The sequence below is a fragment of the Lepidochelys kempii genome, chromosome 13 (genome assembly GCF_965140265.1).
Source record: "Lepidochelys kempii isolate rLepKem1 chromosome 13, rLepKem1.hap2, whole genome shotgun sequence".
Lineage (NCBI taxonomy): Eukaryota > Metazoa > Chordata > Testudines > Cheloniidae > Lepidochelys > Lepidochelys kempii.
Window position 1 is genome coordinate 5,746,631 of NC_133268.1, and position 273,463 is coordinate 6,020,093.

Consider the following 273,463-nt stretch of genomic DNA (forward strand, 5'->3'; position numbering starts at 1 on the left):
TAACTGGAGTCAAATGCCATCTCTACAATAATTTATACAATTTTTTTGTATGAGCTATACAAATTGAAGATGTATATCCTCTTTCCCATGTAGAAACCCACTCATCCAGACCTTTCTCCAAATCTCTGTACTATATTTTCATCAGGGTTGTTTTCTTAAAATCTTTTTCAGTCAAAATTGTATATATATCTTAGAAATTCAACCTTCTGTTCCACCTGGCTCCTGGATCAACTCCTGAAATGCGGTTAAAGATCTAGAGGTCTAAAGTTTCAGATGGGGGCCTAAAAACATGCAAAAAGCTGTCCCAAGAGCACTCCTGTAATAAGAAGGATTGAATATTTATGCTGTCTCCAGAAGGGCTGCTCCATGACATGAATGAAACCACGTTGGGTTGTAAACCTGCGTGAGGCCTGCACCAAGCACTGAATATTGTCTCTGCTGGAGGAATCACACACTGTGTTTTATTCAGGTGTATCCTCTTTTACAGAGATGTCATTATCCTCACTCTTGTCATGCGCTCTTTGCTTTGTCAATGACTGGCCTGCACGCCTTTCAGAAACAATGAATGGGGGGTCGGGTACTAGCTAATGGGGTACAGTAGTACCCAATCTATGTACTTGGCATCACAGCAGTATCCCTGCGCTGAACAGAGATGGCATGTGCTGAAGTGCACAGGAGTTATAACTGGCAGTATAACTGTCGGCGAAGAAGAGTTGGCATTGGATATAGAGTCCAGCTGGCTGGGCTGCTGGCGTTTTTTAAGATCTTGTTTTCACGTCAGAAGTTTATTTTTAAATTCCTGGCTCAAGTTTGCTGGTATCAACAGCATGCAATGATTTCAGCCATTCAAAATATTCCATAATTCTCCCCTCCTTTTCTCCCTTTCTCTGTTTGCCCCTCATTTCACCCCCCACTCCCTCCATACTGAAATGCCTGTACAAACTGAAATGGTTTGGAAGAGTTGTTGGACTGGCCTCTTAAAGGGCTTTATGAACCCTCCACCTGTTTGGTATGAATTGGACACTCCCACCCGTTTACCATACAACACTATTTCCATTTGCTGGATTATTGATGATCCATCATTATTCATTTAGCTCTAATACATTTATTATTTACTACTTGTTCAGTGCAGTACAAGACACAAAATAAAGGCAGTCCTTGCCCCAAAGAGCTTATAATCTAAAAGACAGACCATTAGAAGGACATGCACTGGGAAATCAATAGAAGGGAGAACAGAGATCATCCTCATCATTATTATGATAATTATTTATGTAACCCTTCTGCCAGGCCAAGTTGATAGCAGCAAGGGCCGGATTCAGTACACAGGGGTTCCCTCTCATCAAGGCAAATGCAAAACTGGCTCGAGCCCCCACCCAGTGACCTGGGAAAATCTTACACACCCTGTGGGTGCCTCAAAGAGGCAATACTTCCCCTCTCGCAAGCACAGAGTCTCGGTGTAGCAGAGAATCTTTAATAACATGAGGTAAACGACATCAGCATTAAATTGGGGAAACACCACAACTAGTGTTCATTAACCAAACCATGAGCAAAAACCCACCCCAGCAAATTGGGCCACATCCTTTCCCTCAGGTTCTTGAGTCCCAGAACCCAAATGTCTCTTGAGTCCAGCAATCCACAAATCACCCAAAGTCCAAAAAGTCCAGCCCCAGAGTTCAAAAGTTCATCTGCAGAGTGTTACTGCCCAGTCTGGCTAAAATGTGCCTGTGTGTGGGGGAAAGAGGTAAGGGGCACCTTACGTGTCCTGAAGCTGACTGCCCCACAGGGCTCGGCTCTGCTCCGCTCCGCCCTGCCCCGCCCCACCATCTCACGAACAGCTCCGCTCTGCACAGCTCGCCGTCTCATGAACGCTCTGCCAGCCTATCCATGAACAGCATCACTGCACTCTAGATCTTCCGGCTCCCCACTACTTGACACAGTGCTCAGTGATTTCAACTCTCAGTGGTTTCAGCTCATAGTAGTGGGAGCCTTAGTGCTGGTGCACCATAAGGCCAAAGTCAGTTCAGCACAGTACCTGTAGCAAGACTCTTAATAGACCCAAAATTAACTCTGACATTCCACAGTGGAGAGAGACAGAGGTGCAATTGGCGTTTCAGGCCCACACCACCAGGTACTAATACCTGTCTTAAGCCTCTCTCCATTCACAGAGTTTTGGAACCCATGACCCTTGCCTAGCGAGTGCTTCTTAGTTGATGGTGAGTCCCTCCATCATAACAAAAGGCCAAGTACAGTTCCAAGCACAGTTCCCATAATCAGGGTAATAACAATTTATTCTTCCTGCCCCAATAACAGAGACACTGGGGTCCCACAGCAGCCAAAGTGACCACTTGGGCAGCTATGGCCTCATTCTAGGTGGGGTGGGTGTGCCTATGCAAATGAGATCGGCCCCTGAAGTTCTTTTCCACAACTTGCCACACCTCACCACCAGATGTCAGGGTGGAGCTCATCCTGACTCTGCTTACATTTAATTATAAATTCACTTTGGGTATGTCTACACTACGGAATAAGGTCGAATTTATAGAAGTCGGTTTTTTAGAAATCGGTTTTATATATTCGAGTGTGTGTGTCCCCACAGAAAATGCTCTAAGTGCATTAAGTGCATTAACTCGGCGGAGCGCTTCCACAGTACCGAGGCTAGAGTCGACTTCCGGAGCGTTGCACTGTGGGTAGCTATCCCACAGTTCCCGCAGTCTCCGCTGCCCATTGGAATTCTGGGTTGAGATCCCAATGCCTGATGGGGCTAAAACATTGTCGCGGGTGGTTCTGGGTACATATCGTCAGGCCCCCGTTCCCTCCCTCCCTCTGTGAAAGCAAGGGCAGACAATCATTTCGCGCCTTTTTTCCTGAGTTACCTGTGCAGACGCCATACCACGGCAAGCATGGAGCCCGCTCAGGTAACCGTCACCCTATGTCTCCTGGGTGCTGGCAGACGCGGTACGGCATTGCTACACAGTAGCAGCAACCCCTTGCCTTGTGGCAGCAGACGGTACAGTACGACTGGTAGCCGTCATCGTCATGTCTGAGGTGCTCCTGGTCGCCTCTGTGAGGTCGATCAGGAGCGCCTGGGCAGACATGGGCGCAGGGACTAAATTTGGAGTGACTTGACCAGGTCATTCTCTTTAGTCCTGCAGTCAGTCCTATTGAACCGTCTTATGGTGAGCGGGCAGGCGATACGGACTGCTAGCAGTCGTACTGTACCATCTTCTGCCGAGCAGCCATGAGATGTGGATGGCATGCAGTCCTTCTGCACCGTCTGCTGCCAGCCAAAGATGTAAAAGATAGATGGAGTGGATCAAAACAAGAAATAGACCAGATTTGTTTTGTACTCATTTGCTTCCCCCCCTCCTCTGTCTAGGGGACTCATTCTTCTAGATCACACTGCAGTCACTTACAGAGAAGGTGCAGCGAGGTAAATCTAGCCATGTATCAATCAGAGGCCAGGCCAACCTTCTTGTTCCAATAAGGACAATAACTTAGGTGCACCATTTCTTATTGGAACCCTCCGTGAAGTCCTGCCTGAAATACTCCTTGATGTAAAGCCACCCCCTTTGTTGATTTTAGCTCCCTGAAGCCAACCCTGTAAGCGCCCCTCCCAGCGTCAGAGCAATGGCAAACAATCGGACATCTGAGAGTGCTGTCCAGAGCAGTCACAATGGAGCACTCTGATGGGGCTAAAACATTGTCGCGGGTGGTTCTGGGTACGTATCGTCAGGCCCCCGTTCCCTCCCTCCCTCCGTGAAAGCAAGGGCAGACAATCATTTCGCGCCTTTTTTCCTGAGTTACCTGTGCAGACGCCATACCACGGCAAGCATGGAGCCCGCTCAGGTAACCGTCACCCTATGTCTCCTGGGTGCTGGCAGACGCGGTACGGCTTTGCTGCACCGTAGCAGCAACCCATTGCCTTCTGGCAGCAGACGGTGCAATACGATTGGTAGTCGTCCTCGTCGTGTCCGAGGTGCTCCTGGCCACGTCGGCTGGGAGCGCCTGGGCAGACATGGGCGCAGGGACTAAATTTGGAGTGACTTGACCAGGTCATTCTCTTTAGTCCTGCAGTCAGTCCTATTGAACCGTCTTATGGTGAGCGGGCAGGCGATACGGACTGCTAGCAGTCGTACTGTACCATCTTCTACCAGGCAGGCAAGAGATGAGGATTGCTAGTAGTCGTATTGTACCATCTTCTGCCAGGCAGGCAAGAGATGAGGATGGCTAGCAGTCGTACTGTACCATCTTCTGCCGAGCAGCCATGAGATGTGGATGGCATGCAGTCCTTCTGCACCGTCTGCTGCCAGCCAAAGATGTAAAAGATAGATGGAGTGGGTCAAAACAAGAAATAGACCAGATTTGTTTTGTACTCATTTGCCTCCTCCCCTGTCTAGGGGACTCATTCCTCTAGGTCACACTGCAGTCACTCACAGAGAAGGTGCAGCGAGGTAAATCTAGCCATGTATCAATCAGAGGCCAGGCTAACCTCCTTGTTCCAATAAGAATGATAACTTAGGTGCACCATTTCTTATTGGAACCCTCCGTGAAGTCCTGCCTGAAATACTCCTTGATGTAAAGACACCCACTTTGTTGATTTTAGCTCCCTGAAGCCAACCCTGAAAGCCGTGTCGTCAGTCGCCCCTCCCTCCGTCAGAGCAACGGCAGACAATCGTTCCGCGCCTTTTTTCTGTGCGGACGCCATACCAAGGCAAGCATGGAGGCCGCTCAGCTCACTTTGGCAATTAGGAGCGCATTAAACACCACACGCATTATCCAGCAGTATATGCAGCACCAGAACCTGGCAAAGCGATACCGGGCGAGGAGGCGACGTCAGTGCGGTCACGTGAGTGATCAGGACATGGACACAGATTTCTCTCAAAGCATGGGCCCTGCCAATGCATGCATCATGGTGCTAATGGGGCAGGTTCATGCTGTGGAACGCCGATTCTGGGCTCGGGAAACAAGCACAGACTGGTGGGACCGCATAGTGTTGCAGGTCTGGGACGATTCCCAGTGGCTGCGAAACTTTCACATGCGTAAGGGCACTTTCATGGAACTTTGTGACTTGCTTTCCCCTGCCCTGAGGCGCATGAATACCAAGATGAGAGCAGCCCTCACAGTTGAGAAGCGAGTGGCGATAGCCCTGTGGAAGCTTGCAACGCCAGACAGCTACCGGTCAGTTGGGAATCAATTTGGAGTGGGCAAATCTACTGTGGGGGCTGCTGTGATGCAAGTAGCCCACGCACTCAAAGATCTGCTGATATCAAGGGTAGTGACCCTGGGAAATGTGCAGGTCATAGTGGATGGCTTCGCTGCAATGGGATTCCCTAACTGTGGTGGGGCTATAGACGGAACCCATATCCCTATCTTGGCACCGGAGCACCAAGCCGCCGAGTACATAAACCACAAGGGGTACTTTTCGATAGTGCTGCAAGCTCTGGTGGATCACAAGGGACATTTCACCAACATCAACGTGGAATGGCCGGGAAAGGTGCATGATGCTCGCATCTTCAGGAACTCTGGTCTGTTTCAAAAGCTGCAGGAAGGGACTTTATTCCCAGACCAGAAAATAACTGTTGGGGATGTTGAAATGCCTATATGTATCTTTGGGGACCCAGCCTACCCCTTAATGCCATGGCTCATGAAGCCGTACACAGGCAGCCTGGACAGTAGTCAGGAGCTGTTCAACTACAGGCTGAGCAAGTGCAGAATGGTGGTAGAATGTGCATTTGGACGTTTAAAGGCGCGCTGGCGCAGTTTACTGACTCGCTTAGACCTCAGCGAAACCAATATTCCCACTGTTATTACTGCTTGCTGTGTGCTCCACAATATCTGTGAGAGTAAGGGGGAGATGTTTATGGTGGGGTGGGAGGTTGAGGCAAATCGCCTGGCTGCTGGTTACGCGCAGCCAGACACCAGGGCGGTTAGAAGAGCACAGGAGGGCGCGGTACGCATCAGAGAAGCTTTGAAAACCAGTTTCTGGTTTAACTTGGATTTAAACTTGGAGAGTGGTCAGTTTGGATGAGCTATTACCAGCAGGAAGTGAGTTTGTGTGTGTATGGGGGTGAGGGGTATGTGAGAAAACCTGGATTTGTGCTAGAAATGGCCCACCTTAATTATGCACATTGTAGGGAGAATGGTCACTTTGGATGAGCTATTACCAGCAGGATAGTGAGTTTGTGTGTGTGGTTTTTGGGAGGGGGGTGAGGGGGTGAGAGAACCTGGATTTGTGCAGGAAATGGCCCAACTTTATTATCATGCACATTGTGTAAAGAGTTGTCACTTTGGATGGGCTATCACCAGCAGGAGAGTGAATTTGTGTGGGGGGGTGGAGGGTGAGAAAACCTGGATTTGTGCTGGAAATGGCCCACCTGATGATCACTTTAGATAAGCTATTACCAGCTGGACAGTGGGGTGGGAGGAGGTATTTTTTCATATTCTCTGTGTATATATAAAGTCTGCTACAGTTTCCACGACATGCATCCGATGAAGTGAGCTGTAGCTCACGAAAGCTCATGCTCAAATAAATTGGTTAGTCTCTAAGGTGCCACAAGTACTCCTTTTCTTTTTGCGAATACAGACTAACACGGCTGTTACTCTGAAAAGTTTCATGACTGGCCAGGCTACGGTGTGAAAGTTCTGTTTGTTTCTCCTTGATGAAACCCCCCGCCCCTTGGTTCACTCTACTTCCCCGTAAGCTAACCACCCGCCCCTCCTCCCTTCAATCACCGCTTGCAGAGGCAATAAAGTCATTGTTGCTTCACATTCATGCATTCTTTATTCATTCATCACACAAATAGGGGGATGACTACCAAGGTAGCCCAGGAGGGGTGGTGGAGGAGGGAAGGAAAATGCCACACAGCACTTTAAGCACAGCACTTTAAAAGTTTACAACTTTAAAATTTATTGGATGACAGCCTTCTTTTTTTTTGGGCAATCCTCTGTGGTGGAGTGGCTGGTTGGCCGGAGGCCCCCCCACCGCGTTCTTGTGCGTCTGGGTGTGGAGGCTATGGAACTTGGGGAGGAGGGCGGTTGGTTACAGAGGGGCAGCAGTGGCAGTCTGTGCTCCAGCTGCCTTTGCTGCAGCTCAACCATACACTGGAGCATACTGGTTTGGTCCTGCAGCAGCCTCAGCATTGAATCCTGCCTCCTCTCATCACGCTGCCGCCACATTTGAGCTTCAGCCCTGTCTTCAGCCCGCCACTTACTCTCTTCAGCCCGCCACCTCTCCTCCCGGTCATTTTGTGCTTTCCTGCACTCTGACATTATTTGCCTCCACGCATTCGTCTGTGCTCTGTCAGTGTGGGAGGACAGCATGAGCTCGGAGAACATTTCATCGCGAGTGCGTTTTTTTTTCTTTCTAAGCTTCACTAGCCTCTGGGAAGGAGAAGATCCTGTGATCATTGAAACACATGCAGCAGGTGGAGAAAAAAAAAGGGACAGCGGTATTTAAAAAGACACATTTTATAAAACAGTGGCTACACTCTTTCAGGGTAAACCTTGCTGTTAACATTACATACATAGCACATGTGCTTTCGTTACAAGGTCGCATTTTGCCTCCTCCCACCGCGTGACTACCCCCTCAACCTTCCCCCCTCCCTGTGGCTAACAGCGGGGAACATTTCTGTTTAGCCACAGGCAAACAGCCCAGCAGGAATGGGCTCCTCTGAGTGTCCCCTGAAGAAAAGCACTCTATTTCAACCAGGTGACCATGAATTATATCTCATTCTCCTGAGGATAACACAGAGAGATAAAGAACGGATGTTGTTTGAATGCCAGCAAACATACACTGCAATGCTTTGTTCTACAATGATTCCCGAGTACGTGTTACTGGCCTGGAGTGGTAAAGTGTCCTACCATGAAGGACGCAATAAGGCTGCCCTCCCCAGAAACCTTTTGCAAAGGCTTTAGGACTACATCTAGGAGAACCGCAAATGCCAGGGCAAAGTAATCCTTTCACATGCTTGCTTTTAAACCATGTATAGTATTTTAAAAGGTACACTCACCAGAGGTCCCTTCTCCGCCTGCTGGGTCCAGGAGGCAGCCTTGGGTGGGTTCGGGGGATACTGGCTCCAGGTCTAGGGTGAGAAACAGTTCCTGGCTGTCAGGAAAACCGGTTTCTCCGCTTGCTTGCTGTGAGCTATCTACAACCTCCTCCTCATCATCATCTTCTTCGTCCCCAAAACCTGCTTCCGTATTGCCTCCATCTCCATTGAAGGAGTCAAACAACACGGCTGGGGTAGTGGTGGCTGAACCCCCTAAAATGGCATGAAGCTCATCATAGAAGCGGCATGTTTGGGGCTCTGACCCAGAGTGGCTGTTCGCCTCTCTGGTTTTCTGGTAGGCTTGCCTCAGCTCCTTCAGTTTCACGCGGCACTGCTTCGGGTCCCTGTTATGGCCTCTGTCCTTCATGCCCTGGGAGATTTTGACAAAGGTTTTGGCATTTCGAAAACTGGAACGGAGTTCTGATAGCACGGATTCCTCTCCCCAAACAGTGATCAGATCCCGTACCTCCCATTCGGTCCATGCTGGAGCTCTTTTGCGATTCTGGGACTCCATCATGGTCACCTGTGCTGATGAGCTCTGCATGGTCACCTGCAGCTTGCCACGCTGGCCAAACAGGAAATGAGATTCAAAAGCTCGCGGTTCTTTTCCTGTCTACCTGGCCAGTGCATCTGAGTTGAGAGTGCTGTCCAGAGCGGTCATAATGGAGCACTCTGGGATAGCTCCCGGAGGCCAATACCACCGAATTGTGTCCACAGTACCCCAAATTCGAGCCGGCAACGTCGATTTAAGCGCTAATCCACTTGTCAGGGGTGGAGTAAGGAAATCGATTTTAAGAGCCCTTTAAGTCGAAATAAAGAGCTTCATTGTGTGGACGGGTGCAGGTTTACATCGATTTAACGCTGCTAAATTCGACCTAACGTCCTAGTGTAGACCAGGGCTTTGTGTGGGCATCATTGAAGGCACGCAGACACTACAGTGAGGAGGATGGTATAGAGGCCTGGGTAGAATAGAGCAGAATGAAGAACTGAGCTTCTAGGAGAGAATTTTCATGAGGAGGATATAGTGGGTTGGAGCACTGGTCTAGGGATTTGTTATATTCTGTTTGTTCAGATGGGAATTACCTCAAACACACAGTGCATTTATCTACAGCAAACAGTAAATGCTGGTGTTTTTAATGGTGTCCATTAAAGAATTCCTTCTGGAGCCTGTCTGTGTCCGGTTGGGTTTTCCACAACTGAGGCTCAAGATTTCTTCCCTCCCAGTTTTTTTGCTACAGGTGATCAAAGATCCATGGAGATCTGCAGGAGGTACTAGGATTGGACCCTTCAGTGCCAGAGTGTCAATGGCTGTGGCTAATGAGCTTAGTAGATCTTCTACTCCAGTGGTTTTCAACTGTTTCTATCCTAGCACCTGTTTTTGCATTCCAGGATCACTTCATGTAATAAGGATCCCTGTCCCACTAAGATGGGAATCCTCGGGCTGAGAGTCCTTGTTCTATTCAATGGCCTCTCAATGTTCTAGTGAAGAGGAGTTACCTGCAAGGATGTTTTGGAAGTTGTCTGGCTCCATGAGCTTCCAAGGGTAGTTCATTGTGGTTGCTGTTTCTTGCCTGGAGACCAGGCGGGTACTGAGCTGAGCCTGGAGGGGTTGCTCAGTCCAGGATAGGATCTGGGTTGATGTTGTGTGTGTGTGTATTCCTCATAACCACATCCTTTCCAGTGATTCGGCTCAGGGCTAGACCTGCTCTGTATGTGACCAACTTTGTGTGTCACTAGCCAAGCTGAATATTGGGTTTAGGTGTATAATGCAATTTCAGTGTATTTTCTACCCCTTGCCAGCAATATTTTATGGTTAATACTCTCAAAACCAGTCCCTAATTATAATTTATCTAGAGGGGCTATAGTAACAAGAAGGCAAAGGCCTTTTAGCATCATGAATGACTATGCTACTCTTGAGCTGTCATAATGAGCGAGACATAGCATGCATAGAGTGAAACAGAATTTGTCCTTTCTGTAAGGTGGTGTACCTGGGAGGTAAGCATTCAGCATTTCATGATGAGGTATCAATATAACTCAGATGTGAGGGGAAGATGCTCTAGAGAGCAGCTACTACACAGCTTCTCATTCACCCTGCTCCCTGAGTTCTAGGGAGCCCCTTTCTGCACAGATCGGCATCAGTGGAGGCATTGTAGCATCTGGGACCAGTGGGGAGGATAGAGGAATAGCTACTGTCCCTACACATAGGCTTGGGGGGACTTGCAAGTGCCTATTGCTACCCTCCACGTTGAGTTGCAGAAGGTAGCATGAGGCCCTGCCTCTGGGCAGATCCTGGCACTGCAGGCATATGTTCTTTCGCTGCATCTCAATCCTCATGTATAGCACTCCAGATAGAATACGTCAGTCCCGGACTTTCCTTGACTGGAGACTGTAAGTTGTCTTGAATGATCCTGAACTGTGTGGTGATGGTTTTGTGATACAGATAAGTGCCCACTAGAGAGTACATGGAAACTAACAAAGTATTTTCCACTGAATGCATCCGATGAAGTGAGCTGTAGCTCACGAAAGCTTATGCTCAAATAAATTTGTTAGTCTCTAAGGTGCCACAAGTCCTCTTTTTCTTTTTGCAGATACAGACTAACACGGCTGCTACTCTGAAACCTAACAAAGTAGTGTCACCTGAGATCCAAATATGTTCTGAACGCAGGTATCTAGACGGGAAAAGCTAGAGCATTCACCCTGCTACTGGAAGTCATGGGATTTGTATTCCTGAACATTTAAATGTGTTTTTACAAAATCACTTTTCATAGAATCATAGAAATGTAGGGCTGGAAGGGACCTTGGGAGGTCATCTAGTCCAGCCCCCTGAACTGAGGCAGAAACAAGTAAACCTACACCATCCTTGACAAGTGTTTGTCTAACCTGTTTTTAGAAACCTCCAATGACGGGGATTCCACAACCTCCCTTGGAAGCCTATTCCAGAGTTTAAGTGTCCTTATAGTTAGAAAGTTTCAAACCTAAATCTCTCTTGCTGCAAATTAAGCTGATTGCTTCTTGTTCTACCTTCAGTGGGCATGGAAAACAATAGATCATCATCCTCTTTATAACAGCCGTTATCATATTTGAAGACTGTTATCAGGTCCCCAATCAGTATTCTTTTCTCAAGACTAAACATAGTTCTTTTAACATTTTCTCATAGGCTGGTTTCTAAAACTTTTATCATTTTTGTTGGTCTCCTCTGGACTCTCCAGTTTGTCCACATCTTTCTTAAAGTACAGTGCCCAAAACTGGACACAGTACTCTCACTGAGACCTCACCAGTACAGAGTAGAGCAGGACAATTACCTTCCCTCTCTGACATTCAACATTTCTGTTAATACACCCCAGAATGATATTAGTCTTTTTTTCAGCTGCATCACATTGGTGGCTTGTATTCAATTTGTGATCCACTATAACCCACATATCCTATTTGCTTACTGCCTAGCCAGTTATTCCCCATATTGTAGTTATGCATTTGATTTTTCCTTCCTCAGTGTAGTATTTTGCAATTGTCTCCATTGTACGGCTCTTGATCCAAAAGCTTTTACTCAAAAGCTGGGGGAAACCAGTCCCATTCTGGTGTGAAAATAGCCACAGCAAAGGAGTCAGACTGGGTTTCATTGTTAAAATAAGATGATTGCTATGCACCAGACTGCCCTGTCTTATGCCGTGTGGCTCCAGGTCAATGGGGCAGCATGGGTGTAACTGAGAGCAGAATTTGGTGATACAAACAACATATTAAAATTCAGACAACACTTTGCAGTGCAATGTGAGCAAATCCCCTAGTGACTCTCCTGCTTGAACTTGGCTATGTGGGAACTGAATGATTATGTGCCACATTATTTTAAGTACAGTTTCTGATATACACGGTCCTTTACCCTTCTTCCCTGACAGTTGTAGGCCTTAAGCTGAGTAGGGGCAAACACTGAATTTAGCCTAACCTTGCTAGAGAAAGTAGAGGATAAAATGAGGGCTGTTATCTGCTCTCCTTTCCTGTCTGTCTTCTGGAGTGGTCCTGCATAGAGCATGGACATTGGACCCATTCACCCATGTGAGCTCCAGGATGGAACTTTCAGCCAGTGAAGATGAATCTATTAACAAACTTCAGATCATGTTCCATTTAGGGTTATTCCCTGGTTAGCTGGCATAAAGGAGTAAAAGAGGGCATAGAGTATGTCCCTGCAATACACAGGCAGCAAGGCACAGATGGTGGGAACAAAGGGGCTTCAGGTACACGCAAAACATACTTCTACTCAGACGAGAAAGTACGCCTGACATTTAGTTTATTCTTCCAGCTACTGCACATAATGGCAGAAATTCTGGTTCCATTTAAGTCAGTAGTTTTGCCATTGACTTAAGTGGGGTCAGGATTTCACTCAATGGGCCAAATTCATCACTGGCACTAAAGTCTACGGTGTTGTGTCCTCTTTACTCAGTTGTGTCTTTATTATAATCCCCATGAACAAACTATATAATTTACACTCACTGGGCCAAATTCAGACCAGATGTAACTCCATCAGGAGAACACTGGTCTGAATTGGGCCTTTTAAATCTTGCCTTAAAGGCATCTTTTCTGGTTTACATTTGAGTCTCACTGTGTTATATTTTATACAGGGAATGATACGTAAAAATAAATGGCCCCATCTCATATATAATTTTATGTTATATAGTACTAAAATATTATGTTTCTATTATATTTTAACTTGTATTCCATTAATATAACTCCTATTCAATAAATAATTGTAGGTTAGGACCACTGTAAGTTACCTGGTACCGATATTATTTAACCCTTTAATGAAACAGGTAAATGTGTCGGGTTCAGCTGGTAAAATGTGATATATTTGCTGTTATGTACTTAATTAATTGATTTATTATTATTTATTGTGCTAGCACCTAGGAGCTCCAGTCATGGACCAGGACCCCACGGTGCTAGGTGCTGTACAAAAACAGAACAAAAAGATGGGTCCATATCCTAAAAATCCTGCTTGGCTCATCCTTTGTTTAGGTCAAAACTAATGATCTTTTAACCTGTCATCTAGCTTTAGAAGATAGAAATCTCCTACATTAGTCTTACAATTGCGTGACTAAAATAAAACAAAGTCCGTAAATATTCTGGCAACCACATGGTATTTCTCAGGCATGTACAATATCAATTTACTGCACAAGAAGAGAGTACTTACGAGATATTTGTGCCATCAGAGCCTCAACCACTTCTCATAGATTTATCATATCAAACAAAATGACGTTAATAAGCCTCTGATTCTTGGTAAATCAGTATGCACATCAGCTGAATCAGCATAGGGCATACATGCATATTTTGCTTTATTTGTTCATTTGTATATTTGCTGATAAACCATGGTGTTTCCTGCTGTAATAATGTATGTTGATGTCATTTTTAAATGACAGGTGTTGAATCTAATAATTAGACTTTTCACTGAAGGTCTGGGAGAGCTATAGAAGGATTTAATTATTCCCAAATCAGTTTTGTGAGCAAGATAATCATTAGCCCCATTTTAAGGATAGGCAAACTGAGGCACAGGGAAGTTAAGTGACTTGCCCAAAGTCACACAGCTAATCAATAGCAGAGACTGGGATAGACTCCAAGAGTCCTAACTCACAATCCCCTGCTTTAAATACTAGACACACTGACATTTGACAAATCCAAAATCTTATCCGTGCTGCCTGGGCAAGTTACCTAGGTCTCTCTGTGCCTCAGTTCCCCGTCTGTACAATGGGGACAATAGCACTTCCCTACCTCCCAGGGCTGTTGTGAGGATAAATACACTAAAGATTGTGAATTGCTTTGAGACCTACTGGTGAAAAGCGCTATATAAAAGAGCTAGGTATGATTATGATTATGATTATGGTCTCAAGTTGCAGTGGGGGAGGTTTAGATTGGATATTAGGAAAAACTTTTTCACTAAGAGGGTGGTGAAACACTGGAATGCGTTACCTAGGGAGGTGGTAGAATCTCCTTCCTTAGAGGTTTTTAAGGTCAGGCTTGACAAAGCCCTGGCTGGGATGATTTAACTGGGAATTGGCCCTGCTTTGAGCAGGGGGTTGGACTAGATGACCTTCTGGGGTCCCTTCCAACCCTGATATTCTATGATTCTATGATTATTATTACTTATAAGCCATGGTGAAACCCTGTTGTGCAAATCTAGAAAGAAGCCTTTTCTTTCCACTTCCAAACAGGCCAGGCAGACCTGAACATGCCTTTCCCTCTGTGAACATGCATCAGAGCTCCCAACGCCTCTCTATGCTAGTAGTTACAATTCTAGTTTTCCCTCCCTCTGAAGTATTCCATTGTAAAAGTCTCCCTATCCTACAGCATTTCTTTGCTGGTATCTACTGTCCCTGTCCTGCACACAGTTCCCTTCACCACTAACAAAATGTGGAGTGGTAGCTTTTAAGCCTACATCCTAGCCATTGAGGTGAATTTGCAATCTAATCAGGTCAGGCCAGCCTTGGTGTCTTCTCCAAAGTAATGGATGGACTAAAATGAGTTGGGAGAGGGACTGAATTGATAGCCTTGTGATTACTGCCAGAATTCAATTTGTAATGGCAATAGCCTCTCCTAGGTGGTGAATATCAATCACTGCTAATGCTTAACTAGGCCTTCAGCTCTAGGCAGCTCGCTATGTCCCACAGGCTTTGGGGGCAAATGCAGCCTGCTCTAAAAGGGCCCAGGGACATCCGTGTTTCAGCAATCCAGCCTGCAGCTACACCGGGGAATGATAAATGATGCCACACAAGAGCAACCCTCTCTTTCTTTTGTGAATTTAAGGTTTGCAAAGGGAGTCACGTTCAGAGCCAGAGAACAGGTCCAGCACAGAGGCCGGAAGTGAAAGCTTCCTTACATGGCCCCAGCCATGTGCCTCAATCCTGATTGGGGGGCTGGTGAGAAGTTCTCTCTCCAGGGCCCACTCAGCCCTCGGCCTCGCTGCTGCTGTTGTTATGGCTGGTTTCAGCAACGTGGATGCTTGTCCCCTACACTGTTCTGAGCCCATCAGCTCATATCACACGGGACACCCCGCATCCGGGAGCCCACCAGCTCGTATCACACGGGACACCCCGCAGCCTTCGGATGGTAGCAGCGGTCAGTCGCGGCTGACCTCAGCCAGCTGCCTAGTGCTGACAGTGCCACACGGTGCAAATATCCCCTCTAGGCCTGACTCTGCCCAGCCTGCGGCTGGACAGGACCTTGAGCCTCACATCTCCTGCCCACATCCCTCTGCTGCCCTATTGCAAGACACTTCCCTTGGATCCCTTCCTCTGACCCCTGTTCTCCTGCCATCCCGTTTTATCTTCCCCTCCTCCGCCCACTCCCCCAGCTCCTCATTCCCACTTCCCCTATCTCCTCCTCCATTCCCGCTTTCCCCTCTCTCCCCCTCGCCACATCTCCTAATTCCTCTCCATCTCCCCACTCCTCATTCCCTTCCCCCATCTCCCCCTCCTCCCATCTCCTAATTCCCCCTCCTGCCCCCTCTCTCTCCCCTTCTCATTCCCTTCCCTCTATCTCCCTGTCCTCCCCTCGCATTCCCCCTATCTCCCCCTCCCCCATCTCCTCATACCTCCTCCATCTCCCCCTCTTCCTCCCATTCCTGCTATCTCCCCTCCCCCATCCCCATCTTCTCCCCACTCCCGCTTCCCCCATCTCTCCCTCCCCACATTTCCTCATTCCCCCTCCTCTCCCCACTCCCCATCCCCCGCAGCTCCTCATTCCCTTCCCTCTCTCTCTCCCCCTTCTCCCCCCCATTTCCCCTCCATCTGCCCCTCCTCGTTCCCTTCCCTCTATCTCCCTGTCCTCCCCCTATCTCCCCACTCCCCCATCTCCTCATTCCCTTCCCCTATCTCCCCCTCCCCACCCCCTCCATCCCCTATCTCCCCCCCCTCTAGTTCCTCCTCCCCACCCTGCCCTCGCCTCTCCTCTATTTTTCTCTTCCCCTCCCCTCCCCGCTGTTCCCAGGCGCCCTCCCCCTCCGCCGGCCCCGCCCCGCTCGGTACCGCATTGCTGTAGCGCAGGGGGTCACTGCATTGCGCCGGCACCGGCAATAGGGGGACCCCCTCCCAGGGAGATAAAGCCGCCGGAGCCGAAGCTGGCAGCCTCTGCTGTCTGAGCCCGGCGCCGCCACCGGTAAGAGCGCCCAGCCGCCGCCGCTTGCTGCGGGAACCGGGCGCCCCGGGGCCGGCTCGAACCGGGGGCTACAGCGTCGGGGCGCGAGTTCGCGGCCGGGGCCGCCTGCAAAGTGGGGGGCTGCAGCCGCGGGTGGGAGGAGGAGGAGGAGGCGGCGGCGGCGCTGCAGCGAGTGATGCCCGTGCAGCGATGAAGGGCGAGCCGTGGTCGCCGGCGATGGAGAATAAAAGGGGCTCAAAAAAGCGGGGCGACAGCCGGCCCGGAGCCGAGAGCAGGAGCCTGTCCTGTCTGGTCGAGGCATACGCCGCTCTTAAGCTGCTCGGTCGGGACAGTGTCATTGCGGCGGCTGGCGAGTGCGTCTCCTCTTCGCTCGCCACGCCAGGGTCTTTGCAGCGCGTGGGAACGGCTCCCAGGCTGGGGGTGGTCTGGGGGGGGGGGGGAGTGGGGAGAGAGAAGGAAATCAGGCCGGGGCAGCAGCGGCTGGGTTTGACCTTGTGGTGACACCCCCAAGGAAACGTAGGGAAGACATGCATACATTTGGGGCTTCGCAGATCGGTCGGAAAAGGTGGCCGGGTTGGAAAATTTTGGGTAGAAATCAGCATTTGGGGTGCTAGGAAAGGGAATATTAGTCCCTAACTGCTTTGAACTAGCCCAGTCTGGGGCCAGCAGGGTTTAAAAATAACCCAGAGGGAGGGGCAGAGAAAGGGAGGCTGTGTCACCAGACTCCAGCAGGTGCTGTATGTAGAGGGGTTTGACCGTTCGCAGAGCTTGCCCAGAACTAGATGTTCCAGCCCAAGATGCCTGACCCTCCTCCCCACTTGAAAATAAAGGCACTTAGCATCTTTAACCCTGGAAAAAAAAGATGGTGGAGAGGTTTCTGAAACGATTGGAGGTTGCTTATCTTGAATGGGTTGCAGCTAGAGGATGTGGGATGCACAGACTTGAAAACGCTGCATTCATTTGTGTTGGCTTATAATGTGCATTAGCATAACTGATTTAATGATCTGAGCCAGGTCCATGAAGGGTGAAAAAAGTGGAGGGGTTTGCTCCCATCCTGGAAGGCTGCTCTCAGGGGCTATAACCGAGTGCATGATGGAATCTGTATTACACCAGCAAACTTTCCCTGAGCTCTTTTAACTTTAAGGGTGGATACAAGAAATTAGATTTTATTAGGCAACAACCTAGGCTCCTGTTCTGCACAGTTACTGTAGCAGGTGCAGCGTGCTACAGGGTCCTTTGAGATGCTGAGGCAGATAGCTGGATGTATTGCTTTTATACCTTCTTTTTATACCTCTTCTTCAATTTTCTCTTGATGCGTGGAAGAAAACACACTACTGCGTGCTCTGACGCCATTGCTGAGGTTCCTGCAAGCGCCCAGGTTGCTTCCAGTTCAGCTTTAGGGGGAGAGGGCTGAGCATGAGTTATTTTTGTCTGTTCCCTTTTGTGGGCACCATATTGTCATTCTAACCATGAGCTCTTGGGAGATTTCAGTCCATGGTGCAAACAGAAAGGAATTGAGTATCTTATAGGACCTCTATGGAGACAAGTCTAGGCAAGAATGGATGCCCGAGAGCTCCTCTGAGAGCAGAGCAGTGCATGAAATGGAGGCAGTGCCTAAAAATCACTGGAATCTTTGACAAAGAAGCACCAAGAATAAATCAGTAACAACCCCCTGTAAGTGAGACGGAGGGGAGAGCTGTTGGTTTGGCAGGGTTTCAAGGGTCTAACTAGGATGATATGTTTGGGGCCCTTATGACGTGTCACTTTGAACGAGCGGTCTCCTCCCCTATCTTTGGCTTCCTTGCAAAGGCTGAAAAGATGGCGACTTGCACGGGGCTTGGAAGGGTTTATACAGAATACAGAAATAGAAGATGAACGGGGTTAGCATCAGCCACAGCAACTCCAGAGGCAGGCGGGCCCCATCACTGCTACAAAAAAGGGAGGCGGACAGACAAACCTGGCTATGTCTGGCCTACATCTCGCTTGCTGGGATCCGGGGAGAGAGAGTGCCTTAATTCAGGAGGCAAAAGGTAATATGTCTAAATAGCTAAACAGTATTGTCGTGGTCGTCAGACTCAGCCTGGGTGAAACTACTGGGAAGGTCTGTTTGCCGTGGGTCGTGTTGCTGTCAGACTCTTTTGATGTTCTTGTTTGTCTCTCCCAGCCTCCACAAAAAAAAACGCAGCTTTGCTTCTGCTCCTTTGCTAGCGTCGGCCCTTTCCAATATAACCCGAGAGGATGGGGAAGGAGAAGACACATATCAACATTGTCGTCATTGGACATGTGGACTCTGGGAAATCCACCACCACTGGGCACCTCATCTACAAATGCGGGGGCATTGACAAAAGGACCATTGAGAAATTTGAGAAGGAAGCTGCTGAGGTGAGACCTCGGACCCTTCCCGTGCCTTCCCCTTTGTCCCCTCCTCAGCAAGTGAGTGAGGGGCAAGCTCTGTAGATCATCAAATCCATCCTCTGCCAGTGCAGGATTGTTCCCTACATTTCCTCCATTCTTCCTGTGCCCCTCCTCAACCTTCCCTCTATTCCTCTGCCCTCCTTTGTTCCTATTCTCTCAATATCCCTTCACCTCAGGGCCATTCCAACTCTTCTGGTCTTGGTAAAAGAGGACATTTTGGCATTTGCACCCTGTACTCTGGGTCTTCTAGTTGGCTGTGGAATTCATTGCCACATTATATCAATGCGGGTAAGAGTCGAGCATGATTTGAAAGCCATATGGGAGATTTACAAGGATAACAAATTATAACGGTAAAGAATAAAGATTCTGGAAGCAAGATAAATGCTTGTGCTTTAGGACATAAGCCAACATCTAAATACTGGGAGCTAGAAGGAATTCTTCCTTAGGAAGAGATTATTCCATTGTTGCCTGCTCTAGGATTTCTTGCATTGTACTCTGAATCAGCTGGTATTGGCCATTGTTGGATACTAGATACTGGGCAGATGGTCTGATCCAGTCTGGTAAAACTGATTTACGTTCTTGGGTTTGGGCTCTTGTGTGTAGTTTTGACAGTAGCTGTCAAAGTAGAAAACCTGGTCTGAAATATGTGCACTTCATTTAATTGTATGATTTCTCTTTTATAAAGACAAAAATAATAGCAGAATAATAACAAATGCATTTATCTGGCTTTCAGTATAGTACATACAAACCAAAGCATATAACAAGGGCAAATACGTAGGAGGAAAAGGGAAGAAATACCATTGCAGAATGACATTTTTAAATTAAAAGAGCTCAGAACGTGGCAATGGTAAATTCTAGTGAAATGAACCATTAGGAGCCCTGATGCATTGTTTCAAAAGGGCTGTGGCCATCATAAATCTGTGTCTTTAATGCATATTTACTTCGATTTTTCTTTCTAAAATTCAATATGTGTAGTATACAAAAATGGCAGCATTCTTAGAGCTGCCAGTCTTGAATAGACATTTTGCTGATTGCCTCTTACCCCTTTGCATTTACGGAATAACACCCAGGATAAACCACCTTTTCCCTGTACCTTGTCGTCCGTTCCCTTTGCAGCTCTATCAGCAAGAGCTGCGTCCTGTGTCTAAACTCTGTTTCAAAATGGACTGTGCTGTTTTCGTAGATATTTTTGTCCTGTACCGATGAGTGAGACTCAGTATAATTAGGTTGTTCTAGATGTGACTGCAGCCACTTTAATTGAACGGACACTTTCACTGACTTGCCAGAATATGCAGGGGCTAGAAGCTGCTATTAATAGCCTATTGACTGAGCTTCCAGACTCCATTTTCTGATGCAGGGCTGTGGAGGGGTTTTTCTTTCACTAAGTTGCATTAGGAGGAAATGGAGGCCTGCATGAACAAAAAAAACAAAACGACAACCACCACTGCTCCACCCACCCCCTCCCTTTCCCGGTCCTGTTGTATTTTTTAAAGGAGAAAAGATAAAAGGAGAGAATTATTTCACTAGAGCACAGAGGTTGTAGTAGCTTGGAAGGTTTCTTTATTCATTATTTTTGATCTCAGAACATAACTGTCCTTGATGCTTAGCTTAATCGAGAAATATCAGGCGGTTTCTGGTATTTAACAGTGGAGTTATTGTGCAAAGCTAGATAATACAGGTTTTTTCCCACACCAGTTCTGGGTAATTGAATATACCCAGTGAAAGGGACCTGGGGGAGGGGGGGAATCTGTTTGTTAAATAAAGGCTCACATTTGTCCTCAAGCTATGCATGACATTGCAAATTTTAGTGTAATTCAGCACTTATGTGGAAGGACCAGGGCCCCCCCACCCCTTCTGGGGGGTGGGGGGAGGGATAAGCAAATAACGCTCTCTTTGATAATTCTCAAAGATCTGTTTTTCTGAGTGAGGAGGAACGTTGTGAGGTATCAAGAAGGCACAGTTGTATGTTGAAGGTATGGCCTACAGAGATGAGGGTAAGAACCATCCCAAATATGTTCAGACTAGATTCAAATCCCAGTCTGCTTTTCTGGGAAGATACAGTTTGTCAGGCAGCATGGTTAAGCAAGCAGAGCAGTGGGCTGTGAGCCTAGAGACCTGGAGTCCCGTCTCTTAGCTCCACCTGTGACCTTCCTCACATTCTGCCTCTGTTTGTTCATCTATAAAATGGGGCTGTTGATACCATCTCTTGCAAAGCACTTTGTATGAAAAGTGCTATATCAGAACTATGTATTGTTAATCAATTCCACTAGCTAAAGCAGTTCCTCTGATATAGCCACACTATTTCAAAACGTAATTATTTGCAGTAAGACTAAGCCCTGTCCTTTTCCATTTGTAATAATGTGCTAGACAAATAAGTATGTAAGCTTGAAAAGCGTTAATCTGTTAGCACTTGCTCAGATCCTGATTATAATCTGTATTTCTTTTAGATTAGCTGTAAGGACACAGGGACTGCTTGGGATCTTTCTTTCTTTGTATAGCTTTTGCCAGTGCCACCAACCTATACCTAAGGACATGTGAGGATGCACCTTTAGAAATGCATGGAAACTCATTCCTATCTAATCAGAAGATGTAGGCTATGTTTGCTCGGCGTGGCTGTTTATTTCCATGTAGCAAGGAGAAGGTTTTTCAACCATTTTAGGACTATGCCCATCACCCTCAGTAGCCAGATGCAAAGTCATTCCCGATATAAATCTGTGTAAGAAGTCTGCACTCCATTAATAATTTGTACTCCACAAACCATGCACAGGGGAAATCACATCACCACCTCTGGGATGGAACATGGCAGCTGTCTAATAGGAGTCTTTCCATTGACTCTGATGGCAATGGACCGAACAGAACACAGTAGCAGAATATCCACAGTTAAATTAGAGAGGAGAAACTTTTATGCAGCAATATTAACGCTCATATCTCAGGACACAAGCAGCTACTAACAGCCTGTGGTTAGGAAGAAACGTCCACTGGGGATAGATCATCCATAATTGCCCCTTATGAAGTTTGTTGCACCTTTCTTTGAAGCATCTTGTACTGATTATTACTGTAAACAGGGTATTGGACTAGATGAATCTGCTATGGCATTTGCTATGTTCTTGAGAACCGCATAGGAAGTGGAGAAGCATGCCATGGCAAATGACCTAATTCTCTAGATAAGGTCTATTTTTTTCCCAATTTAGAATATTTCAGGTGTTTTTAAAGACTGGAATGTGTATGAGCATTAACACCTTTATTTCTGCAAGCATTGCCAGGCAACAGCCAAGTAAGTACAGCACATCTCAGAGAGCCTATTGCAAGATAGTTTCCCCCATCCCACCCCTCTCTGAGGCTTCATTTTCATTGGTAGAAGGCTCACACTTGGGGAGGGATACACACAACTCCAATCCAGGAGGGGAAAGAGCAGCTCCCCCTACTGGTGTGAGTTCTGATCAAGATTTGTCATCAGAAAAGGCCAGAGCGAGGAAGATGGACCCAATACATGGCAAAACCTAACTTAGTGGCTTCCCCAGCTATATGAATGTGTAGATTGAGACATAAGGGGGAAGACACAGGTAGTGAACTAATATGTGGGGATAATCCTAAATTGACACGCAATACAAGAAAACACGATTTTACTCATTAGCTTAAAAAAAAAAAAGATTTTACCTATGAGCAAGGCCTGTCACACCATGATGGTATTTACTTTGATTAGCCCCATGCAGCATTTTATGCATTGGATACTGCTGGCCATGACTTCATATTAGTCAGCAATATCCTAGCATAGTTTTTGCCCGGGAATTCATCCACCGCTTAACAACATCACATTGCTCTTTTAGGCAGCAGCCAACAATATCCCAGCATTTTATTGATTTAATCTATCCAGCATTATACTGTGGTGGTGGTCGTCATTTCAACTATTGGCTGGCTACACCGATGCCTGGGCTTCTGGACTGAGAAACAGCATTTTCAGTTAGCCAGCAATAGGGCCCAGTTTCACCTAATAGCCAGCAACATGGGGTCAGGGATTTTTCTAGTATTTACTATCATGTCCTGTTTGCCCAAAAGAAGAGCATATTTCCTTCAGTACAGATTAAGGACCTGGGCCTGCTGCCATTGAATTCAGTAGGGTTTTGTCGTTAATGTTTGCAACCAGCAACTCCCTAGTTGGGTATCTGAGCTTGTGAAGGCAGGTTACTGGGATACCACATCATCAGCTGACCCTGTTTCTGGGCTCAGGTTTCTTCTCATCAGGTGCTCTCATCTTTTTTTTTTTAAAAAAATCACCTGCTAGATGGGGAAAGGCTCCTTTAAATATGCCTGGGTGCTGGACAAGCTGAAGGCTGAGCGCGAGCGTGGTATCACTATTGACATCTCCCTGTGGAAGTTTGAGACCACCAAGTACTACATCACCATCATTGATGCCCCGGGCCACAGAGACTTCATCAAGAACATGATCACAGGGACCTCACAGGTGAGAGCAAGGAGAGGAGGAGCAGAAGGACTTGAAAGTAAAAGTGTGCCCTGCTAGTGGGTGGCACCCGGGAAGGGGACAGGGCAGCTGGGTGACACCCTGGGGTGCAGGGGGGGATGGGTGGTGCCCATGCATATTTTTGAAACCCTAACTTGGGGGGGGGGCGAGGGTTTTTTCTACCAGACTTCGTTTCAGAATCCAGCAGATGCAGATTGAAACAAACTTGAAGCTCTTTCATCTGTACATCACGCTGCACCGGTTTTTACAATCCGGAAACACCACACCCACAACCCTCCTCCCGTATTTGGAACGTTGCAGGGGCAGTAATGGCAGTGCAGCCTCAGCTGTAACTTAATGTTTCCTAGAGTTTAAGGCCAGAAGGACCAATAGATTGGACCTGTATATCACAGGCCATTAAATTTCATGCCGTTACCCCCATATTGAGCCCAGTAACTTCCTTCCCATGGTGGCAGTACAGTGTGCTGTAGAAACACCCACTGATAACCAATGTGCATGGGGCTGCTCTGTCTGGCAAGGCCCACCCACTAATCTCAAAGCCCCTCCGCCCCCCCTTTGATTTCCTCCCAGTTTAAGCTAACTGTCCCTCCATGGCTGACAGCTGTTACAGAACCCTCTGCAGCCAGAGGGTGGGAAGGGGCAAGAGGAGAGGGAATCCCATGGTCCTAATTCAGGTCAGTAAAGTGCTTTAAAATCCTCGGATGAAGGTGCTAACGAAATGCAAAGTTTTATTAATTAACCCTCACTATGCTGCCAAGCGACGCATAATATCATTAGCCTTGTTTCAGAGGCAGATATGCTGGTAACAGTGACCAAGTAGCTTGCGTAGTATCCCAGAACAGGGTCAGCAACAGAGCGAAGGGCAGAACCCAGGAGTCCTGGCTCCCAATCCCCTGCTTGAGTCACCCCTCTATAATCAAATGGCCAATGGCATTTGAGAACATAGCATGGGCCCTGTACACTCTCCCCTTTGAGGTGAGAATGGGCTGGGGTCTAGCAAAGTAGCGGGAGCAGCCTGGAAGCAGGAGTGGCATCATGATGTGTCCTCAGTTCCCGTGGCTGTTCAAAGTGCAAGGAGGAAAATTCTTAATCCCAGCTTCCCTCAGTTAGAAGCAGATGGGTTTGTGTATAGTTTTTGTTGTGGGGGGGAAAGGCGTCATGAAATTTGGGGCTCCCAGTGAGGGAGGGCTTTTCCTTGACCTGCACCTCATGTTGCCACAGCCACCAGGCGGGACCTGACCATATAGCTGACAAGGCTAGAGGCCTCCTTTGAGACTTCTAGCAGCTACTCTTAAGATAGCCATTGGGGGGGTGGAGGTCTCTAGGTCAGTGCAGAATGGCCCTCCTCACTTGCCTTCCAGGAGGCTGGTGGTAGCTTTCCCCTTATCACCATCGGCTGCTGCCAGAACAGAGGCATGAAAACAAGGTGGTAACTTTGAACCTGGGTCTCCCCATTCATTGGTGCATTGCACTAGCCCCAGAACTGTCGGTCTGAGCAAGCAACACCCCTGCAAAAACACCAGAACGCAGAAACCCTGGACTCCTGTTGGCCTGTCATGATGAATGCTCATTGGTGATGTAGACAGGAGGCATTGGACAGAGATACAGGGGCCCCTATTGAACACGAGCCAGCGGCAGTTCATTTTCGGGATGCTGCTGATACACTGTCTGAGATGTAGAAGTGCAGACAGCTCAGGCTGTTTAGGAATAGCCACGGAGAGCGAGGGTTCAGGTGGTATTGGGGATGGGACCATTCACCAGTCTTTAGACTGGCCTGAGAAGGATGAATTCTACCATGCAAAGCGAGCAGCACCCCCTGAGCTAAACTGGACTGTGGTGCCATGGGAATCCCAGCCATGGCACACCCCACCTTGCAGTCCCCCCCACAGGCCTGCTTCAGAGCAGCTGCAAACTCCTGCTGTGGTTGGCAGCTCTCCAGTTCAGGCCCTGGAGCTACTTTACTAGATCGCTGTGACAAAATATAGCCGTCGTTGCGGTCCACCTGCGAGTGGGAAATGTTGGCTGGCAACACTTTGTCACATGACATGAAATGCATGGCCTCTGTTGGACTAAATGGGACTTATCGGCGGCTTCTCGGTCTCCCATAGTGACCCAGTGCAGTTAAGACTAATTCTGCCTTGATCCCTAACACTTTAAATGTGCTCTAGCTTCTCCCATTCTGCTGCTTGGCCTACAGAACACATCTGGGTCCCATTTTAGATGACCGGGATAGTTCCCTAGATTTCAGTGGGAGTTGGATGAGCCGTAAATGACAGTGGGGAGTTAGATAACCTATGTCCTGTGAAATTCATATCCTGATGCGCAGCTGGGGTCATGTACTGCCTTCTCTTGCAGGCAGCTTCAGTTGTAGTCCCTATATGTAGCTGAGGAGGGAATGTGGTCATGAGAGAACTCCTGCCTGGGAGAGGGGATAGATAATAGTATGCTGGGCTTGTGCACATGGGGTTTGATCCAAAGTCCATTGAGGTCCATTGGCTTCAGATCCAACTCAGGTTGGATGGTCGTGAGCTGGGAACCAGGACAAATCACAAGACCAAGCTCAACTGGCAGTCTGGCATAGACAATTGGCACCCAAGAGTTGTGTGGGGTGAAGTTTCAATAGCACCTGCTCAGACATTGCCTGTCTCGAGAGACTTGGGAGTACTCCTTTTGGGCCTGTTAAAATCAGGGCCAATACTCACACTGATGTAATTAGGAGCAGTATTTAATCCTCAACAAGCACTGCGGAGAGAAGTGTTGGATAGGAGCAGGCTCACTCTATTCCAGTGTGCATTGGGCAGCCACCCACAAGCAACGAGAGATTGAAAGGGTCAATAGGGTCTGAGAAGTGGTTTAGGTTCCTAGGTGGCCCCCAGTCACTAGCAGGTGAGCACTGCACATGCATTAATGAATTTGCCCTCACAACACCCTTGTGAGGTAGGAAAGTATTATTAGCCCCATTTTACACATAGGGAACTGAGGCACAAAAGAATAAATGACTTGCTGAAGATCACCTGTGGCAAAAGCAGGACCATACCTTAAGTCTCAAGTACCAGGCTACGGCCTTCACCACAAGACCATCCTAGTACAATAGCGAATTTCCTAACAGGGCAGAGCTGGGTCAGCAGGATGGGAAAGAGGAGGCTTGCTTTCAAGATGAGGAAGCTGTTACTTATCACATAAGAATAGAGGGAGCACTCATGCAGGTTCCCTCCCTGACCTGGAGAGGTTCTGAACCTTCTCGCTCAAGAGGAACCAAGGACAAAGCAGCAGAGGACAGATCTCCTTTGGGCTGGCATCAACACCTAATCTGCTTTGTCTTTCTTGCTCCCAGGCTGACTGTGCCGTGCTGATTGTTGCCGCTGGCGTAGGTGAATTTGAAGCTGGCATCTCCAAGAATGGGCAGACCCGTGAGCATGCCCTCCTGGCCTACACACTGGGCGTCAAGCAGCTCATTGTGGGCATCAACAAGATGGATTCCACAGAGCCGCCATATAGCGAGAAACGTTACGATGAGATCGTCAAGGAGGTCAGCGCCTACATCAAGAAGATCGGCTACAACCCTGCCACGGTCCCCTTTGTGCCCATCTCTGGGTGGCATGGGGACAACATGCTGGAGCCATCTCCCAATGTAAGTGTGCGTGGGTGCGGTGCTAGATTTGCCACCTCAAAGCTGCTCAAATCCAGGCTGAGGTTGACCTTTGTGCTGTGCAAAATGCATGCAGATTGCACGCACCCCCATGCTGCAGAACTACCTGTGTTGCAAAAATAGATCTTTGTCCCACAGCTTTAATCAAGCTGACCAAATGTAAATGGGCCTAGTGTTCAGGGCCCTGATTATCATCCTGTGTTGGACTGATACCATGGCAGATAAGGGTAAACAGCTGCAGGAATTGGTTTGAGTAACTTCTCCTTAGGGATTTAATTTGAAGGCCTTTGGTTCCTAGTAACCAGATCCATCCAAAGTGGTTGTCAAACCCGGGGGGAGCATAACCTGTTTTCGTGCACTGTTTGTTCAGTGAAATAACACAAACTAGGTCATGCCCTTGGAATGGCTCCCTTTATTCAATCTAGTTTCTGCCTATCCGGCATTGGGAAATTCTCCCAGAAGTGTCTGTCAATACAGCAGCCACACATTGATTTTGTGTGGGTGTGTGAGACATTGATTCAGTGTGTGTGTGTGTATGTGTCTCTGGGTAAGTCTCTTTATTCAGGCAACCCAAGACTCTCCAAGAAGTTAGCCATGGAAGTGATGGTCCATCAGATCATCCAGGATTGTTCCCCACAGGACATTACCAAGGGTTATGCCCACTCTGCTTTTAAATGACCCAAAAAGTAGCGCTTCACCACTCCCCGTCTGAAACCATTCAGAGACCAACTGAGGAAGAATTTCCTGACATTAATTCTAAAAGTCCCTTTGTGTCTAAATTTTGTTCCCATTCCTCCTAGTGATATGCCATGTACTAGAGAATCCCTCTCCTTCCTCAGCAGGTACACCCTGGACATATTGCTACATTGTTCTCCTATTCCCACCTTAGCCCTCACTTCCCCAAGCTGTGCAGATTTAGCTCGTTCACTCTTCCTTCCTAAATCAGTCCTCCATCCCACTGATCTCCTCCGACCTGCTTTATCCATACCTTTCTGATGATGTGGTACCTAGAATGGAATGAGCTATTTCAGGGACGGTTTATCGTACCCGAAGCAGCTCCTTCCCCTATAAGGCATATGACCTAGCAGTGAGACAGTTCTGTCTGCTGCCACATGGCAGGGCCGCTTCTTGGTTTCCTCAGACATGCCCCAGGGCATGTCTTGAGGGCCACAGTTGTGTGGTTTTTTTTGGCTTGGCGAAATCAAAATATGAAAATTAACTTCACCTCCCCCTCTGCTCAGCTGAGATGGGAGGAGAAGAGACCTTGCCATTTCCCATGATAAAGAGAAAGAGCTAAGCTCTTAATCTTGCAACAGCTGTTCTCCAACAGGTGTGACAATAGGGCTTTGCCGGGACCTCCTGCAGTTGTCAGTACTCCTTTGCCAGACAGCCTGGCTCCTACTATAGTGACATTCATATAGTGAAGTATTTTTTGGTTGGAAAAAACTAACCAGAACCCAAGGGGAAGAAGGGTCCAGTGGTTAGGCTGGTGGCCTGGCCCCTGTAAGATCCAGGTTCAATTCCCTGGTCTGGCACAGACTCCCCAGGTTACCTTGGCCATGCCATTTAGCTTCTCTGTGGGTCTGTTCCCCACCTATAACAGGGTGGATAATAGCACTCTTTCCAAACAGGGTTGCTATGAAAATAAAGACCGAGGTACTCAGATACATTATCCCTTGGTTAAAGGAGGGCTGTGCTGTAATTATACCTAACAACGATGAAACTTTATTCAAACATCATTGAACCCCCATAGGACAAACTGGTCAAAAGACCAGGCTTAACTTAGAAGAAAATATTTTGTCCCCTAGACTTTAGAGGTTCTCTTCCTATGCTCCGTGAAGCTAGGGTAAGGTCTGTCTTGGTCACTATGAGGAAAGTACCAGGGTTCTTGACTACACTCAAGTTAGGCTTCCAAATGTCACCAGTTGCTGGGTTGGGAAGATGATATTGAGCAACCCTCCTATTAATAGGTTGGGCAGTGGAGGTGCAGAGTGAGGCTGTGGCGTGCAGGGAAATTTTTTTTTTTAAACTTGTGAGTGAGCTGGCCCCATTCATCCTAATAGCATTTTCTAGACGCTACTCCTTGGTTGTGCAAAGCTTATGTGCAGAAATAGCTTTCCCATGCCAGACAGAGGCAGCTGTCTCTGGGGTGGGCGGCCGGCAGCTGTTTGAACAGCACATTAGAATGCCCCAGACAATCGAAATTGCAGCGGAAGCTTGGGTGGGTAGAATTTTAACACTCCTACGCTCATGAACACACCACAAGACCCTTAGCACTGGCTCAATCAGGCTGAGTAACGAGCTGTTGCAAGGTGCTGAGCGCTCTGGTCCAAAAAGCACTTAAGCCCATGCTGAATTTTAAGTGTATGAATAATGCCATTGACTTCAGTCTTGCTTGCTGGCTTTGTCGGATTGCAGCCCGTGACCACAGCAATTTGCAGGATCAGGCAAATGACCAGGACATCAGTCTTACATCTTACCCAAAAGATGAGACTAGCACCCCCTACCGCCACTTCTCCTAGGAGGGTTCTAGTGAGAAGCAGCATCTGCGTTTTTCCCCCCCCTTACAGTAAAGTCTTTATTTTCACCCCCATTTTCTGGCTGGGTTCCATTAAAGCACAAGGTAGTCACATGCTCAGCAGCCCCTGTGGGATTAGAATTCCCAGAAGCCGCTAGAACCCGTGGCAGCTTCGTTCTCCTCCATGCCATGTATTGGCCTCACCCAAATAAGAAAGGATACAGCCTGGCTACATTTGCTGCAGGAGATCTTTGTGAAACAGTCATTTTGGACTAGTCCCCAGTTGCTGCTTTGGAAGCAGTGCGTATATCGAAAGTAACAGACACTGGCCGGCAGAAGATTCTGTGCTACGCTCTCCATTGTCTTGGCACCCCGCTTCCATTAAGACCTTGTTTAACAGCTCATGCTGTCAGACCGACGCTTCTGGAACAGGCCAGTGGATTGCCTGCAGTTTAAGGGTTAAATATAATGCATTCCACTGAACCATCAATTCCTAGGCCTATGTTGATTATACACCATGGGGACCGATCTACAGCTCCCTGAAGTTATTAGAGAAATGTCCATGGATTTCAGTGGGCAGGCAAACTTGGCTTTTCCCTTCCCCTTGCAGCTTTCTGTTGCTTGGAAGCCTATTTCAGGGAAGGTGTCTCCACAGAGCAGAGGCCCTGTGGCTGGCAATCCAGTATCAGGCTCACCACTTGTGGGCCGAGCTGACAAGCAACAGGTCTCTTTAAAGATTGGTTCCCTGATACAAATTAAACACTGCCTTCAGGGCTGTAATGAAAGAGGCGCCAGGTCAGGCAGTGTCTCCCCACTCCCCTGTCCACCCCAGGGTCCTCTCCTTTAGAAATACCTTCGGAGCAGTTCTGCCGAATGAGCTGCTAAAGGATCTAGGGCTTCTTCCCTGAATTTCTGGGTGGGAGTGAGTGACTCCTGGGAAGGGCCCGTGATCACGCAGAGTCCTCAACTCAAGGCTGCCGGGCTATTGCTCTCTCCGTCCCAGTCAGTAGTTCCGACAAAGGCATGAAACTCAATCTGGAAACTGATGCCCGTTCTCTCTTGCACCGGCTGGAGGAGGAGGAGGCAGGTGCAGGGCTGGCTGCCAACCACTGCAGTTTTAACCTTTTCAGCCACACAGAAGGAGACGCTCTTCCATGCACAGTCACTTGCCAGAGCAGAGGGGGCTTGGGAGCAATGCCGTTTGCTGGAGAGGCTGAGCCATTTTAATCAACAGTAGCAGTCCTCTGCCTCTTCCTTAGTGTGGTTATTGTACCCTCTGTCTACCAGAGCCACAAAGGCCAAGCCTCTGCAGCCAGGAGGTCAGGTCTACCAGCCCCTTCTGGCCCTATAGACCCAGGCCACAAAGGGTGCAGCACAGAGAAATGCAGCTTGGCTGGTCTTGATTTCAGCTGCTCAGTCATCTCTTTTCAGCAAATTAAACTCCAGCCTGGGCACAGTCTCCAGTTAGCAGCTTTGTACCTGTATAGGCTCTAGCTTCTACGCTCTAGTTTTTAACACATCCCTGCCTGGACATTGCCCACCAGGAGTGGATTCCATTCTCACCTGCCAACCTTGGCCCTCAAATAAGGCCAAGTAAAAATGGGTGGGTGTGTGTGTGTGTGTGTAGATAGTGACAAAGTGCCAAACCTGTATTAGTGGGTCCTGCGCTTCCAGGCAGATTCAGTGGCCTCAGAAGCTCACCAAGACCCTCAATACGGCCTCCCTTTCCCAGTATAGCAGCAAGGGTCACCACTTATTGAGCTACTTTCATCACAGGCCAGTACAGAAGGTGGAATACCCAGTGTCTCTGTTGCTCCTTAGAGCTTGGTAGGCTCAGCTTGGCCTCCTGCCTGCCTGAGCCAAAGTCTGCTTCCCCTCTCAAAGGGATCTCTGTAGAGCATGGGGGAAGCAGAGAACCTGGGCCCACCCTCTAATCCAGGTTCCAGCCCAGGGACCCTAATGGTAGCAGCGGTTTTTCCCTTCACCAATGATGCTGCTTCAATTCCCTGGGCCGCTTCCCCATGGTCCCCTTTTCCCAAGCTTCACCCTTACCTCAGACTTCAGCAACGCTTCTCTCTAGAGAAGAGCTGGAAAGGAGAGCTTTTAAGCAGTATGAGTAGGACCTTAATTGGTTCCAGCTGTGTCCATTAGCCTAAGGGCCTTAACTAACCCTTTGCCAGTTAATTGAGGTCAGGTGCCCGCATTAGCCTAACGACCTTAATTGGTTAAATTGGCATCAGGTGCCTTGATTGGCCTGGAGTAGCCTTTGTTTGGCTATCCAGGGAACAGGGACCTGCTCATTCTGAGGCTGATATACCTGCCTTCCACTACCCTTATATCCTTCTGGTCTGAGTCCGTCACAATATATATGGCTTGAATGCACGGGGGATGTGAGATGGAGCTATGCTTTGTCCTCATGGAGAGCAGTCAATGCTCCTTGCTGGTACCTCAGTGGGGGTTAGGTACCTGGAAGCAAGCAGAGGGGCCTGGTGGAACAGCAAGAGGCCCTCCAAGCGGAGATGGTGGGAGTCCTCATGCTGCATCCTTGAGAAGGCAGTGGAGGACTTGATAGAGTGTGAGCATTCCAGGATGAGTCACCCAAATTCTTTCCAGGGTCTCTCCCATGGTATAGCTCCTCCCATCCCATGCCTCTGCCTTGCCTGAATACATCTCTCCCAAGAGAGAGCCCCACAGCTGAGACTATTCATAAGGAGATCCAGGTTAGCTGACTTCAGAGCCAGGCCTGCATTGTGAGTGTTTCCCTGCCTGAAGGCACCGGGTGGGAAACATCACCTGGAGAGCCAGTTTCTCTGCTGCCTCACACTTGTGTTGCCATTGAGACCTGTGGGAAGAGGGTGTGAAATGGTTCTGGATCAGAGGGGCAGCATTGGATACCCCCAGCTGTATGTGACTGTGTCTGGCAGCAGAGAATCAAGCCCACGTCTATAGTGCATAGAGACAAGTGTGTCTGTGATGGGACGTGGACGGGGTGAAGATTGGGGAAAATAGGAGAGTTTCCTAAATCCGTCTCTGTTTGGATAAAGGGACATTTTGCTTGCTGATGGCTCCCAGTCCTAGCCCCTAGAGTACGAGTAGCTAATGGATTCTGATACTGAACTGCCTCCTAAATACCAGAAATGTTCTGGGCAGGAAACTCCAGAGGGGCTAGCAATGAGGGACCCAGGCAGAAATGTCCCTGTAGACAGTTCTGTGCTTTCTGGTGCCCCATGATCTACGGGGTGTTGTCACTGTCAGGGAGGAATGCAAATGTAGCATCTCCAGAGAGCATGTCAGTGATGGCAATGAAGGAGACTGTCCACCAGATGGTGATGTTGCCTCACACAGTCTCCGCCAAAGGTTTCTGTGGCCTGGGTGGCGCAAAGTCCCATGCTTTGATGCGGAGGAAGGTTCACTCATTTATTGGCCCTGAGGTGCTGAAAGGGCAGAGGCGCTGAGGAAAACCCACCTGCCTCCAGCAACCCTAGCAGGACCCCAAGGCAGCACCGCCAACCCGCAGGGTACAAAACTCACCTGGCAGCCCCCCACCCCAATTGTGCGATTGGCTTGGAAATAATCCCTTTTTTATATGCTTCTTGGTTTTGAGCCTTGAGGAGTCACTTTTTCAGGCTTTTCTGTGGAACAATCAGGGCTGGAAAGAATCAGGGGGGCGGGGGGGAGAGCCATCTTAGTCTGTATCTACAAAAACAACGAGGAGTCCGGTGGCACCTTAAAGACTAACCGATTTATTTGGGCATAAGCTTTTGTGGGTCAAAAACCCCACTTCAGATGCCTGGAGTGAAAATTACAGATGCAGGCATAAATATACTGACACAGGAAGAGAAGGGAGTTACCTCACAAGTGGAGAACCAGTGCTGGCAGGGCCAATTCAATCCGGGTGGATGTGGTCCACTCCCAATAACTGATGAGAAGGTGTCAATACCAAGAGAGGGAAAATTGCTTTTGTTGTGAGCCAGCCAGTCCCTATTCAAGCCCAAATTAATGGTGGTAAATTTGCAAATGAATTTTAGCTCTGCAGTTTCTTCTTGAAGTTTGTTTTTGTAGTTGTTGTTGTTGAAGGATGGCTACTTTTAAATCTGTTATTGAGTGTCCAGGGAGATTGAAGTGTTCTCCTACTGGCTTTTGTATGTTACCATTCCTGGTGTCTAACTTGCGTCCATGTATTGTTTTACGTAGGGACTGTCCAGTTTGGCCAATGTACAGGGCAGAGGGGCATTGCTGGCACACAATGCCATCTATCGCATTGGTAGATGTGCAGGTGGAATGAGCCCCTGATGGTGTGGTTCATGTGGCTGGGTCCTCTGGTGGTGTTGCTAGAGTAGATGTGGGCACAGAGTAGGCAACGGGGTTTGTTACAGGGATTGGTTCCTGGGTTAGTGTTTCTGTGGGGTGGTGTGTAGTTGCTGGAAACTTACTTAACAAAAACAAACCCTGCTGAGATTCTCATGGAATCACCTGACTCCAAGCACTGGGGCTTTGCGAAAAACGCCAGCTATCAGAGCTGGCAACACCACAGGGAGCCTGGTTCTTCTCTCACTTACCCCAGTGTAAATTAAAAGTAACATGAGGGGAAACTGGCATAGCAGGCGAAGATAGTGTGAAATATAGACTTAGTGCTTAGCTACAGTGCTTTAATATTTGTATTCCAGTAGCCCTAGGGACTCCAGTCAGGGATCAGAGCCCCATTTTACTTGGCACTATGAAAACCGAGAACAACAAGACAGTCCCTGCCCTGAAAAGCTACATCCTCAAAGCACTTTACAGACCTAAGACTGTTGGGAGGAGGGGACGCCCTCTTATGGATAGGGAACCTCTGACACAGAAGGTGCATCACACTAGAACATGGAGTGCCTGTAATATATCAAGAGTACAACTGGACCAGTGTACAGCGATAAGCATATGAAATGGAGCACTGTCTACACTAGGGCCTATGCTGTTGCTACCCTTGGTGGGGCTGCATCTCTGAGGGCCATTGCTATAACCTATTGGTACTAATTTTCGTAGTGTAGAGAAGTCCAGAGACGTTCACCAAGTTTTCAGTAGTCCTGAGCACAGGTGAAGTCAGTGGGGACTAGGAGTGCTCAGGACATCTGGGAATCAGGCCCCGTGTGGCATGCCCAAGTCAGCGGCAGAGGGGAATTGAATTTGGGAGCTCCGGGTGCCACTCTTGGCTCCCATCCACTAGAGCATCCTACCGCTAGTTTTATTTTACTAAGAGCTCCTGGGATGTGGCTGGGCTGACTTGGAGCAGCGTGGGTGGGGGTGTGGAGGGAAGGAAGGTGCCTGTTTGCTACCTTTGCACCTCCCAGATTCCAGAGCCTCCAGGAGACAGACCAGTCCCCAGTGTGAGCTAAAGCAGGCCAGGAATGGCTCCAGTTCACATCCTTCCTCCCCCGGCATGTCGTGCACTGAGCTCTGCAATGGGGAGCAGCGGAGGGCTGTTCGACTCGCCCAAAGCCATCAGGGAAGTGAGAGTGGAAGCTCCCAGAGACCTCCCAAGTGACAGGGGAAGCAAACTGCCAGCTGGCATGGCTTTGACATTCATATGGGTCAACACCCACCTAGAGTGGCCATTGGCTCTGAATCAGGAGCCTGTCACTAGACACCTCTCCAGAGTGGGTTGGATGAGGTCCTGGCAATGCAGCTCTGTGACTCCTTGTCCCCACTTCTCCTGTCTCTCTCCTTTGTGACTCCCAGCTGAGGGCATGGGCTCTTTTCTGAGGGCACTGGGCTCAGAGTCAGCAGGCCTGGGTCTATTCCTGGCTCTGCCGCTGAGCGGCTGGGTGACCTTGGGCAAATCACATCCCCTCTCCATGCCTCTTTCTCCTCTTACCTGTTGTCCCTTCAGATGGTAAGCTGTTTGGGGCACGGGCTGCCTCTCCCCATGTTTGTACAACGCCTGGCACAGTGGGGCTGATTTTGTTTGCTCCTATAATGCAAATAATAAAATAACAGCCCTCTGCTTGCTACGCTAAAAAGTCCACTCTGCAGACGCTTTTCCTTAGGTGGCCAGTGGGAGATGCAGGGCTGTGCTGTCACCTCTGGAGGGTAGGAAGTCCAGCACTCAGAATGCACCGGGAGACCTGGGCTCCCCTCGCTGGGTTTTCCCGGTTACTCCTAGGGTCAGGGTTAAAGGAACCTGATGGTCACCTGTGTCACCGCTGTCTATTGGATGGACTGTGTCAGGCTTGCGCAAAGGTTCAGCTCCCTCTGCTGGCTGAGCTGAGGGTTGCTGCTGCAGCTCACCTGGAAGAGTTTTGTTTTCTAGAGCTGATGGTTGGGAATTCTGTCCCGCATTGTTGGGATTTCTGTCCTGCACAGTCGGCAGGTGGCCACGCTGTCTCTGTGTCAGTGGCCGCGGAGCCAAACGCGAAGGGAGGTCAGGGAATGTGCCGCTTGCTGCCAGAAGCCAGCCACAGTCTTGATTTGCATTGCAAACATGAGCTGGAGTTTCCTGGCATGGTGCCCACCACGGGTTGCTAGGATTTGGGACGATAATGGCATTCAAGTCTGGGGGGAGCTTAGCTGCAGTGCCCGGAGCAAGCTGCCAATTAAATCAGGCAGTTAAACAGTCAGACACCTGCTGCTTTGAGTGGACTCGTACTTTAGAGACTGGCAAGACTTGAAGGAATCTTAAACATTCAGCTCAGCGTCAGCCCACCCTGTCCTGAGGTCGCCTGTCTTGCTTTTCCTCCTCTCTTTAGCACTCCCTTCCATCTGTCTTTCTTTCTCCCTCTAACTTGAGAAACTTTCCTCTCAATGGCCCATCTCACCATTTTCTCCCTCTCTCCTCCCATGCATGCCCCTCTCTGGCCTTCTCTACACACTGGAGTTGCACAAGTTTAACTTTGTTTTAAACCAGTTCAGTGAGACCGAGCAGACCCCTGTGTGAATTCATTTTATTCAGTTTAAGAGTGACTTATCTTAACCCTGTTCCTGATCAGCAGACATCAGGTTGATATCAATTTTCAGAGGATCCGTGCAGACATTTGCTTTGGTTTAATGATGTCGATTTTAAGATGCACCCCTAGTTTAAGCCACTGTAACTCTGCCCGTAGATGAACTCGTTGCGTTTGTCACAAAATAGGGGACATCCCCTCCCTAGAGCGTCCAGCAGGCTGCAGGCTTGGATCTGCCCATAGCTGAGGTTTAGTGAGTCATCAGAGCAAAGGTGAATGGGGACAGATTTGTGGGTGGAGGGAACAGTGTATCCATGCATATCCCAGCATGCAAAGGGAATTAAAAGACCAGCATATGCACTGTCCCTCCCTCCCAGTAGGCTGTGTCACTGGATTACTTGTGCTAACATATGGTGTATGCTGCTCCTAATGAGAGGAGAGAATGGGGGCTGGGAGGCCTTGCTGGAGCAGATGGTGAATTAAGACAGGCAGATCTAGATTAACGCACGGGATGATATAGCAGAAGGATTGCTCCTTGCTAAATGAGTCAAACCAGATTAAGACTGGGTGAACAGGTCAGCAGGTGACTGCAACCCCAGCTCATATAAAGAGCTTTCTGCTCTCCTGGAGAGAAATGAGCCTCTCTGTGTGAAAACAGGGTTCAGATTCAGTGGCTGAATGGCTGCCCCATTATCAATGTGGATACGGGGCTTCTAGCATGCTCCTCTCCTGCTGGAACATTTCTAGGGGACTTTGGGTTTGAAAGGTTCTACTGCAGAGGACTGGCATGCTTCTGCCCCTTTTTGTTCTCTAGATGCCGTGGTTCAAAGGCTGGAAGGTAGAACGTAAGGAAGGAAATGCTAGTGGAGTGTCGCTGCTGGAAGCTCTGGATACCATCCTGCCTCCCACCCGCCCTACAGACAAACCTCTGCGTTTGCCCCTTCAGGACGTCTACAAGATCGGCGGTGAGCAAAGCTATTGCTGTCTTCCCTCCCTCAGCACAGCGCTCTCTGGTGGTTGGAGCAGAGACTTTTTTCCCCATAGTTGTCTGCATTTTCCAGATCTAATTGGGCTGTTAGTTGGACTTTGCAAACTCCACCCAAGATCAGACCTATAAGGGTTGGAGCAGAGGAAGCAAAAGGTAACACTGAGTTAGGACCGTTGCAAAGAGACCCATCACAGGCTAGTTTTACACAGCTGGAGATTTAGGGAGGCATTTGCAGAATGTTGCTTTTGGGGGCACAACCTGCACCCAGAATTAATTTTCTGAGCATGAATATTGTGGGTGAAAGATTGTGCCTGGAAACAGAGGTCTGCTGAAATTTGGTCTAAGGCCCAAAAGGAAATGCATGTTTATGATTCCTGGCAAAACTGTGCTAGAGGCCAGGATCAGGACAGCAAGGAGGCTCTGAGGTAGGTGCTGAGGCTTAGCTCTCGGTGGGGAAGGAAGTTTGCTCAGTGGCTGCTCGTGCTATGCCCTGGTGTCACCAGCACTGTCTGCCACACAAGCACTAAAATTCACTGAAGAAAGTCAGATCAGCAAGCCAATAGCCTGTGCCCTTGAGAGATCCTTCTCTGCCCTGTTGGCACCTGGTCCCCCCCCGCAGAGTCGGGAGCCTTCCAGTTGCCTGTGTCAATCAGTAACACCTCGTTAGCTAGCCTGTCCAGCAAACTGTGTGTGGGATGTTTAAGCCAGACTGTCTCCTTTGCCCTGGTGAACTGATGTCTCAGTGGATATAAATATTTTGCAGGAGTCCCTCCTGCTTAGGGCACAAGGCAATGTCTGCTGAATCTCACACAATCAATTTACAGCCCCTCCCCTCACCCTTGCTAGGACTTGCTCAGTGTGGATGTCAGGCATGGATTGAATTTTGCTCCCCTGAAGCGCATTGCTGCGGCCTGGTCTTTTAATCATTAGCCTGCCACAGCAGATCACATGGTCATTAGTTAGTGGGTCCCAGTCAAGGGCACATGAGCAACAGATACAGAGGGTTTTCCCATGGAGTAAGACTAGTATTTGGCAGAAAATGATACCACAGGGAGTACAAGAGCAGACTCCAGGGAGAGGATGGATCCAGACAGGCTTCCTGGCCTCTTTGCAAGGTCATTTCTCTTGGTGTTTCTTACGTAACTCATGGAGTTTTCCAAACTCTTGAGAGGGAGCAAGTTGGTAAAAGACCTCCCTTGGGTTAATACCCTCTCTCATTCTGTCATTCCCTGGAGCTAGGCGCTAATTCTGAGCAAGTATCAGGTGCGTTTTCAGGGCCAGTGTGAAAACGCTTAGCAATATTCAGGCCAGGAGATTGCTTTCCTGTCCCTATGAATTTAAATCAAGAGGCTTTACACGGGTGGAATGGAACAGCTTTCAGATGACATGGGGCTACACAGCTAGTCCTGGCTCTGAGGCCATTTCTTTGAGCTATAGAGGGTTTCTCAAAGCATTGAATGGGTATCATTTATCAGGCACAGAGCAAGGCATTGCTAGGGGCCCTGGTAGCTGATCTTGCCCGCCTTGGTTCTAGATTAGGCCGTAAATAAGCAAATAGTCCCACATCTTCCTCTGGTGTAAACTGACATAGCTTCACTGACCTCCGTGCTTTCCACAGCTGATGGTCTGGCCCACAGTCTCTGGGAATATGATAAGCTGACTGCTTTGTGCTCTGCTGTCTTCATGTCGCCGCCTCTCTCCTCCCCGGCAGGTATCGGCACCGTCCCAGTGGGCCGCGTGGAGACGGGGATCCTCCGGCCTGGCATGGTGGTGACTTTTGCCCCAGTGAACATCACCACTGAGGTGAAGTCGGTGGAGATGCACCACGAGGCTCTGAGCGAGGCCCTGCCAGGAGACAACGTTGGCTTCAACGTAAAGAACGTCTCCGTCAAAGACATCCGCCGTGGGAACGTCTGCGGGGACAGCAAGTCGGACCCGCCCCAGGAGGCAGCTCAGTTCACGTCTCAGGTCAGCAGCACGGAACGGTGACCAGGTAACGGGGGTCTGTAAGAGTCACGTCCATCAGCGCATGCATGGACAAGCTGGGGACTTTCTGGTCACAGGTACGGAACAAACCTGTGGCTTGCCTATTGGCACATCAGCTTGCTGGGATGGATAAGATCATCTCAAGAAGGGCTGCCCCAGGCTAGCAGAGAATATCACAGCCAGCTCGAGGTGAAGGCTTTATAATTATGTAGTGCCTTTCTCCCAGAAATATCCCAGAGCTCTTAACTACCTGGTGTTCAAGCTGTGTACCTGCACATATAAGAATCGCTTTCCCCGCTTCTGAAATGTAGCCACCTCTGGGGTAGAACACAGCAGCTGTTGAACAGTGCACAGCAACACTGCTAAGCTAAGGGTGAACTCTGAGAGCTGGTAATGAAAGTCAGTGTCTTCTTTTCACTGAGTGCCAGCCACTAGATGGCAGTATCTTTTTCACTCCCCTCCCCCACAACATATCGGGTACTTGAGCTGCGTGGGGTTTCCTTCACGGTTTTTGCCTCCACGTACCCTGGCGAGCTCCTTGTTCTGTGTTCCAGGTGATCATTCTGAACCATCCCGGCCAGATCAGCGCTGGCTACTCCCCTGTCATCGACTGCCACACTGCGCATATCGCTTGCAAGTTCGCCGAGCTGAAGGAGAAGATCGACCGACGCTCCGGCAAGAAGTTGGAGGACAACCCCAAATCCTTGAAATCCGGAGATGCTGCCATTGTGGAGATGATCCCTGGGAAGCCGATGTGTGTGGAGAGCTTCTCCCAGTACCCACCCCTTGGTGAGACAACAGGTTCATTGTTTACCTCCCGTTCCTACTACACATGCCCACAAAAGGGGGGCTTAAGGCTGGTTATTTCCCAGGCCGTGGTCAGTTGTTACTTCCCGGAAACCACGTGTCACATCAGGGTGAGGAGGTCCCTAACTGGAAAGGTCCTTGAGCTACTAAGAGTCTCTCGGAGTCCGATGACATAGCATTTATGATGCGGACTGTGAATTTTTTGGGTTCTCTAGTCTAAATCAAATCCTGGCAGCTAACCAAGCATGTCATCTGCGAATAGGCTACTGCACAAAGTGGGATGGATCTTTTTGGGGCAAGGAGCCCCAGCTCCTGCAAAGGGGGAATGTGTTAAAGCAGATCCCTTTGGATGCTGTCGTGCACCAAGGTGTATTTATGTGGCAATGCTTGAACTTGTACAGCACAACTCTCTAGTAACCTTTTAATAACGGGGTGATTACAAAATCTTCAGTTCACTGAGCAGCAGTGCGAAGGCTAGCTTGATAAATACCACTTTATTGAACACTTACCCTATTATTGGTACTTCTAAGCAAGGAATGAAGGTTATTCGGGAATTGTTGCTGGGCTAAATAATGTAAACTCATTGTTATTATGTCCCTTTCCCAATTGAGTGCCTGATTGGCAGCTCTGTAGCAACTTGCAGGCCTTGCTTCTTTGCCTAGAACAGAGTTTAGTGCACCTGCTCATACAGCTAATAGCAAGGTGCAATCTGTGCACACCTCACACAGCCGCACTAGAGTGTAGAGGGAGAATTGCATGTTGGGATCTGTAGTCTCAGCCAAATCTGAGAGGAGAGCAGCCGTGGGATCGCATTGCAGGACTCACGTGGCCCACATGCGTGGTGCTTAGTATCTGGAATTGATTGCAGAATGGACAGGAATATCAACTGTTTTTCTCAATTCATTGACGTTTGTTTGGCCAGTTCTCAATCAGCCACACCAAACCCTAAGGAAATAGGGTTACATGGAGCAAAGGAGGAACTGCATGAGGTCTGCGATAGGCACCTGCACCGAGGTCATGCTGTCCTTGACTTGCCCTTCCTTTCACTATATTTGCTCAGGAGATGCCTTAAGTTTTGAAGGGGTCTGAATTGGCCAAGCCTGGGGGATAGTGAAGGAGCTACTAGGTGAGGTTGTCTCTCAGAGTGAGAGGGAGGAGCTGGCAAACAAATCTCAGAGCACAGGGGGCATCTCTATGCAGCCCAGGGCTCCTTTGGAGGTGCAGGGCTCTGAATGAGGCATTAGCCTGGAACTGCCATCCTTACATATGAGGATCTCTTCATAGCCTCCCTGGGGGGCAGAGTGCAACACACCCAGTTCCTGCTGGTTGGAGGAACAAGATGCCTTGTCCCTCTAGGGCAGCCCACTGTCCCTCCTTACTGCAGGTCTATTTGTCTTAGGTACTTATCAGGCCCCCATTATGTGGTGTCTGAGCACCTCAGACATGTTAACAGACATACTCCCTGTGAGGTAAGCAGGACTATTGTCCCCATTTTACAGAGAGAAACAGAGGCCTGGAGATGTTTAGTGACTTGATCGTACACAAAATCTGTGTTAGAGCAGGGAATTGAATGCAGGTCTCCCCTGTCCTGGGCTAGTGCCTTAACCACTGAGCTATCCTTCCTCCTCTGTTCTAGTCTGACCACCGTCTGCCTGGTAAAGTCCGTTGCCTGCTCTGGGCATGGACTGGTCAGAAGGGGTCTCTAGGTCTAGTCTGAAATGGGACCCTACAAGTGTTTAGAGACAGCAACATGCTCCTGTTGTTCTCACACCATCTCCTTCCTCTCCATTTCCCTCCCCCCTGCAGGACGCTTTGCCGTGCGCGACATGCGGCAGACCGTGGCTGTCGGCGTCATCAAGAACGTGGAGAAGAAGAGCGGTGGTGCTGGCAAGGTCACCAAGTCGGCGCAGAAGGCCCAGAAGGCTGGCAAATGAATTGTAGGCTCCCCGTGCATTGCGCAGAAACCATCCCCGTCACCAGGATGCTGTCATCTTCTCCCTGAGGCGCATGTGTGCACATCAGCTTGTAAGAGTTTATATGTCAACGACTGGATGCTAACCATTAAGGTCCAGTGGAAATTCTTTAAAAGGAAAAGCATGTTCCAGCGTTTGTGAGGCTTCATGTTAATTTTACCAATAAACTGGTGCAACATCCACAGTGACAGTGTGTGTCCACGAGTGTGTGTCTGTTATTCCAATTGTACGGCTGGGCAACGAAGATCCCATTCCCAGAGCCTCAGAGATATTTAGGCACCTAATGCCCATTGATTTCAAATAATTGATTGTGACTTGCCCAGGGTCTCACGGGAAATCTGTAGCAGAGCAGGGATTTGAGCCCAGGACTCCCCAGGCCTAAGCAAGTCTTCTAACTGCTCGACAAACTTTGCTGGCCATCTTGAAAGGCAACAGCATCTGTGACACTGGCAATTCAGGCCCCCAGTGTCAGGCCCTGACCTAGCTCCCAGTCTGCTTTACGAGCAGAAGCACTTTATTATTTAAACCAGGGCTTGATTTTTGAAGGAGCCACTGGACTGGTGTTTGCATGCACACAACCCTGCACTTGTGTCTGCAGAGAGGAGATTGCTCACGGAAAGTGGCTAGCTGCATCCAAGTAACTGCAAAATCATTGAAATGTAGGGCTGGAAGGGAACTTGGGACATCCCCAAGTCCAGCCTGCTGTACTGAGGCAGGACCAAGTAAACTTAGAACAGTGGCTCTCAGCCTTTCCAGCCAATGTACCCCTTTCAGGAATCTGATTTGTCTTGCGTACCCCCAGTTTCAGCTCACTTAAAACTGACTTGCTTACAAAATCAGACATCAAAAGACAAAAGTGTCATAGCATACTAGTACTGAACGATTGCTGACTTTCTCATTTTTAACCATATAATTATAAAATCAATGGGAATATAAATATTGTACTTCCATTTTGGTGTATAGTGTGTATAAAGCAGTATACAGAAGTCATTGTATGAAATTTAAGTTTGTATTGACTTCGCTAGTGCTTTTTATGTAGCCTGTTGTAAAACTAGGCAGATAGCTAGCTGAGTTGATGTACCTCCAGGAAGACCTCCGTGTACCTTAGGGGTACATGTACCCCTGGTTGAGAACCATGGACTTAGAACATCCCAGCCAGTTGTGTGTCCAACCTGTCCTTAAAAACCTACAACGATGGAGATTCCGTAACCTCATGTGGAAGCCTATTCCAGAGTTTAACTATCCTATAGTTTGAAAGCGTTTCCTAATATCTAACCTAAATCTCCCTTGCTGGAGATTAAGCCCATTACTTCTTGTCCTACCTTCAGTGGACATGGAGAACACTTGATCACCATTCCCTTATAACAGCCCTTAACAGATTTATAATCAGGTCCCGCCAAAGTTGTCTTTTCTCAAGACTCCGCATACCCAGTTTTTTTTAAATTTCCTCAGAGGTCAGATTTTTCTAAACCTGTCATAATTTTTGTTGCTCTCCTTTGGACTCTCTCCAGTTTATCCGCATCTTTGCTAAAGTGCAGTGCCCAAAACTGGACACTACTCCAGCCTGAGGCCCCATCAGCGCAGAGCAGGACAATGACCTCCCGTGTCTTACATACCACACTCCAGTTAATACAGCCCAGAATTAAATTAGCCTTTTTCGCAACAGCATCATATTGTTGACTCCTAGTCAATATGTGATCCACGATAACTCCCAGATCTTTTTTAGCAGTACTACCATCTAGCCAGTTATTTCCCATTTTGTAGTTTTGCATTTGATTTTTTCCTTCCTAGGTGAAGTACTTACACTTGTCTTTATTGAATTTCATCTGATTGATTTCAAACTGATTTCTCCAATTTGTCAAGGTCATCTTGAATTCAAATCCTCTCTTCCAAAGTGCTTGCAACCCCTTCCAGCTTTGTGTCAGCCATGAATTTTATAAGCATAATCTCCACTCCATTATCTAAGTCATTAATAAAAATATTGAAGAGTCAGAGACCAAGGAGTGACCCCTGTGGAACCCTACTAGATACGCCCATTGATAATTCCTCTCAGAGGATGGCCTTTCAACCAGTCTTGCACCCACCTTATAGTAATTTTCCCTAGACCACATTGCTCTAGTTTGCTTATGAGAATGTCATACGGGATTGTGTCAAAAGCCTTTCTAAAATCAAGAGATATCACGTCATGTCTAGCGCTTTCTCCCAACCACTAGGCCAGTAGCCTGTCAAAGACAGAAATTAAGTTGGTTTGGTGTGATTTGTTGGCTATTCCCTGTTATCCGCAAGGTGCTTACTAACTGATTGCTTCATCATTTGTTCCAGTATCTTTCCAGACATTGAAGTTAGACTGACTGGTCTATAATTCCCAGATCTTCTTTTGAAAGATGGTCCTAGGTTTGCCCTTCTCTGGTCTTCTGGGACATCACACGCCCTCCATGCATTCTTGAAGAGAAGTGCTTACGTAAATCCTGCCCTGCTGACTCAGCTGGGGTTAGTTAGGAGGCGCCTTTGTAAATCTCTCCCACTTTGAGACAGGCCAAATTTTCATGGACTGAATTGGGCTAAAATCATTCCTACGAGTAGCTCCATTGATTTACAGACCTAGTCTGGCTACAGTGAGACTTGACTGATTTCAGTGGCACTGCTCAGGGAAGGAGAGCAGGGTTTGGCCCAGTGAGAGTTTTTACCTGAGTAAGAGCCCCTCACCCCTTGGTCCATTATTATTGTAGCACGTTGGAGCCCTAGTTATGGTCCAGGGTGCTTGGCGCTGTACAAACCGACCAAAAAGACAGTCCCAACGGTTATGACTAATGTAGAAGCTGTTTATGTTCTGCACCATTTTATTGCCCTACCTAGCACGTAGACAGTCAGTCCCTGCACCGTGACACTTCACATGAACACTAAAGCTTGACTTAACATTTTTTTAAATGTTTCATTTGCCAAGAGAAAATAAGAGCTTGTCACATGCTTCCAGAAGGATGCTTAATAATAACCTTGCAATATTCTGGAGAAGCGGCCACAGCGTGTCTTGTCTGTGGGCACGAGGCACTTATTTGCAGAATGTCTGGCATGGGGGAAAATATCATGACACTCAAAACACCAACCCTGTCCAATGGCATCACAGGAACGAAGGGCTCAAGCTACGGAATTCCGATCTGGACACTGGGTCTGTTTGCCCCCAAATTCAGCGTGTTTTACGGTGGGATGTTGGTTTGGCCCATTTGTAAAATTCAGACCTGGAATCGGATTTTTTTTTTTTTTTGAACGCTCCAAAGGACAAGGGATGCTCGAATCCAGGGAGCTGGTTAAACCCAGCCGCTAGATTGATCATGGCTCACAGGCATGTGCAATGCAGGGGGACCCAGTGTAGCAAGAACATTAGGCGCATGTGGGTGGCACATTTACAGATGTGACACAGTGTCACTGAAGGTGTAAAATAAAAGGGAGCCGTTCTGATGCCAGGCAATAGGACTGGCTGGTGCTCGTCTGGACAAAGTATGAATCAGAACGGGTCTGCAGCCTTGTCAGGTTTAGGAAACCTCTGCAGAGAAGCGGTTGGCACTGACAGGGAAATATGCTTGTGGTTATTTTGGAGCTAGCATCTGACTGACACCAACAAATGGGCCCCTTTGGCCTGCCAGGGCTGATGCATGTGTGGGGAACAAAGTAGGAGGCATGCCAGAGAAACTGAATTCCAGCAAGGATTCTGGGAATCAGGTGCCCAGGACTGCACAGCCTGGGAACTAATTTAATAATGGGCCCTAAAATGGCACAGCTGCGTGGGGAAGCTTGCAGATCACCCACTAATATATTACTTGACCTCAGCCAGTGCTTGCAAAAGGGAGTGACTGAGAGCACTGGCTGAAGTCAAGTAATATATTAGTGGGTGATTTGCAAGCTTCCCAACGCAGCTGTGCCAGTGGACCTCCAACTTGATCTGCAACCCCCTGGGCAGTACCAGCTTGTACGTAAAGGTAATGTGGGCTCTCCAAATCCCTGTCTCTTAACAGGGGGGGCAAATCTATTCTCCGATTGGCTGGAACATGCAGTGAGCCAGATTTCTAAAAGGCATCCGCAATGACACCCTCAATATTAGCGGGCAAACCCAAGGATACGCACAAAAACCTGTATTTGAGCAAGCCAGCTGGGCACTTTGCCGTGCAATAATCCACTTGGTGCATCAAATATGGAGGGATGCACTTGTAAGCAGATGCTGAGGATGCATTTTCAGAGGCTTTGAAAAAATAGGCCAAATAATGCAGACTATCGCTATGCCATAACACTGTGCCTCTCTCTGCGACAGCATTGGTTGTCCCTCTAAGTACACGCGCCATCTGATCTATTAGAAATCAAGCCACCAGAGCAGAACATCACAGGATCAGAGTAGCAGCCGTGTTAGCCTGTATTCGCAAAAAGAAAAGGAGGACTTGTGGCAATTTAGAGACTAACAGTGTCTCCTGGCTTTAAAAAGAAACATCAGTTTTCAATCTATTCCACTGGTATTAACTCTTACATTACAGTGAGAAAAGGTACCGATCTAGCAAAGAGAGACTGCCTGTGTATCCAGTTTGTTACCTCAGGCAAAATTCTCCCCAACATTAACAAAGGCTTTGCCTTGAGGGAGGACTTCCAGTAGCGTCACCCATTGAATTAGCTCCTCAGCACCGACAAGATGACTATGCTCCACCTGGTGGCTGTGTAGCCTTGATTTAAATTGAACTGATAGTTCTGTGTTAAAGCCCAGTGTGCCTAGTGAGGGAGACCAGCCTATGTTGCCACAGTTTTAAGATCCGCAGGCTGAGAGTCCTCCAGGGTGACTAGGCGTTCACAAAGAATGAATACAGCGACCGCACACGCAGTCACAAGAAAGAAACTGGGGCACCTACCATTGGCCACTGTCTGAGGACAGGATACTGGGCTTGATGTACCTTTGGTTCGACCCAGTATGGCCGTTCTTATGTTCTAAATTTTGTCTGTATTATAAGTTTCACCAAGCAGATAATCAGTGTTAAAATCACAAATACATACCTGAACCCTGAGAGAGCCCATGTGACAGCCACTGCTGTATTCATACTCTCATATATCATAGTGTCGGATGGAGCTCTCGACAGGCTGTCATCGATAGAAGGGGGTGTTTCCTGATGGGGTTTTCCTGACTTGCTTGTTCCCTCTATAATGTTACCGGAGAACCCCTTTTAGCCGGTGTCATGACTGTGTCTATCACCTTACGCCTATGCACGAGGGTTCCAACCCCCTGTTCCTTATCTGTATTTCCATACCCCATAAAGGTTGGGGTGCCCTTCTTTTCATAGGTTGTTCTCTTAGTTTCCTTTATTCTTATTAGCATATCATTACCATCTAGGGAAACATGTTCCCATGGTAACCTGCAGTAAGAGCAAAACTTTCCACGATGTTACAGTCAGGTGTTGCAAGGTCTAGACAGGCACATTGTGGCGTGTTTTCCCAAACCTCACCTATTGGCACATTCTTTCCCGTAATCTTGTAACTTCACTGGTACAGGGTGATTCCTCGGTCACCTACTTATGTCAAGCCTCCTTATGCCTGAGGTCTATATGGCTAAGCTGAAATATTACAGGCCTTAGTACCTTGCTTCTACACACTCATCACTCATAAATACTTGTCACTTATACTCCTATGATCCTAGCCTAATTATAGCTATTCCTATACCTACACCATAAATCTATTCATTACATGTTGATTACATATGAAATAACATGAGTTAATCACAACAATAACACAATTAAATGATTAAAATGAACTAATTGGCTACAGCTGGAAGGGGCGAATGCTGTTTGCTTTCTGATAACAAGGCTTCAGATGCCAGAGAACTTTCCATGCATAGTTTTCTAATCTAGGCAATAAGCAGGCAGTGTCGATAGTGAGGTTTCTGTTTCCTTGAATATGTTCATTCAGAGGCCTGGATCTTAATGCTAAACACCATAATCTCCCCAAGTGCCTGCAGAGAAAGCATGCCCAGCCTGTCCATGGGTGAGAGGGCCTCCCCTGGCAGAGTCAGGTGCAGCACCCATGAAGTCCCATCCCACCTTCCCAGGTTAAGGAATGTCGCTGTGACAGGAGTCCTGGGAAAGGCAAAAAGGATGTTCACCCCACGTTCCCAGCACACAGACCTTAGCCAGGCCTGGGGAAAAGGAGTTTGGGCACACTTCAAATGTGGGCCTGAAAGCTTATTTTTTCTGTTCATTTCCTGGGAGATGGAGATGTGGCTAGCATCTTCTCCCACCAGCCACGCAGCTCTGGGGCTAGAGGAGCATTTCCTGGTTAAAGACACATTGCACAGCCAATCGGAATAGCGTTCACAAGTGTTATTTTTGTTCTGAGAACCCAGGCCTTACTCGAAAGGATATGATCCCAAAAGCTGACATGCATAGGCGCTCGTGCCCTGCCTTCATCTGAACAGCTGATCAGGACTGTTTGAGTCCTCCAAGAGAGACAGAGACAGCTAATATTGTATTATAGGCGCTCCTACCTAAGTTCTGAGCCCCAGTGTCCTAAGTGCTGTCCATACACAGACAGTCCCTGCCCCTAAGAGCTTACAATAAGCTTAATTATAGTAAGAGACGTTCTTACCATTCACGTGTCCCCTGCCTTTTTTCTCCTTTGCACCAGATATAATTGCTTTCTTACAAGAAAAGTCATTCCCCACCGCCGAGGGGCTTACCATCTAAATAAACAACACAAGCCAAAAGCCCCACAGGAATAGAACCGGCGCCCAGTCTTGTTCCCAGACCATTAGACCTCACTGCTTCCCATGCAGTGAATAAACAACAGGGATGATACAACAGGTAACCATATAAAGCAGCCCGTGAAGTAAGAAGACAGCATGGTGCTCCATCTCCAGTTAGGAAATAGCTCCACATCTCAGCTTTTTGGTTTTCCTTTGCTTTCTAGTTTTTAATATGTGAGTGTGCTGTGGATAACAAAGCTGCAATTCCATCCGGGGTCTTAAGTGATTTTATAAACCACAAGAGTGAAGCTTAAGATGCCGGAGCCTCCACATGGAATTAATGCCTCAGTTTATGTTCATGTTCCGCTTTAGGCAGAGCTTGAAATGCTATTTCCCCATATGTATGTTTCTCTTGTCCCCTCATTCTTGTATTTCTATACCCCCTCCTGCCATCTTTCTGCTTCTCTTCTCTCCCCGCGGCCTCGCATTTCATCTCCAAAGTCCTGTATATCTCCAAACCGTGCCGAAGAACATTGTCACTGTGTACCTGCCAGGCGTCCCTGTCTCAGCATTGACATCAGTCACTGAACAATAATGGGAACTGGGAAAATAATCACTTTTTCATAACCCTGTCACAAGCTTCGTGCTCCTTGCTTATGAAGGCACCAAAATTCCCTCTGTGCAATTAGAGCTGCAACATGGCCAAGCAGGAGAGTGTTATTCCGGCTGATTCAAATACATTGTAAGGTAGGGAAGATACATCATAAAGTTAATCAGCCCCAGAGGCATGGACGCCCCTCAGGAGAAGAGAATTGCACAGAATGACAAACAAGGAATGTTAAAATGAACAAACACTGGTATCTGAGGGTCCTCCCAGTGCTTTCCAATGATGGGGAAGCACTAGTATCCCCATTTTACATCTGGGAAAACTGAGGCACAGAGCATTTAAGGGCCTGATTTTCAGTGCTTCTGAGTGTTCATGACTCCCAAGATCAGACAGCAAGTCAGTGGCTCAGCTGGAAATAGAACAGGCCTGGGTAGAGCCTGTCTTACAATGCAAAGCAAAATGGAGCACCATTCCTGGGAGTCTGGAGTCCTGGCATTTAACTACTAGACAACACTGTCTCCCACGGAACTCCCACATGTAATGACAATTCCTAGTAACAACTAATCATGACAAGCAAACTATGCCCCCTAGTAAGTGGTGGGTGCCCAGTTTGTCTTTGTATGTGGTCACATGGGGGAAAAAAATCTGCAGCCGTGAGTCGCAGAGCCTAGGTCAACTGACGGAGGCTCACGCTCTGGGGCTAAAAATAGCCATGGAGACGTTCTGGCTTAGGCGGAAGCCTGGGCTCTGAAACCCAGCAAGGGGGGGAAGGCGTCAGAGTCCAAGCTTCAGCCCCAGCTCAAACATCTACACTGCTATTTTTAGCCCCATAGTGTGAGCCCCATGAGCCCAAGTCAGTTGACCCAGGCTCTGAGACTCGCTACTGCATTTAAAATATATATATATATATATAATATATATTTTTGCTGTGTGAACATCTATAAGGCCGACTTTCCAGATTGCTATTCACTTGTGACCCACTCATTGGGGTCCATCTGAGGGCCAAATTCTGCTCTGAGATGTCCGTGCAAGCAGAACACAAAGCAGGACAATTGCTGCAAACCAGGTCCCCACTCTTGCAAACTCTGTACGTGAAATGCTGGCTAGAGGAGCCCAGGCCATGGGCAGCTCACCAGGCAGAACTGAGCCCAGGGAAGGCTGCCAAAGACCAGGTGCCTGGCTGGCTGGATAGAGCAGCAGCAGGACCATGAAAAGGTCAGTGCAGGCAGCTGAGGCCAAGGGACTGAGCCAGGACTTGGCCAGACCAGGCAAGGGGTCCTGCTGGTCTGGTTGCAGACTGAGCCCAGGGATGGCTGCTGAAAAGGACACCAGCTGAGGGTACCAAGATGGGCTCCGGCTGGGTGGTTGAAGAAGGCAGTGCTTCGGGGAAGAAGCTTTAGGGCTACGGCCCTATACCAGGGCCATGATAAGAACTTGAGACTGTATACCCCAGAAGGGGGGACAGCGGGTGTGGCTCGGCCGGAGGGCTGAGCTGCCGAAGACCAGCCGAGAAGACCAGTGGCCGGGGGATACTCACGAGAGGCAGGGGCCACCCTGACGTAAGACCAAAAAAGAAAAGCAGGCTCACACCTGAGAGAAAGGGGGCCATCCACGAGAGGTGGGTGCCCCCTGTTTAAAGAACTGTGTTTGCAGGCACTATCAGCCAGAGAAAAGGGGGCACGCATGAGAGGCGGGTGCTGACCCCGTTACAGGCCTCGATTCAGTCTCTGATTTTGCTGCAACAATTAAGTAACTGGTGCATTTACCACAATCACTGGTGCCTATAAAACTACCTGGAAAACTGGAAGCTGTTTAAAGTCAGGCCCATGATATTCCAGACATACCTGCACCATTTCCAAATGAGATAAAAAGCCCCACTGGCCGACAGCTGAGATTTAAAGTGGTTGAATGTGCAAAGCTGGCAGACGTTAGTTTGTGCGTCTCTTCTTCATTCATCCACATTTGGATTTAGTAGCCTGTTGCATTGCGGGTCTTATCACCGTATTGGCACGTCTCAGCGCTGTGCATCCAAGGGCAGAATTTTGCCCTTGCTTTTGAATTTTTAGTTTGCATTTTCTACCCACTATTTTTCCTTATAAGTGACCCGAGAAAAGGGGGAAAATACATTTGTGGCCCTATTTTGTTTCTTTATGATAATTAAAGAATGTTTAAAAGGGCTGACTATTTTTTCAATCAAACTTTTTATACAGCTGAGATGCAGTGCTTGTTTGCCCTCTTTTTCTTGAAAGACTCTCTGGGTGATTGGACACCTAGTTTGAGATCACTAGTACCAAGGAAGTGAAACTGGAGCAGTTGAAAGAGGACAAGGATTTCTGGTAGACAATTGTTTTCTTTTGTTTTTTGTTTAATACTCATTTAACTCAAATGATGAACAAACAGTTGAGAGAAAAATAACGATTTAATTAAGAGCTGAGAAGGCTCCAACTCCACTTTACTGGTACTCCAGTGAGAACTCCAGCAAAATCAAGGAAGAACCAGAAGGTTTTCTTACAACAAAATCTCTCAGACCTTCTTTATAGATTAGAAAGAAACTAAGCAAGGCACCAACTCAGCACCCCCTTTGAAGGTCACTGTTATCAGTTCTTAAGCAAAGGCAAGTTTGACAATCCCAATTACGGTTCCACAGAAAGCTGCTAGAGAAACCGCAGATGATGCATTGGGAGCATTCTACCCGTGGTGGAGTAATTAACAATGTGGTTTCAGAGAAAGAGAAATTAAAAACTCTAAGGATTTGATCCAAAAGCGCTGATGACTCCTAGCTGGTTCTATGTAGTCAGCATGATTCTAATGCAATTTGTGCCTTAGAATTTGAGATGGGTCCTACATTGTGAATTTTTGATCTGGAATCAGAACTTCCTCAAAGTTCAGGTTTGGCCCAGCATAGGGACATGATGAGTGGAGAAATTCAGATCTGGATCCACTTGGGATTCACATCCCATTAGTGTTGGTTTGTCATGTTGAGTGAATTTCATGCAGAGCTCTTTGTTTTGTTTGCATCTCAAACTCAATTTCGTAGGGCTTCACATCAAAATTGCATGAAAGCATGGACTGTTCCCAGACCAGAACCTTGGATCGGAACATCCCAAAATATAGTTCTTACCCAAATAGCAAGGTGTCTGTAAATCCAGATTTGGATCCATAGTTTATGGCTTGGACCCTTTCCAGCTTCCTGCAAAACCATAAATAGATCCAAGATCATTCCAGACTGGGTCAGGGTTTGTTGTTAACCTCTCAGTGAGCTGGGGCCAAGCTGAAAACTGGGAGACGGATTGTGAAAACGGGGAGAGTGCTCTGTGGCAAACATTGCACTTGGCACTGCTGGTTGCAGCTGAGGACACCTTTTAAAATTCCCAGGTTTCTGCAGAATCCTCGCCTTGAAATGGAAGGGTACTCTGGAGTCTCAGCTTTCTTTTTTTTAAAGTATGTTTTTACCCTTCATGCTGCACGGTTTAGGTGCAGCTTCCCACATAACATACAGGGCCTCGATTATATAGCAGGCTTGCTTTGATTCTGAAGGCTGGAGCTTACTATTAGAGTTAGAAGGCTGGGATGAGTTGAGCCAGTGAGAGAAGGGAATATTCTCTCATTGCACGGTTGAACATCCATAGTGGCATGGGACATTCCTAGGACAGTTATGTGTTTCTGGGACAGCACAGCCAAGCTCTCCCTGATCTTTTTCGGGGCTATTCAGGATGGATGCGGCTGTGTGAATCCTGCTGTCTTCTTTGCCCACATTGCATAGTGCATATATGTACGTTTCCTGTCTCAGTTGCAAACTTGGTCACTACTGCAATTCTCAGCATTAATCTCAGTGCTGCCACCTAGAACTCGCTTGCTGATCACAGCCAGGTGAAGGGTATTCTCCATGTATGTACAGCAAAGTAAAACAGCTCTCTCCAGTTTGCACGGCATCACGGATAGGCAGCTGCTCTGCATCTGTGACTGTAGAGAAATGATTCCAAGAAAAGTTACAGTGCTGCTTCTTACTGTGCCAGCCATGACTCATCCTCAACTCCACCATCTCTGGAGTTCTTCTTTCATGAGCCTGGACAAACGAACCGCAGATTATTTGGAACGACAGAGCTATCTACATTCTAGGATCCAAAACAAAACACTGGCTGCGTGCCACCCGATCTGTAACTGCTGGTGTATGGCTCTGGGCATCAGCAAGGAGAAAATGAATTAAATTAAAATATACCCAACCGTATGGTAGAAGCAGTGGTAGGAATAATAAGGAGGAGGATTCAGAGGAACAGCCGTGTTAGTCTGTATTTGCAAAAAGAAAAGGAGTACTTGTGGCACCTTAGAGACTAACCAATTTATTTGAGCATGAGCTTTCGTGAGCTACAGCTCACTTCATCAGATGTTTACCGTGGAAACTGCAGCAGACTTTATATACACACAGTAGCTCCAAAAGCATGCAAAGTGCTTATTATATTTCCTTGAGCGAATGATAGTTTAAATTATGGGGAACACAGTTTGCAAACTTGAATATGTTGCATGAAATTCAATGCTTTGAAAAATTTTTAGAGCTCTGGTCATCATTACTAACTGTCAGGGTGGTTAAGCATTGGAATACATCGCCTAGGGAAGTTGTGGAATCTCCTTCATTAGAGATTTTTAAGAGCAGGCTAGACAAACACCTGTCAGGGATGGTCCAGATCAGTGGTTCTCAAACTAGGGCCGCTACTTGTTCAGGGAAAGCCCCGGTGGGCCGGGCAGGTTTGTTTACCTGCCACGTCCGCAGGTTCGGCCGATTGCAGCTCCCACTGGCTGCGGTTCACTGCTCCAGGACAATGTGGGCTTCAGGAAAGGCGGCCAGCCCCCATGGGCCTGGAGCGGTGAACCGCGGCCAGTGGGAGCCGCAATCGGCTGAACCTGTGGACGCGGCTGGTAAACAAACTGGCCCGGCCCATCAGGGGCTTTCTCTGAACACGCGGCAGCCCTAGTTTGAGAACCACTGGTCTAGATAATACTTAGTCCTGCCATGAGTGCAGGGGACTGGACTGGATGACCTCTTGAGGTCCCTTCCAGTCCTATGATTCTACTTCTAAACCAGGGGCTGAGAGTTCAGAATCTGTCAGCTGAATCTGAGATATGAGAGTGAGAGAGAAGCTACAGCTGACAGCTTCTGAAGTCTGAGCTTCTGATCCAACTAGCTGTCTAGTGTGTATACCTATTTGCTTAAGGTGCTATTTTGGATCAGGGGAAGGGTGGTGTAGAGCCAAGACATATTGAACGTTTAAAATGCAGGCTGCTATTAAATATAATGACCAGATTTTCTTGTTATCACTTTGCCAGTTATTGCCAGAGATATTGATTTACTGACACAGTGTGGTCAAACTGAAACTTCAGCTCAGCTGTGACAAGGTCTACATGGAGACCGAGGGAGGATTTTATTTTTCAGTGACAGCGTATCCCCTCCTCCATATGCCCCAGCTTTTCAAAAGGCTGATTGCGGATGCCAGTAAGTGCAACTGCTGCCAGAATATTGTGGGCAGCTTCCCAAAACCTCCCAGGCTCGTGTGTGTGCGTTTGTGTGTGTTCTAGGGGGTATCTTATCATCATTGCACACGAAAGATCTAGAAGAAACACACTCAGCTGCTCTCTCAGCCCTTCTATTGACTCAGATTGATTCTTTGAGTTTAAAATTCACTATGAACTCGCAGTAAGAAATCGGGGATTGGCCCAAACCAACCACCCAACTCCAAGCACTTAGAAGTAGTAATAGCAGCGGTATTACTGGAGCAACCGGGACCCTGTTGCGCTAGGCGCTGTACAAACCCAGAACAAAAGACAGTTCCTGCCCCCGAAGAGCTGACAATCGAAGTATAAGACAAGAGACAACAGATGGACGGATGCAGCCAGATGGGAAGGTATAAGGAAACAGACTACACTGGTCAGCCTGACAGACTGTGGTCTCAGCCCACCAGCTGCCTAACCATTGCCAAGCTCTCCTACCCTTCAGAGAATTTAGGGTCTGGATCTTGATTTGAACCTCAGATCCACGTCTATCCCGAGGGGTCATGAATTCTCAAGGGGTCTCTCCTGCAGTCATTAGTCAGGGAAAACTCCTAACTGGCTTCAATAGCAGGTGAGCTGGAGTATTTACTGCGGGATTTGGCCAAAAGGAGGGAGGGAGGTGGCAGGGCAGTGCATCCACTGGCTAAACCCCCTTCGGACTGCTCATTCTGCAACCCTTTGGATGGAGAGAAGAGGAGTCACGCAGCTGTGGGAGTCAGGGAAAGATCCCTCTGCTGCTCCATGACCTTGGCTGGGGGATCAAGATGTTGGCTTTAGAATGTGCCAATTAAAATAAATGAACGAAATATTTACACACGGTGTGTATCTCTTTCTTCCGAAGAGGCTAACAGGCCCTGAGCACTCAGGTAATAACACAGCAATTAACCTTGGGATTTATTGGATCATCTTCCAGTCATTACCTAACTCTTTGGGACTGGTATTTACATAGTACGTGCCCTGGTTCGGGTGTTCTCTTCTTTAACAGAAGCTATTTAGAGCCAATGTGACCGCACACTGTGGGTGCGAACAAGGACATCACACCGTCAGCATACATGAAAGTGCCCCCTCCCCCCCCGGTCTGCTGATCCCCACACTCCACCTCTCTGCACCATCATTGCTCATTGCACCAAGTTAAGAATCTACTCTGATACCAGCTGGGCTGAGACCACAAATAGCCCAGATATCAGGGACAAGGGCAGCTGTTTACTAAGGCACCAGGCCCATGTCAAGATGACCAGCTTCTGAACGAACAGTACCAAGAGGACAGCGGCTCTGACGAAGAAGAGCAAAGCCTGACTGTCAGGTGCCACGAGATTGCCTGCAGCTGCTCCAGTCCTGCATGTTCCTTTCAGGCAAGGCTGGGGGTATGCAGCAGGAGGCAGGTGATGATGGCTAAAGGACACAAGGACGTGAGTGAATCAAACAACACAAACTTCTCTCAGTGTCCATCTCTCTAGATAGCGATGGAGAGGGAGTGCATAGACAGACAGACACGTGGATGGACAGTATGGGTGCGTGGAGATCAATAGATTGATCTATAGTGCTTTTGAGTTGTAGATCTCAAAGGGCTTTACATTATCAGTTTACATTTACAGTTCTTTGTCCCCTTTTTACAGATAGACAAATCTCGGATCCAGCTCTTGTTCTGCAAAGTGCACATGCTCACCCCCTGGATAATATGGGACTGGTGGAGTCCTTTGAGCTTCTACCCAGCAAAACAACTGAGCGGGTGCCAAGCAGAGGGTTGGCCATTCCCCTAATGCATTAGGTAATCTCTTCCTGGAAGGCTCTCTGACCTGGGGCCTGACCTATGGCAATGTCTTCTACATTGGGCGCTTGGCACTTAATTCTTTCAGTTCTCTCTGGGAAATTAGCAACTCCCACTCTCCACTCGCTTCCTCCCCCCCAACTCCCTACCTCAGCCTAATGCCCGGCCGTGCTTTAATAATTTAAACTAAGTTTCATTAATCTACTGTAGCTGATTGGCAGACTCAGCAGGCACTTTGGGCTTCTCTAAAAAATTCATAAGGAGTTTGACCGGCTGTGAAGGTATCTGTGCTGCAAATGCTGAGCTGGGTGAATCTGATCCACCTGCTGCCCTTCCATGGGTGGAGGCAGGTTCATGCAGAAGCAAGAGCAGCGAAATCCCCACCGGACCCAAGTCCGCCTCAGCAGAAAGCAGCCTTGTAACTCCCTGCAACTCTTCCCTCTGAAGGAGGTGGGTTACATTACCGGGGTGGCTGTTTCTCTGTGTAAAGATCGAGCAGTGGCTCTGAAGAGCTGGCAAGAGGAACTGCCTCCTTTGAAGACAAGGGCTGCGGGAGGGGCTCTGTGCCACAGTCCCAGAAAAGATCTCGGTCCAGCGGGGGGAAGTCAGATGTGCTGGGGATGGAGATGAAGGTGCTCCGGGATGGGTGACGATGAGGGAGCTGGGTGACTTCAGCTGTATGTGTCTCGTACCATTCCCCCACCGCAGGCTGAGCTCAGAGCCCAACATGCAGCCGACAGATTCCAGTCGCAGGGAGGTTCCCCAGACCTGCCCGTGTACTTTACAGCTCCTCCAGGTGTTCCTTGCTGAGCATTACTAGCCCATGTTCTGTCAAATGAGAGCCTCCTCGTGCTTCTTAACCAAAACCATCCCTTCCAACCGACTGAATATCTCAGCCACATTCAGCGTCCTTCAAGCCTGCAGCCTCAAAGCAAGCCTCTGTGAGGGCTGGATGGATGGAGAGCCCACCCCGCTTGGGGCCCAATCTTGTTCCCATGGAAGTCAGTGGAAATGTTGCTACTGATTTCTACGGGCGCTCCCTCTACCTGCCATGTGGGAAAACTGCAGAGAGGAACTAGCCAGAGGCTGCAGCTGGTAGGAGCAGAAGCAGCTGGAGAAGGAACCTCTGGATGTTTGGATAACTTCCTGCAGCGTGCGTGGACTTTCTCTGCCCTGTGCTGATCAGCTATTTGCTCCAGCCCTCGTGCTCGCACAGCTTGACTTTATACCTGCCTCTCTTACCCTCTTCTCCCCTGCCACCCCTTTCACCCCCCTTCCCTTCCCGTTTTGCTGCTCCCCTCTGAATTTAAACCTCCCCCAAAGACTCCTAGAACTAACATGCCAGTTGTCACACCATTGTTCACTCTGTTAGCGTGTTCTACCCCTTCCCCCTTCCTGTGTCTGGCTTCTCTCTTAGACTGTAAGTTCCTCAGGGCAGGGACTGTCGGTGACGCTATACAGAGCCCAGCACAGTGGGTAGGCCCTTAGGCTCTCCCAGAGTAAACATGACTAAGAATAACAATAGTGCCTCCCTGGGACATAGCTCTTATGACACGCTAGCAGGTCCTGCCTCCACTGACTAATGGAGCCTTCCACTGAACCACTCCTTGCGGCTATATGGCAGCGATAGGAGTGACAGTAACACAGCACGAGGCTGGTGTCTCAGAGACCTTTGAGGGGGTGGGCAGGCTTCACGGTCCAATCTCTTGGTCGTTTGGGCCGTGTTTCTCGATCGCCTTCTCTGGGTACGTCGGCACAGAGCTTCCCAGCCCAGGTCTGCAGACTCGGGCTTATGGGGCTCATGCTCGTGCTGTGAAAACAGGCAGTACAGTGGCGTGGCGGCTCGGGAGGGAGCTCAGTCTCTAAAGCCCACTCCCCTCTCGTGCAGTGCAGATGTACCCTCTGACGATGTTAGAGCACGCGGCAAGTGCCACCTAGCAAAGCATTTTCACTGGCTGGTAGTTTTCCAGATGGCCCCCAATTATGGGCAGTTATAGTCTTTGGCCGCAATGCCGCAGCCTGCTGAGAGGATGCAATTCCAGCGATCCGTCAAAACATGTCAAGAGAATTTAAAAGAACGACAAAGGGGCTGGAAGTTAATACACTGGTTTGGTCCCAGCGGGAGGGAGGCGGGTACCTCAGGTATTTCACCGAAGCGGGGGGCGGGGGGGGGAGGACCCTTTCTGAGGATTCCATAGGGCTACGTTGTGAGCTGGCCTACTTACGGCCCTGCACAGGCTGCCTGCCTCGTGGGTCCCAGCGTGAGGATGAGCCGCTACGGTGATGCTACCATCCCTGCGCACGTGCAAGCGGGCAGGGATGAGGGCGGGCAAGGGTGAGGAGTGGGCGGAGCTCATGCTGCCCCGCCCCACCAAAGCGCTGGGCTACACAAGTGAGCTGGTGCGTGGCGGGGCGTATGGTGCCTGAGGGAAGGGCTGGTGGGGCGTCCCTCCGTGAAGAATGACATCAAGGGAGAAGGGAGGCAGGAGGATGCTATGCTGCAGCAGGGCAGATTGCAAAGTCCCCGTCTAGCCCTTAGCCTGGAAGCGGTTGGGGGGGCCCTGTCTGGCCACCTCCATTGCTTGTGCAGGGCCTAGCACAAGAGGGTCCCGCTCCTGATAAGAATATTCAGTGTGCAGTGCTGTTGTTAGCCATGCTGGTCCCAGGATGTGAGAGAGGCAAGGTCGGGGAGGTAGCCATTGTCTTGGACCAACTTCTGGTGGTGGACAGGACACAGAGCTCTCCCTCAGAATGCCCCTTTATTTTAAGTGGTCTCCGACCTCTAGCACGTGTGAACCCCTTATGCTTAACAATCTTGTATTTAGCCCAGACACCCTGGTTACCTTTCCCAGACCTGAAGAGGAGCTCTATGTTGCTTGAAAGCTGGTCCCTTCCACCAACAGACATTGGTCCAACAAAACTTATGACCTCACCTACCATGTCTCAATACTATTTAGAGCTTTTCCAAAATTCTGTGGACAGCCTCGGGCTGCGGCAGCTGAACCCAGCCGTTTGTTCCCTTCAGCCTTAGGGACTATCCACTCGTTTTTTAAGGAATGCTGAGGCCCCACATTTCAATGGTAACTTCTCTGAGTTGGGGAGGCCAGAGGCTACTGGCTTCGCGAGATCCTAAGGATGGCTCTGCCTCATTGAATGGATTACAGGATAGAGAGGAAGGAAAGAAGAAGAGCGATAGAGACAGACAGAGAAAAATCCAGTCAGAGCCTGTTGAGTCTGCCGAGTTGGACTCTCCAAAGCTCCTCCCTTTGCCTTTGTTACAGGCCCTTTAACAAAGTGCATCTCCCACACTTGCTCGGAGAATGCCATCTCGAGTCAGCATCAGCACAGCAGCGGGGTGATCCCAGCCACGATTAGAAGCCATCTGCTGGGGATCATTCGTCTGAAATGTTTGAAATTGGGGAAGGCAAACTTTATACACCGCAGTGTTTCATAACCGGCTTAGGAGAGTCCAACTCTGCAGACTAGCGAACTGTAGGCACTGTGTACATTGCTGTGGGAGGATGAAACCGATGAGCTTGGCAGATGCTTTTTAGCTAATTTCTTTCTTTTTATTTCTGCATTGTGCGAGGGAATCTGATGCATGTCAGTGCTTAGGAAAGTAAAGAGCTAGTAGCACTGACCGGAGCTAGGTGCACTGATGAATTTCCTTCTCCGTCCGTTGTTTTGCTCTTGTGCTGTATTAGTAGGACGTTTGGGGATACTGTTTGTATGAAGGAAAGAATGGAGTTGTATGGTATGGGGCCGTGGCTAGGAGGTATGTTAGCTTCCAAGTACTCTCCTATTAATAACCCGTAGTCCTCACCTTGAATGCCAGAGGTTCTCCGCTACTCTGGTATGCTTCTCTGGCCAGGGAGCCACAGGCCAGCGGGTGGGCACATTCCATGCTATGCTGAGTTGTTCAGAAAAGGGTCAGAGAGTGGAGCAGGGCACTTGGAAGATGAAGGATTAAATGTCAAGCCAGAATACAGGTTCAGAGGAGCGGCCGTGTTAGTCTGTATCCGCAAAAAGAAAAGGAGGACTTGTGGCACCTTAGGGACTAACAAAATTTAACAAAGCCAGAATACCTGAGCCTGTAGGTGGCTTCTGGTACATAGAGGGTGAGAGGGAAGATAGCACATGGACAGTCCATAAGATACAGGGACAGGGAATGCTGGGAATGGCAGTGGAGTACTATCCAGGCTTGAACTGAGGTCCTGGTGCCTTTCCTACCATCACAGGGCAAGTGGGCATGGGGAAGTCACAGCTCAACCCACCCACCTCCCCATACTCTCCAGCTGAGCTCAAGGTCTACTCACCAACTGACAGGTCCATAGAATAATGTGACTGCCGTTATCTCATGCGTGCTGCACTTTTCTGATAGCCCTGCTTTGTAGAATGTAATCTCTTTGGGGCAGGGGACTGTGTTTATGTTGCTGTGCCCAGATCACCGCCAGCACTCATCTGATAGAGCAACAATAGTAATGACATGGAAGGGAGAGAGAAATGATCAATGGTGTTGATGCTCGCCAGTTTCAAGGACTCATTGTGGAATTTTCTCATGGGACAGATCGCTGTGAAGAACGGGCATATCCAGTGCAGCGGAGTAGGAGGCAGTTGTGATTAGACAGCATAGCGGTACCCCATTATAGCTGCTGCTACAGAAAGCAGTGCCGTTGTTATGCATTACGTACATAGCGTTTTCATGCACTAGGATATATCCTGTTGATGTCAGTCTGTGTGTGGACCATAGAAGAGAAATGTGGGGCTGGGGGCATGATTCAAAGGAGGGGGCAGAATCAGCATGCACACTGGAATAGGTAGCAGCCTCTGCAAACCGTACATTTGACAATGCAGATTGGGTAACTGAGCCAGTATTTGTTTGAGCAATCACTTGTTTTGTACGCCTAAAGAATATAAATTGCTGCTGTAGTGGTTTGCGCTGCAAAATTGCAAGAACAAAAAGGGAGATTGGGCTAAAGGGGGCCCTGAGAATTGGGACCATCCTGCAAAGAAAATTATATTCCATGAACGCAGAGTCAGCCCTTTTCACTGAGAACCAGACCTGTGGGCCAAATTCTGCAGGATGTTTGACAACAGCATGGGAGGTGCATGCACTCAGCACCTCTCAGAAATGCTCCGCACCTTGCAGGGGAATTACTGGCCCCATGAATATGGAATGACACCAGCACTGGAGCTGGGCATTATAGAGCTTGGCTGGCAGCATTCTCTCCTGCATGAGGCCAGAGTAAATTAATAAAGAAAACCATCACAATTCTCTGCATCTTCCTGCTCCCTGAATGAGAGGGTCCTGAGGGTCCAGTGAGGGGAAGGTCTGAAATAAACCCATAGGGAAAGCCCACTATAGGAATAAAACACAAATTGGCATCAAGTTGCAGGTAATTCCTTCAAAAGCCTGACTTCCCCGTGTGACATGTGGATAAGTAACTTGAACAGACATTCAAGGAATATGGCAACAATTGGAGACCACTCGCAGTACCTCTATTATTCCATATTTGTGGGGCCAGATGCAAAGGGGTGTAAACTGGCATCCTTTGTAATAAATGGAACCCATATACATGAGCTCTGGATCTGTCCTTTTGTCATGTCCCTACCTTCCTACTGGTATATTTGTATGGCTTTGTTCCCCCACAGGAATCCTGCATCCCTTTCTACCTGCCTTCCCACTATTCCAGCACTGTGCCAGTCAGTGACAGCTTTCAGCCAGATTCCTGCCCTGTCTCTCCAAACCCAGCATCAGACCCTGTCTGTGCCTCAGTTTCCCTACACCCATGTAAAACAGTTAGCTGACTCACTAGTCTGCTACATTAGTAATGCTTCCAACAGTGTCAGTATTTCCATCCCTTCCCTCAGGGATGCATTTATTGTTCAAATGCGAACACCGTTCATCACCAATCAAACCAGGTCCTGCACCTGGCCCCTCCTAAGACCTCAGCCTCTGTCTACATACCAGGGATCCCCAGCCAGGTCTTTCACTTAAGTGGTGTGGCAAGTCCCCTTCCAGGACCATTCCCTGACCCAGGGCTACAGTGAGGCTACTATCCTCCTGCAGGAACTTCCCTTGTCCCTGCAGTTCTGCACCCCATAAGTGAGCTACTTGTTGGCCTTTTAGCTCACAGACAAAAGCTAGTCCCAGCTCCCTTCAAGGGCCATCCCACCCTATGACACTGTTGCTGGGGCAATGCTGGGAACATGCTACTTTCCATGTGGAGTGACAGAATAAACACAAGAAATCCAATGTTTTAGGGGTGGGGGTGCCTGATATGATGGTCTCTAACCCTGATCATCCAGATCTCAGTGAACTGCCAAGTTTGGCTCCCATTGAAGTCAGTGTGGTTGTTTTGCCACTGACTTCTTTGGGAGCAGAATCAGGTCATAAGATGGACCCAAACTTTGAGAGGCTTGCAGGGGTTAGCTCAGAGGCCCGACAAAACAAGATTTGATCCGCGACTATAACACCAAAAGGAAAAGGAGGACTTGTGGCACCTTAGAGATTAACCAATTTATTTGAGCGTAAGTTTTTGTGAGCTACAGCTCACTTCATCGGATGCATAAAGCGGAAAATACAATGAGGAGATTTATATACACACAGACCATGAAAAAAATGGGTATTTATCATACACATTGTAAGGAGAGTGATCACTTAAGATGAGCTATTACCAGCAGGAGAGTGGGGCGGGGGGAGAGAAAACCTTTTGAAGTGATAATCAAGGTGGGCCATTTCCAGCACATTTCCAGGAGTTAACAAGAACATCTGAGGAACAGTGTGTGTGTGTGTGTGGGGAGGGGAAATAAACAAGGGGAAATAGTTTCTATAACTATAATGCCATCCATCTACAGAGAAAGTAACCAATGAAAAGAAACTGGAGGGGGACAGCTAACTGGAACTGTTCAAATCCAATGAAGGCTAAAAGGCCGCTAACTAAATAAGGAGATGGCTGGGTTGAGGGGAAGCAGCATTCTTTTCAAGGGTGTCACATAAAAGTGCAGAGATAATACGCTGATCTGAACCCAGCCTATGTGCTGTTTGTGTCCCCGTGGGTGCAGAAACACAAGAAGGTCAATGGAAACGATGCGAGTGTTGCCCATGAGGACACAAAGTGTGACTAACGGAGCTAAATTTATAGAGTCTGGGAAAAGGAAGACTTAGGGTCACATGGGCTAAAAATACCTTCAAGGTAACAATATAAATGAAGGAAGGCAATTGTTCATGGCCTCAGAGGAAAGTAGGACAAGGAGCAATAGCTGGATGGTAAAGAAGGAAAAGTTTAAGCTAGAGATTAGGACAAAAAGTCCTTAACTGAGGGTAACTGGGCAGTGGAACAGGCTGTCAAGAGAGCCGGGCGAGCTACTAACACTGCAGCTGCTCAAGAACTGGTTAGATGAGGGGTGAATGAGGCAAGGGCTGATCCGGCACAAGAGACATCAGATTAGCTGCCACTGGGAGGGATGGGGTATGCGGGGGGCGGGTCCCTTCTGGTTCTCTGGTGACATCGTCTGTAGGCTAGTCACATACAGTATTCAGGGAGAACTCCATCAAACGCACTGCACCCAACTGTAAGCCCAGCACCACAAACACCCCCCCGTTCTTGTTATTAAACACCCACTGCAAGGACATGTGGGATTTTTTAGCAGCAATATTTTGGGCTTCATTTTCATGGATGCCACAGCAGAGCGTGGCACTCCTGGGATGGTGGTCAGGGACGTAAGTGGCTCTCTATTGCCTTTCCCTCATCGTGAGTGCTGCTCGGATGGAAACCACGCCCTGGTATGAGCAACAGCATCTTCAGGGTTGCCCCAGCAACTTCCAAGGGATTGCTCTGCTGGCCAGGATCATATGCATCTTGCTCTGACTCTCCCCACCAGACAGATTCCTCAGATTGCCCCTGTCACACGGAAATCCTTGGCTGCTACAGGTGCAAAGAGCATTTAGGCAAGGATTGGGATTTGGCCCTTAGTGCCAAATTTACCCTGATGCAAGAGGGTTCAATCCTACTGACCTCAGTGGCATGCACGTGAATTTAGCCCTTAATATTTATGTTGGCAAATTAGCTAAGATAGTCATCGCTAACAATTGGATGCTACAGGAAGTTATCTGAGCTTATGGGCAGATAGCCAGACAATGTTTAGACCACAAAGACACGCACTTAATCTCTTTAACAAAAATCCAGCGTCATTTTGTTCTCTATTGTTCCCTATTTCACATGTTCAGTCAGGCAGCTATTACTTCAAACGACTTTATTGCTTAGCACAGACGACAACCTGATTCTTAAGTCTGAGTGATTTTAACTTTATATTAAGAGGACAACCACAGTAAGGTTTCCATATGAGAAACGTGTCTCCACGTGTCTCTCTCCTCTGCAGCATGTTCTACTGAAATGCAAAACAGCAGCTACTTTTGCAGCATGGAAGGAGACTTCTCCCAATTGAAAGAGACACATCCATTTGAAATCGAGTCAATCTTATTATTTATTATAGACTCCTTGACTTTAAGGCCAGAAGGGATCATCATGAATGTCTTTGTAGTCTGGTAGTACATAGGAGCCCCAGGCATGGTCCAGGAGTCCATTGTGCCAGGCACTGTGCAAACACGGAATAAAAAGATGGTCCCTGCCCCAAACAGCTTACAATGTAGTTTTAGGTTCTACATCTGTCCCTCAGCCCCCTGCTAATATATGGGTTTTACAATCACATTTTTCCTATTTTTAAAAACATTTTTCTCTGCCATGTTTTCATGTGACAGATCCAGACAAACAACAAGGGAATCTGAATTGCCAGCTGGTGATTAATAGATGAAATGTGAAACTGACTCGACACAAAGTGCTGACAAATGGCCAACGGGGACGGGGGGAACAGAGGAAAAGTCTTTCATTTATAGTCATCTTAGGTATTACTCCTAACAGTAGCAGACAGAACATGTTTAGACGGAAGTGCTGCTGATGATTTATTTATCAGTACCATTATCCCAGGCACCGAACTTCCCTAGGTTCCTTTAAAAATCCTTGACTGTTTTTATTACAGTAATGCCCAGAGGTCCCAATCAGGGATCAGGACCTCCCGTGCCAGGAGCTGTACATATCTATAGAAAGCCATGGTCCCTGACCCAAACAGCTTACCATCTATTTTTTAAATTGCCAGTGTCCCATTAAAGCTGCAGTAAAAGGCATAATAAGCTGCATATACCACTCTACCCTCCTGTCCTTTTTATTTTTAATATGGAGGGAGATCTGTGCTCATGTTGTGGTTGAAGATGCCTGTCAAGAACAGGCTTTTGGCATGTGTCTTCCTCCAGTCCCTTTTTGAGGGTCACCGACTACTAGGGGACTTCTGGTGATTCTGCAGTTCGTCCCCCCCCCCGGACTTTGCACTTTTCCATCTTTTTGAGGTATCACACTCATTTGGTGGAGCCCACTCAGCTCTACAGGGGAAACGATCCCCTGGTTTTGCAGTCCTTCTGCCCTTCTACGGATTCCTATAAAGCCTAAGGTGCCAGGACAAGCCTTTAGGAAGTTTGTGAATGGTGTTTCAGACTATGGCATGGGACTATGGCAATGCACCTTTCATTAGCCTCATGTCTGCATCCAATACAAATTTCCAATTTGTTTTTTAATCCTCTCCCCAATTCGACAAATAGTGCCCAGATCTCCAATCCAATTTAAAGTTGTTCGGCCAATTTCTGCTGATCAGTGAAAGCCCATTCCCTTCTGACACAATTTACAGTGACGTTGACATTTTGATTCGTACCTCTCCTTTATACCATGACTTTTGTGCAATTGCATCCATGCCTATCCTTTCTATCTGACGAAGTACTGGCATTCACATTCCCTCAGGAATCCCAGATCCTGCTGCCCCTGGGTCCATCATTATTCTCACTTTCCCATCATTTACACTTACATTAACTCAACGTATGACCATCTTTTTCTGTGTTTGTACAGCGCCTAGCACAATTTGATCATGGTCCATGACTAGGGTCCTAGGCTGTTATACAAATAAATAATAACAAATATGTAGTCTTGGCACTAATTTTGATCTGCACCGTTACAGAGGTAACCTAAGCTCACAAACTGTTTCATCAAGAAGAGGCAAAAATCCCTGATACGGGCTCTTCCATACTCCAATAGACAATTGGGTGGTTCATATTTGTAGATGTTAGTGACTTCTTCTTTGCACTGTCGTGGCACAAGACATGCTTCTCTGTCTCCTCTCATCACAGCTACTACACTGAAGCTTATGGACGATACAACGCTCTGGTTAATACAATATACCCAAGCAATGGAAACATGCATACACCCGGCTTGCTGTTGTCATCTGTAATACAATGAACAGTACTGACATCTTTACCGGTGGACAGACCTTCCTTCGTAGGTTTGGGGTGTTGGCCAATGGCAAAGGTATCTTCCTAAATTGTAGAGGATTTTCCTTTGTGGACTCAAACCCTAAAGCTATAGCTCTTTCGAGGATGAGTTCCTTCGTATGAACAGTGCTCTCTTTTAATGCAGGGTTTCTGGTCTCAAAACCAAAAATGATCTGATATTTGTTACACCTAATCATCAGCACTACTGATAGACAGGTTGAGAGAAAGACTCTGATAAAAATGACTGTGTTTCACCTATATAGTTATGGAGGCCTCAGGAGTGACCTCATAGTTCAGGTTTCAGAGTAGCAGCCATGTTAGTCTGTATTTGCAAAAAGAAAAGGAGGACTTGTGGCACCTTAGAGACTAACCAATTTATTTGAGCATAAGCTTTCGTGAGCTACAGCTCACTTCATCGGATGCACTCATAGTTCAGGTTGCACTGAGATCTGCATGTAAAACATGACTAAAACCCCCCTGTGTCATGCTTTAATGGTAGGACTTAGTCTCAAGATTTGGCACAATTAAATATTTTCTAACCTTTGTAGAGGAAATATTTTTAAATGCTGCTTTTTGGAAATCCTGCACTGTTTACCATAGATCTTTGGGTTCCTCTAGCTAAACTCTGCAAATGCCAAACTTCATGCACACAGGCACATTCTGAACATCTTAGATATAGGCCACATTTGAAATTAGATTAAAAAAAAGTAGTCATGTAATGTACAGCAGCCACGACAGCCTCTGTTAATCATCACAACACATCAGCATATAAGCAATCAACATGATTGGCCTTCAAGGGGTCCTGCTGCTTGTTCAGGATAAGTGTGTACATATATGTGGGTTGTGGGTGGTGAAAGGGAAGTAACTGAGCCTGGGAAGAGGGATGATGAGTGGAATGTTGATATGAACTATTTTCAAAACCAAAAGCTGGCCTCTTTGGCCCATCTCTAACCATATTTTCACACAAAATACTTTGTCAACTTTGCACCAAGTTGGCTAAACTGCATGTCCCAAGTTGAATTTTGGTTTTGCATGACCAAACCCAAGGAAAGCTCAGATCTGGGTACCAATTCATGCCAACCACTGCAGACTTGGACAAAAGGTTTGGTTTGGGCTAACTGCTAAATATAACAGTGCCGTCATACTACATATTTCACCATATTTCACCTGTAATAAAAAGAAGGATTACCAAGAGGCAAATAATTAATTAAGACTAATTAATAAATAGTTGGTATATTAGTTAGTCTATATATTCCAACTATCTAGCAAGTCTGAAAGATCCATTTCACAGAATGGGCAACACCACACCATTCTTTTTAAAGCAATCAGTAATACTGAAAATAAGGGGCTGATTTAATATTTCTAGTTATTTGTTTGTGGATCTTAACATCCTTGGAGCAGATCAAAGTCCATTCCCAGTGTGTCTTACACACGCCTAGTTAAACCACAGAGTTTTAACAAAACCTTTTGCTTTCTGTGCCCCTAGCAAAAATATCTTAGCACAAGTGGAAGTACTCTGTGAAATGATCTTGCTCTACACAGATCTAGCACTTCTCTGATTTATTCCGGTCTGTATAGCAGTCACACCTAAGGGCTGCAGGGGGAGATCAGGACCCTGTTGCGCTGGGCAAACACAGACTGAGAGACTCCATAAGCCAAAGAGCTCCCAGTCTAAACAGACAGGACAGACAAAGAGCGAGAAGGGAAACAGAAGGGAAGTGACTTGCTCAAGGTCACACAGCAGTTGGTGGCAGAGCCAAGAATAGAACTCAGCTCTCTTGACATCCTAACCCACTAAATCATGCTACCTCTCAAGATGCAGAACCGTGACGGTTGACACAGTGCCACAAAATACAATCTGTAGGAAATCCTGGAAGGAGGAGGTGGGGATGCACTTAGAGTCCCAGGCAGAGTTAGTTGGGTTGGGGAGGGGCAGCTCCGTTATATTAGGGCTTCATCCAAAATGTCATCTCCCTCACCAACTCTTGTTCTCAGTTCCAGTCAGCTCCTGTTTTCCACTCACTCCGGAACTTCCTCCCATGTAAGGCAACAAGAATGGCCAGCTGCCAGCATGCAGGTGTGGGCCTCCTTGTCTCTCACTTGTGGCTCTGCCCCGGCCTCCTCTGACCATGGGCTCTATCCCTGTCGTTCAGGCATAGGTGGCATTCTGAGGACCACTGGAGTACGACACAAAATAATGAGCAGGGGAGCTGGGCAAGTAGGATGCAATGAATGTAAGTGCTACTTCTGGGCTCACAAAACATTCGCAAACTCTTGTGTATGTAGTTTGTAAACGCTTGCCCAATAGTTTGGACAAATAATTTTTCAAACTGCTCACTTCAGCTAGGTCATTCGCTTTTCATGGCATGGGATTGCTCGCATACTATGGTTTCTGCACTCTGCTGGCGTGCACTCTGGGCACAAATCTTTAAAGAACACGAGTAATTTTGTAACTATTCACAAAAATTCACAAACAGGGAACAGCATGACCGTACACTGAGTTTGAGTAATTTCTTCATGGATATACTTGCACATCAGTCTTTCCATCATTCAACTAGCTCTTGCTCTTGCTTTCTGAACGACTTGCACAGGATGATTTCTCTTTCTGACCTGTGTTGGAGGGACATTAGAGGTGTTCCCCTTTGTGCACATTACTGTATGGCTGTCCCAAACTAACTCATTTCTGAACCACACATGGCAGAATCTGAAGAGCAGACAATGAGGGTTCCAGTTCCAGAGCTCCTCTAGTCCGCTAGGGACTTCAATTTGCTAAGTCAACTTCTCCTGGGAGGTGTCAAAATATTACAGTGATGTGAGATTGTACAAAACCCAATGGTAGGTAGATAGAGGACCCTAAATCAGAGCCAGCCCTGGGGATACATGCTCTGCAAGGTTTTGTGTGGTGTCTCCCTGAAACTTGGCTTAAACATCAAGGTGACACGTGACTTATTAGGCAGACCTGGCTCTGCCCTGATGCCCTTAGCAGGATTGCTGCATTGAAGTCCTGAAGTTCTGCCAGGACTCTGGCAGAGGAGCGCCCTGCACTGGGTGCCACTCCTCCCACATCACCTATCTAGAGGGGAAAGGAGCAAGGCACAAGAATGACAGAGACAGCCAGCAGCCCAGCCCTCCCACCCAGGATAACCTTCTCCCTTTTCCTGCAGAGAAGAGCAAAGTGAGAGACAGTGGTTCCTGGCCTCATCCCCTGTGGAAGAGTGGGGGTGGCCCCTGCTCTCTGCCTTCAACAGAGGGATGGGGGGGGGGGGGGAGAAGTGCCTCCAGTGGCAGGGGCTTTCGTTTGGCTGTTTCCCAAAGAATCAGGGTCTGGCAGGAAAGAACTGTGGGTAGAGGATCCATTTGGGCCTGGGGAGGGGAGCCATTTGTGTGTCTGCATGAGGGAGGGGAGTCACTCTGGACCTGGCGTGTGTATGTGTGTGTGTGTGTGTGGGGAATAGGGGGCTGGCTTCCTGGCTTGGGAGGGGATACAGTTGTGCATGTTGGGGAGGGGGGGCTGATGGCTAATGAGTGGGGGAGGGCATGCACTCCCCACAGGTGAGTCGACTACACCTTTGGACGGTATACAGCCACTGCTTAATTTGTAATGAACGAGGGGATGGGCTCGTGCCATTTTTTCACTTTCATAACTGACGGGGCAAGCCCAAAGGTGGCAGGGCTATGAACTGCCAAGCCTAGAGGTGCCTGGAGGCTAGGAACTGCCAAGCCCAGAGATGCTGCGGGGAGGGGGGCTAGGAACTGCCAAGCCCAGAGATGCTGCGGGGAGGGGGGCTAGGAACTGCCAAGCCCAGAGATGCTGGGGGGGGGGCCCAGGAACTGCCAAGCCCAGAGATGCTGGGGGGGGGGGGGCTAGGAACTGCCAAGCCCAGAGATGCTGGGGGGGGGGGGGGGGCTAGGAACTGCCAAGCCCAGAGGTGCTGGGGGGGTGGGGGGGCTAGGAATTGCCAGGCCCAGAGGTGCCGGGGCTCAGCCCTGTGTCTAGCCGCCTGGATTTTCTTTCTTTAGTTGCAAAGCGCAACGGGGAAAGGAGGAGGACGATAACACTGAACACCAATAAATCTATCCCCACGCCCTTTTCATCCGCGGGCTCCCCCAAAGGAGCATGCATGGAAGGCCGGGGGGGGGGGATCTTTTGCAAAGCCGGGGGCATGTGGAGGGGCTCCCCCCTCCAGCCCCACCCTGGAGAGGCAGGGAACGCGCGCAGGGCGGGCGGAGCTGCAGCAGGCAGGCGGCGAAGGGGGCTGGCCAGGCTGCAGAGCGCCCTTGCGGCTTTTCCTGCTCGAATCTCCGCGCTCCTTGCCCGGCTGCCTCCCTCCGGCCCTGCCATGCCGCTCTCCGGCCCCGGGCTGCTGCCCTGCCCGCCGCCCCTCACCCTACGCCCCCTCTGAAAGCCAGCCAGGATCGGTCCCCTCCCCCACCCCAGCCCGGGCAAACGACCGAGCCCCGGGGAGAGGATGGTGCAGAAATCCCGCAACGGAGGCGTGTACCCGGGTGCGACCGGAGAGAAGAAGCTGAAAGTGGGGTTCGTGGGGCTGGATCCCGGCGCCCCGGATTCCAACCGGGATGGGGCGCTGCTGATCGCCGGCTCGGAGAGCACCAAGCGGGGCAGCATCCTGAGCAAGCCCCGCTCCGGGATCTCCGGGACGGGGAAGCCCCCCAAGAGGAATGCCTTTTACCGCAAGCTGCAGAATTTCCTCTACAACGTGCTGGAGAGACCCCGCGGCTGGGCCTTCATTTACCACGCCTACGTGTGAGTAGCCAGTGCGGGCGCCTTTGCGCAGCCTGCCCCGGGGCCGGCGGCTGGAGCTGGGTGGACAGGGGCCAAGCACGGGGCAGCCCGGGCGGGAGCCGATGCCTGGCAGCTCATCCCCCGGGTGGCTAAAGCCGAGCTGCAGGGGGAGAGGCGATGTGAGCAGAGGAGGAGGGGCGAGCTGCAGGGTGGCAGGGTTTAAGCTGCCTTTATTTTTCCTCCACGCTGGCCTGTCTGCATCTTGCAGCTCGGAAACACCCGCGGAGCCAGCCGGTTTTGTGCCTTCCCTTCCTGAGCCCTGGCTGCCCCAATGCACGGTGCAATTATTAAGAAGGAAGGGGCGGGGGGACCACCTAAAAAAAAAAATCAAACAAGCAGCCCTGCAAAATTGGAGGGTCGCTGACCCCAGGAAGTGTGATTGCGATGATGCACATTTCCCAGCCCTGAACCAGATGCAATACAAACCCGTCTGGTTCTTAGGTGAATACACTCGCCTGGCTCCTTCGCTCGTGTATCTGGGGGCTTGCCTCCTCTCTCTGATCACAATGTGCTGTGGGACAGGCTGTGCTCATTAATCACTAGGCTCTGGTTTAGATGGAGCAGTGCTGGTTTTTTTGGTCCAGCTGGGAATCAGCCGAGCAATGCTATTAGCAGCAAGGAACAAAAAATCTGACCCAGGCGCTGCTGTCTGTGCTGGGTCTCCCTTCTCTACCCCACAGTTCTCCCCTTCCTCTATCCCCGGCTTTGATTGATCTGTGTCTGGCACCGTTTTGGCCTGTGGACTGGAAGATATTCACGGGCAGCTGCTAAAGTAGAGCTGCACCAGGGAAGAAAGGCTGATCAGTGTCTGATTCCTGACAGCAGAGAGAGGGAGTGGTAGACAAAGGAGCAGTCCCAAGGCAGGCGTTTGCACTCAGATGCCCTTTATTAGCAAGGAATGTTTGTATCCCACCGATCAGTTGGACGTAAGCGCAGTTGAGCTCCTGTTGTTTGTGGGAATATAAAGGGGATGCCAAGCTGCATGACGTCCTGCTCTGTTACTGCCGCTCCCTTCCCTCTGGGAGTTTCCGTGGTCCTCACCAGGCTCTTCTCCACATCTGCTGTAAGGCGGAGGCATATGTCTGGCTTGTCCTTTTGTTGTGGTAGGTTTTGGGTTTGTTTTGAATTGAGGGTTTGCCTCCTCCTGACCCTGGTTTTCAAAGTTTTTCCCTTTACGTGATGGCGATGGTACCAAAAGGCGTTGGGAGGTGCATTCAGGTGCTCAGCCATTTTGTAGGTGGAAGCATCTCAGAGAGATCTTATTGCTGAGTAAACTTAGACGATGAAATTCTGGCTCCCCTGACATACATGGGAGCATGGGTGTTCATTTCGGTGGGGCCCAGGTTTCTCCCAGAGAGATCATAACTGAGTGAGAAGCAAATCATGCCAATATATCTCGATTTCTCCATTTGGTCTACAATTAGAATACATGTTACCCAATGTTCAGAGCTGCCAAGCACCTTTGGCTCTCATGAGCTTCCAAGTGCTCAGCACTTCCAAAAATCAAGCTTGTATTTTGTGAACAAGCCCTGTGTATGTGTGCACAGGGTACTTGATTGTTAACTACACATAAAGGCAAAATCAATCCTTAGGGGCTGACTCTGTAGCTGCAATGGCCAGTGTGATTGCAGGGGTCAAGATAAAGATGACAAAAGTGGAATGGGATGAAAGCAAAATGGCACATGGCAGGTTAACCCCATGCAAAGAAGCTTTTTTAGTACAAAGAGGATAGTGTAGCTAACCTGTCTGAATCCTGACCTGTGTGATTAATCCAGACAGACACACAGTCCTGAATTTATCTCTTCAGGGCCCTTTTCAGAAACAAAGCTTTGTAATGTCACTTGCTATTCATGAGGGAGTAATGGAAACATCTCAGATTCATGCAGCTACAAACTTTACATCATCTCTCACGGACCTTCCCCAGAGGTGAAATCCAGCCCCATTCAGGGGACCATCACAAGACTTGTACTACTGAAATCCTCAAAACAGGGCTTAAGCGGTGGTTAGACCTTGTGGTAAGTGTCTGAATTTCACCCTGTATGCTCCAGAAGTGGGCCCCATATCCAGGGAATAAATGTCTTTATTTCCACAACCATGTGACGTACCATTGACCACCTCTCCTGAACTTTTCCCACCTATTCCTCTCTCTCAGGAACACTTCAGAGCATTGCAAACCTCCAGACATTTTGTTTTTTAAAGCTCTGCCCCAAAACTGTTTCCCCTCAAGCATCAATCAGGAAAATGCGGTCTAAGCGTATACAGCATTCAGCTGCTGGACCAGTGATCATTTCATGGGCCTACATGTTATGATGCTTCAGATGCGTGTTACACAGTACTGGGAAGCTGACTATCATTCTAGTCTTTTGGGCCATACGTGTACCAGAGTGAGCCCGGGTACGTTGCTCATTTACAGATGTAAAGAACATAATTCACATATAGATGAATGAAAGCCTATGCACCAGTTATGCCCCATTTGTTTTTATAATTATTTATTTGTATTACATTTGTGCCTAGAGAGCCCAAAGAACACTAGTCCCATAAGGCTAGGTGCCGTACCTACATGTAGTGAGAGACAGTCCTTGCTACAAAGAGGCTACTGTCTAAGTAGGCAAAGCAGACAAAGGGTGAGAGGGTAGAGGCACAGGCAGGTGAAATGACTTGCTCAAGATCACACAGCAGGTCAGTGGCAGAGCTGGGCTCAGAATCCAGGTCTCCTGACTCCCAGTGCGGTGCCCTAGCCACTAGACCTTGCTACCTCCCCCATCAGATGAACCCTGTTTTGGGAGCACAAGTGGTGCATAGGCCTTTTGCACAGGGGTGATTTTCATCTGCGATGCACATGTGCAGTATTTGACTCAGTTTCCACTGGGGCGGAGCTCTGGGGAGTTTTCATGCGCCATAGTGCAGGTAGTGAGCGCTTCACCCGCTGAAATGAAGGCAGGTGTGTTTGGGTCAGCGATTAGACTCTCAATATTGTCTCCTTACAGCGAAACGTCATAACACGTTTGTTTCCTACATTGAAAAAGTGCACATGGATTCTGTTTTAAATGCAGATAGATGCATTTGCATAGGCAACTCTGTAACAAGTACATCTGGGGCACCACACTTTAGAGTCTGACATCACACAGTGAAGTCAACTATTGTACATCTATGTGCATGGTATGTCCATTTACATAGGCAGGTCTCAGCCAGGATTTTTCTTGTTTTTCCTCGGTTTTGACCCTCACATCTCACACTATGATGATTGTTTAAAAAAAAAAACAAAGGAAATTCAGTTCAAAAATGTAGTTAAAACAGTATTGTGGTTAACTATATGAAAGCCTAATAGTTATGGCATAGCAGCCATATAACAATTGGGTCTAATCTGCTTTGTCCTTTGTGCCATTATTTTCCGTTCCACTCCCCGAGCTGTAATGGCATCCTGGGGCATAGTGGTGCTTTGTCAGCCAATGCTAGCTCTGCATGCTCTTGTTGGACCTGGTCTTCTTTCAGGGATGAATTATGGGATGTGGCAACCCACAGCAGCGTGCTGGCGTTCTCTTGACTTTGTGTGGGTGGCTGGTACTTTGGCTTCAAAAGGTCAGATCCCCTGAATTTCTGCTTGGAGAGGTGAGCAGATAGGCTTCCCAGTGCTGGTGATCAGTTTTCACAGCTGATGATTAGCTCACCACAGGAATCCAGGTGAGATGCCAACGGGTCTACTTCCCTCTGGACATGTGCTGTTGCCCCTTTGTGCCAGTTTGGGGGCAAAAACACACACAATTTTGTGTCTCTATATTGTGATTGATTTTTTGACACCTTCCCCAGGCTAACACAAGGGGTGGCCTGTTCATGGGATATATAATGGGCCTAATTTTCTGACCTTGGCCTTCACTTGTAAACACACAATTTTGCACAAGCTCTTTCATGCACTAACAGCTGAGCATGCAGTGGACAGAATTTTCATGTGCAAAACGGTGTCTGCTGGAGTAAAGGTTGGGTTCTGCCCCGACTGAAAATCAGTCCCATTGTATCTCTGATTTTCATTGGATTATTTCTCTCCTGCCACCTCTGCTTCTCCTGTCAGAGTCTGATCTAAGAAGAATGTGGCCTGATAATGCTTATGTGAAGCCCCACTTAAGTACCAACATAGGTTTTTCCTGGGAGATAGCTGGTGCATAGGCCTTGAATTGGCTCTCTGCACAGAGGTGTGTGGGTGGCTGGCACTCTGGCTTGAGGTTGTCTTTCACTTTTGCCTATTTCACATATTTCTTCAAATTCCTCTATCTTGCTCACTGTAATCTGTTCACAGGATGCAATATCTAGTATCCTGTCTTCTGACAGTGGCTGGTGCCAAATGCTTCAGAGGGAATGAACAGAACAGGGCAGTTATCGAGTGATCCATCCCCTGTCGTTCATTCCCAGCTTCTGGCAGTCAGAAATTTAGGGACACTCAGAGCATGGGGTTGTGCCTCTGAACGTCTTGGGTAATAGCCATGGATGGACCTGTCCTCCATGAACTTATCTAATTCTCTTCTCAATCCAGTTATACTTTTGGCCTTCACAACATCCCCTGGCAACGAGTTCCACATGTTGACTGTGCATTGTGTGAAGAAGTGCTTCCTTTTGTTTGTTTTAAACCTGTGCTTATTAATTTCATTGGGAGCCCTGGTTCCTGGGTTATGTGAAGGGGTAAATAACACTTCCTTATTCACTTTTTCACACTATTCATGATTTTATAGATCTCTATCATACCCCACCTTAATCATCTCTTTTCCAAGCTGAATAAGTGGGCGTGCCATGAATTTATATAGTGGCATTATGATATTTTGTGTCTCATTATCTATCCCTTTCCTAATGGTTCGTAACATTCTCTTTGTTTCTTTGACTGCCATTGTACATTGAACAGATGTTTTCAGAGCAAGATCTCATTCTTGAGTGGTAACAGCTAATTTAGACCTTATCATTTTATAGGTATAGTTGGGATTCTGTTTTCCAATGTGCATTACTTTGCATTTATCAAGATTGAATTTCATCTGCCATATTGTTGACCAGTCATCCAGTTTTGTGAGATCCCTTTGTAACTCTTCGCAGTTAGCTTTGGACTTAACTACCTTGAGTAATTTTGTATCGTCTTCAAGCTTTGCCACCTCATTGTTTACCCCCTTTTCCAGATCATTTGTGAATATGTTGAACAACACTGGTCCCAGTACAGATCCCCGCTATTTACCTCTCTCCACTGTAAAAATCGACCATTTATTCCTACCCCTTGTTTCCTGTCTTTTAACCAGTTACCGATCCATGAGAGGACCTTCCCTCTTAATCCATGGACTACTTACTTTGCTTAAGAGCCTATGGTGAGGGGCTTTGTCATAGGCTTTCTGAAAGTCCAAATACACTCTTGTACACATGCTTGTTGACACCCTCAAAAAATTCTAATAGAATACTGAGGCATGATTTTCCTTTACAAAAGCCTCATTGACTCTTCCCCAACATATTGTTTTCTTTCTGGTCTGATGATTCTGTTCTTCACTATAGTTTCAAACAGTTTGCCAGATGCTGAAGTTAGGCTTATCGGTCTGTAATTGCCAGGATCACCTCTGGAGTCTTTTTTAAAAATTGGCATTACATTAGCTATTCTCCAGTCGTCTGGTATAGAGGTTCATTTAAATGATAGGTTACGTACTACAGTTAGTAGTTCTGCAATTTCATATTTGAGTTCCTTCAGAACTCTTGGGTGAATCCCATCTGGTCCTGGCGACTTATTACTAGTAAATTTATCACATCACTATGTGCCTCAGGTGGATTTTTTTTTTTTTTTTTTTTTTAATTTCAGCCAAAATCGTTCATCCATTTCTCAGAACAAGGTTGGGGAAAATACATTGTTTTACCCATGTTAAAAAAAATTACACACATGTTTAATACGTCCATGTTTTGCTCCACTACAGTGTTTGTGAGAGAACAGGGTTAGGTTGGTGCAGTGAAGTCATATCAAATAATGTGACTTTGGTTTTGGAGTGTCTTTCCTACAAAAACGTGGACCCATTTCTGTTGGTGTTGAATTCTCTTAATTCCCATCAAATTAATGTGAGCTGATTCCACTCAGTGCCTGGCAGGATCAGGCCCTTCATCACATAGTATTTTGCACAGTTACAAGTTATTGACCTCACTTGTGGCTTCTGGTACTCAAGGGTAAAAAATGGCCTAAGTCTCAAATGAAAATAAGCAAATTATTCTGGTGACCTTAACGTGATCTCCCTAACATAGTTACAATAAACATTGTTACCTAGTTATAACAGACCTACATTACTAGGGGGATGATTGGCAACCTCACTGCTGCTATATAAAGGTATCACAGATTGGCACAGAGGCGTATTGTATATTGGGGGTCTTGCCAGCCCTGTATCTGGCTCAACCCAGTGCTGTTAAATCTTCCATTTCCACAACTTCAGTTATTTAAAGGGACACTAACTAGATTCAAAGTAAAAATAATTGAGCTGCACTGACAGTTACCCCATGGAGAAGAATGGACCCTTGAGATTGCAGAGAAGTACTTTTTCTTTAAATGCGGACCCTCAATTGTCTTTCCTTTCCATCCAGAGTGCAGGGCAGGAGTCATTCTTCCACAATGGAAATGAATGATGCCATGTCCTCGCCTCACTGAACATGCCAAGTGACTTCAGCCCCTCACACAATTTCATCAGCTCTATCGTGGCCAACCGGAGTACGACATCCTATAATATATAACTTGAAGAAGCTGGGGGATCATATCCATTTATTATATAGCACCAAAATAGAAAATTGTGGATGGCTTGGTGGGAAATATCTCAAGCAGAAGTCATGAGCTGGTGTAGAGAGGAGATTGCTTTATCATAGCTTTTGGGCTTTTTAAACTGTATAACAGCCAATAGGGAGCTAAACTAAGCAGTTCTTCCACCTAAGTGTGCCCTTCTTGCCAAGAAGGCTAACGGCACTTTGGGCTGTATAAGTAGGGGCATTGCCAGCAGATCAGGGGACATGATCGTTCCCCTCTATTCGACATTGGTGAGGCCTCATCTGGAGTACTGTGTCCAGTTTTGGGCCCCGCACTACAAGAAGGATGTGGAAAAATTGGAAAGCGCCCAGCGGAGGGCAACAAAAATGAGTAGGGGACTGGAACACATGACTTATGAGGAGAGGCTGAAGGAACTGAGATTGTTTAGTCTGCGGAAGAGAAGAATGAGGGGGGATTTGATAGCTGCTTTCAACTATCTGAAAGGGGGTTCCAAAGAGGGTGGAACTTGACTGTTCTCAGTGGTAGCAGATGACAGAACAAGGAGTAACGGTTTCAAGTTGCAGTGGGGGAGGTTTAGGTTGGATATTAGGAAAAACTTTTTCACTAGGAGAGTGGTGAAGCACTGGAATGTGTTACCTAGGGACGTGGTGGAATATCCTTCCTTAGAGGTTTTTAAGGTCAGGCTTGACAAAGCCCTGGCTGGGATGATTTAGCTGGGGATTGGTCCTGCTTTTGAGCAGGGGGTTGGAGTAGATGACCTCCTGAGGTCCCTTCCAACCCTGATATTCTATGATTCTGTGATTCTGTCCACCAGCTCTGTCTGGCTTCAGTGTTTCTAAGGTGCTGTTGGCATCTTAGAACCTTTCTCCCCTAAAGCCAACTCTTTGTTATAACTAGGGTCGCTTGCTGACCAACTTTTTAAAGTTATTTTTCTGACTTCCCCCCCTCCAAAACCCCTAAACCACAAAAAAAAAAAAGAGACTCTTCTAACAAATGTTATAATCAGCAATTCACTAACTAATCGAAGTCCCAGAAATTTGCTGACATTCTTGATGGCTGTGGCACATGTGCAAAGAAATAATGCAAAAAGCAGCAAACCCCGTAGATCCATGTCGTTTTGTGCTGTAACAGACACCTGGTGGGGAAACAGGGTTTGCAGGGGGAAGAGGTTGAGGGCAGGGATGGGGAATGTTAAGGATATAGTATCCCTTTAAGATTTAAAGGAAGAGAAAGGGCAGTCAGGATGAAATCCATTATTTCAGGGTTGGCTGTGTAACCCCCGTGTTTTTAAGCATTTACAATGGGACTACTCCTAGGGGTAAGTGCTCTCTGGTGTGTGGAAGAGAAATGGACCCTTAGGATGTCACATGGGGGTAAGAAGCAATCAAATGAATTTAAGAAAGGGCTGAATACCATGAAATTAACTAGGATGACCAGATGTCCCGGTTTTATAGGACAGTCCCGATGTTTGGGGCTCTCTCTTATATAGGCACCTGTTACCCCCCATCCCCTGTCCCAGTTTTTCGCACTTGCTATCTGGTCACCCTAAAATTAACTGACTACAGAATCACTCCCCATGTGAATGGGTGGGATCCCTATTACTTGAGACATTTAAAATTTCCTTGGATTCCACGGGAGGTTATGTCTTGTAGGGACCAATCTAACTCATGCCCTCTATAGAAAGATAATGTCTTGTAAGGGATAGTCTTACTCCGGGGGTGGGGAATGGATTAGATGGTCTCATAGTTCTTTTTTTCTCTCTCGTTGCTGTGCTTCTCTGAGAGTGTTTGGAAGATACACCACGAATGATGTGTATGAAGCTTAGTTGACATACAGCCTTGGATATAGTCTGAACCTTAAAGAGCCCTGTCTTGAGCGTTCTGTTAGACCCATGACAGATGATTCTACAGGCTCTCGTGGAGTGGAACTGGTTAGCAACCTTGATGTGCTGCAGCTATGCACTTGCATGGCATGTGCTCAGTCAAAACCTGCTGAGACTGATGCCCTTTGCTTTGCTGTTAGAGTTCGAGCTGGATTACAGAAGACAAGTCACTCAGAGAAGCTGCTGTTTTGATGAGCTAAAAACAGATTAATAGTGTCAGTGAGATACTCAGTTGTTTCAACTCAGACAGTGTGTCAACAGGTGCCCCAAAGCAAAGTACCAATATGTCCTGTGTGGATCGTGCATCTTAAAAAGGATGCAGTCAGAGGGCCCGTGGTGCTCAGATACTCCAGGGGTGAGGACGGTAGAAGAACTGAAATGGAACAGGAATCGAAAACAGAATCTGATTTTGATATGCAAACTAAAAACCAGACTGACAAGACTTTGCCAAACCTAGCCCCAGCCCAGGTTTGGTCCATCTCTGTAGAAACTAGACGTGGGTTCGATACAGAGCCATTGTTCCAAACTCCCTGACATTCAGGCAACATGAGATCTAGAGCTGGGCCTCCCCAGGGTTTGATTTTCAAAGCCTAAACCCAGCTGATGAGGTTTTGAGAAACCAAACCAACCACTGGTGCTGCTCAGCTCAGTGCATGAGGTGTTCTGGACAAAGGGAACTTTACAACAGACCCCAATAAAAATGTGGGAGAGAATGCAGGAGTACAGAAATGTGGGAACGTGTGATAAGGAATCAATTTCTATGGAACTACTATGTATTATGAGTGTCATAAATATAAAGGGAAGGGTAAACCCCTTTGAAATCCCTCCTGGCCAGGGGAAAGCTCCTCACACTTGCACCCCCCCTTTCCTGGGAAATGTTGGATAAAAAGCCTCACCAATTTGCATAGGTGACCACAGACCCAAACCCTCGGATCTGAGAACAATGAAAAAGCATTCAGTTTTTTACAAGAAGACTTTTAATAAAAAATAGAAGTAAATAGAAATAAAGAAATCCCCCCTGTAAAATCAGGATGGTAGATATCTTACAGGGTAATTAGATTCAAAAACATAGAGAACCCCTCTAGGCAAAACCTTAAGTTACAAAAAGGATACACAGACAGAAATAGTTATTCTATTCAGCACAATTCTTTTCTCAGCCATTTAAAGAAATCATAATCTAACACATACCTAGCTAGATTACTTACTAAAAGTTCTAAGACTCCATTCCTGGTCTATCCCCGGTAAAGACCAGCATATAGACAGACACAGACCCTTTGTTTCTCTCCCTCCTCCCAGCTTTTGAAAGTATCTTGTCTCCTCATTGGTCATTTTGGTCAGGTGCCAGCGAGGTTACCTTTAGCTTCTTAACCCTTTACAGGTGAGAGGAGCTTTCCCCTGGCCAGGAGGGATTTCAAAGGGGTTTACCCTTCCCTTTATATTTATGACAATGAGTTACTATTATTTTGTTATTAATTTATTAATCACTATAGCGCTTAATAACCCTCAATCAAGGCCCCATTGTTCTGGGTGCGGTACAAATATGTAGCAAAGAGACAGTCTCAAAGACCTTACTCTCTAAACACGTGATGAGAGACAACAGTTGGAGATGGATAGAGAAATGAGGGGAAGGACAAGGTTACAGTGATAAAGTAAGGAGCAGTCACAGCCTGCCTGCTTACTAACCATTGTACTAAGAGGAATTGGTTGCAGGATCAAGTGAATCATGAGACATTTGGCACTTCGTCTCTTGGAGAACTGAGGTTTATTTTCCCTTCTGAGTGTGTGTGGACTGGCCAGTAGTTTGAAAGGAGGAGACCCTCTTAGTGATGAACTTTCAGGCCAGTGGATTTCCGGATGCCTCATTTGTAAACGGACTCCTGCTTTCCTGAAATCTTTGTTTTATGTTGCTCTCTTCTTATAACTTTGCCACCTAGGGAGGTGACAAAATCATGGTGAAATACAGCTGAGATAGCTGAAGTAATTGCTGTGTACTGCAATAGCTTACAGCAGTAGGGCAGTAGATAAGAACACAGTTTCTGCTGATGGGCTGTCAATCCCTATGAAGTTATTACCACACACAGGGGAAAAACATTACCATAAAATACTGACATATAAGGTGACTCACATGTACAGAAACTACCCCATCTCATATTTCAAGAACAAGTAAACATGGGAGCTTGTTTCCTAGTAGACACCCAGCCCATCTCTTTATTGTGATATCCGTTCAGTGCAGCTGAAGGGTAATTTCAATACCCAATGCAACAGGACAACATAAAAGTCAAAGAAAAGATTAATTAACTTAATCTGTAGTAAAAAGTAATGATAATCCATATTTATTATGCTAACAGTGTCCCCAACTGAAACAAGAGCTCCGTTGTGGTGCTGCTCATACACATCGTAGCGACCGTCCAGCACCCAAAGAGCTTACAGTATCAAAAAGACAAGACAGATGAAAGACAGGAGAAAGGGCTGCAGCAGACAGCTATCAGGATGGTTTCTGCCCAAACATCTTCTTAGTTCCACTCTACCTTTTGATGTTATTTCTCTTTTGTTTTTTTTCTGTTTTGGTTTGTGGGGTTTGCAAAAGAATTTCTGAGTTCTTGCAGCTGAGGTCGGGTGAGGAGAAGGCAGGAGGAGGGGAGCTAATTGGAATGTGGAATGGTAAAGAAGAAGGTAATAGGAATGTGGAATGGTAAAGACAACCCAATAGGAAATTGGTGATGATTGCTGATGATGATCCTGAACATCCTGCTCAGGAATAACATAGTCATAAAGAATGGGGAGTCCTTGTGGCACCTTAGAGACTAACAAATTTATTTGGGCATAAGTTTTGTGGGCTAAAACCCACTTCATCAGATGCATGGAGTGGAAAATACAGTAGGGAGGTATAAATACACAGCATACGAAAAGATGGGAGGTGCCTTACCAAGTGTGTGTGTGTGTGGGGGGTCAGTGCTAACGAGGCAATTCAATTAAGGGGGAAGTGGGCTATTCTCAACAGTTGACAAGAAGGGGTGGAAATCACTTTTGTAGTGCTAATGAGGCCAATGTAAATAAGGTGGCCCATTTCAAACAATTGACAAGAAGGTGTGAGTATCAGCAGGGGGAAATTAGTTTTTGTAGTGATGTGTCCCAGCAGAAACTCCTATTTATGTTGGGCTGGTGCAATGTAGAATAACAATACTCCAGTAACAAAACATCGACTGATCTTATCTGGCTTTAGCAGTGGACCTGTGCGTGTGGTGAGATTGGTCCGGTCTCTGCAATTCGAATAAATGCAATGTGTGCACATACGCTTTTTGTGGGTTTGTACAGAGCCTATGACAATGGGCTCCTAGGAGCTACTTCCATACAAATAATAAATAGTCATAATAATAATTAATGCAAATACCTGAAGGTAGGCTCAGAAGAAGAAAGGGTTTTTTTAATCACGGATTCATTTTATTTATTGCTCTTGCCCGTTTAGAAATGCGAGCATGATATTGATGGCTCAGCGTTTAATAAAGGGAAGGGTAAGAGAAGTGAAACAAAACCACCAGTTCTGTTTTGTGCTGCTGTTTTACGATGGATTCTGCAGCTAGGTGTGCTTTCGAATTTGCCCAACCAAAGTACACAGTGAAATTAGTAGTGCAATTGACGTCTAACACCCTGATCCAGCCAAACCGTACACGTGTTGCAGTTACAGAACCTGTGCTAAGTAACGAGGACCAAAGTGTCACAGTAGAAAAGCTAGGGCCGTTGGAGCAGGTGGGAGTATCAGGCTGATGTAGCTGTTGAGCTGGTAGGTCATTGTTTTGCTTTCCTTTCATAAATCCTTCTTGTTTCGATGTGTCTGACCCCGTGGAACTGCCATTCAGAGTTTGGAAGAGCAAGAAATGGTCTCGTCCATGTAGAGTGACCAGACAGGAAGTGTGAAAAATCGGGACAGGGGGTGGGGAGGTAATAGGCACCTATATAAGACACAGCCCCAAAAATCGGGACTGCCCCTATAAAATCGGGACATCTGGTCACCCTACATCCATGTACTGGATTCCCAAATACCTGCAGCGTATCCAGCTTCCATCAGGAAGTGAGGCCCTTTTTTAGCTAATGGCAGTGAGTGTTCATCCTAAAGCTGCATTCATACCCAATTAGGCATTTCCTTCTGAGCCAGCTGGGAGAGTCCTCGTATTATTATGTCTTAAAACTAAATTGCTAGTCTTCATGTGGGCTGCACAGCGGAAGCCTGGGGGACTGAGGAATTTAATAATCTGTGCAAAACAAACTTTGTTAATGTGACCTTATGGTTGAGGAGTCAGACACACATTGTGCTTCCCCCAGCGGCTGGGATCTCACTCTCTTTTGCACATGTCCATTATCTTATATTAGGGACCATTGTGTAGAACGTGTGTCTCTGTATATGCAATGCAGTCAGGCTATGGTTACTATGACAATCGGACAGATACCAATATCATTGTTGTTCTATCTCTGAAGAGATGCTCAGTTACTTTGGGGAGGAGCACAATATAAAAAGCTAGATAAAGACATACTATTTTCTGACCTCTTTGCATTTAAATTCTCCATCAGAAATTGCATTCCCAGAGGTCTTTGCATTGGATTTCCTTGGTTTTCCCTTTTCTAATAAATAAAAAGAATTGTAAGCAATGGCAGACTGACATCTCACATCAGTTATCAGAGTCAATAGGTGGTGTGAGATTCAGATGATCACATATCCAGATAAATACACTTTTAAGTGAACAGTTTTACTAGCCTCGGGTCATTGCAAAGTCTGACAGTTAACTGATCTGACTGGAACACAAATAGAGAGCTAGGGTTGGGAGCTGGAACACACCCTCTTGCAGTAAAATCCATGGGAGGAGGTTAAGGGTAAAAACCCCATGAAGAGCCTTTTGTGGATCCTTGGTTATTCCATTGCGGGGGGACTGAGTTTGTCCCCAGGGAAGGAGCTACAAGGTCCATCCCTTGGAGGATCCCCAGGGAGCTTCTGTAGAAAGTCAGGGCTACCTGACCTCCCACGTTGACTTTATGCCCCAGCTGGCCTTCCCCCGTGATTCAATTAAGCTGTACTATCAAAGACACCTTAGGCTGTCTTACCTTTTCTGGCTGGGGGACAATGTTTCCCTGACCCCAATCCCACTCAGTGTGGGGCTGCATCTCCCCCCACCAAGAGGGCTTCACTGGTCCTAAAAAGGGGGGAAGGATAGTACTTTGGAGACACCTGGGCACCTCTCCCTTTTGCACTATTTGGGGGAATCAGTACCCAAAGAGTTTCCCGGTGTATGGGCATGATCTAGCCCTAGATTCTGATCTCAGGCTTACTGGTATAAATCCAGAGCCACCCCAAGGACTGGAGCGGAGTGGTCTGGATAGAGACCAGTTTCTGAACTCACAGTCTTGCCCATCACCCTTTAAAAACAGAGTTTCACTCCATGATGTGCAGCACCTTCTGGATATGATACTGGGACCTCTTCCCCTGGGTTCTTTTCTTGGGAGATTGGGTTCACATTGCTGTGGAGGGGCTGACAGCGAGGTAGCAAATTAGCACCATCCAGAAAATCATTGACACCAAGGTTTTTTTTAGCTGTGAGGTGCTAAGTCATGAAAATGCAACTCGATGAGGAAAAATAGCTCTCTTTATCTTTCTGCTGAGTATTGTAGCTTGTAACTGCTTTGAAGGGAAGCCATCTCAGCCTCCCTCCAGCAGCGTCATGGAAACAGGAACAGAGATGCTTTTGAAGGGACCAGTCCATGTGATACAAGACAGAGACACCACAGGGAGCCGTTCCTGAGGCGCACAGGGGAAGGGGTGTCTGCTGCCTTTCCCAGGTGTTGAAAGCTGTCTTCCTTAGTCAGGGTCTTGGGAGAGGCTGGGGCAGAGACTGGGAGGGTTGGAGTACAGGCACCATGTTGTGGTATATACATGGATGTGGTGGGTGTGGGAAACTTCTCAGTGTGCAACATGGGGAGTTTGATGCACCAGGAGGCAGAGGTGCAGATGGGACCCTGTGCTTGCTGCATGGAAAAATTAACCCTTTGTTTGTTTATTCATTCTGAGGAGTTCACAAGAGACCACAAAAATCAAAGGGCCCAGTCCTGAAATCATGTGCTCATGTTTCCATTAAGTGTGGCTAGGATCCGGCCCAGTGCTAACAGCTGGGTGTTTTAATGGTACTCCACCATTTGTTAGCTTGACTCTTAGCATATTGCAGTTTGCTAATGGAGGGAAGGGAAGGAGAGTTCTAGAAAACAGCATTCTTTGTACAATGGAAAAGAGAGATGATTTGACGTCTCCTCTTGCCTGCCCCTCTAGGACACCCGGTCTATGTTCCCCTAATGAGCTAAGAGTCACATTTGCAGAAGGCTGATGTTTCACAAGTTACGATGAGTGATCCAGAATGAACTAATGAACCTTAGCCTGTGAATTCCTGTGTCCCAAGCCTGAGCCAGAGAGAGTTTAACACGTAGATGCCTGAAATATGATTTTCCACCCCGTTTTCCAGCCTGGGGAGCTGTGGTGGTGCTCACTCACTCTTGGATCAGTGTGGGACGTTGCCACTATCTCCAACTTCAGAGCCCCGTGCTGGCTGCCTGCCTCTGAATTCACTGGCCAATTTCCAAGTGCACCTTGGCGAGATAATGTCTTGAATATGAACAGCTGGTCCTGCCCTGCTCACCAAGCCTTCCCCGCCCCTCCCGCCCCCCAGGTTCCCAGAGATCTCTCAGTGGCCTGCATGTGACCTGTGTGAAGTGACACTTTTAAGAGACATGACAGTAGCTCTTTACCAGGCTGCCCCAGTGTGTTATAGCTGGTGCAGGGGAGACAATTCCAAAGGAGTAATTTATTCAGTGAATTTTGCCACTTTGCAAACTCTCTGCAGAGAGAATGCAGTCTTCTCAGATTTACCCATAGTTCCATTCAATCTGGCCAATACCCAGGTGCCTCCTGATCTGCTTTCCATAGCTGGAGCTTTGATTCGGGCCCACCTCTTGCAGGGAGAACAGGCAGTTCTTTAAACTACCGTGGAGAAATTCATTACGCGAATGGAATGTCATTTCCCCTCCAAATCCGAAGTGGCCTATTGGCAGGACCCAAATCCCAGTGTGGCGTAAGCATACACCAGCAGCTGGAGAGGAGCCTGCCCCTGCAATGCGTTAACCAGCATCTCATGAGCTGCGGGCCGCTCTGCAAGCCTCCATGTGGAGCTGGATCTTGGGAAGGCGAAAGACAGTGAGTCAGCAGAAAGCTGGCCCAGGGAGAAGCCAAGCCAGCTTGAACCTGGCTGGGTGGTTCAGTGATTTCTCATTTGCTGAAGGCCTTGCAGAAATTAAATGAAGTTTAATGGAAGCTAAATTTTCCCCACTCTGCTATTTCTAGCTGGTGTGGAGCGGGGAGGGAAAGGAATTAACTTAATGGGATACAGAGGAAAAGAAACTGCACAGCCCCTCTCATTAGTGCAATGGAAACAGAATTTGCTCCTCATGGGAGTGCAAGGTAGCGACCCCTTATTTATGGGAAATATACCATGGGCAACACTTGATAAGCAGCTATTGAGAGTAACCTTACAATCTGGGGAGAGGCAGGCTGATGATTCCATCCATCAGAACAATGCACAGCTGTTCTTTGTTCATTGCTTTTTAGCACTATTGTCATCCTTAATTTATAGCACATACAGATTCCCAGTGAGGTCAAAATAGCTCCCTGCTAGGAGAAGGAAAAGGAATGAGAGAGAGAGAGAGAGAGAGAGATCGCGATTATAAAATAACTGTGTGATATTTGTCATGCTAGGGGACAGAATTCCCAGACAGGCTGAGCATATCTAGGAGTCTGCTGTTGAGCCGCCAAGGAGACCTCTCCAAGATGCTACAAAGTGAAGGTGACTCACCGGCTTAGTTGGGAGCAAAGAATCAGGATGCCTCAGCAGAGGGCTGTGCTACAAAAACTGAAACATTTTATTTTCGAATGGGTTTCTTACATTTTGGGTAAATGAGATGTGCAAAGTCTGAGCCATTGCCAGCAAATCAATAGCAAAGAGAAGGCCACGTGTCTGATGCGGGTGCAGCGTGATCCAGGTGGCAGTGTCGGATGTGGGCGTGTGCTCCTGTCACACAACAGCGTTGTGCTCTATGGTCAGACCCTGGCAGCGGTCTGCATCAGTGGCAAGTGTTGGTGCACTTCAGTGTCTACACATGCTATGCTTTAGGTAGCTATTTCAGTGTGACCTGTCTGGGTCTGTTACTCTGCAGCTGGGAGCGAATCTCCCAGGCCAGGTAGACAGACTCATGCTGGCAGGGCGGTAGTGAGCTCGCTATAACTGGCAATGTGGACGTTCCCGCCCAGGCGGAAGCTCGGACTCTCCAGCCCACCTGACCCCAGAGGCTGCAGAGCTGCAACATCCACGTTGACATTTTCCAAGCACTAGCTCAGGCTCCACTAGCACAAGGTTCAGGAGCTGGTGGGAGCCTCTCGACCCGGGCAGGGGGGCTCGCTCCCCGCGGCAGGGTAAACATACCCAGAGGGCCCTCCTCACTGTGGGAGGTCAGCGCTTCCCAGGTATTTATGGATTTAGCCTCAACCCGCAACTCCCTGTGGGAGGGAAACATTATTATCCCCATTATCTGAGGCACAGAGCGACTAAGTGCCTTGCCCAAGGTCACTCAGGAAATCTGTGGCAGAGCCAGGAACTGACCCTGTCCTGAGTCCTATGCTCTAACCACAAGATCATCCATCCTCTGACGACAATACTAATCTCCACTGAGATTAGAACACTGGCCAAAACGTATCTCTTGTCCAAGGCCTTCCCAGACCTCTAATTAGTAAATAAGTACTTTGAGCTCCATTATTAAAGCTGTTATGAAACAGCTAGTTCTCAGCATGGAAGATCTCCCCTTTTCCTAACTAAACAACCCGTGACCACAGCAAACATACAGCTTCATCTGCCTCTGGGATGTACAATGAATGGAATTAAAAAAAATTAATCTGATCTGTAATGATGGATATTTAAAATAAAGAGATAATGTGAGGGGACTGTGCAAAGAGAGTGGTTAGGCTTTCAGTGTATGCGGAATCTGTGGGAAAAAGTTTCTTGCCTGTTTCCTTTAACTTAAAAAAATAACAGATAAAATTATTGGGTTTATCTGTCAACAGTGTCTGCTTGATTTATGGAGAAAACCATCTCTATTGTATCTAAGCATTCCCTCCTGATAGCATCCTAAAATTCACTCACGACTCCTTTTTACTTCACTGCCCCTGAGTGATAATGCCTTGAATATCTCATGGAAAATAAATGATGGACCCAGGATAGACTCAGAGCAAGCAGCATATCACGGGGGGTGAACAGCATGGCGTTTAACAGTGTCTGTGCAGGCTGTCTCCGCTGTTTTTGTGTCTGAAGGTGCCTGGACCTGTAGCTCAAGAAGCAGATCTCCTTGGCAACAATTGCTATGGTGAAACATTCTGAATTGGAATTTGTGATGGTAATTAGGCTGCAGAGTGTTTGATGTTCTAAGTTCTAAGATGTCAGATTTACAGAGATAAATTCCCACCATTGTGCTCTGGGAATTCTAGGTGCCCAACATTTCCTGTTAGTAACTGGGGGGTGTTGTCTGTGTTCTCCAGACAGCACCAGTGACAAATCCAGACTAGAATATTGTCCAAGGGGGGACGAGGGTGGTTTGATTTGTGTTTCTGTACTTTTGTTTTCTCCTACACAATAAGTGTAAGGGGGGGAATAGTCCCGCTATTGTGGGGAACTTTTCTGGCTTCTGCACTACCTCGGTAAAGTGGGCTAGCGAAAGGATCTGAGTCCTCGCTTCCACTTCCTTTACCCAACAAGGCTGGGCCCAGGATTCCTGGGGGCTCGACCCCCAACCCTGCTGTGGTCACCTAGGACAGGGGCTAGGGTGTCCCCACTCCGGGGTACTCTCTCTGCACTGGGCACTTCTCTGACCCACTGACCATTACATACAATTTAAAGCAAATGCAAATCATTTAATCAACAATTAATTTTAAAAAGAATAAGGGAAAATGGGAAAGGTTAAAGGAAACACATCACCCTGCTCTGTGGCAGGGAACATCACAAACTGTGTCTCTGGAATGTCAGGGCAGTTCACAGTCTGTTCCTTCTAAGTCCCAGGCCCCTTCGCAGGCCCTGGCTGTGCTGTAGGGATGCTGTGGGTTGGACACTTGCTCTGGTGGTGGCCAATCGCTCTCAGGCTCTAAGTGGTGGGACCCTTCTTCCCAGTGTTGCCCCCGCCCTGTTGGGGTTACGATCCAAGCCTGGCCTGCAGATCCTCTTGGCTGAGATGTCTCCCTGTGCTGGGCCCGCTGCCCAGGGTCCCCCTCAGCCTCCCAAGCTGCTCACCGCACCCAGCTCCGGACTGCTCCAGCCCCAGCTCCACCACTCTGCCCGCTGCTGCTCTGCCTCCAGCTCCCTGGGCTGCTTCTTTGGCCCCTCTGCCTCTGGTTGCTGCAGCTCTGCTCCCAGGACAGGTCTGCTCTGCAGGCTGCTTCTGTGACTCTGCTCCCAGCACTGACCTGCTTCGTGGGCTGCTTTTCTGGCCCCTCTGCCTCTGGTTGCTGCAGCTCTGCTCCCAGGACAGGTCTGCTCTGCAGGCTGCTTCTGTGACTCTGCTCCCAGCACTGACCTGCTTCGTGGGCTGCTTTTCTGGCCCCTCTGGCTCTCGTTGCTGCAGCTGTGCTCCCAGGGCAAGTCTGCTCTCTCTGGCTTTGGGGCTGCAGCTCTGCTCCCAGGACAGGGTCTGCTCTCTCTGGATCTGGCCCAATTCTGCTCCCCGGCTCAGCTTGAGCCCCTGCTTTCTCCTTAGCTCGGCCCCACTCTGTCTGACCCAGGCAATGCCAGCTCACACGGAGAACGGGACCTCCCTGGCCTCCTGACTCCCTGATTAGCCTGCCCGCCCTGTCATTCAGGCTGACCTGGAGCATTGGCCTCTCCCCATTGTTCCTGTGGACTATCAGTCTCAGGGTCCTGATTCCTCATCGACCCTTCGCCCTTTAGTACTGGGAGCTAGCAACTAAAACACCCTCACTGAATGTTAGTAAGGGGGCAACAGTCCCCTTACATAAGCAAAATATGGACTTCCAGTTTAAAATGGTTGTTATTTTAGAGTTAGAAAGTACAAATGAAAGGGCTCTTGTATGCAGGTGAAGACTAGAGGTGATTTAGTAAAAGATTTGATGTATAGACATTTTCACAAATAAAAATGCCAAGTTCAGCTTGCTATAATTCATGGGGTCATATTTTTATTATTTGTGAGAAATCAGAGTGCAGCTGTGTAGTTGCAGAAGTGCACGGATTTTAGCAGGAATAATCCAGACAAGAGTTGCATTATTCACTGTTCTCCTGTTTAATAAATTTAACTCAGCCAATCTGGAAGCAGAGACAACAACACATGTCCTAGGCAAATTAATGCAATTAACGAATAGCCAACACTCAAGCTATGAACAGCTTGTAAACAACCCATAATCTGAAAGTTATCAATGCAAATATTCTGGCAATTTCTCACAGATTTCTCACATTCAAAGGAATTGGGCACGAGAACTGTTCACTAACCAGAAAGGGATTACACATTTGTAACAAACTTTGGTAGCCAACAGTTTGACCAGCTATAGGTAAAATCCACTCAACACCTGAGTTAAGTGGGAAACGTCAGCTTTAAGCAATGATAATGTTACCCTTTAAAAAAATCCCTTTTCATTAAGGCAAAACTATAATAAAACTCTAACATTCTACATAATGTATTACTTATTCAGGATCAGGTTAATATTCAAAGAACCTGGCTAAAGATTCTGGCTAGCTGGCTGGGGAGCTCTTCCCCTCTGGGTATGCTAGAAAGGGTGACCAAATTTCATAGAATCATAGAACTGGAAGGGACGTCAAGAGGTCATCTAGTCCAGTTCCCTGCACTTATGGCAGGACTAAGTATTATCTAGACCATCTCTGACAGGTATTTGTCTAACCTCCTCTTAAAAATCTCCAATGATGGAGATTCCACAACCTCCCTAGGCAATTTATTCCAGTGTTTAAATACTCTGACAGCTAGGATTTTTCCCCCTCATATCCAATTTAAACCGACCTTGCTGCAATTTAAGCCCATTGCTTCTTGTCTATCCTCAGAGCTTAAGGAGAACAATTTTTATCCTTCCTCCTTGTAACAACCTTTTAGGTACTTGAAAATTATCATGTCCCTGTTCAGTTTTCTCTTCTCACGACTAAACAAACCCAATTTTTTCAATCTTCCCTCATAGGTCATGTTTTCTAGACATTTAATAATACACCTGTCCTCTTTTTGGTGCTTCTTTTGTGTATGTACTTGGTATGACAGCTTGTCCATTTCTAGCACAGTCCATATTTGACTGTACCACAATTCCGTAGAAGGAGGGGGCACACTTTTCCAATAATGTGCAAGACAGCGTCTAGCTGCTAACAACATAAAATAAATTTGTTTGTCATTTTGTTTAAAATGTCGATCTTTTACTGGAGCATTAAGTCAGCAGTTCAGCAGACCTCGAAGAAGCTGGCATTTTGTCATAAGATGAATCTCTTTAATAACTTCCTTCAGATTGTCTAATTTCCTAATTCATGGACACAACGTGTGTAAATATGTTCTCCTTTTTCCACAACCCCTCCTTAGTTGCAAAAATACGATGGAGCTAAAGTTACCCTTTTTGCCAAGCCTTGTCCTGCCATTTTAAATGGAAAGAATGTTTCCTAAGTAACAAAAAGGATAGCTTTCCAGAGGCTCATGCAGCTCCTCTGTATCTTCATTTGTATGACTTTAACAAGTGGAAATTAGATCATTTCTCTTTAGTTTTATTGCTCTCTTCTTGGGCCTGGGGATCATAACAAGTCCTTGGATCTGATCCTGCCAAGACTGACTCCTGAGAGTAGTCTTCCTTCTCATAAGCAGGCCCATTGACTTATTTTGAAGAGCCTCGTCATGTGGGACTGTTTGTATAAGGATGACACGTGCCAGGATTTGCTGGATCAGACCCATTATCAGGACAGATATGTGCTCATTAGCACTAAATCAGGGTACTTTTAGGGTGAAATTCCACCCTTGGATGTGTTCGCAGGGTTCCCATTGAGGTCAACAGCAGCTACCTGTGAACACAGTGTGCAGGTATTTGCCATTAGGTTGGATAGTGGAGAGGTTTTTCCTCACAGAGGCTCTCTCATAAAGATGGAATAGGTCAGGCAGTGCATAGGAAGGACGAACACCTAGCTCAGGAATGAGCACTGTGTTTTAATGCTCTGGATGATGTGGTGAGTTATACAGGGTTAAATAGAGCCGAGAAGCAGCAGATACATCTGCCACATGGGCTAGGAAACGTCTCCAGGTCCCCATCCCATTTCGTCAGCTGAAACCATTATAAGAGGAGGATGATAAATAATCAGGCTTGTTTGTTTTCTCATCTCCTTATTTTAATACTTTTCTGAGCTTGTGCCTTCTTTTCAACACCCTCTTCTTTCTGCTGCAACTTTACATTTAATATGGCGTTAACTGTCACACTGTAATAAAAACAGAATGCTAAAAATAGCGGAAGAGCCTAGTTCACACCATTAACCAAGTCTCAGCTTTCCTGAACAACTGTGCATGTAATTTGCTCGCACAAGATTTCCAGCCCTCGAGCTCCGGGCTGGGTGCACATGTGACATTGAGCTGTTAGAGAGCTAGCACAAGACCTAGGCATCCGTTAAAATCTACTAAATATGGGTCTAAGTGGCATGTAGGCCTCATTCTAGCTCTCCACACTTTAATGAATTTTACCCTGGGGAATACAGGGACTGTTCCCTCCCTAATCTACTGATGTCAGAGAGGAGATAGGCCAATGGTAGTAAGCTGTGTCCTGTATCTGCCAGGGAGCTTCTGAAGGCATCCCGCAAGAATGCCCCCCATGCATGTCCTAGAATTGAGCAGCTCTGCAGTGCCATTCACGATGGGCTGTCACTAAATGGCATGGTACAACTGAGCCTTGGAGTAATTTTAAAAAAACGACTGACTATAACTCAGAAGGCTTTAAAAATGGGCATGTCCTAGTTACTAAATACAGGAGATCCCTGCATTCTGAGCATTAGGCAAGAGTTAAGATTGTCTGTGCCTGCCTAATTCTTGGGGAAAAGAATCTCTTTGCTTCACATGAAGATCCCAGGTTTGCAAGAACAGAGGAACCCTTCAGCCTGCTCTCTAACTCCTAATTCAGTGTAAGTCATAAATCAAGCTACTGACTGCCTTAAACCTCTCAGCCAGGCATAGTCTCCTCTCTCCCTCACTCTCCAGATGGTCAGGTGATGCATGATGCAGGCTGATTCTCCAATTAGCACCCAGCCCAACCCCTCCTCTCACCTGCTTGCTGTGTTTGAGTTATGCCAGGGAAGAAGTCTGAGATAATAGAAGTGATTAATCCCCGGCTGACACTGGGGATTAATTCAAGCTGCTTTGCAAAGAAAGGGCACTGCCTCGCGATGGTAGGTCTGCCTTTGTTCTCTCTGCACCGGTGCAGATTTATTGGAGCTTCGGTCAGAAGGTCTGTGGTGAGCAAGGCGGCTCGGTGCTGCAAGCAAGATGTGGGAGGGGTTTGTGCTTTGTGAAAATGTTCAGGACTGGGAGCCAGGAACTGCTCGCTTCCACTCCCAGCTCTGATTCTGACTCCTCTGGTCTCACGCACCTCACTTTAGGGCCAGATTTTCAAAGTGGCTTCTAATTTTAGATGCCCTAATCTTACATTTAAAACATCTAGTGCCTGATTGGCAGAGGTGCTGAGCACCCACAACTCGAAGGGAAAGCCTTGGGAGCTGTAACTACACAGCCCCTCAAAGAAGAGCCCTATGAACATGGAGACATCCAAACTCAGAGGCCATTTTTGAGTGTGTGAGCGGAATCTTTCTTCCTCACATGTGCTGTGTGTACGCAGGGCATAATAATAATTAACACCGCTCACTTGTCTCTCTCAGAGGACTGCCGCGAGGTGTAATTTGCGTCTGTAAAGTGCCTGGAAGAGTAGCAGTCCTGTATAACTGCAATATTAGTCCAGTCAAAAAAACAAAAACAAAAACAAAAAACCCCGTGGAGACTTCGCTACCTCCTTCAAGGGAGGACGAAGAAGCAGTTTTATCGCCTGCCCAAATATCATCCATCCAAAATTCAAGGGAGGAGAGCTGTAAAGAACATCTGCATTCCTTGAAGAACTAAAACAATCGTAATGCAGGAGGAGTTGAACACAATTTCACAGCCACTTACGTTTATACTGTACTCCTCAGCTTTCTGCCCCCCCCCCCACAACTTCCAGGAGCCTTACTCACTGCTGCAGGTATTTTTCTGGGGCCAGAGGTCCTGCCCTGTTGTTCAGAGCTCTTTAGGGATCTCAGCTCACTCTGCAGCCCTTCTTTATTGGTGCCCCTAGCTGCTCAGCCTGTCTGCGTTTCTAATGCACTCATCCCTGTGGGGAATTGATGGGAAATGTTCTGGTCCTGACAGAAACCTAGTTTTGCTCATATAATGCACTAAGGGCTAGATGCCACCACCCTCATTCACGAGAAGTAGGGCGTCTGCCAATGTGAGTAAAGGCTGCAGAATCTGGTCCGAAATAAATAGGCAGCTAGAACACCGAGTCTGAAAGCGACTTCAGTACTTCCCCTTTTATTCTTATCAGACTCATCCCTGCAAAATTCCCATTGGCCTCAATTCATTCACAAACTTCAACTAAGCACCCTCTAATCCAGGGCCCTTTTTAATAGTTCCAATCATTTCTACAAGCTGCGAGCATTAGCATTTTAATTGTTTGAACTGGCCTTGCAGCAAGGCGTAGGGAATAAATACCATGTCACTGCGTTCTGGTGACAGTCGGTCCGGTTCTCCTCTTGCTTCACTGCGTCTCCGTTGACTTCAGTGGAGCTACTCCTGATTAACGCTGGGATGAATGAGAGGAGAATCAGACTCATTCGCTCTGGTCTTGTGGATTTTCATGTTGCCGAACCCCTAGAGGGAATGTGACTCCCCGCTCCACAGCCCCCACCCATTATTCTTTATATTGTGTACATTCCTCCTCACGCCCGTTTCCAGGTTCTCCAGCCTCTGGAGAGCAAATGAGAAAAATACCAGGAATCAGAGCTACTGGCTCTTGGCACTCAGTTTCTTTTCATCCCTAAGTGAGACAGAAGAAAATACAATTAAACAGACAACGGAATTACCAAGTATAAGGCACATTAGATGCCTGAAAATATCCCACCCCACCCCGAACTCAGTTAATTAAATAAATTAGCGGAAGAGCAAATGAAATTAATTGTGGTTATGAAGTGTCCCTCCTCCCAGATCTGCGCTGCTCATTAGCCTCTGGCTCTGAGACACCCATTTCTTATTTTCTTGCATTATCCAGGCAGTGCGAGGAACAAGACAGCTGGCAAATGACTTGAACAAGCAGGGGCAGATATTCCATATAAAAATGGTTGTTCTTGTGTGTATGGCAGTGCCTAAAAGCCCCAATGGAGCTCGAGACTCCATAGTGCTAGGTGATGTACACACCCATTGTAACAGACAATCCCTGCCCTGGAGAGCTTACAATCTAACTAGACAAGTCAGGCAAAATGAAAGCAGGGAGAGAGAATCACAGGGAAATGAAGTGACTTGCCCAAGTCAGGAACAGAATCCAGGTCTCCTGACTCCCAATATTGCAAACAATTGCTATAATTTGCTGCTAGTCACAGTGCTGGGGCCTGAATCCCACTTGTTCCTTAAGAAGGGAATGCCTTTACGTTACAATGGAGCACAGGCTTCTTTGAACTGATAAACCCTCCTATGGACCATCAAAATGATCATGCAGGCCCCGTAAATAATTCTTACTTGGTGTTAATTGTTCATTTAATAATAATATCTAGCTCTTATACATCTCTTTTTATCAGGAGATCTCAAAGCACTTGGAAAAGGAGGTCAGTGTCATTATCTCCATCTTACAGGTGGGGAAATTGAGGCACTGAGCCAGGACAGAAGTTGCCCAAGGTCATGCAGGAGGCCAGAGGCAAAGCTGGGAATAGACCCTGGTTTCCTGAGTCCCAGTCTATTGCTCTATCTATTAGGCCACACTGCCTCCTCATTTAGCTTGATCCTCTCATGGAGTGCACCTGGGACCACAGTTCTGTGGATGCTGACTTGATGATTTTCCTTGAATAAAGCATTAACTAGGGGCAGGCCAGGACCAGGGACCTATAGGCAGAGCCATCTTAGTCATTCCATTCCTTCTGAAGTGAATGCAAGTTGTGTTGCAATATCCCTAAGGTTGCCAACTCTGACTGAAGCTATTCCAGGAGATTTTTTCCCCCAACATGACATAAATGTCATTTACTTAAAATATCCTATTAAAATCTCCCGATTGCTTCCAATACTCACCGGGAGATTGATGCCAATTCCAGGAGACTCCAGGCCAATCCTGGAAGGTTGGCAACCCTAAATATCCCCTGCGTAAGCTTTCAGAGTCTGGTGCTTGTTTCCAAGACATTTTAATCTGTGATCCTCTCACACACTCAGCCAAGCAGAACACAATCAAGCCTAGGTGTGCTGAGAGGCAGAGATCTTGTCCTTCATATGGCGGAAACTATAGATGCAAGCTGAATCTCACGTCCTGGGGCAGGACTACTACAATTCCTGTGTGCAGTAAGTGTGCATTTTGAGACAGTCCTCCTGCCTGCAGTTAGGGGGGAGGGATAGCTCAGTGGTTTGAGCATTGGCCTGCTAAACCCAGGGTTGTGAGTTCAATCCTTGAGGAGGCCATTTAGGGATCTGGGGCAAAAATTGGGGATTGGTCCTGCTTTGAGCAGGGGGTTGGACTAGATGACCTTCTGAGGTCCCTTCCAACCCTGATATTCTATGATTTAAAGAGTCCTATTTTTGTATATTTCATTTTCCCCCAAGGAAAGTTTAGACCAGATGCAACATCTGGCTCTTCACCGAAATTTTGCTTTTCACCCAGTTTTACAGCTGAGTTAGCTCAGGTCAAACGACTTGCCTGAAGTCACTCAGAGAAGCATGACCTCAGCAGGAGGAGAAGAATGCAGGAGGATCCCTTATGCTTCACATGCTTGAGCCATTAGATCACACGGCATTTTTCTTAACTTTCTTCTGTGTTACTGTGTATTTCTGATGAGAAACCAGAGACCAAGGCAGAGCAGGGACTGACACCTGAGGAGCCAAGGGGTTTGGTTTGTTTATGCAAGAAGAGAACTCTGGTGCAGGGACTGATCGTTTCTCAGAAGGGGTCGGGGAAGAGGAGACACCCTTTTCAGAGTGCGCTGTAGAATCGAAGGTTGCACTCATATTTCAGGGTGAATGACATTTGTAGAGTATTGCATGGGGTTTGAGCCTTGTAACTCATATTACAGTCAGAGGATAGGCTCAGAATAAACGTCTACACAGCCTGCTTTGAAATGGGTTAAATGCCAAACAACATGTGCTAAACATAAATGGACTTATGTGTACTTACCTTCATAAGGTGCTGGAATTGTCCAATTCTCTCATACATACCAGTTGGTCAATTGAATACAGTTTATAAAAAGATCTCTCAGCCCAGCAGTGCACTCCGGAGCTGCATTGTAGCACAGCACAGACCCTCATGACAGCTGCACTGTCTTGATTAATACTGAGGGTTTTTCTCCAGACATCTGTCTCTTCTGTGGCTGTCTGCACAGTGCAAAGCGAATATGCGGATGAGCGTTACCAAATAATTCATGTTAGATTAGGACAAAGAGAAACAAATGAGGCTGGAACTTTGCCTGCATGGATTTTTATTAATAAGGATTTTATTCCATGATCAGATGCCCCAAGTAAGTCAAATGATTAGCGCCAGGTAAACTTTTCTTAACACTTCAGTTCTCAAATTGAACTCTTTCCTCCACCCCGTACTTGTGGATTTTCCACAAATAGAGCTTGGTTTTCATTTTCCTTTTTTTCTTTGTATTTATTTTACAAGGCTCCAATCTAGCAAAACACCTAACCACATGCATTCCAGGTATGCCTATGCTTAATGCTTTGCTGGGCTGGGCTCCAGATCTGCCGTGCAAAAAAATATTTCAGCCAAGGAGTTGCTCATGGACTGAACCACTAATATACAACTTCTCAGTAGCTGTTGTTCAATTTTTGAGCTGTATGACTGGGAAACAAAGCCATGTGGCAGGGTTCCTATACTTTGGTTGGGTGGCTATAATTTATAAACAGGAGGAAAAGGCCTAGTAAACCCTGGTCATAGGTAAGCTGACCTAACCCCCAGTGCACACACAGCTAGGTTGATGGAAGAATTCTTCCATCACCAAGCTACTGCTGCTTGGCGAGGTGGATTACCTAAATCTATGGAAATTTCCCTTCTGTCAATGCAGAAAGTGTCTACTCTATGGCACTGCAGCAGTGTGACTGTAGTGTAGACATGCTTGCTGTAGGTCCTGGGATTGAGGAGGGGAAATTGATTCTCTAAGGGGCAGGGAATTTTCCTTAAAACAAGCATTACTGGTTAAATACATGGGACTCAGATTTTAAAATATCCAGTCCTTTCCTCTCTGAGAAGGAGAGAGGGATATGAGCTCTTGGTAGTAGTGGTCTTTTCCAGCAGAATTTACATTCAGTTTATTCTTCTTTCGTCCATACCAAGGCTACTGTGTATGTGTGCGTGTGTGTGTGTACAACTACAGACCGGCTTTCTGAAGGTTGTGGCCACTTGTTTTTATGCCCCATTTGCTCTGTTTCCTCAGTGCCAGTCTAAGACAACCATGCGGGCCACTGAGCTGCGGATACCTGTACCTGCACAAACATGAAAACGAGCCTCACCCTTAAAATTGGTGCAGTCGAAACCTCATTCACACAAATGGTAGTGGGAAGTAAATATGGAGACGTATCTAGATAGACAAGAGGAGACACAGCGGTGTGTGAAAACAGTGCTGTGTTTAAAGAGTCACTTTTCCACCAGTATCCTTGTGTTCACAGAAAGCCCTAGAGAACCAAATATTCTTTAAAATTCCTTCCTAACAAGCCTCAGTCTACTCAGAATGGCCCGTTCTTCCCCTCCCCCGCAGCTCAAAAGAAATGCCAAGCGGCTCCATCTAACCTTTCCAGCACCTCTTTCTGTGTCTTCAGCAAAGGGCCCGGTTAAGTTATCTTCCTGCTTGTTGACTTGTTATAGGGAGACCTAATGATAACGTTGTCCGTTTTCAAACCCCAGTGCCCTGGTGAGGCTCCCGTAGTAGCCTCCTGTAGTATGACGGAAATAGATGAAAGGTTAATTTCAGGGTGTCGTCATTCATCTCGACTTGTCTCTGAAAATTAGGACATGCTCTATGGAGCAAATCCTACCCATGTTCTCTCTGGATCTGCGGACAGCACTGACTGCAGTCTGCTTTCACTGTTGCAACATGATTCCATTGTGTCCAAGGGGAATGGTTGCTGCCCCACCCAGCAGTATCCAGAGGACCATCCATAGGGCAGCCATATTGCTTGCGCTGTGCAGGGATTCCCCTCTGCAAGTTGGAGATTTCCAGCCCAACCTCCCCCTTATGGACTTCCCCAGAGAACAGCCCAGATGTTCAGGCTGTGACCAGAAGTTGTCCCTTTTATAGGACTCTGTAGATATTACACTTCCCACTTTATGCGCTGTCATTCATAATACTCAGGGCTTTGTATTTACAGACCACCTTTTATCTGAGGCTGTCAGCTGACAGGATATGAAATATGCTCGGATGGAACAGAAAATGCGAACATTAATCCAAGCAGGCTTCTGCTTACAGATTTAGCTATTTAAAAGTTTATAAACCATGAAAATCATTCTTTCGTCTTGCCAGCTCTTCTTGCCACAGAAGCTGTATTTGTTTGGCGCTTCGGTAACTTTCAGCAGGACTCAACTCACTCTAAGTGCATTAGTTCAACAAGGTAACTGGACCTGTCCAAACAAGCAAGTCTGTTCCCTGCCACTTCCTAGGTCATTGACACAGGTGGCTCTTATTACTGCTTAGAAGACCGCAGGTTGGAAAGGAGGAAGATCGGGGTCGTTCTGGAGGGCAAAAGGGAAGGCAAGAAAGATCTGAGTCTTAATGGATGGAGGGAGAAGGAGGCCACAGTCATGGTGGGTGTTGGGAAAAGGGAATGGATCCTTTTTTGGCCTTGTGCAAAGCTGGAGAAGTAGGCTTTGTTTGGGGGATAGATAAAGGTTTAAGCTATTTTTTATTAGTTTCATCCGTAATCCTCTTGCTTTCCTTCCATCCATTACTGGTGATACATGGATCTCATAGGGTTTGGAGTTGGGTTTGGGTTTAGAGTCATAGAAGGGATGACTGAGATCATCTAGCTCAACCTCTTGCCTAACACAGGCGTTAGAACATTCCCCAGTGATTTCTTCATCAGGTCCAGTGACTCATGGTTGAGCTAGAGAGAAGCTTTTAGAAAGACCTCCAGAGCTCCCAGAAATTCAGGTGCTTCCTGAATTTTCAAACATGGGAGCCTAAAATCTGGCACTTACATTCATGTTTGTGCATCTAAATTAAGTGGCCAGATTTTAAGGGATGCTGAGATTACTCATGTGAATTTGGACTACTCCTGCGGCTAAAGAATTGCAGGAAATAGGTGAAAAACTCGACCTCTTTGCGTAAAATCATACCATCTTCAGGGTTCTCATCAGAGCTCCAGATGATTAAAATGTAGCTGTAAATGCCTCTGGTACTTGGTACTTGTAATGAGGCTTTCCGGGTATTAAATGGGGTTTTACAAGCTCTGGTCACCTTAAATGTAAATGCCATTTCACCTTGGTTTATTGTCAGGGGTGCATTTGCATAGCCTTCAGTTTACACTACATCTTGAATTCCTTTAAAGTCAGCAGTTTCCGGAGATCACAGCACAGAATTACTGGCACATTGCCAGTAATCATTTTAGTTTTATTGTAATACAACAGTTAGTGTTTAGTTTATTTCCCCAAAGACCATTGTCAAGTCCTTTAAAAATATTTTGAAATTTATTTTTATTCTCTATTGTATGGCTCTAAAATGCCATAAAACAAAATGCTTTTTCCCTTCCAATTTTCTCTTCTCCTGTTGTTTAAAGACAGTGGTTCTCAAGCAGGGGTACACATATCCTTGGGGGGACGCAGAGGTCTTCCAGGGGGTACATCAACTCAGCTAGATATTTGTCTAGTTTTACAACAGGCTACATAAAAAGCACTAACGAAGTCAGTACAAACTAAAATGTCATACAATGATTTGTTTATACTGCTCTATATACTATACACAGAAATGTAAGTACAATATTTATATTCCAACTGATTTATTTTATAACTATATGGTAAAAATGATATGGTGGGTGCATCACCACAGGGAGCACAGGTGCATGGTACCGCATTTCTGTAGGACCTATGTTAACAGTGGTTATTTATGAAAAAATTAGTTCAGCAACAAAATTGATGGACTTTTTATTGTTGTGAAAAAGAGGTGTTTAGATTCAGAGGAGTCACAAGTACATACCTCTTTAGAAGCAGGTCTGTTTTTTCGCTTTTCAGTGATTCATTAATATAGCCTTGGAAAAATCTTTTCACTCATCTTGGGGGCAAGTAGCTTTATTTTATTTATTTTTTCCAGAGAGGGTACATTAAATACAACATATGTTTCATTATCATTAATCATCATGAATCAGAGTGGCAAGCAGATTTTGTGCCAGGGCTGGTCAATTGTCAGTTTGCAACGTTGTTTTAACATAGCATGTGGATCTCTCTTGGACAGACATGCATTGATTTCAGCGGACTTTGGAGTTGTCATTATTATTAGTTATTTCTGTGACAGGAACACCTAGAGGACCCATCTAAGTTGGGGCTTCATGGTGCCTGGCACTGTACAACTGCAGCAGGAGATGTACCTTGTCTTGAAGAAGTTACAGTCTGAGCAGAGAAGACAGACAATGGGTAGAGCAAGGCACAGAGAGGTGAAACCGTTTGCCCAGTGTTACACAGCAGAGCCAGCAATGGAACCCAGATCTCCTTACTTCCAGGCCAGCGTTCTAACCCACCAGTCCACACTTGCCTTAAAAATAGGTTCAAAACCATGACCCCATATCGGAGTACTCCTGCGCTGCAGAGAGTTTCACCAGATCTGAGCTTTGCATCCTACAAGCAGCTTTAGTTCTACAGGTAGCAATAATAATAATAAATAAATAAATAATACATCTCTCTTATATAGCCCTGCTGATAAATATTCATCTCTGCATGTGAGAGCAAGCCAATACTGCTACCTCCATTGATAACATCCTGCAGGGCCTTGCGACCCCCTGTTCTGGAGAAGGATACTGTCTTCTCCATAATTCTAACCAGAACTGGCACCTTTAATGAGGCCACCTCCAATGAATTTCAAATTAACGTTCCTTGTTGCATGTTAACGTTACCCAGAGTCAGGGCTGCAGAGATAATTGGCTCTGATTTGATGTATTGCTTTAAAAATTAGATTTCTTTCCAATTTCCACACCCTTTGCTGGTTCAGTTCCCTTTCCCTAGCTATCCATTTCTGTCCTTTGCCCTTTCCTGTATTGTCATGGTGGGTTAGGCAAAATTAAACCAGGCTCAAAAATTATGGTTCTCCAGATTTTCTATCTGTGTGAGTGGAGTGGGAACAGAACCATCTTAATGCTTAGAAATGGAGTCCTCCTAAGAGCTGTTTCTCCCCTCTACCATATTGGGGAGGCACTTTTTATCCTCCATCTGGTGAGATCAGCATCATTCCATGGCAGTTAAGTTATACTAGGTGGTTGCCTGTTAAATCCAGTAAGGATTATATTATTCTTAATTGTGCAGTGCTAATGCTTAGAAGCCCTAGTCCAGGATGGTATTTTGAGGACTATTTTATATTAGGGCATTGCTTTTGGAAAGTCAGGACACCCGCTCATTGACATTCTCTTATGCAGACAGTGCTGTATTTTGGTGCTTATTAATAATGTATTGAACGTAGATGCAGCTGTGAGTGGCCAGAGCCTCTACAAATCAGATCCCAAGGGCCTCAAGTTGGGCCCCCAGGAAATGAGGAACCCGTGTAAAGTTTGACTTAAGTGGCTTGCTCAGCATATCCTGTAGGAACTCGGTAGCAGAGATAGGGATAGAATCCAATCCTCCAGGGTGGCAGTTTGCCTTAACCATGCGACCGTCCTTTCTCTTCCTGCCTTCCCACTACAAACCTTCCAACTTCTATAGCGAATAAGGAAGGGGTCCTACAGACAACACTCTCCTTCACTACACAGCCCTGATGCATCTCCAGAGCAGGGCCAGCCTGTGCACACTGAATGAGGCAGGGGTCCTGTGGGGGAAAAAAGGGAGATTATGGAATTAAAGGGTGGATAGTAAAACCTACACAAAGAGGGCTGAATTAAGGCTGCACAGGCGTTCTAGCATTTCCTACCACTACAGGGCTTAGTAGTCGTTCCACTCACCACTCTCTCCCTAGGGACTGCAAATAACCCTTCTTCCCACAGCCCTGTGGTTTGCAGAGAGTTCCATCGTCCCTTGCCTGCAAGGGTCTGCATTGCCCTTTTCAGGCTGCCCTTGTGCTGCTCACCAGTTTCTGGTTATAGCCCCTCTTCCACCCCTTCTGCCAGCTCTTTATGGTCCCAATGGAGAGACAATCTCTCCCCCTGAGGGAAAGGCTGCCTCTTCTGTATCCCAGCAGGCCTGTCTCTCAGTCAGCATGTTCTCAGAATCCCTTAAAAGACCCTTTAATGGAGGAGATGGTGGTACTTTGCCTTTAAAGGGCCAGCTCTTCTGTTACAGCCTCTGAAAGAAAGAAAGAAAGAAAGAAAGAAAGAAAGAAAGAAAGAAAGAAAGAAAGAAAGAAAGAAAGAAAGAAAGCCATTTCCTTGATGGCACAACTATTCAGCCTTGCTGCTAACAATTGTACCAATCACGAGGTACTGTGTCTTGCTCTTGTTCCTGGTGGACCCTGTATTTCTGGGGTTTATGGTTTCTGGTCCATGCGAGGGAATTTTGCTTGTGGAACTTCAGCGATGAATAGAACCGATGGAGCTGAGAACAGGAAGTAGCCTGGCCATCAGACTGCCAGTGTCTTTCCTGCAGCCTTCCACATAGTGCAGAGACGTGGCAATGCTGTAATTAATGTTGGACCTGGTAGTGTCATCAGCATCAGTTCTTAATTGGGCTCCATGGCAACCGGAGCCCAGGGGAACGCTTACCAGCAAGCACCTGTGTCTATAGCTCACATCAATTATAACACTAAGGAGACTGTTCACTGTCAGCGAGCAAAGTAATCACATCTCCCATCTCACTCTCGTCTTCGGATGTCAGAGACGCAGCTGGGGACTGATGGGAACGGCAGCAGTTCTGCATATTTCCTTTTGTCGTGTAAAGGAATGCATGCTGCATTCTGTACCCATGCATCCAAAGGGGAAAGATAGGCCTGAGAGATCTCCACTCTGGGGCCGGATGCACAGGGGCTGGGCTGGTTTGCAGCACCCCATGGGTGGAGAAAAGAAAAAAAAGAAAAGCAGCAAACTCCCATGGAGGGGAGGTCTCAGGAGGTGTCAGTGAAGGGGATGAAAGAAACTACTCGCTCCCTCCCTCTTCCTGCTGCTGCCCCAGCTCCTCTCACTCCCTGCCTCACTTCTACCCTAATCATGCTCGGTTGCAGCTCCTCACGGTCCCTTCCCTCCCCCGCTGATGCCACACTCCGCACCTCTTCAAGAGGCTGAGTGGTGGAGGAGAGGGTGGAGGAAAAGGAGCCCTCTCTACCCAGCCTCGCCTCCTGCACCAGCCTCAACCAGCCCCAGCACCCTTCAGTACCAGTGTCCCATGGCAGCCGCCCTCGCCCACATGGCTGCACCATCACCAACACTCAGCAACACCCCTACAGCAAGGCACCTCATTTGCACATCCGCTTTGCAGGCGCAAAGGAAAGATCACTTGTCGTTTCTGTACACATGGGCTGTGTCTTCTTTGTGCCTCCTGTCCAGTAATGGCGCACACTGAATTATATTTACAACTCAGCCCCTTGGTACTTGTACAGATACAGGTCTTCCTTTTTTTCCATGCCTAGCAGGGAACAATTGCAGATGACAAATATAACTGACAAAAATGCTATTGCAACAGGCCACAGCATTCTTTTCTCCCTGGGGCTTGTCGTTAAAACAGCTGCCATCTTCCTAGGTCCAGCAGAGGTGGCGGCCTTAGGTGGGCAAAATGATTTGTGTGTGTGTGTTCGTATCATGTTATCAATGTCCTCAATAAAGCTATCAAAAATGTAGCCCACCTCCTTGTTCACTAACCAGGCCCTGTAAGTTCGTTCTTTCTTTCTTTCTTTCTTTCTTTCTTTCTTTCTTTCTTTCTTTCTTTCTCTTTCTCCAAAGTAGGTCTTTGCAGCAAAATCTAGGCCAGGCCACAAATAGGGTTGGCTGAGCCAGACTGATTGATTTCTTTCACTCTGTAATGCTTGATTGGCTTCTCTGTTACAATCTGTCACTTCAAGGGGGTTGTTCCATGTACATGAGATGAGTAGCTATAAATCTCCTGGCAGACTCCAAATCTTTGGAAATAGCTCGAGTACTGCGGGAAGCTATTACCTGCTGAGGAATTACTCTGGCTCTGCTCTTGGGTCGGCTCCATGGCAAGTTTTGGGGGGAAAAAAACTAGTGTGGAGTTTTTCTGGCTAGGGAGGATCGTACAGCTCTTCCTCATAGTCTGCCCATGCTTCTACTCCTTAATCAGCCTCTAAAGAATCAGTGCTGGGCAACTCTCTCTCACAATGCTTCTGCCAGCACTGAGAGGGCTCCCTTAGGGATGAAAAGAACCTCTTGGGGCCTGAGGAGTTTCACTTGTTGCAAGCCCCCAAGCTTCATAGCCAAGGTCAGATGTGATTTGCATCAGGATATGGAATGTGACTTAGAGTGTGCTCATGTCACCTGCTTTTTTTAAAGCCATGGGTTTGGTCGTGGTCCTCTGGACACTCCGTCCTCACTTGGGCAATGCATTCCTGTGTACACTCGGAGCTTTGTTTGCTTGTCCAGTGAAGTGCCATTAGCCCAGGAGGCTTACAGAGGGGTGGGGAAATCTGATTGATTTCCTACCCTTATTTGGAGCAGGGCCAGGGGCCAACACCAGTGGTTAATAGCGAAGGAAAGAATATCAGAGTGGTTCATAACAGAAGCCGTAGTCAGTGCCAACGAGCACCATCTGTTGGAAACTTTACAAGGACTTACCATGAATAGTGCATTTCTGTAGGATTTTTTGAGACAAATGAGCCTGCTGGTGTCCCTTTTACCCAGAGTTCCATGGGGCTGCTTGTTTCCAGTGCCCTTAATGGAACTGGTGCAGCGACTGTAATTAAGTTGCTGCAGAAGTTAAAATCCAACTGACTCGCCAATGACAAGCCCAGGATACTAAGTTCCTCTCCAGTTCAGTGTGTGCTTCTTACACGTCACCCCTTTACTCGGCCGGTTTGCCCCATCTTTGTGCACAGGGAAAGCACTGGGGTTATGTGAATTGTGTTCCTGAAAACCAAAGTGCAGCTGGGGTGTCCAAATCAGGCCTGTCTTGCCAATGTCCCTTTAACTCAGAAACTGTCCCGCTGTGCTGAACCTCATATGTTACCCAGTGATGCTTCCTAGCTTTGCAACGTTACTTTTGTTTTCCTACTTTAAGCTTTGGGTGAAGATGAAATCCACCACCAGCAACTACTGGCCCCTAGCTCCTGACTCTGAATGGTAATACAGCCTTTCCTCTGAGTGTTGTCCTTAGCACTGAAGTCCTGGCCTGTTTGTATGTTTGCACCTTCATTTCTCCTCATCTATGGGACCTGAGCTCTTCTTTCTCTCTAGCAGCTAGTCTCAAAGGGAGAAATTCACCAGGTCTGGAGCCTCCATACAAAGCCTTTCATACCCCTTAGGCCCCACTTAAGGCATGAAGCAGGGCTTTGAGTATCCTTGAATAGACAGGGATGTACAGGTCAGTTGGGGTGGACCCTGGGCAGGTCAGGGGATATTCCAGTGGCCCCAATACATTACGCAGGGGTTTATGGAGAGGCAGTAGCCACGGAGGGGATGTGCTGTACTCTGATTCCTTTCCTGTGGGTTGGAGATGTGCCAGTCGAGTATCCCTACTCCTGTGGAGTTCCTTGCACGAACCGGGAATAACCTGGCTTTGTGCAGTCAGAAAACAGTTTTACTCCAGGAGCATTTGTGCAACAGGGTGAGTCACTTGAGGCCAGAGCAGTTCATCTCAACAACGGTGAGCTGATCCGGGAATCAATATCCACTGCGGAAGAGAAAACATCTTAGGGACACCCTGGGCCAGATCCTGCAAAATCAGAATGGTAGCATTTTACACCCACTTTGCACAGCTGTAACTGATGGCACACCTGACAAGGCACGAGAGAATCGAGCCTAATAACCAGAAGCTGCTTGAGTTTGGCAAGCTGAAGGCCTGGGGGCTGGAGCCTTGTTTCCAAATGCTGAGACTCTGAGATCCAAAGGGTCAAAGCTCTTTGGCACATGGGTAGCACCACATCTATTGATTGCAACTCGGAGCTGCGGCTACTCCAGATTGCTGCTTCTTTCAGCTTCCCTCCTGCTGATGCATCATGCAGCCACAGGCCACTTGCTCTTTGTGTCTCAGCCCACTGTGGTTCCCTTCCCACACTCCCTCATAGGCTGAATTGCTCTGTTATTTCTGCTTTGTCAAGGGGGGGAAATCAAGAGCAAGTGGACTCAGGTGGCTGCCTGCTTGCCTGCTAGACTGGCTACGGAGAGACCGGGTTGTGGACCTGAGTGCTCTACCAGGTGCCATTCAGCATGCTGGCAGGATGGCTAACTCATATGTGGTCCCCCAGTAAAACTGTGGCTACCTCTGCAGCAAATCAGTGGCCTCTTCTGTGGAGGATTCACTGTAAAACACAGAGGGGCAAAGGGTCCTGGATTGGGTTTAGCAGCCGTAGCAAAGGTCAGCAGCAAGTCCCTCTGGGGAGCAGGTCTCACTCCACAGTGATGTTCTACCCCGGGCTCACCAGTGGCTGGAACATTTCATGTGTGGCTAAAGAGCATCCGCACACGCCTACTGGACGGGGAAAGCGTAGCGCCGAGTGCTCCTTCCATTGTCCCCCATTCCGCTGTGGGTGTCTTCCGTACTGATTCTTACACCATTTGTGTTTGTAACGGCAGTGGCTAAACACCTCGTGCTGCTGTCCAGGCCATGCGGAGTGTGGTCAATGGGGGTGACGGGTTTGATTGTCAATCCCACTGGGCCTGCTGGGCAGAACTGTAGCCGACCTTCCCAGTGTGGCCGTGCAGGCCTGCTCTATAACTCCATTTAGGAACAAGAGCTAGCTGGCTACCTTAGAGCAATGCAGCTTGCTCAGTGGGGTGAGGGTCCTAAGCCTCATCTCCACCCCAACGCCTGCCCAAAATATGCTGAGCTGGAAGAGGAGAGAGAGATGGGAATTGGGTAGGAGACGGTCGGGGGGAGCAGCTCTCAGACGGATCCCCCAGACACCCAGTCAGATCCTCCCACCCTCTCTCCACTGTAGAAAGAGAGGGATGGCCTCAGAGCACAGCTGCCTACCCGCCTGGGTTGATTCACTGTGGAGATGAATCCTGTGACTGGACCCCATCAACTTCCCATGAGCCTCGTATGTTACTGGCCAAGGACACTGCTTTCTTGGTGCGTGGTGCCCGGAGGACTCCCCTCTGTGCTGTAGCCATGGGTAGCCCAAGGGATGAGTCACAATGGTTAGTTAGGTTTAAAGAGACTACCCGGGAAGAGAGACACTGGGGCTGGCTCTTCCTCATACAGACACCCTGAGTTCTGCAGCCCAGGATTTTGGATAATCTGGTGAACATGCACGTCTATAAGAAGATCTCATCGTCCTTTCTGATTTATTTGATTGGTTATCTGCATCTGCCTCCATCGCAGGGAGCCACGCTTGGCTGTGCCCATCTGCCAGAGCTAGCAGCAAAGATAAGCGGAGTTCCTAGAAATATAAGGTGTGAGTCTGGTTCTTCCCCCTCTCCAGAGGCTGGTCCCTGTGTTGACAGGATTATTTGATGTTTCCAGCGAATAGTTTTAGTTCTTTAGCTAAAGTGATGGAGGCTCATGCTTTTGGCACTAAACGTTCTTACCTTAAACCTCACTCTCCACCCAAGGCGAGGTTGTGGTTAAGCACGCCCTTGCTGCTCAGAGCACTAGGGGCAGAGGCTGGGGCGTCCTTCCTGATCTGCAGCACCATCTCCCAGCTGTGCTTAGTGACATGATGCTTTTTCGATGGGGACAGGCGCTAAAATGGAACTGTTGTTACTTTCACTTGTGACTGAGCTCAGAATTTGAACTCAGGGCTCCAATGCTGAGCACTCCCAAAGATACATAAACTAGAAGAAAATACTTGGGATCAGACCCTGAGAGGTGCTGCACACCTGAAGCTCCTGCTGAGTGACATGGAAGTCACAGGTGTGTTAGCTGTGGTTGCCAAGAGCCACTGTTTAGACAGGCCCCTGCGGGCCATAAGGAGAGAATGGCTAGTCAGTTACTCACCCTCATTGTCTCAGGCTTTGTGCGCTGAACGTGATGTCATAGAAAGGATTCCATAGTGAACAAGCATATATTGGATCCTGTCCGTGTCTTCACAGTCACTGCACGACATCTGCCGGGATAGGGCCTGTGTTCACGAAAATGCAGCATTATTGAGGTTTTTCTGGATGGCTGTCACCCTACAGGAGGCCGCAAGTTTTCGTCGTATACCAGGGTTCAAATAAATACTGTAATTCTGTCCCACCTGGACTTGTTGCTGTCATGTTTATGGCCAGTGCGAGGCTAGAGATCTGTGGCGTCGGTTGAGTTCTGTGGAACAAAACACATTTTCTTTGTAGCATAAGCTAACGCTAATCCCCAAACGAACATAGTCTTAGAAATAGTCAAAATTCAATTTGCAGCGGCATCAAGCGGAGCCAGCGGGATGAATTATTGAATGTTTTTACAGAGTGCAGGCTTTTCGTTTCTCTCCGAGCCGGCGTCCTTTAGTGTATTTTAAATATATTGTCAGTAAATTAATTTCACTCATCTTGTTTGAGCCAGTTCTTGTTGCTGCTGACTGACTGATACCCGTTTGGTTCGTGATTTGATGCCACATATCTTCTTAACAAGGCGTCCGAATAGCCTGAGATTTCATTATGTGCTCAGGCAATAGAGTCAGGGTCATTCTCTTTCTGTCTTTTAATTGGTTTTAGTGCACCTAGTACTTGAAAAAAGTACAAAACAGACAGCCTCGGAGACAGAAGTCCTGCCTTGATTCACAGATCCCTGGGTGACAAGATTGCTGGAACCAGGGCCCTGTTCATCCCTGGCATTTCTCTGCTGAGAGTGCTCGTGAGGATGCCAATCCGAAGAGTGGATTTTGGATTTGTAGGTGTTTGACCACTAGGAATTAGACGGAGACCACCTTGTTTCCCCTAGGCCACCAAAGAGCCACTGGATGGTAATACTGCGCGCTTGATAATACTTCTCGCTCCTGTGGGCTGGATCTAAACTGGAGGCTGAGTGGTAAAATGCTCCTCACCTCACTACCCATCTCAGAGAATCCAGATGGGGCAGGATTTTCAGAAGTGCTTAATTGCATGAAGAACACGAGTCCCAGTGGAAGCCAATGGGACGTCTGTCGATTTCAGATAGTCACATGCCCCCCCTCACCAGAGCCCCTCACAGTCTTTAATGTATTGATCCACATGATGCCCTTGGGATGTAGAGTGATGCGATTGCCCCCATTTTCCAGGAGGGGAACTGAGGCACAGAAAGGCTAAGGGACTTAGTTAAGGTCACATAGGAAATCTGTGGCAGAGCAGGGACTAAAACCCGGGTCTCTCAAGACTTAGGCCAGGGCCCCAACCACTGAGCCATCCATGTTCTCTTACATCATTTAGGTGTTTTTGAAAACCTCACCCATAATTTTCATGGAAAGCAACAGAGATGCTGGATGAAGTAGTACACAGGGCTGGTCCACAGAGCCTCTTAACTGAGAGATCTGCATCCACATTCTGAACACCTTTAAAAAGCAAGTAGGCCAGTGAAGTCAATGAGGTTACCCCAGGGATGAGTTTACTAGCGTTCTTGTCCAAGCCTCTAGTGGTTGGCGGTCCACTATTCAGTTATGCGCGGCCAGCGTTCTTTACTCAGGGGAGGCGTAGGACTGGGTTAAACAGGTTGTGGTCTAGGTCAGGACATAGTTTTGGACAGCACTGTGGAGGAAGCTAGTACAATGCCTGCTGGTAATATGCCTTGCTAAAGCCAGTGCAGTCAGCCCCTCACTTTCACAGTGCAAATGAAAACATAGCAGCCATCTTCTCCAGCTAGGACATCATCAGCTCTGATCTTCCATTGGGCCTATTAATCTTTGCATTCTCCAGGAGGGATGATGAAGATCCTCCATTCATTTGCAGTGTGTGTGAGATGGGGAGGAGGAATCGTGAAACTGCTTTATTGACAGCACCGTATCTGCAGGTTCTTAACCTCATCCCGTGAACATTCCACAATCATGCCAGCTCTCACTGGCGAGGCTAACTGAGTATCAAAAGACCAAGTCCAGGTCTTATTGAAGTAAATGGGAGTTTTGCCCTGGGTTTAAGCGTTCGTAGGCTTTGCCCAAAGTGCTATTTTTACACTTGTTAATTAATTAATTAATCATGTTTCTTATGGTAGTGGCTAAGGGCCAACCAAGAATGGCTCCAGATTGTGTTAGGTACTGTACAAATACAGAGTAATCGTCTTTAGTTTTTGCAGATAAACCTAGATATTCAATTAATGTTATAGGGGAAAATGGTCTCTAGTAGTTACAGACGTCGATTGTGAGGCAGGACTCCTGGGTAGTATCACTGGTGAGGTTGATATGTGACAACCATGTAACTCAGTAGTTCTCAAACTTTTGTACTGGTGACCCCTTTCACATAGCAAGCCTGAGTGTGACCCCTGCGTATAAATTAAAAGCACGTTTAAATATATTTAACCCCATTATAAATGCTGGATGCAATGTGGGGTTTGGGGTGGAGGCTGACAGCTCGCGGCCCCCAATGTAATAACCTCATGACCCCCTGAGGGGTCCTGACCCCCAGTTTGAGAACCGCTGAAATAACTCCTTTGTGCCTCAGTTTACCCCGTGAACACTGGCAATAACACTACCCTTCTCTCACATGGAGGATTAATTTGTCAATATTTGTAAAATGAATTAAGCTCTTTCAGAGAAAGATGCTGTACTCTACGGAATCATATTCTTATTAACTATTCCTCACCATTTTTAAAAATCCTCTTGACATTATTTTGAACGGTGTATTTTTACCCTAGTTTTTCACTTCTAGTCTCTATACAAAAAGGCACCATGGGGTATCTTTTCTGATCAGTTATTTTTATTGTCACCTTATCTTCCCCCACTCAGCTTGTCTTTTTCATCCACCTGTTGAATCCAGTCTGTCATTCAGATTGCGAGCTGGCCAGGGTAAGGTCTGTCTTCCTTGTTACATGTCTGTACAACACCTAACACAATGGGACATTGCTCTGTGATTGGTTTCAGAGTAGCAGCCATGTTAGTCTGTATTTGCAAAAAGAAAAGGAGGACTTGTGGCACCTTAGAGACTAACAAATTTATTGGAGCATAAGCTTTCATGAGCTACAGCTCACTTCATTGGATGCTTTCAGTGGAAAATACAGTGGGGAGATTTATATACACAGAGATTGACGTTCCTAGGCACTGTTGCAATACAAATAAATCATAATAATATCAATAGTTTCTGTAGATAGCTAATATATATTATACATTATCCAGCTATAATACAGTGCGCCTGCAGGCCACATTATCTCTTCAAAAAACTGGCGGGTATTTGTAACCTCCATTGGTGCTGACTTGCCAACATGTATGGGCCGTACAAAGCATGAGGTTGCCATTAAACGCCTTTGAATTATTAGTGGCTTGCTAATGTTTTAGCCTGAAAGTGGATTGTGTGTCTTGCCCCCATAGTCTCCCAGTGCCTTTGGCCTTTTAACTCTCCCATCCCTTTAGTTTCCCTGGGGTTTGTGGGGTTGTATCAGTGGGGTTAATGAATTGTGACACCTCTAGGGAAAGGTTTCTCCATCATTAGCATACTGCTTTTCTCCTCTCCCTCCTCCCCCAGGCATGGCACCAAACCTGCTGCCAGCCAGCGGGATTAATTCTTCATTCTCACAGAGAGAAAGTTCACTCCCCAGTGAAAAGCAAACAGGACAGAGAAGTGTGCGAAAGTAAGATTCAGTGTTAAATATGCAGTGCGAGATGCAAGGATTTAGCCACATGGTTCCCTTTAATGTTACTGGAAGGCTGTGAAGGAGGAGAAGCATCTGTTTTGGAAGAGAGGAAAGCTGGGTCTTTTTCCACCATAGGAACAAAGGAACTGCCATCCCATATCAGAGCAGTAGGCGCTCAGATACTATTAGCAGTAGAGAACCCTAATATAGAATAGGTTTCAGCTCCTGTATTTTCACTTCATGCGTCTGATGGAGCTTATGCCCAAATAAATGTGTTAGTCTCTAAGGTGCCACAAGGACTCCTCCTTATAGATAGAACAGTCTGTCTCTGATGGTGGCCAAGACCAGATGTTTCAGAATCCAGAGTAATGGACAAGTGTAAGATAACCTGTCCTAGGGAAATTTCTTTGTGACTCTCACAATTACTGATTTGCTTATGCCCTGATCCGTGAGGATTGATATCCCTTCCATTTTTTATCCTAATATCCTGTGGCAGTGAATTCCACAGGTTAAATTTGCATCATATTACATTTATTGCAATTCAGTTTAATTGCATATCCACTTCTATTGGTGACCTGAAAAAGGGTAAATAGGAACACCTGATTTACCTTCTCTAGAGTGTTTATATTGTATACCTTTATCATGTCAGCCCTCCCTATTAGCCTCCTCTCTAAGCAGCCCTAATCTTTTTCAGTCACTGGAAATCTTTTCATGCCGTTTCTGCTGTACGTCATTTGGAATGAGGTGCCCCAGACCTGAACACAGTAATCTCAATGAGGGTGTACAATTCAATTATGTAATGGCATCATAATATTTTCAGTAGTATTTTGTGCATTCTAACATTTGTTTGCTTTTGGCTGCTGTTCAAACATGGGGGAAAAGATTTGAATTCAGTTCAAGGGATAAGTGAAAATTTTGACTGTTCATTCTCCAGTCCCACCCAAACCAGTTTACCCCAGGCTGTAATACTGAGCTCTGTAGGGATAGGTTGAGGGCCACAGTCTGCTCTCACTGAGGCTGGTGTGAATCTGGAGTTATTCTGTTCACTTCGGTGGGATGAAACTTGGTCTATACTGGCATACCTGAGAACAGAATTGAATTTTAATAGCCAAATTTGCCCTTTTGCACAGGCCTATTTGGCCTTAAAAAATTAATCAGAGGTTAATCAGAGGTCTTTTTGTTTTGTTTCCTAAACCAAAGTTCTTTCTGAAGAGCTAAAAACGTGTGACACGGCAGACATTTTGAATTAATTTGTGAGTAATATAATAACTGAGAAATTGTGCAGGAGTACATAATTGCCATGGGAATATATATGGAAATGTATTTGCCTGGCATATACAGTGGTGATATGCACTTATTTCACAGTTACTTCCCATGCAATTGCTATCAAAACTTGCAACAATTTCATTTGGTCAAGTAAAGTGAGGTAACTGGGGAATTACCCAGTGCACACACTTTTCTAATAGCCGTTAAATGAGAACTTGGATCATATTTTGTGGAGCCACATTCGGCTCAAGTTGCATGCTTGCAACAAACTGCGGGATTTCATCAATGACTTACCCATTTAAGAATGTCTGGGGAGCACAGGTCAAATATTCCACTGACGATCTGTTAGAGACCACTTTTATAAAGAGGGACAGTGCTACTAAAATAGCATTGTCTGGAATATTTGAAAGTGTGATATAGGTTAAATAGCTCGATGAACTACTCAAAATGTACACTCTAAAGACTGGCATTATTTTTTCTCTCCTTTTCTTTGTGTCATCCAGTTTTCTCCTAGTTTTCTCCTGCCTGGTACTATCCGTCTTTTCAACCATCGATGAGTATCAGAACAGCTCAGAAGGGGCCCTCTACATCCTGGTAAGTTGGGAGTTGCAAACATAAGACAGAGCACGAGCAAGAAACAAACAATGTTGGCCTTTTCAAACATGGCACGCATTTGAGCTGTGGTGTTCAGGATGGATGGGGCAGAGGCTATGGCTGAGACATCACCGGGGCATGAAGAGATTCAGCCTTCTAAGTGAGGGATAAGCATTTTTTCTCTATGCAAACATTTGTCTGGATTTGACATGCTTTCCAACCCAAAGCCGTGTAAATCTTTAAAAGCAAGCACTGAAGAGTAAGACCCCTTGGAAGGAATGGGGAGCGCTTGTATTAACCTGTAAAAATCCTGAAGATCCAACAATACCCACTTTCTCTTAAGGTGAAAGACAAATATGACTCCAAATCTAAGCTGGTGTATTAGCTCCTGGTGCCACCTGGTTCATTTTGAATCATCTTTAATTTTTCTTGTCTCTGTTTCAGGTCTGGGTAACAATAATACTGCATTTAGCCTGCACTCACAGGGCCAAAATCAATTATTATTTACACTGAGTGTAAATCTGAAGTCATCTGGATTTGCCCCAATGTAAACGAGGAAAGAATGTGACTCACAGTGTCAAGGATGACTTTAAAAATCTGACAGGTTTCAGAGTAACAGCCGTGTTAGTCTGTATTCGCAAAAAGGAAAGGAGTACTTGTGGCACCTTAGAGACTAACCAATTTATTTGAGCATGAGCTTTCGTGCATCCGATGAAGTGAGCTGTAGCTCACGAAAGCTCATGCTCAAATAAATTGGTTAGTCTCTAAGGTGCCACAAGTCCTTCTTTTCTTTTTTTAAAAATCTGAACTGGTGCATGTTCAATATGTGTGTGTGTGTGTGTGTGTGTTTCTCTGCAATTGCAAAATCCTGCAGTATTGTGGGCCTGCATTTAGAAGCTGGTTTGATGCCCGTTTAAAATTGTGGCCTTAAATGGCTAAGCTGACATTGGACCACAGCAGAATCAGCCTAGGTGAGTTGCCTCCGTTCCCCATGCTGTACATTTCTGCATTTATCTGAGCTGACATAAAGCTGAATGGTTTTACTACTTAAACAGCTTGGCATGCCTTCCACTGACAATTTGGCTTCCGGTAACATGCTGAGTGATAGGTAGCAGAATTCCTGTTGGCACAGATGCTTACTTCATAGGGCTCCCAGAATTCATCGCATCTCCCGGTCTTTGCCTTTCCCGTCCTCCACTCCCACTCCGCACATCAACCAGATACCAGAAGCTAGTGAAAGCTTAATGAGAGTCCTGTACTACTCAGCATCAGCCCACGTGAGGTAAACACCATGAGTGAAGAAATCAGAGAACGTAACATACTGACAGCGAGCGGAGCTTTGTAGCACTGTGGGCTCATTCCCTCTGTATCTTTGTTTGTGGGGAGAAAAGTAACTGTGTGTTGGCACAAACGGCAGGTCAATAGTGAAGTGTCTCAACTGGCGAGGCAGAAGGCTGTTGGAACAGGGTAGGAACTCAGTCGAGACTGGTGTGGATTTTCAGGTAGTTTGGGTTAACCCATTAGAGTTCAGAAACCAATATATATATATATATATACAGTATATATACTTAGACACAGAAGAACACAGGCCCAGACTTTCCAAGGGGCTTGGGACCAGACTTTCAATTGTTCAGCACTGATAATTGGGCCAGATTTTCAGAAGATCTCAGGTCCCACTTAGACACCGAAATAAGGATATAAGGTGCTTATCCTCCAGCTGCTCCTGTTGTGACCCTTGTCTTCAGATTTTTCAGAATTGATCACTGCCCAATGGATTGAGCTCTTTTAAAAATCTGGCTCATAATTCTCTTTCCCCCATCACCTCCCTCGGGTGACAAAAATAGGAAACGGTCAGTTCTGGGCCAGAGCTAAACTTTTGTCTCCCTACAGAGCTAAAACTGTCTTGCCAAGGGAAAGATCAACTGTGTAATGAGGGAGTAGGTTTCAAAATAGGGATGGACTTGAACACAGCATCCCATGCTAAATAACAACCCCTCCACCAAATTTTGGAGGAATTTGAAAGCTGAATCTGGATCTTAACCTGACTCTAGCAATTAGTCTCTATCTTTATCTTGCATCACAGTCTCATCTCTTTGGAACTGTTAGAATCCAGATCCCAGTTTTGTGGCTTGATTCCATTTTTTTGGTCAGAGTCACAATTCTCCTCAGAAAGGACTGTAACAGTGAGGAACAAAATGAGCTTTATTAGTAGATGCTGTTTCAGCCCTCCGCATTGAATCATAGAATCATAGAATCATAGAATATCAGGGTTGGAAGGGACCCCAGAAGGTCATCTAGTCCAACCCCCTGCTCAAAGCAGGACCAATTCCCAGTTAAATCATCCCAGCCAGGGCTTTGTCAAGCCTGACCTTAAAAACCTCTGAGGAAGGAGATTCTACCACCTCCCTAGGTAACGCATTCCAGTGTTTCACCACCCTCTTAGTGAAAAAGTTTTTCCTAATATCCAATCTAAACCTCCCCCACTGCAACTTGAGACCATTACTCCTCGTTCTGTCATCTGCTACAATTGAGAACAGTCTAGAGCCATCCTCTTTGGAACCCCCTTTCAGGTAGTTGAAAGCAGCTATCAAATCCCCCCTCATTCTTCTCTTCTGCAGGCTAAACAATCCCAGCTCCCTCAGCCTCTCCTCATAAGTCATGTGTTCCAGTCCCCTAATCATTTTTGTTGCCCTTCGTTGGACTCTCTCCAATTTATCCACATCCTTCTTGAAGTGTGGGGCCCAAAACTGGACACAGTACTCCAGATGAGGCCTCACCAATGTCGAATAGAGGGGAACGATCACGTCCCTCGATCTGCTCGCTATGCCCCTACTTATACATCCCAAAATGCCATTGGCCTTCTTGGCAACAAGGGCACACTGCTGACTCATATCCAGCTTCTCGTCCACTGTCACCCCTAGGTCCTTTTCCGCAGAACTGCTGCCTAGCCATTCGGTCCCTAGTCTGTAGCTGTGCATTGGGTTCTTCCGTCCTAAGTGCAGGACCCTGCACTTATCCTTATTGAACCTCATCAGATTTCTTTTGGCCCAATCCTCCAATTTGTCTAGGTCCTTCTGTATCCTATCCCTCCCCTCCAGCATATCTACCACTCCTCCCAGTTTAGTATCATCCGCAAATTTGCTGAGAGTGCAATCCACACCATCCTCCAGATCATTTATGAAGATATTGAACAAAACCGGTCCCAGGACCGACCCTTGGGGCACTCCACTTGATACCGGCTGCCAACTAGATATGGAGCCATTGATCACTACCCGTTGAGCCCGACAATCTAGCCAGCTTTCTACCCACCTTATAGTGCATTCATCCAGCCCATACTTCCTTAACTTGCTGACAAGAATACTGTCTGCAACACTTTCTTCTCTGTGCCTTCTTCTTGGACTAATTGCATTGTCTCCCATGCAGGAAATAGTCACCATCGTGGTGTTTGGTGTGGAATACTTCGTGAGAATCTGGGCTGCCGGTTGCTGCTGTCGATACCGGGGCTGGAGGGGAAGATTAAAATTTGCCCGCAAACCCTTCTGTGTCATTGGTAAGAACTGCTGCCCAGCAGTGGGTTTGATGGATGGCAGCAGCTACTGTTGAGAGTGCACAATGAATGGGATAAGGGCCTCGTGGGCTGTGCTCAGGATGACCGCTGAATTTGCTGTACTGTGGGTCAAGGGGAGCTGTCTGGTTTGCTTAGTGGGCCCAAGGCCTCCCTGGGAGGAATGCATAGTATTGGTGTAGAGGTCCTACAGGGAGCTAGAGGACAGTGAGCCTGTCATGGAGGATTCGGGCTTATTGTAGGCCTGGGCCTGATTCTGAGCTACTGCATTCTCATGGTTGGAGCAGGGATGGAAGATGGGGCAAAGGTGGTTGCAACCCACCTTTGTGTTCTTCGTGTCCTGGACCTGTGCAGGGCCCTGCCCAGTCCCAGATAAAGTTAGAGCAGCTTCGGAATGGCATAAAGTGACCTTTGATGTGGCTGCCGCTCCTATGCCCAGATAAAGCGGGGAGAGTTTAGTGCAAGGCCAGCCACCTAGCCTCATAAAAAACAACCAACCAAGCCCAAACTCCATGGTTATAGAAACAAAACCAGGCTGCCATTCCAGTAACTGTGGCTGCTCAGCAGAGAATGCTGCTGACCCCTCATACCCTTTGTAGTAAGATGTTATACAGGATGAAACAGGTGGTGGATGCAAAGCTTAGAGAAGAGGAGGCTGGATACAGGCCCAAATGATCCTGGGTAGATCAGATATTCACACGAAGGCCTGTGATAGAACAATGCATAGAACATATTATCAATGCCATTGACTTTCAAAAGGCATTTGACAGCCTGCATAGACATACGTTGTGCAATATTCTTTAGTCTTACAGAATTCCAGCTGACGTCATCAACATCATCAATGTAAAGAGCACTGGAAGGGTGAATAACCAGATAGTAGAGTGGTTCAGTGTGGAGGCTGGCGTGAAGCAGGGCTGCGTTCGATCTCTGCTGTTGTTTGGCATTGCCACAGACTAGATAATGAAGGATTATTAGCAGCACAAACACTGACATAGCCTGGGTAGATGGCAAACACCTAGAAGATCTCGGCTTTGCTGTTGATGTCATGCACTTGAGCAATACCCCTCAAAAGCGACAGAGATAGAATCTTTAGCAAAAACAGCAGGCCAAGCAGGGCTCAAAATCAGTTACACCAAAACAAATATTTTTGAAACCCAGATGTCAAGCAGTAACATTGTATCAGAGGGCAAAAAGATCCAGGAAGTAGAACAGCTCAGTTAGCTGGTCAGCACCGTACTAGCCAACAGAAATGTCAACAAAGAAGTGACATCAAGGATAGGAAAGGCATCCGCAGCATTCAAGTAACTCAGCAATGTATGGAAATCAAAGCTAAACGGCATCAAAACAAAAGGGAGGATTTTCCACTCAAATGTAACCTCAGAGCCAACATATGGCTGTGAGAGCTGAAGATTTATTAAAGTGTTAGCTAGAAACCTAGATCCCTTTGAAAACAAGCGCTTAGGAAAGATTCAGGGCATAGGGTGGAGAGACTTCACCACCCACAAAGAGATCCGAGAACTCATCAACCTGCAGCTGGTCTCCGCTAGACTTAGAAGGAAGCACTGGCCATATCTGGGGCATGTACTCCGGATGCACAGACTCCTCCACGAAGCTGTCAAGTGAAAACCAACTGGTGTGAGGAAACAGGGAGCCTGAGAGAAATCTTAACAGGGAGGGCAGAACAGCTGATCTCAATACCCTGGAGCAGATGGAAGCAGCAGCTAATGACAGAGCGGGATGGAAGAGGTTGTTTTCTTCCCTCTGTGCCAACATGGCTGTGAGAAGGATGCAATAATATAAGTGTAGTTCAGAATCAGGCCCTTTGTGTCTCCTTTGAGAAGAGAAGTGATCTGTTAGAACATGGGGATGGGAGCTAGGGTATGGGGTTCTGTGTCTGACAAGTCACTCTGTATCTCCATTTGCCTTTCCATAAGACTGATATTACAGTAATTATCTGCCTCACAAGGGAGTTATAAACCTTAATTAATTATTGGCTGTAAAGTTCTTTGAGATTCTGTGGTGGAAGGGGCTGTCTCTGTGCAAAGCAGTTACTTTTAACAGGGTGAGGTGGTGTCAGAGGTGGGCAGGGAGAGGAAGAGAAGGGATGCATTTGTTCTCAGTGCTTTCTAGAGATGGGCTTAAGCCACCACATTTGGATCTGGACCCTGATTTGACCATCACAGAGCTGGGGATGCTTTATGCAGGGTTTTGGTTTAGCCCATTATAAAACCAGAGGCATCTACAAAATTCACGTAGTGATCTGAATGATGGTTTTCAGATCCCTGAAAGCCCTGGGGTATTGAGACCTAGGCTTTTGCTTTGGGCAAAGGTGGGTGCTTTTAGTACTCCCATGCACCCACCTTTCCTCCATCAGTGGCAGAAACAGGCCTTCCTAAAACACAGCCCTTTAGGTTTTCCTGAATGCGTTGGGCAGTGAGACTCCCATGTCAAGGTGGACCTTAGAAACAGCAGTACACTGGCTAAAGAAGATAGTGCACCTCTGTTGATGCACTTTGCAGAGGCTTATTCCAGGCTAGAAATGTTGCATTTTGCATCAAGCCAGAATTCAATCTTTAGAGTCTTGGCAACCTTTCTCCTGGTGGAGGAGGTGTGAGGAGAAGAGGAATGTGAATTTCATTAAACCGTGCAGTGAATCACACAGCGTGGGTTAATATTAGTTGTACGTGGCCATGTGCTTCCTCCATAGGATGTGACAGACACATCACTCATTTTTATAACAGACACACATGCGCGCGCACCTACCCCTATTCCCTATGGACTTGGTAGCGGTTTATACGTGTCGGAATCTTTGAGGTGGTATGTTATCTTTTCTCCAGCTCTGCAGAGTTATCTTTTCTCCAGCTCTGCAGAGTTAGGAGCTCAGATACCGTGGAGATGGGTGCAGTGTACTACCCTGAATACCTGGATAGGAAAGACGAGGAAGAGGGAGAAGTGCTCAGGAGGCCAGCTGGGGGATGTGGCTGCCCAAGACTGAGCAGTGAAGTGGGGTATCTGAGATGCGGGGCCTGTGTGGATAAAAGATGCTGTTCTAGGGTTTAGCCTGAGGAAGAAGCATCCATCCCTAAACTGGCATGATCAGTCAATAGCAGAGTCACCACCAACCCTGGCTGATGGTACCAAAACTGTTTTATTTCTTTCCACCAAACTGACTCCAGCTAATAATGGAAGGTGAGAACAGAGGTGATGAGTGAGGGGTCCTTTCCAGACCAAAGGCAAGGGGCTCACCCTAGAGTAGTGCCAGCCTGATGTCTCATCACCCACAGAGGTAGGAAAGACGAAGGAGTCCGTTTGTAAAAGCCCATCCAGGGGAGGTGATGGTTGGTGTGCGAGGTCCATGAAATCCTTCCTCTTACGCTCTGCTTCCTTGCAGACATCATGGTGCTGATTGCGTCCATTGCCGTGCTGGCAGCAGGATCCCAAGGGAATGTCTTTGCCACCTCGGCTCTCAGGAGTTTGCGGTTCCTGCAGATATTGCGCATGATACGAATGGACCGTAGAGGTGGTACCTGGAAGCTTCTGGGGTCTGTGGTCTATGCCCATAGCAAGGTGAGTGAGACCTGGATAACTGGACTGATCAGCTCCTTTACACATTTTTCCTCACAAAGAACACTACTTTGGTTCCCCCCGCCCCCTAATATTTTGATGCCTGGGTGATTATCATTTGTGGGAAGTACCTTGAAGGTGGCTGCAGTGGCTATTTTCAGAAGCAATGTGGGTTAGTAATTAGCCTGCACAAACCCACAGCCATGAAGGAGCTGGGAGGCTGGTTAAACTGCATCTGGCAGCAGTCAATATATATGTGATTAAATGCTGATGATGTTGCAAATGCTTTATATAAAGCATGTATTTCAAAGAGGCTGCATGTCTGAAAATTTACCCCTTGGGCTCATCCATTTGCAGATAGCGCCATCTTGACCATGTCCTCCTCCTAATCATTAATAAATGTATTAACTAGTCCCAGGCCCAGAACTGATCCCTAGCGTATTCCATTATTCACCTTCCAGCAGTTTGGGGAGCATTCATTCACAACATTTTGTTTCCTATCACTTAATCTCTGACAATATTTTGTCCCTTATCTTGAGGTTTATTTGTTTTCCTTAAGAGCCTTAGCAAATTTATCAGAAGCTTAGTAAAAAATATCAGAAAACTACCGTCTACCAGGTTTCCTTCATCTGCTCTTGTATTAGCTTTGTCCAAGAATGTGACAGTTTGAAGATGCATAATTTACCTCTGACATACTTTCCTATGTAGTGAATGCGACCTTTTTTCTACAATTTGCTGAAATGTGGATATAGTGCGTCTCAACAAACTAATAAGGTTTCTTAAAGAATCATTTTGTGGTTCTGAGGCTGGGGAAATGGGAAAGCATGAATCATCCTATTGCATCTGCAGTTTAATGTGATGAAGAGATACCTCAGTATTTGATTTAGCAACTTTGGTTATTGAAACCTTTTCCCTAGGTGTGGATCAAGTATGTGATCATTCTGACATTGTATGACTTCAGTGGAAAAATGAGAGAGAAAGATTGGGTGGTATCCTCTGATTCTGCACCATTAGATGCTTTGCCATTCAGGTGAAATATTAAACCTAGAGCTGTGCAAAGTGTTCCCAAGGAAACCAGAGACAATACTATACCTAGCAGTTTCCTGATGTGTTACAAACTTCATCCAGGTTCCATTAGAAGATTTAAAGCCAATCAGGGCTTTTTGTTTTGGTGAATGAAACTTGATGTTTCCCAGTGCATTTGCTTCACTTGGGTGTGAACCTTTACACAAAACTCCAGGGTTACAAACCCCACCCAAATCCAAATCAAAGGAAACGTTCACATGAAGCTATGTGAACTAAAGCCAAGACCATACAGCTTTCGTTAGACCACGCTCCCTTGTGTCAAACACTGATGGTTATCCAAGTAGTGGTGTTTTTCCTAAAGAAGTAGGAAATCATGAAAGTTCCAATAAGGTTATGTGGCTTCTGCTGCTCAGCTTAAAATCTCTACTCCAGCTGCCTAACAGCCATGAGCTTGCCAGTTCAGTATATAATTCACTGTTATAAAGTTTCTAGCAGGGGTAAGCCCACACTCAAATCCTGGGATCCAAACACCCCTGAAATGTGGGGATAAGATCCAGATGCATATTCAAACTTTGTAGGTGGTCTCCATCATGAGACCGATGTGCTTAGACCACTGGACTGGGACCCAGAAGATCAGTTCTCAACTCTAACACAGACTCTGCATGTGACCTCGGGCAAGTCTCTCTGGCCTGCATCCTCAAAGGTACTTAGAAATCCATTGGAGTTAGGCACCTAAATACTTTTGGGATCTGGGCCTTAATGACTCTGTGTCTCAGTTCCTCATCTTTCAAATGGGGATAATAATACCTCCTGTCTCCCACCTTGTCTTATCTATTCAGGTGGTCAGTGCTTCAGGGCAGGGGCTGTCCCTACTTTATGTGTATATACTGCTCCTAGCACAATGGGGCCCTGCCCATGTGGAGTGTCTGAACACTACTGTAATATTACTTCTACTAATAGTCTTGAAACCAAACCCCAGAGCTGAACACCCACAAACTTTGGGAAAGTTGAGCTTTGAACCCCGGCTCTGCATTCGGGGATACCCTGAGTATGAAAGGCATAGTATGGAAACACATTGTTCTATTCTGTTCCTTAACTATCTTGCAGGAGCTGATTACTGCCTGGTATATTGGCTTTCTGTGCCTCATTCTGGCCTCTTTCCTGGTGTACTTGGCCGAGAAAGGAGAAAATGAGCACTTTGATACATACGCAGATGCGCTCTGGTGGGGCCTGGTGAGTAATTTCCACAAAACAGCAGCTGCCGGTTATTAAAATGAAATGGCCATTAACCCTTCCATCCTTTATCACTTATGTGAGAAGTTGACTGATGCGTGTTTAGTTAGCATTATTATTAAATGGTTTCCAGCTATTCAGTTAAGTACTTTTCACAGATATTCCCCTTAGGGAATGCTACACTATCTCATTCCTTGAGTTAGCCAGATCATAGACAGCTACAGGAGAGGCAGCCTCTGCTCCCAGGACTAGGGAAGGACAGTCTGGCCATTGCAACTTGGCACCAGCTGACCAAAAAGTGACTGTTTCAATGAGGTTCTGAAGGGAGCTGTGTTCAGCTCTGCAGGCGGGAGGTTAACCAGGGTAAAATGAAGCTTGGGCTATAGGAGGTGCCGCTCAGCGGCTCCCCCCACGTGAGCACCTCGGAGATGTCACCGTGTAGGTGTGTGTCTGGAGAGGGGTGGGTTGATCTTGGACATCAGTTCTGTAGAGTTCCAGGAAGCTTAGCATCATGAGGGGGGCGGGGGAGTGGAAAGAAAGGGAGGAAGTGTGAGCAAAATCAGGAAAGGAGAAGAAGAATCAAACACTAAACAATGTTCGACTGTACTTGAAAATCATGGAGTGGAATGGCAATCAATTCAGACTTGCCTTATGCCAGCCTTGCACCACTGGGTTATGAAACTACCAGCATTGTCTAGTGGCTTGAGCTGATCAAAGAGCCAGGAACTCCTGCCTTCTGATCTAAGCTCTGCTACAGCATATCGTGTGGCCTTGGGCATGTCTCTTGACTTCTCTGTACCTCAGCTTTCCCACCTGTAAAATAGGAATAATGATGCTCTCCTACTTCACAGAGGGACGACCAGGATTAGTTAACTAATTCTCCTCTTACCTGAGGGCAACAGAGAGGAGAATTTGACTCATTTTTTGTAAAGTGCTTTGAATACTTCAAGCTACCTAGAGGTGCTAAGTATTACTACCCACGTTTCTTCTGGGATTGTGGCCACAAGGGGGCTTGTCAATCTTTCTCTGGATCCTCCCTCAATTAATTTTCCTCACTTATAAGGGTCCCTTATGCCTCAGGCAATTCCATTGAAACTGGAGTTATTCTTTAGGCAGCCTTGTTGGGATGTGACCTGCGTTCAAGCTTTGGTCTTCTGCAATGAGAGCAGTTCAGCAGAACCTAATTAATTCATGCTAATGACTAGGGGACTTGGCGTGGTGATGGAATTTGGCCAGTGGAAAGATTCCCATTGGCTTCAATGGGCTTTGGAGTAGACTCCTAGTGAATAAGCAACAAACAATGTGGACCAGAGTGAGCTCTGCGCTTAAGCAGGCACATAAGATGGAGGAGGAGTTCACTGGCCTTCCTACTTAAGCTTCATACAAGCTGGACACAATCGTAGTCTTTAAACGCTGGGAGTTCAAGAGCTGTCTGAGGCAAGTTCTGCTGTTGTTAGTCCACTGGCATCCAAAAAGTGCTAGATACTGACCATAGACAAAGAATGGGATTTTCAAAGGTGCCTAAGGGCAGGTTGACACTTAGGGTGGCGTGTAGCCTACAGACACTGCATGCCCAACTAGCATGGGTATAAATAGCAGTGTAGATGGTGAGGCACTTCTTTGGCAAGTCGAGTGCCCTATGTGCCTGAACCCTCAGGTACACACCCTACATGGCTCTCTGCAGGCCAAGGCAGTGCCTGCCCCATCTAAACTGCTATTTTTTGCATTGTAGTGTCCCCCCGCCTCCTGGCTCCTTTCCCCATCTCAAAGACAGACTCTGGAAGCAGGGAAAGGCTCTACTCTGCCAGAGCCTTTCACTGCTGCGTGTTGCAAGACACCGCAGACAGTGGGGATGCATCCTGCTTTTCACTGCAGCGCCTAGGCGCTGGAATTAGGGGTGCTGAGGGTGCTGCCTCACCCACTGGCGGGAAGTGGTTTCCCTCATATCCAGGGTTTACAGTGTGGTTCAATGGCTCTCAGCACCCCCACTGTACACATTGTTCCAGCACCCGTGCTGCAGCATGTAGCCACATGTGCCCTACAAGTGCAGACAAGATCTAAGTAACTTAGCAACACAAGTCCCATTGGGCTTTAGCATTTTGGAGAATCCCACCCAAGTTCCATCCCTGAACAGTGGAGCGGCTAAGACAATAGGCTTCTTCCAAAGGGCTGGTAGAAAGGGATAAAGCACATAATCAACCGAAATATTTACTTAGCAAGCACTAAATAGCCTCAATCCTTAAATGTGCTGCAGCCAAGTCGGTGTTAGTTGGCGAACATCTCCTAGGCTTCCTGGAGGAAATGCTCCTCATACCAATCTTTTCAAAGCGGTCAGGACCATGGCTTTCAAGGTTGGTACAACACTTGTGTTGTGTGGGGTCACTGGGAATACCAGAGGCACAATGCTTCCAGGACCTCCCACTAGGATATTACAACTCAATATCACCTCCTACCATGGACTTGGTTGCACCAGAACAGTTGAGCCATATCTAACAGAGATACTGAATTACTAAATGCATTTTGATCATGTATTTTGACAAGTGCTGTTTGCTTTTAATTATTCATAATAATACATCATAAGGTGCTGTTAAATGCACTGAAGCATATTTTGTAAAAGAATGAGGTCTTAGTAATAGAATGCTTTCAGTCGTGAAGTCACTCTGCTATTAAATCTCTGCCGACAAGTGCAGAGGACACTGCTGTTTAGTTTTTCTCTCTGTGTGTGTATGTGTGAATTATTGGATTAGCAGATTAACAAAGGGAGAATTAACGAGCTTCTAATCTACTTTGTCTATTGTTCTCCTGCTCCAACACTTCTGGAAGCCAGTCTCGGCTTCAGTATGGAGCTTGTTAAAACCTACACATGGGCCCCCAACCAAAATCCGAGATCTTAACAGCTCCAAGCTTTGGGAGGAATCAGCTGATCCAACAATGGGAAGACTGTTGTTAGTAAATTGCTCATCAAGGTTTTCAAGCACATTGGTTACAGTTAGGAAAACAAAGTGTGGTTTGAAGTAACTAGAAAACAAACAATGAGAAAAATTCAAAGCCAAGTTAACTACCCTCCCCTCTCCTCCAAGACAGCTAGACTTGGAGCTATCTTTTTTATCTGTCAAATGGAGCTGCTCAAAAATGGGGAAAATATTGCAAACACTTCCTTAAATATTTTTCCTGTAGGTTTTTGTTCATTGATATTCAAAATTGCTCTGAAAATTTCCATTGAAAATTTGGAAAAGTTGTACTATTTATTTAGGAGTTATTTGAAACCGCTCGTACAGCTTCTGGTATTCCTCTTGAGAGCCTTATCGAGCCATCACTCCCAACCCTGCTTCCATATTTCACTTTGTGTGAGGTCTAAATAGAAATTTAACTCTCTGGTTGCTGGAAGTCAGGGAACAGACAGCCACAGGGGGTTTGAAATCCAGGGGTGACCTGCTAGCCTCATTGAAATCAATGGGAGTTTTGTCATTGACGTCAGTGGGGTCAGGATATCACCAAAGTTTCAAATTTTGCAAATTAGATTCGTCTTAGGGTAAGAACAAATCTTAACTTCGACTGTTCTGGCCACTGACCGTGGTCCTGAAATACTGATCAGTGGCCCTGGAACTGAAGTGGCCCTGGCTCTAGACTGTTCTCAATGGTAGCAGATGACAGAACGAGGAGTAATGGTCTCAAGTTGCAGTGGGGGAGGTTTAGATTGGATATTAGGAAAAACTTTTTCACTAAGAGGGTGGTGAAACACTGGAATGCGTTACCTAGGGAGGTGGTAGAATCTCCTTCCTCAGAGGTTTTTAAGGTCAGGCTTGACAAAGCCCTGGCTGGGATGATTTAACTGGGAATTGGTCCTGCTTCGAGCAGGGGGTTGGACTAGATGACCTTCTGGGGTCCCTTCCAACCCTGATATTCTATGATTCTATGATTCTATGAAGGTGAATGGTATAGGGCAGAAGAACTACCTAAGACGAGTTTGTATCTAAGTTCAATCCTTCCTTACAGGATTGGATTTGTTTTTATGTCTGTAGCAACACTTTCTTTGATGGAGGAGAGATTGATCACACATTGCTTAGATTGTGAGCTCTTCAGGGCGGGGGGCTGGCTCTTTGTTATATATTTATACAGTGCCTAGCACAAGGGGGTCTGGCCTGTACGCACTACTTCAGTACAAAAATCAATAGCAACAAAGAGGTAGGTCTGAATTCAAACTCCAAATGCAAGCGCCCCCCCCCCCATATTTTGGGAATGTTTGGCTCCTTTTCTGGATCTGCACTTAGTGGCTCTGGCCTAGATAACTCCCTGCTGAAATCTGTGTAGTAACCTCTCAGTGAATATAGAATAAAGCTGTTTCCAAGATATGTTTCAGTATAGAACAATCATTAAGATGCTTTTTGCTACATATTTTGTCTAAATGGCATCTAATGGAAAGATTTTGTAGTGCTTATGTCTATAAAATGCTTTAGGGAAAGCCACTGATTATATTTTTCTTCATATATAAATGAAGTTGTTTTAAGTTAATGTGTAGTAGGTTTAATTAACCCCATAGGTGCAGGACTGGGGTGCAGTTTGAACCCTCAGAGGCAGCTGTGCCCAAAGCAGTTGTAGAGGAGGGGCACTTTCAGTTCTGGAGAGGGATACATAGGAGTGCTGCTTGTAGAGGCTGCCTGGAAGATGTTCTGAATCACCGCATCCCTGCCTGCTTCACCCCATCCTGGCTTGCTCCACTCACTTTGTGGGCTGTGCTGGACCACCAAGGGAAGCAGGGTTGTAGCCCGCTGTGACGCTGCTACAAGCCTAAGTTTCTCCATTCTTTGCCAGCAGAATCATGGCTGTAAAACTATACCTGTCTCTTCTCCTGCATTCTAGAGGTCAAGGGTATCTTTGCAAATCTCCCACAACACACATACATGCCAACATCCCAACCCCTGCTTGGAGTATTATAGCAATATAATCAGTAATATATTCACAGTTGTGAATCAGGCTGTATTAAGCAGCAGTAATTTGTACCTTCAGGGTACTGTGCCGTTTTGAAATTGGAAGGGAAGCCAGTTAATAGGCACTTTTGGAAAGATTAGGAATAAACAGTTTCAGACCTTTATGCGTGGAAATAACTCTGCTTCATTTGAAAGAGCCACAGCTGAAATGCTTGATGTGAGTTTGGGGAATCCCGGTTATTTTTCTCAGTCCTGAAGGAGCCATTCCATCTCCTGCATGGACGCTTTGGACTAAAACGCATAAGCCTTCTCCCCAGAAGGCAGTGATGTGTATACGCCTGTTTAATGAAAAAAGCTGCCCATTCTGAGGGACGGATGTAAAAGCTCGTACCCCTCTGCACAGCGTGCAGGAAGGATGGCCTGGTGTTATCGCACTGGACTGGCAATCAGAGGCTCTGGGTGCAGTGCCTAGCTCTGCCACAGATTCCCTGGTGAAAGTAGGCAAGATAAGCTGTAGAAAGGAGCCCTAGGACTTGTGTAAACTCCACAGCATCTCTTTGGAACCCCTCCCTCCTACTGCAGAGGTGGTCTGGGACCAGCTGGGGTGGTCCAGAGAATGAAGGGAGAGAGCGGGACGGGAGGAGGCATGGCTGGGGTGATCATGTGCCTGGGAGATGTGTGCCCTGCCAATGGCACTAGGGAAGCCCCATAGTAGCAGAGATACAAGCTGCCTCCTGGCACCAAGGAAGGGTTAAATCTGGTCTTCTGAGCCTCAGCTTTCCCCACTGTGAAATGGGGATAGCAATATATGGGGTGCCTAAGGATACATCCACAAATCTTTGGGAGGGGCTGAGATACTCGGGTGATGGGGATGCTGTACGTGCCGAGGCAGATGGCTAGAACACCTCTGACGTTGCCCTGGCAAGATGCCGTTTCCCCCCGGTAGGCAGAGTGTCTGTGGCAATACGTTGTTGATTGTAGCCGGCTGTTTCTGTGGTTGCTGCTGGTGGCAGCCATTGTGCTAAGGGCAGATACGTAGGCACAAGAAAGAAAGAATCTGTGGCAGTGCTGTGAGTGAATTGTAGAAACGCCGGGCTGGAAGGGAACCTCAAGGTGCCATGGGGTCCAGCACACACTGAGGCAGGATTAAGTATACCTAGATAATCTCTGACAGAAATTTGTCTAACCTGTTCTGAAACACCTCTAGGGGTGGGGATTCCGCAACCAGCTAGGTAACCTAACCCAGAGCTTATAATTAGAAAGTTTTTCCTAATATCTAACCTAAGTCTCCCTGGCTGCAAAGCCGATTACTTCTTGTCCTGCCCTTGACGGACCTGGAGAACAATTGGTCACTGTCCTATTTTACATATTTGAAGACTGTTATGTCCCCACTGAGCCTTCTGTTCTCTAGACTAAACAGATCAGTTTTTCAATTCTTGTAAACCAGTTTCTATTGTGAAAAGATATAGCAAGCCGAGGAACTTTGCACTGCCTCTGTAACAGGAACACACTAAGTACTCAGTAACATGGCTCCGTTGCTCTAGAGAACATAAAAGATCCTGTAACCTTCTCTATGGGGCTCCAACACCCCTCTGCGCATATGTATTTCTATTGAAATAGCCACTGTGATGAATATGCCAGTGAAGTACCCTACAGGATAAAATCCTGGGATCTGGCATAAGAATAACCAGGGAAGGGGGAGATTATGCTGAAGAGAGAATTGCATTCAGCTGTTGTTTCAGTTTTCAATATGGGGCCAGCCAAAAGGCACTGGAGTGAACAGGCTTTGCCTCTCTCTTTCCTTAGATTACACTCACCACCATTGGCTATGGGGACAAGTATCCACAGACCTGGAATGGGCGTCTCCTGGCTGCAACTTTCACCCTCATTGGGGTCTCCTTTTTCGCCCTCCCTGCTGTAAGTAAGCACCCAAACATTACCGTGAAAACAGGACATGAATTTTTCTGTACACAGTCCCACTTACATTCACTGCGGCTGCCGTCTTGCCTATACGGCTCTCTCCAGATTTTTTTGATGATGTTGTTAACTTTGCAGACATTTAATTACTTATTGCAGCAAAAGGATTTCAGCTCAATGGACAAATCCCAGTACTGCCAGAACCCAGTGTTCAAAATTAATGAGTCAGGCCCCAGAAGGTCCTGAGGCTGCCTTATGGAGTCATGAGATTGAAAAAAATAATAAATAAAAGGACACATTTTGGGATTCATTTTGATTTGCTTTCTGGTTTTTTAACTTTTAGGATGTACATTTTTGAGCTTTTCTCTGCAATCATGAAGGTGACAAACTTATTTTTGTTTTAAATAAAATCTGAGACTCACACATAATCGCATGAGTCCAGGAGCTGGGGTTTTAAGGAAAAATATCAAATATCGTGAGACTTGTGATAAAATCATGACAGTTGGCAACACTGACTAAGAGGGGCAGGACACCTGAGATGCCCAGGGACTGTAGTGTGCATTGCGGCTGCTTGGTGCCTATCAGGATTTAGTCCTCTTAATTAAAAGATTAGAACAGCTCCATCTTTTGCATAAATAAGATACCTAGGCCAGATTCTGAGCTGGTGTAAATCAGTGTAGCCATGTTGGTTACAGCAGCAAAGGATCTGTTCCAAGGCTTTTGCATGAAAGGAGTTTTTGTAATTAATCTTTATTTATGAGAGAGAAACACAAAGGGTTTGATTGAGCAACCCTTTCCCCTTGGTGAGCACTTTCATGATTAGTTGCACCAAAGCCCTTCAAATTAGCTTTCAAGTGCCCAGCACCCATAACTGGAGCCAGATTTTCCAACATCCTCAGCTCCCATTTCAACTCCTCAGTTAGAACCAGACTTTCCAAAAGCTCTCAGCTCCCACAAACTGCAAGTTTTTTTTTAAATGTGCCGAGCTCTCTTGAAAACCTGGTCCCAATTGTGGGGGCTGCACATTTATGAAAGTTTGGTCCTGTGTTTGGTTTCTTGTTTCCTGCCACCAAACATGGCATTTCAAGGAGCAAGAAAACAACCACATAATACTGAAGACTATTTGGGCTTACATCTGTGTAGACTGGAACTGATCACAGAAAAATAACTAAGTAACAATAGCATAATATGTTCCATTCTACTTCCATGCATGTCTGTCTTCTGGCTACACATACTCCTTTGAATCAGAATAGAGAGACAACACGAGAGAGATACACTTGTATATTCGTACTTCATGCAATCACTGGCTTCCTGAGATATGACTGAATAAAGTGCATGGTGGGAATTATAGGACAGGATAAATTTTATGGATTGTGTGCTGCAAAACAAATAAAAATATTTGGGCAACGGAAACCATTGGCCTTGTTTTTGTCCCCAAATAGTCACAATCCCCACAAGCCAGTGATAGTGTCATTTCTTGCTCCTGGGCCACTGGGGAGATTTTATTAAGCTACCACAATCATTTTTGCAAAGGTTGAGAGTTCATTGCAGAAAATTCCTTTTTTCTTGATGGAACTGCAGCACTGGGTGAACAGTTTACACTTTATTGCAACACCTGAGAGAAGTAAAACATTTACCCCCAGACTCCATATTGTGCAGTCATAGCATTTGACAGTGGGTGGAAATTATTAGCTTAGGGAGAGGGGAAGTACAAGATGATCTCAATGGGACAGAAAATGAGAAGAGAACAAATCAGAGGAGAGAGTGAGCTGTCAGTAGGGCTATTACAAACACAACTTTTTAGAGCAAATTGTCTCTTTCTTTCTACCAGGGCATTTTAGGTTCTGGCTTTGCCCTGAAGGTTCAAGAACAGCATCGGCAAAAGCACTTTGAGAAGAGGCGAAACCCTGCAGCTGGCCTGATTCAGGTTAGCAAGCAGTGCCCCGATCCTGAAGACAGAAAACTCCCCTGATGCCAGCAGCTGCTCTGTCTCAGCAGACATTCTGGCCCAGAGATGACTGTCCAGGGGTGGCTGGGATTTTTGTGTGTTACATTTCTGTATTGGTAACAATAGCTGGCTAGGAATGAACTGACACAAAGGAGATCTCTCCACCTAGCTCTGTCACTGCATCTCCACCTACCCTCCTGGAGTCAGGTCTTCGGTCCCTGCTCTAGCTGCTTTCCACAGCCTCAGGCAGCAACCTCCCCTAATGGGACAGCTGAAGATTCCTGCTGGCAAAGAGGCTTCACATCACCTACACATAGGGGGCAGGGAGGGGCCATGCCATGGCTGGGGTGAAGTGACCGGAGCTCTGCTTTGCCTCCAGCTGGTGCAGTGGTCCCTATGGGGCCATTTTGCCCCCCCCCCCCCAGCCAGTCCAGAATTGGGGAACAGAAAAATGGCTTAAAGCCACCTCTTCTTCACCCCCCTCAACTCAGCTGATGGTCTATAGCCCCATGTTTTCAGTGTAGAAAGACCAGTGTTAAAAAAAAAAAAGCCCACTTTGCCCCCTGCAGGTACAGACGCTGTTTCTAGGTGGAGTATTTGAAAGTCATCCTAGTGCAAAGTAAAGAGCTTCAGGTGCACTTCCCTCTCCTTATAAGGTCTTCTTCATTGTGAGCCTTGCCTAATTCCCATCAAAATCGATGGGAGGCTTCCCATGGACTTCCTTGAGCTGTGGAACAGACCCTAACCCTCATTCTAACCAGCCTCCTAGGAATGGACACACAGAGTACATCTACACTGCGAAAATAGACCCGTGGCAGCGAGTCTCCGAGCTCGGGTCAACTGAAGGGCTCTCAGGGCTTGGGCTGCTGGTCTCAAAATAGCCATGTAGACGTTCTGGCTTGGGCTGGAGCCTGGGCTCTGAAACCCAGCAACCCTGAGCTCAAGTATCTACACTGCAATTTTTAGCCCTGTTGTGCAAACCATGTGAGCTCAAATCATTGATCCAGGCTCTCCATCTCGCTGGTGCGGGGGAGGGGTGCGGAGGAGGGGTGCGGGTGTTGCAGTGTAGAAGTACCCTCTATTCTTGCACTGAAGAATACCGTTAAGCCATGAAACAGTGCAAGTGAGAGGTTTTAAGAATGTTACAGGTGGGAAATGAACCTAAGGGAGCAACATCTGGGACTCAAGCAAGGAACCTTTATATTAAACTGTCTCAGACAAATTGTTTCCGATTCATTATTCTTTGAGACTCTCTGGAGGAGGAGGGAAGGTGGCATTTTGAGGCAGCTCAAAAGGTGCTAGATAGCAGCCCTGAAAATAAATGCAAGGAAATCATCCACAGGATGACAGCAGATGCTGTCAGCCAGTCTGAGAGGAGAAAAGACAAAATCCAAGAAGATTTAGTTAATACATGATGCAGACAATTAATTAATTCAGCTGGTTTCCCCCAAATTGGTTTTATGCAAAAAGAAAATTTATATGAATGTGATGCTGCGATTGGGAGCATTTTTTGATGGAAACAGATGTCTGTGCATAAGACACTCTTGTAATCTAAGTAATAGTCTGCTATTGCAGCAGGAAAGGCATAGACTGTCAGGTCTTCCAGTCTACAGAAAGACCCTGTTCTTTATCAATAAAACCCAGCAGAGCAGGAACCCAATGGGAGCTGCTGGCTCAAGGCAGAGGGTGTGATTCAGATCTCAGTCAGACTCGCATAGATCAGGTGTAGCAGCGCTGTGAGAGTCGGTGGAGATGCACTAATTTAAGATCAGAATCAGACCCAAAGAGTGGATCTGTGACAGACTGAATCGTTGGGTTAAGGAAGCGGAAAGCTACTAGACTGAGCTACTTGTGAGCCATGTAATCCTTTGACTTGAAAACTTTGATGTGTGTTCCAGCTGAATGGATATTGACTATCAGGATGTGTTCTCTGAGAAGGGTCAGATTGAAGGGTCAGATTTTCAGAGATGCTGAGCACCCCCAGCTCCCCTTGACTCAGCTGGGGTTGTAAGCAGCAGTGCTTCTAACAGTCAGGTTCTAAGCCTTGTTTGTGGGCCTTGCTTATGTTGTTTTTAACATAACCAGCCAGAAAGCGAGGGCAGCATTTTCAGAGGCAAGTGCCATGAGGCAGGGATAGATCTTCAATTTTAAACTGTTTACTGAGCAGCAGTGCAAATCGTTACTGTGTATTTTCATAGGCTCATCTACTGCATAGAGATCTGGTCATCTCTTTTAGAAATTCTGGTCTGAATCAAGAGAAGAACCCTTCCGTTCGCAGCTGGCTAGCACTCTGGTCCTCTGATGAATCTGCTGATCATATTTCTCTTGCTGCGGATTGGAGGGTTAGGGTGGGAAGGACGATTATAGCTGTTTTTCACTCACATGTACAGCTCCCTTCTCCTCCACAGGCTGCTTGGAGGTTCTATGCCACCAACCTCTCTCGAACTGACCTTCACTCTACCTGGGAGTACTATGAACGCACAGTCACTGTTCCCATGTACAGGTACCGACTTTAAACACCTTCTTACAGGTTCCTGTTTCATGATGCCAATGACTCCATCCAGCCCATTCATTTTTTATATTAATTAAATACATTTTTAAAATTTGATTTGAAAAGCTTGCAAGAGCTGGTGTAATTTTAAGTTTCTTCTTATTTTTTTTGCTTTATTTTAATGTCCATGATATTAAATTACTTTTGTGTGCATGTTGTTGTTTTCACCTTTATTTCTCTGTATCCATTGGTAGTTGCATTGTGTTGTGACAGTTGCTACGGCAGTGTGAAGACTTCCTCCAGAGCAGCCTTGGAAAGTAGGTAAATGCGTCCTTTGCCTTGCCACGCAGATCTTAATTCTGATTTGTGTGGTCATGTCATTGTAACCAGATTCTAATGGTTCTTCTGCCTTTCAGCAAACTTCTGCTCCCATCCCTTGACTGGTCCTGACGTTCTCCCAGAGTACAGCACTTTGTTCACTGCTTCCTTGAGTTGTAATTGGCATTTATAGGGTCTGCAGCCTCCTCTGATTCCACCTAGGCCGGTGGGATACAGAGAGGATGAGGCCCTGGGGCAGTGACGTTGATTTATATTGTAATGGTTCTCAGAGTCAGAAATTAAACAGAGCACATGTCTCTCTCTGGGGGTTTGAATGAGGCAAAGCCTTCTCTTCTATATCTCTTCAAATATTGAGACTGGGCAATTGCTTGCAATAGGAGAGAAATCCTAAATGGCAACCCAAGGTAGATGTTGATGAAAAGAATAGTCACAACTGCCATCCCTGCAAGTGGACACTTTCTGGCAGTCATGGCACCAGGGACACACTGCTCCCAGCCTGAAATCCATGCTTGCCTTTGTGACATCGGATAACAGCGTCTCTCAGGCTGATAGCAAAGACATGTCAGTAGGCAGGACTGCCACAGAGTTCTCCTGCATCTTCAGGAGGAGAGCAGCAGAAAAGTTTGTTTCCAAACAACTGGTTTGGATGCCCAGGCATCTTCCATAGCTCTTACGCCAGGGGGTATTCAGCTTATTTAAGACCTGAGGCTTGACCCATCCTATCAGATGCCTGTGGATAGGTTTGACCTCCCAGCTTTGCCGGGATCAGACCTATAGGAGCAACTGCTTGTGTATGCAACAGCTCTGCCTGCAGCCTGAACTGCCTCTGCGGCTCACCCTGGGTAGGGGGGCAACCCAGGGCTGCCAAGAGCCCAGCATCTTGTATGACTCACACACACACACCTGGCAGTGCCGTCGTGCTGTCACACAGCCCATCGGGATGCCCACCCACATCGGGCAGGGCTGCAAATGCTTCTCCCAGCAGTTGGGAGCTGCTGTGGTGCCTGCTATCCAGGCAGCCTCTCTGCTGCCCCTGCTGAATCCAGGAGGAGGAGAAGGAGGAGGCAATCAGCAGGGACTGAAGGGGAGGGGCTCAAGGAGTGCCACCATGCTCTCCCAGCTAGCCCCCACCTACCCCCCCCCTCACTCTCCAGGCAACTCCCAGCCTCCATCTGTCCCCAGTGAGCCCCCCAGTCACTCCTCCTACAGCTGTCAGCCCTCACCTCTAATCCAGGCCTGAACCCCACACAGTGCCCCGCCCACTCCTGAGCCACCCGCCAGTCCCCACACAGCCCTCTTCCCTACCCCCCCTCCAAACAGCCCTCAGCCCCCATCCTTCCCCTCACAATCCCCAGACGCTGTCACTTCCCATACAGCTCTCAGCACCTACCCACCAGCCATCCTCTATGCGGCCCCCAGCTGATCCACTGATCCTCAATCCCCAGAAAGCCAGCAGCACCCCTGCCCCATGGCCAGGCAGCACATGGGCCAGATCCCTCTCCCCGCAACTCATGTCACTTGCAGTTTCTCCCAAAGGGGGAAAATTCAGATTCCAGGTGCGCTGCCCTTCCTGCCCACCAGGAGCAGCTCCACGCAAATGGAAAGACTGAAGAGCTGCAAGAAATAAGTCTGATTTGCTTGGCCGCAGGGCAGCTGCCACATTTGAGTGGCATCCGTGTCAATTTGGCATGGTTTAAATGGAATGACCTCTTGCTAATACTAAGGCAGCACTTGAAGCTTAAATGACCCCAGTTAGAGTAGGGATAGCTGGAGAGTGGCATTCCCTTCAGGGTGGGACTTGCAGATGCACTGAAATTCCCTAGGAAATCCCCAGGATGAGGCATGATGCCCTGAAGAGACGTTCACAAAAGCACGGATCCTTTTCAGCAGCCCCTCTCTGTCCTCTGCATGTGGCGAAACAGACTGTGCTCCCCGGCCCCCACAGGCAGGCTCGACAATATGGTAATGCCAAGATGTGGGGGTTTTACGGATTTCCCTTGATGCTAAAAATAGCAGTGAGTGTCATTTTACACACCAAAGGCTTAACGTGCAATGCATCGCCAGGCAGCATTGTGCATCCCTGTCGTTTTAATGTGCATACATGGAGCTACACAGGACGGTCTGTGATGCTGAATGAATCAACCGGGTTAGTTCCACAGTAGGAATTGACTGATGGTGCCGGCCATTGTTTGGTCATTCTCATTGTCTGGTCATTGAGACAGCCCACGGATTTCTTATTTACCCCACTAGAGAATAGCATGGTACAGTATTGGAACGGTAGGTCTGTTACCCCTGGGAGGAACTGTCAGACAGAAGAGCTGTCTATTAGAAATCAAAATCTGTTTCTGTTCTCCCTGATTATTGGTGCGTGTTGGAATCCTAGCAGACAATCAGAATATGTTTCCTTGAGTGGGTGGGCCTGTCAGAAACCCTGCAGCCAGTCTGTTAATCCATTTTCAAAGTCCACTGGAACTCACATTACTATTATGATCAGTGCATTTTGCACGGGATCCATTCCCTATGTTTATTTCTTTTAGCTGAAGACATTTATGAACCACCTTCAGTGTTTTATTTAAAAAGCCTGTTTCCCAATAGCATTACACTCATTCAGTGAGTCTCTCCCTCCCTTCTCCTTGCCTTTAATTGAGGTTAAATAATTCCTACTGAAGTCAGCTCTCAGCGAGGGTGAGAGCACTGGATCTGCTCCAAAGTCCGTTGTGGTCCGTGGCAGCCCAGCCATTGATTTCAGTGGGCCATGGATCAGGCCTTGAGGGTGTTTGAAAGAATAAGCCTCTGGACAGTGAAATCCTTTTCAATGACTATTTGCTAAAGCAATTAGCCCGTTAAAATCGTTGCATCACGTGGACCAAAAGCTAAAATTCAGGTGGAAAGCTAATCTGGTCAGGTAAATGAAGACCTTTTGGATGCGTTGAATTGAAATTTAGCCTATGAAAGAGTAGAGCCATCTTAACTAAAACTCCCTCAAGGATGAGTTACTCATGGTGGGAGGGGGTGAGGGGCTGATGCAAGGCAATTAATCTCTGTTTGAGGAACAACTGCATGACCTGTGGTCCTTGGAGGAGATATTACCACTAGTTCTGCACAGGCTGGCCCAGAGGGTGGAGCTGGAGGTGACTAAGGGTTGGGGACATTTGAATATGTGGGTTCACTGGCCATAACACCCCTCACAAATGATGGCCATTATTCTATCCCCTGGGGCTGAAGCCCAATGCACTTTCCCTGGGTTGGGGAGGGTAGATTTTGTCTCCAATTCACATTCCTTTCCCACCGAATTTCACCTGCATAAACCCTGATTATTGTGCTGTATGCAGGTACAGTGAATGTCACCCACAAGGTCAAAAGAAAACCATGTCACACCAATATGTTAAATATGGCGTAAGCCACATAGTTTGGAGACAGATCTGAATGTGGAAAAAGATCTGATGAACTTCCCCAAATGGCAGGTCTGCATGTCTAGGAATTTGGTTTGCACCTTGTTAATGCTTAACAGGTTTCGATTGTACTACAGCAGTGGTTCTAAAACTTTTGCACTGGTGACCCCTTTCACACAGCAAGCCTCTGAGTGTGATCCCCCTTATAAATTAAAAAGACTTTTTTATATTATATATTTAACACCATTATAAATGCTGGATGCAAAGCGGGGTTGGGGGTGGAGGCTGACAGCTCGCGACCCCCCCATATAATAACCTCACGACCCCCTGAGGGGTCCAGACCCCCAGTTTGAGAACCCCTGTACTACAGTTTCTAAATGTAGCAATACTGTCCTTACTATGAAGTAAGGGGAGTATGTATGATCGGGAGGTTATAGACATGGGACTAGGAGCCAGGACGGCAGAGATCTGTTCTCAGCGCTGTCACTGACTTGTGGTTTGATCTTGGAAAAGTCACTTACTGTAACTTCTTTATAACAAAATCTCCCTGACTGTAAATGGGGATAATAAACCTGGCCTCAGATGGGTGTCGGGAGTATTAATAAATGTTTGTAAACCATCGGAGATCCTCTTATTACAGTTGCTAAATTGACGTGCCAAGGTTTGCCATTGAACCAAAATTACTGTGATATAAATGAACCACCCGCGGGCTGCTGCATAAGGTGCCCGACACACTGGATAAAACATGGTGTCGGCAGTGCTTCATTTGAGCCAGGGCTGAGCCCCGGCACCTCTAGGCCGGGCAGTTCCTAGCCCCGGCCCCTCTTGCCACGTCAGTTATTAAAGTTAAAAAAATGGCTTGTGCCCTGGCATCTCTTTCATTAGGAATTGAGCACTGAGTGCCAATGTCAGTCATGCAACGTGGTGCATCCTCTGAAATTCTCCTGGATGCTGCACAGAACCACCAGTAGCCTCTCACAGTTTATGATTTAATGTATGGGGTTCACTCTATAACGTATCATCTCCCATGTCAATAGCCCTTGAAATCTGTCAGGCGAAGCTCAGTACAAGTAGTGTCCCCCCCCCCATTAAAAAAAAGGAAGTGGGGGGTTAACTTTATATTCTGGCTGTAGCTTTCATCACACACAGAGGCGCAGTGTCCATTCTGCCTTCTTCTACCCACTTCCCTAAGGAATTCATGTTATTCCAAATTGTTGAATGAAATAAGCAATATAAGTCACTGATGGAATGCCACATGGCCCAAAATGACACAGGACAGCCCTGCCGTGGGTTACCTCTGCTGTGATCTAGCAGATGAATAAGTCTGTTTTGGAAGGGGGTATGGGGAAGTGGGTATTTCCTCCGCGTGATAAGTAAGATGTGGTGACTGGTATCTTGGCCCAAAGCTGGTAGGTTGGCATTGACGCATCTTTTGCTCACATTGTACTGCTTATTCCTCATTAAGTAGCTGTCAGCAGGAGCCCTGTGACATGGGCTTACATGTTTTCTCAATGTTGCTCCCACAAAGAATGGATTGTTTCACACTGGAAAATTATTACATACGCCTTGCGGGAACATCAGATTTCCAGAACCTCATTGCAATGACCTACTGCAGTAGAGTCAGACCCACTTCTTTTGGGAGGATATTTTATTCCCAAAGAAAATCTAAAATTGAACCCTTACACTCAAAGTATGTCAGTACCAAAGTTCAAATAAATAAAACGTGAAACATATGGATTCAATCTGCATAGAAAAGCACATTGTAATGGGCATTTATGCATGTACATACTTATACACCAAGACATCAGAAATTTTTGTGTACATTTGTAACCAGATTTGCTTAAAAGGACTCTGTCCTTCATCACCACCAGTTCTAACAATACCCAGCTCTCAACTACATTACTATCCCTGATGTGAATGCGCTCTCTGTGTATTGGCAGTCATAGGGTATAAATCAATGGCCACTAGAGATATGCTTATGGTATGGAATTAGTGTAGATCTTCTGAACCTCATTCTTGGACACGTTGAACCCAGGAGCTATGCTTCTGGAGAGGTACCTCATTAGTTAGCATTTCAGAGTGAGGAGCTCATGTGATTCTAGGAGGAGGCCCCAGCTGACAGAACCTCCAAATGTAATAATTCCCCCAGGGAATGTTTGCAAAAGGTTGCTTGGAGGTTTCTACATTTTCCCCTCAATCTCTTTTGCCCACCTTTGTTTTTTGAGCAAACCCTAGACTAGCCATTATTGAAGTGCGATACGGATCTGCAGCAATTTGTAGTCCTACTGAGGTTGGGAAAGCTGGAGCCAATTCAGATTTGCCAGCCACCTGTAAGCCCGGTTCACAGTACATCTGCTCATTGAAATACAGGTAGCTCACATGCTAATTTTCTTTCTTCTGTTTCTTTTCTCCCTCCTTCCACCCCTTTTGCTGTTTTTCTTTCTCTGGCCCCTTTTGTTTTCTTTGGTGAAAACACTCGAAAAGCTCGCAAACGCAAACGTATGGTGCCTCCAGGTATGAAGTGCATGTGAATCTAAAACCATGTGTTATGTCACTCCTTCTTTGTCTGGGACCGTAACATGCTAAGCCTGTAATACAACCAAAACCCTGTTTTTTTTAAAAAAAGCTCCAAAATCAACCTCCCCGCTCAACTGTCTGTAGGCTAATTCCATGCATCTTCATCAATAGTCTAGCTGGTGGTTTGTACAAGCGTTGGGAAACTGTACATCTACATGGCAATGTCAGGAAGGAGAACAGGAGATTTCTCAGTGAGCTTGGTTTTCTAAGTGGAAGTTATGAACACCTTCAGATTCATAGGACAGTTAATAAGAAAACTCCCCATTCTCTTCTGCCCTTTTCTCATCCTTTTTTTCGTATTTCCATCTCTCAACTTTTCCTCTCCTTCACCCCTTTTTTCTCCTCTGCAGCCCTCTCTTATCCCAATCCACTCTTGGTTGTCACAGCTGTGGCCACTAGCTACCAGTGAAGATACGTTAAACCGAAATGGCTGGTTTTGACCTCACTTGACAGCCTGTGCTAGCTTTCGAAGGGGCAGTTTAACCTCAATAAGGTTTATGAGAGTTACTGGCAATTCAGAGCTGAGCGAACTGTTTGCAGTGAATAATTCATTCAGTGAGTCTAACCTTTTGGAGTCTTTCAGGTTGAAAGGATCTATATGTATGATACATGTAAAAGATTTATTATGAATAAATATTATCTCAGTGGCTACTAAAAGTGGATTTTCAAATCACAGGGATATGTTAGACATGAAGGAAATCCCAAAGGAAAGTAAATACTTATTTTAAGAAGGAGAACAGTGATCACCTATTTGCTGCTTTGCATTTCAAAATTGCAGGCCTGATCCTGTTCTCCGTTAAACCAGTGTAAATCCACATACACTCCATTGATGTCAATCTGATTTCAGGCCTGTTTTTCCAAACCCGTCTCAGATTTTGCAGTTGCACGTTTTACAGCCACAGTGAGTTGCAGTCACATTTTTGTCCCTGCAGTTAATTTACAGGAAAAAAGCAACAATGCACTGCAGGGACAGAGTTGTGGATATACTTCACTGTGGCACAGAATGGAAGCTCGGTTTGAAAAGCAGGCCTTTACTCTGGTATAACTGAGATAAAAAAATGGCCTCTTGTTTGCAGTCCATAAAATAAAGGTATTTACAAACTTCCAGAAGTTGGAAAATTTATGAAGAGTTGTTCAGGTCAGAGCCACAAAGTCATACTTCAGAAAATCGTTAATTTTACAGGACACATACTTCACCTCAATTTTTATATTTTAGCCATTTGTGTACAGACTTACTATTCTACAATTACAAAGCAACTGCATGGTTATTTCTGTCCTGATGCCATATAGGCTATTGACTTCATTGGAATAAGGATCAGGTTCCAGATATTCTCTGCAAAATTGTTATGTACGGTAGCGAAAATGGGATTTAGAGAAGAAAACCCTATGCAAGTTACTGGGCCCAAACTTCCGCTAGCCTCAAATTGGCCTTCAATTTTTGTGTGTGCACATTTGCCTACTCTGACAACAGTGCCCCCCGTACCCATATTTAAGTGCAGAATGAGTCTGTGCATTTTTGCAAGCAGAATCAATTGCATATGTAAACATGGGCATGCAAAAATCAGGGACTGCAGCTGAAAATTCATATGCATTCAAAATTCATATGCATACAATGCCAGATCCTCAGCTGGTGTAAATCAGCATAGCTCCATTGACGCCAACAAAGATCTGGCCCATAAGGCCCAATTCTGCAAGCCTTACACACATGAGTAATTCTGTTGAAGTCAATGGGACTGCTTGTGTGAGTAAAAGCTGTAAGACGGGGTTCCTCATTATCAGTTTTGTGGTGTCTCGGTCCATAAAGACAAAACCACAATGCAAAGGAGGTTCATTGCGAGTGTGGGCACTTGGTTCTTCTCAGAGACAGGACTTGCTGCATCTTGGGCCTCTCACGGTACCATGCTGTCCACCCAGCTCTGACATCCACTCCTTCTCATCGCTTTGATGTTCCGTCTTCCTCCCTCACTCCCTGGGCCTGCCTTATGGGATAATGACTATCGGTTCTGTGTGTGTGCATGTGTGTGTGGGTACACACTGCCCCGTCCAGCTGTTTTCCCCCTGTTGTGGTTTGTGATGGTATCGTGTTTTTTTTGCGGCGGGCTTTGAGGCATGAGAACCCCACGGCCCCGGCTCTGTTATGCTTGAATATTTGTGCTCCCAGCAACAGTAATTTTGTGCCGTGGGCAGGGAATGCCTGATGTTAGTGTTGTGTTTCTTGTGATGTATCAACAAGAGCAGGGCGGTCAATTTAATGAGAGAGAGAGGAGATGATTCACTTCTGGAGCCACAAGTACAAAGCAGGAGAGCCTGTGCAGCGAGCAGGAAATTCTAACCCGTTGCTGAGTTGGGTAGCGTGAGCTGTGTGTCGTACTGTACCTTGGTGTGTGCATCCTCTTGCCTTGCTGGTCTTGAAACATGCACCCTTGAAGCAAGTGAAACGAATGCTGGGACAAGAGAGAGAAAATGTCAAACACCACAATCTCAGGTTCTTTTCCACATCCTAGCGCAAAACACGACAACACCCTACTTTGCACACAGTTCTCTTCCACCCGTGCACCTTCAGGGTACTTCTATACTGCAGCTGTGAGGGTGCCTCCCAGCCTGGGGGGACAGACCCACTCTCGCTCAGCTTGAGCTGTGCACTAAAAATAGCAATGTGGACTTTGCGGCCCTGCCGGCAGCACGGCCAAGCAGCCAGAGTACAAGCCCGCCTGACCCCCTGGGAACATACTTGGGTGGCTAGCTTGGGCCATCACCCAGGCCACAACGGCCACTCAGCTATTTTTAGCATGCTAGCTTGAGCAGAGCTAGTGCGTGTCTGTCTAGCTGAGCTGGGAGGCATACTCCCACCTGCTGTGTAGATGTACCCTTAGAGGCACAAAGATGTCAAGATCCAACAGTTTGGAACGAAACTCAGCAAAACCTGAGCCCTCCATTTCCCTTCATATGAGGTGTATGAAGACATAAAAGCCACAGTGTACCTCACTGGCAGAGCAGCTCAGTAACTGGTTCCTGAACTGGTATGATAGCTAGAGAGGAGGCCGAGCGGCAGTACTCGCATCTAGGTTTTGGGTTCAGCATGTTCAGGTTTGCTCCTGTCTCCAGTGATGATCGCCAGAAGACTAGTCAACCTTCCTTCTTTTGCTCCGCAAACACACAGACTCCACCATTAAAATGTAGCATCTGCATTTGCGAACTCCCTTTCGTTCCTTTGGCTTCAGTGCTGCATTCAGCTGCTGGCGTTTGGAAGCCACATGGCTGAACCTGTTCTACGGAGAGGCAGCCATTTTCAGCATCATGTGAGCCTAATGCGTTTGTTCCCGTGGTTGGAGCAAGTGACTGGGAGCCAACAGAAAGATCTTGGGACCTAGCTCTGATTGAGTTACTGACTTGCCGGGTCACACTGGACAGGCCATTTGGACTCCTAGTTTGCTCACCCTAGTGCAGAAAAGCTGGGCCATCACCAGATGTTTTACTGGAGATGAAGAAAGTAATCCACAAAAAGGAATTAGGTGCACAACTTCCAGTAAAAATCAGTGGCATTTTGTGCTTGATTTTGTGCACACATCGGCTCAGATAATGCCCTGCAAGGAATCTACAAAAAACAGCCAGTGGCCCTGAATGAACATAATGATGAAGTGCTTCATGCATCACTCCACTGCAGCGAGATCAGGGTCTCCCTGGTAGGATCATTAATTCATCAGGATGGCTGGCTTCAGTATGTGTTATCCTTTAGGGGGAAACAAAACTCTGGCTGAGAGATGTCAGAGGAATGTGGCTGTACTGCTCTGGAAAGAAGCCAGGCCAAATTTTGAGGCCCTATTTTTGTCAACCTCTTTAGGAACTTTTTGATTACCTCCATTTTGGGCACACAAAAACCCAACCATTACATTCACTGAATGGATAATTGTGCTTTTAAATGTGAGTTTTGTACATGCAGCACACATGCTCTTGTAATCGTGTGGTCAGTTAAGCAAGACCACTGAAAATGCTTCCCTTATAATTTAAAGCTGCTGAAGAACATGTCCATAATTATGCCCTGCTTTGTTCCAAGATTGACTGAGCAGGTGTATAAGAAATGTGGACCAATGACTATGACCAGTGTGATAGCTTATCTGGGACGGACAGGTGCGTCCAATCCATAGGGAGCATCTAAGTTCGGGAATGCTTCTTGCCCTGTAATGACTAGATATCAGTCCTGCGACTGCTGACAGCTAATGCAGAATCTCCTTTACTTGAAGTGTAGAGCCCAGTTTTAGATCTGAACAGCTGGGTCATAGCTGAGCAAAGAGATCCTGCCCATACAGGAGACACCTCATGGTTCTCGCTCTTTTCGCCAGTAGTCTGGATGCGTCACAGAAGTGGTCATCTGACAGAACATGGTGGGGGAAAGAGCAGCTTTCTTCGATGCTCTGCCCTCCTTAGTTGCTAACTGTGCACTGAGATTCCGATGTTAAGGACTGCCCTCCCTGCATGCTGTGAGTGACACATTTGTAAGGAACCCAGACAGCTGCCATGTAGGAGGTGCTGTGTATGTTGAGAAGGAGGAGGCAGCAGTCCAGGATGGGTGACTCTCCTTTGAATGAGCATAAATTCCTTGATGTGCTGCCTTAGGATGCCAAGAGCTGCATAGGGGTCTGGCTAGCTAGGGCTTGTCTACACGACCACGTAAGCCAATGTAAGTTACGTCGTTCAGGGGTGTGAACGCCTGCCAACATAGCTTCCGCCTCTCGTTGAGGTGGAGTAATTAGGCCAACAGGAGAGCTCTCTCCCAGCGACATAGGGCGTCTTCACCAGATGTGCTACGTCGGTGCAGCTGCACCAATGTAGCGTGATAGTGAAGACAAACTCTTACACCCATTCCAGACTGAACTAGCTAGTATCTGGGCGCATTTACTTCAGGCAAGAGTGTAAATATTTTGAGACTTGCCACAGGCAGGCCGGAGGGTTATCTGTGCTGATTTCATGCCCTCTGGGAAGACATGCTGGAAGGAGGAGTTTCGGATATTGGCAAAGACACACCAGGGTTGTGCCAAGGAAGTCTCAACAAGCATCTGGATTTGTCCCATCAGCCCCTGACCCTGCGCACAGAGTCCCTGAGCAGACGCTTGAGTGGATGCTGCTCTTTCCAGCGAAGTGAGTCTTTTACGGAGATGAATCCCGTCTCCCGACATTTCCAGTCTGCTTCTCTCGCAGTTGAGAACTCGACCGTGAATATCAATGTAAAATATTTATAGAGCCATCCTCAGATCCATAAAGGTTTCGTGGACTCACAGTAGCACTCTTTCTGCCCTTTACATAAACGTCTCTCCTTCACTTCTGCCAGCTGACATACAGGTGGGCAGCATAGTTAATACCTGCCGTGCATTGCAACTCAGTAGGTTTTATGTTGTTAGAAAGATAAAGCCAGATAGGCAGAATTTTTCATGAACCAATGGATGATCAGAGTGGTAGGGTGAGTCTCTTTTTCTGTAAGTTTCAGATCACAGATGAGGAGGAAACATCCGTTCTACCCTAAGATACAAGGCATATCATCCATTTATTTTGTCTTCACCAGGACCGGACACATGAAGTATGAATCAAACATTCAACCAAATTCAAAGCTGGACCGAGCATTTGTTATAAGTCTTAAACACTGCTGCCAGTTTCCTTGGATAGTCGCAGCCTCTGGAAGTCTGTCCCTCCTCACACTGTAAGATTCTGCCTCTTCCTCCAGGATACCCCCAGTTTCTGGAGTTCTGCCTCTGGCAACAGGATCACACTACAGTGTACTTTGAGTTCTTCTGCCAGCCCTAGTCTCTGGGACCTGCATGACACCTCTAACAAAGTAGGGCCAACTGCTAAACAACATGCTGTAAACACCTGCCTTGCCAAATGTAACAGTACTGTACAGGAACACTGGCCACTGCTCAACTTCGGAGAGTTTAGAGATACAAGAATGCAGATGAAATTTCTCTCTCTCTTTCTCTCACTGCCTTGCTATCTGTCTCTCCTGCACCTACCTTCGGGCACTTTGAAAAGTGGCCTTAGCAGTACGATCCCTGTTCATTCTCCCCAAGCTACCCGGTGTTTGCAAACCACGACACAAAGCTCAGATTGGTTGAAAGTAGGTGGGTGGGGTAGTTCCCGTGACAGGAAGTTGTGATATTGTCTCTGCCTGAATGTAATTGTCTCTCATTTTCTCACTTTAGACTCATTCCGCCTCTGAACCAGCTGGAACTCCTCAGGAACCTGAAGAGCAAATCGGGACTGACTTTCAGGTTAGCAACAGAGCTGGGAGAGCTCAGAAAACACCCAGCTGGCAAACCAATTTCCTTCCTTCCTTCCTTCCTTCCTTCCTTCCTTCCTTCCTTCCTTCCTTCCTTCCTTCCTTCCTTCCTTCCTTCCTTCCTTCCTTCCTTCCTTCCTTCCTTCCTTCCTTCCTTCCTTCCTTCCTTCCTTCCTTCCCTGGTATGTGCACAGCCCTGGATAATTCTGTGTACCTGGATGCTGCCATATAATGGGTTATATATGGTGCGTTGGCTCCCATCCCTCTCCCCAGGTGATGCTTGTAAATTCCTTTGCTAGACCCTTTCCTACATCATCTTCTATTAAACATTCCCTGCGTGTTCAGCTGACAACAGAAAGTAATATGTCATGAGGCTACCTGGCCAGTCTGAGCAAAGTGCTGAAGGGGGTTGGGGCTTTTTAAGACCTCTGGAGTTATCTCATGTTTCAGAAAAATTGTTAAAGCATCAGGAGCTTAACATGCCTGACTAAAGGACTTACAATTTGTATATTTAACCCCAGGATTGGGCATGGCTCCTGGCTTGTTTGTAAATGGCATCTGTGTTATGTTCCCCCAGGCCCTGTAGCATGGCTTCTCTCCTTCTGCTCAAGGGAATTTGGATGGGACTCTCTTCAGAGCTCATCAATACCACGTTATTTAACTACCTAAAATGGTCACTGCTGAGTAGAGCCAGGCCCAGGAGATCTGCATTCGTATGTCCACTAGAGTTTTAGGAAATTGGTCCCTGGATTTGCATCTGAACTTCCCCAGAGTGATCTGGTGTTCTGGCTCAGGCAAATCCCTACTCACTGGGGGACAAGTGTCACTCCCTCTCTCCCAAGGACCAAGTGAGCTGCCTCTGCAGCATTCTCAATCCCTGCCAGCTTGGAGAATGGGAGATGGTGGCCAGAAATCAAATGCAGCTCTCCTAGGTGGAAATGCAAAGAACTTTCACTAGGCCACCAGGCCATTTTTCATCATTTTTTTTTGTTGGGAGAGAGAAGTTCTTGAATCGTATATGAACCTTGGGTGAGATTTTCAGCCTGGCCTTAACTTGGCCTCTGGTTTTGTGCCAGAAATTGTAGAGGTGCCATTTAGTTCACTTTGTCTTCTATGCCCTGGATTTACTGGGGCAATCAGGTATTTAGACATCTAAATGACATGCAGCAACTGCATACCCAAATTGCCAGAGTTTGAAAACATGGCTCGCGTCTCTCTCTCTCAATGAGCAGTTGCCAAAGATAATTTTTCATATGGAGCCTTTAGCCGCAGCTGAGGCTCCTGCAGAAGCTGGAAAAAGAGTGGTGTGCACCTTCCAGCCGATCCTCTCCCCCCCCCCCCACACACACACAAAAAACCCAACAACAACAACAAAACTTCTGCACTACTGAGCCACTGCATGGGGCAGATGCATCGATGAAACAACATCTCCTAGAGTTAGTGTAACAGGCCCGCCTGAGCCAGGGCATCCCGCAGAGCAGACTTGCCTTAATTTTACAGAAAAAATAAATTAACACAACTCAAAATGGCCACCTGGATATTAAAGATCATAACATAAAATAACCAGCCCTTTGCTGAGCCAAGCAAAATGGTGTTAGAGCTAGGTCCCTGATAGGCCAGGTTTCTTAAGTTTAGGAGAGGGAGAGCCTGCTGTCACAGCTTCACCCAGAACTGGCCCTTGAAAGAAGCAGCCAATTCTTTTTATCTTGCTTGCTGAACCCTGATTGGCCTCTGCCTGCTCCCAGCCCTTCTAGCTGCAGGAGGACCAAGTCTCATTGGTTCCACCGGTAGCTGATCCTGGCAGATCTCTGTAGATCATTCCTGGTGGTCCAGACTCACTTTTAATCATTTCGAAAAGGACCACTTTGTAGAGAGGGGTGTGCAAAGGTTGGGCGGGGCCTCTGGTAGGGGGCAGCAAATGCCTGGTACACCTCATGACTGTCAGTTCTATGCCTAAGAGCTGAAAGGAAAGTTTATGAAAGGTCTGTGAAAGTCCTGGGGAGTTGCTCAGAAACAAACTCAAATTTTCAAAGTAGCTTGACCATTCGCTGTCCCTCGTTTGCTCATGCGAGTGGTGTAACCACGGGGCTCCATAGTAATCTGTGTGCACAAAGAGGTGGGTTTTGTGACTTTTTGACCCTGTACGTCTCGTGTGTCTCCTCCCAAGGTTGTGTGAGTCTGCGGCTATCTTCTCTCCAGCCCGGAAGCCCCAGGAGTAAGTGCTCCATGCCCTCCCTTGCATCCACCTCGCTTAGTTGTACTGTTTGGTACTGTCCTTTCGTTATGTTTGAACAGTGAATGCAGCTGCATCCTTCGCTCCTGACACCACTGATAATGTCCTATTGCTTCTGTTTAAAGGAAAGAGCAGCAGCCTGAGCCATCACCCAGGTCTGTATCACTGCCAACATGCCATTCCCATGCTTTACATGTATGTGAGAGTGCGCGCGCCACGTATGCCTGTACCAACAAGGAGCTGAGTGCCATTAAAACCAGCATAGCAGGTTGTCGCGCTTGTTCTGAGCTGTGGGACATGTCACTGTGTGTCATACATCTATGTAATGCTGGGCCTTAAATCAGATTTTCCTTCTTTGCAGTATACCTTGGCTATATTTTGTAGCTATGTGGATAGTGTCTATGGGGGTTGTGCTGGCAGCAGATGAGGTTTGAGGTGTGTCAAATTTGCCCTCAGAAATGTTTTGTCACAGGCTGATGTCTTCTGAGTTTTTGGCAGATGAGTGTCCAGAGTACATGGGAAAAGGGGACTGTTTTATGCCTCTCTTTCCTCTGCCTGTTTCCAGAATCTGGGAGCTGAAATAACAATGTAGACACAATTTTAACACTTCATGTTCTGTTCCCCTGCCACCACACGTCCCATGACTGAGCCCAACCCTGGCTCTGCCTTTCCTTCAGTCCCTGTACCAAAAAACCAAAGCGAGTTCAGCCAGACACTCTCAGAACTCTCCCAGGCCATGGGTTTAGGAGAAATGGAGCATTGCCTACGTCCACTGGCCCTCCATGCCATTCAATCGCTTTGTACGTCAACAGCTCCAAACACCTCCCAGCACTCCCCTGCTACCCCTTCTTGCCAAACCCGTTGTGCAATAACTGACTATACTCTTTGGACTCAATCACATAGTCTTTACTCACTAACTTCAGGTGGAGTTTTGCATGAATAAGGAAAGCTTCAAGATTTGGTCCAATATAATTAAAGAGCACGGGCATAATATTTTATGCCTGTTTCAAACCATCACTGCAAGATACAGAGGATGCCACTAGCATGATTGACAGCACGTACTGGAACTGAGGAATCACCTAAAGTAGGGTACACCTCATGGGATCACAGATCTCCCTGCCTTAGAACTTGCTGAATAATGTATGCGACCAATGTTTTTGCATGCCAATGGTCAACTAGAGCTGCTGGAAAGTTTTAGCTTACACAGATTTTCCAGTGCAAAACGGGAGAGAGGGAAATGCTGATGACAATTTTTGAGACAAATGTTCCTCATTTTCCATCCAGCTCAACCTAGTTAATTGCATGTCAGTATCCCATCGGTTAGTTGTGCTTGGCAGTAATTTCAGGTTGAATTTCGAACTGGATGTTTTTAACCCTCCACCCCACCCAACTTAGTTTATGACCTAAATATGTTAAGAAGGAAATACTGTTGGATCTAAACACTTCTTGCGGTTCACTAACATTGTAAATATAACAAGACAGATGTTAGTCTGAGGATGGTGTTCCTGTACTGGATGTAAAGGGCTGCTGCACCTTTCAATCTCAGGGGCTAGAAACAAGTTAACTTTTCCCTGGCACAAAATCCAGTAAAGGATATTTAAGTAGATAAGGTGCTGGCTAAGAGGATTAAGTGCCCAGCTTTACTGTTATTTCCACTTTATCTCCTTCCTGTCACTCATCTGAGCTTTTCTGTGCATGTAGGATCTCCAGAGTGCTCCATCCACAAGCTGCCAAATAAATCTAATCACCAACATCACGTTTTCACAAGTCAGACCTTATTTCCTCCTGCTTTGAGGCCTAACCTTGTGCAGTGAGAAGGAATGTAGCCTCCCGTCCTCCATTCCACTTCAGATATCATCAGCAAGGAAAACAACACAGCGAGTACCTTCCTGGAAGAGACCAAGCGTGAAATATTGGCCCCAGTACCATTGAGGCCAGTGGAGCCAGGATGTCATCCCAAGAATCTGGCTAATCTGGTATCCTGTCTCTGACAGTGGCGTATTTTGTACGCTTCAGAGGAAAAATTAAACTCCCCAGACTGCACCTAGTTGTGCCATGTGGAAGAATCTCTACTTGGTCTCAGCCAAGGTTCTGTTTAGACCCCGAAGTCTGAGGATTGATAGCCCTTTGTGACTTTATATTAGCCTGTGTAACTGTAACAACAGATGCTGTCCTCAATCGTAGAAGCATTTTTCTTTTCATCTCACTAACATCCTGCAGCAGTAAGCACCACAGGTTAATACACATGTTAAAATAATATATTTTTAGTGGTTTTAATTTTTTCCCTTTTAATTGTATCCAGCGCCCTTTTGTTCTTACGTTGGGGGAGAGGGTAAATGGAAGTGGCATGATTGGTCTTTTCTTTCCTATTCATTATTTTCTATAACTTCCTCACTTGACTCCTTTTCAAACTAAGTTTTCTTAGTCCTTATAATATTCCCCCCATGCTTCAAATCATTTTTGTTGCTCTTCTAGGAAAGTGGCTACACAGGAGTACTCAAAGCTGAGGGTGTGCTGTTTACTTTTATAATGGCATTAAAATATTTTCCATATTGTTCTCAATAGCCTCCTTAGCGCAGCCAAACCAATTTTCCCCCAATATTTTGCTAGTGCAATAATCCTTCCTTCCACCCCATTATTCTGACACAGCTGCAGAACTGATGAAGGCATTTTACAAAGATCAGCACACCTTCCCGTGTGAGGGTTGAGATTGCCAACATTCTCAGTGCCCATAAAGAAACTCTTTCTACTCAAATAGATGTCTGGACCCTTTAGGAACAGACCCCAATACGCTTACATTGAGTAGCACTGGAAGGTCTCATAGAAGCCAGAGTATACTCTGGAAGACCATGCCCCTAATTTCACATGCAGTGCCCTTAAACCCACAGGGATTCAACTATTAATTTATTTATTATTTGTATTTTGGTATAGGGGCTCCAATCATGCATCAGAGCCCAGTATGCTCAGGGCTGTACAGAACTGAAAGTCAATGCCCCTTTACACATAATGCAGTTACCCAATTTGGGGTTACCCTATTACTGTATAACACTTTAGTATTTTTTTTTAATTACCAAGGGAGGTAGTTTATTTTGCCTTGGATTTGAATTAGGCATTGCAGCTTGGAGATGGGTTTCGTCTTTGCCATTTTTCTGTTATGTTTTACGCTCAAACTTGTCTGCATTCATCCCGTTACCAAGCACTGTGAAGTTGTATGCTGATCAGCTATTAAGAACCATAAGCTCATTTCTCTGTGACCCGCAGTGCAGGTTGTGATGGACACAAACCATGTTGGTATTTGGCTACATTTTTTTTAACTCCTCATAAAGTCTGCTCTGTTGCAAAGTGCTTTGGGTGCTGTCTGTCCATCTGCATCGCAATCGGCTTATGACAGGGGTGGGGGAGCAGAACTCTTCACGTCCTGATGGCTGACCTATACAGTGCAGCTAGCTATGATCACTCCCTCTAATAAAAGAACACACTTCTCTTGTGTCTCTCTCAAGGTGGAGATGAAAGGATGGCCGGCTGGCTGCCCTGTCTGTTAGCCTCAGGGGAAGCAGAAGGGAGGGGGTGTGACTTTTCTCACTACTCCTACTAAGCAAGGCCTACTATTCAGATAGGGTAATGGGATGTGATTATTCACGTACTAATCAGGCTGAAAATTCAGTGTGGCAGGTTGTCTCTGCTTATTTTGTCTTCTGACCAAAGTATTAAGGGGCACATGTATGGCTTAGCTAGGTCTGCGGAGATTTCTATGTGAAATATATGTCCGATGTTCTTTAAAAATGGTTTGTTGAACATCTGTAGGCATCTGTGATGAGATTTATACCCTTCCTTTTGTATTTTTCAGGACAGGATCAGGCAAAATGAAAAAAAAATCAGAGTGCAAAGAAACAGGAGAATTCTAGGGAACTGTAGAGTTAGAAGAAGCAGATTACATGCTCCAGCATGAGTTAGGGTCACCTGGAATTGTGTAAATAAGCCTAGCAACCAGTTTAAAAGGTCATCTTCAAGTTGTAGATTGTGGTTCCCCATCCCACTTCCATTGAAATCAGAGGGAGTTTTACCATTAACTTAAATGGGTGCAGGATTGGGTCCCACTGGAATATATTATTTTAAAAAATATTTGTGTGTATATATCTATATATATTATATTATTATTAAAATGATACTGTTATTAAAATGGTGTCAGATATTCATGCTGTGACTGTGTGTAATCTGGGAATAATCAGTTGCCATAATGGGGACTGATTATTTGAAAAGAAGGGACTGCTACTTTCTTTAGAGACTGAAAAAGAGATTAAGAAACCAAGTAACCAATGTGTCTCTCCAAATCTGTGCATGCTGAATATTCTCTGTCTATGATGTTATCTATAGAGCCCAGCTGTATGGCTATCCAGGCCGCTAACCTGTCACTTGGGCTCTATGTGGGTGCAGGCTCTGTCTGCACTAAACTTGTTGCAGAGGCCTTTGGAGTCCTAAAGAAAGAGAGGGTGGATTCCATTTGAACTTGCACTGGCTGCTACAGAGCAGAAAGAATTTTACATATTCCTTCTGTTACTAAACACGAGCCCTTCAGGTTGCCAAGTTCAAATTTAAGAAAATGTGGGGAAAGCCAAATAGGGTTCCCCCCCTTCTGAAATTTAAATATAACTGCAAAGTCGTCTAGTAATACTTGAGCACAGCTGTCTGAAGCATTTTCAGGTTATGTCAGTGGGCTATCCCATAACCTTTTTGCAAAGAGAAGGCAGCTTTGTGTCAGGGGAACCCTGTCTTGGTGAATGGCTAACAGTATGCGAGTCCCTGAGCACAGAAAAGAGGGTGACTCGGGTCAGATTCATGGGAACTTTATAGATTCATTAACAAGTCCATAACTGCCTCCCCCACCACGCACACTTTTTTAGATCCTGATTTGCAAGTGTTACAAAAAATGGATTTTGTGAATTTTGAAATTCAAAATTTCAAGTCCTTAGCACGGGGGGATTTGCCACGTTCCATTGATGTGGGTTTTTAACACCTAATTTCACATAGCACTGTGGCAAGCAGAGAAGGAGCAAACTATTAATAACAAAATACTCGAAAGAAGAGAAATAAACCCTTTGAATGGCTTTGGAGGAAACTGTTTTTATCCTAGGACATTAACGTGGGCTCCACATGGTCGGGGAACTGAAAAATCAGCGATTAAATTTATTTACAAGAAATTAAGGAGGGACTGCTTTTTTTCCAAGCAGGTGGTAGGATCTACCTGGTGGACTCATTTTGTTAGTAAAGTCAACAGTTGGTGAAGTAATGCAACCAACTGAGTGCAAAAGGGGTCATTCCTAATAGCGGGTCATTCCTAAGTTACTACAGAGCAATTCCTTTCATGAATCTCACTGCAACAAATAAAACCCTTTTTTTTTCTTAAATGGTCAAATGTTAATATCCCATCACAAACGCAGCCATCAAAAAAGCCTGTCTTTTAAACCTAGAAACGATCATCAAAGTTTCCTGTTTGGCATTTGCTTCCGGGTCTAATCTTTACTCTCCCCTCATTTCCAGTAAAAGCAAACCATGCAGAGAGTCACTATGTGGATGCTGCTCAGGAAACTCTAGGTACCACGGGAAATGCGTCGCACGGAACTAATCTAAAGCTGCACGGCTCATTCTCTCTCTACCCTGCTACCACCCGTTCTGATCACTTCCCTGCTTAATAGAGGTACTAGATGAGTAAAACAAATTTAAGAGCCTCTTCATGTCCTTCTCTGAAATCAGAGGCTCTCTCGTTTTCCAATAATGCAGCACACAAGAATCAACAGAAGCTGGGGAAATGTGTAATGCTGACACTGGATATGGGCTAGCACGCCAGAGACTGGTAGCAATGAAGGAGGCCAAGAACTAAGCTTAAACAATGATGGAAAATAGAACATTTAAAAAAAAAAACCATTCATCATCTCTCTACGCCACCCTACGCTACAGGGAACCCTCGCACAGTTAATTGTATATTATAAAGCAATACAAATTTAGTAACAGAAAAATCACCAGCTCTCCACCTCCGCTAAACATTGTTCCTTTGGCTCTCTGAATACCTATGAATGGGCCTTTCCTAATCTTGTGGCATTTGGAAGAATGGCTTGCCTATCTAGCACCTCTACTACGCAGCTAGACAAGGACTAATCTTCAACCTATTGTAATCGACATAGGGGATATATTGTCTCTCCTATTGTGGGCATATCTCCTATTTGCATTAAAAGTGATCCTGCATATAGGTCGAGTGGGGAATAAATAGATTGACTTTAGAGTCTGATACAGTGTCTTTTATCAAGTTGACAACATGACTGCTAACCATCTTCAAAGACTTCTCCCAAACTTGTGTTCCTTGACACACTTGTCTGAGGATCATAAGGAATTTCCAGTGTCCTTTTTCTTTTCTTGACATATAAATATGTCCGTTATTCTCCTGCTCACATTAGATTCAAGTGCTCCCCTCCCCAGCACTGAATTTACAGGCAGCCAACAAGCGCCTTGTGGTTGAATAATTAATCCCCAGCATTTGCATGCTTGGAATGGTGACAGTGAATTCCCATTTATTTCTTGCATTGAGTGCAGGATCACAAGCACAGGGGCAGCAGGGAGCTGAGTGATGCAGCATGATTGTGACATGGGATTTATGCATGCTCTTTTTGGAATCCATTTTAATCCTCAAGATCACGAGTCTTTGTCTCTTTGTTAGAAAGCAGCTAAAGTAGAGTTTTAAAGAAATCTCTCTGGTTTCTCAATGAATTATTCCACCCTGTGTATTTTTTTCCTTGATTGCTATTGTTTTTTTTAATATATATAAATATATATACCTGCCATGAATGGATAGCTTCTAGTTTATCTTGGAATATTTTTATATACCAGAAGTTCAGAATCAGAGGTAAATCCCATGTCTTAATGGGTGACAAAGAGGAAAGTTCACAGTAACCAATTCTCCATAGTGAGATTCTTCTGTAGCTTAACTAATAGCCAGAATCTTCATATGGTCTCCTGTTGTATGTTCTGACCATGCTATGGCTCCCTTGGAGTTTATATTAGGAACGTCTGACTTCAATATCATTGGCGCATGGTTAGTTACATAGAGATTACTTACATAACTCACAAAAAGTCTGCTTCAAATTAGAGCTGTCATTACTATATTTTTTCATTCAGAACATTTAAATTTTATCTTATCTTCCATGTTCCCATCTACCAGTGCAGACTTTTCTATCCTTGGAGGTGTATGCTTCTAGCTGGTGAAGGCTCCTCCCTCCTGCACATTGATAGTGCCAGCTGTTTAATTTTAGGGCTCTTTTTGGCACTTATGAATGATATTAATAACACTTCTTTCTTGCTTGTCATTACACAGTACACCTCCTGGAAAACTGGAAGCTCTGATCTTCACTTGTTTGTCTTCTGACATTGGTATCAGTGGCCAAGTGAATTTGTATTACTTCCTAGGGATGGATACTTTCTTATATGCAAAGGCAGTATAAATCACTTAGATTTCTTTAGAAGAAATCTAACTCCTTCCTTCCCACTCGGCTTTTTCTTTTATTTCCCCCTTCTTGACTTCTGCTGGAGGAAGAAAGGAACCAATTCATTAACTAAGGATCCTTCCAAATCTATACAAGATCTCAAGAGGGAGTCTCTAAGCATTGGGGACTTAGAGCCATAAAGGAATCTTGGTCTTTGGTATAGCTAGATCTCTTTTATTATTTGCATCAATCATTGATGCCATATTTTGTTTTGTGGAAGGAGAAGACGTATTTGGAGTCTACCCAGACAGAGTGGAGCAAGAAAGATGTTCTTACCAATCATAGGAGGAAATGATGTGTGGACAAGGGGTGTTTGCAGAACAGTGGGGTAGCATGGGGTCAGGAATGGGGATGGTGGGATGCCTGAAATGGAATGTAGGATGTTTCTATACAGTAGTTTAGGTGATTCTGGTTGAGTAAAGAATAGGTGAGATTTGCTGATGTGCTCTGCAGGCTTAGCACCGTTCCAGCAATGCAAAACAGGCACAAAGCTGGCTTAATTGGAAAGAGCAGATGGTGTCAGGACTTTCTAGAAGATTCTCAGTCATGCCATAGTGCGTTCTAGAATGTTCTCCCATAATACTAGTTCTATCTGCTGAAAAACACACAGGGGACAAAAGCTTTGTGCTAGAAACAGCTGAGGCGGAGAACAGCGCAAAAGGTCAGCAGTAATTTAAAAATACCTAACCACAGGGTGAAATAGGTTTCCTGCTTCACTACAGGAGCCAGATGCATTTCTGAGGTGTTTCTTCCCTGGCCTCCCTGCTCAGTCCGGTCTCAAGGGCTTAGGTAGCATTGTAGTGACTCTCGGTGGGATTTTAGCTCCTAAGTGCCTAAATCCCTTTTGGAAATTAGATCTAGGCTCCTAAATCAGTGAGGCCTTCTGGCACTGAGCGCAGCAATGCCCAAATACCTTCCAATATTTGGGCCTCGGGCACCAATGCAGCTTGAGCATTTTCAGTTATTTCAAACTCAGCGCGGAAGGTAGGAAGATAGTCACCCCAGTACGAGCACTGCGGCCCACTCAGGTTATAGCAGGGGAAATGGTGGTTTCCCACCACATTGTACTTGGAATTTTTACTCGGTGAGCCCTGCTTTCTCCTCTGTTCCATGGGCTATATTCACCCCTGCTCTAACTCTGTGGAAGCCAGTGGAGATACACCAGGCATGAATTTTTGTCCTCTTTTGAATTCTAAGCCAGCCACGGCAAGCATTGTGTACCCACATTTTCTTTCCTTGATCTTGTCAGCAGTTGGCTTCTACCCGTTATTCACACCAGAAACCTAGTGGTCAACAATGGCTATTATTTCAATCTCAGCAGTTCTGCCTATCTTTAACAAAGTGTTCTGACAAGCCATGAACTCGGCACACACTGTGGTTTGAACAACGGCCCCATTTCCAACAGAACATAATTTTCCTCTCTCTCTCTCTCCCTCTCCTGGATATACTGTTCAGTAGAACATGTATTATTGCCAACTGAGTTCGCATATAAATGACTATTTAGTCCCGGGTGGTATTGGAGAGACAAGGCGGGCGAGCGATCTTTTATTGGACCAACTTCTGTGTCTCTCTCACCAAACAGAAGTTGGTCCAATAAAAGATACCACCTCACCCATCCTGTCTCTCTAATATCCTGGGGCCAACATGGCTACAACAACACTGCATACTGGATGGTATTGATCAGTCTGGCTAGTATTTTGCTATATGCAGGCAAAAGGAGAAAATGAAGCAGCTGGAAGAGTGTAATTTCAAATACATGAAAAAAACTGTAGGTAGTCATTTTTATTAATCCAAAATTACTGTGAATGCAGGAAATCCTCAAAGAGTAAGGGAATGCAAAAACAGAACATCAGGAGATTGCTAAGGCTATGAAACGAACCCACAAAACCCAGGAGATTTCCAACAAGAAGTTAAACCATCAATATCCATAAGCACATTGTGTGTCAACCAACTGTTCTGTGTTGTGTATGTACACAGAGGGTTAGTTCTTAACCACTTTTCTGGTGACTGCTGTAATCATCACATGCCAGATGGTCCCAATCCAAAGCCCAGTGAAGTCAGTGGGAGTCTTTCCATTAACTTCACTGGAATTTGGATTAGGCCCCTAAGTGCGCTAGTCAAGTATGGACTTTCATTTATTGGCATAGATATTTGCTAGGAATCTGCGTTAGAAAGTAAAAGAACATTTCAGTAACAGAGAAAAGGTAAATTATACGTTTCCACCCTTCACTGGATTCAGGTTAAATGCTGAGCAAATTCTCATTTAAGTCTGTGCAGTAATGCTGTAGGGTTCTTTTTTTAATAATAATAAAAAAATGAGTTTGAAACAAATATTAACCAAGAGTAGCTACCTCATTTTGATACAGGAACCGGCCAGACCATCTGATTCTATTAGTATTTCCCATAGATTTTGGTACAGGTTACAAAACCTTGTGATTCGCTTTTTTCCTCCCTTGCCCTTAGAACAGGCAGAATGAATGTCCCATTCTCCCTCAGTTCATGCAAGAGTCACAGTTACAAGCCTCCTTTCTTGCAGTTGTGTGTGTCAGGATAACCATTCCCTTCCCCCTTCCACTCAGCGTACATACTGTACAACCAAATAATGTCCATCTACCATCTGCGTGGTTGGCATCTAAGTATCACTTCTCTGACACACTGCACCTCTCCTTGCATGACGTTCTGGTTGGATGAGGACATGATCTTAGATTTGCTGAAAGCATTTGCTTTTCTTTTGCATTCTTCCCTCCCCAGCTCCGGCCGCCTCTCACCTGCATTTTCCACTACAGGGCCTGTGTCTGCATGCGGATTGTAGTCAGCTTTTACACTGAAAAAATTGCATGGCAGAAGGAAAACCTTAATGGATTACCAATGTTGTCTTTATTGTTAATGTTTGTTTGTTTAATACAAAGGAATGTTGGAGGCATTCCAAATGTCGAGAGTTTGAGTACTCAGGGATCAGACCTGAATGGATTTTAAATGTTCCTCAGATTCATGAGTGATATTTTTAATGAGTAAAATATTTCACCTTGTGATGTCCTAATATGAAATTCCTCTCTCTCATGATCTGTAGGAAATTCAGTGCTTTTTGATTTGCCATCCTTAGTTCATGGAAGCTTTTGCAACATATTTACTTGGGAAATGGGATTGGAGCCACCAGAATAAGGGCCCAGTTTTATTCAGTGATGGATAATTAAGTCCCAGGCAGGCTGCGAAGAGCTACAAAAGACTCTCTCAAAACAGGGCAACTGGGCAATAAAATGGCAGATGAAATTCAGTGTTGATAAATGCAAAGTAATGCACATTGGGAAACATATAAAATAATGGGGTCTAAATTAGCTGTTACCATTCAAAAAAGAGATCTTGGAGTCATTGTGGATAGTTCTCTGAAAACATCCCCTCAATTTGCAGTGGCAGTCAAAAAATCAAACAGAATGTTGGGAATCATTAAGAAAGGGATAGATAATAAGACAGAAAATATTCTGTTGCCTCTCTATAAATCCATGAAAAGAAAAGGAGTACTTGTGGCACCTTAGAGACTAACCAATTTATTTGAGCATGAGCTTTCGTGAGCTACAGCTCACTTCATCGGATGCATGCCGTGGAAACTGCAGCAGACTTTATATATACACAGAGAATATGAAAAAATACCTCCTCCCACCCCACTGTCCAGCTGGTAATAGCTTATCTAAAGTGATCATCAGGTGGGCCATTTCCAGCACAAATCCAGGTTTTCTCACCCTCCACCCCCCCACACAAATTCACTCTCCTGCTGGTGATAGCCCATCCAAAGTGACAACTCTTTACACAATGTGCATGATAATAAAGTTGGGCCATTTCCTGCACAAATATTTGTGCAGGAAATGGCCCAACTTTATTATCATGCACATTGTGTAAAGAGTTGTCACTTTGGATGGGCTATCACCAGCAGGAGAGTGAATTTGTGTGGGGGGGTGGAGGGTGAGAAAACCTGGATTTGTGCTGGAAATGGCCCACCTGATGATCACTTTAGATAAGCTATTACCAGCTGGACAGTGGGGTGGGAGGAGGTATTTTTTCATATTCTCTGTGTATATATAAAGTCTGCTGCAGTTTCCACGGCATGCATCCGATGAAGTGAGCTGTAGCTCACGAAAGCTCATGCTCAAATAAATTGGTTAGTCTCTAAGGTGCCACAAGTACTCCTTTTCTTTTTGCAAATACAGACTAACACGGCTGTTACTCTGAAACCTATAAATCCATGGTATGCCCACATCTTGAATACTGTATGCGGATGTGGTTGCCCCATCTCAAAAAAGATATCTTGGAATTGGAAAAGGTTCAGAAAAGGGCAACAAAAATTATAGGGGTATGGAACAGCTTCCATATGAGGAGAGATTAATAAGACTGGGACTTTTCAGCTTGGAAAAGAGGCAACTAAGGGGCGATATGATTGAGGTCTATAAAATCATGACTGGTGATTTTCCATGGTGTGGAGAAAGTAAATAAGGAAGTGTTATTTACTCCTTCTCATAATACCAGAACTAGAGGTCACCAAATGAAATTAATAGGCAGCAGGTTTAAAACAAACAAAAGGAAGTATTTTTTCACACAAAGTGCAGTCAACCTGTGGAACTCCTTACCAGAGGATGTTGTGAAGGCCAAGACCAGGGGTCGGCAACCTTTGGCACTTGGCCCATCAGGGTAAAGCCTCTGGCAGGCCAGGCCAGTTTGTTTATCTGGAGCGTCCGCAGGCACGGAGCCCCGCAGCTCACACTAGCTGTGGTTCGCCGTTCCTGGCCAATGGGAGCTGTGGGAAGCAGTGGCTAGCACGTCCCTTGGCCCACATTGCTTCCTGCAGCTCCCATTGGCCGGGAACGGCGATCCGCAGCCAGTGGGAGCTGCGGGGCTCCATGCCTGCGGACGCTCCAGATAAACAAACTGGCCCGGCCTGCCAGCAGCTTTACCCTGATGGGCCAGGTGCCAAAGGTTGCCGACCCCTGGCCAAGGCTATAACAGGGTTCAAAAAAGAATTGGATAAGTTCATGGAGGATAGGTCCATCAATGGCTATTAGCCAGGATGGTCAGGGATGGGTCCCTAGCCTCTGTTTGCCAGAAGCTGGGAACGGGCGACAGAGGATGGATCACTTGATGATTCCCTGTTCTGTTCATTCTCTTTGGGGCACCTGGCATTGGCCACTGTTGGAAGACAGGATACTGGGCTAGTTGGGCCTTTGATCCAGTATTGCTGTTCTTATGGATAAACAATCTTTACATGCTGAGCATGCACAATTCTCAAGCAAACTAATTCGGGCATGCAGCAGCACCTCTCAGGATGAAGCGCTAAGAGATAGGGTTGAAGTCTGGATTTTAGCTTTCGGCAGACTTCGTCAGATAAAACATTTAAACAGACCTTGTAGAATAAAGAAATTCGAACTGTACATGCAACACAAATGAGCCTTCCAAATGAATAGCCTCCAAGAACACCCTTCATTTAGGACCAGCTTTAAAAAGTAGCCTTATCTGTGCTTCTAATTTATGGCACTTGTGTTTTGCTCTTAGAATTAGAGTTGTAGTTAAGCATTTGGATCAGTCTGTAAAATGAGGTTTCACAATATAAAGCGACTGTATAAAAATAGCACAAGGGTTCAGCCCCCTGCGTGTCTGGTTCCTTTAATGACAAAACCAAATGCTCACTCCTGGCAGCGTAGCGCAGCGCAGCCGATAAAGCTGTCTCGCATATCCACAGCTATATTGTAACTGCAGAATCTTTATTATTAATGATGAAATAAGAGGCAGCTTAATTTTTAGATCTGAGGTGGCGGCACTGACAGCTAAAAAAAATAAATCTTTGCTACTTTAACTAAGCAAGTTTGACCTAGAAGTCATTCAGATAGGATAGGTTTCCACAATACCCTTCTCTCTGATTCACTTTCCTAAGCATAATCAGCTACTTGATTCAGTCAGTTCATGTGCACCTCTGTTGCTGAATTTGTAAGATGTTCCAATGCAGAATTTTAACTGTTATTGTGGTAGAAACCACTTCAAAATTACATCTGAACTTTACTTATTTACATTCATATAAAATATTGGATAAACGAGGAAGTGCTTTGTAGTAGTTATCTATTCTCAATAAATATCTTCTGTTAATAATCAGGTCATATTTGGTAAATATTAGGTCTATGCAAAACTAAAAATATTTTCAGTTTTGTTCCTGGGAATGTTGCAATTATCAATTTTTGCCCCTTTCATAAAGTTTCACAAAATCATTTTTTGCAAGTTTCATGTCAAAATTCATCATCTTCATTTGAAATTTCAGAATTCAGAAATTTGAAAATAGAGAGGTTTGGCTCCACAATAAGACTGTTTATCAGTGGGAATCATCTTTACTTCAAAAACAGGATGGTTTTCGAGCAAAAAACAGAATATTTTGCAATAAAATTGGATCATTTAAAAGAAATTGCAATTAAATGCAAACGTCTCAGATTTTGAAGTGTTCCAATTTTGCTTCAAATATTTGAGCAGCCCTAGTAAATATGCAAGCGCTTTTTAACCTCAAATCCTTATTAGGATTTTAATTCACAACTGTGTAGTTTAACATTCATTACACGTATAGAAAAAAGATTTTTATTTTAACCTGAAGATAGAAAATGGGTTGAGAACTTTTTCAGGCGGTAGAAAGATGGTGGGAGCGGTAGGGGAAAAGGGACAGGTGATTGGCCTGAAAAGACATAAATAGCTTTTTAATTTTACTTTGAAACATTTTTGGTAAACTTTTGTTAATATTTTCTTATTGGAAAAGGATTTTTGAGGGAAACTGTGGAAAAAAGCATCATAACTCTTGATAGGAACTAATAAATTATTTAAGGAATCGTCAGCATCATTGTTTCATGCCATTCTGTTCAGCAAGCCCTTTAATAATAGGAGGGGTTTCTGTTTAAACTTCCATTATTTTTTCCCAATTAACAACCCCTCACATTTCATTCATGATGATGGAAACCATTCTGAAATGCTCTAAAAAAAATGAAAACTGGACACATCTCACTGCTGCTTTGTAATGCCGTGGCTTTCTAAGGACTGAAGGGGAAGGGACGTTCGGTTTCCAGAGTGACTCCTCCTGCTGTCTCCTTTTTGTCTTTGTTTCAATTTGTTTCCATGAATAGTCAGAAGGTCAGTTTGAAAGACCGTGTCTTCTCCAGTCCCCGAGGTTCTGGAACTAAAGGGAAAAGCTCTCCACAGGCTCAGAGCCTCCGGAGATCCCCCAGCGCTGATCAGAGCATTGAAGATAGCCCGAGCAAGGTGCCCAAAAGCTGGAGCTTCGGAGACCGGAGCCGAGCCCGGCAAGCATTCCGGATCAAGGGAGCTGCGTCTCGACAGAACTCTGAAGGTGAGAGCTTCTGAGGGCAGCCATTTTGCCTTGTCACCATGGACTGCCATCCTGTTGGTTTCCTCCCAAGCTAAGTGGGGTCAGGCCGGGTCAGCGCTTGGATGGAAGATCTGCATGGTGCTACCACAACAGGAATTTTGCTTGCAGGAGTGAATCCTGCAGATAGTCAGTAAGGACATCTCCATTGCTTGGTACAGTATAAGGCAATCAGCTTCACATAGGAAATATTGGGGGTTTGATCCTTAAATTATTTACCTTCTGATTTACATATTTAGGCTTCTCAGACTAATTTGATCAAGAATTGTTTTTGGATATTCTGTGCATATCTCTTTGTCTCCAACCATCTATGTGCCACCACAAAGGGGATCAGATACCGATTACCCAGTAGCAAGGGAAGTTGGAGAATCTATACCCAGTGATTCTTACTCATTCTATGCCTTAAAGATTTTAATAATAGGCAGTTCATTTAAACAGGATCCTTCCTGGCCCAGCTGGTTTGGAGGAGGTGAAGGGGATTTGAACCGTCTAGACTTACTGAACTGTTTCATTCTCTCCCTTATTAGCACATAAGGTATGGTTTTATTTACATGAGGATGCTGGGGTGGGAGCAAAAAAAAAGAGAGCTTCATTCAGTTATATGATGCCCTTAAAGACAGATAGGGACTTAAACTAGTGGTATCAGATGTCATCTTAGCCTAGCTCAGAGGGAGAGAAAGCTTTTGTTAAGATGCAAAGGTAACATGCCATTTATGTCTTCCATGTGCTCTCTTCTGGGAGTCTGACGCTCCCATTCCTCCTGCTGCAAGGGCTCTCTAATTAGCTGTGAATTCTCTTTTTCTTTCTTTTTTTTAAAACCAGAAGCAAGTCTCCCTGGAGAAGACATTCCGGATGATAACAAAAGCTGCAACTGCGAGTTTGTGACGGAAGATTTAACGCCAGGACTTAAAGTCAGCATCAGGGCAGTGTGGTAAGAAAGGAAAAGGAGGAGGGGGATGAAGGAAGATGGAGAGACCTCCTTAGATGGTGAAATGTTAAAGGAAAATAAATAATAAGGGTATTTGTAAACCAAGCAGCATTGAATAACGCACATATCCCATCGCTGCTGGCTGGATCCCCCCCAGGTGCTCTGTTTTCCTTTGTATAAAGCTAAGCGGGGAAAAACAGTTTTTGCTTGGAGGAGGAGTAAAGGGAGAAATGGGAAAACGCTCTAAAAGTAAAGGAGTACTTGTGGCACCTTAGAGACTAACCAATTTATTTGAGCATAAGCTTTCGTGAGCTACAGCTCACTTCATTGGATGCATACATCCAAACCATACCGCTCACTTCGTGGTTAAATGCTGACATTTACAAAACCAGATGGAGAGAAGACACACAAGGCTGACGGACCCGAAGGATACTGGGGCTAGGATGTCCTTTTTTTTGCTGCCAGAAGTATTGACACAAAATCCCTACCTAAATCCCCACTTCTTCCCCACTCACATTGGTGGGTCCAGCTGGCCTGCCCCTCTCTACAAGCCACACACTTTGGATTTGGATCCAAGACTGAACGTCCCAAAAATCTGGCAGTGTCTAGCACTGGTATTGCTGCTCTGTACAGAGCTGGAGGATTCAGATGCAGCTCTGGATCCAGAGCCAAACTTAGTGTTTGGGGCATGGGTGCTAGAACCGGTGTTCATCTCCACTCCTCTCCTGTGTTGTTCAGTCAAGATGCCTGTCCAGTGACCTAAGCCCTAGCAAATAGAATTGCCACCTAGAGGATCCAGGTCTTATTCTTAGACCCAGCCTCCTCCTGTTGGAAGGCCTGTGGGAGTAGCTTTAGACCAGCGCCTTGGGGGCACCTCAAGAGTGGCAAGGCTAAAGAAGTGAAAACAATGGAATTCACCCACCATATTGCAAATGGGCCACTGTAACAAATCCATAGGTGCACAGATATAGACATATGAGTCATCATCTACAACACACACATGCCGATCTGGGGAGGGGACGCAGGCCCTTGGGCGTCAAAACCATGGACTCCTCTGACTCGCCCTAAATGATCATCTCTATTAGCTGTAGTATTAACAATATTAAGATGTATAGCCTCTAGTCCTCTGGCACCTAGAGATCAGTGGGGTGCGCATGCACACTCAGACAAGATCACCCAGTATAATACATGCCCTCCAGCTCAGGAAGTTTTTTCTGAGCCACGGGGAACCACTGGAGCTCATGTCCTAACCATCTGGCACCGTTTGTCACTGTATCATGTCATTACGGGAGGCTTCCATCAGAGGCTGAGGAAAGCAATCCTGGTCAGCAGGGGATAGCCATTCCCTTCCTTTCCCAGAGGCCCCTGCCACTCCCACCCCACCCAGGCCCAGGTTGCTCTATTATTTTCAGCCATTTATTGATAGAAACCTAGTAGCTGTCTGTCCCACTCCTCTCCATTGTCTTAAAGGAGGAGCCATTTTCCCTAAGAATTTTCTGGGAGGGTCTGAAAAATCAGTCTTTCCTCAGAAAATGGCTAAACGGAAGCAGAGAGAGAGAAGCACAGGGCTCGTTGTTAGGAGAGAAATGTCCTGTGGCTAAGGGGTGGCCTGTTATTCTTATTCGGCTCCTAGCTGAGATCCAGACAGTATTCAGATAATGGGAACCCCCACCTAACATGCACCATCCAAATACCAAGGGCTTTGCCCTTCTGTACTGCTTGGATTATGGGTGGGCCCATTGCTTTGTTGGGGAGTTGTGCTTCAATCCTCGGGGAGGCAGGGATTTATAGATGCAGTTTCCGCCTCCTCAGTAAATGCGTTGCTGCCCAGCATGCAGATCAAAGCAGGAAAAAATACACACCCACCAGAGAATATTTTCCAACGATTAACTTTTTTTTTGGCTGGATCTATGCTTCCTGCTGGCATCAGCGTGAAATGCACAAGGAGGATATTAAAGAGCCTAAGAAAATGCTGCCCTTTCCCCATCCTAGATGCCTTAACGCACAGATAGCAATTACAGCTTTGAGGCATTGGGGATTGCCGTTTGCACACCTCTGGGCCGGGGGATGGGGGGTTGTTAACTGCCACTACCCTCCCCAGGGCTTCTGCCAAGGGGAGCAGCTTTGAATTGCTTTGGGACTCCACAGAAGGCCACCTAGGAGAGGCACTGAATCAGCACCTTCAAACCCTATCCCGTGGTCAGCTGGGTTGGTCCAGTCTGCCCCCAAGATCTCCAGTGGGGCAAGCTGGGGGTTGTGGATGCTGTGCATTACTGAGGCTCCTCCCCTACCTGGAAGACTTTCCACCAAGCTGGCTAGTGAGATCAGCAGCCCCGAAAGCGTATGGAGCCCTACATTTTGAGCCTTGGTTCTCTCTGCTTTATCTAAAGTAGCCTCAGATGGTGTTAGCTTTTCAAATGTCTTGTTCCACTCTGGTTCCCAGGTTGCTCTCTGCAGCATGGGCATGCCTATCACTCTACAGTACATGGCTCCAGCATGAGCAATCACATTTTTTCCTTTCTCTCTCCCCTAGCATCATGAAATTTCTTGTTTCCAAACGGAAGTTCAAGGAGAGCCTTCGGCCTTACGATGTGATGGATGTCATCGAGCAGTATTCAGCCGGTCACTTGGATATGCTCTCCCGGATAAAAAATCTCCAGTCCAGGCAAGAGACTCCACTGTTGGTTGTGATTGCACCCCAGGGGTGGGTGGTAGGAGTGAGAGGGTCAAGATAAAGTCCCTTTTTTTTAAAACACCCACATCTTATTTTTCTTTCTAAGAAAAAGCCTAATGGAAAACAATGTATTTCTGAATAACTCCTGGTTGTGAGTTGGCCACAAGGGGTGAATTTTTGGCACAGAGTGGCTGGAGGGCAGATTAGTTTTACAGTTCCCATTATTTCCATTGGGAATAAGGGCAAGTAAGTGTCCAGTCTAGGGGAGGGAGCTGGGCATTCTGGGTAAGGGTGCTAGACAGGCTCCGGAAACAGCCTCAGGCTCTGTTATGAAACAGAAGCAAACCCGGTTCCATCTCTTTGTGCCCATAAAGCCATGTTACCTCCCATGCCATGGCACCACCAGAGAATCCTTACTGAAGGATCCTTCTCTTCCCTCCACCCCATCCCACTCCACACACACAAGTTGGTTGTTCACATTTCACCCTCCCACAGAGAGTATGTTAAGAGCCTCCCTCCCTGTGGCACAGCATGTGGTCAAAGAGCAGAGCAGGGTGTATGTAAATCTTTCAGAAACATTTTGGGACATATGTCTCAGTGCTTTGCTGTTGGATACTTACGATTTGACATCGCCATTCGGGGGCTGGGTGGCATATCCTTACTAGTGGCAAAATAAAATAAAGGAGCTACTTTGAAAGTACCATTTTTGGCCCTCTTGTTAAGAATAAAGGAGCTATTAGAAAAATGGCCCCAGTATGAGAGACTTTTGTAAATATTTGACATCTTTTGCCCTAGGAAGTGGGAGGAGTCTGAACTCTGTTTGGATTGGGTGGGAATGAGGGAAGAATATCTTTAAAATATGGGAGTTTCACCTATCAGCCTGGCTGGGTAGCCTCAGTGGAACAGGAACTAAACTACATTGGCTGTATAACTATCCGTGGGTAGTGAGTTGGTTTTATAGGCGAGGGAGTGCATAAAGGGGATTTAACACAGGACAGGATCGAGCTCCTTGTGTTTAAACAGTATGGAAGAGGAAGCATTAGGAAGAGTATAAAAGGAGGGAGAGAGAGAGAGAGAGATACTTTAAACTCCACCCTTCCTTTCCAACGCCCAAATTATTTTACCTCAGAAAAAGTTTGAATTCAAACCTATGAGCCGTGGATGAGAGACAAGCCATTGACGGTAAGAACAGTACTCTCTCTCCTTACAAATAACCCTCAATCGTGTCAATTAAGAAAATCTGCCCTTTGCGGCCTACAACATGTAGATACATGTAACTCAAGGCATGTCTTTGCACCTTAAATTACTTTCAGTCAAAGTGAATGTCACTTATATGCCTAACTCACTGCTTGTGCCTGTGTGTCAGGCAGAGGCAACCAAGTAATGTCATATAAATATTTGCCTCTGCAAACTTGTAAATGCAAAATGGGTGTTCAAGTGGACATGACTCTCTAGCCTAAAAGGGTCTTTCTCCAAGCCCCATTGAAGCCAATGGAAATTTTTCCATTGACTTCACAAGGAGTTAGATTGGGTCCTTTGCACGGATAAGGCATATGACAGGAAACAGTGAACATTGTCTTTGGCTCTTTAATTTCAAAATCTAAATGATGGAGCCACGATTGGAGATAAATCAATGCCTGTTACCTCATATTCCCCATAAAAGTACTTGTGTTTCCAGAATACTGTGTGTTACCTATATTCCCAGTTAATTCTGGATTTGTCATGTCATTGTGAGAGTTGTTCAAAGAGCAGGACTGAGCTTTCTGTCACAAACCCACTGTGTCAAGCAAAGCACTTAAGCCCAGGTTTAGCTGTAAGAGTATGAAATCACTTGAGTAAAATCTTTCCTTTTGAGATTTCCAGCTGAGGTGTGCACAGTAAAGTCTGTCTAGGTTAGGGAAGATCTAGATGGGCACCCGTACTTTTTGGGGTCTTCAGCTGAACCTTGTCCCCGGTAAGGTTCTCCAGTCCTGCCTGCATTTTTCTTGTTCTGAGATTATGTGTTCCAAAGAGAAAGTTGTTTGGCTGGTTGATTTTTGGGTGGAACCGGGAGTGGCTGTTCCGAAAGAGAAGGCCAAATGCTCCTCTCGGATCCATCTGTGCAGTGGAATGCAGTAATCATTGGGGTAGGTTGTGACGTAGACTATACTTCCTTCTATCCTGGGAAGGAAGGAAGGAAGGAGTAAAACTATCTCCTAGAGCCCCAGGTAGGCTACCTAGACCTTCATCTCATGCACGCAGGACATTGTTCTCTCACTTACTCCCCCGTCCCCAGAACAGGTTGGTGGAGAATGAGCAGGGTATGGATGGGGAAGAGGACAAGACTTGTGTGCGCCCCACAACATGCTGATCAGCACAGTGGAGCTGGTACAGAGGGGAGGGAAGTGGGGCAATGCAATTTGCTGCTGGTGTAGAGCAATGAAGGACCAAGGCAATACGTTCTCTCTCTGAGAGAGAGAGAGAGAGAGAGAGAGAGAGTTTGTGATGATCAGCATTTGTGATGATCTTTATTGTTAGCTCTCTGTGGCCAGTGTTTTGCTGGGTTAAAGCTTTATTCAGGCAAACTTGTGGGAGTGTTCACGTGCACTTTTCTCTTGAATCATTCATAACTCTCTGTCACTGCTCTTGTGACATGTCTGTAATTGGTTCTTTTTGGTATTCTGTCCCTGGCTTACATCCCTTTCCAACATCTTTCCAACCATGGATGCATTTCATTCACTGAGTGTACAATTCCACAGTGTACCTCATTTACACCTTGCTGAGGATGTTTTATCTATCATTGTAATAGAAATGAGAATATATATTGTCTTATATCTGACATTTCCAATGGGACATTGCCACATATATGCAAATATATTCCAGTGTGTACAGTATGTTGCCTATTATATGCAGAGTGACTCCCATTTTAAGCAGCAGTGACGTTCTTTTGATGCCCAGTTCCGTGAATCTTATGTTTGGCCAGATAAGATTTGGCATTAACCATGAACGATCAGGCAATATAATGCTGCATTCTGTTTCAAGCGGAATATATTTTCCAATTTTCTCTCTCTCTCTCTCTCTCTCTCTGTCTTTTATTTTTAATTTTTTTAGTTGTTCTTTATGTTTCTGCAACTTTCTGACCAAGTTCTTTCTACGTGTTGCTTCATTATGCATTTTGCTGGTGTCTTTTTTCTTATTTACTTTGCCAGGATAGATATGATTGTGGGTCCCCCGCCCCCTTCAACTCCCCGGCATAAGAAGTATTCAACCAAAGGACCCATGCTCTCTTCCAAAGAGTCACCCCAATACTCTCCTAGGTTAGGATTCACCAAAATGCTGCTTTCTCTGGATTTTTCATTTGCTTAATGTCAAACCCCTTTCATGCCAGGTATATGACGGCATGCATCACTTAATAAGGCAGCTCGCTGACACATATACCTCAAAATCGCTTGGATTTACTTTTGGCGATGGCTTTTCACACTAAGGCAAGTCTAAGGCAAAAAAATTATACAACCATTGATTTCTCCTGTGAGCATATTTCAGTCATCCTCAACTAGTTGTTTGGGATGGCCAAATCATCATTTGTTATGATATTGCAGCCAATATAAAAGACTACAAAAATATCTTCAAGAGCAACAAGATTTGTTATTTTCATCTAGAAGAAGAGGTAAGATTAACTACAGAATGGAAAACTTCTCACTCTGTGTGTGTAGACAAGCAGGTGCAAATATACGCTTGCATCTACCCACCTATATTCATTGAAATGAACATATTCCTTGTTTTTTTTCCAGTGGGCAACATTTGAATCAAACGCATTTCATATTTATAGGGAAGGAAATGAATAAATGCACAGAACCATTTTCACCCCGGTCCAACTCTATTGACCAGAGTAAATGTATAGCATCACTAAAAATGTCACATACGCTGGGCCGAGTGTTCAAAAGAATCCTTAATTTTGTGTGCAGAAATAAATGCTGTGTCAAATCCTTGCCTCATTTAAATCAATGGGAATTTTACCATTGACATTGCTGTGGATTCACTCTGGGTAAAATATTCAGAAGCACCAAGTTATTTTGAAAATTTTACTCCTGCATGTCTTATCAGTGAAATAAACAACAGTGTGTTCTCAGTTATATGCACATCAGCTGGAGGGACGTCTCGCCTACGTGTCTGTGAGCTTTCACTGCCCAACTGTGTTGCAAGCGCAAACACGAGTAGTTAACCCAACGAGATCATTCAAAGTAACTACTCAGATTTACACTCACAGATGAACAGTGGGTTCAAAAATGGGGACAAGCATTTTGACCAAAATATTCCCCATTTATCTAGAGCATCACACCTGAACGCATATGTATATATTTGGTAGAAAGTCATATTAGGTGCACAGGTAGAAGGTGATTTCAAACATAACTATGTTATTCCTTCAAAATATTTTTCCAAATATGCTTGCCCTCACTTAGAACTAAGTACATGGATTCATGACAGATCTGTAGTTTTCCATATAAGCTGTTTTGAGTTATCTGTGCCTGAGAAACATGTGTGCATTTTTTTTTCAAACCTATTTATTCACATCCTGTTAACTCGAAGATGGAAAAAAACCCAGTTGGATTGCACCTTGTAGAAACCTCCCACTTTGAACTTAGGTCTAGCTTGAAAAATTTCAACCCAAAAGGTAACAGTTGTTTCTGAAAGTTCAGGACCTGAAAACAGGTTTTAAACATGAAATTGTTTCCTCAGCCATAACAGTATTTTGAAATGCGCTTTAAAAAATGGGCAGATTGTATATAGTTATAGCTACATATTATGTACAATGTACAAAACATCTTGGCTAGAGTGGAGATTTATACACTAAAATTACTACCTTGCAGATTGAAAAAATGACCAGCAATGGGAAAGGATGCCCAAAATGCCAAACTGAGGGTATTTATATTATCACTCATTCAACCCAAGGCATAATATTATCTCCCATATGTTAAAAATTCTATTTTGTATTAGTCTAATACTGCTCCTTCACAAGCATATAACTCCCACAATCGAAAACAGCATGTTTGTATGCATAACACTATTATAACCCCTTGGGAAATATTTTTTTTTTTATAACTTGCTTCCATTTTTAGCTTTCAGGGAACTTTGACCCTCCCTCAGTTGACTGCAGAGCTAAAATTAAGTCACTGTTTGGGGTGACTTTTTTCCCTGCTATATAAACAATTCCTGACCCTTAGCACCAGAAAATAATCCCATTCTTACCTGCAGTATTATTGGGCTTTAACCTCTGGAGCTCCTAGGGGTATTTTGTATTTATTGCCCCATTTTCATTTAATTTTCCCAATTGTTTTTGTTTACTAGGGTGCAGGCAGCAGAGGAGCCCCAAAATGGACCCTAGGACCAAGAGTTCAATGCTGAAGGGTACTGAGCACTCTGCCCCCAATCCAGCATAACTCTTAAACACATGAAGAAAAGGAGTACTTGTGGCACCTTAGAGACTAACCAATTTATTTGAGCATAAACTTTTGTGAGCTACAGCTCACTTCATCGGATGCATACTGTGGAAAGTGTAGAAGATCTTTTTATATACACACAAAGCATGAAAAAATACCTCCTTCCACCCCACTCTCCTGCTGCTAATAGCTTATCTAAAGTCTAAAGTGATCACTTTCCGAGAGTGATGACTTTAGATAAGCTATTAGCAGCAGGAGAGTGGGGTGGGAGGAGGTATTTTTTCATGCTTTGTGTGTATATAAAAAGATCTTCTACACTTTCCACAGTATGCATCCGATGAAGTGAGCTATAGCTCACAAAAGTTTATGCTCAAATAAATTGGTTAGTCTCTAAGGTGCCACAAGTACTCCTTTTCTTTTTGCGAATACAGACTAACACGGCTGTTACTCTGAAACCTGTCTTAAACACATGCTTAACTTTGACATGAATAGCCCCATTTATGTGGATGGAGACTGCTCAGATGCTTAAAGTTAAGCGCCTGCTTGAGTGCTTTGATGGATCGGGGCCAGAGTTTTCAGCACCCTGCAGGATTCAAGCCCCAAATCCAGACATTCTTATTCAGGCAAAACTACAGCAAACATTATAGCTGAGTAAGAGCTCCCAGATTTGGCCCTAAATGGGTGATAAGATAATCATCCCAGCTCTGAGGTGGTTTTGCCCTAAATATGCTACAACAGCAGAGCTACCCTGCATTGAGCTTCTTCTGTTTTACATCACATGTCCTCATTTCAGCCAATTGATGGCCAGACAATTTAAAAAAACATGAAATAAAATAAAAATCACCTGTTGATGAGCTAGAAGAACAATGGTGCCAAACAATTGGAAGTCACATGAACCCTCTCAACCAATTGGATTGTATTTGGCAGCCCAAGGGTGTGTAAGGTCACATGCTGCCTTCAGATACATGTACATAGCTTACAGTGAAGACAACGGACTGCTAATGTATAGCTGATGGCAGAATGTAGCCTATAGTGTATAGCACATATTGTATGCTCATGAACTTCGAATGCTCAGCTGATTCAAGATATAATCACTTTAAAATCCAGGTAGCCCCAGCTATGTTTTTGAGCAGCATAGACATGAATAGTTGGTATTATTAGATTAAATATGTCTCGTACAAATACTATTAACCAATCAGAAGAGAAGTAGCCAGTCATGTGACATGGATGAAGGGGGTTTGGTGTCTGTGCCTGGGTTATGTAAAAAAAAAAAAAAGAAACTGAATAAATATTTCCAGACTTTTCATTTTTTCCTCATTTGAGCCGTTTGACCTTTGATGTCTGCTTCTGGCCGGAGGGTGGCATTCAACACACCTCTTTGCATGAACTGTAAGCATGAAGCATGAGAAAAACTGCACCATGGCTGATGCAAGAATTTTACATTTTTCTGTATCATTCAAAAGAAGGAAAGATATTATTTAAAATTTAATAATAAATAATATAATAATAATTAATAAAGCTTTTTCAAACTAAAGGTGCAGCAGAACCAGGCAAATGTCGTAGGTGATATAGTAGGTCACATACCATCAGCAATCTTTTGATCCTCTTTCGTCACAAATCTAAAGCAAGGGACAGATTTTTCAAAGGCTGATGCCTAAGACGAATCCCCAGGAATTTGTGAGTGCACCCACTTGGGACCAGATAGTGTCTTTATGGCACAAGCTGTTTTCCTGGGGCTATTGTAAAGGCACACTGCTCCAGGGGGACTCCCAGCAGACAATGTGCAACTTAGGGAAGGCCTGAGGCCTCCTCAATTCTCCCCCAGTATCAGTGACAGTGCTCACCCTGCACCACCCTTTAGGAAAGTGTGACATGTTCTCGACCTGCTTTGCTCCTCTTTTTGCCCTGTGTGGGGTGGCTAGTGCCCCAGGGATGCTGGCAAGGGAGCCTTTTCTTCACTCACATGAACACAGGGATGCAGTTGTGCCTGATTCCTGCACAGGGATGTAAGAGGGGGAAAGGGGCCCCCTTAAGTGCACGCACACACCCACGCTCACACTCACACACACAAGGCCTTTTGCTTGCAAACCCAGCATTTGCCCAGACAGCTGGATTGCTAGGTACATCATTACCTGACTTAGGTGCTGAAATGCTCATTTGCTGGAAGTGTGGCACACAAAAGCTTGGCACACAAGGCTTTGGGGCACAACTCTGGCACCTGCCTTTGAAGCGCTGGCTTTAAGAATTGATGCCTTTGATTTCATTTTATGGCCACATGCTTAAAAGAAGACCAAGTGTGCTGGTTTATCATTGAAACTTTATGGACACTATGGGGTTGAACTGAAAAAAAAAAACAGTACAAAATGATGAAAAAGGGGCTTAGTGGTACTGCAAGTGAAGGGATTTTCAACAATGCCTTAAGCACTGGGGACTAACTCCCACTGAAAGTCAGTGGGAATTGGCTGCCTAATTTCCTTATATGCCCCTTTAGAAATCCTATCCTAACACTAACTTCCATTGCTAGAAATCTGGGTGAGAAAGCATTACACAGAAATTACTATGGTCAGTCTCAGTTACATTCCAGTGAAAACACCATGCAATGGGAGAGTTAACAATCTGTCCTCTGCAAGAGCCTAAGACTAGACCAGTAAAGGGTGCTGTAGGCCAAGGATGTACATGTAGGCAAAGGTGTATTTGGGAAATTTGCACAGCAGCCAGCCTGCAAAATACCTGTTGATAACCAATGCTGAAAGTCTCTGATGGCCATTAGTAACCAAATTCACCAAATGCAGCCAAACAATGTTTCTAAAATGGAAACGAAACACAAGGGCTATAAAATAATTCTCTATTTTCCCTTTCGTCAGCAATGTTCAGCTGTAAGGGCCACTTTTTTAAAAAAAAAAAAAGCTGAGGCTCACTTGTATGCACAAACAATGCACATACAAAAATACCACTGGGGAGGACAAATATTTGTGCCCACCAGCTGGGAAGTGGTGCATTCATTTGCTTGTGTGTTAAGCCAGTTTTTGTAAGCTGGTGTAGGCAACTGCTGGTTTTGGAGAAAGTTGCAGGAAGGCACCCATTGCTCAGGCTTTCCACTCCCTCCCTCCTTTGAATAGTTGGATCACTAAGTCACTTGCCTCAAAGTCAATAGGAGTCTTACATTGTCATCTGTGAATTCTGGAGCAAGGTTATAAGAGCAAAAGAGTATTTCTAGGGTCGGCGCATGCTCTGAGGCACCCCAGTGGGGCTGCCTTAATTTCCTCCATACTACAAATTGTTCTCTCTTGTTTCCTTAGTTGGCAGTTATTACTGAAGGACATTTTGGTTTTGGTTTCAAATAGAATACTAAAGCTCTTCCAGTACAATGACTACAGCAGGACATTACATTAGGACAAGAAAGCAACTTCTTTCCTTGGCCTCTCCAAATAATCAGGATTGATTAGACTTTTGGCTTTTTAAACACATGCCCCTACCATTGTTTTACTGGATCTACATGTTTAAATATGCAGGAAAGGAGATCAGAGTATGACTTTACTACACCATGCCCTCTGATTCCAAATCAAGATAGCCCCAGTTTTCCTGTTAAATGTCTCTTTGCTTACAAGGTTACAACATTTTTGTAGGATTTTACCGTGTAGATAATTACATGCTTCTGCTGACCACTTGGTAGTCTTCATGAATGTAAATAATGTGCACTTTGCATACAACACAGAAATAAGGCATGTATGTTACTTACCCTTGTAATTATAGCACATGGTACTCACCATGTAAGTAAATGGTCAAACATTACTTTGTAGGTGAAGTAGTAGTACCGAAAATTTCTGCTCAAATAAAGTATTACCTAAGTCAGTTCACCTGGATTAAATAATTTTTGCTTATTATATATTTGCTACCTTAGCTATGATGTGCTCATCTGCCCTATCTCCCTGAGCCAGATCCTCAGCGTGTGTAAACTGCTGTCTCTCTAATATAGTCCAGGGAGCTGTGCTACGGCATATCAACGGATGATCTCACCCTCCGTTTAAAAAAAAGAAAGTATAAGAAACTAGGCCCCCCTCCACACACAAAAGCAAAGCCAACTAGATGGCGCTGTTGTTGGAAATGGCCTTGTGTCTCATCCCTTTCCTTGTGTTTTGTTTGTTAATCTTCCTTTGTCTGTCTGCGTTCAGCCCATTCTTTGTCTCATACTGGTGCATGGATCCATTACCCACACTGCAGAATTGCATAAGAAGCATTTTTTATTTCCGCTCAAGACAACTAACTTGGTTTCAACCAGATTAATTAATCTGTTTTTTGTCACCTACAGTTCTGGCACATTATGCATGAGTAAAGTTTGTGAGGATTATGCTTAGGGAGATAGCTATAAATCAGGTTAAGATTAAGAATATGTCCCAGCTCAGAGATGTCTTATTGGTTTTTATTAGATCAGAAGATGCCCGTGTTTAGTTACCTATAGAGCAAATTTAGGTTTGATGCATTAAACATAATTAGCTTGTGACTTCCTATATCAGAGGTGGCCAACCTGAGCCTGAGAAGGAGCCAGAATTTACCAATGTACATTGCCAAAGAGCCACAGTAATACGTCAGCAGCCCCCATCAACTCCCCCCATCCCTCCCTCCCAGCGCCTCCTGCCCACCAGCAGCCCTGCCAATCAGCACTTCCCCCTCCCTCCCCGATCAGCTGTTTTGTGGTGTGCAGCAGCCTCTGGGTGGGGGGTTGAGGAGCGAGGGCACAGCAGGCTCAGGGGAGGGGGTGGGAAGGGTTGCAGTGAGGGGCAGGGCCTGTGGCAGAGCCAGGGGTTGAGCAGTGAGCACCCCTTGGCACATTGGAAAGTTGGCGCCTGTATCTCGGAGTCAGTGCCTATACAAGGAGCCGCATGTTAACGTCTGAGAGCCACGTGGCTCCGGAGCCCCAGGTTGGCCACCCCTGTTCTATGTGGACTCCTCTGACTTCCACGTGGAGCCTTAAATTCTTAGACAGGGAAAAAGGGATTATAAATAAGGAATGTAACCATTCCAGTGCTGAACTAAAGACTCTTATCTTGATGGACATGAGTATGTAGGAGAGAGGCAGAAGATTCGGCTGTAAAGATGTGGAAAAACATGAATTTCATCTAGACCAAGTAGGCACACAACTTTATCCACAGCAAAATTATCACCGGTAACAAATACAATGCTAATGAATGTGGTAGAAACCTTGCTTAGAGTGAAATTCCTCCCAGTGGGCAAATTTACTGAGCATAACGTGCCAGATTATATCTATAGAAACAGTATTGATAGATTTCAAACTCTGCTAATACTACTGTGAAAATATAGCGACTTATTTACATCAAAGATAACACTCAGTTGCCTCTCCCTGTTTGTGTAAGTAATTTTGAGGGGTAGTTGGGAGAGAGGTTGTTGCTTTGTCTACAAAGAGCCAGCAGCTAGCAGAGTCCTGTTTCCTTGACGTATCTGACTAACTCAACGGCCTTTTCTGGGTGGGGGGGTTGTTTCTGTTCCTGGTAGAGTTGACCAGATTGTTGGACGAGGGACATCAATGACAGACAAGGATCGAACGAAAGGGCCAGCGGAGGGGGAGCTTCCAGAAGACCCAAGCATGATGGGCAGGCTTGGAAAAGTTGAAAAGCAGGTATGGGGGCAGATGTTACTTATAAGGAAAAAGTTCATGTTGTGTGTTGAGATTTTAAAAGTAGTTAAAATTAAGAATAGAGGAAAGATTTGGATAAAATTTTCAAATGTGCCTAAATAACTTGGCAGCTTAAACCCTATTTATAAAAGTGACTTAGGTACTTAAAGCCCAGAGACTCAAAGGTATGGGAGTTAGGCACCAAAATACCTTTGAGGATCTAAGCCTTAAGTGCCTAAGACACACTGAAAGTCATAGGTCCTTAGGAGCCTAAGTCTTGAAGTCCCTTTTGAAAACAGAACGTTAGTTCCAAAGTGACCTAGGTGCCTTTGAAATGTTCCCTTTCTAACCTAAACAAGTTCAAGTAAAGCCGTTGGTGTGATTTTTATTGCCACAGGATCCATGCCTCGTTCAAGGTGAAATTCACTCCAGAGCACAAGGCCCACTCAAAGTCCCCATACACACACTGTAACGGCCTGACCCAATGAAGTGCTGAGCACCTCTGGCCTGGTGCTGAGTGTTCTCCAGTCCTATTGAAATCTGTCACATTTCACAAGCATTTATGCTTGCTTAAAGAAAACACAAAGGCCATTGCAGAAACAAGTGAATGCTCTAAATGGCGGGTTTTGGGTACAATAACTTAAAAATATTTTTAAAAATCCATCTTCCATAAAAGGAGAGAGGTCCTTGCCAAAGTTCAGACTGGATTTGGATCCCAGCTCTCTCTCAAAAGTTCAAGGAAGTCCAGTTTGTGCCAGTGTAGGAAGGGGTTATCTATGAAATTCAGATCCCCATTCGAGCATGGACTGGAGTAGAGCTCTTTGGATACAGGGTATTGGTCCGTAGATATCACCCAGCACGGGGAACTGTGTGGCATTTTGCAGGTTCTGTCCATGGAGAAGAAGCTGGACTTTCTGGTGAACATTTACATGCAGAGGATGGGTATCCCATCAACGGAAGCAGAAGCCTATTTTGGGTCCAAAGAACCAGACCCGGCGCCACCCTACCACAGTCCAGAAGACAGCCGGGAGCACATGGACAAAAATGGCTGCATCATCAAGATCGTCAGGTCTACCAGTTCAATGGGACAAAAGAATTTCTCTGCACCACCAGCCCCAACAATGCCAACCAACACATGTCCCCCTTCAACGTCCTGGCAGCACCAGCCATACCAGCGGCATAGCCATGGATCCTCCCCAGTTGGAGATCCTGGCTCTTTGGTAAGAATCCCGCCCCCACCTTCACATGAGCGCTCCTTGTCCGCTTACAGTAGCGGGAAGAGGGCCAGTGCTGAGTGCCTGAGGAACGAAGACATTACAGCTAAACACCATGACAGCGCCTTGAGAGACAGTGACACGTCCATTTCCATTCCGTCAGTCGATCACGAGGAACTGGAACGCTCCTTTAGTGGATTTAGCATTTCCCAGTCCAAAGACAATTTGGACATCCTTAACAACGGTTGCTATGCAGCAGTGGCTCCCTGTGCCAAAATCAGACCCTACATTGCAGAAGGAGAGTCAGACACTGATTCTGACCTCTGCACACCTTGTGGCCCGCCTCCCAGATCAGCCACAGGTGAAGGACCTTTCAGTGACATGGGCTGGTCAGCCCCTAGACAGTGAAGCATCTTGACATCTATTGAGCCAAGTCAGAGCACTGGCCAGCCACCCATTCATGCCATCCCCATGTCGAACTTCTTGAGGAGATCTACAGCTAAGGTTTTATGAATCCAGAACATACTTAGCTTGTGGATATTTTCTTACAGCTTACTCTGGGGACAGACGCTGAGCCAGCATTCAGTAGAAAGAGGCCACTGTGGTGAATAATTCGGAGCCTTGAAGTGTCTCGATTTCTTTCATACTATCTTTCTAAGATAATTAGGTGAAACGATATCACAGTACAGGGTAGGCAACCACATTTCTTGGTAATCCTTTAGGGTAAAGGGAACAAATATCACCTGCAAGGGTTTTTTTTGGGGGGAAGGGGGTTAACTGGTGACTGAACATATCTTTTACATGGTAATTACCATACCATGATACTGGGTGATTACAGTCAAATACTTTAGAGGTGCAACGCGATTACATGATTATTTCTGTCTTGTAAAACATTCCAGGTTACATGATGATTACTTTTGAATTTACGGAACGTGATCCTCCATTAACCATTCGGGAATGTAGTGTGATTACCATACAATTCATGGAAGCCCAGTTGGCTCTTGACAAATTGGGATGTTTACTTTCACGTTACAGTATTGCCCTAAGAAAGACGTATGCTGTCAGGATGAGGCGAGGTAGAATGTTAGCAGGCATCATTTGGAACCAGAATGATTTTCAAATTAAATTTGCTACATGGCTTAGGTGGAGGAGGAAGGTCAAAGACACAAAATCTGTCTTTGAAGGCAAAGAGGAACACCACAAAGGACATGGGATAAGGCATTTTACATTTAAACCATGTATTATATTTAATAGTGTACCCGCCAAAATTTACAGAACGGGAAGCCATAATTCCACCTACGGGGTTGTAGTAACTTGAAGTTGCTGTCGTAATTTTTGATATTGCCAGCAGCACTGTGGTGAACTTACAGCCACAAGAGACACAGCCAAGGGGAGAGGGACGTTCCTCGAGATACTGTGACCCCTCTGCTGTTGCAAGGCAAGGAACGAGAGCACCAGCAGCGCCTGAGCCCTGTAACTCAAAATATTGCCCATTTCGTACACCATTCGCATTATGCCTGGATGCTTTTGCAGCAAAGTTCCTTCCTCCTTTCCTCCACTATCCGATCCTGGATCACAAAGCTGTCCTTCAGACTTCTCCATTGTTTTGTTTAGATCCTTCATGCTGAGTCACGAGGTGCTTCCTTGTTTCCTCCTGATTTCTTTTATACATCTGTGACCTGTATTTATCCACAAGGGCTGGCAGTGGAAGTCTTTCTATTTTTTCTCTTTCACTCCCTCTTGAAAAGCCAGGTAAAGATCATGTCACTGTTATTGGCGCATGAAGCTGGGGGAAAACTGATGATGCAGGAGGTTTCTTTCAGGACCAAAACAAAGTCACAAAGTGATCCTTTACTGTCCCAGTGCGGCAGGGGTCACTCAAGGGGATGGGTCATAGGAATCTGGATCAACAGCCAGGGCTGCTACACAGGAGCCATTGCCATGCCCACTGAATCCACCCATTTAACTGAAGCCCTACACCTTGTGTGTTTTCTGAAAGGGATAAACTGCAGTGGAGTCAGGACTGTGCCAGCTATTTGTGTCCATCTCTCCTCCCCCGCCCCCCTGCCAATGTCAATGGCCAGTTTTCATGATATTTCAAATATATGACATGCCCCCATGTCCCTTAGGCTTTGCTGCACCTAATACAGGTGTGATCCCTCCATTTTGAAAGGTTGACCTGCTGGTGGTGAGAGGAGAAACCTGGTGTATTCGTTCCTTCTGGTCATTAGGAGAAGCAGCCTGGGAAGCTAAGGAGGAAAAAGACAAATTTAGGAATAACACACTGCAATTCAATGGTATCGGGGGGTGCACACAATCTGGCAGCCATAAAACACCACCTAGAGGGACACATACAGCTCTTGTCCCTGAACTCAATGTGATTCCATGAGATTCTCTAGAACATGAAGTCTTTAAAACGAGATTTGAGGACTTCAGTAACTCAGTGAGAGGTTACCTATTGCAGGAGTGGGTGGAGGAGGTTTTATGGCCTGCAGGGAGAAGGAGGTCAGACAAGATGATCACGATGGTCTTTTCTGGTCTTAAGGTCTATGAGTCTGTGAGATTCACCCACCAGGGCAGGAAATCCCCTGCTGAACAGGTGGGTCTTTTTGGTTTCTGGAGGGAAAATAAAACAATTCTTTTATACATCTAGTCAGGGCCAACATGCAGCACTTGCCTGGGAGTGGTGGGGTGAAATGATATATAATCTTCAAATCCAATTAGCCTCAATATATGAGTGAAAGGGAGAAAACCTACTCTTTTTAGGGGGGTCCTGTGCATCTATGTCTCCAAGAGACCTTTGCACGTCCAGAGCTTCCTCCCCATTCCTGCCATATTCTGCAATTCTTTCTTCCCCACTCAAGCTGCCTGGAGCCTTCTTTTGGCTCTAGAATTCCTAATCTGGAGTAGCTCCTGTGATGTATCTAACTAAAAGTAATTAGTGTATGATACACCTAACCTCAATAAGAGTGTTTGCTTTGAATTTGGAACTATCATACATTAAAATCCATATTTATAAAGGGCAGCTTATTCCCACACTCTCTCTAAACTCACCTGGCCTGACTTTCATAAAATGTGGCCCACAGGCTACATTTACATGGAAAATTGCTGCACATGAATGTGTAAGTCTGGCTTTTGCCCATGCAGCTGTATTTAAGCATGTACAAAAAAAGGGTATATATAGGTGGGCACAAAAATGCTGGCAAACTCCAATGGGGCCCACAAAGATGCATCTTCTAATGGGCCACTAAAAATGCACCCATGATATTTGCAGGTAATTCCATTTACTTATGCAAAAATCTGCATTTGCATAGCTGACTGCTCACTGTAAACAATTACCCAATTCGAGGAACACATGTGCTTTTGCACATGCAAGTAAACCTAGGGTACGTCTACACAGCAAAGAAAAACTCACGGCTGGGTTTCAGTGGGTTTCCTCTAGATTTGCACTGGTGTAACTCAGAACAGAATTTGGACCTAATGGATGGTTTTGTTGTTCATCCACCTCCATAGTTTTTCTCATTGCAAATTCCAGCCTAATCCTCCCCATGACTCCTCACATAATCCTTCTGTCTCCATTCCTTCCCGCACTCCCATTGCATATGCAGTTGCTGAAGAGCCAGTAATGCAACGTTTTCTGAGTTTCTCAGTTTGATGGTTGAGAAACATTAATTTTCTGGAGAGAAGGTTTGATTTTTGGCTCATAAATGTCCTCCATTAAGGATGTTTAATGAGAAATGCAAAGGAAACTTTCTCCCCTCTGCCTCACTGCTGCTTAGCCTGTCTGTAGCATCTGTTGCACCTCTGTGTTTCTAGCTATATAATCTGTACACTCAAACACAGAAACTAGTTTTAGGAGCTGCTAAGTTGTGACACAAGCCCAAGAAAAGCTAGGAAATTCAAAGTGAATGACACTGTTCCAGACTAGCTGTGAGCCAAATTTTCAATGGGCCTTCTTACCTGCACCTTTGGTATTTGTAACTGTGTCTGTTTGGACATACAGAAGCTGTGTTTGTGTCCACATGCATGCAGAAGAAGAAGTGTCCTTAAAACAAAATCCAGGATCTAAACCCCAGGAAACTTTGAAAGGTTTCAAAATCTGGTTCCAGATCTTGCTTTGAATGTTGCAAATGGCCCCCATCTTTGTAATGGGCCAGCTCAAAAACTGGGTATGAAACCGTACTGAATTTGGGGATGTTCAAAGTCCAAGTTAGAATGCAAATTTCGCAGTTTGTGCACATCTCACAAAGAACTGAGGTTGCAGACAACACAAGCTCGGTCCAGAGAAGGCCTTTGGAGACTATGGCCCTGAGTCATAAGAGCAGAGCCACCAGCCCCAGCTTGAATTTCCCAACGTTTGGGAAAGAACTTTAATGTTATTTAAATGTAGATTTTGTATGTGAATTTCCTTGCTGATTCATTTTCTTAACATTAATTTCTAAGCAAACAAAAAATATAAAAGAAATTAATGAAAAACGTATTGTTTGACCCAGAGAGCCATTGCATGTCCTTAGGCAAACCATGTAATGAATCAGGTATGTAAAAAAATATTTTTAAAGCAGCTTCAGGGATTCAGGTATCTTCAGTAGAGTCATTTCTATTTGCAGGGTAATCAGGCATAATTGGAACAAATGGGGAAATCTAAAGTCAGGGCTGACACATCAGTTTTACACCCTGCTGGAATGACTCGGTAGCAGCTATGGTCTTGCCTACAGCAAGAATTTGCCCTGATTTTAGCCATGCTTCCAACAATGGGAAGCCATGCCAGTGTAAGTCATGGCTCTTCATGTCTACACTTCAGGTTCATGTAAATTCCCAATGCAGTCAAGACCTGTGAGCCAGAGTCTGCCCTGAGATGTATACCAAGAAAAGGCAGTGACAAATAAATACACGCTTCGAAGATAGAATTTGGCCCTACGATTTTGAATGACTTGGCTTTTAGTTTGATCAGAAACCTAATGTCATTTAAACAAAGCTTTTAACTTGAGCATGTTGTTTTGTTTAGTTAGAATTTTGTTGGGAAAAGATCAACAAAATTTCTTAAGAGTCATAATACTTAAACTATTTAAATATGCTAATTGAAATGTAAGAAGTATAATATTTATCCAAGATAGAAGAAAGTTGCTCCACATCTTTCTTACATCCCTGAATGAAGATTTTTGAATTATTTGTGGTGTTTACACTCCCTGATCCCTGTATTTTCAGCTGTCCAACCAACATTAGTGATCTTCCTGAACTAAGCAGAGATGGCGCTGTTCAGAAATGTCAGCTGTTCCCGACACCCCACAAAGAAGTTGAGTGCCCTACCTTGCAGAGATACTACCCAATCTCTGCTGTCCCAGATAAGACCATCATAAAGGACTGGAAGGGATCTCCAGGGTAATGAAGTCCAGTCCCCATCACTGCAACCACATAATATAATCAACCACCACCACATAATATAATCGCTTTCATAAACATATCAAGCTCCAGCTTAGAACCAGTTAGGCTTCTTGCCCCCACTACTTCCTGGTGATCACAGACAAGATCTAGGAGTCAAAGCAGGTCGTCAATTGGAGCTCCAGGGATCTATTCTATGAAAGTGCAAGTGGTGAGGTGGGGATCCCTATCTCAGAGAGTTTGTCCCTTTCTGTGATGCCAGGTTTCAGAGTTGTAGCCGTGTTAGTCTGTATCAGCAAAAACAACACGGAGTCCTTGTGGCACCTTAGAGACTAACAAATTTATTTGGGCATAAACTTTCATGGGCTAGAACTCACTTCATCAGATGCATGGAGTGAAAAATACAGGAGCAGGTATAAATACATGAAAAGTTGTGATTTGCCTTATCAAGTGTGAGGTCAGTCTAACGAGATAATTCAATTGACAGCAGGATACCAAGGGGGGAAAAATAACTTTTGAAGTGGTAATGAGAGTGGTCCATTTCCGATCGTTTCCTCCCTTGGAATCCTGCTGTCATTGGTTTTGTCCCTCTCTAGATACCATTATACCCAATCCTACCAGCAGTGACTTTCGTTTTGGGTTCGTCAAGGTATTTCTTGGGGGGAGGAGGGGGAATAGTTTTTCTTTGGAATTTGCCAAACATCAGGCACATCCAAAAAAAGTTATTGGGGTAGAATGTGCACATTCCCCCCCACAAAGGTTCCAACTCATTCTCTGTCAACCACTGCCTTCAAACACTGTCCATCGGGGTGGTTGTACTTAGGAAGCATGAGGCAGCCCAGAGACTGCTCCAGTTGAGCACGGAAACGGCATGTGTGGGACAGTATAAAGTGCCTGGCAGATTAGGAATTCTCCTACTGCATATTTAAAATAAATAATAGCAATGAACTGTACAATGTAAAATCAAGCCCTTATAATTATAAGCGAGAGTTAGTACATTGGCATCATCTTATTCTAGTGAGATCATGGTTTGACAGGTACCATATACAGAGCCTACATGCTAATACAGCTACTGTTCAGTTCTGTTCTTAACAAAGGCCTGGAATGGACCCTTACAGCACATTATGCTCAGTAAGTGCAAAACCCCAGATCCATATGTATAATTCTCATTTGTCAGCTATAAAATAAATGTTCTTAAAAAAAAAAACTACCTAAGCGTTTGCAAAAACAGTGCCAGGCTTCTGTGCTCTGCAAGCTGCTGATTTATTCAAGCTTCTGCAGTCTCATGCAGTTTTGAAAGATTTGGATTTTCCCTCTCCCCTTTCCCTTACAGGCTGAAGCATGCGTTATATCGGAACAGCTCAATTCAGTGCTCTTGGAGCAGGGCGTGTAAACTGTGGGCCCTGCGGCAGCTGGAGTTATTGTACCCCAAATGGGACATTCATTCTTAGGAAAAAGCGGGTGCTCTTTGCAAAGAAGGGCAGCTTTAGCTTTCAGCTGGTACTTTCCTTTGGACAAAGTCCTATAGAATGTAACAAAGAATTCTGTCCTTTCTGTAGGTTTCTTTGTTTTGTTTTTTAACCATCCTATAAAGTTCCATAGCAAGGATGTAAATTCTCTACTAGGTTCTGACAAAGGTCTAAAACCCTATAGCGAGGCTAGCTTGTTCTATTAAACCCTATAGGACTTCTGCATAGTGTTCCCATCAGCCTTGCCTGCGGAGTTGCCCAAGGAATGCACTGAGCGAGCACATGTCTTCCGAGTGTGCTGGCCACACCACCTTCTCCATCCAGCACCTCCCACTTTTGAGCATAACCTCAGCAATCCTCCCCAAATTGACTTGCCACTGTACCTGGGTTGGAGTGGCTGCCAGTTAAAGCCGGAGCCATATTACTCTCCCTTTGCGTTCTCTCTCGGGTCAATAGCTTTCATTTTATACACATCATTTAACAAAAATGAAACAAGGAAATCAGATACAAAACCTCTTAGAATCATAGAATATCAGGGTTGGAAGGGAGGCAGAGACATAACGATAATGTGATGGACGTTCAAATGGAAACCAACTCCTCTACATCTTGGTCCTGTTCTTGTGGGGGTAATTTTATTACTCAATGTTGAGAAAGGAGAACTTCTCCCTTTACAGTCCCTGACTTCTCCACTTCATATCACAACCTGCACATTATTTAAAATGGCAGGGTGTGGGCTAGTGATTGTTTTTTTAAAAGAAGAATTAATATAAATACATAGGAATCTTTCGTGTATCTAGTGTTTGATTCTCCACTGGCACTATACTGCTTGCCTTACATTATGTTTAGAGGGAAAGGCCATATACAATATTTTGATACAATAGTAACCAAGCTCAGATTTTAGATATCAGCCAGAGTCACTTGTGGCCCCCCTCCTATCAGATGAACCAAGGAGGGGCAGAGAGTTCATTTTCAACATATGAATGTGCTTTCCAGACAGTCACATACTGTACTCTCGATTTTGCCTGCTAGTGCATGCTATCTGAGATGAGTAGAAATTGATACCCTTATATCTGTATCTGAAATAGAATTTAAAAAGTAATTGCAAAACCTTTCTTTTAAAAACCAAACATGCTGTCAGTTATATATTGTATAGGGTGTCAAAGTTCATTAACAACCCAATGAGTTTTTTAGGTAACATTAATATACCATGTGTCTCTGATACTGTGATTAATTTACTGATGTCTGGTCTGACACGCATCAATTCTGGTTTTACTACATGTGACTCTGAGGGGTGCATACATGTGTCATGTGCACCCACTGGTGAAGAGGTTTGTAGAAATATGCATATGGAAAAAAGAATGGTGGTTGGCTGTGCATGAAATCTTGTGCATTTCATGCAGGCAGTGATAACAGGAGCATGCTAGAGGGGGAGTAGGGGAATACCCTATCCGGAGGGCTATGGAAAGCGTTGAGGAGGAGGGATACTGGGGTACATATGTTGAAGGGCTCCACTTTAGTGGATGCAACTTGAAACCACTGAACTGGCACCTGCATACTTCTTGCCTGTCCAATTCACTGCGGGAGGAGATGAGAGCACTCTAATTTCACCGTGATCTCATTGACACCTCCAGCTGGGTAACGGGGACCACAGGTATTTATACCCTTGTGCCTGCAGTTCAATTGTGGGTGCAAAAATGAGAGTACAAACTTTTTGAATGAAAATTAGACCCATGGGAAGAGAGGCCACCCTTTGAAAAGTTACCCAACTGTTTCTACCGTGTAGTTGATCATTTTTCTACCTGGTCTTGTGAGGTGCTGAACACCCTCAACGCCCACTAAACGTCTTGATGCTAGTTCCCACAGAGCATCACAGTACCCCTTCCAGAGACTGTCCTTAAAATTTTATCATGCTCCTTAATTCTCAGTTCCTGCTGCATTATTTTTTTGCTAGATTCTAATAATCTAGTACCTGTTTGTGCCCACCAGGTCCCTTGTCGTCCGTGTTGCTAGTCCAGACCATATACAGGGGAAGCTACTGCCTTGGCAGGGCTGCAACCCTATTCTTGAGTTTTTTCACATGACTACACCCCACAGTCACCCCTACAATCTCGTATATATCAGTTCACGGATCGGTGTTTGCTTTTCATCCACTATTGCTTTTTCACCCCATGGAGCCATCTGTGGGTCCAAAATGTCCCTCGTTTGTTTAGATTGAACCCATTTTGCCCATCTCTTCAGCACCCAACATGCTGCTAGTATCACGTCAATAGCAGATCATGATAAAACAATGTGAGAACTGGTCTCCTTGCAGTTGTGACGTCTCCCCTCATTCCCGGTGAAACCAGAGCTAGCTGCGATATGATTCAATGCAAAGCTCAGGCAGAGTTTCATGCCAAACTGGGCCTGTTTTTCAGGTGCTGGGGCAGGGCTGATGGTTTCGGGTAGAAACCAAGCTGATCTCTACAGTTTGGATGGTTCTGATCTGAAACCAGGTGAAAACATGGTGGTAGCAGCTGAGTTTCACTTGGAAATTAAGGTACATTTGAAATTAAGTTGAAACTTGGGGGACAATCTCTCCTTCCGCCCACCGAACAAGGAGAGGTGGGCACACCGTCTGAACCCAGCCTGGCTAATTTCTCCCACTCTAGCATGCAGTGGACACTTTCTATTTCAGTGTAAGTAGTTGTTTTACTGTAGTATTTTAAAATTGACAAATACACTGACTAACCCACCATTTGGTGTGCGTACCTATCTCCGTCTATGCCTGATCCATGCAGAATACCAATCTGCTATAGCTACCAGCTGGAAGGCTTTGTCCTTTAGTTCAAGCTGTAGCTCTGGATGGTTCAGTTCAATCCCTGGTGATGATGGTCATTACAACTCCTCCTGGTGTTTGGGCTCTTCTGTGCCAGCCAATCAGCAAGCACTGTCCCTTTCGCTGGCTTAGCATCTGTTCTGGAGATTGAGATCCTCTGTTCTAGGACCAGAATGTGGACTATTCCATGCTGGTTACGCTAACAACTACCTTACCCTCTTCCCAAGATTTAAGCAGAACATTTTGTGCTGGTTACACAGCTTCCAAAGTCAAGCACTGGGTGGAGAATCTGAAGTTTTCAGGAAAAAAAGTAAAACTGATCATTTACAGGGGGCGTTATTATGTTCCTTGTTTTGATCTAACAGCAGGTTTTTAAATAGTTGCCATGACTAAGGCATGTATAAAATTGTTTGGGAGATGAAATAAATTATTCTTATAAATGTTTCATTCTTTTACCAGTAATTCAAATATGCGGACTTCACTGTACTTTAACAGGAATGCCCCATATACGAAAACTATACTCCTGTGTCATCAGTAAAGGCATTGTATTTATGAGATTTCTTGTTAGTGTCACTTTGGCAGAGTAACTTCCTGAAGCACACAAGAACTGCACATTACATGCCAATTGCTGATAGATATTGTTACATGTAATTTAGCCTGTATGCGTTCCATAGACACCAGATATAAAGTGTTACCTGCCTATTTTGTGATGTCACTCAAAGTACCGGGGCGGGGGGGAGGGGGAAATCCTCATTTGTTAAGGGATACCCTGCATTTGAATGCTTCTAAACATATTTTACCAGAAAGCAAAAATAAGTGAAACTGTTTCTGGAGTGTTAATTTTTTGAAATACTTAAAATACTGTATTTCTATATATTCTTCATTGTTATTCATCTGAGCTATAAATACTGTACAGATAGAATGATGTATAAAGTATCTCAGTCATGAACTGCAAGATAAAAGGACAACATAGCTTTGGCTGCAAAAGGTGGTGTGTGTGTGTTTGGACACATATGTACATATATTTATGTGTGTGCATAGACATATACACTGCATGCTTTGAAGCAGAAAAATGCATATAAGATGAAAAGAAAGTACGTTATTTTCTCATCTGAGTAAATAAGTCAAACCAAAAGGAAAGACTATTTTGATAACATTTATATCAAAATGGAAAACCATTCTGATTTGTAACAGGACTGACACAGATTCATATCCCAACTAGGAAGTCCAATTAGAAAGGAATCACAGCCCATTTAGAAATTTAAAAAACACAATCATTTAATTGATTTGGTTTTGTTTTTTTTAAAGCAAATCTATTGGATGGGCCAGTACCAATTCTGCATCCAAAACTTGCCACAACCAAGGTCAATAGCCAACCTTCCATTGATTCCAGTGGGACTAGAACATCCCTTAGAGAGTGCCAATTTCAGACATATCAGTCTACATGGGCAAAAGTTGATATGGGCTCAATCTTTACTAAAACAAAGTGTGAGTTTCTGAGATTCATGAGAAAAATGTCGTATGTCCCCATGGATCTCAGCAGTTGACTCCCATTGACTTCAATAGGCCATGAATCTTGACTCCCATTGACTTCAATGGGCCATGAATCTTGACCTTAATTTTGGTTTCTACATATGAACTTCAGTGCCTAAATTTAAGCACCCATTTTTTAAAACCTTGGCCTAGTAACTGCACAAACACCACTCAGTCTCTGAAGGCTGAGATGAATACAACAATGAATATTGAGCAATTAAGGACCTGATTTTCCAGGTGGCTCGGCACCCTGGCCTCCAGTCTGAATCCATAGAAGCTGTCAAGTCTCAGTACATATAATAATCAGCCCCTGTGGTTTTATTAATCTTTTAAAGTGTTGCCAACACTCTTGGCCCATGTAGTATTTGTCTTTCTTTCAAAGACTTAAAGTAAAAAATAAAATACCTGAAGAAGAATAATTAAGATTTCCAACATAAGACATATCTGAATGAATTGTGATTGGATTTCTTCTTTGGCATGAAATCTGTCTCAGCAGAGGGTTTGCAGCAGACTTAGGTACTACTGAAGTCCCACATACGACCTCAACCTAGGGGCAGATGACTTTGCTCATGTAGATTGCCATAGTTCCATTGTAAAGCTATGACAGTTTACACCAGCAGAGGAGCTGTCTGAGTAGGGTTTAATTGGAAGATAGATAGCACATATACTTTGTGCTGGTTCTCTGCAACGAGATTAATTTCACCTTACCCCAGAGTTTTGACTGGGTGATAGTGTATTCCCTCTCAAGCATGTTTATAAAATTCCACAGACACTCAACTAAGTATTAAAGTTTGGTTGTCCTTTAGAAAGCAAAGACAGCTACTTTGCTTCCTTTAATTTGCTCTGTTGCCTTGGCTTTTTTGCACTTTTGTTCCAGCTCCAAAGAATATTTCATAATGCCTTTCGTAGATATGTACAATTTTAAACATTTTGTATGTATTGAATGGTAAACACTTCTCTTGTAATATAGCAAATTGACTTTTTGTGTGAATGTGTAATTTCCTCTGTACATTTCAATCATGGATTTTGTGCACTGTACATTTTATAGGGATAGATTCCAAGGGAATGACCTACAGTCTTCTATTAGAATAGCTACGATATTAAATTATACAATCACAGATGGTTTTACACGATTACCACTGACAAGCTAAGTAGCACAGACTTTTACATGGAAACACTGAGCATGAAACAATGTGTATCTGGGCCTGGCTGACTACCTTACAGGATGAGATGCAGGGTTGGCAGTTTCCTGGGGGAAAAACTAGTTTACAAAAGAGTGCTGGTAAATACTGGCTTAAATTGGGAAAAATAATTAAGAATTCAAATGGATGAGTGACAGCTAAGAAAATGTATATGTGTGAAATTAAAAAAAAAATCGTTGCAATCTTAAGAGAAATGGAGGAAAGTTTAAAAAAAATGGTCTCAAAGTATCAGAATGGACAACTTGCATCCAGTAAATATGCCAGAGACTTAACCTTTGTGAGATGAAATACACATTTATTTTTCTTTGCACTTCTCCTACAGTTCACTTTGTTTCTTTTAGTTAAAACCACTATGTGGACAAACGTGTATAATTAACAAGTGACGCAGAAGAGAGGCCAGTTACTGGGGTGGTGAGAGACCGAACACCAAGCTGCAAAAAGGACTGCAAAGGCTTGAAAAATGCTTAACAACTGATCGTGGGGCTTGATCTAGGCAGAATATTTCAGTGTACTATTTTTAGCAGCTTTTAATTTTAAGTCTAAAGACTACCTTTAACAACATAACAGGCTATCCTTCTCTAGCACCATCCATCACAGAATCGCGTAGAGCTTTGCATACATGATCTAGTAGGTAAATATTATGTCCATTTACATGGCAGCAATGTAATGCCCTGGGCCTATCCCATCCAGAACTTTAGAACAACAAAAGAGACAGTCCCCAATGAATTCTTTCCAAATTTGGCATTGAGTCCAGTGCATTCTGGGACAGTATTGTGGAAGCTTACTCAATGCTGTATGTATACTCAAGCAGTAGATGTGAAATTCAGAGTTCTTAGTTACAGTGTCTGTAATAGAAAAAAATTCTGGCATAGGCTAGGCTGATTCAGGACCAGGAGAAGGTGGGTAGGGGCTCCATTGAAGTCAGTGGCAAAGCTGTTGATTACAATGGGGTCAGGAATTCACTCCGTAGGTTCAGAGTGCAATATACTATGGGGATTCCGGTCGATGGATCTGTGTCTAGGGGGCCTATTATCCATTGGTGCAAGTTAGAGCAGCCTTCAAGCTCTAACTTGCAATGGGCCACAGTGGTAGAAAGTCACCTGGGCTGGCCTCCCCCTTCAGATCTACTGAGCACTGCTCTGGCATACCTAGAGATCCAATCCTCTGTGCACATCAATACAGACATCCCAGGCAGCTCTGTACACTGAAGATTCCAGCTGAGGTGCCAGAAGCACAGAATTCTACCCAGAAAGCTAAAGAACTGTTATCCAGGTACTGTTCATGCCAGCAGAGGGCAGCAAAGCATATTCATACTTCAAGTACATGGAGGGGAAGTTACCCTTCAACCAGTTCTAATTACACCCTTCTGCAGGCTTTTCCCAGGTAACTTACATTGCAGGGCATGAGAATTTAGTTTTTAAAAGCCAGTTTGTTTCCTGGAAATCACCACACCTGGTAACTTTGCTGAAGCTAGCATGGTCAGAAAGCCAAAGGTGAGACTATGCATGGCTGACTAATGTAAATATTGCAGTTTCTTGTCAGTTTCCTCAAGAGTCCCATTGGTCTCCAATGGGAGGACAAGGCAGAAAGACTGACTGCTCCCCATCAGTGGGTGGAACTGCTAACTGAAAATAAGGTGCTGGCTTCTGAGAATAAGATAGCGTTAAGGTGAGATTTTCAAACTAGTTAGGTCTGCACTTATGCACACAAAATGCCCAGCTATCTTATGCATGAATTTACTATGATTTCACACACAAAGCAGGTAACTGTAGGCAAAAATAGGTACAGTAACTAGCCCCATTTGCAGTTACTTAGTTCCCATATACAGCCACAACAATCCCAAGAGCAAATTAGCTGTGCACAAAATCAGTTTCTGAAAGTTCAAATCAGGTTCACCGATCAAAAACTGTTGAGATAACATAGACTTTAGCATCTAAGCTCTGATTTGGGAAAACATCTCTCTATTCAAAAAGCACAGACTTAAATCAATGGGATTTAAGTGTGATCTTAAAACAAAGCATGTGCTTAAGTGCTTTCCTATATTACAGTTTCTTCTATGTGTAGTTTTGAGATTAGGAATGGGCATATGAATCATAGTGCATACATTTCTCCTAGATATGATGGAGGTTATTGCCAGAGTCAGAGGCTATTCAAAAGACAATTTAGAGACTTACATAACCTTGCACAAATAAAAGATTTACTGAGTCATAGAACATGAAATTACCACACTCCCTGACAAAAATGGAAGTCACCCACAAGCTCCTGAAACCTCTTGCCCTTGATACAACATTGTTTTTACAGTAAAAAGCAGGGAATGCATACAGAATATTTTTTAAATGTAAGCAGTATACTAACTGAGTTATGCTTTTAACCACGGATTTGGTGCCAAGGAAATTTAAAAAAAACTATACAAAAATCTTTTGGAGCATCTTTTGAAGATCAGGAATTTTTCAGCTTCAATTAAGTTAGTCCCAGTCCCAGCAGAATCAATAGCAATTCCCCATTGTCTACATCAGTTAATTATACATTCACTGACTATTTATTTAACAGATCTTTTTAGGTGCATTGACACAGTTTACTCCTCCGAGTCTCAGGTAGATAAAATGGGTATCAATTCAAGTAGTTAATAGAGTCTTTGTCTCCTTGTTGACAATGGCACTATCAGAATTAACAAAGAACAGCCATGTTATCTGTTTGATTCTTTTTGTTAATTTCCTGTTTAATCTATTTAAAATATAAAATAATGACTATACCTATAGTAAAAGCAGCACACTTGGCTACAAATATTTTCCCAACACTCCCAGTTTGACAGTGAACCATTGATAATCACTCATTGCACCCACCTCGCACATTCCTATCAGGGTGCATCTGGCGGCCATTTTGGCCTTTCATCCACCCTTCCTGGGGCAGACTGTTTTCTCCTATGACATGACGGTCAGGTTCCTTAGAGGCCTCGAGAGACTCTTTCCTCAAGTACCCAGCCCCTCAGTGGGATCTCAACTTGGTTCTGTCCAGGCTCACAGGCTCACCCTTTGAGCCTTAGGCCTCGTGCTCCATCTCACCTATCATGGAAGGTAGCTTTCCTGGTGCCGGTGACATCGGCAAGGCAAGTCTCCAAGCTACGAGCCCTGACCTCAGAACCACACCGTACATGGTCTTCTATAAGGACAAGGTCTAGCTCTGGCTCCACCCAGCCTTCCTTCCCAAGGTGGTGTCCATTTTCCACATGAGCCAGGACATCTTCCTTCCAGTCTTTTGCCCTAAGCTGCATGAGACTAGTGAAGAGAGGCGCCTTTACGCTTTGGACGTAAGAAGGCCTCTGACTTTCTACCTAGATCGGACAAAACCTTTCCGTAAGTCGACTCAGCTTTTATCGCTACAGCTGATAGGATGAAGGCCCTCCCAGTGTCCACACAGAGGATTTCTAACGGGATCACCTCTTGCATTCGGACCTGCTACAAGTTAGCGGGAGTTCCTCCGCCACCGATTGCCTTCCTGGCACCCTTCCCGATCCAGGACATCTGTCGAGCCACGACGTGGTCCTTGGTGCACATGTTCATGGCTCATGATGCCAACACCCAGCAGTCCAGGGATGACACTGGGTTTGGCAGAACTGTGTTGCAATCTACACGTCCATGAACTCCTACCCACCTCCATGGGTACTGCATGGGAGTCATCTAAGTTGAATGGACATGAGCAATCACTCGAAGAAGAAAAGACAGTTACCTTTTTCGTAACTGGTGTTCTTCGAGATGTGTTGCTCATGTCCATTCCACAACCCGCCCTCCTTCCCTACTGTCAGAGTTTCCGGCAAGAAGGAACTGAGGGTGGGGGATCTGGCGGCCCCCTATATACTGCGGCATGTGCGCACCATTCCAGGGGGCGCCAGAGCCGGTCCCCTACGGATACTGCTGAGGGAAAAACTTCCAGCACTGGTGCATGTGGCGAGCACACACACCTAAGTTGAATGGACATGAGCAACACATCTTGAAGAACACCAGTTACAGAAAAGGTAACTGTCTTTTCCCCTAGTTTGCTTATGAGAATATCATGTGGGACTATGTCAACAGGTTTATTAAAAGCAAGATATATCACATCTACTGTTTTCCCCTCATCTACTAGGCCAGTAACCTTGTGAAAGAAAGAAATAAGGTTGGTTTGGCATTATTTATCCTTGACAAATCCATGCTGGCTGTTCCTAATAACCCTATTATCCTCTAGGTGCTTACAAATGGATTATTTATCATTTGTTCCAGTATCTTTCCAGGTATCGAAGTGAGGTTGACAGGCCTATAATTCCCTGTGTTCTCTTTGTTCCGCTTTTTAGAGGTAGGGATTATTTTTTCACTTCTCCAGTCGCCTGGGATCTCACCTGTCCTCCATGCATTCTCAAAAGGTAATTGTTAACAGTTCCAAGATGGCTTCAGATCTATGTTTAAGTACCCGGTGATGAATTTCAGCAGGCCCTGATGAGCTGAATACATCAAACTTATCTAAATATTCGTTAATCTGTTCTTTCCCTATATTTTGGCTTGCGTCCCCTTCCCCCTAATTATCACATGAATCTAGGAGCTAGAGCTTTTTGCAAACCCCTAAATATCATAAGGCTCGCTATAAAGTCACAGGAGTTGGCAACATTCTGTTCTCTAAAATAACAAGGCACCCTTCCTCTGTAAAGCTGTGGACACCAGGATGCCACTTTAAATCACGTACATTATATCATAAATGGAATAGCCCCTCACCCTTGCCTCTTATTATCCAGCCGTAATTAAATAATTTTGTTCTGGGTTTATACAGTGCCTAGCACCACGTGGTCCTTGTTTATCATCAGGGAACCTAAGTGCCACAGTAATACAAATAAATAATAAATAAAAATGGCTTCTTTTGCTTCACACTCTCTCTCTATCCTTCCTCCACAGTTAATCAAAGCCCAAATTAGCTTAGCCCTTCCTAAAAAAACCCTATACCATTCAACACATTCTAAAGCTGCAAGAGTCAGCCACCAAGAATGCCCTCTAGATGGCAGAGCTAACACGCCTCAGAGGGAATGCTGGTGCAAGAAACAGAAGTCTTTTGTGCTGCTGGACAGAGCCATGCTTTTGGCCTTGCGCAGTTAACAGGAGCTGGGGCTTCAAAAGCCGATTGATTAAATAATAAAAAAAATATATCCTGTTTTATTTGTTTTAACATAGTCCACCGGCAACAAAATCAAGCCATTCCTATGCAGTTAAATGGCCATTTGCGCTACCTCCAGGGGCTTTCCTTCCCTGTTTGGGGATGGAGGGAATTTTTATGGCAAAGTCAGAACACCACTAGCATGCAAACTCAGGATCTGAAAGCATTTGCTTTCTCTTCTGATTTTTATTTTTATCAGCTCAGAGGAATCCAGAAAGCCACCTAGCCCTGCTCAATAATTTAAATTAAATGACCAAATTTCCAAACTCAATTGGATTTCCTTGGGAATTACACAGCCCACTCCTACCTTAGAATTAATGTTTGTGTAGGAGATATTGACGAGATCATAAAGAGAGGATTACTCATGAATTCAGATTGCACATAAATTGCAGGAACAGATGAATCCTTAAGGAGCCAAGAACCTGAATTTCACAAATGCAGCATTTTCAACAAAGGAGGAAGCAAAAGATAGTCTCTGATGCTGATTTCTCATTTACATCAATGGGCTGGAGTTAAATAGGAGGTTTTTCAAAGAGATATCAGCTTCATGCAAAGTAAGCAGTGGTTTAAACTATGATTTTTTGCCTTGATATAAATGCTGCGAGGGAATTCACTATATTCTTGCTTTAAATTACCAGTAAACATCAAAAACATCTGCTGTATGTAACTATACACTGTTACTCCTTTGTAACTTACACATTCAGAAAAACAGCCCTAACCTGGCAAAAATGAACAGATAGAGAAAAAAACCTGATTCCCTAAAAGGAATGTAGTTTTTTTCATTAAAAACAATCAATACTCCCTCAAGGATGCGAGGTTGCTCCCAGGTTTAAATCCTGGGCCTTGCCTTTCCAGAGATTGGGGTTCCAATCCCGCTGAGGTCATGTCTGGCTGTCTCTGTGGGGTTGCTCATTTGTCCTCTTAAAACCACCCCATGCTATGGAATGGAAGCAAACCTGAGCTCGGGACGGCTGGATGGACAGGAGTCTTGTAGGCTGGGAATGTGGGATTCTACACAGCTGTGTGGAGCTCCAGATTACAACAACAAGGCAGGGTCACAAGCTAGTCAGTGCCAAATGTAAAACAGACTCCTGTGGCCCGTTGGGGGAGTTGCAGAGCTTATACCCATAGGCCATCTTGCAGACAAATGCTTTGCATCGGCCAAGTGGTTACTCCAGTGGGGCCCATATTTGTTTTTTTTTTCCTGTGCACTTTCAATGTGGGGTTATTTCCATGGCCTGAGGTCAATGGTTGGAATCAAGTGGCATTTCTTCCCGTGTCCTGATTGGTTGAGCCCCCCCTTTGCGGTCAGGAGGCTCAGCAGAAGCCAGGTGTGTTCAGTTACTCAGGGTCAAAGAGGGGCTGCATTTTGTGGGAGCCAGTCAGAAAAGAAGGGCATTTCCCATATGCCTGGGGTTTCCTATCACCCCCCTGATGATTTCCCTTGCCTGGGAGGAAGGGGAGCAATGGCTCTAAGTCTTTTACTTTCATTCCATTACCAGCTCTTTGGGGCAGGGGCCAACTTTGCATTGATGAGTGTCTGTATAGCACCTAGAACTATGGAGCCATGACCCCTGCCTACAGCCTCTGGGTGCTACAGCAAATGTGGTGGGGCTAGTCCCAAATTCCTACCCTGTGCCTTGCCCTACAGCCTTTGGGGAGGCAGGAATTCACCTAGAAATTCACATGAAAACAGTCCAAGTGCCCCCCCAACATCCATGCCTGAGTTACCAATCAGGGCACCTCCTTCCCTTTGGGCGCTGGCTGATCCTGGCGTGCAGCATGTTGCATGCTCATACATAGCAGCGATGCAGGCAGGCTGTTCCCTGGGCCTGACCCTGCTGCCCTGAGCTCAACAGCAGCAGGGGCCATACACACACTTCGCAACTCCCTAAAAGTGCTAGCCAAACAAATTTAACCTGTTTCCTGCATGTTCTCTGCAGTGGGAAAAAGGCCTCGCCCTCTTTTCAACTCCTTCAGCCCTGCCCGCCTGACCTCTCTCCCTTCAAACCAAGGATAGCGGAGGGAGACAAACACCATTTTGCTTTTATTTGAGGATTTATTTATAGTGCATGCTGTATTATTTAAAGCCTCCTCTTGAACCGCGGCGACCTGCTTTCCAGTTCCACGCAGACGGAGAAAGGGGGTGGGAACCAAACCTGATTTCACTTTAAATGCCTTTATACCTCTGTCACTTTCAGGCTGTCACACTTCACCCTTGAACATCTCTTAAATGCAGGAGCAATTCTCTGCAGATTTGTGTTAGCGGCTAGCTCTCATTCACCAGGGGGTGACGTGAGCTTCAGGCTGCTGTAACTCTGTTGGTTTACTCCATTCAAAACCACAAATGGCACAATGTGAATTAGGCATGTTGGCTGGAAAGAGCCCTCCTGTAGGAAAGTAACAACAGCAAGACAGACAATGTGGCCTAGTGGAGAAAGTACTGGACTAGGACTCAAGAGGTCTGAATTCTAGTGCTGGCTCTGCCATCGACCTGCTGGGTGACTTGGCAAGTCACTGCCCTTCTCTGTGCCTCAGTTTCCCCATCTGATAACTGGGAATAACAACGCTGACCTTTGTAAAGCATTTTGAAACCTACAGATTAAAAGCAAAAATTATTATTATTATTGTGCATTGGGCCCACTCTCACCTGCCCCTTTCCTCCAACTTTGGGAACTTTCTGAAAACCTGGCTCACCTCCTGGCTCTTAATGGACAACTGTGCATGGTCCCACTTGCCTTTCCATACATAACATAAAGGGCACCATCCCTCCCATGGGTGATTCAATGATTTCCCTGTGGCAGCTGTCACAATTGCTTACATGATGGGAGCCGTGTTCTTAGCACGTAAACCATACATCTTGTGCGAGACGCATTCTGATGGGTCATGGCAAGACCTGTTCCCCTGAGGGGAGGAATAGATTGAAAGTTCCTACCTGATGTTTTTCATTTGATCCCATCGGGCTGCTTGGTCACAGTTATCTCACTGCGGAGAGGAACTCGGAGCTCCACTGCTTTAGGACACAATCAGTCTGAGCCTTGGAAGTTATTAGCAAGTCAGACCTCTCCCCCGCTGACAACCTGCTCCCTAGCCCAATTTTTAAATCTCCAGGGTCTTGTTTTTGTGTGCTGAGATAGACGCACCATAGGGCTTCAGGGCACAGTTAATCAGATAAGTGTGTCTTTATTTAACTAGATCATAAGGAATTAAGCTTGCAATAGATCCTTTTCGGATACAGGCTTTAGAAGCTGCTTTCTTATTCCCAGGGAACCGTGCAGAGCCTTCCAAGATTTTTCATTAAGAGTGTGGCAAGACTTTTAATGAAGGGATTTGGTTTTAATCGTGTTTAGGGCCTGATTTTCAGTGAAGCCACAACCAGACTCTGTTTCTGCTTGGATAATTCTGCGGGCACACACACACATGCACACGTTTGTGCATCGCTGAGTGACCCCAGCACTTGTGTATGTGGCTGTCAGCATTTGCACACACAATACCCAAATCTTTGATCTGAGCAAATGTGTGTGTAGATGTTCGTGCGAGTGCACAGGTGTCATAAATATAAAGGGAAGGGTAAACCCCTTTGAAATCCCTCCTGGCCAGGGGAAAGCTCCTCTCACCTGTAAAGGGTTAAGAAGCTAAAGGTAACCTTGCTGGCACCTGACCAATATGACCAATGAGGAGACAAGATACTTTCAAAAGCTGGGAGGAGGGAGAGAAACAAAGGGTCTGTGTCTGTCTATATGCTGTTTTCCGCCAGGGATAGACCAGGAATGGAGTCTTAGAACTTTTAGTAAGTAATCTAGCTAGGTATATGTTAGATTATGATTTCTTTAAATGGCTGAGAAAAGAATTGTGCTGAATAGAATAACTATTTCTGTCTGTGTATCTTTTTTGTAACTTAAGGTTTTGCCTAGAGGGGTTCTCTATGTTTTTGAATCTAATTACCCTGTAAGATATCTACCATCCTGATTTTACCGGGGGGATTTCTTTATTTCTATTTACTTCTATTTTTTATTAAAAGTCTTCTTGTAAAAAACTGAATGCTTTTTCATTGTTCTCAGATCTAAGGGTTTGGGTCTGTGGTCACCTATGCAAATTGGTGAGGCTTTTTATCCAACATTTCCCAGGAAAGGGGGGGTGCAAGTGTTGGGAGGATTGTTCATTGTTCTTAAGATCCAAGGGTCTGGGTCTGTAGTCACCTAGGCAAATTGGTGAGGCTTTTTACCAACCCTTGTCCAGGAAGTGGGGTGCAAGGTTTTGGGAAGTATTTTGGGGGGGAAGGACGCGTCCAAACAGCTCTTCCCCAGTAACCAGTATTAGTTTGGTGGTGGTAGCGGCCAGTCCAAGGACAACGGGTGGAATATTTTGTACCTTGGGGAAGTTTTGACCTAAGCTGGTAAAGATAAGCTTAGGAGGTTTTTCATGCAGGTCCCCACATCTGTACCCTAGAGTTCAGAGTGGGGGAGGAACCTTGACAACAGGTGTAGGCCCAGAGCTGAAAATCAAACCATGCGCTTCACATTGTTAGTTCCAGACAGACCCATATGTGCTGCCCCTGTGCTGGGAAGCTCAAGAAGAGAAAAGAAGGGGGAAATCTGGGCTCCTGTGTCCCCAGAGCCAACTTCGAAAAAAAGAGGAGGAGTAAAGCAGGATGAGATTGCCTGGCAAAAGCTTCAGGGAGGGGTTGAAACTTCTGAGTTTCCCCCAGCTCCTGTCTCCCGACCCTTTACTTAGTGCTCTTTAATGTCGTGTACGCTGTTTTTCTAGAGACACCAGCCACGTAAAGGATGGATGACTGAGTCTGTAAATAACACTGCTCCAGGCAAACCCTCAGATGAGAGATTTCTTCAAAAGTTGTTGAGGTGATGAACCTCTCCCTTTAAAGCCAGGGGGATATAAAAGGATTACTGGTCTGGGAGTAAACAGGGAATAGATTCTCCTTCTGTCTGGATGCTTCTCCCTTCTGTTTATCTGGGATGCTTAATCCCCATTTTGAAGTGACACAAAGCCACATGACTGTCATTCAAGTCAGCAGGGGAACAGACAGCAAAAAAGTCTTGGGAGAGCTCTAAAAATCTACTCGAGGTTTTAGTCTTTGCAGCATGCCTGGTGATTTGCTGTTTCACCATGCTGGTTCCAACCTTTGCTCTTTATTTTCGAGTGCGCCTACCTTAAAAACAAAATGTAATTGGACCCTTGTTGCCTTTATCAGAGGGTGAGGGTTTTTTTTTTTTTAAGGGTACTCTGTATATTCCTCTAAGACAGTGGTTCTCAAACTAGGGCTGACGCTCGTTCAGGGAAAGCCCCTGGCGGGCCGGGCCAATTTGTTTACCTGCTGCGTCTGCAGGTTCGGCCGATTGCGGCTCCCACTGGCTGCAGTTCGCCACGCCAGGCCAATGGGGGCTGCGGGAAGCGGTGGCCAGCATATCCCTCGGCCCACGTCACTTCCTGCGGGCCCCGTTGGCCTGGAGCAGCGAACTGTGGCCAGTGGGAGCCGTAATCAGCTGACCCTGCGGGCGCAGCAGATAAACAAACCAGCCTGGCCCGCCCGGGGCTTTTCCTGAACAAGCAGCCGCCCTAGTTTGAGAACCACTGCTCTAAAGTGCCATTTAAAGTGGATCTCTTGAAGCATTTAATTTAAAACCATATTTGAATGCAGTCTTCATGGAGCAAAACTGTCAAGGGGAGGTTTTCCAAATGTATGTCAAATATATGATGGTACATGGTACTTTATCTCTCCATTATAACCTGCTTCCAGGGATCCCAAAGAACATTATTAACATGAATAGTCAAAGCCTCACCGCCTCCCTCTAAGTGTAACAATTATCCCCTTTTTATACATATAAGGTAAAAATATATCACAGATAATGGATGTGTATAAATCCCTCCACCAGGAGGGGGAGCTGTCACATAATTTTAGGGTTTCAGTAGAGTCTCACTTGGCATGGTAATGTTATTTAGTAGGGTTACACTTAACCAAAGCCCTATTTCTGCTGCAGCTGCTTGCCTCTGGTCCTGAAAAACAAACTCAGGACAGTCCCAATTTCCTTGTTTGCCTTCCAAGACTTGCAACCCTGTTTGGCAGGATATGAAAGAAACTTCGAGACCAACTCAACTTTGGTACAGGCAGGCAATCTGCAGAGCACACAACAAAGATCTTTCCCCCTACCTGTAATAAATGGTGCCATTTAGCTAATGCACAAAGAGATCCTTGAGGCTGCAAAGTACTTCGTAAGCTCTTAGTATGATTACTCTACATTGCAACCACATGATGCAACATTCCAACGTAATGTCACATGTCCAGCTGATGTTGGACTTGATGACCTATAGGGCATGCTGAAAGGCTCATCTGTTTTCTTGGTCTCTGGGTAATGGAAAGGGGTTTGGTGGATTTGAGATGGTCTGTAGGGGAGATGTTATTAATTTATGAGGGTTGCGTTAAACTGATGATTTATCTTTGGAGAAAGGGGGTGGCTTGGGTGAGGATGAGTAAGTTTGTGTAAATCAACAATGTGCAATTATTTAGGACAAGATGTGCAGGAGAATGTTTTGTCCAGCTAAAACTCCAGGAGAATGTTTAGTGACACAGGGACATGGGGGCTGACACCCTTGCTCCTGCAAAAAGCAGCTGTGGATCTTTAGTGACCACTTGTGGAGAGAAGCTGTCTTATGTTGCATCTGAAACAGACACTTCCAACAACGCAGAGCTCCAAGACATCATGTCGGTAAGTTGGTTCAATATGGCCTCAGTGTAGAGCACTACTTGCTAAAATAGCGGCATCACTTCCTGTAACACCTTGGGCTTCCCTTGGAGATCTCACACACCCAGGCCATCTTGTGAAATTGGATATGATCACACAGCCCAGAGTGAAACAGCTGCAGAAGGATGAGCCATGACACCATAGGTAAGGCCGTACTAAATTCACAGCCATGAAAAATGCATCACTGACCATGAAATCTGGTCTCCCGCCGTGAAATCTGATCTTTTTTGCGCTTTTACCCTATACAGATTTAATGGGGGAAACCAGCGTTTCTCAGATGAGGGGTCCTGACCCAAAAGGGAGTTTTCAGGGTGGTCACAAGGTTATTTTAGGGGAGCCATGGTATTATCACCATTACTTCTGTGATGACTTCAGCGTTGGGTGGCCGGAGAGCGGCGGCTGTTGGCTGGGCACCCAGCTCTGAAGGCAGCGCTGCTGCCAGAAGTGAGGGTAGCCGTACCGCAACGCCCCTACAACAACGTTGTGACACCCCCACAACTCCTTTTTGGGTCAGGACGCCTACAAGGACAACACCGAGAAATTTCAGATTTAAATAGCTGAAATCATGAAATGTTTTATTTTAAAAATCCTATAACCATGACATTGACCAAAATGGACCATGAATTTGGTAGGGCCCTAACCGTAGGAAAGAAATGGATGCCCCTGTGCACAATAACTGGTTGGTGAGTCAGTAATGAAATCATAGCAGTTTGTCACAGCATTCGTTTTCTTTACCCAGAAAGAAAGGTAACTTAAGGAGCTAGTCCATAAAAACAGATACCCTCAAGGGAAACCCGAGTACCTTGCTGCGTCAGTACTTCAGATTTGGCAGCATGTCATTCTCTTTCCCGAGCTAAAGAGGAATGAGACATGCTAAAGTAGAGATTTATCAATGTCAGCTGAGTAGTGGGAAAGATGCCAACCACCAGATCTCAGGCATGGCATCGTAGTACCATTTTGTGATTTTATTTTCCAGCAAGTCGTGAATGGATTTTTACAAACCCTGTGAATGGCTGATATGGTTACAAGGAAAAACCCCAGAAGTTTCCAACAATTTCAGTAGGGGTAAATTCATCATTGGCACAGAGGACCCCAGTAAAATGCAGCAGAACCATGGAAATACGTGCTTCTCTGTGTCCAATTCTGTCACCCTCTAGGAAAATAATCCTTTACGACCGTTATTGTATTACCATAGCATCTGGGAGCTCTAGTCATGGAGCAGGATCCCAATGTGCTAGGCGCTGTACAAACGCAGAACAAAAAGATGGTCCCCGCCCCAAAGACTTTACAATCTCAGTTTAACACAAGAGGCAGCAAATAGCTACAGAGAGGCTGACAATACAAGGAAACAATGAGACAGTTTAAAATGACATGCAATAGATAAGAGAATCAAAGTAACAGGTGCTGTTCTTATGACCCTCAGGACTCCTCAGTACCATCTGGCAAAGGGTTCACTATTCTGTAACAGCAACTCCTATCAGGCCCGACAAACTCACTACACCTAATACACCATGTTCATGGATCATGCTTCTGGGAGAGCACTTTCATTTAAATGAATAGATTCTTAAGTGTCACTCACGCCCCTGCCAGTAAACACATGTCCTGCATGTTCTCCAGTACTTGGGGTGCGTCAGAGGTTTTGTGTATGGGAGGGAGAACTGAAGTAAACCACTGGACATAGTAATGCTTTGGTAGAACTTCCGATCAAGGAGCCTGATCCATCAAGAGTCCACTGAAGTCAATGTAAAGACTCCTATTCAGCTGGCTTTGGATCGGGTCCTAAAATCATGAAGTTAGTCGTGTAAGTGCTTGTGATGCAGTCAAAGAGATTCCCATGTGTGTCAAATATATAGCCGTGCCATGATGTTTGATGTGATTCCTATCACAGCACTGAGAATTCACAGTTGCATGAGCTTCCATTTCTGTGCAATGCTTCATTCTGGCAAAGCAAAACAAAAAAAGCAATTTCTAGGGAGGGGAAAAATGTTCTGTTCTCTTGCCTTTGGCCAAAATGTGCTAAATAACAATGGCAAAAAAACAAAAAAGGCAGCTCAACCTTTGTTTTTTGTGGGGAGATCTGTTCAGAAAGCCATAGTGTTTTTGAAAAAGCTAAAAATCCATTTGCTTCCCCTTATGTATAAAATGTTTTTTCTTGGTTCTAGAGGTTATAAAATGCTGTTCACATTAAAGGGGTTTTTCAAAGCATTTAATTAATTTTCTGTGCAGAAACCTACAGCAAACAATACAAAAAAAAAAAAAAGAAAGAAAAGAAAAGAAAAGAAAAGAAAGGCATCATACTGGCTTGGCTTGATTGTGTTTCTTAGGGTCAAAGCACTTTTCCCTTTGATTGATTAAAATACAGAGAATTTTCCCATTCACTCCCCAACATACCTATTCGTCTGCAGCTGTAGATCTATGTATACAATATATTTAAATACCTCTGTGTCTTCCGATAGTTCCTATACAATTGCACTCTGCCTCAGCAAGCATCTGCAGAAAACCAGGCATAGCTATGCTGATCAATCGCCCCAGGTAGTCTAGCCCTTAGCTGTAATGCAATAAGTTTACCATATTATGAGAGACCTTAGAGACCCACTCCTGTGAAGTTGAAGACGCAGTCTAGTTGAAAACAGTCTCACTGGGTCATTGTCATACCATTACTTGCCAAAACAGTCAGATAGCTTTGTTGCATACCCATAATCAGTTATAGACATCTAACTAAGTAATTAGATGGCTACAACATACTCAGTGCAGGGCTACGTGGATTTCTCATGATAATAAGTTTTGCATTCAGATAAGTCAATCAAAAGCCAATTTAAAAAATAATTGGTTTGGATTTTGATCTAACATCTGCTCTGGTGATGAGCTCCTGGATATTTGGTTCTTTTACAGAACAATTTTAAGGAAAGGTTATCCAGCGTCTCTAGCTTTTCCTCAGTATAAATCATGTAACTGGTGGGATTTTCAGAAGGGTCTAGGTGTGTGACTCCCATCTAAGGGAAGTAGTTGCTTAAGTGCTTTTGATGTCTCACTCGGCAGGTGCTCAAATAATTTAAAATGTCTGGCCCTTAGGACATCTAGAAGCTTAAGTCCTTAAGGTCTAGATTTTTAAAAGATATTTGGGCTCCTAATTCCCATTGAAATACTTTTAAAAATCTGGCCCAAGTCACTTTTGGAAATGGGTCTTAGGAACCTAAGTCACATAAGTGCTTTAGAAAAACTTGCCCACTGTGTTACAAACAGTACAAGCATGAAATCTTGTATCAGTAATTTTAAAAAATTGCATTAAAAGAAATGGAAGCAACGAGTTGCATTCAGAACCACCAAAGCTAAATCATGATCTTGTATCTGTGACCTTTGCCCTGTTCTCTTTTATATCCGCTCTGCTAGTACTTGTCCTCTCTTGTCTAGTATAGTTTTCAGACACCACACTGGATAGAGAAAATATGGGTGATAAATTAATAATTTGCAGTTTATTTTGATTCTCAAATTATTGCACTGTCTCTTTCCAGTGAAAAGGGATGCAATTAACTAACCAAATCAACAGATTTAACCCCCAGGATATCTGGACATATAATTTGGTGCTAGTTTAACACTGGCTTTTATGGCATGGGAGGACAGCTGAGTATAGGAAAGACAAAGGTTGGGATGGGTAGTCATTCTGGGGCTAGGGAAATTTTTAGTTAGTCTGGATTATTGCATTTGCTTAAAGGTTTGTTGATATATTTTGACACAAGTCTGTGGGAGCCTTAGCTGGTGTAAATCAAAGGGAATGGCACCATGCTACTTCACCTCAGCTAAGGACCTGACACAACATTTCTAACTTGCAAGATGCTCTGTGAGCATGTGATAGGCACAGGTGCCATCACAATAATAAATAGACCGCTTTCGCACGGACAATCTGTCGTACTTCCTGCTAATAAGCTCTGTAGGTGTTCTCTGCAAATGGCAAAGTTCTTCCCCAGCACAAGGCTTTACTGAAGAGATTTGACCGATGGGAAGCAATCATCAGAAAAAGACACACACTCGGACTTATTTCTTCAAATGAACTTTGGGTCCTTTCCGTTGGGTGGTGGCAGCAGAGTTATCACCTCCCCTTGGAAGTTTAATTCTACAGCGTCCAACCAAGAGAGACAGCCACTTGTTTGCAATGAAGCTAAACACAGGAGAGGGTAGCAGAGAGGAAACAAAACATGCTACACGCTTCGTCTGCTTGGTGGAGAAGTTTGCTCTTCTCTTGCTGACAGCCTGAAATCAGATGGGTGACAATCTGTCCTATCTGCTGCCTTATGGCCTTGTCCAAAGCCTATTGAAGCCAATGGAAAAATGTCAGTGGTTTTTGGATTAGGCCCTTAGAGCTGAAAATTATACATGCGTCTTGAAGTGCCTTTTGTATTGCATCAGAAGGTTATTACTGGCAAACTGGTTAAAGCTCTATGTTATGGACAATGCAACTTTCTGACTTCTCCATATAAATTAGAAGGCCCTAGTCAATGTTTGTATTTTTAATATTACAATTGGTTTTATTATGGTAGTGTCTCGAGTCACCCCCATTAGGGTAGATGCTGTACGTACACATACTAAGAAGCATTCCCTCCCCAAAAGAGTTTATAATTTAAACAGACAAGGGTGGGAAGACATGAGATTATTATTCCCATTTGACAGATGGGGGAACTGAGGTACAGAGAGATAAGTGACTTGTCCAAGGTCACACAAGACATCTGTAGCAGAGCTGGACATTGAACCTGGGTGTTCGAGTCCCTGCATGCTAATCGAGTGCTGCATGCTAATCATAAGACCAGCCTTCTTCTCCGTGTATACAGAAAGTGGATCACATGGATAGAATTGCATGGATATACACACCATGTGGATAGGACCTACTTGTGCCAGATCAGCATTCAAGGAGAGGTGGATCCAAATATACGCAGTAGCATCTGCATTTGTTTTGTTAGAAAATCACATTTTTCCTTTGAAACTGAATCTCTCTTGCGCAAAAAAAAAAAAAAGAAAAAAGGAGAGTGGACAATATATGGTGCGAGGGTTGGTTGGATTGCAAACTTGAACAAGATTTTTGAAACTTCCCCACTTTGAGAAATTCACCAAGCTTCCAGCTCTATTGTGCTTGGGCCAGTTTTCATTTTTATCCAGTGCCTCTTTCATTCCTTTGATTCAATCCTTCTCTCCTTCCCCAGAGTCTTCCAGGATTTCATCACAGGCAACCAGTTCTCCCGGGAGTCTGTAGCATAGTTCTTGACTCAGCCTGACAGGGGGTCATAGATTGAGATGTCCCCTGTGCAGCCACATCTATCCCAATAGGCCATCCGGTTGCTATAATCCTATGATCCTGGGACTTGGTGACTGACTGTTTTCTTGGTTTTTCGTAGGGCTGATGCCCCAAGGGCCAGCACTAGGGTTTGGAGGGGGAAGACGTCAATAAGCTTGTGATAGCTTCTTTCTCATTGGGAGCCGTCTCCCAGGTAACCCTGTCCCTCGCAGTCTCATCATTTGACAGTCTTCTGGGCTGCTCGTCCATGCCACTTTCAAGAGGTCTGAGAACTTCCCAATTCTGGGCCCCCGCAGTGCAAACAGGCTGAGCTCCTTTCTCCGATTGTTCCTGAGCTGTGGCCAACCTGTGTCTTTCCAGCACAGGGCTCCAGAAATAGCAGCTCTGCCCACATGTGGACACGTGTGAAGACTGATGCCGTTTATAGAACTCATTCGTTGACATTCAGCTGCTGATGATTTTCAGTGCAAACTGTTGTCTTGACATTTGCATTTGAAATTATTTCCATTAACTCCATCCTGTCTGCAATACACCGGATCTGGAATGTTTCAGGGACACCCTCAGAGCCAGGTTGTCGCTGGCCCTCTCATCGATGCACAGAGTGGAAAGTTGCAGGAAAAACCTTCTACACCTCATAACAAGTAGGGCCTACCATCTCCAAGGCACTGGAAAACTGGCCTTTCTGGGGGCGGGCTGGTCAAGTTCCAGGGGTGGGGGGCCAGTCTGTGGGCAGAGCCATGTCCCAGGCCTGGGGGGAACCATGGGGAGGGGGCTTAGCTCTCAGAAAGTTATGCAAGACTAGGAGAGGGTTGGGGGTGGGACTCGGGTGCCACTTCCCCATTGGCTGGTGTCTGCCCCGGCAAGCTGCATGCATGCAGAGTGGGACCTGAGTGCTGAGTAGGTGGCTGCAGCATGTTACCAGCCATGATGTGTGCATCTGGTAGTTAAGACACTGCGTGTGCAGCAACCCCTCCCCCCCGCCCCGGCAATTTACTTCTTCTGACCAGCAACTAGCAAGGCACTAGAAAAACTGGCCAGGTTAGTCAAAAACTGGCTAGGTGGCAACCCTAAAATAACAGCCAGCACCATTTGAGGGTCCTGAGCTGAGGGAAGCAAAGAAGCAGCTCCCCCATTCTCCTCCAGGGGGCAGAGCTTTCCAAAGAAGGCAGGAATGGGTAGAGTGCATATAGGACCAACGGATGGTGAAGGCTCGACACCACCTCTGCATGCCGTTAACTCAGGGAGGGAACGTGCTTCTTGAACTCCTTGAGGAAGAGGGAAGCTCTGCATTGCCCCCATTATGGAAGTGGCACCTCCAAAGTGTTCTTTGCACCCCTTGTGCATCCATCTGGTTCCACACTCTAAATAGCCCCCAGATTCAGGGGTATTTGGGCCTGGGGTTTGGGGGCAGGTTCATCCTTAGTTTTCTGGTTGTCTGAAGCACCCAAACACTTATGGCATCTGGCTCCTATTCTGAAAGGTATATGTGCAATGAGATTGGCCCAATTCCCATCCAGCATAGGCTGCTACTGGCAGGGCACGGTGTGTCATAAGAGATGGACCCTATTCAGTCTCCAGAGCTGTGAAATAAGACACAACAAGGATAAACAAAGAGATTTTGTGTTTTCTCTGACTCAGGTTCATATTAAAAAAGAATTCAAGATTATAATAAAATCCAGACTATTAGCTATGGAGGATGCTACTAACAGCTAATATTCCTAAATTTGTTTCTGCATGACAGCATGATTCCCACTGGGATTTTTGCTCAAATCAAACCAGACAAAACAAAGAGAGAGGATGCTCTGGGGCAGGGACGGCCTTTTGGTTTTGTCTTCGTATAGCACCAAGCACAATGGGATTCTGGTCCCTGACTTGGTGCTATGGAAATACAAATAAACACTAATAATAACTACCATGTGACGCAATAAGGGATAGGAAAGCCCTTAGGGACAATTTTTTAAAGAGCAATCCAGCTCTACATTTGTTCAAACCATCATTTGCTCACACAGGTAATATGATCTGCGAGGAAAAATGAGATGTGATTGTGCAAAGTCTGTGTTTTTGGGGGTGGACAAAAGGTTGAGCGCACAAGTTTGCAAGTACAAAGTGGGAGACACTTTGCAAAATGTGGCCCAGTGTTATGCAAATCAAGGAGTCAAAATTGTAAGGAGTATTTTGTGGCTCCATTTCATAAGGAAGTGTTCTTGCAGGATCTCCTGTTTCCTGTGAAATTCCTGTGTCACTACAGTGCTGCAGTAGGAACGGATGTCAAAGTTTCAATTTACTCAGAGAAAAACAGTTCTTACATGTAGGTGTTTGGTGCTGATTGAAACAGAAGAAAAAGGACATAGGAGCAAGAGTGAACACATTTCCCATGACAATGAATCAGTTTGAATATACTTACGGTGAAGAAGGAATTTCATGCTTTGGTAACTTTCCTGGCACTGTAATTTACAAACGCCCTTCTTTATAAAAGTGGACCATTACAGTGCTGAAATGAACATTGGTCTGGAAGAACACACACCCCACTTTCTTCTCTCAACACAGAACATAACATCCAGGGACCATATGCAACTGAGATATATATTGATTGTCTCAAAGTTGAGCTAGCCATTCAGCCACACAATGGCTGTTCTCATCAGACCAAGAGGGCATATGTTCAGAGGCCTCAGGTATATTGTCACAAACAGTTCAGATCCTTTGATTTTGGAACACTGGACCAACTTCACGCCAGGTGTTGTCTGCAGTTATGATTACCACAACAAGTCAAAGCTTTCATCCATTTCCTCCTCTGTGTCTACTCTAAAGGACAAGAGATATTTGATCCAAAATTCCCCAGACTTATAAGTGTAATCTTGAAAATAATTGCTAGCCTGTTTACAGAAACATGGGCAATAGATATTCTGAGTACAGTAAAGAGCACGTGTATATGCTTAGTGCAAGGATTTCTGGTAAGGGGCAGTGCAATCTGACACAGTATGAGAGTAGGTTGGCCACAAGTCATATAATGTAGCCATACAGCTAGTAGAAAAATATTTTTAACTGTCCCCAGCAACATAATGTGGTGCGACTTCAAACTCTGCTGATGTGTGCAGTTATTTTCTCACACCCTAAGTAACAGAATTCAAAGCTTTCTGGCGCTCTGTCTGACAGATATGGTCTCTGTGGGAAGCCCAGGGGACAGAGACCAGACAAGATGTGCAAATACAATGAGTGATCTGGGAAGCAAGTTTGACAGACTAGAAGCTTAGCTTGAAAAGTCTTTTCCTAAAAGTTCCTAGGGTCACCAGTGTATTAGCGTCACAGCCTTGCCTACACTGGCTGCTGGGATCAATGAGGCTTCCTGGGAGGAACTGAGTGTTCAGAAAGCCACAGCTAATGAAACCTGTCAGTCCCTTCCCCGTCCTTTCATGCAGCTGGAAATCACATGGACAAGTGAGATTTGCTGGTCCGGAACAATGAGCCAAACACTTGTCTGAAACATCTAAGGAGCATAGAGCCATCAGTGGCTGTCCATCATGCTTCCCAGCACCCCAGAAGCCAGCAAGGCTTTCACACAACCCAGTCTTGTATACTCATCCCAAATGCCACTTGGAGAAAAACTTCTGTAAACAATTCAATCGAAATGAACTTTAATCCTAAAATCTCCACCTACATTAACATGCTGATACCAAGTGCTGGCTTAAACCTCCTGTAAAGGAAAATTGCATCAAAACATAACGTATTTTCTAATCATAAACGAAAACAGAAAAGAACTGAGACCACCAAGACCTGGGTTAAGTTAAAGTGTTTGTCAAGCCTTTGTTTTTAATAGATGCACTAATCAATATTGTCTCATGGTTCCTTTGTGCTTCCCCGTCTGTCTGTTGGTATCCATTTGTTGTCTCTTGTGTTATTCTTAGATTGTAAGATCTCTGCGGCAGGGACCATCTTTTTGCTCTCTGGATGTACAGCACTGTAGCACGATTGGGTCCATCCATGACTGGTGCTTCTAGGGGATACGACAATACAAATTATCTTTGTCAATAATAGTAATAATAGATAAGAGTCAGGAAAAACCTAATATTCAAAGAACACTTAAAAGTGTCAACGGCTTAATGCAGTAAAACTGGCATGCACTAACATCCCCAGTAACCAGATCATCTTATTGTTCAGCTCCTCGTCCTAGCCTTTCCCATTCCCTCCCTTTATTATCATCTCCTTTAGATATTAGTGCCTAGAGGTCTCAACCAATATCAGGCCCCATTGTGCTAGAGGCTGTACATACATATAAGACACAGTCCCTGATCTGAACACCATCCAAATAGGCAAGAGAGACATAGGATTGGAGAAAGAAAGCAGCATTATTCCCATTTTACAGATGGAGAAACTGAAGCACAGAGCAATAAATGACTTGTCCAAGTCAGACTGGGGCTGAGTGACAAAACCGGGACTTGAAACTAAATCTCCTGATTCCTAGAGAAGCACCTTAACCACAAGACTGTCCTTTCACTCCTAAACAATTAGAGGAAAGGCTATTGTTCTCATGCTAATTTAAGGCTTACTCCTAGAACCACTTACTGTCTGGCACGCCACTCACTGCATTTCAGTGGAGCTGTGACAATCGATACCAGCTGAGGGTCTGCCCCACTGTGTGTACCATCGAATACACACGGTAGCAAATGGCTGCAGGATGAGGTCCTTATTCCATGAACTATTGTGTCCTCCTTTGTTCTGTAAACCACTACGTACATCCAAGGTGCTCCGTAAATAATAACCCATGCCAGGTTGAATTAACATATCGACATGGGTCCTGATCCAACCTTCATTCCAGTCAAGGGGAATTGTTCCATTGGCTTTAAAGGTCTTAAATCACTAAAAGATTCCAAGTGTCTTGATTCAAGTAAAATAAACAACAGTTAGCAATCAAATAGCTGCTTTCTTGACAGACTGTTGGTCTAGAGATATAAAAGGGCATAGGGAATGCAGATCCCATTTGAATGTAACAAAAACAAGAAGTGCTCAAAACTGCCTGAAGATAACGGCTATTATAGTCTCTATATTTTTTGAGTTAATTTGCCACTAAAGTGAATGGAGTCGCATCAATTTCCCCTAGCTGAGGACCTGGCCTACAATGCTTAGCTTGTTGCAGTCTGACCTATCAGTTCTTTAGGGGTTTTTTTGAGGGATGATTTTTTTTGAATTATCAGTTGAACGAGGTCAAACCAAACCCCAGATCCAAACTCTCTCCAACTATGGGAAATTCAAATCAGGATCCAAAATTGGAAGCAAAACCTTAGATCCGAAACACCCCAAACTGTCCAGAAATAGAATATACTAAAGGGCTTAATACTGTATTGAACATGAATTAATCTGATTTCTAGACCCAAGAAGGCATTAAGATGAAGGATGGTGAAGGGTTGCCAGTTTGGGACCTGGGACACCTGATTAAGTCCCCACTCTCAAAGACTTCCTGTGTGTTCTTGAGCAAATCACATAGCTTTTCTGCACCTCGGTTCCCCATCTGTAAAATGGGGATAACAACACGGCCCTGCCTCCAGGGGTGTTGACGCTCAGCTACTACAGTAGTATGGGCAATGTAAGTACCTCAGGCCTGGTCTACACTGGCAGGGGGATGGGGGATCGATTTAAGATACGCAACTTCAGCTACGAGAATAGCGTAGCTGAAGTCGACGTATCTTAGATCAACTTAGAATCACTTACTTCGCGTCCTCGCAGCGCGGGATCGACAGTTGCTGCTCCTCCGTCGACTCCGCTTCCGCCTCTCGCCCTGGTGGAGTTCCGGAGTCGACAGCAGAGCGATCAGGGATCGATTTATCGCGTTTACACTACACATGATAAATCGATCCCCGATAGAGCGATCACTACCTGCCGATCCAGCGGGTAGTGTAGACGTGGCCTTAGATAGATTGTCTGTGCAGGGACCAGTTACTTTCTGTAGCAAGAAACAGAATCTTCTCCCTTCTGCACCTGCACCAAAATTTTATTTTGCTAAAGAAAAAATAACAACCCCATGCAGAAATGTCTGCAGTGCAAACTCAGAGAAAGTCGCTGGTTGACATCACTGCTGCCTCTGTTTCTAAAAGTGCATTAAGTTACGTGGATACAGGGCCTCTACATTTATCCTTTAAGCCGTGGCTGGTCATGCAAAGCAATCTAGCAGAACAGTTATCTATTGCAGGCAGGCTGCTCCTGACTAGGCCTGGGTCTTTGTGCATATTTCTCCCTCTATTTGGAGAGAGAGCTCTTGATCTCTCTGATCGAGGCTCAGGCCACTGACAAATTATCATCAATAATGCCTCCCCAAATGGGGTTCCATTATCTCAAGACTCCAGGCCCTGTCTACAGTCAGCCACTTCTGTCTTTCTATCCCCACCCACCTCCACTCTTTCAGACACCTGCATGTTTACACCCTGGTGCAGATGTCTTTTTTTTTAGCAACTTGATGGAAATGGCTGATTTGAATTTACAATTGCTTTTTCAGAGCCCTTGGCACATCCAATGCCATTAAAGGAAAGAACAATTGGCTGAGCCCTGGGAAACAGACATTGCAGCAAGTTCTTTGCCTGGGCTGAGGTGTAGGGGCATTTACTGCCCAGGGACATACAGCTGACATCAGAGGATTTACCCTTTTCCTTTAAAACAAAAACAGCCACTAAGGGCTGGCTTTTATTAGCTGTGTGAATCCTGCTGGGAGAAATACGGCAGATTTCTTTTGCATTTGCTAAGCTCCTGAGCGTCAGCTTGCCCAGTGCTCAGGTTTGGAGCTGCTAACATCTCGTCAGAAAAGAACAGTCCACCCATACTATAGAAGTCTCCTGTTCCTTATCATAGGGGTACTGTACCTTGAGCTGCATGCCATTATAGAGAGCTTCAGTTTAACCAGGTTAACTTTAGAAAGCCCAGACTGCACCCCCAAAAAGACAGTGTTCTGATGAAGGTATCATCCAAATCACAAATTAGACAGTCAAGGTTTCTGCTTCCATCAGGGGAGCTACAAGCAATGGGGACAGAGAAGATGGAGATGCCCCAAGTGGAACTTGGAGGCGGCTGAGAGCAGGACGTTCTCAGGGGAGAGCCCTTTCACCTTCCCCGGAAACATCTGGTGCAGGCCACTGATGAAGACAGGATGCTGAACTAACTGGACCTTGGGTCTGATCCAGTCTGGAAATTCCCATGCTCCTAGCTAATGGGTTATAACCCCATCTCTTCTATTGATTGATTTTGGACAAGTCACTTTTTGACCCATTTATCCTACAAGCCCTCCATGAAAATCCAATTCACCTAACCTGTCTACCTCAGTTTCCCCATCTATAAATCTAGGGAAAGCAATGCCTATGTGCAACCCCTCATTGGAGTGTTGTGAGCATTAATTACATGCGATAATATTTGCACAGTGCTCTGAAAAACCATGCCGTGATATTCACTCAATGAACTGATAAAGTAGTTCTCCTACAAAGCTCCAAACTTGGTCACTGAAAACACATAATGCAGGTGGGATTGATCCTAGAACTGAAAGATAAATGTATTATTCTTCCCCTCACTCCTCCTACTTCCTGGGCTGAGTTGAAATGTTTACCAATCCTTAGTTTATAAGGAGGTAGATAAGAGTCTGGAAAAACAAGATTATATTCACAGAACACTTAAAAGGTAAGTGGCACTGGATTAGTGCAGTCAAACTGGCTTTGCTGTTTCTGCACTCCAAGCCAGCACTGAGTGATTCTAAATCCTATTTAAAGTGGAATTGAGATTCTGCCTTGACTGAAACAAACATCAAGGTCCAATTACAACCCTTGAGTAACTCCTGTGAAGTCAGTGAGGTTACACCAGGGATTAATTCAGCCTTTACTGCTTATCCAATACCTCTTTGTACTGCCAAATCCTGAGCTACTGGACCAGCTTTTCCCCTGAAGACATGATCCATCTACTAACCCTGCTTCCTCCTTTATGAATTTTAAATATGCTTCCTCACTTTCTTCTTGCCATTTCATTTTCATCATGAACGGCAGATGATGAGAGTCCTAAACTCCCATTTAATTTGTATTACTGACCAAACTGTACAAAAAGACAAAGGGGGAGGGAAGATTGCTAGATCGACTCAGAGGATAGATTTCAGAGGAGCAGCCGTGTTAGTCTGTATCCACAAAAAGAAAAGGAAGACTTGTGGCACCTTAGAGACTAACAAATTTATTTGAGCATAAGCTTTCGTGAGCATCTGATGAAGTGAGCTGTAGCTCACAAAAGTTTATGCTCAAATAAATTCGTTAGTCTCTAAGGTGCCACAAGTCCTCCTTTTCTTTTTTCAGAGGATAGAGGTTTTCATGACAATTAGATGAAATTGGCTTGATTGGCATTTTAAAGACAAACAAGGCTTAGCTTCTCCACCTCCAGAAAAACACCTTTTCATGGACTGTGAGAGGGGATGCAAAGAAAAATCATTGAATAATGTTTTCCCATCATTTTCTTTTCTTCTAAAATAATAATAATAATTGTTCTTTCTACAACCAAACTGTTATTTCCACCTCCATGTATCCTGAGTCATCATGACACTGACAGTGTAAGGTGTATCAAAACCTTATTTGGTTCCAGCAAGACATACTGGGCCAGATGCTCCAGCTAGTATAAATCAGCATTGTTTCATCGTCTTTCATGGAGCTATGCTGATTTACGCCACCTGGAAGATCCAGCCCCCTATTTTCCCCAGCGTGTTAAGGAATGAATCCGAGTTCATGGTGTGATCAAAACAACCATTCAAGGAATTTGGAGAAACCAAAACTAACAGAGGTGAGCTCATGCTGAAATGAGAATTAGTGAGGTACAGGAAGGTGAGAGAGGCATGTTCTGATGAAGAGAGAACTGTTGAACTTCAGAGAGTCAGGTGCAGGACGGGGACAAGGTGTGTTTCTAGCTCAATATGCAGAAGAGTCGCTGCAATAAGGTAAGGGGTACAAACCTGCTGGTCTTACTCCAGTGAGTAGCCCCATTGACTTCAATAGGACGAATTACATGATTCAGGTGAGCAGGATTCATTCCAAAGGGAGACAACCATAGAATTTAGATAGAGAAGTATGATTTTGGTTAAATTCAGCAGTCCTTGGTCCATTCAGCCACCAGATCGCACTCCCTCTGGAATGACCTACCAAAAAAATCCCACAACCAGAAACCTTCTTTAGGTGGGAAAACAAACTGAAGGAAATCAGTATTTGTATTTCTTCCCCACCTATTTTCATGAATAATTTGTCCCCTCTTTTATCCCCTATAGCTTCCCCCTCCATAATGGTTGGGAATTCTCTTGTCCCCTGTTTGCCAGTCAGTTTGAGTTACAAAATTTTGCCTTTGCTGTGCACCGATGTGAAAGTGCTGCGTATGCCAACATGTCAATTTCAGAAGATGAAGTTCCCCTTTCTTGAGGCAACTCTTCAAGGATAAATATTTCCCTTTACCAATTATCTCCTTATTACAAACCCAGAGATCTATCTGCCACTAAATTGTAGCTGTCAGCCCTGCTAACAGAAACTCACCCCAATTTATTAATTTCTATATACAAATTTTCTTATGTCTCTGTTAGAAAATCCCAAGAATTCCTTGTTCATTATCTGTTTATATCATGTTGAAAAATGTCTGTTGCTACTGGAGCTATTCTAAGTTTCCACACTCTCCAGCTACTTTCCCTATCTATCCACATGTTAGGTCATATTAACAAGGAGTGAATCAAATATTAGGCTATTGTTGAAAGTGATAATTGATTCATGTAACATTGGCCTTTGGATGGTCAGTACAATCTCTTCATGATATGCAGTTTAATGATTCTTCAGAATGTCAGACAACTGAAATCTGTCCTAAGCTGTTGAATGAATATATTCAGATGATATCTTATTCATACGTGCTTTATAATATGGCATCTGTCAGCCAGATATTGAAGGAATCAGAGGGAACAGAAGACACAAGTTGAGTTCTTCTACTGAAAACCCTCTCAAATGTTCTAGCTTTTGTACACTGTGCTAGGCAGATTTTGCCCTGAGCTGTCCTTAAGATGGTGTTCAAATATCACTTCCAAACCGAGCAGTCCTATAAATAGGATTCAATGAGCTCTTGGGAAAGCGCATGATGATCATGGGGAAGTTACCGTTGATTGCAGGGCCGGCTCTAGTTTTTTGCTGCCCCGAGCTCCGACAGCACAACAGCCCAAGCAAAAAAAAAAGGCGGGGGGGGTGGAATGTCCCCCCTGGAATTGTGCCGCCCCAAGCAGGTGATTGCTTTGCCGGTGCCTAGAGCCGGTCCTGACTGATTGCAGTGGGAGCAGGAGCAGGCCTAATGGTTTATTCCCTCACAGGATAAGAGTTTGTGCATAGGATTCTTCAGGCCAAGCGGAAATCTCCCACCTTCCTTTGTTCTGACCTGTCCTGATTTGCCTTCCTTGGATGTCTTCTACTTGTTCCTCCCGCAGCTCTACTTTCGGGAGTCTCCATTTCAGTCGGCCTTGTGAAATTCCACCCTCGCTCGTGTCACAGTAACTTAGAAATGCTGCTGACCTCAACTGGCATTTGAGGTAGAAATGTTAAAGGCCAGCCCTCAACCTGCGGGTCATTGGTGAAGCTGCTCTTTGGCGTTAAACAGTGAAGAATTACAATGTGGAATTATATTCATTTAGCAAGGCCCTTAAGCATATGTTACTTTAAGCATATGAGTAGCCATTTACTTCAGTTAAACACATGCTTGAGGGCTTTGCTGGACAGGAGACTTAACTAGCTGGTTTAAACCTTTTTCTCTGGTTACATCACCACATCTGCTATGGCTTATCTATCAGTTGATTGACAGAATCCTAGTCCCTCTGCAGTTCTGTTCTGTGTCACCTCTGAGTAATAAAACAACCTGGGGAGGTTATGCCAGTATACTTTCATGCACAGATATTAAGGCATGACAGGAGAATCATAGTGCCTTCAAACACACAGGAATTATGGGTATTCCTTTATCACGTCCCTCTTTGATTGTTTTTATTATGCAGCACCTCATTAAGGCATAGACATTATAGGTCCATGCCTAGGGGCCCAGCTCCTGGACTCACATGACTGCATCAAAATTTCAAGCTCCTTTTTTTTATTAAAAAAAGTGAGTTTCAAGCCCTCATGTTTATGCAGAAAAGCTTGAAAATGTGACCTGCATGTAACTGAGTCTGCAGAGTCTCTGCTTGAGTCTGCAGAGAGCCTGAGACAATTGAGTTGAGAGGTGTGACCTGCCCTATACATGCCTCCAGGGGTTAACTCCAAGGTTCACTGCTTTTGGGGGAGCGGGAGGGGCTCTGCCAACTCCACCCCAGCAGAGGATGTGGAAGAGACCGCAGAGGGCTCAGCCTACTAACTCAAGTGGACATACGGAGCAGGCAGAGAGCAGATCATCTTTGCTGCTCCCTTTGCTATTCTCAAAGGGAAGGTGGCCCTGTAGTGGTGCTCCTGGAGGAGAAGGGTCCTCAGTGCTTCTGCCCCTGCATCTCTGGGACAGGAATAGGGGTTCCCCTGGCACTCCAAATTGGAAAGTGGGGACCATGTTGCAGGGGCAGAGTCATGGGGATGGAGCCACAAGGGACTCCATATTGCGGTGTGGCCTGGGGCCCAGGCTTGCCTTAATCCAGCCCTGTTATGTGTTGTTAATTTTATAACATTTAAAAAAATAAGCCACCAGTAATTCAGCTGCAGCACAGCTGGATCTCCACAGTGACTTATTAGTCAAAATCATTCTTCTTTTATCCTGCCCAGTTTACAATTGTCCTTCGGGTTTTAAATCTCATCAGCAGATGGATTTTATTGCCATCAGGGATCAGGTTATTTAGCAATGAACAACTGTTCAGCATTTGGCTGGCACATCCATGGCCAGATTTCTAATGTGGCCTCAACCCAGTCTCTGTTTTTGTGCCCTGCAATTAGAGTTGAATAAATTAGTCACAATGAAGCATGTAGTCTTTTCTTGTCCACAGACTGTGGGAGCTATTCCCAATTTACTTGTTCTTCAAATGCACTTGATGGTGGGTTTTTTTGGCCAGTATGAATGGATCAGCAAGTATCCAGGGCACACACTTCAAGCTGTGATGGTTAGTCATCACTGGTCATGTATGCCATGCGTTATTGTTTCTGTTCCCTGATCGGGAGAGTGTAACTCCTCTGTTCAGAGGAGCTTTGACGGTCAGAGAAAGGTAGGAGATAAGCAGGACTGGGAAAGTTTTATAAATTGTCAGACCGTTTTCTTTCCAGGACACTCACAGGGTGAGATTTTCACAAACACTCTGCATTAGCCCAATCCATCGCCCAGGCAAGTCAGTGCAAGTTTTAGCATGGAACAGGAGCACAGCTAGGCCAATGCTGCTTTTGCAAATCACACACATGGTCTTTTGCCAAGGCATTGTCCCGAGAAAAATTAGGTGAGTAAGATTTACTGATGAGGTGCAGAGTTTAAATTTAATCTTCTCTTGTGAGAGTCGAATGGAGAACCATAGCTGGCTGCTTAGAATATGGAACACAAAGAGACGCAAGAATCTAATACTCGGATGATTTTTTTAAAAAAAAGATCCATAAAAACTTCAGATGTAGGTCCATATTTTCCTGACTAGACAGATAGGATTTGACATCCTCCTGGTAAAGAAGTATTTTTAGTATTGAGTAATAACTTTGATAAAGCCTCTGTACTGAAAATTCCCTCCTTTTACTTAATGGCAAAATTCCACTTCCACTGCAATGAGGTTCTGGCAGCTCCACAAATGCATTGTATTGACAATGCTGGTTGGGAAAAAGAGGACAAAATGAGTTAGCTGAACTGAAATACTTGCTGTGAGTTTGTTAATTTTTGATTGCTTGTGCCCAGAAAGAGGAGGTTAATAACGTATTATATACCCAGTCTGGATAGGAGGACATCAGAATGACTAAAGCAGTGATGCATGAAACATGAACACCAAGAAACAGAAACACAAGCCTGTTAAGTTTCCATCATACACGTCAAACTAAAGAACAAAATACTATAGTTAGTGACTATGAAAGTCTCCAGCATTGCTTAGCTTGATGCAAAGCTGATGACCCTTTTGTTCCAAGCAATTCCCTTTGTGGAAAGTGACAACCTGATGGCACTAGGGAATGTGCAGTCTTCCCCCATGCTGGTTGGCTAATGCATGTATACTTTTGATTCAAACATAACCTGCTAGTAATGTCAGTGGAAGGCCATCCCATGCAAGTTGTACTGTATGGTGGTTTTGTGATTGTGCTGTGGACAGACATTTACCAGAGACTGGGATGAGACCATCAAACTCAGCCCCACTTGTGACCTAAGCCATAAAGCCAGGTCATAATATAAGAATGGCCATACGGGGTCGGATCAAACATCCATCAAGCCCAGTATCCTGTCTTCCGACAGTGGCGAATGCCAGGTGCTTCAGAGGGAATGAACAGAACAGGTGATCATCAAGTGATCCATCCCCTGTCGCCCATTCCCAGCTTCTGTCAAACAGAGGCTATGGACACCATCCCAGCCCATCCTGGCTAACAGCCATCAATTAACCTATCCTCCATGAACTTATCTAGTTCTTTTTTGAACCCTGTGATAGTATTGGCCTTCACAACATCCTCTGGCAAGGAGTTCCACAGGTTGACTGTGTGTTGTGTGAAGAAATACTTCCTTTTGTTTGTTTTAAACCTGCTGCCTATTAATTTTATTTGGGGACCCCTTGTTTTTATATTACCAGAAGGAGTAAATAATACTTCCTTATTTACTTTCTCCACACCAGTCATGATTTTATAGTCCTCTATCATATCCCCCCTTAGTCACCTATTTTCCAAGCTGAAAAGTCCCAGTCTTATTACTCTCTCCTCAGAGGGAAGCTGTTTCATACTCCTAAAAATTTTTGTTGCCCTTTTCTGAACCTTTTCCAATTCCAATATATCTTTTTTAGATGGGGCAACAACATCTGCATGCAGTAGTCAAGATGTGGGCTTACCATGGATTTATACAGTGGCATTATGATATTTTCTGTCTTATTATCTATCCGTTTCCTAATGGTTCCCAACATTATTCACTGTGTCAGTTACTCCTCCAAAATGTGTGGGTTTGGAGGGAGAATTCATTCCCCATTCATAGGCTAAAATTGACGTGCTTATCCTGGGTGCATTTATTAAATAATGGCTATTTTAAAAAATCTATTATTCTATTAAAATGTATACAGATGACTGCCTTGTTAAACCTAATTTAAGAGTCTGTGAACCTTAAGTCTTTCAGTGATTAAAAAGCTAAACAATATTGCAGGGATGAAAGGCATTGTGGTATCCTAAATGGGAATCACCTAGAGAAAAGCTCATACAACCTCATTTGAAAATGGGACTAATCAGTGCTAGCTGACTAAGAAGGGCATTATAGACTTTCTGAATAACTGCCAATAACACAGCATTTTCTCCTCTTGAGTAAGAATGACAGTGCCTCTGGTCAATCCCATTAGACCAAGCATCCTGGTAGTCTTTGAATTGTTTTTCTTCCAGAATGAAAGGAAGTGAGTCAGATCAAAGATGAATAATGAAGGCTAAAAGCTCCTCTTCCACATGCTAATTAATATTAGTGCGCAATCTCTGTGAAGACAGAGGTTTAGCAAAACTGAAAAAGGGCTGCTCTGCAAATTCAGGGTCAGGACCTTTCTTGTATAATTAAGACTTTTAAGTAGCCCCCATGAACCATGAAATGTACAATTACCCTCCAGGACCTCATATGTGGGGATAGGGGAGGGAGAACCAAAGATGAAAGAAAATAGGGAAAAGGAAATATTTTGAAGTTTGGTGGGAAATTTCCCATTGCCTTCATCAGCCTGTTCAAACTTTCTGGTTCCATTTGGCCGACATTTTATGACATTCTCTATATCCAACAACCCATGTTTCAAACTGAAGCATCTCTCTGGCACATGGGTTTGTAACTCTGAAGACAATAGCTCTGACTGATATTTTGGGGCACTCAGGAGATTTGCATTTAAATATGATCTTTTGTTTTCCTAGTGTTCCCAGTGCTGTGAAAACCTTACCAGCTACACTGTTAGACCTTGTTTGCGGATTCAGTTTGCATACGAAGTTAGGGTAATGCAGGAATTCTGGGCACTCAAAACATTACCCGTGAGGAAACACCTGAATGACCTTTATATTGTGTATTTGAAAAAACAGACAGAAAGGCACCTGAAAATTAATATGTAGGCATGAAATTCAGCTGTGACATGCCCAGCTGCAGTAGCAGTTTATGGAGGTAAAGCTTAGTTGTCTTTTGGGAGCAACTATTATATATATATATATATGCGATTAGACAGACATAGAGTTCACTATTAATTCCCTCAGTATACTCAGTGGTACCTCTCTGCACCGGCAACCTCCCCTTGTTCTATTGTACCCACCCCTCCAACCCCACCTCCCCAGCACAGAGGATACTTCTGGGGAAGCTGAAAATGTGAGGGGGCAGAGCCCCCTCTGATTCTCACGTTGGCAGAATGATCACTAGAGGTCTAGCCAGTGTAACTTAGAGCAGCTCTAAGGCTGCCCTTAGTTATGTCAGGAGCTGGTTCAGCCTTTGAGGGCTGAGGGTCCTGGGAGTGGAAAGGTGGCTTAGAGCTAGTCAGCCGGACTCAGAGATATGGCTCTGTGCTTTTGCTTTTTTTTTTTTAAACTACTCCTTCTGTTATTGTGCTGCTGTCCCACATTGCGTTCCACAGGAGAATATCCCGCCTCCCCTGTGCCTTTGCCTGATATCCAGCCTGTATTAAAATCTGGAGAGGTGGCTTTGTGGAAGCAAGGTGAGATTATGGGGTCCTGGGGGAGGTGGGGAGATAATCATCCTCAGACATGGTCGGAGAGTCTCGGGGACAACTTATTTTAATCTCTATAGAAACTGAATCAAAATACCATAAGCAGAGATTATCCATTTCCAAAGCCATTTCCAAACCCAGTACTATACATTAAATCTGAACCCAGGATATTAAAATGAAAGGGTCAGTACGATTGCGATAAACCCAGAAAACATGGAAATGTTGAGGTATGGCTTCCATAGCTCCCTTCACTCAAGTCTCTCTCTCTTGTGCTTAGGCATTTCAGTGCTGCTAGTATGACAATGGACAAAATTATAGACTCAGAAGGATTCATTATGAATCTGTTCTACTAATCACCTCTACCGCATACTTATCTTGTATTAGTGAAATCACTATTTTCACAGTAGTGTCCTCATGCTACATTACTGGGAAATCCTAGCTTAGCCTTTCCACTTATACCACCAGGACAAAAAGGGATTAGGGCAAACCCATCTTCCAAAGGTACTAAGAGCAGAGAAGATACCATAGGAATAAAATGAAACCAGACTGACGACAACAGGAGCTGGGCTAGAATGAATGTTAGCAGAAGTAAAATAAGAAGCCAACTGACAAAAGATGCAATTGCAAACTCCCGCCCCCCTCCCCCAGCCCCTACAGAGTGGGTGACAATGCAGCTAAATAATAAAAAGTAACTGGGACTAGGAAGCTGGTAACTCATTAAAATTTCTCTCCTTGCTCTAGGTGGGACGTGAAGGGGACAATTTGGTGACTTGTGGAAAAAATGCAAAGAGGAATTTTATTAGCTCTGTGCAAAGAGGGGGGAAAAAGGATCTGCTAAATTTTTCTTCTTTTGCTTAAGATGTGATGCAGTGAGTCAGAGAGAAATTGATGGTGGATTACAAAGTGGGTAATACTGAAATGCATAGACACAGGTAAGCGGCAGAGATAGGCAGAATAAGAAAAATATAGGTTGGCACATGCCAAAAAGATGAACAGACCCACAAATGACACCAAAATTCCATGTGATTGACTTAAGATTCCCATTTATTTATATAGGGACAGGATCCTATATAGTAATGGAACATTCCATAGTAACAGTTTTATCATGGGAGATGTAGCCTTTTCATCTGTTATTTATGGACACTTGCATATGTTCATAACCTGGATCCATGTGCTGCATAATCCAAAGGAGGGGTCAAATGTGGCTATAAGGGATCAGGGCTGCTCTAACTTGTACCCAGAAGCAATCCCTCAAGATTGCCGTGGTGCTCCATTTGGTCCTGCCCCCTACATCAGAGCCCCAATAGTGGGATAATGCACAGTAGCTAGGTTGATGACACGTTGGGATCCGAATAGCGTGGGAAGTCCCTGACTGGCCAGTGAAGCTGGGCTTCTATCTGCTGTTCCTCTTGGATCAGAGGTTAGGGTCCGGACCAATATCTTTAATAAAGGCACTGACCTCTGGTGTCAGAGTGAAGGCCTCATAAAGAATGAGTGACATTACAGGGGCCCCGTTTTGATCTCACACACACCAGTATAGCTCCATTGCCTTCAATGGAACCGTGACACATTTGCACCGGGGTGAGATCCCAGGTCCCTCTGAGGTGCCCAATGGTACAATAAAAGCCTTGCTCTGACCCCAAAGTCATTCTGGACCCGATTCTGGAGAACTGAGAAGTCCAAGGCCACACTCAACCTGTCCTCAGGCCAGTCTCTAAGTAGTGCATTGGGGTTGGGGGAGATATGGTTCCTTACTGCAGAGCAGAAGCAAAGCAAAATTCATTTTGCACTAAATGTTCGGTCCTTTTCCTTATCCCACTCCTATTCCCAGGGAAGCCTAATTATACTTTTCCTTGACTGGCATCAGCTAATTTCTACAAGAGGGTGTCATTCAAAAGCCGGTGCCACTCATCTGCTCTGGAAACCCGTAAGCCATCCCTCTGAATAAATCTGGTCCTTCTCCCCTGGCGGTGCTGACTCATTGTTGTGTCAAAAAGGACAGTCTGCTCTGCAAAAAGCAAACTGGTCTCAGCGGGGCTTTTTTCTTGGGTTTAGCAGATGCGGAATTTGTATAGACATGAGTGTAAACAGAAAGGTAGCGTAAAGTCCCAGCAGGGGCAAAAAGGAGGGAGACAAAAACTCAGATGTCAAAAAGGATTTACGATGATCTAGAAGTGGAAGAAGTGGGAGGGGGAGAAAGAGGGGCAGAGAAAGGACAGAGGGGAGGGAGAGAGAGGATGTGGGAAGGAAGTCAGGGAAAAGAGAAAAGGGGGGATGAAAAGAAGAAGGGAGCAGGAGGAAGAATGAGAGAGTGAGAGAGAGGAAGGAAGAGAAGTGGGAGAGGACGAAGGTGGCAGAGGAAAGACAGACAGAAGACCAATCAGGCAAAGGAATGTGTCATTCTGAGGTTGTTACAGAGATATGCTGGACCTAACAGTCACTGCACCAGAAGAGCTGACACTGACTGCAGGCATGGGCCCCTTGAGTTTAGTGAGGTTCTGGGCACACAGTTATGTGCTTTTTGCCCCCCCCCCGCCGCACAAACAGGGAAATATTTTGCACTGGGCAGGAGGTGAAACAGTCTCCACCCATTCGTTCCCTGCCCACTTGCACTTCTTGAATAGGCACAGTGCTGGGATTCAGGTGATGTGGATTCTGTTTTTAAGACACATAGTTCTGTAGAAGCGCCAAGTGACCTGTGAAGGGAAAATTACCCCCCTCCCTTTTTATGATTTCTTCTCTCTTGTGAATAAAGGTAGCCTCAGTATTCCAAAAAAAAAAAAAAGCACACACTTTTTCTACTTTAAAAAGATTAGAAATAATTTCCCCACCCATCCCTCTTTTTGCTGGAGGGCCTTGGGGCAAGATCTTTAGGGACGTCAATAGTGATGTCATATGAAGCTGTAGAAGAAGCTCTCTCTATCCATGTGTGGGATGCTATGTTTGAAGATCAAAATGGGCATTAAAAACAGATTGTCCCCTCAGTTAAAATCTGTCAGACTATATCTCTGAATCAACATCTGCTTTCCAGCAGTTGGGTGGGGGATTAGAAGACCACAGTTTTTGATTAAATGAAACTTCTTCCTTTCAAAGATCAATGAGATGAGATTAGTTTGGACTGGAAATTCTTTTGGTCAGGGGAGATATTTTTCTGATCTGTTTGTACTGTTCTTGGCACAATGAGGCCCTATCTTCTTGGTGCTACCATGATACAAATAAAAAATGACTCTCTCTGCGGGCTTCATTATGCATGTCTAAATACATGTAGTAGAATTTACTTCTGCCTCAGAGTTTGTGTTACACTGTAATGCAAATTAGGGAAAATAACATCAAAAGTGTTGTTAGATACCTTTTCTCAGATCATCTAACAAAATACATTTCAAAGGTAAGAATTTTTATTATTATTAACTTATTTATTAAGAGACAAGGGTCAGTGAAAGCTCTGTGCTTCCCACAGGCTAATTCACTGCCTCCAAGGTGAGACTCAATTTCCATCCAGGAGATTGTATAGTCCAGTTTGCCTTCCCCCCCCCCCCCCACATCTCTGACCTAAATGCAGTCTCCAGCATGGCTCCATGGTCACAAATCAGAGGCCTAATTCCCTCTGGCACCTGGACATTTCTCTTTTCAGCACATGGACAGCTCTTCTCTCAACAGTGGAGACAGCTTTAATAATCCATCATTACACTTTCATGAACTTCCTGCCTGTCTGTCAGGTATTTCAACATTCACAGTGACTCAGACCTCACATTTAGCATCCTTAGGACTTTTCTTTCCAATCTCAAGAAAGATTTGCCCTGAAGTCTTTATCCATGCACTTTTTTGATTGTCATCCCTGGCATGTTAGCCCCATAAATTATTATTGCTAAATGACAACTAGAACCCTGGATAGTAGCTCATGTTCCTTCTTCAATGGTTTACACTCAGTGCTTCACAAGTTCACATTAACTTTCATCTGACAACTGAAAAAGCCATTCCTTCTTTTCTTACCTGCCAAGCCCAGAGTTCATATATTTGGTTTTGAAATGTGTTCCTCTAACATGTGTCTATACACGTTAAATCTAACCTTGCAAGCCCTCCATGAGGAGAACTGCAGTAGAAACTATTTGCACTAATTGTGTATGCAAATGAGTCAAACATACATCATGGAAGCCCTATCCTCAAGTGTCTGAAGATCAGGCCAGGTGTACCATAGACAATTTACAGAATAAATGTCCACAACTTTATGGAGGTAATGAGATCCCCTCACATACTCTCAGGACTTGTTTTGGCAGGTCAATATAATTGCTCCTATGCGCACAGATTTTATACCATTAAATATGATTAATCATTTTCCCCCAGTTTCACTCTTCTCTATTTCAAGCATATTGCAGGGTAGATGTTGAAATCAGTTATTTTAAGGACCCATCTAACTCAGGAAAAGAAATCCTGAAAAGTTGTCAGAGCAAATGAGCTGCTTGACAAATGACACAGGCACACACTATTAATACCATTCGACACCCAAGGTCAGAAAACAACCAAATTCCCTCATTCTGCTGCATTTTAACTTGGCATCCAACAATCAGATATGAATGAGTTGACAACATACTGTAAGTGTTTCCTGTAATTAGAGTGACATGATTCCACGCTTGGTCTAGTAGGCATACTGCAGTCTGGCAGTTTGCTTTGCCCCCCACAATGGTTTCATTCTGTCCAGAGGAAAGTAAATCTTGCTAACGTGCTGACAACATGAGCTATGAAAGAGCATACACAGGTCCAGCTTAGATCAAATCAGAGTCACTCCTTCAAAGTAAAAGCAGCAAGGCTGATGTACACCAGCTGAGCATCTAGTCCACTGAACTTTAGATAGATGAAAAGCAAATACGTATTCTCTAGTAGAATAGCAACCTGTCTAACTTGCTATGCCACTCTATTTGATTTGTCCTTGATCAAGGTCAAGGTCTTGTTATGGCAAAACCTTGCTGGCCATTCAGACACCAATGCAATAGAGTTATGAGAGTCTTTATTTTGCAAGATGAATAATAATAAGTAATGAATATTTGACCAAAGGGGCAAGTCATTTCACAGCATCAACTTTTTAGCTGTCAGTAGAGAAGTGTGTTTGAAGTGGGCTTAACCACAATGGTCTTCCATCCCCCTTCATTAATGGAGAGGGTGCTTCCTTGCATGAGACCTAATTACACCACATATAAAGAACTATATATTAAAGATTACTCAGCTAATCCCAATCAGACTGATCCATCGTAGGCAGTGAATTCAATGACGTTCTGCCTGCATAATGAATCACATCCTCCAAGGACAGGCAAGGCCATTTGAGCATAAAATGAGTTGGAAGGGGGAATCCATACTAGCTTTGCAAGAAAATTTACAACTGAACTGGTATTGGGTCCCACAGATTGGCAGCTCATTGAAGATGTCGTAGGGCCCTTGTAAATGTAAAGGGGGTATCGTCTAGGGATTTGAGACCCACAGTTCAAGGTGCCTTTTCATGTAAGTGATCATTACATGGGAAAATCTGGACAAATTGTAAATACCCGTGGGCATTTCACTGCTTTCTGTCTCCCAAAAAGGAAAAGAAAAAGAAAAACACAAGAACTGTAGAGAAATAGACTTAACCTACTTCCCCCATTTTACACAGGACAGATGTTTTATGGATAGGTGGGACTCCAAGAATAGGGAATGGCCAGGTAAACAGAGATCTAGACATATTCTGCACTCAGTTACACTAGGGTAAATTCAGAATAACTTCACTGATTGCATTGGTATTACACATTTTAGCTAAGGGCAGAATTTGGACCATAAATTGCTTCTTTGCCCATCCATAGAACATATGGTCAACCTCTTTTATTTCCCCACCCACAATATTGGATTTTATTTTAATCTTTTTCTAGTAACTTGCCACTTATCCAAGTTATCTCAGGAAGGTTTAGAAATACATGACCTGCCGTATTTCCACCACATGCCTTCCTCCAAATCTTCCAAGAAAACATAGCATAATTTGAAGTAATTTTGTATACAAAGGAGCACGGTGTGGATGTGAGCAACAGCAGATGACACCAATCATCTGATAAATGGTTGTCACACCGTTTAAAAAATTAGTCCTGACAAGGAGTTATTATCCCTTAAGTAAACACAACCAAAATGTGGAGAGGACTGTCAGGGCAATCAGCATACTTGACTCGATCCTTTTGATGATGCCACTCAACTGTGGGCTGGTATTTGTCACTTTGAAGAGATGTAACAACAATATTAATTTTCAGTTTGTGCTAAGCAAGCCTTCTGCCCCCATCCAAGCACTGTGCTGCCTTGCAGACACAGGATTCTGAGGTTATTCTTCGCCTGCCTGGAAACACATTGTCGAAATGTTACCTACTTTCCTTGTCGCATCCCATCCCTTTCTTGGACCCCGTGATGCCTGGACCTCCTCGGTCCCTCTCTCCTATTCTTCCCTTCTCCAACCCTTCTAACACATTTCATCACCCGGCTCCAATTGTAACAGGATGAATCCCTGCGACTCAACACAGCCCCACCTATCATTTGCACAACTCAATCTGTCCTGTGTTCAAAAACGGTCTCACAGTTTTTCCATGTCAGTGCAGAACTTCAGGAAAAGCGGAAAGAGATTGCAGTGCCAGCTTTTCTTCTTTATCTTTTCCCCCTACCGGTTAGTTGTTACTTCTGTGGACCTTACAAGAAAACGTCATCATACGGATAATACAATGGCACCAATACGTTCGGAGTTCAAGAGGCCATGCTATTTGTCCACCACCAGTCGTTATGTTCCCAGCTGTTGTGTTCACAGGATACACAAAAAGAAGTTAGACAAAAACATACAATACCAGACTGACAGTACACTTCCCTATAGAGCCCCCTAGCCTGCAATCAGGAAACCTTCCCCACCTTGTAATTCCAACACACACCTCAATACACCACACCAACCTCCGCCTCTAGGGGAAAATTCCAACTCCATACACACAGCAAAGCTCATGGAGGCCATTTAAGTGTTGGAGTGTGCACAACGGCATTTAAACCTCACTCCAGGACATTCGGTTTGCAGAACCAGATGATGGATGCCTTTGAGTATGCATGTCGAAAAAGGTAAACAAAATGCACACTGGGTATAGAAAGCAAGATTCATTGTCTGCAAAGCCTTATTTTTGCTACAGAAATATAAATGTATAGGGAGAAGAGAACCCGGGGAACTGTTATATAAGGGGTAGTTGTGAATTGTAAGGGGAGGGAGCTGAGAGACACAGAGTTGCAGAGAACCAGAAGGTAAACCAGGCCTTTAAGAGATCAGATAAGAGATAGGCATACGTAGATGTGAATTGACGATAATGCAGGCTGCAGGAAAGGGAACAGAGATAAACACGCCAATGGGAAAGGAAATGTGTCCAAGCCTGAGAGGTGAAAGGGAGCAGTGGAATAGAAACATGGTCAAAAGGTGGGGGGGGGAACTTACCAAAAAATCAGACAAGTGATGATAAATAGAACGAGTTTTTTCAATAAAGCTGGCCCCTCAGGCAGTGATGTAGGAACACATTCAATTAGGGCCCTGATTTTTCAGTTGAAGTTCCCCCATGAGTAGTTAATTTAATTAGAAGATTAATTTAGCTTCTTGAGAAAGAAGCAACAAAATATGTACAATTCTGTGCGTGATTTTTAGCAACAACAGGGCTCCTAGAGCTTTGGATTAGGTGCCGTCTCCTTTCAGAAATTGAAATTAATACATGAAGAGAAAGAAAAGGAGGAAGAGGAAACTAATGATTTTGGATTTTTCGAGTCCTACTGTAAATCTCTGAAAATGAGGATTTATGACGGTGGATCTTAGGAGCACATCCTCTGTTGCCATAGCTCCATTCAATGATCATCTGCAGCCAACCCATCGGCTGAGTGAGGATCTCTTAGACTCTACACAGCAAAGCTGTGATGATATTAATGTCTGGAGTTAGTACTAACGACATTTGCAAGGGTCACTTTATTTTCCTTTCAAAAGCTGGAGGGAGAGAATGCGGGGTGGGGAGGGGAGGAGGTGGGGTGTGTGCCATCCACACCATGAGATTGCCTCTTCTTCTGTGCAGGAAGTTTGGTTCTATCACTTGTACAACATCCTGTGGTACAGGGGATGGACTATTTCAATAATCCTGTAAAATTTGTCTTAACGGCTGCTGGCAAATACTCCTGGTGATGTGATGGGGAAACAGGGAAGAAAGGAGAGAAAAATGGAAAATGAGTGATTTCACCAGAGATTCATCTTGTTGGATCTCTTTGGATTCATCTCTTCGGTATCCACCGGTTTTGATGGATGTCAGTATTAAGATGTCTCAGTCCTGACATTTGAGAGTCAAGGCAACAATGGGAATGGTCCTGACAATGGCTGAGTCTAGGAGTCTATTCTATCTTTTCAAATCTCTGCTAGGTTTTACTAGCATGTTATTTGGTAGGACCCTGCTTTAGCCTCTGACTCCGGACTCTCTCTCCTTGTTCCAGAATCATCAGACAAGAAATTTCCACACTGTATGGCAACAGGTGAGAAACAGCTGCTCTCTATTTCGACTATTACTAGGTGTCAACTCACTTTCCCTCCTCCAGGCAACTCCTCCTTCTCAACTTCCCCTCCTTCACGGGCCTGTGTCTCTGTGAGCTCTCTTCAGAGCCTTCTCCTACCTCTTGGGGATTCACATTGCTGAGTACTCTGCTCACATGAGCCAATACGCTAGGCTGATTATACATGTTGTCTCCAGTTTAGCATGGTGGAGCATCCATGCAGATGAGGTGTCGTGTAATAGATCTATCATGGTAATCTGGCAGCCAGCAGTGTAAGGACCTGATTTCCAGAGTTGCTGAGTAGTTACAACTCCAACTGACTTCATCTCCTCCAAAAACCTGACCCTATCTATCCCAGGACAAGGGCAGGCAAGTTGTACAGATTGGCATTTGGGGAAGCTCTTGCTGAGTGCTCTACAGATGTTTGCAATTGTTCTGAAAAGACAATGCATGGGGAAAAACACTGCCTCAGTGCTACATTATCACCTGACACCAATCCACTGACTAATGTTGAAGTATAGAAATAAACAACAAATGTAGAAAGTGTGGAAACAAACAACACTGGCAGTGTGTGGAAGGTGGTGGCTAGAAGAACCACTAGAATTACCATGACTCTGTATCTTGTGAAAATGCCACATACAGTTTCAAGGCAGAGCCTGGGCTCAGGAAATCAGAAGTGGGAGGTACCTGGGCATCCTTCTTCATTCGGCCAGCATGACTTGAATAGGAATCGGAATTTCTATATGGCAAATCAGTCCTTGCTGCATGAATTAATTCAAAAAATTCACCACAAATTTATAAGAAGGGGTGGGGAACAGTTTTTAAATTGAGAAGAATGAACACATGCGTAAGTGATTCCTTGTTCTCTGTTTACAAAGCTTAATTGCTCCATCAATAAGTGGCACAGTGAGTAGCAACTCTAGGAACCCAAGAGACATGCTCATTACCTCCTCTGATAAAGCTGACCTTTGGACCCAAATATTGATAAAGTGCCAGGTGAAATGAGCATGACGCCTCCTTCGATCAAGTCTCTCACAGATGTTTGTCCCTTGCACCAAATCACTTTGGAAATTGACATGATTGCCTTAGACTGATTGGAAGTGTCTGCCCAGGAGTGAATCAATCAGGGGATGGTGTAGGTCACAATTAAGATGTAATGACAGAACAGTGCAACGGGTCTTGTATAACGCCGTCCCGCAGTGGAAACACATGCAGCCAGTGCTAGGAAACGCATACTTCTTGAGTGCCAAGAACCAAAATAAATATATGCAAAATGTAGAGAGGAAGTAACTGCCAAGCAAGAACTTCTCACTTTTGTAGGGTCTGATCAAAAGGACTAATTAGTCTCATTGTGACAGGAAGAGACTTGTATGCGTAAAGCCCCATGCATTGAAAAAGCACAGATTTCTTAAGTGGCTGATCCTGGACATGAGCGATTTCATATTTGGGAGCTGTGTGATCATTATTTCTGCAATATTCAGCTGGTTTCTCTAGCTGATTATCCTACTATGTATGGAATCACTTTAATTTAATTCATCCCTTCTCTGTGGGTATCTGGCATGCTGCACAGTGACCATTAAAGGAGTGTCCGTAGGCCCCTGTTGTTGCAGTCCCTACATGCCTGAGTTCTGTAGAATTTTGGGGTGGTACCAGAAGATCCCCTGGCGCTGAAAATGTTAGTCACTTGTGATTTTATTTTTGCTGCATAAAAACATATTCATTTCAAATCTATTCAGCATGAACTGGAGCAAACCATCATTTTTTCTTTGTCCAACTGGTTTTGTAAAATCAGCAGTGTTGTTTCTGAGCACAATCTCTTTGCAACAGCAGTGAATGGATCAATCTACATATAGTGTGCTTCGTGTCTTATCAAGAACGTCGTCCGTACAAACCAGCCCCTTCAAACTAGTAGATTTTTCAGTTTTCCCCACACTTTTGTTATGTGCTTACTTGAGCCCATTTCAAATGGCTTGAAATGGGCTCAGGCCAAAACTCTGGATCCAAAATCTCCCAAATTTGGCTGGAATTCAGATCTAGATTCTTGGCTGGGTGGACCTAGCTCTAGAAACCATATCACTCAGATGATTTGCCTTTTTTCTTTAAATAAATAATAATTAATAAACCACTCTCCAATTTACAGTGGAATAATCCCACCTCTGGTGCGACACCAGGAATCTCTTGCTGTCCTAATGTCCTGAAAATGCAAATGCCTCTCTTTATTATAATAGATTCATAGCTTATAAAGCCAGAAGGGATCATCGTGGTCACCCAGTCTGACCTCCTACATGTCACAGGCCATATGACTTCTCCGAATTAAATTTGTTTGAACTAGAGCATATCTTTTAGGGAAAATAATATATGTGAGCAAGTGAACAAAGTCAACACTGCTTGAGGAGGGAGTTGAACTCTCGCAAAAGGGCTCGGTTACATTGTCATTGGAGACTGGGATGATGAGATTCTGATACATAAATTTCTACCCTGAAAGCGAGCTTTGTATTGATCTTAAAAATGACAGTTGGGAGACCAAGGGTGGAGGAAAAAAAAACACTTCTGTGCATCAGAATGTCCCTCATTCCCCAATCTCTGCAAAAGCTGGCAAATAAAATAGAAAAAGTGTCCATGAATGTGAGTTCAGATATTTAAATGAATTTACTCGGACTGACTTCACATCTCTTTTGTATTCCCTTTCCTCAAATATTCTAGTGAATTAATTTACTGGGAGCACTATTTTCCCAATCAGTGAATTTCAAGTAATTATTGCACAATAGTCACATAAAAAACAATTCTCAAATTCTTCATAGTGATTTTTCATATAGGAAACTTATTAATGAGTGACACATCCAATCTGGGAAGAGAAAGATCATGCGATCTATGTCTCCAGTTGAAACAGTTCATTTAAAGCAATGGATACTCTCAATAAACTGTATCCTACACACCAAGAATCATTCATAAAAGTTATCCAGGAAATAATTTCAAAGAACAGATAAAGTCTAGAATATCCCATTCTGTTTGTGGACAAGGGGTAAACAGAGAAAGAGCTATCGTCTGAGTCAATGAATAAATCATTCATTTTCAATTGGCCACTCTGCTCTAGCCTATACTGATGCAACCTCTTATTTGTAGGGATCCCAGTTCAAGGTCAGACATATTCATTAATTCTGAAGATCCACTGAGGCATGACCAGTGGGAGAACCACTGTTCAACTCCCTGGGATGGATAATCTGCTGGATAATTAAGCTAATTCAGACTGAAGTTTGTGGAATCTGAGGTTTTGCAAACTGTTCTTTCTATCGGTTAAACTTTTTAAAAGATGTGCTCTAGTTAAAGCCCACATTAGGGGATTTGAAGCAGGGACTGGGGTGAAAAAGTCTATAACCTGTGTTACAAAGGAGGTCAGATTAGATGATCCCTACAGTTCATTCCAACCCCTGTGTGTCTAAACTCACCATATTTCTTTAGGGGGAATAAAATTAGTGTTTGAGCTAAAGGGGCTGTATAGTGGACATAAGGGTTCCTCCTAAGACAGACTAGCACAAGCAGAGGGCTAACGTACAGAATGTCTACTTCTTTTTTACACCCTCCCTTCTTACTCTCACTAATCACCTTTTTCAGGGTAGCAAGATTTTTTGTCTCCCTCCATTTTTGCTTTGCTCTCTTCTCTCCCAATCTCATAATCAAAACAAAACATCTTGGAAAGTTCAGTTTAAATTTCTAAGCTCCTGATGTCCAGTAGAATTAGAATGTAGGAAAAGCAAGTACACCCAGCCCTAACATACCTGTGTTTGACTTATAAGGTACCAATGCCCTAAAACACACACAAGCAGCCCTTTATAGAGAAACCCCCTCGCTTTGTGAATACCTAGCCTATATTATTACACTCTACTGCAAGGCTGCCTATTTATATAACCTTCTTTCCCAGCATGCCTCTCTGTGACTGGCCCTTTAAATTTAGCAGCTCTTAGGCTCCTTCAGCCCTAAAGTAGCCATTTTGCAGCTAGCTGCTGGATCTTCCTCTTTTCCAGCTGGTAAGTATCAGCTTCTATCATGTTCTTCCTTTACTGCTCATGAGGAAGGTAGTCACACATTGTGCTACACCCTTTAAGAAATTAGCAGACCACAATGCCACACAGACAGGCACTGGAGGCTTGTGTATATTGGGCTGTTTGGGGAAATGTACCTCCCACTGCTCTGTGCAGTTAGCAAGGTACCTCAGTGCAGGCTGCCCACAAGCCTTTGATACCACTGCCCTCTCTAGGCCTCCTCTGAGCAACACTGGATGACACGGCAGTAAAACCCCCCGAAGTCAGGCTATGCTAATGCGTCTACTGTTGGGACTGCACAGCTGCAACCCAATAACGGGATGTGTACCAACAGAGCTAGGTGGAGATACAGTCTAATTGATTTCCCCTCCCATGCATATGTTAGTATTTGCTTTAACAACACACTGATTTGTTCCACTTCTAAATCCCACACCAGAAATAATAAAATCCTATCGACAGGTTTCAGAGTAACAGCCGTGTTAGTCTGTATTCACAAAAAGAAAAGGAGGACTTGTGGCACCTTAGAGACTAACCAATTTATTTGAGCATGAGCTTTCGTGAGCTACAGCTCACTTCATCGGATGCATACCGTGGAAACTGCAGCAGACTTTATATACACACAGAGAATATGAAACAATACCTCCTCCCACCCCACTGTCCTGCTGGTAATAGCTTATCTAAAGTGATCATCAAGTTGGGCCATTTCCAGCAAGCTTCCCCCCCCCGTATACATGTGTGTATCCTGTGCAAGAATATGACACTCGGCTTTTTCTCACCCTTTGCAAAGATCCCTGTTGTTCACCCTTCCTGAGGAATCCTCTTGCTCTAAGAAAGGCTCCTGTGAACATTCAGGGAATCTCTAGGTGATTTTTCTGAGGCAGGCAATACATCGTATAAGTAAAATAACAAACTCTCTGCTGCATCGTAGAATATCAGGGTTGGAAGGGACCTGAGGAGGTCATCTAGTCCAACCCCTTGCTCAAAGCAGGACCAATCCCCAATTTTTGCCCCACATTCCTAAGTGGCCCCCTCAAGGATTGAACTCACAACCCTGGGTTTAGTAGGGCAATGCTCAAACCACTGAGCTATCCCTCCCCCCAAGCATCAGCTTGTCACGATCCACCCCACCCACCCACAAGAAAAGACCTGCCAACCATTTAGTGCTACTTATTTAAAAAATCATTTAAACTCCAGACTGGAAGCCAATGAGGTCCTAGAAGGCGTCTGGCACAAGACTCCTCAAAACTGTCAAACAGCAGCACAGCCCTGTTTGCATTGATCGGTAGGAGAGACTCTCAGAGAATTACAGGTGATTAACCAGAGAGGCTGGTCCCAATTGCAGGTGACAGTGCTAAACGAACCTTGGCAAGCTGCTTTACTGAATGATCTTGAGCATTTTTCCCTTTCAAGTGAGATGTTTAACACGAGTCAGTTGTCAAGAAGGGAAAAATATGGGATTTTAAACAAAGAACAGAGGATAAAGAAGTCCTGTATTTACACACAGAGGGGTGACTGGTTGCTGAAGAGAATAAGGTATTCCTCCCCCTTCTCAAATGTCTGTAGCCATGTCTACCTTAAGGAGCAGGAGATGAAAAGGAATCAGACCCAGACCTCCCATGTGAGGCTGCCAAAGGCTGATCACTAGGCCCTGCTGCCAGCGAGATTAAGACATGACACTGGGCAGTATAGAGACCCTTTTATATGCTTTCTGCTGAGTGTGGATGAATATTTACCTGATTGAATCTGAACACAGATTATTATTTTATAATTTCGATTTATAAAGCAACAGGTGGCTCTCCGATTGTGCCAGTTAACCAACAAACACAATAAACCGAAAGAGAAATCGCAGCTCCATAACATACAATAATAGTCAATCACCTGGCAGCATGGAAAGGAAACCACAAATGCCCGTCTCCCACTGCACATCATCCCTGATAATATTTGCAACCCTTGTAAGAAGATGGGCCTCGCAGCTTGCCCAGAAGGTTGGCAGATGTAGGATGTTTGGGACCAATGGTGCAGGGGAGCACATTCCAGAGGAAAGTGGCCCTTAGCAGAGAATGCCCTGCCAGCTTCCTCATCTGCTTGATACCAAAGGGGTCCTGGTGATTTCCGCCGTGGCAATGGGTCACTGGGAGAAGCGATCTCTAGATAGGAAGAACCTAAGTCACTTAGAGCTTTATGGGCAATATCAACACCTTAAACAGCACTCTCTATTTCCATTTGGAGGTAGGATTCCCTTTGCTAGGGCTGCATCTGGTTTAGTCTAAATGCTGTACCAAGCATTTTAATTATTATTCATTCAGACACAGCCTGGGTTTGAGATGTACGTCACGCTGTGAAAATGAGTTGAGGTGGGTCACCCAGCTATGACATTTGTAAACCCTCCACGGCTGGGCCCTTTCTCGCTCTCTCTGGGTACGTCCACAGTGCAGCTGGGAGGTGTGGTTCCCAGCTCAGACAGACATACAAGCGCTAGCTTTGATTGAGCGAGCATGCTAAAAATAGCAGCGTAATTGTGGCCACACAAGTAGTGGCTCAGCCTAGCTGCCAGAGTATAAACCTGCTCAGGAGGACCCTGGGAATAGAGTCAGGCGGCTAGCCCAAGCTGCTGCTTGAGCTGCTGCGACTACACTGCTATACTTTGTGTGCTAGCTCAATCAAAGCCAGCCGCATGCATGTCTACCTGAGCTGGGAATCTCACCTCCCAGCTGCAGTGTAGATGTACCCTATATGTGCATAGGGCCTGCATCACTGTCACATCTGAGCACCTGTGGACCGCAACCCACCTCCTTTAACCACCTGTGGACCACAACCCCCTCCGTGGCCTTAGAATTCTGAGAGGGCAGATGTCATCTGCTGAGGGGTGGGTCACATTCCATTTAGAGTCCGCTGTTCATCTCAGTATTGCACAGCTCTTAGTCCTCAAAAGAAGTCGTATTTAATAAACATTTATTTTGCGGATAATGCACAAAAGCTCACGACAGTGTAATATTGGTGGTGGACAATCACCAGGGACATGAAGCCTATGTCCACCCAAACCTGAGGGGAGAAGGGTTCGAGCCTGTTTATATTATTTATTGTGTGGGAGGAGGTATCCTTTCCATCCTGCACTAACCCCCGGTGTTTCCAGTATTGGAAGTCCCCTTCAGAGAAGATCAACTGATCCACCCTAATCTTGCATTGGTTATTGACTGAAATTCAGGGGCTAGAATTTCTGAGGAACTTGGGGCCAAATTTTCAGGTGCTTAGTGCCAGAGATTGGGACCAGATTTTCCAAAGACTTCAGCACCTAATATGCTGAGCAAGTTTGAGGATATCGCCCCTATGGTGGGTTCCTGAACCTTTTTGAGATTTCTGGCTGTACTACCGATCTTATTGCTTCCTAATTCACAGCAAACAGCTAGACAATGGTAACACAGTTTAATGCCCAGACTATAGCAACAATAGCTCTGAAGAGCATGATGCTGATGGATGATGCCTTTGTACTCGGCTATGTATATTTCCGTGGGGATGTTCCAAAATCTACCCTAGCACAGAGGGACAGTGCACGTTACATGGTTTTATTTTATCTACATCATTTGTCGAGACTTTTGTTTGGGAGAAAAGGAGCGAAGCAAAAGATGGTGGTTATCTTCATGCCACACCTGCACCCGGGATGCTGGCTGACAAACGCCATCCACCTGGCAAGCACAGCCTTCCCAGCTTTTCAGATAAACGTAACACAGAGCCATCAAGAAGCCATCAGACCTTTCACTTAAATCTATCAATTAAGCACAGATCTTTGGGAAGGGTTTCAAATAACAGTATAGTCTCTCTCTTTCCTCTCTCCCCCCCCACACCACTTTTAACTTGTTTTGGGATCCATTTCTTCAAATGAGATGTTAGACTGAAGTCTCTTCCAAGGCTCAGTTGAGAGTGACTGGAAGCCAGGAACCCCTGAAGTCTTATTCTGACTCTGCCACTGATTCTCTTTGTGGCCTTGGACAAGTCATTAACCACTCTGTGTCTGTTATTCCACCTGAAAAGTGGGGCTAATAATACTTATTTCACAGTCTGAGAGAACAGAAATGTGAGAAGAGAGGGTTCTTCACTCTAGCTGATAAAGGTTTAACAAGATCCAATTACTGTAAACTCAAGCTCAACAAATTCAGCTTGGAAATAAGGTGTACATTTTTAATAGTGAGGGTAATTAATCACTGGAACAATTTATCGAGGGTGTTGGTGGATTCTCCATCATTGACCATTTTTAATCCAAGACTGGATGTTTTTCTAAAAGATCTGCTCTACTTCAAACATAATTAATTCCCAGAAGTCCTATGGCAGCCCGTGTTCTGCAGAAGGTCAAACTAGATGATCACATTGGTCCCTTCTGGCTTTATAATCTATGAATCTAAACTGTTACTATATGTGCAGCACCTAGCACCAAGTGGCCATGATTTCAGTTTGCCAGTAGGTGCCAATATAATGCAAAATAACCTGTAATAAGGAAAAAATAAACCCTCTTTAAAAAATAAGATGGTGGGATCAGTTTTCAGCCAAGCCTCTTCATAGCCTCTGCTCAGCACACATATGGTCTAACAATTGCACCTGCATCTTTAAATAATCTGACACCTGTGTGGATGCAAGTGCTTGTGGAACCGGTCCCCCTCTGTGCCTGATCCACAGAAGATGTGAGTGTGTTACAGTTCCCAGCTAGAGTCTGGCTCTTTAGCTCAAGGTGTAGAGACTCATGATTTTAACTCTGGAGGACCCTAAGCCAATACCCAGTAACGCTAGCAGCTGCTAAATTCACTGCAGTAAGTGGAAGTATGAGAGTTTAAAGAATGTGTGCAGTATTTTGTGCATACATAAGTGGGGAGCTATTGGATGAAAACGCTGCCATGTATTTTGAACGCTTTGAATGAATTAATATGGCCTGTGTTTTACAGAAGGTCAGGCTAAATTATTATAATGGTCTCTTCTAGCTTTAGAATCTATGGGAGGAAAAAAACCCTCTGATTGAGCTATTTCTGAGCATATAATGATTGCTTGCTTTGTAATTAATACAGAATCAGTCTCTAACTTCCAATTACTAGCAAGCAGAAGTCTCAATTTAAGTTTTTGGTTTTTTTTTAAATAAGGATTTATAGGCACAAGACTTTGTAGGTCCAAGGGCAGTGAGTGCCAAATTCTGCTCAGTTACACCAGTGTCAATCCAAAGTAATGCCACGCATTTTAACAGAGTTACCGGATAGACACCAATGTGACTGAAAGCAGATTTTGGCCTTGAAGCTCCACTCCATTTCTACATGGCATCTCTTCCAGGTTGCAAATAGAGAGGCAGTAGGAGTCACCAGACAGTGCTGTTCCACACAGTCCTTCAAGTTCTTAGCACATGAGCATTGTTCAGTCTTGAAAAAACGCTTTATTGTCGTTAGTTTTGGGGAAGTGGAGGAGAGTTGCTGTTAAGGCAGGAGACTTTGAAGCACTTTAACATCCTTGACTAGTCAACTTCTGGAGCAGAGTTGCATCCTGGGGCCTCTGCACTAGGGCTGAAGTAACTGGAAGTGCTGTTTGTCAGTGCTTCTGGGCAAGGACTGGTGTACATAAAACAAGTTACACTAAGAAAAGCCCGTCTCCAGGTTACTGGTTTCTCCTCCATTGAGAAGCTGGCATGCAAGGCCCCAAAATCTGCTTGGAGGAGGGGAGACATCATGTAGGGGGGGGAAACTGTTTTGATAATCCAACACTGGAGTAGTCCAGATCTGAATCCCGGTTAATTCAAATCCCTAAGGTGCGGCATTACATTAAGATAAATGATGCTGAGTTTGGCCTATAATCTCACCAGCACTAATATCTAGACCTAAACTACAAACAGCCTTGTTTGTAGATGGACGTTATCTCAAAATACTAGACCAAAGCCCAAAAGAGAGTCTGCTGCTTACTCAGAAGACCAAATAAAAAAGCAGAGCGAGCTATAGATTGTTATAGATCCAGATAGAGAAGCGTCTCACTAGCAAGCTACTGTGCCTTCCAACATGCAGATATTTAAAACACAGGCTGACTGTGCTACCAAAGGTCGAATTGGTAGCCACAAACTGGAACTAGAAACCAGGAGATCTGGGCAAGTGATTTTTTTTAATCAATATGGCCGAGGGTAAACTGAACCTCAGTGTCATTTTCTGCTTCACTTTGAGGAATATAAAAATACAAGAAAGAGCCCCGTTGGCACCTAATAAAACTATTGAATTATTACAATGAGTAAGCCTTTGGCACTAATGTATCTGCGCTCTTCTTATATAGTGCATTGCCAGTATACCTAGGGTGTATCTGTGATATAGAAACTGCCTTGTTTGACTGAGTTTCATACACAACAGCCTCCCCGCAGAAATCTGCAGCCCACTTAATTTGCCCCTGGAAATCAATTACTATGAACATGGGTGTAAACTGCATGGCGGCTCAGGAAAATGCACCTACTTAGCTCTTTACACATACATGGTGCATGGCATGCGCCCCTGTGATGGAATGCTGAACTTGCTTAAAATTTTGGCCCCTGATTCTGAGCGAATTCACCGTGTATCTCCATGTTCCCCTCCTCACGTAAAAAGTAACTCCTAAGCCCCACAGGTTTGCCTGGTTGAGATCATAACCAATTGGCTAAAGCTGAGCGTCAGCCGCCTGGATATAGGATTACACCAGGGGTTCTCAGACTTTTGTACTGGTGACCCCTTTCACACAGCAAGCCTCTGAGTGCGACCCCCCCTTATACATTAAAAACACTTTTTTATATATTTAAGACCATTATAAATGCTGGAGGCAAAGTGGGGTTTGGGGTGGAGGCTAACAGCTCGTGACCCCCCCAATGTAATAACCTTGCGACCCGCTGAGCGGTCCCGACCTCCAGTTTGAAAACCCCTGAATTACACTGTTCGATTTGGTGTGTCTCTTTGTCAGTATCCTGGATCAGCGGCCAGATTAATAAGGCCAAATTTAAAATCCCAGCACAAATCAAGGTGCATGTACAAATATCTGGGCGTACAGTTACCTGATATGCATGAGCAATTGCAGGAGGCTTGTGAGTTTAGATTGTTATTTTCATTGGATTTTGGAACTGTGGTTCCATAATTGCCTTCTCCTCTCCCACTCTGCTCCCTTTGAAGTTTCCTCTCGCTGTTCCCCATTGCATGGGCACTGTGAGATCTACTAAATGAGCGAAAACAGCCTGTGTCATTTTTTAGAGACGTGCTCCAAAGATTTCCGACAGCCTGTGAGAAAATCTTGAGGAATGAAAGCATAATATTTCAAACTACACTAAGTTATGTTTATTTAACCTGTGTCCTGTGCTAGCTTTCATGTCTCATCCTGGAGAAAACGTTATGCTGATGTAATTTTTATTTATTCACAACTTGGACTTTTAAGAAAACGATAATCCTGGAGCTATTTTTCTATTTGCATTCTGCATAAACTGTAAATTGCTTCCCCCCCCCTTCACCACAGTAACAGTAAAGCACTAGCTGAGCAACTGTGTAAATTACATAAACTGAAACGACATGATGTTTTGTTCAAATGCTTATACAGCCGTTATCACTGTAGGATCTGAGCATCTTCCAGAAGTGCTTTAAGTCACCGGACCTGTGCCTGTCACGTCATTCTTTCTTTCTCGTTTCTTCTCCCCACGAGGAAATTTCAAGTTGCAGTGGGGGAGGTTTAGATTGGATATTAGGAAAAACTTTTTCACTAAGAGGGTGGTGAAACACTGGAATGTGTTACCTAGGGAGGTGGTAGAATCTCCTTCCTTAGAGGTTTTTAAGGTCAGGCTTGACAAAGCCCTGGCTGGGATGATTTAACTGGGAATTAACTGGTCCTGCTTCGAGCAGGGGGTTGGGCTAGATGACCTTCTGGGGTCCCTTCCAACCCTGATATTCTATGATTCTATGATTCTAAATGGTATGGGGATTTTTTTTAATGACTATATTCCATGTACATCCTGTTCCGTGTTTACTTTACCCTATTACATCACAAATGAACTCTGTTTTGTGGTTTCTCATCCTTGTTCATTGAGGATATTTATCCATATCTCCAAAGGACCATACAGTTCTTCAAAATGTGACATGTTCTACTCGTCTGTCATTTTTAAGAGCATCCCACATTCTGCTAAATTATAAAGAAAATGATGAAAAAAAAAAAGAATAGGATATCTTACTGATAAGATTTTGCAACAGTTTCTGATACTGAGGGGATGTAACTGTGGTAACTGGAAGTAAGGGGTTGTAGTAAAATACAATATTCTCATCATTTGATTTCATGATGCTGATAAACCAATGCATGCAGCCAAAGCCTGTCCATAGTTGAAGAATCTGGTGGTGCCTGGGGACATGGGGGTATGGGCTTGCGAGCCTCTAATGTGAAGGACCGATGGAAAGAGAATTTGGGTTCCTTCAGCCTATGGTGCAAACACTGATCCGGAAAAGCTTCAGTTTAGCAGTTCTGTGCTGAAGCAGTGTAATGGATTACATGGTGATTACTTCATCAAAGAGATGTCAGTTTTGCTTCTTTAGTCCATTCATTAGAGTGCAAGGCTAACAAGTCAGATCTCTAACCACCTTGATTTTCCAGTCCAATTGACTTGTCTACCCCTACATGTCTCCCACCTACAGGATGTCTCTGCCCTCCCTTTCTTCTTCCCAAAAGCCTCTGCTCAAGTTTCCTTCCCCTTAATTTCCCCCAACCCTTCCCCCCATGCCCAACCTCAGATCTCTCTTGGGAGCTCACAGACACCAGATCCTGAAAGGTAATTAGGTGCTTAACTCCCATTTAAAGCAATGAGAATTAGGCCCCTAAATACCTTTGAGGATCTGGACCATATTGCCTACTCTAGACACCGGAAGGGGAAAGGGAGATGCTTTGACCTAGGACTTCTCCTTTCCAATGGTTTCACAGGGCAGGGAGACATTCCACATGCAAGATGTGGCTTCACCACCTCATTTCTACCATATCTAGAATCAGCTGTTAATGTCCATTCCACACCTTCACCTTGTGCCAACACCCTTCTCTCCACCTGGGTGAGCCCCAGATGGACTTTGCGGATGAAACAAGGTATAATCTGAGCTGCACACAATGCACATAACTACATACTTTTTTTCACCCGCCAGAACCTGCAGGGGTAAATCAAGCTTACCAATTTCACATACACCTGAACTCGCTGGAGAAGATCCAGCAGGTAGCCGGGCGAGTATGTGACATTTGTGCTTGCACCCAGTTTAGCATAAACACAGGGGCATTTTGAATAGGCCCAAAGGGCCAGATTCACAAAGGTCTGTAGACACCTACCTGCTTCTTTAGGCACCTATGTACTGTTGTAAATCTGGGCCAAATTGTGTCTACAGCCAGGGAGATTGAGTCTCACCTGCTTGGAAATCTAGGCCAACATTTTTGCAGGTGAGTGCCTAAATGTGGACTTCCCCTCCCCCCCCCAGGGCAAGAAGTCACTGGAAGCCAAAGATGTTGGTAGGAGCTTCTGGTGCATTTCTCCACTTTAAAAAAATCACATCCTTTTTATTTAGCAGCCTTAAATCTGGATTTAGGAGCCTACACCCAACTTTGAAAATGTTGGCTTAAATTTATATCCCACTCTGAAAGAAAGATTTAAACCTATAAAAGGGGAGGTTCATTGCACAGCAAGGGAAGAACCTAACTGGCAAGTATTTATAGTTGTAATATTTGTTAATACATTCGATTACTCCCATTCTCTGAAGCTCTAGACATTCTTCAATTGATTCTCTTAAGCGTTTCTTTCTACTTCATTAAAATATCTGTCAGTTTCAAGATTTAAGAATAATACTACTAATAAAAAAAAACCCAAACCCTGAGAAGGATTAAGATTAGTGCTTGGGAAATGAATGCTTAAGAAAAGGTCTTTTCGTTTTGTCTCGACTAAATTCCCACCCCAGGAACCTTGCTATACAGTACACTTTGCCATTCCAGCACTCAGAGCGAGGCCCCATGCTTGGTCAACGTACAGAGCACGCTTAATGCCAGCCAGGTTGAATGTGCCGAGGAAGGGCAGAGGGCCACTGAGGGTCCTTCATGTCTGCCTCAGATTTCTCTCTCTGCTGGCTAAACTCTAATCTGTCTCCTGTTTAAAATTTCATTAGGGGAAGCTCCTGCTGGATGGAAAGCAAACCTTTTTGTGTGTGTTTGGAATGAGTTTGCAATTTTCTGTCCCTTAAGCTTCAGCAGCAGTCCCCTCTTGTTACAGGCCAATAACTGTGATGTCAGTGTCACACAGGCCCCTCCCTCTGTGTTGCTCCCTCTTCACACATTTTCCCTTTCTGCATCACCTCCCTAAATGCGCTTTTGTGCAGAAATGGCCTGATCCTGCATATTGCTGAGCACCGTCCAGGGAAGCCAGTGGGAGTTGAGCAGGCTTAGCACCTTTGTAGGATTGAACCTCTAATGCGTGGTGCTTTTGAACTCATGCCCCTCATGGGTACATCTCCCCTGCCGACTGGGCTGAAATACACAATGCATGGCCATCACTGGGGGAAAACAAGCTGCTTTCCTTTTCATCTGCTCTCACATAACTGGTTTTCCAAGGAAAAAAATCTCAACCATATTCCTGGGGGAACCAAACAGCCCTGAAGCCAACACGTTCCCTCTTTGAGCCGTAGGTTCCAAGTCTAGAAAGGACCATTGTGCTCATCTGCTCTGACCTTGTGTTTAACACAGGCCAGAGAGCTTCCCCCAAATAATTCCTTTTGAACTAGAGTAGATCTTAAAATAAACAAATAAATAAAAAAAATCCAGTCTTTGCCCTGGGAGAATTCTATTTCCAGCCACAGTCGAGCAGGTCTCCTGCTGCTGTGTGCTCACCTTTGCATATGCAAACAAAGTGTACCTGCAGAGGTAGCCAAGCACATGCATACTGGGGACATGAATGCCCAACTGCCTTAGGTGCACAGGGAGAAGGGCCATTAGTGTGGTGTGTGCCAAATGCATGTAGTCCCCAGTTTTGTAGACACAAGCATTTGCACATGCATGTCTATCTAGGTACTTAGATGGCCCCACATCACAGCACCTGAGCACCTTGCAAACATTAGTGAATCTGTGCTCACGACTCATTCTGTGTTGAAGGGAAGTAGTATTATACTCATTTCACAGAGGTGGAACTGAGGCACAGACCAGTTATGTGACACAATGGGTCTGCGTGAGAGCTGAGAAGAGAATCCTGGTCTCCTGAGGCCCAGTCCAGTGCCTGACCCCCATGCCACCGTGATAACTGGGCCTGCTGATATAACTCAAGGACTGTGCTAAAATCATATTTGGTAAACAGGAGACGTGTGGGTTTGGAAATCAATGAGCCAAAATCGGTGTGTTGGAAATTAGGCCTAATTGATGAACAAAATATGAGGGGATGGGCTATTCCACCCATCACTCCCTTTTGGAGGCCTTAAAAGAACAGACTCTATGGGCAGAATGGAGCTGTCTGAGAACAACTCCTGGCGGGGAGACAGGTGGATTGGAAAGAGCGAGCTTCACCATCCTGGCTGCTGCTGCTCCCACCACCTCCTGGGACTCCAGGATTCAGCAGGACACCACTGGGCCTTTGTCATCTTGATCCCAAGGGACATCCTGACTGCTCCGGGCCAAAAAGAGGACCTCATCTCCATCAGCTCTGGCTAAATCCTGAACACCATCTGGGATGTGAGCCTTTGGTTCCTGCTGTCACCTGCCTCTGCCACCATGTGCCCTTTGCCTTCCCCACCTTATTCCTTCTTTTTCCTACCCATTTCCTTTTGCCTTCTGTCTAATAAGAGTCTGGCTTAGCTAGCCAGGACTATATATTTTGCAAAAGTGCCAGGAGCCTGTGACCAAAGAGGCAGCTAAAGGTAATGCCCTAAACAGCCCCATGCTGGCACATGTTTGCCAGGTCTTGGAGTGGCTGGTAAGACCATGTACCGTGCCAGTATTTCTCCAGCACTGAGGCTGCAAGTGAGAGTCAACACCAGAGACAGAAGCTGTATTTTGTTCTTTTCTCTCCCCTCTTGCGTGTGTGTGTGTCATGTTTTGTCTTTCAGGAAATGGGATTGGACTGTAACAACAGCTTCAGCCACTCTCAACTAACTTCTTCTCTTTTTCTCCAAAGGACAGTTATTACCATCTTTAATTCCACCTCCAAGACTGTCAGGCAGGGGCATTGTTCTTCTATAGAATCTCTCCAGCTAAAGAGAGATTGTTAAAATGAAAGCCTTGTTTACTACTTTGTATTTCAAATGCTTTAACTGTTTTTCCTTCTTTTTCTGAATCATTAATAAAGGGTTTACAAAGGATTTTTAATAGTGTTTGCTGTGGTATTAGCAGGCTGAATGGTGTTAAACTGTACTTTTAGAACTGTTTAATGTACAGTGAGAGCCATGTTAATACTTTGACTGTTTGGGCCCGTTTATTCCCTCAAAATTAGCACAGCAATGCCTGTGCTTGCTGAAAAGTGAGCACGCACAATTAGAATCCAGTACTGAAAATTGTATCCTGCTCAACTTCTTATTATAAGTCAACCTTTGGCGCTCCTGTTCATGGATTCGCAGCTTTTAAGCAAAGAAAGGACCCTTACCTCACCTAGTCTGACCTCCTTCATAACACGAGCCAGAGAAGTTCAACGTGCCCCAAGCAAAATCTGTTTGGGTTTTGTTTTATTTTATTCATGTGTATTTGTTTTATTTAGGGTCACTACTAATGGACCCGTCCATTATTATCGCCACACAAGCCAAGCTCTCGTTAAACTGGCATTGGAATCTGGAGCTAATTGAGCACTTGGATTGCTCGGCTGAACATTCCTGGATGACCCATGAAACCAGCTCCAGGGTTTAACCTGGTATCTGTCATGTAAAATCACGCACACTCAGAATTCTCCCCTCCACCCCGAGTCCTGAGAGAACAACCACATTATCTCTTTCGCTGCTTGTGCCCATGTGCCTTTCTTAGTAAAAGGGGGAAGACGGGTAATTTCACTGGATTTCTACATATCAAAAAATTAGATCCAGTTCAAGCTGATTTTCTATTAAACCCCCTTGTAGCAGGCACATCCAGAGAGATGCACAGAAGTCAGCTAATTAAACTTTCAGCAGTTCACCTTGCCAAGAGTTTAATTAGCTGAGATGCTCTCTTCTTTATATTTATCTTACGCATATCTTCCAAAGAGTTGGATTTACGTGTTATGAAATTCAGAGGGAGCAAAATCGTTCATGCCCATCTATGTGGATGCATTCAAAGAGCAAGGGTTTATTGGTTTTCTTTTCATAAATGGTTAAATATGCACAAAATCTGCAAGGTTTTAGATGCCCAACCTCTGTTCATTTTAATGGGAGTCACTCAGCTAATGCACCGTATACTTTAAAAACCTAAAGGAAGGGTGTGATGTAACTGTTTGCGTTTCCTCTATTCTGCTTCTATGTCACTCATTTTTGCTGGATTTTAGCTCTGGAGTGTAAACAAGTGTGATAAATGCTCTTTATATCAATCCTCATCAGCTGCATTAGAAAGGCAAAAGTAACTAGAACTCATCCTTCTACATACCACAAAATCAGCCATGAGTGCAGTTCTCTCATGGATTTGTCTGAAATGTTAATTTGTCTCTCTCATTTAGGAGTGTGGGTCACAGATTACAATACAGAGGTGTGTGAGTGTTGGGCCAGGGACAGGCACAAATCATATCTATGTTTCTATTTCACACCCTCACCCTATTGCTGACTTCTTGGAGGTAGAAACACAAATCCTTGGAGTGAGCTTCTGTTCACAAGAACTCTGCAGAGCAAGAAATCAATAGCCCATTATTAGGCCGGTGTCTTTGGTTGCAGTGGATACATTCTTCCATGAAGATCAGTTTATAGTTTTGTCTTTGTATTCACTGAGCTTGCTGAAGTTCAAAGTAGTGCAACTGGCAATGGCATCCAGGCTGCATACCTGAAGACTTTCCCAGTTAGGAATAGGTTAGGGTCAAGATTTTCAGAACTGCACATGTTAAAATGTACACACACATGCAATTGCATGCATACACAGCTCAGAAGGCCCTGGCCATTGGCTGCATTCCTGCATTGCTGGCAGTAGAATCTGTGTAGCTTGGTTGTGCAAGGAACCAGAATTGAAGGGGGGAGGGGGGGCGATGGGGTGTGTGTGTGCAGCCACTGACATGGTGTGTACCACCACTCTGCAGCAGTGCTCCAGGGATGGGCAGGAACTAGGCATTCAGTATTGTGAAGACCTTCTGTTGTTAATTTCCAAGGCCCACATCACATAACTTAGGCTGGTACACTATTCCACTTTGTTCTTCCCCCCTGCCCCACCGCTCCAAGGGCAGTGATCCTGGGCTCTAAGCATCTTTGCCATACATTAAAACAAACCCCATTAAAGAGGCTGAAGCAGCAGCCTGCTCCTTTCCCCAAACCAGAAAATATTAAACCAAAGAGAGAATCAAAACCCATCCAGTCCCCCCCATTATCACAAACACCAGCCCTCATCACAAGGCCTCCCTCCCCAGAAACATGGGAGAAGAGAGAGGCCTGGGGAGAGCTCTGAAAGCCAACACCTTTCAGGTTAACTGGGTAGGGGAGTCGGTTCCAAAGCTGAGGGCCTCTTGCAGAGAATGCCTGGCCGGCCACGCTCTCTTGATTATAGAAAGGGGGGTGCAGCCCCGGCTTGCCTGCTAACCATGCCTGAGGCAGTCTTGCACAGGGGAGAGAGTCAGATTTTTAACAAAGCAGAACCTAATCCAATCAGGGTTTTATAGGTTAAAAATTGATGCCTTAAAGTCCACTTGGGAATAAGAGGCAACCAGTGCAGATCTCAGAGCATAGATGCCACGTGCTCTTGGCGAAGAGCATCTGACCATCTGCCAAGCAGGCCACCCCATCGTGCACTCATCTCAAGTCGCAGGTTGACTTAAGCCCCATGTAGAGTCCCTCTGTTAGACAACTCCAGACAAGCTCAGTAGCATAACAGGGAAGATTTCTTTCGACTCATCTGGTTGTGGAGATAGTCAGGCCGAACATTTGCCTAGGTGTTTGGCCCTTAGTGAATAATGAGAACAAGACACTGGCAAATTCTTCTTCTTTTGGCCTTGGTTTTAATTTATCTTGTCTCTTCGCCAGGCTCATTCTCTCTCGCTGGCACAGGAAGTCATGTGTGAGTGAAATCTTGGGAACTGTCCTTAGGAGGGGGAAAATAAAAAGACAACCAGAAAGTCTGAATTAGTGAAAAGAAAAGGAGGACTTGTGGCACTTTAGAGACTAACAAATTTATTTGAGCATAAACTTTCGTGAGCTCACTTCATTGGATGCTGTAGCTCACAAAAGCTTAATGCTCAAATAAATTTGTTAGTCTCTAAGGTGCCACAAGTCCTCCTGTTCTTTTTGCGAATACAGACTAACAGGGCTGCTACTCTGAAAACTGAATTAGTGAAGAGTATACAAAGGAGCTTTGTAAGTCTAATGAGAGGTAATTAGAAATACTCTGAAGCAATCCATCAAAGCCTCGCTGGGTATTCATCATCCTTCCAGGGCCCATTCACGGGTATCCTCCAAGATGAATTGTGGTTTTTGTGGGCTTATTTTTGGATGTCCTGATATTTATTTTTTAAATTCCAACATTTTGCCAGGCTTGAATTTGAGAATGTTGTGCTATTTATAGTTTTTTTTTACCTGTTCTAGGACAAAAGGAAATAGCTTTCCTGAGGAGCTAAGTGAATAATTGACAACAGATAATTTATTAGACAAATTGGCCTCTTTTTCTACATGTGTAACATCTGCTCACTTATCACAATTTATTCCTGATGCAAATTGAGTGAACACAATTTGTTTTCACTTTATGGATCTATAAGGAATAGCTCACTGGGCATATTCAATGCTCAGTTGAACTGGCATGGTCTAGTGAATAGGACACTTGCCTGGGAATTAGGAGACCTAGGTTTTTTCTCTGCCACTGACCTGTCATGTGACCTTGGGCAAGTTCACTTCACCTCTTTTGGACCTCTTGTTCCACTCCCATCCTATGTCTGGCTTGTTTATTTAGAATGTGAGCTTTCTGAGGTTGGAGTTGTTTATCACTCTGTATATGTGCAGTTCCCAGCACAGTGGGGCGCCATTCTCAGCTGGACCCTCTAGGCACTTCTGAAATACAAATAATGATCAAAGAGGTATTCATAAACTAGGCTGTATTGCTTAGCTGTGGTTTGGCACATTATGTTGCTTCCATTCCCTGATTTCATTTGAGTGGGCCTGGACGCACAAGACTCCTAGCCATAGCTATGGCATGTATTCATCCAGGTCCTATGTCTTCATTCTCAACAAAGCCAAACGTGTCTCTGCACTGATTGCAGTAAAGTCGACTAGACCAACTCCAGTGATTCCGTACCAGCTCCTCGCAGTTCTGGCTTTCACATTTCCCCACACCTCAGTATCCAAGCAAGTCTAGCAAGTTGTAATATTGGAAAGTGAGAGGCACTCTGCCATATTGATAAAATTATTGCTACGTGCTATTTGCAGATAAGACCTTTATTATCTCTCTGCAATATGGCTCACCGGCTGGAGAGAGCCAAGGCTTAAAGACACAGACTCAAGACTCCTGCTGGTTTTTATTCTGCTTCTTCTGCTTATTCTGCTTATTCTGCTATTCTGTGAAAGGGAACTCGGGGATAAGGCCTCAGTCTACACATTCACTGCTCACTCCCCACCCAACTCTGGGCCTGCAGAGCCTGTGGCTATGTCTACATTACAGATATCTGCCAGGGTGGTGCTGGTGGTTTTATTATAGTGGTCCAAAATGCAGCTTTGCCTATAGCTGCATCTTTACTAGGAGTGATTTGCCAGTGATCTACCTACACTGGTAGAGCACTCCTAGTGTAGACATGGGATGGGTGTGCCAGGCAGGTGAATAGACACGGTGGACCAATCCCCAAACGCAGCATGGAGCCCCATTATGACCTACTCAAGGAATCTGTCTTTTTCTGATACTTTGCTATCACTTGTAGGGCTTGTCATGCCAATGATGCCATATTGATTGAATTCTGGCCTGGTCAACACTTAAAAGTGAGGGATGTGAGTTTTTACTAACATAGCTATGCCAGTAAAAGCCTGGCAGTGATACCAGTGTAGCCTTACGCCAGGTGAGGGAACCAAAAATAAGCACTTTTATACTGCTACAACTTTGTCCACACTAGCGGGTTTTGTCACTGTAACAATAACAGTATAACCGTACCAGCTAAACCCACCTAATATAGACAAGGCCTCCGGGTTAAAGGAAATCCTAGGCTCCTTTGCGGAGGCTACCAATTGCAGTTGTGTTTAAATCCCACCCAGCTGTCACACAAGGTAGATTTGAATCAATAACCTATAGGTGAGAGCAGCTTCATATATTTTAAATCTAGAGGACTATCTACAGATATTTGAAGGGTGCAAATACCAAAGAAGGAGAGGAATTGACTAAGGTGTTACATGGGGAGAATAATTGGAATTAATGGGATGAAATTAAGAAAGAAAGAAAGATTAGGCTGAAGAGCAAGAAAAATATCCTGACCGTGACATCTATTAGAGTGTAGAAGAGTCTCCTAGTACATGAGAGGAATGTGGTTAGTGGACAGGGCCCTGGACTCTGATCCAGTAAACCTGCATTCAGTTCCCGTCTTTACCACTGATCTGTTGATTAGCCTTGTCAAGTCACTTCTCTCTGTGCCTCTATTTCCCCTTACACCCTTTGTCAATCTAGACTATAAACTCTGAGGTGGGAGCTGTCTATTGCAATGCGTTTGTACAGCACCTAGCACGGTAGGGCCTCGAGCTGCTACCTTAATATAAATAATGAGAAGTAGGGGCAGCCCCAGGGCTTGAGCTATTTAGAACTGAACATAGGGTAAAACTTTCAGAATCGCCTGAGTGACTTAGGAGCCTAAATCCTGTTGATTTGCAGTGAGACTTAGGGGTTGTCTACACGGTGGGGTAATGTGCTCTTTGGGAGTATGATTTTTAAAGCACACGAATAATGTTGCACATTAATTGGTCCTTGCAAATCTGGGATAGTACTTGCAGGGGAAGAGGCGGTGCTTCACCCCAGAACAGCCTTCAGATTGCTTCTGCGCCGACAGTTCGAGGTGTCTCTCGGCTTTTATTGGCAGCCCAGGATGCTAGGAGACCCGGATCCTAACCCTACAGAGGAGCAAGTGTTTTCTGTAACTGCCATTAAATGGCAAATTTGTTAAAACAGTCCATGCCTGACAAATCAAGGACGGTTTTCTTCGTGTAACATCATCGCAGCTTGGGTTGTTCCTTATGCTGACAGCAATGATTGCTAATGCACCGGCCAGCATCGCTGTGAAGGTTGAGGAACCCTGAGGTTACACTGTCTTTTAGAAGGAAGAGAGAAAGCAAGCAAGGGAATGCTTGCCTGATTACTAATCCATTATTCAGCTTCCTCCTCTAGCTCAGTTCAGAGAGAGAGGGAGAGAGAGAGAGAGAGAAAAGAAGTTTTGCATTTCTTGGCTGGAGGGTTGACGTGGACGACATCTGACGTACTGGAGAGATGCTAGAGAGACAAGACGGGGAGGTAATATCTTTCATTAGACCAACTTATTTTCCCAGGTAGTGTGCTTGTTTATGAAGCAATGTAGGCATCCTATCCCCTTCATTTATTCCCGGGGAAGAATCTCAGTCAGTTTTCTTGTTAAAGTAGAAAATGGGCTACCCTGCTTTTGGAAAAGGAGTGATCTATTCCCTGCTCTGCTGCTAACTTGCTGTGTGACCTTGATTAATGATTATTATGACTAATAAATGTCAACATGCAGAAATGGGTGGGTCACTTATTTGACCAACATCAGATTATTAATGGCCAGGATGAGATCTATGAAAGGACAGATTATCTCACATCTGTCGGTTGCAGGGTTCTTCTTCTGAATCCTGGTTTACAAGGACCTTGGGTCTGATCAAGTTTGACAATTCTCCTGTCCCTGTGACCACTCACCTCCTATCTGAGCCAGGAACGATGTACGAGGTTCATGGTTGCTCTTTCCTCACTACTGAGTTTGACTTCAAAAGCTGTCTTGAAGGACTATGGCTGTCGTTTCAAAGGAGTTTCAGAGTTCTACAGAGAACACATGGACTGTGCTGCTCCTCAAGGAGACTTCCTTAGCGAACGTTTTTGAGAACAAAATAAGCCTGTGAGAACTGCTACTTGCAAGCACATGCACACCTCCCCGTATCCTATAGACCTGATCCTGAAGAACACTATCTATTCTAGCGGCCAGTGCTCAGGGCCAGTAGTTCAGCAGCCTTTGTGACAAAGATCTTTGGAAAGCACATTTCCATTACCCCCAGTGGACTCCTTACACAAATGATTTCCTTTTGGCCTCCCATTAGGTCAGTGCTGACTGCTTAAATACAGGATCCGCAGCCACACTATGGTCCTGGCAGATGCTTCCTCCTTTTGGCCTGTAGCAAAGATTGCAAAGGCCACAGCTGGGGCAATGAATGTCGTCCCTTGTTGATTCAGCCCACGCAGAATGGGGGAGAGGGGTATGCATCTCTGTGGGTGCAGTTGGAAAACAGTGAGCTTTCAGGCAGTGAATGGGATTGGAGTGTATTTCTTATTCCCTGACTCCCAGGAGCTCAAAGTCCTACCTGGTCCCATTGCCCTAAGAGGCAGGAGTGGGGAGAGAGGTTTAAATAATCTCCATGCTGAAATCTAATCTGATCCACCAGCAAAATCCAAGGGCAGATTCTGCTGCTACAGAATACTGACCCTGGAGCACTATTGGTGTTGAGTTGGAGGAAGCAGTGAGGGCCTGCTTTTCAGCGGGGTGCAACAGGTGTAGGCGAGAGCAGTGTGTTGCTCAATATATTTAATCTGAATACATTTCAGAGTGTGATTCTTCGGGAGAAACGTGACCCCCATAATATCTGCCAGTGGGCCCCCAGCAATCTCCACAGCTTCAGGATGGGATTGTGGCCCTTCTGTTCATTCTCAAACTGCTCTGGCACTTGGTTAAAAAAAAACAACCCTTAACTCTGTGGCTTCAGCTCTATAATCTTGAAATAGAGGGAGGACCACTCTATGAATGGCAAGCTGTGTCAAACCGAATCAACTGCTTCTCAGGGTAGGGGACAGTGTTTGTACAGTAAGTGCATTTATGTCATATGGAGACGACACCTTTATTGCCCTGCAGGTTCCCAGTAGCAGCATGCTACCCCAAGAGCCATGGTCTTGGATAAGCTTTTGCCTTCTCACACTCCAATAGGCATCAAAAGATTAAATGCACCAATTTCTGCTGAATGCGAAGAAAGTTTGCCCTGTGGGTATTGTCTCTAGCTATATGTGGGGGGGTTTGTTTGTTTTTTTTCCCCCATTGACTTCCATCAGAAAAACCTCAGTTTCATGAGAACCAGGCCAGGCATCCCCTGCATTTAGGTCTCTTTGCATTGAGTTAAGCCGTGAGTTTTTAATAGTGTTTTGAGTTTGCAGATATTGCACCTGAGAGTGACTCTCCCCCCTACCCTACCCTGACTCTAAATAATGAAGCACCATTTTGCATAATTGTTGGTAAGAAGCCCTGGAGTTGCCATCATGGACTGAAATGCTGGAGCCGCTCAAAAGAGGTGCTGTAATGGGGTGCACTTGCCTCTTGTGAGCGCCCCCTTGGCCAAGTGTGTGTGCTTGCATGCTCTCTTTTAGGTTGTCCCTGCTCCTGGGATAGGGCAGTGCCCCAGGGCTCCTCCCCGGAGATAATGTCTTCGCCTTCTTGGGCTTCCTGGCTTTAGCTCTCCAGCTGGGTCACTATAGTTCACTTCCCCCTCTGGGGGCCTCACTGTCCAGGCCACTTCCCCCCAGTGGCTAATAAGGGGGGAGATTGGGGGACCCGGGCTCTCCCATGACTCTGGGTCCCAGCCCAGGGACCTTGTAGATCTCAGCTGTCTGCTGTGTCCCTTGAACTATGTCACATGGCTTCTCTAATTCCCAGGGCCGCAGCCCGGCACCGTCTTCACCCTTACCCAGAGCCGGCCCATCCATAGGGCAGATTGGGGCAACCGGCCTGGGCCCCATGCTTTGGGAGGCCCCACACTTCAGGAGGACGTGGTGGGTCAATGTGGCCTGGGGGGCTAGCAGCAGACCTGGTGCCAGCAGCAGGGGTCAGGCCTGCACCCCACACTCACCAGCCCAGGTGTTTATTTCTTTTTCTTGCCCGCCACCCCCTGGGTTCAGGCTCAGTCTCTGCAGCACCGAGCAACCCAGGCCCAGCTGGCTCCTGGTGTCACCTGCTGCCCCAGGGTCCTAGCACCCCCTAGCCCCCCCCCCCCCCCCCCCCACAGCCACTAGTACCAGGGCAGCCTGCCCCGGCCCTTCTGCCTTGGGCAGACCTTTTCCTTTTCCGGCAGGACCCTCCACCAGCACAGGGGGCCCCCTCACCCCTAGCACAGGTCAGGTGAGTGCCAGCTCGTAGTCTCCATCATCCCGCACCCATCGCCCAGCACTGGTGTCCCCTCAGTGCCCCACACCTCCCCTTTACTCTGCCCTCTCCTAGCACTGGGTGGGGCCCTCCAATGCCACCTTCAGGCCAGGGCCAGCCCTTATCACTCCCCTGCCTCAGGGTCCTCCTTGCCTATCAGCTCTCCAGCCTTGAGGTCTCCTGCCCCATAGAACAGGACCTGGGGTCCCACAATTCTGCTCTCTCCACCACCCACCAGGACTGGGGTCCTCCATCCATCTGCTTTTCCACCTCCCCTCCTTGCCCCCAGAGAAAACAGATCTTAGAGCCCCTCCTCCATGCTGAAGGATCCTGGGGTCACCCAGCACCAGGGCACATATAGGCCCTCCAAGAGCCACCCAGTTCCCAAGACAGGGGCTCTCAGTCTTGTGAATGTGTAATTACAGCTAAAAAAAATTCTAGGGGGTAACAAGATCATATGCACCTGGGAAGTGAGTTTGCTACAAAGAAGTCTAGGAAGCAGCACAACACTGATCATGATTGGTGAGGTGGTTTTTTTTTTTAGTTATAGGAACTTCATTATAATTATAAAAAAGAATATTATACAGCTGAGTGCTACCAATATTTAACCTGCAGCTGCCCTTGAAGTTCACTGTTTACAGATGCAATGCAGAAATATTAATGAGAGGCGATCAAAGAGGGATTTGACGACTAGGTTGGTTTGAGCTAGTTTCTGACTCCAGGGCATTAAAGTGTGGATTTTCTGTGAAAATTCCCTCCATGTAACTAGCACTATGGGGCTGCAGTGTCTTATCCTTCTCTGTTCCCTGATGAAATGTGTTCAGTTTATAAATGGAATGTGATTTATTTTTTACTACCTGCCAATGCGGCAATCTCACTCTGGGCCCTGGCAGTTAAGCAGAGTTGTTTAATTCCTCATAAACCATCACCATTAAGAAAGACTTTCTAGGCCACACATGTCCCTGCTTACATCTGTGTTAGCCCCCTTTAGCTTACCCCATTTCCACCCAAGAACAGACTTGCCTTGTCTACATTCAAAGTTACTAAGTTTTAACAAAAGGTGCGATTATAAGCCAATTTAATGTTAAACCAGTTCAATTTGTGGCTGATCCCTTCACAGAAATGGCACCAATTTAACTAAATGGGTTTCCAGACCGAATTAGTAAAATCAGTATCACTTTCTTGTGTTGAAACACACTGATTTAAGAAAAGCGAAAATCCATTTAGGCTGATCTACTCAGCAGGTTGAACCAGTTTAACTTCAGGTGTGTTTTTAAACCAATTTACTGTAAAACACTCTCTGAGCACACTCATATCAGTTTAAACCTGGTTTATGTTGATTTAAATTGCATGAGTAAATTTCCAAGCACAAACTAAACCAATATAACCCTATCTTAAACTGATACAAGTGTTTCTGCACCATGGTTTGTACCGGTTTAATTAATTTTAAGTTTAAACTGATTTTAGTTCAACTGGTGCTACTTCTGTGTGTAGACAGGACCTTAGATTACTTGCTTAAATTGGCAGAATTGTTCTATGAAAATCGACGAGGTCTCAGGGTAATGTTCAAAGACAATGGTGCTACACAAATGTTCATGAGGACTTCCTTAAGGTTGCAGTGCACGATTCATGCATGAGAAGGAAAAACCTGTATTTAGCTCTCAGATCCTCCCTTATGTACATGCATAAACTGTGAACCCCGTTGATCTAGAATGGATGAGACATACTAACCATATATCTTCACAGTGCTTTTTTTTTCTTTTCTTTTTTTTTTTACAATCACCTGCTTTAACCAGTAAGTGGTTTCTCATAGTCGCCAGCTAGATTCCAAGGATAAAGACGGTTGGATTAGCACAGAAATTTTGAGGTGTTTATGTAGACTGAACTGAACACTGGAATGTTTTGGGATTTGTTCATCACTAGGTGTTGCTATGGTTCCAGGACAGATTTGTTTGTTTCCTAGTGATGATTGTCTTTGAGTTGAACTGTAATTGGGCTCCTGATGGAAATATTCAGTCTGTCAGCCCTATGCCTGCTCAAATGGTATCTTTCACCAAATGAACTCTCCCCTCCTCTACCCCCATAGCTGATAGTTGCCTCAGGGAACATCATTTCATGCAGCTCAGCAATTTACACCTTGGTGAAATGCTTGGGTTATTAGAATAACATCATTTCTGCATGGGACCTGATTTGATTTTTAATAAACTGCAGCGGTGGTATGGTAGGTATTTGAGAGTCACTGGTTGTATCAGAGCTGAGTATCAATGAACCCTCATTCGAATAAAAGATTGAATTCACTTTGGCCATGTTTACATCCCTTTCATGTTTGTGTTCCACAAATAATGATCAGTGATTTGACACAAATGCTCACAGAACAACTCATTTAAGGAAAGATTAATGAAATATTATTTAATTTATACTGATACTTTTAAAACCGGAGATAAAGAATAACTGGTCGAAAAACACCAGAAAAGTTTTGTGCTTTTGAAAATTTTTGACCAGCTCTAGCAAATAATGTTCTTCTAAATATAGCAATCCAGGCTGGAATGTGGTACATTTTGGGGATCTGCAAACATTTTTACAAATGAGACTGTGACCTTCTGAATACTCATGAATAACAAATACAGCCTCATGGATAACAGCAGAGCAAACACGTTCTGTTTATTCGTGAATCATTTTCTATTCAGCCAGCATTAGCAGGGGGTCCTGCACTCACTTTGAGTGAAAGAGATGAACCCAGTGTTGCCAACTCTTCTGATTATGCCCTGAGTCGTGCAATATTTGGTGCTATTCTTAAAGTCCCAGCTGCTCAAGTGAGTGTGAAAAGTTCTATTTAATTTTTTTTAAAGTAAGTTTCTAGGCCTCAGGGTTGCAGAGGAAAGCTTGAAACAATGAAGAAAATGTATCCTAAAGGCTCAGAAGTTGAATTAAAAGAACCTCAAATATATATATTTTTAAAATATCCCATGACTTAGGGGGCGGGGGTGTTTAAAGGCTTAGTAGTGGTAATACTGTAAACCTTTGACCAAACAAGTTATGTTTTTCCATACACTATACATTCAGTCTGAATGATTTGATTCTGTATTAGGGACAACAAAAGAAAGAATTTTTTAAAAAAAACCCTCTGCCTTAGAGAGAGTATGGGGTGTGTGTGTCTCATTTACAAGAAGCCACAGTAATGCTGAGAGCAAAATGGCATCTATTTCTTTGTGCAGCCAGCTTTCATAGCTATTTAAAGGCATCACAGCTTCATATTTAAATGAAACACAGGAGTTACAAATAAAAATAATTAGTAACATTTTTTAAAAGGTTGACTTGATTTTTCTCTGTCTGCTAGGAAACCCACATGCCAGACACAAATCTGCACAGCAAAAACATAATAAATGTATAAATCAGTTTGTATATTTTCCAGTCTGATTTTGGCTCAGTGTTGACCCTGAATAAAAATGTGATGATTGCTCTTTTCTGGTGTTGCTTGTTTTCAATTCAGTGATCCCTCTGCTGGTTATGCTTGTGAAAAGCAATCCCTTCCTAGAGCTGGGTGGGAACCCTTTGAAAATGTTTGAGATGTCAAAATGTTTCCTGTTCTACACTGGGACAAAAACAAAGACCTTTTGAAATTTTTCACAAAAAAAATGACAGATTCAGAGCAGGGACTGAGACCTGGGTCCCTCACGTCTTAGCCAGTGATTCTGTGCAGGGAAACGGGCGATCCATTTTAAAGTGGCAGGCATTTTTCTGACAGGTGCACACGCACCCCTCCCGCCCCAGGGCCACAGCTCCCCTCTCACCACTGGCTCGCTGTGCCACATTAAATTAACACTTCATTTATTTCGAAATATTTAATCATCTGAAAAAAATATCTGAGGGTGACAAAACTTCAGTGCCACTGGAGGCCTTGAGCCTCCGTGGCCCTGGCATGAAATGTCTGAGGCAAGATGTGGCAGGAGGAAAATGCCAGGAGAGCTCAGTTCTGTCTCTCCCACACATAGACAAGTGGCTGCTTTGCAACAGATTAGGCCAAAGTTCTGAAATGAGACCAAGTGGCTGTGTGTGTCCAGTAAAACCAGCCTTTTGCTATAGGATGGCTCCCTTAGGAGATGTTTAAGTGAGGCTACATAGCTTAACAAAAAGCAGGTGAAGGGATGACTTGATTGGAGTCTAAGTATCTATACAAGGGACAAATATTTAAGAACAGGTTCTTCAGTCTAGCACAGAAAGATCTAACACGATCCAATGGGTGGAAGTTGAAACTGGACAAATTCAGACAGGAAAGAAGGTATAAATTTGTAACAGTGGGAGTAATGAACCAGTGGAGCAGTTTACAAAGAGGCATGGTAGATTCTCCATCACTGACAGTTTTTAAAACGAGATTGGATGTTTTTTCTAAAAGCTCTGCCCTAGGAATTATTTTGGGGCAGATTTATGGGCTGTGTTATACAGGAGGTCAGACCAGATGACCACAATGGTCCCTTCTGGCATTAGAATCTCTGAACACCCGGTGGGTGCAATAGATTGTAAAAGGCATTCCCTACCCTCATTGGCTGTGTAGCAGATGGGTGTGATTTGAGGCAGGCTGGAAAGTTAAACAAAGTATCTTTTAGGGTTGGTGGTGAAGAGCTGTATGGGAGGTAGGTGCTGCTGTGTGTCATCTCTGGCTGCCTCCTGCCTTCAGTTAACCCTCATGTGGCCATACATTGTTGTAACTGTTTATTTGTGGTAGCACCCCTTATGGGCCAGGTGCTTTCCGAACACTCAGGAAGGAGGATCCTTGCTACACAATCAAGGGACAAATAGATACACAATTAAGCAGATTTTGGGGGGAAAGGAACAGGAACACTCAACACCAGAAGCTCAGGATTAAGCTCCTCCCACTGCGCCACCCAATCATTAACTGCCCTCCTTTTGGGAAAAATGTATTTGTATATCTCACTGATCAACTCATATCCCTAAAGGAAGTGGAGCATTTAAAGACCATCGCACCCCTTCATATATTCACTGACCAACTCTGGATAAGATGGTTCTCTCTCAAGGTCGCTGTTGTGGACTGAGTTGCTGGCACTCAGACTGATTCCATTGCCATCCGAATTAGCTGCTCTTGTTGCTGAGATGGCACAAACCAGTCTGTCCCGTGCAGGGTGGTGCTGGCTTTTTCCTTGTTGTATGGTGTACTCGTAAGCACTGGTTCATCTTCCTGTACCCACGGACTCCCTCCTGTAAACGGTGACTTGATCTTGGTACATACCATTCTCAACTCTTCCCTTCCCGGCTTGCTTTTTCCCCTTCACGCTGATCAGAGTGTGAGAGAGAAAATATGAAACAGGCTGCTGTGCTGATAGCACAGATAAAAGTGGCTTAATGTCATCAGGGTCTGATGAAGTTTGCTGTAGCTCACGAAAGCTTATGCTCAAATAAATTGGTTGGTCTCCAAGGTGCCACTAGTACCCCTTTTCTTTTTGCGAATACAGACTAACACGGCTGCTACTCTGAAACCTTTAACCAGGAAACTCACCTTCCCTATTCTCACTTGCCGTATATTCCTTTATTTCAAAAGGACTCCAGCCCCTTTGCAGTGTGAGGCCTCAGGGTCATTTAAATGGATAAATAAAGAGAAAAGTGTAGAAGTATGAGCCAAGCATTCTATCTATGCCATGCAGCACAAGTTAGCTTCAGATGTTCAGCTAACCTCCACTGCTGCATCTACAAAATGTGTGGCTGGTTAAGTTTTGCACCCCTGCACCTATTTGACAATGCAAAAAGTTCTGTGCATGAACATTGGATTGTTAGATGAATAATTACCCAACTCTCATGTGCATATATCCATTGGTCTGTATAAAAACATGGTTGTGTATACAAACAGGTGTGCCCAGATATTGTAGGGCCTGTTTTAGCAATGGATTTAGGCACATGCTTCACTCCATCCCTGGGCCCAGATCCTGTGAAGACTTATTCATGTGCTTCACTTTATGCACTGTGGGTCCATTGAGCCAATGGGAGTTTTGCCATTGATTTCAAGGGCACTGGGATTTGAGCATTTGAGTAGCTCCATTGAGATCAGTAGCATTACTCACAGTATGTAAAGTTAGGCACATGCGTAAATCTTTGCACAATCATGGCTCTATTCAGCAAATCATTTAATCTCTTGCTTAACTTTAATCATGCACTAAGATCTCCGTGACCTCACAGTCAATGCTTGAATGCGTTGCTGAATGGGGGCCTGGAAGCACAGCCCACAGCATTGCTAGGCTCTGTTGTAGCCTTTATTGTTGCCTTTTTATCCTGCACAAAATTATAATCTATTTCTCTGCTTTCAGGCAACTCTGTTAATCAACTTTTTATGATGATGATATTTTACGTGTTTTCATTATGCCATCATTTATTTATTGTTTGGCTGCTTTAGCTTGCTACCCCTGCACGGGCAGAGTTTTACATCCACAGAACTTGTATCCACATATATCAATTGCAGGAACGGATATAGCTACATCTTGTCTAGCTGGCTGATTTATTTTTTTCTTTCCTCCTGTAATACAACCTTGACCAAGAAGATTTTCGACTTGCAAATTCTCGATGGTGAGCAGTTTCCAAATAGACAGCAGGGATTATTGATCTTGCTCAACATAAACTGTACAGTTTGCTGCAGCACATAAATTAATCAGCTACCCTATGACTGTGCTGAACTGCTTCCGCTGGGCCTCCACAAGAAATAATTAAAGGTCGCGTAAGCCCTGCTGCCAACAATGGTCTTTTTGTACAGCTTGCTTGTCTGCTTGTAATTCTTTGTGGAGACAGCTCAGGGAGTCACTTTTCCTTTCTCTCCTGGTGCATGACGCCTGCACTTTGCAGGATGTGTGGAGTTCAATTGCTGATGCTCATGGTGGTGATGGTGGTTTTAAAACAAGAAATAGAGGCGGTAAAGGGTACAGTATAGTGCATTTGTTGGCCTCCAGCCTTTGGGGACAGTATACAAAATAGAGTATACAAATGGCATTATGTTCTAAGGCAGTGGTGGGCAACCTGTGGCCCATCAGGGTAATCCGCTGGCGGGGAGTGAGACAGTTTGTTTACATTGACCATGCACGGGCACGGCCGCCCGCAGCTCCCAGTGACCGCAGTTCACCATTTCCAGCCCATGGGAGCTGCGGGAAGTGGCGGCCAGCACATCCCTGAGGCCCGTGCTGCTTCCCACAGCTCCCATTGGCCGGGAATGGTGAACCGCAGCCACTGGGAGCTGTGGGCGGCCATGCCTGCCGACAGTCAATGTAAAGAAACTATCTTGCGGCCCGCCAGTGGATTACCCTGACAGGCTGCAGGTTGTCCACCACTGTTCTAAGGGCTTGTCTACACTTGAAACTCTACAGCTGTAGTGCTTCAGTGTAGACACTACCTATGCCAACATGAGTCGCCATGAACTGAGAGAAGGAAAGGAAAGAGAGAGAGAAAAGACTTTTAAAAGCAGGCTCGTGTCTCCGGCTTTTCATCCAGAAACTAAGGGGCATCTGTGACATACTGTACCTTGGGGGAGTGTCTTGTAACCCCCATATTCCTCATCCCTATATAACTGTGATATTGCATATAAAGCATGCCATGCGAGGTTTCAGGGAAAAGGTTATGATCTGCTGAAAGTCATTTTTTATCCATATATGTGTATCATTAATGCACATGAAGTTATGAGAATTGTGTTGCATGTTTGTCACTAAAACATGCTGTAAGTTGGGGAATCAGCCAGATATTAGCTCCCCAGAGACAACAGCAAGGAAAGTAACCAAAACCCGGGTGGGGTGTCAAACAACCATCAACAGCCATTGTCCAGCAAAGGAGTTACAATTCAATGACTCACCTGCATAAGGCCACACCAGGGGAATTGCTCAATCTTGCCTGGGGACTCAGCAATGTCTAGCAGACATGCCTGGACTTGTGTATAAATGGACTAAGGGTATAAAACCGGACACAGGGGGGCCAATGCTTGACCTTTCTCCTGCCCCCACCTATGCTGCAAACAACAAGGACACTGAGAAGATTTAAGACTCCAACAGAGGAGACTGGCCCAGATTTCAAGAGTAAAATCTGCGTACTATGAACTGCAATATCCAGTGTGGTGAGAAAAACTGCTTAATCTAGATGTTGTCCAGTCTAATAGGGTTGAGAGTTTAGACTGCATGCTTATATTTTCTTTAATTTTGGTAACTAACTCTGACTTTTTGCCTATCACTTATAATCATTTAAAATCTATCTTTTGTAGTCAATAAATTTGTTTAACTGTTTATCTTTACCAGTGAGTTTGCCTAAAGTGTTTGGTAAGGGTGCTTGCTCAGGTTTGCAAAGGCTGGTGTATATCCACTTTCCATTGATGAAGTGGTGAACCAATTAATAAATTTGCATGGCTCATCTTGAGCACTGCAAAACAGTATATTCCTGAGGTATAGTGCTGGGAGCTGGGGGGATTCAGCTGCTGTCTTTCTCTGTGTGATTCATGAGTGGCTCTGGGAGCATTCATGCACTCTAGCTGGGTGTGGGGCTCCATATGCAGTTGTACTGAGTGATAACAGCACCTGGAGGGGTTTACTGCTGGTCTCTGGCAAAGCATTGCAAGAGACAGCCCAGGCTGGAGAGTTAAGGGGGGCACTGTGGTCCCACAGTCCCAGGCTGCACTGCAGGAATCCTGTCACAGCGTCCTTTTGGGAGAAAGCTGTCTGTGACACCCTGAATCACCTACAGTTAGGGGGTGTGCTGGGAAGCTGTTCAAAGCCAAGAGGTGACTTGGCTGAGAAAAGAGATTTTTATCTAATATGGAAGTGTAAAGCCTGAGCTGGTGACTTTATGTTAATTTACTGTGTAAGTTGTGTGTGTTTGCTCTCCCATATTGCTTTATCTTTGAGGCTGTGCTTTTTCTGCGAAATAAGCCTTTGGTTTATTTTTACCCCGAACCGGGCTCAGTCGTGCAAACTGTGTCGCATATGAGGGCCAAAGTGAGTTGAGAGCTGGAGGGCTCGTTTCATATGTTACGGGGTTATGAACCAGAGGGGAAAAGTCCGAGTGGCTGAACTCAGGGAGGACGGATATGAGGCGACTTGGGCCTGAAAGGGCTGCTAATGTCACCCTGCAAGAAATAACTAGGTTGCTGGAAGCCAGGATGAGACCTTGTGTTTGTGGGCTGGCTGCTTGTGTGAGGGTGAGGGATCCGAGCCATAGCAGCACCACATTAAGGCACCCCAAGGCTACAGGGCAGGTGGCGACAGAACCCTTGACTGGTCTGGGTGATCCCCAAAATATCACAGCATGGCTCAGTAGTGATCGTTCTTCTTGATTAATGGGGCAGTAGTGTCAGGCTCTAAACGGAAAACCCCACACTCCTAAGGGGAGCATGGTCCAAGCCCAAAAGGCCTTGTGGGTTTGGAGCTAAAACTAAGCAGGGGAAAATGGTTTAGAGAGGCTGCCTTGGGGAACATCATCAGCTTGTGGAACACCTTATGATATCAGTCAATCAAAGACACCTTTCTTTCAACCAGGGCCTGATCCAACACTGGGGTGAGTTGGGACCCTCTCTTATGCCAAAGAAAGAAAGAAAACTTGAATCAAAGTGAAATACATCAATGTGTCTACACGCTATTTCTATTCACTATTGTTCATTTAACAGCTCTGGGCCACCTTCTTTTCTGTCGCAGCTATAGGGGCACTGGGTGGCCCAGCCTGTGTCAGGGGCCAAATAGAATTGCTCTAACTTGCAGTCCTGTTGCAATCATAGAATCATAGAATATCAGGGTTGGAAGGGACCCCAGAAGGTCATCTAGTCCAACCCCCTGCTCGAAGCAGGACCAATTCCCAGTTAAATCATCCCAGCCAGGGCTTTGTCAAGCCTGACCTTAAAAACCTCTAAGGAAGGAGATTCTACCACCTCCCTAGGTAACGCATTCCAGTGTTTCACCACCCTCTTAGTGAAAAAGTTTTTCCTAATATCCAATCTAAACCTCCCCCACTGCAACTTGAATGTCCGTCCCCTGTGGACCATTTCAACAGTGCAGAATTACAGGGGCACAGAAGTACCTGAGCCATTTCTCCTCCCTTTATAGTGGCTTGTGGGCGCACGTGCATACACACACACACAATTGCCTTTGGTTCTGAACAAATGATAACTGAGTAGTACAATTTAGGAGCCAGGTTCTGATGACGCTGACTCACATTGAATAGTACCTTAATCTGTGAGAAACCTCATTGAAAACAATGCAAGTAAACATACCAGAATTTGGTCCTGAGTATGGACCTATGTATTCAGAATGTGGAGAAAGTTTCCTCTGAAGGCATGAGGAAAGTTGGGATTTTTAGGGGGAGATTTTCAAAGCAGAAAGGGCAGTTGCAGAAGCCAATGGGAATTAGGTACTTAATCATTTGTATTTTTGAAATTCTCCCCCTTAATCAAAGACCTTGAGATTCAGAATGCTGTGGGAGGAACAGATGGGAGATGGTTCTTCCTATGGGGCACTAAAATAACAGAAGCATATGTATGAATCAACAAGAAGCTGATTTAAGATCAAAGGTGTCAATAACACAAGTTATGTATACAGACAAACACACAAAGGGGAACCAGCTGTCAGCCTTCTTTTCTGTCAATAGATTTTCTTCTCCACTGCTTGAAAATTGGGAGTGAGGGAAAATAGTGCATTGGAATCAAATAAGAAGGTGATCTTGAGGTTTCTGCACTGGGATTTGCGAAGCAAAGATCATAGCATCTACAAGCTATAAAATCAAGGCAGTAAGCTGTTTGGTATTGGCAAATGAAAGCCACAGGTGTCTGCAGAAGAACTTTTGCCCCATTGTGGGTAAGATTTCTGAGGATTCAGAGGGTGAGAAGAATTTCTACTTTCCATATATAAACTTGTCAAGTCTACAGAAAAATGAAGCTTTCTATTTATTTATTTATTTTTAGTTCCATTATTAGCAATGGGCACATCAATTCACAATACGAACGGAGCCAAACTCAAAACTTTAACCCATGCCTAAGTTTATTTCCGGCTTGTGACAGCTCAGATAAGTCGATCACATCTTTTTCATGGTCATGCACATGAGCCCTTCTAAACTGCTGCATGGAACAGGGACCAACGTTCTAAAATCCTGTGAGAAAGTCTCTTCTTCTGGTATTTCCCACTCACTGGAAACAAGACTTGTCAGCCATCACCAGGCTTTGTTCTCCTGCCATTTCTGCCCCACATTTGTGTCTGGAGAGCTGCAGAAAAGCTT

The 273,463-nt window shown here is 45.3% G+C and overlaps 3 protein-coding genes across 21 annotated transcripts; 2 read left to right on the plus strand and 1 right to left on the minus strand.

Annotated features, from left to right (window-relative positions):
* Positions 1-6,808: 6,808 nt before the first annotated feature.
* LOC140896891 (uncharacterized) lies at positions 6,809-8,499 on the minus strand. The gene is made up of 2 exons (XM_073308976.1): positions 8,010-8,499; positions 6,809-7,421 (listed from the first exon to the last, which is right to left on the minus strand). Exons 1-2 carry the CDS (start codon positions 8,410-8,412, stop codon positions 6,904-6,906), a joined length of 921 nt encoding a protein of 306 aa, XP_073165077.1. The 5' UTR covers positions 8,413-8,499; the 3' UTR covers positions 6,809-6,903.
* A 7,546-nt stretch (positions 8,500-16,045) lies between these two features.
* Positions 16,046-42,104, plus strand: EEF1A2 (eukaryotic translation elongation factor 1 alpha 2). Of its 4 annotated transcripts, none has more exons than XM_073309030.1 (9): positions 16,046-16,178; positions 17,988-18,208; positions 18,343-18,560; positions 22,876-23,055; positions 26,408-26,704; positions 36,972-37,122; positions 38,857-39,113; positions 39,686-39,920; positions 41,745-42,104. In XM_073309030.1, the coding sequence occupies exons 3-9, from the start codon at positions 18,417-18,419 to the stop codon at positions 41,870-41,872; spliced, it is 1,392 nt and encodes a 463-aa protein (XP_073165131.1). In that variant the 5' UTR covers positions 16,046-16,178; positions 17,988-18,208; positions 18,343-18,416; the 3' UTR covers positions 41,873-42,104. The 4 variants fall into 4 exon arrangements, with proteins under 4 accessions (XP_073165131.1, XP_073165133.1, XP_073165129.1 ...); XM_073309032.1 differs by having other exon boundaries at positions 18,387-18,560; XM_073309028.1 differs by lacking the exon at positions 17,988-18,208.
* Positions 42,105-71,126: 29,022 nt separating this feature from the next.
* Positions 71,127-193,405, plus strand: KCNQ2 (potassium voltage-gated channel subfamily Q member 2). Of its 16 annotated transcripts, none has more exons than XM_073309034.1 (18): positions 71,127-71,673; positions 116,388-116,478; positions 119,902-120,028; positions 123,435-123,610; positions 125,741-125,866; positions 132,601-132,711; positions 134,543-134,638; positions 137,068-137,162; positions 143,366-143,395; positions 149,650-149,718; positions 151,894-151,941; positions 152,085-152,114; positions 157,498-157,551; positions 166,631-166,854; positions 167,713-167,821; positions 170,352-170,483; positions 181,421-181,544; positions 182,426-193,405. In XM_073309034.1, the coding sequence occupies exons 1-18, from the start codon at positions 71,378-71,380 to the stop codon at positions 183,161-183,163; spliced, it is 2,676 nt and encodes an 891-aa protein (XP_073165135.1). In that variant the 5' UTR covers positions 71,127-71,377; the 3' UTR covers positions 183,164-193,405. The 16 variants fall into 16 exon arrangements, with proteins under 16 accessions (XP_073165135.1, XP_073165144.1, XP_073165136.1 ...); XM_073309043.1 differs by having other exon boundaries at positions 192,018-193,405; XM_073309035.1 differs by having other exon boundaries at positions 167,716-167,821.
* The last annotated feature ends 80,058 nt before the right edge of the window (positions 193,406-273,463 follow it).

Excerpts from the sequence above, each read along its gene's own strand:
- EEF1A2 (XM_073309030.1), top strand. The coding sequence starts at position 18,417 with ATGGGGAAGGAGAAGACACATATCAACATTGTCGTCATTGGACATGTG. Across the intron at positions 23,056-26,407 it reads TGATCACAGGGACCTCACAG|GCTGACTGTGCCGTGCTGAT; the intron begins GTGAGAGCAAGG and ends TCTTGCTCCCAG. Across the intron at positions 39,921-41,744 it reads CTCCCAGTACCCACCCCTTG|GACGCTTTGCCGTGCGCGAC; the intron begins GTGAGACAACAG and ends TCCCCCCTGCAG.
- LOC140896891 (XM_073308976.1), bottom strand. The coding sequence starts at position 8,412 with ATGAAGGACAGAGGCCATAACAGGGACCCGAAGCAGTGCCGCGTGAAA. Across the intron at positions 7,422-8,009 it reads AGCAGGCGGAGAAGGGACCT|CTGCTGCATGTGTTTCAATG; the intron begins CTGGTGAGTGTA and ends TTTTTTCTCCAC.
- KCNQ2 (XM_073309049.1), top strand. The coding sequence starts at position 71,378 with ATGGTGCAGAAATCCCGCAACGGAGGCGTGTACCCGGGTGCGACCGGA. Across the intron at positions 134,639-137,067 it reads CTGCAGCTGGCCTGATTCAG|GCTGCTTGGAGGTTCTATGC; the intron begins GTTAGCAAGCAG and ends TCTCCTCCACAG. Across the intron at positions 173,789-181,420 it reads TCACCCCAATACTCTCCTAG|AGTTGACCAGATTGTTGGAC; the intron begins GTTAGGATTCAC and ends TGTTCCTGGTAG.